This window comes from Euleptes europaea, chromosome 1 (assembly GCF_029931775.1).
Source record: "Euleptes europaea isolate rEulEur1 chromosome 1, rEulEur1.hap1, whole genome shotgun sequence".
Classification (NCBI taxonomy): Eukaryota; Metazoa; Chordata; class Lepidosauria; order Squamata; family Sphaerodactylidae; genus Euleptes; species Euleptes europaea.
This window is the reverse complement of record NC_079312.1, coordinates 154,470,594-154,758,951: the sequence shown is the minus strand read 5'-3', so window position 1 is coordinate 154,758,951 and position 288,358 is coordinate 154,470,594. Positions and strand designations below refer to the sequence as shown.

The 288,358-nt window shown below is 46.3% G+C and overlaps 2 protein-coding genes and 1 non-coding gene across 5 annotated transcripts; 2 read left to right on the top strand and 1 right to left on the bottom strand.

The window, feature by feature from the left end:
- Positions 1-69,314: 69,314 nt before the first annotated feature.
- Positions 69,315-119,233, top strand: MMD (monocyte to macrophage differentiation associated). 2 transcript variants are annotated; one of them, XM_056861240.1, is made up of 7 exons: positions 69,315-69,442; positions 91,634-91,715; positions 97,034-97,194; positions 104,045-104,119; positions 104,833-104,934; positions 112,425-112,494; positions 118,982-119,233. In XM_056861240.1, exons 1-7 carry the CDS (start codon positions 69,363-69,365, stop codon positions 119,180-119,182), a joined length of 771 nt encoding a protein of 256 aa, XP_056717218.1. In that variant the 5' UTR covers positions 69,315-69,362; the 3' UTR covers positions 119,183-119,233. The 2 variants fall into 2 exon arrangements, with proteins under 2 accessions (XP_056717218.1, XP_056717226.1); XM_056861248.1 differs by lacking the exon at positions 69,315-69,442 and adding an exon at positions 77,400-77,423.
- Positions 95,739-95,875, top strand: LOC130493645 (small nucleolar RNA SNORA42/SNORA80 family). The gene has a single exon (XR_008934008.1). It is a non-coding gene; the product is annotated as a small nucleolar RNA SNORA42/SNORA80 family (small nucleolar RNA).
- Positions 119,234-155,205: 35,972 nt separating the features above from the next.
- On the bottom strand, positions 155,206-271,588 carry HLF (HLF transcription factor, PAR bZIP family member). Of its 2 annotated transcripts, none has more exons than XM_056859988.1 (4): positions 271,478-271,588; positions 268,388-268,723; positions 160,023-160,243; positions 155,206-155,424 (listed from the first exon to the last, which is right to left on the bottom strand). In XM_056859988.1, exons 1-4 carry the CDS (start codon positions 271,581-271,583, stop codon positions 155,206-155,208), a joined length of 882 nt encoding a protein of 293 aa, XP_056715966.1. In that variant the 5' UTR covers positions 271,584-271,588. The 2 variants fall into 2 exon arrangements, with proteins under 2 accessions (XP_056715966.1, XP_056715974.1); XM_056859996.1 differs by having other exon boundaries at positions 155,206-155,421.
- Between the last annotated feature and the right edge of the window lie 16,770 nt (positions 271,589-288,358).

Sequence of the window (288,358 nt, the reverse complement as noted above, 5' to 3'; positions counted from 1 at the left end):
TTGGTCCCTGCAGCATTTTTAAAGCAATAGAAATCTTGAGGTAAAATGGCTGCAGGCCTAGGTCATCCCTGGGGGTGTCGTGTCATGTCATCTAGCTGCGTGCAAATGCAACTTGCTATCTGTAAAGAGCTGCAGCTGTTCTGTGATGTGCAGATATCACCTCAAGAAAGAGTCACTGCTGGGGACAGACACTCTCTCAAGCAAAGATGTCTTTAGCAAGTCGCAGAAGCAGGCCATGTCTGCTAATTGGTTTGTAGCGAAGAAGAAGGAGGAAGAGGAGAAGTTGGTTTTTTATGCCGACTTCCTCTACCACTTAAGGAAGAATCAAACCGGCTTACAACCACCTTCCCTTCCCCTCCCCACAACAGACATCCTGTGAGGTAGGTGAGGCTGAGAGAGTTTGGCCCTAAGACAATATGCAATAAATCCCAGAACAAATACACGTGTCTCACAAAGAACTGATATGGCTGGATTGCACATGGTTGGTGGATTGCTTATTTTTTAAATGATTTGGTCGATTTAGCCATGAAAATAGTACTCTATCTGAACTTCTGGAGTTAAAAAGCTCAAGGAACGGTTTTGCTCAGATAAGCAACCCAAATTGTTTTTTGTCTCAGAAATAATTTTTCATCCGTTGCCTGAGTTAAGAACAGTCTTTATATGGTTTATAGCAATGTGACCAACATCAAAACCCTTTCCTAATGGACAGTTCCAGTTGCTCTGACAAAACTGCAATTAACAAATCCATTGTTTTCATTTGATTGACGTGTGCTTTCAAATGAAGGTGGAAAACCCCCAGATACTGAGCACACAAGACTTCCTTATTTTGTATATAGCTTTCTTCAACACTAACCAAAATTAATGTGGCAAGGATAGGGCACACTTCAGGTACACATTTCAGGCCTGAGAAATGTATTGTGACAAGCCTACTTTAAATAGCCACTGCCTCTATAAAATTGCTTTTTTCCCCAAACTCTAATTACAGTATTGGGAGATGTAAACCAAAATATCCTTGGAAAAGAATTGTAGTCCAATGAGAATGAATCACATTGTAATAGGCATTCTTCAGACACAAGCCAATACCACTGATCTGAAAAAGAAGGAAGCTGTTTCTCACACATATCTACTGTTTAAATGCTCATGTGGAAGAGGCTAGAACTAAGCCTGACTAAGAAGTCATATCACCTGTCTTGGAAGCATTTCCCCTGTTCCCAAGTTTGTTAGGGCAAATTGTAGTGAATGGAGGGAAAGCATGCTTTGGGATACTTTTTTTTATTTATTTCACTCATTCCCATGTTCTCAACACATTACAGTAACATAGCCTGTGTAGTGATGTTCTGGATTACTCTGGCCAAGCCTGATTCAGATATAGGCATGCACTTCAGAAACTTCAGTCATCTAGTTAGCTTACCTATATCAGATCATTAATCTCCTGGCAAGACGCACACCTCAACAATGGTTTTGGTTTGCTTGAGGTATAGTATACAAGTAAAAATACTAGAGAATCCTTGTTTCCCCTGTACAGTTGTATTCAAAGTAACATTAACTAGCTGAAAAGAATTTGGTAATACTATCCTTTGGTTTTATATAGATAATTAAGGGAGAGGAATTAAGCCCATTAAAACATCTTATCAAATGTAAGCATGTCTAAAGCAAGGAGCCCCTTCTAAGAAGGAGATGATAATCAGTACAGACTCCCATATTTATAGGTTTTCTAAGCCATCTTCCTACAATAACTGGCTGCCCCACCACATAATTGGTGGGCTCAGATTCTTGGCTAATTAATTATGTTATAATGTCAATCATGATACAAAGTTATCTATTAGATATCTTATGCTGTCTGGTTGAATTGTTTTCTATGTTTTGTAAACCACATTGAGTTTCAGTAACAAAAAAAGGCGGGTTATATATGAAGTAAATAAATTAATAAATATTACGTAACTTTCAAAAAACATGATTTATTATTATGGAACTTCCAAAGAACATATAAGTGCTATGTTAACACATTCTTACTACTTTTAATTATAACCAAAAATCTCAAAAACAGTGATTACAATTTTTTTCATATAGATATGACTCTCTGCTAGACCCCAACCAATACAACTTATATTTGAACTATATTGTCACTATATTTAGTTTGAGGTTCTTGCCATTCTCAGATGCTTCTTGCATCTGGGCCCCAATATATATCTACTTATATTAATTGTACTATTTTTAATCTACTAGAGGCCACATTACTCTGCTACTCCTTTGTTCTTTACCCATCTCCAAGGCTGTTCTGTTCTGGGTCTCTGGACTCTCCATTTGGCATGTTGAGCTGCAAAACCCTTTTGCTATTATTAAGCATTCCAATTTTAATAATATACAGCTTTCATTCTTTGATATTAATTAGCTATGTACCTCTGCACTTCTTTACATTGTAAGCATTTAAATTTTAATTGTATTTTGTACTTGTTTTATTCTATATTATTCAGTAATATAATTTCAATTTGTTTGATGGTTTGTGACTGCAAATAAAATGATTGAGTGATTGAGCTGAAAGACCAGGCCAGTCTTGAATGTGGCCTGCAAAGTATCCTCCGTGATTTTTTTAGTCAAGACCAGCCACTGCTTTCTGGCTAGATCTGTGACAGTATATTGCTGGAGTATAGAGCTACACCTAGATCCAGGTTCAAATTCCCACTTATTATGGGAAAAAATACCTCAATGGGTAACCTTGGGCCCATCGTCTCTCAGCTTAGCCTACCTCACAGGACTGTTGTGTAGATAAAATGGAAGAGGGGAGAATGATGTCCACTAGAACTCCTTGGAAGAAGAGTGGGATAAAAATATGCTAAATAAATTTGCTTATCTTTACAATGTGTGGTGTGACAGTTATTAGATCTGCATCTGAAACAAAAGTTTACAGTTCTCTTTGTAGATGAAAACAGTAAATAACATTCCCTGCCACCATTGAATCTTGGCACCCAGGCTTATCATTTCATCCTGCAGCAACCCAAGACCTTGAGTGATCAGAGTGGGCTGAACTCCATTAATGAGGGAAGACCCAGTTCCACTCAAGTTGCGAGACATGTGCATAGGGTTGCCAACTTCCAGGCACTAGCTGGACATCTCCTGCTAATGCAACTGATCTCCAGCTGATAGAGATCAGTTCACCTGGAGAAAATGGCCGCTTTGGCGATTGGACTCTATGGCATTGAAGCCCCTCCCCTCACCAAACCCCGCCCTCCTCAGGCTCCACCCCAAAAACCTCCCGCCGGTGACGAAGAGGGACCCGACAACCCTACATGTGCATCTTCATTACCTCAGCTCTGATTGGATTGGTTGCTGAAGCTGGGGTTGTCTGTTTGTTTGCCATAGCTGCAGGTTTGACTCACTTGGTTGAGACATGTGGAGCAAGGGGGTCTGCTTTTTGTGTTCTTGAAAATATAAGTGGTTTTCAGATGATGGGGTGGGCCTCCTTGAGCTAAGGAACAGCTGAAAGGGAGTCCAAGGAAAGACAGAACCTTGAGGCTTGTGTTGCCAGCACTGCCTTGGCAAATGCTGAGAAATTTTGAGGGCAGTGCCCAAGAAGGGTGGAATTTGTGGAGGATGTGGTGTGACTCACTAAAAATTCCCTCTAATTTCTGTGGTAAAAGACCATAGAATCATGGGGAAATTCCTAGATCATGAATATGGAGATTCTTTCCTGGCCATTTTTCTCCCACTCTTTGATTTCTTAAGAGTAGAAATTTACCTGCTGTGGGCAAGCAAATATCAAGCCTCCCTGAGATAGATGGAGTTTTCCTGCCCTTCCCAGCCAAGATTTGGGTGGGATGAATGCTACTGGCAGAAGACTCTTACTGATTAACATAGGATTTGTAAGGACGACAACTGTTTTGGAAAGAAGGAACTCGAGAAAGAGTGGCTATTTTGTTCCAATTGTAGTTCCTTGTATGTGCTTTTAGAACTTGGTGTCATCTCAGATGTCCTGCTCTAATCTCCCTCCAATAGCAGTATGGGATTAGTGCCCCACCCCACAGATCTTTACATATAGTAACAGAATATATGCGTGACTGCGTGGAAGGATATCTGAGTGCTTGTTCTCTTCACATATGGTTAGTATTGATTTAGGAGGGATGCACGAGAAGAAGGAAATACCAGCCCGCACTCAACACATGGAAATACAGATATAGGACCTGCCTTTGAGAGTGACTGAAAAGGATGATCGGTTGGGCCCTTCCAATTCCACACATTTATTCTCTCCTCCTCCCACTCAGCTATGAGAGTGCCAGCAGAGCGACTCAAGGCAGAGCAAAATCACCTAACGTATAAGTGCTCAACACGCCTTGCATTGTGCGGCTCCAGGACAAACATCCTACCTGTCTAAGTAATGTGATGTACATGCATCGACATGAAAGATGTTTTGCAAGGGCAAAGGAAGCTATGCATGTCTGTATTTTGATTATCTTCTTGTTGACATGCAAGCTGCAGTGGGAGCTAATCGATTGCAACTCAGCTTCATGAGGCAGTTCACTGGACTTTGTCCTGACACATCACTGTGCAGGTAGCAAAAGGTCACTGAGATATGTTGCTTTATTGCTGGGCCCCTGAGAACCCTACTGACAATGAGCATGTACATATTTGCAAGCCGCAGACCTAAAAGTATTTTGCTGGTTGTTAAGATGATACAAAGTACAGGCATGCTGTGGCATTGCCACAGTTGCAAATCATCGTAATTTTGTGTGCTATTCCCCCTTGGGCATTAGCTCAGTCTCTTACTGTTGTTGAAGGAAAACGCTTTACCCATATATAGGGTTACCACTTACCACATACCTTCGCTCCGCCGGCGGGAGCTTTGCGGGGGCATGGCTGGGGCCCATGAGACACACATACATCCTGCACAACATGTGCATGCCCCCTGCACGATGCACCGACATCACTTCCAGGTTTACCCGGAAGCGATGTGGACGCTGTAGCAATCTCCACCAAAACTCTATGGTTTTCATAGAGTTTTACCAGAGATTGCTAGTGCAATCTCAAGTGATGTCAGTGCAGTGCGCGGGTTGCGTGTGTGCACATTGCACATCTCCCCCTCTTTTGCCCGCCAACCCTCAGCCGGTTGGTGAGCAGCCCAATGGATTGGCTGGCTTTTGCCTGCCCCCACCAGAAATTTGGTAAGCCTACCTATATAATAGGCTACCTGCCTTTTTAAAACATGGGTGGTGCAATCCTAAGGGCTGCCTGCTCTGCAGCAGCTGGGTGTGGCATACTCATGGAGCTGCTAGTCCCCTTCCTAAAGTCTTTTCCCCACCTCCTCGTCTGGCAGAGACGAGGAGGTGGGGAAAAGACTGAGAAACAGGGCCGCATTGGCTGCAACCATGCCAGGGACCCTAGCAACCACTCCGTTGCATCCCATACAGGTCATGAGGTTTGATGGCAAGGTTATGATGGACAGAGCAGACAGAACCAATCACAGAGTGGCAGGACTGCACGTGTCACAGCTGAAGGGTGGGAAAGAGTGGGGCCACGGACCGCAGTTCCTTGTCTGCAACACCCCCCCATCAAGGAACACAGCCCTGCCTAACTGTAACAGGGTAGCTGACAGAGTTGGCAAGGGCTGCAGCAATCTCTCACCGACGGCTACCCCAAACAGATCCACAGCCCACACAAACAAAGGCTGCAATCACCAAGAAAGGGACATGGGGAGATGACAAGGAGAGTGCACCCAGCCAGGGGTCTCCGCTGCTCACTGGCAGGGGTGCCTGCCTCCTGGTAGGCCAACCACACTGCCGAGGGCACACCTGGGCCACTCCCCTGGCCACCCTTGCCAGCAGTGGAGCAGAAGGAGGGGGCCACTAAAGTGGGATGTAGTGTGGGGGCATACAGCACAACCAACAGATAGCCCAATAGCCTCCTCAATGGAGCAGACTGGCATGACCATCCTTCCACTCTGGGCACTGTCATTCCAGTCCCAGAGCACTGATTCCAGTCTCAGGGTCCCCCATTCCCCTCTGGGGCTGTCACTGTTACTCTAAATCCATTCAGCATTCATAGTATCTTTTTTTCTGCAGTAGTGTATTTCAATTAAGGCCATGTAAGTCAATTGGCATTAGGCCAGTTATATTATCTCAGCCTAACCTACCTCCCCTGTGGCTCAGAGTGGAAAGCTGCAGTACTGCAGTCCAAGCTCTGCTCACGACCTGAGTTCGATCCCAACGGAAGTTGGTTTCAGCTGGCCAGCTCAAGGTTGACTCAGCCTTCCATCCGTCCGAGGTTGGTCAAATGAGTACCCAGCTTGCTGGGGGTAAAGTGTAGATGACTGGGGAAGGCACTGGCAAAACCACCCCATAAACAAAGTCTGCCTAGTAAACATCAGGATGTGACGTCCTCCCATGTGTCAGGAATGACCCAGTGCTTGCACAGGGGACCTTTACCTTTACCCTACCTCCCAAAGTTGTTGTGAGGATAAAATGGAGAGGAGAATGGTGTGAGCTACTTTGAGTCCCCATTGGGGAGAAAGGCAGAGTATAAATCAAATAAATAAATAAATAACATTCCTGGCTCCCATTATATCCAGAGGGCATTCCATCATATCCCATTGTTTCCAATTGCCATTCCTGCCATTCATTTTAGTCAGCCAGCAGCCAGCCCCTTCATTCACTGGTAACCCCTGGAGAAAGCATCCCTCCCCTCATGGCAGGTCTCCAGCTGCTCCTGCTCAGTCGGTGCCCACATGCAAGAGGGGGCAGGGGGGGATGGGTTTGCCAGTTGTCGCCCGGCAAGGGCTCTGAGTCCCCTGCGACAGCACCCAGGACCTAAGGCTTTATTGAACTGCAAATCACGGGAACTGTGAGCACTTGTCCCCGTAGTAGTCCCATAAACAACATCCACAGATGAGTAGTCCGAAAGAGAGTTGATTTATTAGGAAACCTACAAGTTTACAGAGCTAACAGGTAAATTGGCATGAATGGGAACTAAAGGCATGGCCTGCGGCCTATATGGAAAAGCATTGGTCATATCAAGATAGCGGTTGCAGTCATGGCAACCACCCTCCTTACGAGGGCCATTCCCACAGCTAGGAAAGGAATTCGACAGTTACCAGTTTTGGGCCTTGGACTGCACCTGTTGAAACCAAAACATGCACAGTCTGTTTCTCTCTGCTGAGAGTCGGCCTGACATCCTGCTCCCCCTAAGGCCCCCCTCCACCGCCCGGCGAGTGGGCACAGGCTTGTGCGAGTAAGCAGTGTGGAACTGACGAAGTAGGCGGGGTGCTGAAACATCACGTGCGCATACCCATTCATCTTGTGCAGCACTAAAGTGTTTCCAACGAACTAGATATTGGAGGGAGCCATGATGGATGCGTGAGTCCAAGATTTTTGCAATTTCAAAATGTTCTTCCCCCCCCCCTACCATCACCGGTGGTTCAGGAAGAGGTTCAGGATGCCATTCCGGGGAAGGCACATGCGGCGTCAACAAACTGACATGAAACCCGGGATGGATGCGTCTTAACGATTTTGGGAGCGAAAGTTCCACAGTTACTGGGTTGATGATTCGAGAAATGGGAAAGGGTCCCACGTATTTGGTATTGAGTTTGTTACACGGGCGGTTGGAACGCAGGTTCTTGGTGGACAAATAAACCATGTCTCCCTCTGTATAGTCCTTCCCAGGGGAGCGATGTTTGTCAGCCTGAGCCTTGTATTTACGTTTGGCTCGTTCCAAGTTTTTTTACAAGCCAAGGCCAGGTTGTTTGAATTGTCTGCACCCAGTCAGCAACTCCTTCACCTCCCTCCACCTTGGAGACATCAGCATGACTATGGGACCAAAGTCCTGACCATACACGGCCCGGAAGGGGCTATACCCTGTAGACTGATGTACAGCATTATTGTATGCATATTCAGCAAAGGGCAACAATTCAAACCCAATCATCCTGTTGATAGTTAACATAACAATGTAAGTAGCACACTAATACAGCATTTACCCGCTCAGTCTGGTCGTCAGTTTGGGGATGGAAAGCACTTGACAGACCTTGTTCCACCCCACCAATTTTAAGAAAGCTTTCCAGAATTTGGCTACATAGCTACTTCCGTGGTCGCTTATCACCTTGCACGGAAAGCTATGGAGTCGGAAGACATGTGACACAAAGAGGCGGGCCAGTTTTGGGGCGGACGGGATACCTGCGCAAGGGACAAGATGCACCTGTTTAGAGAACAGGTCAGTGATTACCCAAAGTACAGTTTTTCCCTCACTGAGGGGAAGATCAGTCATAAAGTCCATTGCAATTACTTCCCAAGGCCTAGTGGGGGTCTCTAATGGTTGCAATAATCCGGGAGGTTTCCCCTGGGACCTTTTGACGGTTGCGCATACTGGGCAACTGCAGATGAACACATCTACGTCAGTTCGCATGCCCGCCCACCAGAACTGTCTTCGTACTAAATGCAACATTTTTAGAAACCCAAAGTGCCCCGCGGTCTTGGCCCCATGGACTAGCTGCAGAACTTCCCTTCGCAGATCCTTAGGCACATACAGCTTTGAGTCTTTGTACCAAAACCCCCCAAGTTCAATCAAAGAAGTGGGGAGGGTTTGCGCAGAGTTCGGTTTGGCATCCGGAACAAAGAGAGTTCATAAAGGAGTTCATAAAGGAACCACCCCATCCGGCGTCGTGGGCATTGCGGTGGCGGATTGTACTGCGGGAGGGGTAGCTGGTGTCTCCGAGGGGGGTCGGATGGTTGGATCGCCCGGATGGTCAGGCGCAGGCAGAGTTGGCGAAAAAGGCGAAGGGGGTGTAGCAGTCGGGCCGACTGATGTGGTCTGGTTTGGAGTTCCCCCCATGCAAAGACTGTGGTGGGAGCCGGGCTTGTGATCGGGTCTGAACCGCCAGAGTGGGCAGCAAACTTCTCTGAGCAGGAGTGAACAGGGACTTGGTGGGGCGTTCAACCTTGGTTGGGTATTGGGGCAGTCTTGATAGAGCATCTGCCAGGACATTTTGCTTCCCTGGTACATGTTTTAAGACGAAGCAGAACTGAGCAAAGAAGTCTGCCCAGAGTACCTGTTTCGTGGACAGTTTACGGGCCCCTGTGAGCACCTCCAAATTTTTGTGATCGCTCCACACCTCAAAAGGGACTTTAGAACCTTCTAAAAATTGTCTCCACACTGTGAGGGCATGGTAGACGGCGGCCGCTTCTTTTTCCCAGATCGGCCAGTTGAGCTGAGACTGCGCAAACGTCTTAGAGAAGTAAGCACATGGATGCAGAAGACCGTCCCTCCCTCACTGTAGAAGTGCACCCCCCATTGCCACGTCCGAGGCGTCAACCTGGACTATAAACATTTGTTCAGGATCAGGGTGTTTTAACACTGGTTCGGAGGTAAACAGTCGCTTGAGAGTATCAAAAGCGGTTTGGCATTGGGGGGTCCAATTGATTTTAGCCGAAGGCAACGCGGCGGCACTTCCTTTTCCCTTAGTCTTAAGGAGGTCAGTGATGGGGAGAGCGACGAGCGAAGTTGGGAATGAACCCTCTGTAGAAGTTAGCAAACCCAAGAAATTGCTGAACCTGTTTGCAGGTTGAGGGTGGTTCCCAACTGGTTACAGACTGCACCTTGTCAGGGTCCACAGTGGGACCGTGGTGTGAAATTATATCGCCCAAGAAGGTCAATTGTTTTTGGTGAAATTCGCACTTGGACACCTTAGCATAGAGCTGATTGTCTCTGAGACGTTGCAACACTTCCCTGACCAGGACAACATGTTCGTCCATAGTCTTAGAGTAAATGAGAATATCATCCAAGTAAACCACCACTCCTCTATACAACAAGTCATGTAGGATCTCATTAATGAATTGCATGAAGACCCCCGGGGCCCCTTTTAATCCAAAAGGCATCACTAAGAATTTATACATGCCAAAGCAACTGGAAAAGGCTGTTAGCGGTACATCGCCTTCCCGAATCCTGATTCTGTAATAGGCTTCCACCAAGTCTAACTTAGTAAAGATACGCCCCTCCTTTAATTGTCCCAAGAGATCCGAGATCAGAGGGATGGGATAGGCATTGGACTAGGTGACTGCATTGAGTTTTTGAAAGTCGATGCATAACCGCAAGGCACCCGTTTTCTTGCGCACAAAGAAAGCAGGGGCCGAAGAAGGGGCGGTAGACGGTCAGATGAAACCCCGAGCAACTTCTGATAGTGCAGCTGGACTGAGCACACGTTTCCCGGGCTGCTCTCCCAGGGGAATCCAAGTAACGTTCAATTGGGGAGCTGAATAGCACCCCAACCTGGTTCTAATCAGTGGACCGGGAAGCAGGATATTCCCTGCTGCCAACAGAGCGGTTTGACCCCTAAACTATCTGAGGGAGCTTTGCAAATCCCCCGGAGGTTTAGATGCCGGTCCCGACAGGCAAGAAGGGATACACCATCGCCAAGAAAGCTGCTTTGGCAATTGCTAAGGCAATAAGGCTCAGTCCTCCTCTATCTTCACCATCTAAGCAACTATAAAGAAGCAAAGCACCTGCTCTCCTAAGATCTGAGTAAGTTAAAGGAACCCTTTTGTTTTACCTGGATTTGGAAGCTCCAAAAGATTGTTTAACTCATCTATCAAATCCGTATCTCCTTACCCCATTCATTATCAACTCTTTGAAAACAAGAAAGGATCAGATAAGCAGGCAGGAATCTTATCTCTCTAATCGGCGGCTAGACATAACAACCGGGACTTTTGAAAGACACGCCAGCCACCAATCAGATATCACGACGTGTAAAGGGGAGGGAGGTGTTGTCTTTCTAACAAAAACAAGTCTCCCTGCCACGTCCTTCCGGGAACCAACTTATCACCGCGAGAGTTTTGAAGAACTTGGAATCGGATGTGTGGCATTACTGAGTAACCGGCAAATTCTTCCCAAGTTCCTGAATAAAAGGAAGACGGAAGATTTACGACTCAGACTCCTGCAGTACCTCCGTGTTATTTACGACATAATTGTCTGGACTCTGTTATCTACTTCTTATAAGAACTCTCAGAAGCAGCAACCATGGAAAGCCTGACTAAACAACTGGAACAACTTCTTGTTTTGGTGAACACCCAGTATCAACTTATCAATCAAAAACTGGACATCGTTCTTGATTATCTTAAGGATATAAAAATCCAATCCATCACAAAGAGACCAGGGATGACACTAGAGGGATCTCTAGTTGAAATAAGAGATGAACAACAGAACAGCTCTGCAAAGGAAACAGGCAACTATAATAAATCACTTGCAGCATTCCAGCTGTTTACAATGGATTCGACTGAAAGTGACTTTGACTTTTGTCTTTATAATCTGCCTGATCAACTCTTTATTACTGGCTTGGAGAACATAAAGGGTAGAAAAACTGAAAATACAGCAACTTTCCTTTTGGATACTGGAATAGAAGAAATTGGGCAGCAGATTTATTATGGAGTCTATTCACCAGCAGAAGAAATTTCAGCAACAGTTTCCAAGGCTCCACTTCGATGCTTGATATCACTGCGAAGAAGAAGATTGTGTTGGAAATTCCGGACTAAGGAACTTGTTTAAAAGAGTATAGATTTTCTTCTGTGTTAAAAAAAAAAGGAATTGAATAACAGGCTTGGTTTTACTGGAAATGAAGTTAATTATGATATTAAAGAACTAGAATTACAATTACTATATTGAGGGCTGGGAGAAATGGAGGATTTATAAAATAATTAATGTTTAATGGAAGTAATTAATTATTCTCTATTGCCCTAATCCATTTATTAGTAGTTAGATTTATTAACTTTTTTCTTATTTTTTTTCTTATTAATTTCTCCTTTATTGAAGAATAATTATGTTAAAGAGATTAATTGGTATTGATAATAATATTAGGATTAGAATTTTATACACAAGAGGCTACTAATTCATTATGAGATGGAGGGAGGGTAGGGGAAGTCAATATATTCTTGATTTTATACTATTGTTGAATTTTTGTTTGATATTTTTGAAAAATAATAAAAAAATATTTTTAAAGAAAAAAAACGAGCCAAATTCTTATCTAAGAATTCACGTAGCATGGTACGTTCGGAAGCACTCATGGGATAAATCTTACTCTTAGGCAGTTTCTCATCCCCCACCACTTCAATAGCAGTCTGTTCAGCGGGGGGGGGGGTAGTACATCACATTCCTGCACATCAAAAACATCCGCAAAGTCCCGATGTTCAACTGGTAGTGGAGAGGACGAGGGGGTGTCTGAGACTAAAGACAAGGCTGATGGAGGTACAACAGCCACCTCGTGACTGTGTTGGTCGCAATTAGGATCAGAGAACTTTATAGTCCCAGCCCCCCCCCCCCCAGTCAATATACAGGCTGTGCCCCTTGAGCCAGTTAATTCCCAACACCACTTCGTATCTGATAGGGGCTATGGTGAAGTCTATTTGCTCCCAATGGTGGCCAATGCCCATCGCTACCCCGCGAGTGTGACGATCTACTGGCCCACCCTTGAAGTCACTGCCATCCATTTGGGCAAACTGGATGGGAGCTGACAGGGTCTCTGACTTGACTTTGAGCACTTTGAAAGTGGCTTCGTTGATCAGGGAGCAGGCACACCCGGAGTCTATGAGTGCTTTGACTTGTAATTGGGGGGCCCTTTTATGGTGTTGTAACACTACGTCCACATACACAGCATCTTCGATCTCACTCACCTTCACTGGAGCTTTGGGTTTTGCAGGAACAGCTGCGAGGGTCTGTGGTGTCGCTCCACTCACCGCAGACCCCGCCCATTTTTTGACAGATCCAAAAGAGATTCAAGATTTAAAGCAGGGGGGGGTTGTCCTCATACGAAGATGGTGAGCTGTCCCCTCTCAGGGCACTTGTAATCCGGGACCCCGATGGGTCCGTCAGTGCAGGCTCACTGGGCGCATCTCCGACGTGGAGTGCCAATGGCGCTGTCCAGCCTGGTGCAGCACTACAGTTTGCCACGGTGCCTCTTCGCTGAGCTCGCCCCCGAGTCCGGGGGGGTCCATCAGGTCGAGAGGGAAGTAAACGATCCGGACGAAGTGGGCAGGCGGCAGCAAAATGGCCCATGGCACCGCAAATGAGACAGGCTCCCCTTTGAAAACGAGATTCATGGTCTTGGGGGGGTTGAGCGGGTCTCCGCAGAGTAGGAGCTGCAGCCTTATATGGGGGTTTTTGGTGGCCCCCCTCCTTGGCTCGACGGCGGGCCAGCGAAATAAATTGGCGGCAGCTTTCCACTTCTTCAGCTAGTAAAATCCATTCCTCCAGAGTGTCTGGCTCGTTGCATATAAGCCCAGTTCAAAATGTCCGGGTGTAAGGCTTCCCGGAAATAATGTATTCGGGTAGCCTCAGTCCAATCTACTATTTTACTGGCAAGTCTCTGGAATTCGTCTGCAAATTCCCACACAGGTGTGGAGCCTTGTCGAAGCTGCAGGAGGGCTGCCTTGGCCTTCTCTCCCAGGAAGGGGTCCTCAAAACGGCGCCGTAACGCTCGCATAAAATCATTGAGTGAGCATATGGATCGGGCCCGAGTGTCAAACTGAAGTACCATCCAGTCAGCGGCTTTTCCAACCAAAAGTGAGGCAACGAAACGGACCCGGCTGTCTTCAGTGGGGAAGTGCTGTCCTTATTCCCTCATGTAACTATCCACTTGGTGGAGAAAACAGGGCAGAGCATCAACTGAGCCGTCGTAAGTCACCCGTAATCGTGGTTGTTTCCACTGCATAGGAGGGGGAGCTGGGGGGAGCGCTGGCGGTTGTCCTGGGAGTGGCACAACTGGTTGCCCTGGGAGTGGCAGAACCGGTGTTCCCACGACCGGCTGGGCCGGATGTCCCAGAGGCGGTTGGGCTGGTTGTCCCGGGGGGGGGGCAGAAGTGGCGGTCTCAGCGGCGGAATGTGTGGCCATGGGGCTGGTTGAGTTGGCTGTCCAGGCACCTGTGGAACTGGGGGAGTATGAGCTCATTGTAAACGTTCATTTTCTCACATCAGGAGCTCCATTTGGTCCTGCAGACGGGCCACCTGATCAGACAAGTCCCGGTTCTGGCCCCGTAAGAGACGCATTTCGTCTCCAGTACCCCCCGTGCGTCGGGACTGGCTGACCCGGAGGTCAGTGGCCCAGTGGGGCTCTTCACCGTACAAGTCCTCCTCATCCGAGTCATTGTCAGGCCTGTGTCTCAATTTCGCTTTTTCACCGACTTGCTCCCAAGGATTGTTTGCATTTTTGGACTCTTTGAAGTAGACAGTACTTCATGGGAACGGAGGCATCTCTAGACTGTTTTGAAATAGTAATCTCTTGAGCCTGTCCTGGGCTGCTGAATGCTGAATGCTTTTTTCTATGCTTTTATATAGTCAAGTGTATCCCAGTGCCCTCCATTGCTGTCTTAGTTCCTGTATGCTCTGTTTAGCTATGCTTCCAGTAAACCATCTTCCTTGGACCAGTGTGTCTCTTGCTGTGGTATTGGTTCGGGCTTGGGCAAGGACTGACATTAAGACAGCAATCAACACTTCATCTTTTACCTGTCAGGCTGGAGCCCTGGAGGGTTCGCCTGCCACTCGGATGGGAGCAGGAGCAGTGCTCTCTGAGTGATCTCTCTGTGGCTGGAGCCCCGTGTGGTTCGCCCCTGGCCCGGTGGACCTGATCCCCGGGTAGTGGGTTCCTGCTAGGAGCCCTGGAAGGCTTCCATCCATGGTCCCTTCTGTTGAGAACGCCGACTGCCGACCCTGACCTCGTAAGGGATGTTATAGCCAAACTATTTCGGAAGTTAGTTGCTTAATTGGGCTTGTTCAGACTCAATGGCATTCTCTAGTTGCAACAGTCCCCTGGATGTCTGACGCTGCCGACGCCTGCCAAGACTTCCAGACCCTCGACCGGTTGGTGGATGATGCTCGAGCGGCGGCTGAGGATTTACAACTACTGACTGGATTGTTGGACGGGCTTATTGCTCGTGAAACGCAATCAGCTCTGAACGCACTCCCAATCCGTTCTGCTGACATGGCGACCCCGGTCACACCACCCCTCGAGCTCTGCCAAGCTGAAGCTAAAGTGGTAGCCGAGCGAGTGACTGCCCTCTTCCATGGACACACTGCGGCTACTATTTCTGTGGCTGAACTTACAAAACATCTTGCCCCCGATTTCGGTGCGGATGCCGCGGCCTTAGCGGTACAGATCCAACCCATGCTGGACCTGCAGGATAAGCGCGCTGAACTCCTCTTCACGTTGGAACAGGAAGCTCTCCCACTTGTTACCGCGGCGTTGGCCGCCAGACTGGCCACCGACCTGAATTTGGCTGAGCGCAAGAAAGTGGAGGAGCAAGAGTGAGAGGCGGCTGAAGCCACAGCAAAGGCTCGGGCAGAGCAGGAGGAAAGGGAACGCTTGGCCCGTGAACGGGTGCAGAGTGGCGCGTGTCCCCGACAGCCCAAGGACTATGAGTTACCTTCGTTCTTCCCGTCTTTCGTTCTGTCTCATAGCTTTCAACGAACCCGCAGATTGGCGGGGACTTTGCCCGAGAGATCGGATATTTCCGACGAGGAGGACTTATATACAGGAGAATCCTCTTGGGCCACTGGTTTGCGGTCCAGCCAGTCCCGCCGAACTAGCGGTGCTGGCAACAAGATGTTTCTACTACATAACCAAAAAATGGATCTCATAGAGCAGGTCGCACACTTGCAAGACCAACTGGCCTTAGTACTCAGGGACAATGACCAATTGCAACGGGCTCAAACTGCGCCCGTTACCCCCACTCCCATGATACCGCAGCAGTCGCCGCAACAACCAGCTGCCCCAGTGGTTCCTCCTGGAGGAGAAGGTCCCGCCGGAGGGCCTGTCACGCCCGATGGAGGACCTGTAGCTCCAGGCGGAGGCCCTGCAGCCCCTGGTGGGGGACCCGTCGCACCGGGCGGAGGACCAGCAGCTCCTGGCCCCGCAGCACCCGGAGGAGTGCCTGTTGCACCTATTTTGCCGGGAATTCCACCCCCTGGATACCCGCCTATGCCCCCAATGCCATGGAGACCACCTAAACTGAGAGTTACTTACGACGGCTCTGTTGAGACCTTACCCCGTTTTTTGCATCATGTGGATAGTTATATGAGGGAGCAACGGCAATTCTTCCCAACCGAAGATAGCCGCGTCTGCTTCGTTGCCTCTCTATTAACGAAGAAAGCGGCTGACTGGATGATTCTACAGTTTGATACATGGTCCCGCTCCATTCGTTCCCTCGACAATTTTATGTTCGCCTTGCGACGGCGGTTTGAAGATCCCTTCATGGGAGAGAGAGCCAAAGCGGAACTTTTACAACTCAGGCAAGGCTCCTCTCCAGTTCGGGAATTTGCAGATGAATTCCAAAGACTTGCGAGTAAGGTAGTGGACTGGCCAGAAGCTACCCTTATCCACTACTTTCGCGAAGCATTGCACCCAGACATTTTAAACTGGTCTTATATGCGAGGCGACCCAGACACCCTTGAGGACTGGATTTTGCTGGCTGAGGAAGTTGAAAGCCGTCGGCGGTTTGTTTCACTAGTCCGAAATAGACCTAAGGAGAAAAGTGGACAAAAGCCGCCCACCAAACCTTCAACTCCCAACCCGCAGAGACCAACCCGGCTCCCTCTGGATCGCGAGTCCCGTTTCCAGAGAGGGGCTTGTCTCATTTGCGGGGGAATGGGTCACTTTGCAGCAACTTGCCCTCAACGCCCAGAGACCACTCGCCCAAGCATGCCGCCTCGAGCTCGAGGATGACCTCAACGCAGAGGCACCGCGGCCGCCCAGCGCGCCCGCCGGGACAACCCACACCCTCTGCACTTCACGTCAAGGAATCGTCTAACCTCCCTGCACCAATTGACCCCGTAGGGTCCCGGATTACAAGTGCCCCAGTGGGGGACAACTCTCCTTCTTCCGACGAGGATAATCAATGGAATTCCCCAGCCCTTAATCTGGAAACCCCTCTTGACCTGTCAAAAAACAGGCACGGTCTGTGGTGAGTGGAGTGTCCCCACAGACCCCTGCAGAATCTTCTGTGAAACCCAAGGCTCCTGTCAAGGTGAGTGAAGTGGAAAACACTGTTTATGTAGACGTAGTACTACAAAACTACAAGAAGGGCCCCCAAATACGTGTCAAAGAACTCATAGACTCTGGCTGCGGACGCACTCTAATCAATGAAGCCACGTTTGCAGCCCTGAACGTCAAATCCGAAGAACTACCGGCCCCCGTCCAATTCGCCCAAATGGACGGCAGCCAGTTTAGAGGGGGGCCAGTCGACCATCGCACACGGGGAGTAGCGATGGGTATCGGTTCCCATTGGGAGCAAATAGACTTTACCATACCTCCCATCCGATACGAAGTGGTTTTGGGGATTAATTGGCTCAAGGGTCATAGCCCTTACTGTCAGGCTGTTATCTCGGTTTAGATGTTTCCTTTCGTTTCTCTGCTGAACCGTCCAGACTTCAAGGACGGCTACACATACCAAAGCCTGGGAACGCCACTCCTGGGAAATAATGCTCTGTTTATGCTTTGTAATCTCCCACCGTTTCTCTGCCTTATATTTCCAAATAACGGGCAAGTCGAACCATAGTTGTCATCTTGCCTTCAATGCACTGTATTGCCTATTTGACCAGTAAAGCCATCTGCTTGGAATCTGATTGTCTCTGTGGTGATTTCTGGTTCGATGGGTCAAGAGCTTACACTTACATAGATTGGAACACTGACACAATCACGTTCGCCAGCCCAAAATGTGAGCAACACCGACGTGAACTCGCGGTTGTACCTCCACCCGCGCCTGCCTTAACCTCTGATGCTGTAGTGCCAACATCTTTACCCAAGGTATATCGAGACTTTGCAGATGTTTCTGACATGAAAGAATGCGATGCCTTACCCCCCCCCCCATTGTACCACGGACTGTGCAATTGAAGTTGTGAAAGACTGCACATTGTCCAAAAGCAAGATTTACCCTATGAGCGTCTCCGAACGCGCTGTGTTGTGAGACTTTTTGGATAAAAATCTTGCTCAGGGATTCATTCGACCGTCAACCGCCCTAATTCAGCCCCCGCTTTCTTTGTCCATAAAAAGGAAGGTGATTTGCGTTTGTGTATAGACTTTCGGAAACTCAGCGCAATTACCCAGACTAACGCCTATCCTATCCCATTGATTTCGGACATTTTAGGACAACTACAGGAGGGGCGTATATTCACCAAATTGGACTTGGTTGAGGCTTATTACCGGGTCCGGATTCGTGACGGGGATGAACCCCTTACCGCCTTTTCTAGCTGCTTCGGCATGTATGAATTTCTTGTGATGCCTTTCGGATTAAAAGGGGTCCCGGGGGTCTTCATGCAACTCATTAATGAGATCCTCCATGACTTATTATATCGCGGCGTGGTAGTTTATCTTGATGACATCCATATTTATTCTAAATCCATGGAAGAACATGTTGCAACACTTCTCTGACTAGAGCAACGTCTCCGTGATCATCAACTCTATGCTAAGTTGTCTAAATGCGAATTCCACCAAGAACAGCTAACGTTTTTGGGGTACATCATTTCACATCGGGGCCTCAGCATGGACCCTGCTAAAGTACAAGCGGTTCTTGACTGGACACCTCCCTCCACCCGTAAACAAGTGCAGCAGTTTCTGGGCTTTGCCAATTTCTACCGTGGTTTCATTCCCAACTTTGCTCAAGTGGCACTGCCAATCACCGACCTCCTTAAAACTAAAGGTAAAGGAACCTCAGCTACGTTACCCACCACCAAGATACTTTGGACTGATCAATGTCAAACCGCTTTTACAGCCCTCAAACGACTTTTCACTTCCGAACCGGTGCTGCAACACCCCAACCCGAATCAAATGTTTGTTGTGCAAGTAGATGCGTCCGATGTAGCCATTGGGGGGGGGCTCTTCTCCAGAAGGGGGCTGACGGTCTTCTCCACCCCTGTGCTTACTTTTCCAAGAAGTTTGCGCACGCTCAATTGAATTGGCCAATTTGGGAGAAGGAACCAGCGGCCGTCTATCATGCCCTCACCCTATGGTGGCAGTTTCTGGAGGGGTCTGGGGTTCCCTTTGAGGTCTGGACCGATCACAAAAAGCTAGAGGCCCTCACGGGAACCCACAAACTGTCCGCGAAACAATAGTGTTGGGCTGACTGCCCAATTCTGCTTTGTACTGAAACATGTTCCTGGGAAACAAAACGTGCTTGCTGACGCTCTTTCCAGGTTGCCTCAATATCCAATAAAGATTAACCGTCCCACGGACTCTTTATTCACTCCGGTGCACAAAGGGGCTCTCCCCATCCTGGCAGTAAAGACTCGGTCCCAAACTCTGCTCCAATCCCGGACCCAAGCATTGGACAGCAGAGCTGTCTCTCCAGATCAGCCTGCGCCGACCGTCACTGGCGCTCCGCAGCACCCACAAACCACCCCCCCATTGCCACCTTCAGCGGCTCCGGATTCCTCCTCTTCTGTGGGGGGAAAGTGAACCTGTCCAATTCCTTTCTGGACTCCCTTCGTATTCAATGCCTGGCTGAACGCTCCGCTCAAACTCTACCCCAAGGCTTGCTTGAACGGAGTGGCTGTTTGTACAAGGACTCGAAACTGTACATGCCTAAAGTGCTTAGAAGGGAAGTCTTGCAGTTAGCTCATGGAGCCAAAACGGCAGGACATTTTGGTTTCCTAAAGACCCTTCACCTGTTACGCAGGCAGTTTTGGTGGGTGGGCATGCGTATGGATGTGGACTCCTTTGTTCGCAGCTGTCCCATTTGTGCCACTGTCAAACGATCCCAGGGTAAGCCTCCGGGACTTCTACAACCACTGGAAATTCCCAGCAGACCCTGGGAAGTGATTGGCATGGATTTCATGACTGACCTCCCTCTGAGTGAGGGAAAAACTGTACTTTGGGTTATTACTGATTTATTTTCCAAACAGGTACATTTGATTCCATGTGCAGGTATTCTGTCTGCCCCCAGATTGGCCGGCCTTTTCCTGTCACATGTTGTCCGTCTGCATTCTTTTCCGCGTAAGATAATTTGCAACCACAGAAGTAGCTACGTGGCTAAATTTTGGAAGGCGTTTCTCAAGTTGGTGGGGGTGGAACAGGGTTTGTCTAGCGCTTATCACCCCCAAACGGATGGGCAAACTGAACGTGTTAATACTGTCCTGGAATGTTATTTACGCTGTTATGTCAATTACCATCAGGATGATTGGGTTGAATTGTTGCCTTTTGCAGAATATGCTAACAATAATGCTGTGCATCAGTCTACTGGGTTTAGTCCATTCTATGTAGTGTACGGTCAGGATTTCGGCCCCATTGCTCATGTGGATATGATGGGGGTGGAGGGAAGCGTCGAGGTGGATGCCTGGACTCAAGCCATCCACAACACCTGGCCCTGGCTAGTAAAGAATCTAGACAGGGCCAAGTGCAAATACAAGGCTCAAGCAGATAAGCATCGTTCTCCCAGTAAAGACTTTCAAGTGGGCGACTTAGTGTACCTTTCCACCAAGAATCTGCGGTCCACCCGACCTTGCCATAAACTCAGTGCCAAGTACGTGGGGCCATATCCCATTGCCCGGATAATTAACCCCGTCACTGTAGAACTGACTCTTCCGAAAACCCTGAGGCGTATCCACCCCGTTTTCCATGTTAGTCTCCTCAAAGCTCATGTCGCCTCCTCCGATTGGCACCCGGAACCGCCCCCTGAGCAGCCTGTGATGGTGGGGGGGGAGAACATTTCAAAGTGTCTAAGATCTCTACAGTATCTGGTTCGTTGGAAACACTTCCCCCCTGCCTATGATGAATGGGTGAAGGCACAAGATGTCTCCGCCCCGGACTTGGTGCACGCCTTCCACACCGCCTACCCCGATAAACCATCCCCTTTGCCGACTGGGAGGGGGCCCTAAGGGGAGCAGAATGTCAGGCCTGTGTCTCAGTTTCGCTTTTTCACCGACTTGCTCCCAAGGATTGTTTGCATTTTTGGACTCTTTGAAGTAGACAGTACTCCGTGGGAACGGAGGCATCTCTAGACTGTTTTGAAATAGTAATCTCTTGAGCCTGTCCTGGGCTGCTGAATGCTGAATGCTTTTTTCTATGCTTTTATATAGTCAAGTGTATCCCAATGCCCTCCATTGCTGTCTTAGTTCCTGTATGCTCTGTTTACCTATGCTTCCAGTAAACCATCTTCCTTGGACCAGTGTGTCTCTTGCTGTGGTTATTAGTTCAGGCTTGGGCAAGGGCTGACAGTCATCCAGTTCGATCAAGCGACCAGCGAGCCGATGTGCGCGGGCCATAGGTCGGGGAAAATGAGGGGAACAATCCAAACCCAGTGTTCTCTTTGGGAATCACATCGGTTGCCGTCGTCATGCTGGCCCGAGCGGCGGACAGATGTTGCCCCTCGGCCTTCTCGGCCAGCACCCGAGCGGCAGCCGCATCTGCTGCTCGCAACTGTTCTTCGGCTGGTTTCCGGTTAGCAAGTGTTTGGTTGGCCTCGAGCTTAGCGGCGATTGTCATGGTGACGATCAGGAGGGCCTCTTGCTCCAGAAGCAGAAGGAGTTCAGAAGAATCTTTGAGGTCCAACAACAGTTGAACCCAGGCTGCCAGAGCAGCTGCGTCCCGTCCAAACTCCGGGGTTAATCGTTTCGCGATCTCAGCCACTGTGGCTGAGGTCAGTCCCACAAACTGTAAAGCTGTCCGGGCTGCCATGTCCCGTGCCTCTTTTAGGCACACGGTGGGATCGGGAACGGTTGACATTGGAACCCCCTCCGCCCACGTTCCAGCCATGCAAGAGTCACACACAGGGCGGGGCGGGGCCGCTGGTGGCTCCTGTTGCGCCTCACGCACTGTCAATCCCGCTAGCAAGCGGGTCAACGTTGCTAAATCCTCCTGCGCCAGCCGAACGTCCTCCAACAACTTGTCCAGTGTCCGGAGGTCATGTTGGGCACGTTGATCGGCGTCGTGGGTCATCCAGGGGGTCGTTTCAGCAAGGCGATGCCACTGCACCTGAATAAGTCCAACTAGGCGGTTGATCTCCGCATCAGTCCGCAGTGCCTCAGCAAGAACGTCATGCAGCAGAGTAGGGTCGTTGGGGAACTCGTCCGACGTTCCCAACGGAAGGTACCAAAGTTCAGGACCCTCCAGGGCTCCAGCCAGGAACCCTCTGCCCGGGGAGCACTCTCCCTGCTCCCACCTGGGGCCCAGGCGAACCCTCCGGGGCTCCAACCACAGGCTACTCACTCGGAGAGCACATCCCCTGCTCCCATCTGAGATCCCGGCGATCCCTCCAGGGCTCCAGCCAGGCAGGTGATGGTGGAAAGGGATTCGTGCCAAAATGTGAGCACTTGTCCCCGTAGTAGTCCCATAAACCACATCCGCAGACAAGTAGTCCAAAAGAGAGTTGATTTATTAGGAAACCTACAAGTTTACAGAGCTAACAGGTAAATTGGCACGAATGGGAACTAAAGGCATGGCCTGCGGCCTATATGGAAAAGCATTGGTCATATCAAGATAGCGGTTGCAGTCATGGCAACCACCCTCCTTACGAGGGCCGTTCCCACAGCTAGAAAAGGAATTCGACAGTTACCAGATCTCGGCCTTGGACTGCACCTGTTGAAACCAAAACATGCACAGTCTGTTTCTCTCTGCTGAGAGTCGGCCTGACAGGAACATGTAATGACTCAAGTTCCACCTCGCTGGGGCCATAGGGAGGCAGACTGGCATGGCATGCGTCTAAGTGGGGTGGAGTCACCGGTGGAAGAACTGGCTGGGTGAGTGAAATGCTCCCCTCCAGGAGGCGTGCTGGGACTGCAGACTGAATGAGGGGTGTGAGGGGGAGAGGAATGGTCCTGGCCACATCTTGAGGTCTCCCTGTTGCATCGTCATCTGCAAGAAGGCAAAACAGAGGCACATGCAGCAATGGCAACTGGGCACAGGCACCATGCTGGGCTGCCTGGCAATGCCCACAGTCCCAGTCCCTTGGGGGGGACTTTCCCTTGAACCCTCCTTGGGGCAGATGATGGTGCCGACTAGGCTACACTCATCCATCCTGTGTTGAAGTGCTCAGTGATTGCTTATGATCCTTACAGCCCAACACCCACACAAGACTCTGATCCTGCAAGGGAATGAGTGAAATAGTTGCCCAGCAAGTTGCTCCACTGAGTAGAGTGAGGCAGCTGCCATTCCCCCCCCCCCAATCACCTATGAGCCCTGTGCCGGGTGGGGAGGGTACCAAGTGAAAGAATGAGCCAAGTGTGAGGCTGAAAATGTTCCCCCTCTGGCAGTTCCTGACATCATTTCCCATTACATGACAGGGGTCATAGTGCTGGGAGGCCATGGTTCATGCCACCCACACACAAACACAATGCTGGGCTTGAGTTAGCCTTGTGTTAGGGTTGCCAACCTCCAGGTAGTAGCTGCAGATCTCCTGCTATTACAACTGATCTCCAGCCAATACAGATCAGTTCACCTGGAGAAAATGGCCGTGTTGGCAATTGGACTCTATGGCATTGAAGTCCCTCCCCTCCTCAAACACCACCCTCCTCAGGCTCCTCCCCAAAAACCTCCCACTGGTGACAAAGAGGGACCTGGCAACCCTAGAATTAGTGTGGAGGCAACTGGCCTCGTGTGAGGGGAAAAGGGAAGCAGGTATGAGTTCCTGGCACTTGCTTACCTGTCACTGCACGGTTGCCCCTTTGGGTTGAGCGTCTGGAGATGGGGGGAGCTGTTAGCGTTCTGCAATGAGGCATGTTAGCAACACAGTGTGGACTGTCTTCTCCCCCGTGGGTGTTAGCGCTAAGTGTTCACCCAGTAGTGCTAAGTGCCCTCTCTATTCTTTTCCCACCACCAAAGTGCCATGACTCTCATGCTCAGTCTGCATGGCGTGGAGCTCTGAGACAGAGTCCCATGCCACATACCCTACCTGACGAGTTCTGGGGCATCCTGGCCAGGATTTTTGTAGGGCTGGGGGAGGGCAGCGATTGGGTGCTGGGGAGGGGCTTTGGCCACTGCAAGGGAGGGAGGTGCTTGGTTGTGCCCATAGTTGGCATTAGGTTTGCCAACCTCCAGGTACTAGCTGGAGATCTCCTGCTATTACAACTGATCTCCAGCCGATAGCAAATTTAAACGGAGCTGAAAAGTGGATTCCCAAATCATGCCGAAAACATTCAGCATGATTGGGGCTGCTTCAGTCCTCCTGCCATTTTTCAACAAAAAAGACTCCCCTATCCCTTACATACCTGCTAGCCTGCTGCCACCACCATGTCCCATTTGTAGGCTGAAGGTTACAGTGGTGGCAGCCAGTGTAGAGCTGTGAGCAGGCCTTGGCCAAGCCAAGGCCCTCTCACAGCTCTGCCCAGACACCCGCCACTGCTGTCACCACCGGGCTCCATGTGGGGCTCAGAGGCAGCTCTAAGCCTGCCGCCACTGCAGCTACACCTGTCCAGTAAAGGTAAGTGGGGGGGGGAGAAGGGTGGTAAATTCTGGATTTGGGTCTAATGGATCCAATTTTTTTCAGCAATCCGGATATCCCCAATATGGAGGTTCGGGAATATCCAGGTTACCGGGAGTCCTGGCAGGGCTGGGGGGAGGTCTGGAAACCCTCTGCGCTCTCTGCGCAGAGGCGCTTGACAGCCCCCCGCCTGCCTTCCTGGGAGTCCCGGGAGGGGGAGGGGGGTCTTTAAACCTCCCAGCTGGGAGGCGCAGATCTGTTTAAAGGGCCCCCGCGCACCTTCAGGGAATCCCCCTGAAGGCGCGTGGGGGGCCGAATTTTCCCCCAAATTCCGGATCCCCCCGAATTTCCGAGGATTCAAAGCGGGGGAGTTCGGACTTCGGCACGGCCCGAATAAAAATGGGCTGAATTTTGCCGAAGCCGAACTATACCGAATTTTTTTTTCAACAGCCCTAGTCCACTGACTGAAAAAGGGATCCTTAGCCCAGCAAAACCATTGAAAAGAGGCAATTAAATCTTAAGTATATAAAGGTTCTACATAACTTTAGACTAACCAGAGAATCCAAATAGGAAGGAAGATTATCCTTAGATAAAAGGCCCAGGGCAAGCGGAAAATATGTCCTCCGAGCATCCAAACAAGTGTAAGTCTTATCTCTAGCACAGATCAGTTTGGCCACATGTTTTTTACATTGATCTGCAGAAAAAGAGAAATGGTCCTCCACCTTCAGATTTACAAGTGACAACTTCTGTTCAAAAAGCTGGCGCCAGGGAGCCTTATAAGAATTCCTGAGGGTTAAGCTTACCAGGCTACCCTCAGGGGCCTCAAAAATAGATGAAACCAGAAATGAAAGGCATGTCCCCAGGCACAAGCTTTTATTGAGCTAAGACCAAACTCATAACGAAGGCTGATTATGAAATGCACCTGGGGAGCCCTCCAATTGCTCGAAGGAAGAAGGACTTCACTCTGTTTATAGAATTGTCTAACTGAACTGTATTTAATAGTAAACTGGTGGCTCATGCCAATCACAAGAGCAGCACAAGGAGGCCACCCACAACAAGGTAGGGGAGTTCTATCTACTCTGGGAACTCCCTGGGTATGTAAAACAAAATAAGATTTTGTAAATAAATCCTCCCTCACAATAACCCTTTAAAATGGCCTGATAAGGACTGAGTGTGTTTTAAGAATAATGCAATATTGAGAGTAACTAAGAGTCACTTGGGGGTGGGGGAATAGAGGACAGGATCAACATGTTCAAGGGGGATACTTTAAGGGGGATATTTGGAAGGTAAGGTTCAAATTATTCCCACCTTCCACAATTCTTTGCATGTTCCCAACTTGTAATTCTGCCTTCAACTAGTCAAGATTTCCTCCTTCTGACCTGTCCTTCCGATGCTTCTTCTGCCATCATCTCCCCTCCTCCCGTTTCATGTGCTTTGCCCTAAGCTTGAAATTGCATCCTAACATATCGATCTGAGCTGAAACACAAATGAGCTATGTAGCCATGCCCTTCAATGCTGTTGTCAAGGGGAATCCTTCTGGCCTACCTCCACTATCAGGCTTGGTCCTGCAGCCAGATGGGTTATGGTAATGGTTGAGGTTTGACAACAATATACAATTGTTTATTTTTAGAGTGTGTCTATCAATGATGACAAATCTAGAACTGGATACTCAATTGTAAAACCATTGTTTTTGGTGATTCCAAGAAAAGACTTATGTCACTTTTAAGTTTCCCCCAGAAATGTTAGCCCTTCCTAGGAGGCATTGAAAACTCTATGGCAGTTCCTAGAGAGCCTTAATGTCATTTCTGGGTTTTCCCCAGAAGTGATGTCAAGCTTTGGCCTGATAGCTATTTTTTTTTTAAAAAATGTCTTGTGCTGCCACTTGGAGTGGTAGTGGGAAAGGGGAACTGTGGATGGGGGATTCCCCACCCCCATTAGTGGGCTAGCAACCTTAGATGTCACCAATGCTCTAGGATTTTGCTGATCTCTGTTAAACTATGGTAAAAATCATAGACATTGGGAAAAAATTCTAGACTGCAGAAGACATCATTTCCAGGTTTGGTGCATCACAGAGTTCCTTTGCCTAACTGGTGCATCACCAACCTCCTTCCTTATGCCATTCAACTGAGCACCAGCAGGGATGGGAGAGTGTCAACAAGAGTTTGTCCGCCGATAGCGTGCAAATGCCTATTATCTTAGGTGCTGTGGAACACAGGCAGGATGGTGCTGCCACAGTAGTCTTGTTTGGGGGCTTCCTAGAGGTACCTGGTTGGCCACTGTGTGAACAGACTGCTGGACTTGATGGGCCTTGGTCTGATCCAGCAGGGCTTTTCTTTTGTTCTTATGTTCAAATGGCAGCCATATTCAGAGGTAACAGTGAGGTGTGGCCTAGTTCTGTCTACAGGAAGAGAGAATGCATAATGCTTGTATCAGAGGGTGAAAATGTTTTATAAAACAATGGAAGTTAATAGCTTGGGAGGAGCTACCATATTTGCTGTTGATTGGTGAAGTATCTGTAATTACTCATTCATTTTTAATCTGTGCACTTAATAACAAGATGGCATATAAACAGAGGGCATGCTTAGCTTATCCCCAACTGTTTTTTGTAGGCTATCTCCTGAGCATCAGATGGACTAATCCTAGTGAAATAATGCTTTATGGATTTATAGCTCTGTACAGATGGGGCAGATAAGAAGGCTACTTGTATTTTCGGTAACAAAAGGCATCTAGCAGGTTTCCCCACATGACTCAGTCTCTTTTAATTAGTAAAGGGACTGGACATTTTTTCTGTAGGCAGTTGCCACCCCTAATATCCATATGTGCTTGACTGTTACCACATATATAATGAAATGTTCAACTTGTCCAGCACACATATGTGTCTGTTCCTATAGTCCTTCTTGTATAAAAAAAGGAGTGGAAGAAATGTGGGGGAAGCAAGAATAGGAAGGTGCAGAATGAGGCAACGATGAAGGTGACGCTTACAGAACCATCACTTTAGTGAGGGTGTGGCACTGAGACCAAAGATCGTTCCACACATTTCTCTCTTGGTTTAAAAACCCCATGAGGTGGAACTTCATGGGGTCACCATGAGTCGGTGGTGACTTGACAGCACACTTTACCTTAGGAAAGCAAAACAGGAATCCAGAGGCATTTTAAAGACTGACAAAATTTATCCCAGCATAAGCTTTCATGAATCAAAGCTCATTTTATCAGATGCAAGGAGTCCATCAGAAATATTTATACCCAAAGCTTCAGACAGCAGAAGGGTTGTGAGGAAGCAGTCATAAGACAGACCAGTTGAAACAATACCCAATCAGAAAAACAATCTATTCACTTGGAGTGAATGAGGACAACTCCCAGATGCTGATAGACAGGTGGATGCACAATAATGCAGAGACAATTAGAAGAAGAGCTGGTTTTTATACCCCATTTTTCTCTACCAAAATTACAAAAGAATAGTGGTATAGAAGTAATTGCCCTGACCTGGATGGCCGAGGCTAGCCTGATCCTGTCAGATCTCAGAAGCTAAGCAGGGTTGCTCCTGGCTAGTCCTTGGATGGGAAACCACCAAGGAATACCAGGGTCACTATGCAGAGGAAGGCAATGGCAAATCAAAAGTTAGTCTCTTGCCTTGAAAACCCTACTGGGTTGCCATAAGTCAGCTGCGACTTGACAGAACTTTACACACACACACAATGGTAGAAATGACAATAAAGAAATAAGGAAGACTGAATTTTGAACAAGCATTTCCAAGAATTTCTCATGGACTTCCATTTGTGAATCTGGTCCTTGTTAGTCTTCCTTGTCAACAAAGAAGTGTCTGTTTTGTTTTTTAAAAATATATAGTCTTCCTGTAATTGCTATCAAAGGAGCTCCAGTCTTTAGCATTGAGACAGACCTGGCATTAATCCTAATAGCTGTAACTTTGCATACCTGTAGGAAGGCTGGTTGGGAAAAAAGGAATGAAAGAACTGTGCTCATGGCACAGTTTTCATCTTGCCAATGCAGTCTTTTCTAAAAGCTAAAGAAGGGATATTTTTGTAAATGAATAACAGGATGTCATCACCAGCACAGTAGAGTTATGAATTTAGGGATCCCCTGACAAGATGAGTGGGTTCTTGCAAATCACTCTGTATTTTGTCTTACTAGAGTACTTTTCTATGCCAAAGAACTGTCTTTCCCCCACTAGGGGGTAGGTCCGTCATGAAGTCCATTGCAATTACTTCCCATGGTTTTGAGGGAGTCTCTAACGGTTGTAAAAGTCCGGGCGGCTTGCCCTCAGATTGTTTGGCTGCTGCACATATGGGGCAGCTGTGGATGAAGGAGTCCACATCTGACCGCATGCCCGCCCACCAAAACTGTCTCCGTAGCAAATGCAATGTCTTGAGAAAACCGAAATGTCCGGCGGTCTTGGCGCCATGAACCAAACCCAAAACCTCCCCCCGCAACACTTCCGGAACATACAATTTAGAATCTTTGTACCAAAACTCCCCGTGTTTAATTAGAGTAGCTGGAAGGGACTGCGAGGAAAGTTCCACTGGATAACTGCGGGAAAGGGTCTCCTTAAAGGAATCAGTCAGTCCTTCCACCACCTCCGGAGTTATGCCGGCGAGCAGCTTGACCGGGGACGGAGCCAACACAGGTGCAGGGAGCGACTGAACGGGGCGCTCGGGTCCCCACACCTCGGGAACCGTGGCTGTCAGTCGCTCAGGGGGAGGAGGAAGCGAGGCGGGCGGCGCTACAGGCTCAGCCAGGTGTGGGGCTTCCCCTTCCACCGAAAGCGGCGGCGGTGAGGATTGGGTCTGAGAACGGGTTTGTATGGCCAAAGTGGGCAATAGACCTCGTTGGGCAGGGGTGAAGAGCGACTCTGTGGGCCGATCAACCTTGGTGGGTGTCGTGAGTCAGCCTGAGAATTACTCTTCAGAAGAAGAGGCGGCAGAACAAGCCCTCACTCCCTCTGAAGAGATAACACCAGAACAGCAAGATGGGGCTTCTGAGCCAGAAGACCGGCCGGCTGAAACAAGAGACCAGGGAAGAGAAAGCCTTTCACCTTCAGGGTCTCCTCCACCAGTGGAGAGAAGAAGAGTAAAAGGTAGAATGGCATTGCAGCAAAGGAGAAAGTCGGTCGGGCTTTTGGACAAAAGACGTAAGTTGGCGCAGGAGGAATCAGAGTCTGAAGCCGACAGTTGAGCTGAAACACCTGGAGAGTCACGAAGGCAATATAAGCAAGACTGACCGTTAAGTGCCTCGTGGGAGCAAATGTTATTGCATGCTGCCTGTCTCTTATCTTGAGCAGCTTCGTTTGGAGTCCGGTTTGCCGTGCTGTTGAACTTGGAAGAAAGCCGTGGCCTGCAGCCAAGACCTTCAAGGCGAGGAGCTTGTGTCTGTTTGTGACCCTGTTCCTGTATTGTGACTATACTGCTCCTGTCCTTATTAAGGAACTGCCGGGCCCTCCCGGCAAGAGTAAAATACGCGTCAGGGTCTGCTTCCTTCAGCACCGATACATTGCTGTGTGGAAAGCAGAGACTCAGACCTGCCTGTACGCAACAGTGGGATATTGGGGAAGTCTGGATAAAGCGTCAGCCAGAAGATTTTGCTTCCCTGGTACATATTTTAGAACGAATCGAAATTGGGCAAAGAAGTCCGCCCAGCGCACGTGCTTCGCGGACAGCTTGCGAGCCCCCGTTAGGGTCTCTAGGTTTTTGTGATCAGACCACACTTCAAAAGGCACCTTGGAACCTTCTAAAAACTGCCTCCACACTGTCAGGGCATGCTTTACCGCGGCTACTTCCTTTTCCCAAATGGCTCAATTGAGTTCAGATTGAGTGAACTTTTTAGAAAAATAAGTGCACGGATACAGGTGTCCATCCTCCCCCGCTGCAGGAGCGCACCCCCCCCATTGCTACATTGGAAGCGTCTACGTGTACTATGAATGGTTGATTGCAGTCTGGGTGCTGCAAAACAGGCTCGGATGTAAAAAGCGGCTTAAGACTATCGAAGGCGGTTTGACACTGGGGGGTCCACTCCACCCAGGCGTTGGGTAAGGTGGCGGTATTCCCTTTCCCCTTAGTCTTAAGGAGGTTCGTGATGGATAGCGCAATCTGAGCGAAATGTGGGAGGAACGCCCTGTAAAAATTTGCGAACCCGAGAAATCTTTGGACCTGTTTACGAGTAGAGGATGGTTCCCAACTGAGCACCGCTTGCACCTTTTCAGGATCCATAGTCAGTCCCTGATGTGAGATAATATATCCTAAAAAAGTCAATTGCTTCTTATGGAACTCGCATTTAGACACTTTAGCATACAGCTGATTGTCTCTGAGACGTTGCAACACCTCTCGAACCAAGGCAACATGCTCATCCATGGTTTTAAAGTAAATGAGAATGTCATCTAAATAAACCACCACTCCTTTGAACAGTAGAACATGGAGGATCTCATTAATGAGTTGCATGAAGACCCCCGGGGCCCTTTTTAATCCAAAAGGCATCACCATAAATTCGAACATCTCAGAGCAACTGGAAAAGGCTGTCAGAGATTCATCCCCCTCCCGGATTCTGACTCTGTAATAAGCCTCGACTAAGTCCAATTTGGTGAAAATGTGTCCCTCCTTCAATTGTCCCAAGCGATCAGAAATGAGGGGGATGGGATAAGCATTCATTTGAGTAACAGCATCGAGTTTTCGAAAGTCAATACACAAATGCAAATCTCCTGTTTTCTTACACAAGAAGAAAGCCGGTGCCGAATAGGGCGCGGTGGAGAATCGGATGAAACCGCGAGCCAAGTTCGTGTCTAAGAATTAGCGGAGTACCGTCCGTTCTGTAGGACTCATTGGGTAGATCTTACTCTTTGGCAGTTTTCCATCCCCCACCACCTCAATAGCACAGTCCATCCGGCGGTGGGGGGGGTAACACATCACACTCCTGCACATTAAATACGTCTGCAAAGTCCTGATAGTCAGGTGGCAATTGGTTCGGACTGGAGGTGTCCGAGGCCAGGGCAGGAGTTGGTTTGATTACGATTTTAACGGCCACTTCATATCGGTGTAACTCACAGAGAGGGCTATTGAACGTTAAAGTCTCAGCTTCCCAGTTTATGGTGGGGCTGTGTCCTTTGAGCTAATTTGCTCCTAATACCACAGCATATCAAACATGGGGTGCAATAGTGAAGTTGATTTGTTCCCAATGGTGGGCAATTCCCATTGCCATTCCATCAGTGTGACGGTCAACTGGGCCCCCCCTGAAATCACTGCCATCCATTTGAGCAAATTGAACAGGTGCCGGCAAAGGGACTGACTTCACTTGGAGCACCTTAAAGGTGGTTTCGTTAATTAACGAGTGGGCACATCCAGAGTCTAGTAAGGCTTTAACTTGTAATTGAGGACCTTTTCTTTAATGTCGTAATATCACATCTACATACACAGTCTCTTCTACTTCACTCACCATTACAGGAGCCTTGGGTTTCGCAGGAACACCTGCGGAGGTCTGCGGTATTGCTGCCTCTACCGCAGACCCAGTCCGTTTTTTGGCTGTCCAAGGGGAGACTCCAAGTTAAGGGCTGGGGAGTTCCAGTGGTCACCCTCCTCTGAAGACGCGGAGCTACTCTCCCCAGGAGTAGTAACTGTAATCCTGGACCCCGACGGGTCCGCTAGTGAAAAGTCCGTCATCACTTCTCCGGCGTGCAGAGCTGGGGGCGCTTTTCGTCTTGGAGCGATGCCCCGCTCGGCTGCGGTACCCCTCCCCTGAGCGCGTCCTCTCCCACAAGGAGTCCCCTCTGGCTGGGGAGTGGGACTCGGCAGTCCCGGACATGATGGACAAGTGGCAGCGAAGTGACCCACGGCACCGCAAACGAGGCAGGCTCCCCTTTGAAACCGCAATGCTCGGTCTTGCGGAGGTAGAGCCGGCCTCCGCGGGGCCTGAGGAGCGGCAGGCTTGGGAGGGTTTTTCTGGCTTCCCCACTCCCTGGCCTGCCGTCGGGCAAGGGAAATAAACTGGCGGCGGCTTTCCACTTCCTCCGCCAGTAAAATCCACTCTTCCAAGGTGGCTGGGTCTCATTGCATGTATGCCCAGTTTAGAATCTGAGGATGCAACGCTGCTCTGAAGTAATGCACCCGGGTAGCTTCAGTCCAATCTACTATTTTATTAGCGAGTCTTTGGAACTCATCCACAAACTCTCGGACTGAGAAGGATCCTTGACGGAGTTGTAGGAGGGCCGCTTTAGCCTTCTCCCCTTGAAACAGATCCTCAAAACGTCTCCTTAACGCTCGCATTAATTCATTAAGCGACCGTATGGAGCAAGCCCGGGTATCAAACTGGAGGACCATCCATTCTGCAGCCTTTCCAGCCAAGAGCGAGGAAATGAATCTCACTCGGCTGTCTTCTGTGGGAAAGGTATGTCCTTGTTCTCTCATGTAACTGTCCACTTGATGCAGAAAACAGGGCAACGTGTCCACGGAGCCATCAAAAGTCACTCGCAAATGGGGTTGCTTCCACTGCACGACCGGGACCACAGGCTGGACCAGTCCCACTGGCGGCCCCGCTGGCAGTTGTCCAGGGATGGGGTGTCCCGGGGCCAGCTGCACGGGAGCCAGTGGTATCTGGGCCGGCTGCCCCGGAGGCAGTTGCACCAGGGCAGGCTGTCCCAGAGGCAGTTGTACTGGAGGTTGCCCTGGGGCCGGCTGTAGTGGAGGCTGCTGGCCAGGGGGTTGTTGGCCAGGGACCGGTGCCGGCGCAGGCACAGCTTGAGCTCGCTGAAGGCGACCGTACTCATTCATCAACACATCCATTTGGTCCTGTATATGGGCCATACGATCCAACAGCTCTCGGTTTTGAAATCTCAAGGCATGGATCTCCTCCTCAGCCCCCCCCCAGTCCGTTGAGCTTGGCTGACTCGGTAGTTCGTATTCCAGTTGCCCTCCTCTGCATACAAGTCCACCTCCTCCAAATATGCTTGCACATCAGGAGCAAAGGTGAGCCGTTGCTGGCGCGCTACCTCCCGGGGCAGGCCAGGTTCCGGGGAGCCCAAAGAAAATGAGGGGAAAGACCAGTCCAGTCCCCCGCTAACTTTCGACCGTGCTCCAGTTCCTGCTGTCGCTCACGCCCGAGCGGCGGCCACATCCACCAACAGTTGCTCCTCCGTCCACCTCTGGTCAGCGAGTGCTCGGTCCGCCTCAAGTTTGCCGACCGTGGCGGCTGTCACAATTGGTTCGGCCACTTGTTCCAAGAGCATTTGGATCTCCTTGTGTTGGCCCAACAGCAGTTGGACCTGTTGAGCAAGATCCGCAGAGGAAGGACCGAACTCAGGTTTTAGTACCTTCTCAACATTGGCCGCCATTGCCGTGGTTGGTGGTAAGTCCATGAGGACCAGGACTGTACTGGCGGCAGCGCTCTGTGCTTCCCGGCAGCACAGGGTGGGATCCGGAACAGTTTGCGGAACGTCTCCCTCCCGAGCCCCCGCCATTGGGAAACACAACTCAAGCCCCTGGATCGGGCCTGCCGACTCCTGTTGCGTCCCGTGGAGCGTAAGCTCAGCCAATAACCGAGTTAGCAGAGCAAAGTCCTCCTGCGCTAACCGGGACTCCTCCAGTCCCAAAAGGTCATTGTGGGCACGCAGATCAGTGTCCTAAGTCCTCCAGGGGGTCGCTCCTGCCAGGCGACGCCACTGATCAATCACCAGCCCAACCAGCCAGGTGGACTCCGCATAAGTCCGCTGCGCCTCCTCCAAAACGGTGCTCAGAAAGTCAGGGTCCTCGGGGAGCTCGTCCTGGGCCCCAAGCCGAGATGAGTGTCCAGGCGAACCCTCCAGGGCTCCAGCCAAGGTCAGCAAGTAAGGATAAGACTAGTGTCCTAATGTAAGCTCTAGTCCTGCGGCCCCATTAAACAGACTTCAGCAGACAACCAATCCACAAAAGCAGTTTTATTGGGTAGAAGCGACAGGTTTCAGAAGCCATATTCAAAAGGACACTAGTAAGGGTCAAAGGCAAGGTACACAGCATATATGGAAGAGCAAAAGGAGATAACCGGTTACCCAGGCAAACCCCCCCCTCCAGGAGGCAGGAAGGAGTACTTGGAGATTCCCACAGTATGGGAATCTATGAAGACTAAACACGGGGCGCAGACTGGCCTCGGACAGAATAGCACAACAGCACCTGGAAGCAGCACAATCGCACTACCGCATACCATCCTCATGGCCTGCTCCTGACAATATCCCAGATGTGTGAACACCCAGTAACAGAAGAAACTGGTTCAGGGGGGTGTCCAGAGTCGGCCCACCCAGCCTCCCCGGACCTTCCCAGTACATTTCTGCACTTACCAGGCTGCTGGGTTGGGGAGCAGGGAGCTGGCCAGGATGTCTCCAGTGCAGGGGGCAGCCGCTGAGCCACCACAGCAAACACTGCCATCGCTGCACCCAAGAAGGTCTCAGCTGAGCAGGAGCCAGCTGGCCCACAGCACAATGATGACCCAGGGCCAGCCACCAGGGCCCAAAGCGTAGTAGCGGCAGCCCCAAAGGGACCTGCTGGAGGTGCAACTCGGGCTGCGGAGCAGGAGGGAGCAGCGGCACAGGCCTCCCTCCCGGAAGAAAAATGGCATGGGGAGGGATCACAGCCAAAGGGAAGGCAGGGAGAGCAAGAGAGAGGGAAAGAGTGCCGACAGGGGTAAGGCAGAGATTCCACCCAGCTGAGATGGATCAGGGGTGGGGAGGAGTTCAGTGTGGCAGAAGAGGGGGAAAAGGGAAGAGACAGCAGATGGTGGGGAGGAAAACGGCTAGCAGGTCAGAGCAGCTCAGCTGGACCGAGGGAAGTCAGGACCTCCAATTGAAGAGGCCCACTCTCATTCTGATGCCAGGCGATGCCTCCCGAGACCATGGCAGAGGGACAGGGGTTGGACCAGCCTCAGGGGCAGCACCACAATATATTCAACTATTATTACAGAATAATTTAATTTGTACCTTTTGCCTTTGCCTTTGGGGTCCGCTCTGGCATTTGTGGTTCTCCTCATCTTTCCTTTGGTTCTTGCTTGGGGGAAAGAATTTCAAGGTTCCTTCTCAGGCAAAACATCTGAGGAATTTCAAGGGAGCCTAAAAGAGTTCTGATAAGGCTAGTAACATTTCTCCAGAGGCTCTTGCATATCACGTGCTGCTGTTGGCAAACTGGAAGCATCCCCTTCATGCTCAAAGAAAGGAATTGAAACAGTTGTTTACACAGCATTTTTTTTTTTTTTGCCAAGGAAAATCTTGGATCAGCAAATAGAATTGATATTTCTTGCAATGCTCTAAACACGGTTGGGGGTATTGTCGAAGGCTTTCACGGTCAGAGTTCATTGGTTCTTGTAGGTTATCCGGGCTGTGTGACCGTGGTCTTGGTATTTTCTTTCCTGACGTTTCGCCAGCAGCTGTGGCAGGCATTTTCAGAGGAGTAACACTGAAGGACAGTGTCTCTCAGTGTCAAGTGTGTGGGAAGAGTAATATATAGTCAGAAAGGGGTTGGGTTTGAGCTGAATCATTGTCCTGCAAAAAGTATCAAAGGTAATGTGCTAATCATTGTCCTGTAAGTATCCAGATAATGTGCTAATGAGGGTGTGGTATGTTAATATGGAACCATTGTATCCTGAAGTGATCTGTTAATGTGTGAAATCCAAGGCTAATCTACATGGCTATTGTGGACTGTAATCTTTGTTAGTCTGGAGGTTTTCAGGACAGGAAGCCAAGCCTTATTCATTCTTAAACTCTCTTCTTTTCTGTTAAAGTTGTGCTGATGTTTATGAATTTCAATGGCTTCTCTGTGTAATCTGACAAAATAGTTGGTAGAATTGTCCAGTCTTTCAGTGTCTTGGAACGGTTGGGGGTGTTGGTGTTACAAAACATAGACTTCTAACTGAGAGTAACAGTTGTATATGGATATTTTAATGCAGTTTCCAAAGACATGCAAATCATTGTCATATGGAGTCAGTCTGGCTATCATGTTGCAAGTAGAGATGCTCAGACACCAGGTGGTTTGGCTCCCATTCTGCTTGCCCTTGGCAAACAGAGAACCAGTTGAGCTATAAGGTTGTTTGTGAGCAGCTTGAGCCAATTCAGCAAGCTACTCTTTGCATATTCAAACAGTGCAATCAGCAGTGTTTCATGCACATGCTGTCTTAGAAAGCCTGATGGGAGTTCTAGTTGCCCCTGCTCCACAGACCTATGATCATTGTGTGTCACTCAGCAGCCAATTTAAATAAATGAAGAGTGATCAAACCAGCAAGGAGAGCCAGCATGGGGTAGTGGTTAAGAGCTGTGGACTCTAATCTGGAGAACCGGGTTTGATTCCCCACTCCTGCTAATCTGGTGAACTGGGTTGGTTTCCCCATTCCTCCACATGAAGCCTTGGGCTAGTCACAGTTCCCTCTGAACTCTCTCATCTACCTCACAAGGTGTCTGTTGTGGGGAGGGGAAGGGAAGATGACTGTAAGCCGGTTTGATTCTTCCTTAAGTGGTAGAGAAAGTTGGCATTATAAAATCCAACTCTTCTTCTTCATCCTCCTCTTCTTCATCCAGTCATAATGAGTAAATATTGTTTTATTTTTAAAATTCTGCTTTTTGTGATCATCTAAGTCAGTGGTTTTTATTTGCTTCATTTATATCCCACTTTTCTCCCCAACGGGGACCAGAAGTAGCTTACATTTTCCCCTTCTCCATTTTATCCTAACAACAACCCTGTGAGCTAAGTTAGGCCAAGAGTGTGTGACTGGCTCATGGTTACCCAGCAAGCTTCCATGGCAGAGTTGGTATTTGTCCTCAGGTCTTCCAGATCCCAGTCCAAACATCCGCACTGTATCAGAGGCAAGTGGCCTGCTGAGTGGAGGGCCTGGCAGCCCAAGATGGGCTGAGTGGAGGGCCTGGCAGCCCTTCAGAGTTGGAGCCTGACATACATATGTTGTATTTATTTAGTTTCTACAAATATGATAGAGTCAATGAAAATAGCTCATTCATCTAATCATGTAGTTTATGATGGAATATGTCCTTATGTATAATATTTCCAAATTAAGACTTCGAAACATAGTTCCTATTTATTCCACATTATTAAGTTATTTTCAACTGTCACCATACCTAAGAGTAAAAGGGCTGGGCCCCCATTATGATAATAGAAGTAGCAAAAACAGGCCAGGCACAAAAAAAGTAGGGGTCTCTATCTACTCAAAGGTCTCCCCAGGTATGCAGAATTATATGACTTTGCAAAGTTAGCAAAACAACAACATAATAGTCCAGTGAGGACTGACTCTACTCCAGAAGGTGATGATAGACAGGCTGGGATGGTGACAGAGGGAACAGGGAGGGGATTTGTCTGCTCAATCTAGAGAATCCTGACAAGAATTTAGAGGTGAGGCAGATTTCCAGTTTGTTCCCCCCCTCCCTGCAACTCCCTGCAGGCTTCCGATAATAACAATAATAGAAAATCGATTAATTACATATGATGTGATTGATGTTCAAACTTCTCTTCATGTTTTGAATTTAATTGGGAACCTTTGATATGCTGTTAGCTTTAGCTCTGTGTTTGCCAACCTCCAGGTGGCACCTGGAGATCTCCCACTATTACAAGTGAGCTCCAGATGACCAAGATCAATTCCCCTGGAGAAAATGGAGGCTTTGAAGGGTGGCCCTGTTCTACTGCAGACCAAAACAGCTACCCTCTGAAACTGACTTTATTACTGTGGTTGATATTCCATTTGGACATCATTTCAAATCAGTTTTTTTTTCCAAAAGGAAAAAAAATTGCTGATTTTTTAAACCTCTGATTTAATACTTGATTTTTTAAAAATATTTCTATGTGGAGAGGTTTTTTCCAGATAATATGACAACAAAAATAAACACAAACACTGAATAATTAACACAGGTTATTTCACAAATAAAGTTATGCATAAAACTCATAAGAATATTCAAAGATTGCTGAGAAACTCATGCATGCTACGACACAAGGCCATCATCTTCATTTAAAGCAAGGGGGGGGAATCTTTAAAGCAGTTGACGTTTCCAATTAACTAGTGTCAGGAGCTTCCTCCAAAGAATTCTAACAACAGCAGAACTTTTGTTTGCATAGAACAAGCACATTGCCTGATTGTCAGTGACCATAGGTAACCTTTCATGCATTGTAAATAACAAGTTAACTTCTACATTAGTTGCTTCATCCCATTCTATCTTGTACCAGGATGTGGTTGTTTTCCATTCCCTGGTAAATTTCAAATCTTGTAGCAGAGATAAAGAAGTGTAGTCAAGTATTTTTTTAAGACAAAATATTTGATTTTTTTTTAAATCATAGTTTTTCACCTACTTTTCCCCTCCTCCACATTCCTGCCTTCCTTTCTACATTTTAAAATATTGCATGGGCAATCAATTGTTCAGCCTTCTAGAAAAGAGTGCCATAATGATAAAGAGCCTCTTCCTGCCTGCCTCTGAATGGTTTCAGAACAGTGAGGCCCCAGCCCCTTGTGTATTCATTTGCACAGTCTCTCTTGTTTTGTATACTGTAGCATAAATACTAATTTGTCCAAGCTAATTTACTTAATTGCATCTTGGGATGTGATTAGAAGTAGAGCTTAACTGCGGGGTGGAGATCACTTGCAATGTATAATAATGTATGTGTTTGGCAAAGTGGGTTCTAGTCCATGAAAACTTATCCTAGAGTAAAAACTTGTACATCTTTAACATGCCACAAGATTCCTTTTAATGTATGCATGTAGGAATCCCACATTGAATTGTTTTGACCCCCAAATGTCTCCCATGCTCTTGCTAGGGGATTAAGCTCAATTTAATTCAATATCACTTCCTTTTACATAAACATTCATAGGACCATTGTCAAGCTACATTCCCCCCACCCCTTTTAAAAATGTTAAACCTTACAACAGCAAAACTTATATCAGCACGAGAAAACAAAAAATGGGGGGGTGGAGCTATGTTTGTTTAATTCAGGATAATTGCAGCAGCTTGGATCCAGCAATCTGTTGGCACAAGGATTTCAACTCTTTGCCATTTTTCCTTCCCCTTAGTTTTTCCTTCCCTGGGTCATGGCACCTGTGAGGACCAGGCATACTGGTTAGGGGGGCGCACTGAAGAGGGGAAGGGTGTGAAATTGTCTCCTTAAGCCTTTTTCACAAGTGCAACAAGTTTAGCCAAGACAAGGAGCAGGAGACTGATGGAAGAAGAAGTTGATTTTTATACCCCGCTTTTCTCTACCAATAAGGAGTCTCAAAGAAGCTTACAATCACCTTCCCTTCATCTCCCCACAACAGACAACTTGTGAGGTAAGTGGGGGCTGAGAGAGTTCTGAGAGAACTGTGACTAGCCCAAGGTCACCCAGCAGGTTTCAGGTGGAGGAGTGGGGAATCAAACCTGGTTCTCCAGATTAGAGTCCACCGCTCATAACCACTACAACCACACTGGCTGGAGCACATCACCAAAAAAGATAGGGTAACCAAAACCGGTTGAGAGCAAAAAGAAAGCAATATATAAATGAACAAATTCAATTATATGTATAAAACATAACACCAGTAATTTAATATATAAACAAATCTAAAACAGGAAACAGTGGTGCACACACAATAAAATAACACACACTGCCAAACATAATGGAACAAAATGCCAAATGCATTTCAGCACAAAGCCTTCATCGGCGGCTTATAACCATAATTAGCACAATCATATCCCACCATAAAAGACATAAATCACAAGAATCAGCAAGATAACCAAATTAATTTCTTGGAGTGAATTAAATACTTCAGTCTTCAGATATTTCCACATCTGGTATCTCTGGTCCAAATAACAACACCAGTATACGTGTGTCTCATCGTGCTAATATCAAACAGCAACAAGCCAAGAGGAGGCAAGAGAGTGGTGGGAGGATCACATCCAGAGCAAGCTGTGTTCTGGCCCAGCTGGAGCTTATCAGTAGCTTGTTGTGGCCTCTGAACGCAGCCATTTTAAAAGGGCATGACCGTGGGCAGAGCAGCAGTCATGAGGAGGAGGGGAGGTAGCGTTCTGGGTCTAAGCGGGAAGGCAGCAGTTGTGGTAAGCCAGCTGGCATGGGTGCCCTATAGTGAGAAGGGTGGCACTGGATAGATACAGACACCTGGGGTAAGGGTTGGGCTGGCTTAAAAACCATTCCCCATCATATACCCTCTCCAGTTTCCACTATGCTGAGCCCCTGGGTGGCTGTGGAGAAAGTTTTGATTACCCGCAACCAGGTGTGGGCTCCTTCAGGAGTTCCCCGACTTGTCTTGGTATGTATGTGCTGTAAGCGTTTGAGCCACCCTGCCATTTCCTAGCTAAGGTTTTTCCCCATACCAGCTGGATCACAGAGGAGAGTTAATTTAGGCTCCATGCTTACATAATGCATGGGGGTAGGGGGAGGAGTTCGCATATAGACTGGCTCCTGTTTTAGGGTAAAGGGTTAAACTTAGAAGATCTTTAGTTATGAAAGGAACAAATAAATAACGTCTATACAAAACAGAGTCCTTCACTGACCTTTCTGCTTTGGCAGCTTTGCAGTGGGAACTGGAGTGTTGCCATCTGAACATCCGAGAGGAGGTTCAAGAGAGATAAATTTTCAATACCAAATTAGGTTTCGATTCTGTCTGCCTCCCCTCAGTTGATTCTGTTGGGACAGGTCTCAGCCTGCTTGCTTGAAGTGGCTTGCATGTTCTTACCATAGTAAAGTCCTTCATTCCCAGAGGCAACAAAAATCATATGGTCCAAAACCATGGTGCACAAAGCCCCTTTGAAATGTGGTGTTCGAGAAGAGTGTTACTGATTCTGTGCATTGCCAAAAAAACAAATCAGTGGGTTATAGATCAAATCAAGCCTGAACTGACCCTAGAAGCTAAAATTACTAAACTGAGGCTGTCGTATTTTGGCCACATTATGAGAAGACAAGAGTCACTGGAAAAGACAGTCATGCTAGGAAAAGTTGAAGGCAGCAGGAAAAGAGGAAGACCCAACAAGAGATGGACTGACTCAATAAAGGAAGCCACAGCCCTCAATTTGCAAGATCTGAGCAAGGCTGTCAAAGATAGGACATTTTGGAGGACTTTCATTCATAGGGTCGCCATGAGTCGGAAGCGACTTGACGGCACTTAACAGACACACACAAAGCCCCTTCTTCTCCACCAGTTGACTTCATTTGAGTCAAGGCTCATCAGAGCTTGGTGTCTTCCACTGAGGGACAAGCCTGGGTGTTTTCCCCATTGCTGCTACACTTGCTGATACAGCACACCACCAACAGAGATTCCACATGGTGTTACACCAGCTCCCCTAATAGCCACCAGGCCATCCCAGAATATAGAAAAAAAGACTGCTAAAGGCCCCCCCACCACACGCACACAACTAATTTTTAGACCTAGAAAATAGAAGCCAAAATGCCAAGGGGAGGAACATTCTGATCAGACTTAGGGGAAATAAATTGCCAACATACTTTTACTATAGTGTTCTTAGTGCGTTGCATGAAGTCACTTCTGGGTTTTCTCAGAAGTGAGGTCAGCACACTGGCCTGATGCCAGTGCACCAGTCCCCACCCCCAAAATGCTTCTGGGTGTTGCTGGCTTCAGCCAGGCAACCCTACACACACACACACACACACCATGCCACCCGGGCTTTTCCAGGCTTTTTAAATCAACAATTGGATATCATTATAACATTACAACATTGTTGCAGAGATATCCCTTGCCACCTTATCTCTCCTAAAATGAAAGGTGCAACAGACTTAGGGGGAAAACGCATAGTTGCTTTAGCCTCCTTTATTCCCTGTTTCAGCCTGGATTCAACCAGGATCGAACACATTGTCACGGTCTCTAACATAATTATGGTATTCTGTGAACATGTGCAGAATTCCCTATAGAGCTTGAATACATCATGCAAACTGAGCCACTGCAGAGGTTTGTGTAATGAAAAGCCTGTGTAATGCAAATGTCCTTCGAACAGGCTGACAGAATTCTCTCAAGGTCAGCTCTTTCAAGAGCTAACTAACTATGTCACGCTGATCTTGTCCTTGAAGGAGGAAGAGCAGAGCACCTTTCATTATCTGTCAGATGTAACTAAAATCACCCTTTCTGACTCAGCTGTCAGAATCTCAAAAACAGAACAGTTTTGCCCTTCAAGGTCTACTGAAGATATCTTAATGTACTGAGAGTGCATTAATAGCTTAAACTTTGCTTTTTACAACTTAAAGGCATTAAAGGTTCCTGCAGTCCTATCAAGTATATGCTTTCTTGCCTTCTGTAATCTTGCTCAAGGCTATGTGTTACTAACAGATGGTCACAAAGTGACAATGTAAGCAATAATTGTGTTTTATAGTTAAATATTGTGCTACAGATTTCTATGTAGTCTCATTTAATGCGTATTGTCCTAACAAAGAGGATGGCATAAAAATTAAGTATATAATGTGATCATGAAACTCAGAAATGAGTGTTTATACTTTAAGCAAAATAGACTGAAAGGAAAGGAAGCCCATATATGGTCATGGAGAGCTGAGCAGCTGTAACTAAGCCATTACTGCACTGCTCAGAATATCTGACAGAGGGAATAAAAGGTATTCCTCTTGATAGATAAAAATGTTGTCTGAAAGTGGGGATAAAAGATTTCTCTTCACTCTTAATGAGTTTGAAACAGTATAAATACAGCCACAGTACAGCTAGAGAATCAGAACCTTCCAAAAGGCTCTCAGAAAAGGCTGAATGGTATGTATGGCTTAAATACTTTACTCTAGACTTTGTGAATTAGATACTTTGAACTGAATCAGAATAATTTGACTGTTATATTTTAGAAGTTGGATTTTGAAACTGAATAGTATGTAAGACTTGCTTGCTTTTACTGCATACATTGTAATACATACATTGTATTTTGACAAGAGCTTTTATAGAAGTGTTAAAGACTTGATAATCTGCATTTACACATATTTTACTAGAAGTATATCAATAAAAAGACTTGCTTTTTAAAAGTAATTAAAGTTGTTGAGTCCTGCTTAATCAATGACTGGCTGAATAAGATACCTTCACTTCTCAGTAAGTGAAACATTCTAAGAGCCTGTCATCTGAACAGCACGACCCTCTTCAACATGTTCGGTGAAAACACATGCATTTGATCCTGGCTGAATCCTGGTTGAAACGGAATAATGGAGGCTAAAGCAACCGTGCGTTTTCACCCATAATCTTCTTTTTAAATGAAAGCTGGGAACTCAGACAATCTAATAGACACATTGTTATAAAATTATAACAATATTCAATTGGTGATTAAAAAACAGAAAAGTGCCCCCACTGGTGGGTGGAGGAAAGGAAGGCTGTGGGGACAGGGAAGGACAGAGGAAACCTACCCTTTCCCTCCCACATGGCAACCAGAACCTTTTTTAAAGCTACCAACAGCATTGAACCAAGAGCAAATATACATATGGAAAAGATCCTTGGCTCAAGTCCATGCTTTTGGCTTCGTGAATCAACAGAACAATAAGGAGTGTGAACAAATTCCTCTAGTCATGCATTTCCCCCTCATAGGGAAACCACCTGTAAAATATATAGGAGCAGAGAGGGAGCAGAAGTTACAGATTATGAAATAAGTTGCCTCTGCATTGATTTAACCATTGGCACCCTGGTAACACCATACATACATCTCAGGGTTGCAAACTCCAGATAGGGAAGCTCCTGGAAATTTGTGGGTGTATCCTGAGGTACAGAGTTCAGTGAGGGGAGAGGGGGCTAAGCAAGAATGGGATACCTTAGAGTCCACCTTCCAAAGCTCCCGCAGAATTGATCTCTGCAGTCTGAAGATCAGCTGTTATACTGGGAGACCAGCTGTTATACTGGGCAGCATACATACAATCATAGAATCAGAAGGGACCACCAGGATCATGTAGTCCAACCCCCCGCACAATGCAGGAAATTCCAAACTACCTCTCCCACACACACCCAGTGACACCTACTCCATGGCCAGAGGGCTTTCTTATGCCAAAATCCTTGTTAATTTAGCAGACTGCACAAGGCTATTGTGCTCAGAGAAGCCCATTCAATCCTCTGTGTGTGCAGGGAACAACATTGCTCGGAGCCTTTTGTCTACTCAACTAATATACTTCATTTATTATAGGAAATACATTTCTGGATAGGATAGAGTAAAGTATAGTTCCTTATCTATTCTAACTAACTAGGATGAAGGGAGACCCAGGACTTGCATCCTCCCCTCATGGGGGCAAGATGGAGAATAATGCCTTCATGCGTGGGGAGGTGAGGAAGAAGAAGGAAGGAAAGACGTTTCTCTAAAAGTAGCAATCTATACATCAGAAGGATAGTTCAGAGCAGTAGGGAATTGATGCCCCAGTGTCTCTTCCCCTCTGTCTCTCTGACTCACTAGTCTTGTCCCCCTCTGCAAACTGAGGTAAGAGACAGAGCAAAGTCCTTCACTTCCAAAAAAATGGTGATCGGCATTTCCCTGGGCATATAAGAAAGGGCCACGGGTACCGAATGCCAATGCCCTCCCTCTCATGCATGGCCTAAGTTCACAGAATCAGCATCGCTGACAGATGGCCATTTAGCCTCTGCTTAAAAACCTCCAAAGAAGGAGTGCCCACCACCTCCCAAGGAAGCCTGTTCCACTGAGGAGCCGCTCCAACTGTCTTCCTAACTATTGTCGAAGGCTTTCACGGTCAGAGTTTATTGGTTCTTGTAGGTTATCCGGGCTGTGTAACCGTGGTCTTGGAATTTTCTTTCCTGACGTTTCGCCAGCAACTGTGGCAGGCATCTTCAGAGTAGTAACACTGAAGGACAGTGTCTCAGAGACACTGTCCTTCAGTGTTACTACTCTGAAGATGTCTTCCTAACGTTTAGCCACAAACTCTTTTGTTTTAATTTCAACCCATTGGTTCTGGCCTTTTTTCTTTTGTCACCATCCTGGGCCTGCATAACAAAACAAAACAAAAATCCATGTTGTAGTCAAATATTGGGGAGAGAGTATAGTTTATTGCATCTGAGGTTAGGTGGCATATGCAAAGCAAGCTGGAGCTGTCGTCTTACTGCTGCATTTACTGTAAATGGGCAAGACAAGATAGGTAAAATATAACCCTGAAGCAGGATCCTATGCATTACCATATTTTCCGCCTAAAACTGACATATTTATTCAAGATACTTTGAGTACATATACTTTGCATAGAGATGTTCTCATATACATACCAAGTTTTTCTTAAGAACTCTTTCAGCTTCCCTTGAAATGTGTCAATTATTTCACCAGAAGAAAAAGCTGCAAATTCCTGTCAATAGGAAATAAGATTTGCAACACACTGAAGCTTCCAATTCACTGAGAGAACCCTCGGTGGTCTACAGAACATTTTTAGGTTGAAGAAGCCTTATGATGAAACGTAACCAAATACCTGTGATACGCGTTCCTTTGCCTTTATCATCTTGTGGCTATCATTTCATTACCCCAGCAAGATAAGTACAGACTGGACAGACAGCACGTCTATTTGGCAATTGGACTCTATGGCATTAAAGTCCCTCCCCTCCCCAAACCCCACTCTCCTCAGGCTCTGCCCCAAAAACCTCCCGCAGAAAGGCGAAGAGGGACCTGGCAACCTTACTAAGCCACCTGCCAGTTGCCAACACTTGGCTCGCAATCCTAGTTTTGTAAAACACAATATACCTCAGGTTAGGGTTGCCAGGTCCCCACTTACCTTGGGCGGGAGCTTCTTGTGGGTGGGGCTGGGTGGCGGGATTCCTGTGCGTTCCTCATTCCACTTGGGTATCCTGGCACCGCTGTGTGCATGCTCTGTTTAGTCAGAGTGCACACACAGCAGGGCTAGGAGGAGGGCTCTCGCCTCCTTCTCCAAGCTGCAAGCCAGATCAGGACCGATCTGGCCCCGATCAGGACCGATCTGGCATGCAGTTTGGAAAGGAAGTCTGGAGCATTCCCAGGAGCATGTGGGGGAGGGTGTCGCTCCCCCCTTTCTGCTTCCACCTGCTGACCATCAGCTGGTCAGCCGGCAGCCCAGTTGATTTCCCGCCGCAACCAGGCAGTTGGCAACCCTACCTCAGGTTAGAATAAAATCTTACGCCCCCTTAATTGGAAGCAAGTTACAAAAAATCTGGTGATATGATAAGTGGGCTTTTACCACTAAAGAATTAAAAAAGATATGAGAAGTAACTGTGTATAAAGGTGACTGATTGGCATAATATACTCTGGGGTTTCACAATTTTGAGCTTTCCAGGGAAGAAAAGCTAATGCTTAAATGTAAACCTCCCAGTCCAGTGGTTATCACATTAAACCAGGGGTGGGAAACCATTTTCCTGCCAAGGGCCATTTGCACATTTATGACATCATTCAGGGGCCATACCAGGTGTAGATCTCCTGGTGGGGGGCGAGAGGCTAGGGTTGCCAGGTCTCCAGCCACCACCTGGAGGTTGGCAACCCCAGGGGAGGCCACACAGAGAAGGCCTGCAGGGTGCCCTCGCTCCCCCCCTCCCAGGCGAGAGGGCAGCCACTGGAGGGCCCGAGCAAACAAGGCGCCACAGTTGATCGGCAAGGGAGGAAGGAAAACAGAGAAAGAGGAAGAGGGAGGGAGGGAGAAAGAGAGAAAGGGAGAAAGAAATGGAGAGAGGGGGAGAAAGAAATAAAATGACGGAGGGAAAGAAAGAAAAGGACGGAGGGAGACGAAGAAAGAGAAAAAGAGGGAGAGAAAGGAGAGTGACAGAAAAAGAGGAAGAAAAGAGAGAAAAGCCTTCCCCCACACACACACACCTGCACACGCCGGCCCCGTGCGACCAGGCCCCAGCCTCCCCGCCCCAACACTCACACAGCGGCGCACAGAGCCCCATGGCTGTAGGGGGCAGCCTTGGGGGAAGCATCCCTCCCCCTCCCCTCTCCTCTTGCCGACCCACAGCCGACAGTCGGCAAGAGGAGGTCCAAAGGGCGCCGCAGCACCCCTGTAAGCCGCAGCCCCAGGAACACCCTCGGGGAGGGCTGCCCTGCACCCGTCCTCCCCGGCAGGGCCCCGGAGCTCCCGATGGCCACAAAAAATGTCCTTGGGGGCCGCATGGTCTTGGTATTTTCTTTCCTGACGTTTTGCCAGCAGCTGTGGCAGGCATCTTCAGAGGAGTAACACTGAAGGACAGTGGCTGTTACCGCACTAGGTATTCCCAGCGACGAAACAAGAGTTTGGAAATGTTATAAAAAACATCGCTTTAAAAGGGATTTTGGATGCCACGGCTAAAAAATGTTGCAAGACGTCTTCACAGCTAAAGGGGCCAAACAACGTGTGAACAGTATTTTTTATAACAGTTTCAAACTCTTAATACATTGCTGGGAACACATAGAAAGTTTGAACAGTATTTTTTATAACATTTTCAAACTCTTAATACATCGCTGGGAATACCTAGTGTGGTAACAGCCAGTGTCTCTTCAGTGTTACTCCTCTGAAGATGCCTGCCACAGCTGCTGGCGAAACATCAGGAAAGAAAATACCAAGACCACAGTCACACAGCCCAGATAACCTACAAGAACCGATGAACTCTGACCGTGAAAGCCTTCGACAATATTTTGTTATTAATCACTTCAAAAGACATCCTTTTCCCTAGCAGCCGTACTTCTAACAGGTAAAATGGAAGATGGGAGAGAGTTGGGCTGCCTTAGGGAGAACTGGATAAGTACAGCTTGCTTTATAAATATTTGTTCTCCTTCGCTGCAAGGAGACAATATTCTCAAGCTACCCGTTGGAGGTTTTGTTCATAAGTTACAAAAAACTGAACAACTAAATATAATTTGGCTTTCTTTACAGGCTTTCTGTGCCTCTCTTTGTGCCAAAAAGAGGCTGGCACAACGCCTTTCTGACTGTAAGAACAGCGAGGTAGAAGTTCCATTGGTTTTCTGATTTATCTCACAGTGCGACACCAGCTTTTCTTTATCGTTGCACAAATGTGTGCTGTAATAACCAGGCCCTGTCCGGTGAAATACTATCCAATGTGATGTAAGCCCTTTGAGAAACAAACAAAAATGGTTGTATTCCACCAGCTCTTGTTGGCACGGGAGCATGCATTTTTTTAAAAAGCGTCAGAGTTGCAAAGAATTATCTACTACAGTGCGTTCAGTGGAACTTACTGTCTAGCAAGTATCCTTAGAGTTGCAGCGGTAGCACAACCAGATCTTATGCGTGTCCCTTGCGCAACAGAAATAATCTGTAATAAGTAGTCCAAGGAATGCCTGTATTAAAACAGTATAAGATGACTAACTCCCTGCTCACCTAGCCTGGAAAACTCTAGTACTATGTAGGATTACGAACTGCTTGGAGGGAAACCAAATGTCCTGTCCCTTTAATAGAGGCTTAATAGGATGTTATTTACCAGATTATGTTATTTACCTGCATGTCATTAAATGTTCCAGCTGCCCATTGCCACACATTTTCCTCCAGGCCTGTTGGCAATTCTAGCATGACATTGCAAGGGCACCATAACACTGTTTGCTGAACGGGCAGCTAGCCCCAAACCTGAACATTGTAGAAGGGGGTGTCAAGACAGTGTCCATCTTGTCTGTAATTTTCCACCAGAGCTAGGGTTGGCAGCTCTGGGTTGGGAAACACCTGGAGATTATGGAGGTGGAGCCTGAGGAGGGCGGCGTTTGGAGAGAGAAGGGACTTCAATGTTATAAAGTCCACTTGCCAAAGCAGCCATTTTCTGCAGGTGAACTGATCTCTATCGGCTGGAGATCAGTTGTAATAGCAGGAGATCTCCAGCTAGTACCTGGAGGTTGGCAACCCTAATCTAATGTAATTAAACTAGTATAGTCAAATATAGGGAAGTTTATAAGATGGGAAGAAAACTGGTTATGCCCATCCTGAGATAGTTTGTTATTAATTTGTTGTAGATTTTACATCTGTAATGCATTGCTCATGTATTGTTTATCTGTTGTTGTTTTGTATTGTACGTTTGATTATGAAATATGGAAATAAAAACATTAAAGAAAAGGCTCACCTATTCAAGACGAGCTCTGTTCTCTTGGGATTTGTCCTTCTAAATTGAAGGGCCCTATTTGTTGTGAAGGAGCTCGGTGTGTGTCACTGTATCTGCTAGCTTACTCAAGGCTGCATCAATATTTTATTTGACTTTGTTTCCTTTTTAGGAGCTGTTGCAAAGGAATGTTAGACAGAGCTCGTGGCTGCTGATCAACTTTCTCTGCCTGTTTGATCCTTTGTTTACCTAGATAATTTCTACCTTATGTGGTTAACTATAAGAAAGAATCAAGGCCAGATTCCATACTGGTTGGTTGTATTGGTTGTATGGGCTGCAGATCCGTTCTCCAGGAGAAATTTAATGAGTCATCTCCCCAGCAGTTAAGAACCTGGCTGAGGCTGAAACCACAGGCATGAAACCACCTGTATAATCTACAGCCACCTCCGAACATCTCTCACCTTGAAAATCCTAAGGGATCACCATAAGTCAGCTGTGACTTGACGGCTCTTTCCACCACCAAACTCTTTGATAAGAGTTGCACTCTTCAACCGTATGTATCAATACACGTGGTGCAACACCCAAAATACCTAGCTCCCATCCCATCTGTACTATCTCCCTGTGCAAAACAAAAAAGCAGTTGTGGTGAGTGAAAACAGCCCTCAGCTACTACAAGACTTACAAATATCCTCCTGTTGTTTGAACTATTGCTGCTGTGTTGTTGACCCCAGATACACATTTGCCCCCAAACTTTGCTCTTGGCATAATGATGATGATGATGATGATGATGATGTTCTCCTCATCCTGTTTGTTAGGTTTCCCCAGTTGCTTCAAATATGAAAGCACATCTACAGCTCTCCTCTTATGTGCTGCTTTCCCTAGTAGTCGTTAGACTCAAGCCACACCCCCCCCAATGAATCTGGAATTTCCATGTTGTGTGGCTGCTATGTAACCCTTGGTGTGTTGGAACAACTGGTACTGAAGGCCAAGAGGTGTGGGAGACAGAAATTATGGAGGGTGGAATACAGGTAAACATGGATGGAAGCACCTCGCAAGGCTTGAAGACAGGAGTAACTGTCTGATCATATTTATTTAGGATATTGTTAATTTATTATTAAAACATTTATACCCCACCTTTTTTGTGGTTCAAGGCAGCTATTTCTATTCTGCCTCTTCAGAGTACTGCTCAAGGCAGCCTACATTTAAAACAACATTGCATGGAGCCCAATAGGCAAAAAAGCTCGAAGCTGGGATGGTGGGAGGCAAGGAGACCAGATACCCAAAGTGAGTGTCAACTTTTCAAATGCTAATTTCAAAAAATGAGCCAAAACTAGGAAGTAAGTCTTTGATAGGGTTGCCAACCTCCAGGTGGTCTAGAAATGAATGAAAGGAAACACCAAGGCTGCAAAGTGTGTGTCACAACCCAAGGAGCAGCACGAGACTCCAATATTAACAAAATACAACCCAAAATAAATTACTTATACCAATTCAAGCTGTATTGTTAAATAACAATATAAGCATTAATACATACACTTCTACAATTTTCAATATGACAATAAATATTCCTATGTCTAATACAATAATGTTACTATACAAAGCCACTATATTGTAACAACTTGATATTGACAGCTGTGATGATGATGTCTACAACCCACACTTTGTCATATTGAAAATTGTAGAAGTGTATGTATTAATGCTTATATTGTTATTTAACAATACAGCTTGAATTGGTATAAGTAATTTATTTTGGGTTGTATTTTGTTAATATTGGAGTCTCGTGCTGCTCCTTGGGTTGTAACCTCCAGGTGGTGGCTGGAGATCTCCCACTATTACAACTGATCTCCAGGCGACAGTGATCAGTTCCCTTGGAGAAAATGGCCGCTTTGGCAATTGGACTCTATGGCATTGAAGTCCCTCCCCTCTCCAAACCCCGCCCTCCTCAGGCTCCGCCCCCAAAATCTCCAGGTATTTCCCAACCCAGAGCTGGCAACCCTAGTCTCTGACGATGTCTAGTGTCATCATTTATGTTTACTTCATAATTTAGTTCATGTGTTTTTATCCTGCCAGTCTTTCAAGAAGCTCAGGACAGCATACATTGTTCTCCCCCTCCTTCATTTTATCATCAAAACAACCCTCGGATGTAGGCTATGCTGCCAAAGAGCCACTGGGCCAAGCTAACTTCTATGGCAGAATGGGGATTTGAACTGGGGTCTCCCATTCAAACCTCTACACAACACTTGAGCTTACAATATTGTTTAGTGCTTATTTGCTTATTAAATATTTATACCCCTTCTGTCCTCTTGGCTCAAGGTGGCATGTACACACACAAGGTGGCTTTTCAACCATATTGGTTTTCATAGTCATGCTTTAGAGTGTTTGGATACACATGGGTCCTAACTATGTGTATTGTGGGAGATATGTGACTAGATCAGGCATCATGTAGTTTAAATGGAAGCTGTTGATGGGATATGAATTTGAACCATGGTGCTGGGGAAGGAATCTTCTTTTTTGCTTAAAAAATGTATCAGGGGAGGAAGTAAACAGGGCAGCTTCAATCAGGGACATCATAGAATCATAGAGTTGGAAGGGACCATCAGGGACATCTAGTCCAATGACAAAGGATGTAATGAGTGCAAAGGATGTAACCCCTTTCTGCGTGATCTGATCCTCTTCTATACCAGGTAGCCTTCCCCCCCGGAAGCTTCTAAGAGTACAATATAGGAATAGGAGATCTCCAGGCACCACCTGGAGGTTGGCAACCTAATTATAATATAATTGTGCAAGAATAAGTGATCACACCTCAATCTTTTCCCCATCTGACTTATGCTTTCTTGATGCTGTTAAAAAGAAAACCTATTAGAAAAACTGATGGAAGTACTAATGGTGTGACCACTGGAGGAAAAAACAAACGAACAATGAGTTTTAAAGTGCTTTTCTCACTCTAGAAGATGTTTGCATTCCCAGTCTGTGGCTTTTATAACTTCACCTTGTTTGCCCTCTCAATATTACTGCCAGCTCCAGAGGGTGATGATGTCTGGAACATTGCTGAGGCCTCAAGACTAGCAAAGTATCCAACAACCCAATAGTAGCTGCTATTCTCACTTTGCACAGAGCACTTAGTATGGTCAGAGGAAACATGAGGGAAGTCTTAGCTTGTACCTCTCACCTCTTTCAGGTGAAGGAAACTTGACTGTTTGGCTAGAAACCACCCTCCCCCCAATCCTAGAATTTCTGGTGCATGTATCTCTAATTATCCAAGGGATTGGGAGCCAGTGGGGCAGGGAGCTGCCATAGGGTGAAGTCTAACCTTAATACCATGACAGAGCTCATAACAAACTCTTCCCAAATTTTAGCAGTTCAGCTCTGGGTCTGAACTCTCAACTACACATATAAGCAAACCCTTTTCTCCTTGCTTCAGGTGGGATGCTCACCTTTGTATTTTTAAAAGCACGTCTATTTGTTGCCTTAATGTTAAAAAGCATCCTTTTTAACATAGCAGAACCACTCCAGGCCTCACTGAGAGGCTAGCTACGTGATACATTTTGTCCAGGTACGTCCTTGAGTTTGGTAGACAGGCATGATCTGAGAGTCCCACATGTCCTGGGCATGCACAGGCCTGATTTGGATTGGGAGCACAGCACATGAGGAGAAAGGGGAGCTTAAGGGGAGGACCTGTGGCTCAGAGGTAACCTGTATGGCATGCAGAAGGTCCCAGGTTCAATCCCCGACATCTCTAGGTAGAAGCATTCCCCTGCTGCTGGGAAGCACAGGACTCCCAGACTATATCTGTTGGCCTGACTATGGGAACATACCTTGGTTATTGTATTGTGTAGATAGGTCAGCATGAAGCTTGCTGAGTTACCTTGAGCCCCTCACAATTTGTGTTGGCATAACCTACCTCACAGGAGTTTGGGGAAGAAAAAAGAAGGGGAGATCCATGCATGCTACTCTGAGCTCCTTGGGGAAAACATGCATGCATTGACTGAGATAAGGTTCTCCTCCCCAAATACTCCATGATAACCTTTACCATCTTAGCCCTTTACAGAACAAGGGATATTACAGATAGTAATAGCAATTTTGGCAAGGACGGGCATTTGCTGGTCCTCTCTGAAACATAGAATTTATTTTGCCTGGTTAAGTTACCAAGGCAATCCTACACTTCTCGTGTCTTATCTGTATCTCCGAAATACTTCTTTATCTTCAATGAAACTGGAGAATGTTCCCAAGTCTTTCAAACGTAACTTGAAAAGTTTGTTCAAGAACAAAGGATAAAGCTGTGAGGTTCTCCAGCCAACCTCAGCAATCCCAAAAAGTCACTCGCTCAGACAGGCAGGTCTAAAGCAGGTAAACGTTTATTCAGGAGCCGCAGATACAGCATAAGCAATCCACAGGTTCAAAGCTGCTAATGACAAACCAAACTACAAAGCATAACTTTAAGCACAGAGTCATCCCAGGTGCAAAACCAAGTGGCCTGGGAATTAGGAGATAACGGTGCCTGGTAGGAAGTAGGGAGTGAGCAAGCCATAATTTTGAAGTTGCCTGCTAGAGACTCAAGGTCAGAGCAGGGGGGGAGGAAAGGAGCGGGGACAGCTTGAACAGTTCAGAGAAACAAAACCTAAGGATAACACTTGAACAGAAATGGGCCTAACTCATGTCAAGAGGACAGCATGACTCCTGACAGCTTGAACATCTCAGAGAAACAAAACCAATAGATACACTTGAACAGAAATAAGCATGACTCTTGGCATGACTCTTACATTCTGCCCGCTTAAGACCCCCCTCCCAGGTCCGAGACAGGTCGAGGCTTTTGGGGGTAGGCGTCATGAAAGTGTTGTACCAGATGGGGGGCTGTGCTACATGTGGGGCCACCACCCATTCATCATGTGTTGGTCCCAGATGTTTCCAACGTACAAAATAGAACAACGTCCCTTTTTTCAGTTTGGAATCAAGGATCTTAGAAACTTCCAGATGCACCTCCCCTCCCACCACAGTTGGTACCTCTGGATTAGGTTCCGGGTGGAATTGGGGAGCCGCTACATAGGGCTTGAGAAGACTGATATGAAACACCAGATGGATTCCCCTGAGGGCTTTGGGAAGCGCTAGCTCTACAGCCACTTCGTTGATCACCCTTGTGATGGGATAGGGACCCACATACTTGTCACTGAGCTTTTTATATGGTCGTAGGGTCCGAAGGTTTTTGGTGGACAAGTAGACTTGATCCCCCACCTTAAAGTCCCACCCCGGGGAACGATGTTTGTCTGCATGCTCTTTGTATTTGCGTTTAGCTCGCTCCAGATTTTTCTGGAGCCAAGGCCATGTGTTCTGAACCACCTGCACCCAATCTCCCACTTCACCTTTTATCCCCTCCTCCTGGAGTAGTGCAACATTCCCAAAGGGTACGAAATCCTTCCCGTACACCACCTGGAAGGGACTGTACCCCGTAGATGAATGAGCATTATTGTAAGCATATTCAGCAAAAGGCAGTAAATCCACCCAATCATCCTGGTGATAGTTCACGTAACAGCGCAAATAACATTCTAACACAGAATTAACTCGTTCCGTCTGTCCTTCCGTCTGAAGATGGTGTGCCGAAAACAAACCTTGTTCTACCCCCATTTGTTTTAAAAAAGCTTTCCAGAACTTAGCCATGAATTGGGGGGCCCTGTCGAAGATTATCTTGTGTGGGAACGAGTGATGTTTCATCACGTTTGTAACGAACATGAGTGCCAGCTTCTGGGCTGTCGGTAAGCCCGTACAAGGAACAAAATGCACTTGCTTAGAAAATAAGTCCGTCACCACCCACAACACCGTCTTCTCTCGGCTGGGGGGAAGATCTGTAATAAAGTCCATGGCAATGACCTCCCAGGGAACGGATGGGACTTCCAAGGGTTTGAGGAGTCCCGGGGGCTTCCCCATAAGTCTTTTAGAGGTTGCGCAGGTGGGGCAACTGAGCATGAAAAGGTCCACATCAGCTCTCATGCCCGGCCACCAAAATTGACGCCTCAACAAATGCAAAGATTTGACAAACCCAAAATGTCCTGCGGTTTTTGCCCCATGAGCCATCTCCAACACCTCCCTCCTAACAGTTTCCGGAACATAGTTTCACCCCATGAAACCACAACTCCCCCCGGCAAGTGAGAGCTTGAGGAAGCTTTTGGCCCTCTTCTTCCTGGCGCACGGCTTCGGCCACCCTCGCACGGAAAGCCTCCGGGAGTCCACTTGCCAGGTGACCACGGCCAATCCCGGCACCTCCCCCCGTTGTTCCAGGGTGAATAAAGAATCTACGGGGCAGTCGACTTGACTGTGGTATTGGGGGAGTCGGGACAATGCATCAGCCAGACAATTTTCTTTCCCTGGAACACGTTTCAGCACAAATCGAAACTTGGCAAAGAACTCTGCCCAATGAACCTGTTTGGCTGATAATTTTCAAGACCCTTTTAGCGCCTCCAAATTTTTGTGATCGGTCCAAACCTCAAAAGGAACATCAACCCCTTCCAAAAAATGTCTCCAGACCGTGAGGGCATGTTTTATGGCCGCTGCCTCCTTTTCCCAAATAGCCCAGTTTATTTCAGCTTGAGAGAATTTCTTAGAAAAATACGCACACGGTTGCAATTGGCCACCCTCACCCATTTGTAAGAGTGCCCCTCCCATGGCAACATCTGAAGCTTTCACCTGAACAATGAAAGGTTTTTCACAATCAGGGTGTTTCAACACTGGTTCAGATGTGATCAACCGTTTTAGCGTGTCAAACGCTTGTTGACATTCAGGAGTCCAAAGTAACCTGGCGGACAGCAGCGTGGCTGCAGACCCCTTTCCTTTCGTTCGCAGAAGAGAGGTGAGAGGCAAGGCTACTTGCGCAAAGTCATTAATAAAATTGCGGTAGAAATTAGCAAAACCGAGAAATAGCTGCAGTTGCTTGCAAGTAGTGGGGACTTCCCACTCCACCACAGCTCGAACCTTTTCTGGGTCCATAGCGAGTCCCTGCTGCAACACTATATATCCCAGAAATGTTATGGAAGACCGATGAAAGTCACATTTGGAAACCTTGGCGTACAACTTGTGGGCACGCAATCGACTTAACACTTCCTTCACTAGAGCCACATGCTCATCCATGGTTTTGGTGCATATTAATATGTCGTCCAAATAAACAATCACTCCTTTAAACAATAAATCATGCAACACCTCATTAATCATTTGCATGAAGACACTAGGAGCCCCCGTCAATCCAAACGGCATTACTAAATATTCAAACATTCCAAAGCAACTAGAGAAGGCAGTCTTATGTTCATCTCCTTCCCTGATCCTAATGCGATGGTACGCTTCCACTAAATCAAGCTTAGTAAAAATCCAACCTTCATTCAACTGAGCGAGCAGATCTGGAATGAGAGGAAGGGGGTAGGCATTAGTCTGCGTGACCGCATTGAGTCTGTGGAAATCTATAGTTTTTTTCTTCACAAAGGGGTGCCGAGTGAGGCTCTGAGGATGGACGTATGAACCCCCTTGCCAAATTAGTGTCCAAATAGTCTCTTAACATTGCCTTTTCCTTAGGGCTCATGGGATAGATTTTCTCTTTTGAGAGTTTGCCCTCCCCCACCACCTCAATTGCACAGTCAGTGGCTCGGTGGGGGGGGGGCAATTCATCACACTCGCGCACATCAAATACATCTGCAAACTGTGCATATTCCTTGGGGAGTTGAGGCGGCGGAGCCTCTGCTGGAGGATGCTCTTGCAACACGGCTGCTTGTTCTCTGAACACCACCTCCCTCCTGTGTCGGTCACACTGAGCTTGCGAAAACGTAATAGTCCATACTTTCCAGTCTATGGTAGGACTATGACCATGTAGCCAGTTCATTCCCAACACTATGGGGTACTTAATAGTGGGGGCTATGGTAAAATGGAGCTGTTCCCAATGCTCCCCAACTCCCAAGGCAACCTGGGCTGTTCTATGCGTGACTGCCCCCCCTCCCTAAAGTCACTACTGTCCATCTGGGCAAACTGAATGGGTTCGGGCAACTCAACCCTCTTCACCTGTAATTCATGTGCAGTCTCTTCATTTATTAAAGTCCAAGCACAGCCTGAATCAACCAGCAACCTTAATGAACACATTGTCCTCATGATCGCTTACCATCACCGGAGCTCCCTGCTCAAGGTCCAGGGCGGCCTGCTGTGGAGCTTCCTTTACAGCAGACCGATGGTGTTTTTTGCCGGCGGGCTCCACTCATCCCCCTCACTGGAGGAAGAGGAGTCTTGGTTTGTAATCCGCGGCTCCGATGAGCTTTAGGAGGTTCTTGGGTTTCTTGGGCTGGTTGAAGCTGAAGAGCCGTGGGTGTCCCCCGTCGTCCCGGCGGGGTGCTTCTGCAGCGGGCCTGTCCCTCAGTGCACGCCTTCTCCGACTCCACAGCTGCTGGCTGGACTAGGGCCGGTTTTTTGGACCGGGATGGGCAACGAGCAGCAAAATGCCCCAAGCCTCCGCAAACAAGACAGGCACCACTCTGGAAACGTTTACTCCGTTCCGCCGCTGACAGACCCCCTCCTTGCAAGAACCGAAAGTCTTTAGGGGCGCCTGGCCTGTCTCCACGGGGATTGGTCTCCCGCTCGGTACACTGCTTCGAGAGTTGCAACAGTTGCTTATGATTTTCAATGTCGGCTGCATGTTGCACCCATCCCTCCACATCCGGAGGATTCCCTTGAATGAAAGCCCAGTGCTGCAATTCGGGATTGAGCCCCTCCTAAAAATACTGTACACGGGTGGCCTCGATCCAGTCCAGAATTTTACTCGAGAGCAATTGAAACTCGCTAGCATACTGCCCCACCGACTTAGTCCCTTGGCGCAGCTGCAGAAGAGCCATCTTGGCCCGTTCCCCCCGGCGGGGTCTTCAAACCGGTTATGGAGGGCTATCATGAAGTCATCCAAACTTCTCAAAACTCGAGAGCACAGTTCGTACTGTTGCACCATCCATGCTGCCGCTTCCCCCTGAAGCAGCGATGCAACGTATTGAACCCGGCTTTCGTCTGAGGGGAAGGTTGCACCCTGTTCCCGCATGAACACATCCACTTGGATCAGGAAATAAGACAAAAGGTCACTCGACCCATCAAATGTCACCTTCAACTCACGTCGGGTTGGAGGCGCTGGACCCAGCTGCCCCGGAGGCGGAGGCGGTGGTGGCAGTGGTAGGACCGGTTGGTTACCATGAGCCACCGGTTGGTTGCCGGAAGGCTGCTGAGGCTGCTGTTGCCGCAAGTCATTCAACTCGTGCCACATTTCTTGCATCAAGGTTTGCATGGCATCCATCCTTTTTGTCATCTCCTGCTTCTCGAAGCGGAGTTGATGGCGTTCCTCCTCCCACTCGCGCTGCCAGACTGATTCCCTACAGACCGGGTCTTCTTCAAACCCCTCAAGCATCCCAGAAATCGCTGGCCTCCGGTGCCTACTGTCCACCCCCAATCCCATCCAAGGTCGGGGAGAATCCAAGAATCCATCCAGGATCGAAAATGAGAAACCTTGGGTACCGCACCCTTCCCGGTGCTGCTTGGTTTCTCGCCCACTGGCTTGTCCCCCTTCGAGCCAAGATCGGGCTCGGTCAGTGGCACCGTCTTGTCCTCCTCCTTCTTGTCGTCTCCATTCCCCGCCATAGCCACCCGCACGTTGGGTTGGGAGCGGAGAACGGAGCAAAAAATAAAAGGAAGATTAGCAGCTTAATGTGAGGTTCTCCAGCCAACCTCGGCAATCCCAAAAAGTCACTTGCTCAGACAGGCAGGTCTAAAGCAGGTAAACATTTATTCAGGAGCCGCAGATACAGCATAAGCAATCCACAGGTTCAAAGCTGCTAATGACAAACCAAACTACAAAGCATAACTTTAAGCACAGAGTCATCCCAGGTGCAAAACCAAGCGGCCTGGGAATTAGGAGATAACGGTGCCTGGTAGGAAGTAGGGAGTGAGCAAGCCATAATTTTGAAGTTGCCTGCTAGAGACTCAAGGTCAGAGCAGGGGGGGAGGAAAGGAGCGGGGACAGCTTGAACAGTTCAGAGAAACAAAACCTAAGGATAACACTTGAACAGAAATGGGCCTAACTCATGTCAAGAGGACAGCATGACTCCTGACAGCTTGAACATCTCAGAGAAACAAAACCAATAGATACACTTGAACAGCAAAACCAATAGATACACTTGAAAAGAAATAAGCATGACTCTTGGCATGATTCTTACAAAAGCATGGGAAGCAGAAACAAAGGTGCAGGTCAGGGACTGACTCAACTGAGTGTTCTGCTTTGTCTTTAAAAATGTCTTGAATGTTGATGCATTATTCAATAGACTAGAGAAATGCTGTCAAAGATAGGACATTTTGGAGGACTTTCATTCGTAGGGTCGCCATGAATTGTAAGCGACTTGACTGCACTTAACACAGAGAGAGAAATGCCCAGCAAATGCTGGTGATGTGTATGGAAATTTGGTCATCAAGCTCCAGCTACACATTGCAAAGTCCTTATGCTTGTTAAGAAAAAACACAAGGACTTTGCATCACACATGTGATGAGAGTTTTGTGCCTCCCAGACACACCCTGGCTCTTCTCTGTTGGTGTCCAGAGCACTCAGGGATAGCAGCTTTGGCTTCTTTCCTCTGCTGTTTTTGCTCCTGCAAACCACCCCTATGGAGCTGCTATTTAGGTGGCCACACCTAAATTTGCTCCAAAGGGTTGTCTGAAGATATGAAAACAACGGGGGGGCTGCTTCTCCCCAAGTGCTGTGGTCACAAACAGAAAAGAACTGGTGTGCATCTTGGAAGCACAAAAGTCCCATTGTCCTTACGTTGGTCCCCGACAAACTCAAGGACTTCATAATGTAATGGAGCCTCATGAGGAGGTGGTGGAGGAGGCTGCCAGCCTGAACTAACTGTCCTAGCTGACCCCAACTTTCTTTTCTTTGCCTTCTATTTTTTTGGGATCCTCACCTCTGTCCCCTTCCTCATCTGTTCTCTTAGCTCAGCTGCTTCTTTCCTCTCCTCTCTTTGGGCTTATTGAGCTGCGGTGTATCTGTGTAGCAAACCACACTCACCTCATCCTCCAAATTTAATAGGTCCCTGCTTCCCCAAGTCTTGCAGTGGTGTGGTGGTGGAAAGTGCCATCAAGTCACAACTGATTTATGGCGACTCTGTACGGTTTCAAGGCAAGAGAGGTTAGGAGGTGGTTTGCCCATTGTCTGCCTTCACATGGGCTGAGACAATTCTGAGAGAACTGTGACTGGCTTAAGGTCACCCAGCAGGCTTCATGTGGAGGAGTGGGGAATTGAACCCAGTTCTCCAGATTAGAGTCCGCTGCTCTTAACCACTACACCCCAATACTCAAATTTCCAGACTGGAGCTGTTCTGGTGATACTTTATATTTGTCTGCCTAAATCACTTATTGGTCTTTGCTTCTAGGCTTAACAAGTATGGCTACCTTTGCAGTATGTTGGTTGCTAAGCATGCAAATAGGTTTGCACTGATGTCACAAAGCCACTAGCATACCGGGGATAAGTGCCAGAAAACAGGGAATTATGCCTGTTTTGCCTTTGGACACATTTTGGGTTTTCCCTTGAAAAAATGGTTTGTATGACTACATATGCGCTAGAGTTGCAATACTTTATGTTTTATCCTCCTCCTCGCTAAAGGTTAAATCTCTGAATGGGGGATAGATTACTATCCAGTGAGTAAACACTGCTGAATGCATTTAAGTTGCAGCTATTCTAGAAGTACAACCAGTTCCTTTGTGAAATTAAACAAGCAATTTACAAAGACAGCACATACCAGCAGAGAAGAGTCTAGTATGATGTGATAGTTGCAGGGGTGGGGGTGGGACAGTGATCTTTAGTGTGAGAATAGTGTCCCTGTTTTAAACTGTTATGTACTAAAGGGTGTACGTTGATTAGGGCTGTCAATTCGGTTCGGCCCAAACTGAAAAGCAGCCGAATTTCCCCTGATTCGGTGGTTTTTAGTTCGGGAGGAACCAAACTCAAAACTGGTGGGCAACCGGGGGGTCCGAATTCAGCGAGTTCGGGAGTTCGCGAATAAATTCGGCAAATTCGGCCGTCAGTAAGCAGCATAACCATCAGTAAGCAGCATTCTCCTCCCCCGGCCAATCGGTGGCCAAGCTGGGTCTTCTTCTGGCCAGTCAGTCAGGATTGAGTACTGGAGGAATCAGCTGATGTGCGGCCCAGCCAGGGAGAGAGAGAGAGAGAGCGAAATCCTCGTGTGTGTGTGTGGGGGTGCTTGTGCACATTCGCTCCTTTCTGTGGCTGCAGGGGGCGTATTTTTTGGAGTACAGACACAAAACTTTCACTGGAGCTTCAGATGAAGCTTCTTAAGATACCCCCCAAGTTTTGTAAACATTGGGTCAGGGGGTCCCGAGATATGGGCTCCCCCCCTTTTTTCTTTCCATGGCTGCAGGGGGCGCATTTTTGGGGGTACAGATCCCAAACTTTGAGAGGAGTTTCAGACCAGTGTTCTTAAGATACCCCCCAAGTTTTGTAAACATTGGGTCAGGGGGTCTCGAGATATGGGCTCTCCCCCTTTTCCCTCCCCCTTTTTCCATTTATGTGGCTGCAGGGGGCGCTTTTTTGGGGATATAGCCCCCAAACTTTTAGCATAGCTTCAGTCAATTATTCTTAAGATACTACCCAAGTTTTGTAAAGATGGGTTCAGTGGGGGCAGAAATATCGCCTCCCCCCCTTTTCTCTTTCCATGGCTGCAGGGGGCGCATTTTTGGGGATGCAGATCCCAAACTTTGAGCAGAGTTTCAGACCAGTGTTGTTAAGATACCCCCCAAGTTTTGTGAACATTGGGTCAGGGGGTCCCGAGATATGGGCTTTCCCCTTTCCCCTTTCCCCTTTTGGGATGAATGGATCAGCCGATCCTGTGCATCTTCTCCAGAGAAAACCTCCCATGCCTAATTGGAATCATCTTGGATTACAAGTCCTCTTCAGCCTCTCTTGATGGAACAGAAGACAGCCACAGTAAGACCCCTTTGGGGGCTTTAATCTATAATTTTTCTCCTGTGTATGTGTGTGTGTGTGGGGGGGAAAGCAGAGTCTGTGTGTGTGTGGGGAGGGAGCAGTTTCTGTGGGTGGGGGGGAAGCCAAAGGGGGCTTTCGTCGGTTCTGCCTGGGGTGTGTGTTCCCCCTCGAGTCTCTCGCTCCCTGGTTTGAGTGGGGAGGTTTCAGTTGTGTGTCTTCTGGTTTTTCCCTGTTGCAAAGGTGTTGTTTTACAAGTTGAGTTGCTTTGCAAACTGTTGTCGGGGCTGGGAGCTTTGTGCGTGGGCGGCAAGCTCTGCTGAGAGATGCACATTAAGGGTGGGGGGGACCCCTTTCAGGGCCCATATCTCAGCCCCCCCTGACCCAATCTTTACAAAACTTGGGGAGTCTTTCAATATACGTCCTTTGAAGCTCTGCTGAAAGTTTCGGACCTCTAAGCCCAAAAATGCCCCCCCAGAGCCGCGGAAAGGCGCGACTGTGTTTTTAATGGCTTTATTCGGCCGAATTTTTTTCCGAATTTTGAATTCCCGCCGAATTGAATGGATCCGAAGTGGGGGAGTTCGGACTTCGGCACGTACCGAACCCACAAGGGCCAAATTCGGCCGAATCCGAATTGTACTGAATTTTTTTTTTTGACAGCCCTAACGTTGATACCAGATTAGAAGAGAAAACAATGCTGTCCCCCTGTGGAGGGTAAATGTGGGGACACTTAAATTAAGGGATCTGGGGATTAAGGGCACAATCCAAAGTATTTCTACTTGGAAGTTAGATTTGACTCCAGTAGCACCTTAGAGGCCAACAAGAGTTTCAGAGTAAAAACTTTCAAGAGTCAAATCTCCCTTTGTCAGACACAGGTAGGAGAAGGTGGGAGGGGTGAAGTGAATGAACCTGAGACGGTATGGACCTAACCTCAGGTTCATTCACTTGTTCATCTTCCAACGTTATATCTGCCATCAAATGTCAGCAGTGCTATTCCACTATCTACACTGGATAAGCAGGTCCAGTCTCTATGCAAAATAATAAATGGACATACATCTGACACTAAAAACCAAAACATGCAAAAACCAGTAGGAGAACATTTTAATCTTCCAGGTCATTCCACTGCTGACTTAAGAGTGGTAATCCTCAAAGAAATTTCATGGGGAAATTATTGAGTTCATTCACAAGTTCAGAACAATGGACACCCCCCACCCTGGGCTGAATAGAGCCTTAGGATTTTTATCTCACTACAGATGATAATTTTCTGCCCTCAAGCATTTTCCCTCTGCTCTAATCAAACTGATTACAATATGCATTGTCCCTTTGCATCCTTCATAGCATCTTTATAAGCATTCTTTACAACCCCCCTCCCACCTTCTGACTGAGATAAAAGACTTAGTGAATTCCATTCCTACATGTGTCTGATAAGGGAACTTTGACTCTCAGAAAGCTTATACTCTGAAACTCTTATTGGTCTCTAAGGTGCTACTGGAGTCAAATCTAACTTTTCTATTGCAGAACAACATCGCTCCTTCACTCTCAGACGTCAGGTGGTGTCTCTCCCATCTAAGTGGCCAAAGCTGTTCAAGAGAAGTCTAGAAGATTGGAAAGACAAGTTAGCGGAATATGTGTTCATGGCTAAACTGACAAACTCAATAAATCAAAGACCTGCAGAAGAATTTCAAGAGAGATGGAGTTATTATTATGCTTATGTTAACTGATAGGAATCCAAATAATTACATAGACTTAGAATAATGTGCTTAGTGATCTATTAGATCAGGAGATCAGAGTGAGGAGTTCTGTTACCCTATACTTATAGTTGAATGACTGAATAGACTGATAATTTGCTTAAGATAACTAATATGAGAACACTAATATTAAGAATTATGATATTAGTAATATATAGAGGTGAAACAAGGTAATATAATACTATAGTATGAATATCATATTATGAAAATGAGAATTTATCAGATGGTAAAGAGGATACATGAAGTAAGCAAAGATATGTAATTGAACTGGAATAACGAATTAGATATATGCAACAGTAGCTTCTTGTTATAGTTAGGTATAAATATAGATGCAAGAACTTTAAAAAAAATAACAACAACAGGATATTGTATCTAAAGTACAAACTAATACAGTAACTGGTATACCATGGTGGAATTTATATTTTTGTTTAGCAATAATTTTTTAACATTGATAGAAAATATCTTAGTAGCAAAAAAAGCAGGGATTCTAATAATAATGCTTCAGGTGGTTGTTTTACCTTGCTTATGTTTATGAATTTTTTTCACTTCCCCCCGCTGAAAAAAATCCCTTTTTTAATTTTTGTATCCCATGTTTCAAAAATCGATTAAAATTTTATTTTAAAAAAGAGAAGTCTAGGGCCTTGTAGGGCATTATGACGAAGGATTCTGCCATGTGTTGGATTATTGTGACTTTATGGTTGAGCAGCAATTTGAATTAGATCTGCAGGTCCAAATCCTTTAATGATATTCCTGGCCATTGTGTGGTGTAATGGTTAGAGTGTCAGACTAGGATATAGGGGACACAGGTTGGAATCTCTACTCTGCCATGGAAGCTAGCTGGGTGACAGTGGGCCAATCACACATTCTCAGCCTAACATACTTCATAGGGTTGTTATGAAATGGAGAAAAGGAGAACTAGGCAAGTTGCTGGGGGTCCCCCCTGGGGGAAAGTTGCAAATAAATCAATTTTCAAAAGCCCTGTATGCCCAGCTGTCTTTGAACATTTGCACTAAGGTGGGTTTGGAAAAAGTAAATTCCTTCTACTGTGGTAAAAGGAATAAAGTTAAAGCAAAGAAGAGTTGTGCAGCATCTTAAAGGGTAAAAATGAACATGCCACTGGGAGATCCATTAATGCAGTGATCCATCCCATGCATTTGAACCCTCAGGTGGGTCATGCGTCCTTATTGAGATGTCAATTTTATTTTTGGTGCTTTTTGGGCAAATCTTCCACCAGTCCACATATGTGAAGAGCAAGGGCTTCATTTAGCATCTGAAGAAGCAAGCTCTGACTCACAAAAGCTCATACTGAAATAAATGTGAGTCTTTAAGGTGCTGCTGGACATTTTTTTTTATTTTGTTCCGTACATAATCCAGCTAGGATAGAGATTCTGACAACATTTGAATTCCTTGGCTCTGTGCCTCCAATACTGCAGAACAAGCACTTGCCCCTGGAAGAAGTCAACTGTGTTAGCCAGAGCGAGAAGCCCTCAAGAGCAGCTAGAACTGCAGACTGCCAAGAATTCTGTCAAACCATCAGCTTGTTTCCCTCTGAGTCCAGGGATAGTTCTGCCACCATGAACGACACACATCCTACAGTCCTGGAAGAATCCTGTCTTCCTCTTCTCCCACTCTTTCCCTCAATCCAAGAAGCTGCTAGTAGATCACCGTCTCAGTACATCTCCCTCAGTGTGCGTATTCTCTCAATACATCAAGCCCTGTTGAAAAATGAGGTAAAGCAAATAACTCAGTGGCACCCAAAGCTCTGGCATGCCCATATAATCTCTTTCTACGTGAATGAGAAATGACACACACATCCAGCGAAGCAAGCACCGAAGGGACTGATTTCAGTAAAGTCAGCTGTTGATCTAGCAACAGCTGTTGATCTAGCTCTGTAGAACAGAGGTTGCGTTGAAATTTTTATTTATTTATGTTATTTACAATCCAGCTTTCTCACTGTGACTCAAGGCAGATGACAGAGTGTAGGCCAATACAGAGAGCTAGCATGGCACAGTGGTTAAGGGTAGTGGACCCTTATCTGGAGAAGCAGGTTTGATTCCCCACTTCTCCACATGAAGCCTACTGAGTGACCTTGGGCCAGTCACAGTTCTCTTAGAACTCTCTCAGACCACGCAGAGGCAGGCAATGGCAAGCCACCTCCGAATGTGACTTGCCTTGAAAACCCTATGGCAGGGGTGTCAAACATATGGCACGTAGGCTGAATCCGGCCCTTTGTGAGCTCTTATCTGGCCCGCAAGCCATGCAAGGCGGCCACGCCCCCCAGTCCTAAACTGGGCTGGTCAGCCTACTGCTGGCTCACCAGCTGAGGCAGCCACACTCCCCCCCCCCCCAGTCCTGATCTGGACTGGCAAGCCTGTTACGCATTCGCCAGCTGAGGCAGCCACCTCCCCAGTCCTGATCTGAACTGGAGAGCCCACTACAGGCTCACCAGCCAAGGTAGCCACCCCCCTGCTCCCAATGTGTGCCAGTGAGGCATGGCTTGGCCGACCAAGTGACATTTACGTTACATCTGGCCCTCATAACAAATTTCAACACCCCCGCGCTATGGGGTCGCCATACATCAGCTGTGACTTGATGGCACTTTACACACACACACACACACACACTGGTTAATACAATGGGACACCCAATAAGTAATTTAATAGGATGAGAAACCAATCTGAAGCCAAACAAAATCTGAAACAAAGCCCAAGTATTAACATGACATGTTAAACAATGCATACTATACACAGTAGTATAGTACACAGTCTCCCTTCATTAAAGCATCTTTCTGAACCTTTCTCTTATAGTATAGCCCTATTATCTGTGTACAAATGCCTTCCTGAATAATTCAGTTTTGCATAGTTTGAGGAATGCCAGAAGAGTGGGAGACGTCCTGACCTCATCAGGCAGGCCATTCCATAAGGTGGGGGCCACAACAGGGAATGCATGTGTATGAGTAGTTTGCCCATTTGCAGGGTGGCACAGCAGAAAGGCTGTTCAGATGAGCAAAACTGCATGGAGGAGCAAAGGGGAAAGGTGGTCCTGCAGGTATCTAGATCCAAGGTTATGCATGGCTTTGTATGTGATAGCTAGGGTTGCCAACCTCCAGGTACTAGCTGGAGATCTCCTGCTATTATAACTGATCTCCAGCCGATAGAGATCAGTTCACCTGGAGATAATGGCCACTTTGACAATTGGGCTCTATGGCATTAAAGTCCTTCCCCTCCCCAAACCCTTCCCCTCCTCAGGCTCTGCCACAAAAACCTCCCGCTAGTGGCGAAGGGGAACCTGGCAACCCTAGTGATAGCCTGTACCTTGAATTGAACCCACTAACTGATGCGAAGCCAATGGATTGGCTACAAAATGGGAATGACATACATGCTCTGCCTAGCTCCTGATATTAACCCACCTGCAGCATTCTGCACCACTGAAGTCTCCAAATTGACTTTGAGGGGAGACCTACTGTAGAATGTATTACAGTAGTCTAGTCTCAATGTTCCCATGGTGTAGATCCAGGTGACCAGATTGGCCAAGTCAAGATAGAGGGCTGTCTTCCAGGCTAATTTTTTTTTTTTAATGAAATTTTTATTTTATTTTTCCAAATAATCATTATACATTCCATTGCGCATTTTAAAAAGTATAGTTCTTTGACTTCCCCTCCCCCCTCCTCTGATCTTTTAGTTAACATTTTTTTCCTCTTTGTATTGTTTTTCTAATTCAATTATAACAAAGCCATCCATGCCCAATACATCCTTTCTGAATTAGATCAAAATACATTTGTTAATATCACATTTAAGTTCATCTCTACAATAATTAATCCATGCCTCCCAATCTTTTGCAAATTCATTATCATCCTTTTGATTTACCGACGCCGTAAGTTTTGCCATTTCTACTAATTCCATCATTTTTTCAATCCACTCCGATTTGTTTGGTATATCTGTCATTTTCCATCTCCTAGCATATACCATTCTGGCGGCAATAGTAGCATACATCAAAAAAGGTCTCTGGTTCACTATAGTATCAGGTATTATACTCAATAGCATCATTTCTGTTGTTTTAGGGATATTTTGTTGTAATATCAACCTTAATTCATTATAAATCATGTCCCAGTAATTCTTAGCCTTCTCACATAGCCACCAAACATGATGAAAAGAACCCACTTCTTTTTGACATTTCCAACAGTTCGGTGACATATTACCATACATTTTGGCTAATTTCTTTGGTGTTAAATACCACCTATACATCATTTTATAAATGTTCTCTCTCATAGATTGTGAATATATATATTTCATATCCTTTAACCAAAGTCTTTCCCACTTATGCATATGTATATCATGACCCAAAGTTTGTGCCCACGTTATCATTGTTGGTTTAACCAAGTCTTGTTCAGTATATAGAGTCAATAACATCTTGTATATCTTGGATATTAAATGTTCATTGTTATCTAACAACATTCGTTGAAAAAGTGATTTATCTTTTGTAAAACCCAACCTCATATCTTGAATAAACACAGATTGTAATTGATGGTATTGGAGCCAGGTAATCTGTTCATTGATTTCACTATATTCCATTAAGGCACATTTATTATCCTTCCATACCAATAAGTCTTGATAAGTAAGAAATTGTGCTGGTCTCAGTGGTTTCAATGTCAGCATCTCTTGTGTAGAGATCCATAGTGGTGTTGTAGGTTCCAAAAGATGTTTATATTTTAGCCAAGTTTTTATTAATGAAGATTTAATAACATGATGCTGAAAGATTTTGTGTATTTTTAATTTGTCATACCATAGATAACCATGCCATCCATATCTATTGTTAAATCCTTCTAGGTCCAACAATCTATTATTTTTCAATTGTATCCAATCTTTTAGCCAAACTAATACTGTTGCTTCAGCGTATAATTTGAAATTTGGTTCTTCCAGGCTAAATTGAGTTGGAAGAAAGATTTTTTTTCAGCTGCATTCAAAACTGATAACAATTTGCATACAGCTGAACTTGAGAAAGGAAAAGTAAGCCATCAGAGATCACCCTTGCTCACTGTTATTATCCAGCCTACTTATATTGCAAAAGATCTATTCTTTAGACCTTTTCCCCAGACTGCTTGTTGCCTGAGCAGTCACATGAGCAAAGCTTCATCATTTCTTACTCCATACAGTTCTGGTGGGCGGACCAGTTCTTGTGCAAGCCTAAACCCATTTGTTTTCATTCTCACTTCTGAAGAAGACTGAACAAGCTCAATCAACATACACCAGGAGAAGGAAAGGATTCTACCCATCCGACTGCTCTTCCATCGCTTGAGAGAGTCCAGCCCTATCGTCTTGCTCTGCTGTTAAAATGGCCAACAGCTTATGTAGTAGAAAAAGGAAGTGTTTGGCTAATAAGGAGCCCCTTGAGACCATGGAAGATCCTGAAATGTGAGTATTCAAGGAGAAAAATTAGTACTTGCAGGTAGCATAGCACACTAAAGAGTATATCTTGGCAAGTTTAAACAGCAGCAATGTTCTGTTCTGTGATCATTAAAATCCTTAAATGAGTACATCTGGTTATCTAAATCAGTTTATCATCTTCTTGCTTCCCTCCCCCCCATGTTGAAGATATTCTTTCTGATCAAAGGGTTGTTTTTGAGGAAGGGGGTTGTCTGATTGCTATCAGTGAATTCATTACTATGTATGTGTAGAGAGTTATGGCTTTAAGAACATGCATGATCAGGATCATTGTATGGTTTGTATGAAATGTATAAGCATGTATTGCTGTCAGAAGCTTGGGTTTTTTTTCCTTTTTTTGGTAGGGTCTTTGTTACTGCCAGCATCCTGTAGTGTTACCATGCATTTCTATTTCTTCTTGTTTGAACTTCCAGTTATTTGGCCTGAGCAATCTATGATGTGAAGGCAGCTATTAGAACTGCACCCCCCCATTTCATATAAACTGGTCATTCTGCCGGATTTGCATCTATCCAAAGAATAAGTACATAATTCAAAGTGATTGAGATACTTGTACAAAAAAAAAAAAAGACACAATAGAAACCTTTGATGCATAACACGATGAATAATAGCAAAGCTGATTAACTTCCCCCACCCCTTTCTGAGGTACAATTCACTGTGTGTCCCATTCACCCTTATGTGTATCCGTTGAAAAGAGATATCAACACTGGGCATACTGTAAAACACTTCTCTGTTGGACACAGGACTTTGTAAGGGCAGTTCACAAGAATTCACTGAATAGCCTCTAGAATAGTCTGCAGGGTTTTTGGGGGGCGGGGGCACAAAGCATGATGCTCTCAGTATGTCCTGCTCAGGACTCAGTTTATGCTAATCTCTGAAGCCAGCTTGCTTCAGAATGTGCCAAAGGTTGTTTACGCATGGGTACTTCCACTGACGTTCACCTCCCCATCTGTCTCGGTTGTTCCTTGGAATTATGCATGAGTTTTCTGTCCGGGATGACCTCGCTGCCAGCCCTCACAAATCCCAGGACTTCCCATCCCTCTATTAACCCGATTCTTCCATCTCCCCTGAGCTCAGGCCGGGTGAAATCCCCGTGTATAAGGCAAAGCACAGGACACGGAAGCTTAGTTTCTCTTACAGCAATCAGACAACCAATTACAAAGCAGCATGTCAAGGGACAGGGATTCAAACTCTTCATGCTTCCTCAGAGTTCTTTCTGAGCAGAAGGCTTTTAAAAATGAGGTTTGGGTTTCTCCCCCCTCCCCAATTCCCTTCAAACAGCTCCTTTTTTTGTTTTTGTTCTTAAAATGCTCTTAAAATGCTTTTTTAAGCGGCAATTGGATTTCGGGGGGACTTTTCTCTCACTACAGCCAATTACAAAGCAACATCTCTCACTACAGCCAATTACAAAGCAACAAGGGGCGGGGATTCAAATACTTCCTGATTTGAGCTTGGAGACTGCTGGTGCATAGACTCCCAACAGGAAAGTGTGTCTCCAGCAAGCAACGAACCTCAGGTAAAACTCCCATGCAAAAATGACCAAAGACACTTTTGTGTTTCAAGAAAATTGATGAGAGAGATCTGAGATCAAATTCACACTCAGCCATAGATCTCAGAGGAATGGCTGTGTGTAAGTTGGTATCTCCTGCCTTGGCCTACCTCATGGGGTTATTGTTAAGACAAAATGGAATGCTGGTTTGTGTCCTACCATTCCACTAAGCAAAGTTTGAAGCCTTTTTCCAGCTTTAGGAGTTTACTCCAATTTAAGTGGTTCCTCCAACAGAAGAGCTGCTTATTTATTTATTTAATTAGATTTATACCCCACTCTCTTTCCCGGCCAAGACTATGCTAAATTGGAGGAAGGCTCCTTAGGCTGGAGGAACTTTTTCCAGCCCCAGGCTGAATATATGCCAATCTCTTGACCCAGTTTCCTCAGAGAAGATGGAAGGAATACATGTGTTAAATAAAACATATACTACAGGAGGCTTATATTTTCAGTCATGGTGTTTTTTGGCTCCCCCTCCCGTTTTCTTTTGTTTGAATGTTGGCAACTATGCTATGTCCTATATGTAAAGTCCTATAATTAAAGGTCATTGCAACCTGGGTTGCTAGTTTAAAGAGATAACCTTTTAAACTGTGTCTGGTCATAGTTCTGAGTACGCTCATATGGAAGTGAATTCAGCTGAGATCAGAGGGACTTGATTCCTTGTAATGTGTATAGAATTAGAATGCTGGAGTTTTATTTTTTGCAGTCAAGTCACAGCTGCCTTATGGCAACCCCTGGTAGGGTTTTCAAGGCAAGAGACATTTTGAGGTGGTTTCCCACTGCCCGCCTTCACATCACGACCCTGGTATTCCTTGTAGGCCTCCCATCCAAATACTAGCCAGGATTGAGACTGAAAGTGTGTGACTGGCCCAAGGTCACCCAGAAAGCTTCCATGGCATGAGTGAGGATTTGAACCTGGGTTGTCCAGCTGTGACACCTTAACCACTACACCATGATAGTCAGGATCAAACTAGGTATGACATCCATGACTGAGGTCTCTCTATTTGAAGCGGAGGTGTTGTTACTTCAGAACAGCCGCATGGGACTGCTAATTTGATTGTCAAGTCTAGTCAAGTTTATTAATATGGTCGACTGACCAATCACGTGCCAACCCATCAAAATTTCCAGACACAATGGTTTTGCACCGAAGAATTACAGACTGCCCGTACATATAAACGTGTAAGGTCAATAAAAGCAACCCCTAGTTAAAATTATCACATTAAAATCGATACAATTGTAAAATATTGCTAATTTGATTGGGGAAATGGCGCTGGGGGAGGTGACCTTTAACCCTTGCCTCCCACATTCTATTCCTCATCTAAATCACATTCACGAAGGTACTATAACCGGAGGGGAAAAGCAGCAAGTACAGCAGCCATCTTTTCCCCTCTGTGGGTCTAATATCAGCTTCAGAGAGACTGGCAGATAAGGAAATCTGTGTAGGAGGAAAATTGTCCTTTCTTTCATTGTGTGTGCAAATTGCTGTCAAGTCGCAGTCGACCTATGGCGACCCTGTAGGGTTTTCAAGGCAAGAGACTAACGGAGGTGGTTTGCCACTGCCTTCCTCTGCATAGTGACCCCGGAATTCCTTGGTGGTCTCCCATCCAAATATTAACCAGGGCCAACCCTGCTTAGCATCTGAGATCAGGCTAGCCTGGGCCATTACCTCCATTCAAATAAGCAGCCTCACATTGTATCTTTGAAATAAAAATAAGCACATAACCTTCCATAGGAGATCCTGATTGTGCATCTTCCATACCAAATGCATTTTGGTCCCGTTGCCCATCATAACAGAGCAAGTGGTGGGTACAGGCAAAAATTAAACTGGTGAATCCTTTCTCCACATGGAGTTACAGTACGGAGAACCTACATATATTGAATACTTGCCTGTTTTCATCTGGTCAAGGCACAGAGACTCCTTCAGAGAAAAAGCAACAACTTCATGTGTATATGCATTGTTTTATGTTTAAATTGAGCTTTGGGTTTTGGTATCGTCTAAACATCAACTGATTTTGAATGGAATATCACGGTAACTGAACAAGTATATACCAAATGTATTTGCCTAGTTTTGGCTACAGTCAACTAACTATTACATCACTGTTCTCACACTTAATTGGTTTGCTGTGAGATACTGTATCAGTAAAGAAGTAGCCAGGCTGAAGGGCAGATGCCACTAGAAATCACAGTCAATCTCTGATGTCACTGTGGCCAGTGGAATTCCATACCTACATGACCACAAACCCAGCCTTGCACCCAAGCGTAACTGTAATGAAATCCTCCTCTTCCTTGATCTCATGAAAGGAGGCAATCCTTTCCTCCAGGCTCCAAACCTTTTCTTCTAAGAGCCCTATCAGCTTACATTTTTGACAAGCAAAATCCATCTTATCTTCAGGGAGGAGAACAAACATGGGACAATCCCTCCAGGTGACTGGAAACAGGCCTTGAGCATTCATCGTCACCTTCCAAATGGATTCCTTCACCCTAGAATTTCCTTCTTGTGTTGATATAACGTGGAATTTACAGGCCTGATCTAATGTCTACCAAAGCCAAAAGTGTAACACAGATAGGATGTATAGATGTCTTAGCTTCTTACACGGCCCCTGGGCTAAGAGATACAGGCCAAGAGCCCTTCAGCTCTTGCCAAAATTTCATGCCTCTGACAAGAAGCCTTAGAGTTCAAAGGCTCAACATCAACAGCAGAGGGTGGGGCCAGCAATCAACACCAGGCGAACTGACCCTCCTCAATCAGCATATAGATCTGTTCTTGTATGGGTAATTCCTTTAGTACTTTTTGATATTCCTGAATGCAGTCTGAAGATTGACATTTGCAGAAAGTGGTATTAGAGTTGTCTTTCAGCTTCCTGAATATAGTTGTTTCATCCATGATGACAACTGCTTCTTCTTTGTCAACTGCTTTAACAATGCTGTCTGGATTGTTTCTGAGGCTTATTGCATTTCTTTCAGCGTGGGTGAGGTTGTGTTATGAGACATGTTTAAACCAGTGGTCCCCAACATGGTGCCCGTGAGCGCCATGGCACCTGCTGATATATTTCCTTGTGTCTAGCTGCTTCTTCCCCAAACCATCTCTTCTCTAAAGCTGAGAATCAATTTTGACTTTCCTCCAATTCAGCTGAGTAGGAGAGGTCCTGAGGCATTTCCTCTGCATCTGCAGGAAGTACCAATTTGGAAATAGCTGACTCCACTGTGGAACCTCCCAAGATTTTGTGACTGGACTCTTCAAGCAGTCATTTTGTTGTGACACCCAATCTCTGTTCTCAGAATTCAAAAAATTCCCCATGGTTCAACAAAGTTGGGACACCCCTGATTTAAACATTCTTCCATGGGAGTGGTTTATGGCTAGAAGAATATCTAAAGGCCAGGCATTATAGATTCTCTAGGTTCTAAGGAACTAGTAACAGGTTCAGATTTCATATCAAATTTCCCACTAACATATTTAGAGCAATATTCTTCCCTTTTTCTGCCTTACTTTCTTAATATTTTATGTATGGATAAACCTTGAAAGGCTTTCAAAAGTAGGATATAGCCAGCCATGGGCAACTTTCTTACTCAGCGTGTCCACAAACATACATTAATATATGCATTGTTTCTCATATAATGTATTCCTGCATTTTCTAATTCTGCCAGGCCTGCTCTCTGACTAAGGAAGCCCACCTGTATATGCAGTTGGTGCATACGTTGCCCTGCAGTAGCAGGAGATAGCATTTTCTATTTTTTTCTGACTCTCACCACAGAGGCCCTCACATATGTTTCTAAGCAGGTAGCACAATGGTAATGCATCTTATCAGATCTATCCAAGACCATGTAAAACGGAATATTAATGCACTTACATGGCTGACTCGGATCAGAAACACTGGTCTCCAAACTCATACACCTTTTCTAGAGCCTGCTGTTCCCAAGATACACAGTCCAGAATTGATCCTATAGATCAATTCACACGGAATTGACTTCAGAAGTCTTCCAGTTAAGGTCATATGGCAGGATCACACACAGCTAGAACCAGTTTCCATGCTTAATTTGATGTGGGACTTGAAACTGTGTGGCCATTGAATGGATTCTGGAAGCAGCCGCTGACACACACACACAAAACCAACCGAAGCCAAAATAATAAAATCCTTAAATTTCCACAGCCTTCCAAGCCCAGAGCTGCTAGCCGAACCTGGCTATGTCCATCCGTGTTGCTATGGAAGGAGTCAGTCACATTCAAGCTGATGGACCACCACTTTGCTAAACACAACCTCAAGCTGATGACTAAAAGCTTATGATACCCAAGAAGTATGGTGTGATTTCAACTGCCATGAAGCTCATGCCAGTCACTCCCTCTCAGCCTATCCCACCTCAAAGGGTTATTGTGTGGGAAAATGAAGGGAGACAGATGTATGTTGCCCCAAGAGGGCAGGATGAAAGTATATTTAATAAATAAGGGCAACAGGACTCTCTCATTATTTTCCTTTCTGTGCTTAAGTATTGATTTTAAGAGATTTCTCTCCTGCCTTTTTTTCTATCCGTGAACATAAGGTAGCTTAACACAGGATCCTCCCCTCCAGCCTCTGGACCAGAACTCTCAGTGCACCCCTATGCTGTTACTCCACTCTAAGACCAATCACTTCAATGGGTTTAGACAGCAATAAGTCCTCATGGGATGGCACTGCTAGTCTTGCCTAGTAGTAGAAAAAAGCAAGAGCCCAGTAGTACCTTAAAGACTAACAAATTTCTGGCAGGGTATCTGCTTTTGTGAGCCACAGCTCACTTCTTCAGTCTTGCCTAGTGTTCGCCAACCTTATGTTGGGACTAATGTGAGAAAGGAGGGTTGCGCAAACATGTGACTCTAGCTGTGAAGAAGAAGGGGAGGGAGAAGCTTTTCTCCCTCTCTCATAATAAAGAACACGGGATCATCTGCTGAAGCTGGAGAGTGAAAGATTCAAAAGAGATAAAAGGAAGCATTTCTTCACACAACGCATAGTTAAATTGTGGAATTCCCTGCCCCAGGATGTGGTGATGGCTGCCAACTTGGAAGGCTTTAAGAGGGGAGTGGACATGTTCCTGGAGGAGAGGGCTATCCATGGCTACTAGTAAAAAATGGCTACTAGTAATGATGCACACCTATTCTCTCCAGGATCAGAGGAGCAGGCCTATCATATTAGGTGCTGTGGAACACAGGCAGGACAATACGGCTGTGCGCTTGTCTTGTTTGTGGGCTTCGTGGAGGCACCCGGTTGGTAGGGTTGCCAACCTCCAGGTACTAGCTGGAGATCTCCTGCTATTACAACTGATCTGCAGCCCCTAGAGACCAGTTCACCTGGAGAAAATGGCCGCTTTGCCAACTGGACTCTAAAGTCCCTGCCCTCCCCAGGCTCCGCCCTCCCCAGGCTCCGCCCCTCAAAACCCCCACTAGTGGCGAAGAGGGACCTGGCAACCCTACCGGTTGGCCACGGTGTGAACAGACTGCAGGAACTTGGATGGACCTCGGTCCAGCACGGCCTTTCTCATGCGAATTGTTAAAAGCGTCTGGATGAATCTTTGACACATGGCACACGAAGCTGCCTTATTCTGAATCAGACCCTCGGTCCATCCAAGTCGGCACTGTCTACTCAGACCAGCAGAGGTCTGTTCACATCATCTACTTGCCCGGTCCCTTTCACTGGAGGCGCCGAGGATTGAACCCGGGACCTTCGGCACGCCAAGCAGATGCTCTACAAACTGAGCCACAGCCCTTCCCTAGCCGGGGGAAGCGCCTCGGAGTCAGGCGGCGGCACCCCCACCCCCACCCCCCAGCCAAGTATGGCCGCCTGAGGCAAACTGAGGAAGAGCGGGAGTGGGCCCCTGTCACCGTGACTCATCCCCTACCCTACTGACGCTACCGGAGAGCTGGGTCACCCACGGCTCCTCTCTCCGTCACCGCCCTGCTCTGCCCCTCCCCCTCCCCCGGCTGACAGGCAGCCCTTTCCCCTCTTCCTCTCCTCCCCCCCCCCTCCATTTCCCGCCCACCCCCCAGCCCGATTGTTGGCCCTTCTTCCCGCCCAACTGGTGGCTCTCGCAGGGAGGCGGAGCTCCTCCTCGGCTGACACTGGTGGGACGGAGCCGCCGCCGCCGCCTGCCCCCCCACCCCACCCCACCCCCCAGCGGCAGGCGGAGGAGCCGGCGGCCAGGTGGGTGGCAGCGGCAGGCGTCTCTCGTCCGCGCCGCGGCGGAGGGCAGCCCGGGGCCCGCTCTCGCCTCCCCCCCTCCTCCTCCTCCTACCTCCGCTCGGGGCTGGGAAGCCAATGAGGGCCCGGACTCCGGCCCTCGCTGCCTCAGGAGCCGCCCGGAGCCCCCCGTGTCGACCCCCGGCTGGAGCGGAGGCGGGCGGACTAGGCCCCTCATGCGGCGGCTCCAGGAGAGATTCAGGAGGTGAACATGGCGGTGACCGACTCCCCTGCTTGCTGGGGCGGCGGGGTGTGTGTGTGTGTGTGTGTGTGCACGTTGCCGGGGAAATCAGCAGAGTTACACGTCTGCCCCTGGGAGAACGTAGATTCTCCTCCTCCTGTCCCCTAGTGGGTTTCTCCAAACCCCGGGCGATGCCTTCTAAAGTTCCTTTATGGTATGCTCAGGATCACTTAATGCCGATTATGTGCTCCCCACCCCCAAAATTCGCCTCCTATTTTGCATTCAGTGCAGCTAATGCATGGTGGTGTTGCTTTTTTTTTTTTTTTTTTTAAATTGGTTTCCTTCCTTATTCTTTTGAAAGCCTGCTTCTGGGGATTCTCATTAGAGTAGTGATTGACATTTCCATATCTAGGAGCTACACGATTTTTTAAAGAAGATTATTTAACATGAATTAGTTTACCCTTAGCCGCCTCTCGTATCTGTGATCCTCAGCAGTGAAAAGTACTAATAGGGTGTTGTTTTGTTGAAAGCTGAAGTGTGTGTGTATCTAGGTGAGTTTTAGGGTTATGATTATGACAGTAGTATTCTAAACAGCATCCTTACATTGGCTTTTACTTCAAATCAACCCTCCTGTGTATGTGACTTCTTGTCTTCTGCTCTTCTCAGTCACATTTTGTCACATTTTGTAGCCTTTGCCTACTCTCAGAGAATTATTCCAAAACTCTTTACCATGGGGGTTGCCTGTTTTAATAGTGGGATGGCTTCCATCTATGGAAAGAAGGTTTCTCCTTGTAACAGTGTTAGTCTAAAGATGCGGTTGAATATGCAGAAGTTTGGAGATGTTGTATGAAAACTGGTGGAGAGATTGTAAAACGTGTAATTTGAACATGTCTTGTCCAGACTGGTGTAAAAAAGCACACTCTTTCCAAGCACCATTCAGCCATGCTTGTGAATAGGAGCCTCTCTTCCATTAATTTCCCCTTGATCAAGAGCTTATTTTATTTCTGAATGCATTGGGTATTGTCATTAAGCTTCAACTTGCACCTAACACTTACTCCTGTTGCATAGCCATTGATTGAATAGTGTTCTCTCTGTGTTTCCTGTTGGAGTACACAAGCAGAGCTGCTTATCTTGCAGAAGTGCATGATGATATTCTCTGTGCTTTTGCAGGTTAATTTGTAATGGGCTTGCCACCCCTCCCTTAAGAAAAATAAATATGTGGGAATATTCCCACATTGACCTAGATGTGTGATTGCAGGTACACAGTTCACAAAATTGCAGCATGGGTGCCCAGAAAGCGTATTTTTGTGCCAAAGGATCTGTTTTCACGGGTCTTGCTAAAAACCGTTGCACGAGTGTGGGACTGTGTTCCGAAGTGGAATATCTCTTATCACTGAGATCATTTCTCTGCCCCACAGTGTGGTTTCTGTCTACACTTTTCTCTGTTGCTCTACAGCCTTGGGACATCCATACCACCTTCAGCTGCCATTTTTTGTTGAGGTGTTGTTGAATTGAGGGCCATATATGCTCCTAGCTTAGATGTGGAATTGTTTGCCTATGGAAACCTTTGATCATTAAAATCTTGAACTTTGTGCTAATTTAACTGTCCCGATTTATTCCACTTGGTGGTGGTCTGTTTTGTGCATTTCCTTGCCCCACTTTCAAGAACTGAAGTGGGCTTTCCATGGTCAGATACTCAAAAATCCAACATCTCAACAACTGTATCTGACATTGCACACAGTTGCTCTTTTGAGAGCCTCTTAAAAATTCACAGCATTCAGAAGTATCGGCTATTTTCTTTCTCAGTTTCTGAGGAAAGAGGGTGGACCTCTGCTGAGTGGTAAGAGAAGAGACAATTGTACTTGTTTTGCTTTAAGAAAGGAAATAAATCACAGTGAAAGATGAAGTTTTTCTTTTGAACTGGGTGAAAGTTAATATATCTGGTGTTTCATCCATTTTGATGGAACTAAGTTTCCTTTTTATATACAGCTGTAAGAGGATTTTCATCATTTTTTTCTCCTGATCAACTGACTGTTCCATAGGTCAGGGTTCATCTGTTTTTGTTAGTTGTTTCCAGTGTAAAACATGGAAAAGAGGGTCAAGAGAGGAAAGTAAATTCATAAATAGTTGAAAAATTGTATAGAACTAGAATCCCACTGAAGATGGATCTGCTCAGATCAGAAATGAAGTACCGTATATACCCGTGTATAAACCGATCCGCGTATAAGCCGAGGTGCCTAATTTCTCCCCCAAAATGGGGAAAAATTAGGCACCCGCGTATAAGCTGAGGGTCGGCTTATAACCCCTCCCCCCCCAAGACTTACCTTCTGGGCTCCTGGCGGCGGGAAGCGGCGGATCCGGCGGGGGCGGCGGAGCGCCCTCCCCACGGCCGCAGCAGGCCTCTGGAGGCCGCTCCCGGCCGGGAGAAGGCGGCGGGGGCGGCGGAGCGCCCTCCCTGCGGCCGCAGGGGGGCTCTGGAGGCCGCTCCCGGCCTGGAAAAGATGGCGGTGGTAAGTTCCCCCCTCCCTCCTCCTTCCTCCTTCCCCCCTCTACCGTATTGACCCGCGTATAAGCTGAGGCCGGCTTTTTCAGCCCTTTTTTTGGCCTGAAAAACTCGGCTTATACACGAGTATATACGGTAGTTTAGAAACAACATAACTGAACCTTTGGGATAAATGTTTGCATTTGGTGCTGATTATGTTATAAAAGAAGCCTGCATGTTGTATTTATTATAATTTATTTCTTCTCTGCACCTGTTACAGTATTACAATGTTGAGAAATGTATGTTCTTGACAATTAAAGGAGGAATAGGAACATGGAATGGATAGCAATGTTTAATTAGAAGCACTATAGGACCTGCTTAGTGCATGACTTGCTCTTACATTTATATGCGCATGAGACAGTATTGGCTGTCTGTCTTCCTCTTGTTCTCCCAGTTTTGTTCTTCCTTTGAACAACCTGTTAGGAACACATCTATCTTCCCCACACAAATGAATGCTGAACTGTTGGTTGTCAGCAAGGAAGTATAATGTGAAATGTGAGGTCCAGTCATGAAGCAGATGATGGATGTATTGCATTGCTGTTCTTGTGACCTATGCCAATTCATAGAAGATAAGAAAAGCCATACTGGATCAGACCAAGGCTTATCAAGTCCAGTTCACAGCCAGGAAGCCCACAAACACAAATTCACCTTTTGAAATGTCCTTTGCTTCTGGTGAGACTACTTAAGAACGCTTTGGCGAGGGCTAGAAAATATTCAAGTACATAGTCTTTAGTACCCAACTCCTCAGAGCCAATATAATATTTTTATGCCCCAGCCTTACAGAAAGTTAAGTATTTAAAATACTATCAGCTGGGATCCATGCCAGGAGTTTTTACTAATTCCTCTATGGGAATTTTCATCAACATCCATCTGGTACACTCCAGCCATTCCAGAGTAAATTATACTCCAATCCTTGGTCTGTGAAAATAGAACAACCATTGGTAATTGCTACTATTTGTAATTTACAAAGTAAATTCTGTTGTTAACAAAAAGTAGTTAGATCTCTAAAGTAATTTGCATGCCTAGTTAAACCTCTACCAGCCATCTAGTTTTCTCTCTTATCCATACAAAAACTATAAAGTATGTCACATTTGATCAGGATTACATTTGACCTTATGGTCTAACAAGGTATGAGTAGAGCAGTTTTGTATTTAGAACTGTAGTTGGAGCAGATGTCAGAGAGTTACTTAGAAATATATCTCATTTACAATACATAAGAGACCCTGGATGCTAATCTAATAACATAGCAAAATGTTAATCTTTAGTTGGTAATATTTGACCTGACTACACAAAGACCAGGCACTGATCCTTTTTATGTGTTTATTGACAAAATATTCTTTAGACTCCAAAAGCAGAACAATTCAGTTGTGCTTTTTGGAAAGATGATAAATTTAGCTGCTTAATGAGCATACCCAAGAGATTCCTTTGGTCCATTTAAGGTGCGCCTTTGTGGAAAACCTTATCAGGCAGCTTCCATGGAGAACTGAAATCAAAATGTCAAAATAGAAGGAAACAGAAGAAATCTTAATATGTGGACCATTAGAGTATACCTACAGCAGATAGTTGCAAGCAAAATATTTTATTGTAGCATAATTCAATTTGATGTTTGTGCTTCTGTGAGTAAGAATGGCCATTTATGGGGTGAGGCATACAGTAATCTTAAATTGGTCGGGGAAAAGGGTAAGCAGCGAAATAATGTTTTGTCATCAGGTCATGGAAACTGGGTACAAAACAGTAATTTGGCTGAGGCAGGCTGTATTTAATGGTAATATTCTGCACAGTCCAGATTGTTTACTGCTAGTAACACCAGACTCTAGTATTTGGGCATCAAGATAGCCAGGCTTTTAAAGGAGGCATTCAGGCTCTATTTGTAGCCATAGATAATGGAAAGGATACCTTCCCCCCACCCCCCATTGATAAAATGTAAAAGATTTTAAATTCTCACATTCTTTGTCCAACATGAATAACATACCTAGAGACTGTATTATATGTTCAGACCAGTGGTGACCTGGATGGGTTTTCTTCTCTCAGGGTAGAGGAAGTGAAAATAGACCAGCTATGTTCTGCTGGAGAAAAGAGAGAGAGAGAGCTCACATTTCTCAAGCATTGAGACATAGTAGCAAATTTCACTCAGGTATACAGCAAATGGGGAAAAAAACTTCAGAGAACAAGGAATTTCTCTTTGTATCTCAGAATTCTTGGAGGACAGCAGCAAATAAAGGCAAAGTTTTAAAAGTGACTTATGGGGGAGTGCTTGAAAAAGCTTGAAAAATAACTTTCTGTACAATATTTTTCTTAAGCCTTTAACCTAGGCATTTTTATTTTCCAGCCTTAATTTAAAGCCAGCACATATTATGAAATTAGCAGGTATGCTCTATAAATTGTTCTACATGTGAGCATAAACAGACTGCTGCTGGGTTAGATTAAAGTTCCATTTTATCCAGCATCCTCATTCCACAGTGGCCCAATAGTTGCTCCCAAGCCCACAAGCAGGCATAAAGGCAATAGGACAACTGGTATTCAGTGGCAACATCGTATTGGCCTTTTTATTCTCAGTCCCTTATCTGTACCATAGGATTTTCCTCTTTCATAGCTGCTACACATTGAATTGATATCTTCATTGAGCCATCTATCATAATCTCAAGGAAATATGTTAACTGTATACTCACATTGAAGAAGTATATCCACGTTGAAGTGGGAACCACCAGTGTATGGTTAATGCTATATTCCTTCCTCACATATGACATGGTACACCAAGTGTAAGCCATACTGTACCTACTAATTCTGTAACATAGGAATCATCCCTTGGTGGTCAGGGAGTTTTGAGCTGAGTGTTTTTGGTTTGAATGTTGTGTTTCCAGTACACTGGAATGTTCTTATGAATGGGACATCAAATATTTTGCTTATCATTGTGTGTGAAATCTCTAATCCCTACCTGCATACAACAAATATGTATTGCTTTAGAGCCAAACTACATGCAACTTAGGTAGACTCCTTTCTTCACATGTAATTCTGCCCAGTCACATATAAAACATAATCTAGAGGGGTGATACTAAGTGCCAGTGGTACATCGATTAGTGGTATTAGCCCACTTCTGCAAACCATGGCTTGCTTCCTTGCAGTCTGTCTTTCATGTGACTTCTCTTTCAGCTGGCTTCCAATTCGGAAACAGACTGTTTTAGAGAGATACTGCTTTTGCTTGGGTGGGGGTACACTGTGAATAGCAAAAGACACTGGTGGATTCAGAGCCCATCTTCCATGTGCTTTGTTTTGTTCTAAAAATCACATCCCTACACTTCTGCTCTATTTATGACAAGGAGGGGGACTTTCTAGGACTTGTGGAGCGAATCTCAGTCCCTCCATTCTGCTCCCTCACCATGCCCCATTCCTTTGTTTTCTCTGGCTCCCTCTTCAATGGTGGCCTTTATTTCCCCTCCCTCTATTTCCTTCCCTCCCACCTTTCAACTTCTGGGCTGGCTGGGTTGTTTGTTGGTGCCTCTGCAATTTTTGGATAGACTGAAACAAATGATCCTGGTGTAGCACAAACATTAACTTATCTAATCTGTGTTAATGTAATTTTTGTGAGTTTTTTTACTGCTGAATACTACAAAGCTCATGAAGTAATTTTTTTGGTTATTCAGTAAAGTAGGAGAGCCATGTTATTTCAGTTGTACAGATAATCCAAGGATAACCATAAAAAATGTATTAAAACGTTCTCTTTTGATGTGAATTAATTGCTGCTCCATTTGGTGCCTTTGTAGGTACAGTGTGTCATGCAATAAGACTAAAGTTTTTTCTTGGAAATATTTATGCTGTCAAAGGCTATGATCTTCATAGGCCAGAATAAAAATATTTACTTTTAAGTTAGCTCCATAGCTCAGGATTCAACAAATTTTCTTCGGCTTTATGAGCCACCCCCATAATTTAGGAGCCAGACTTATTTTTCAGGATTTATATTTTAATTACTGTACTTCCTAATTATTGCTGCTACAAAACCTAACCATAAAATCTTCACAGTTTATTGTTATTTTTTAAAAAGCTGTTACAAGTGTTGTGGAGATAGTGGAAAATGCTATAAAGACACATAGGGTTTTCAAGGCAAGACACATTCGGAGGTGGTTTGCTATTGCCTGCGTCTGTGTTATGACCCTGGTATTCCTTGGAAATCTCCCATCCAAATATTTGCCGGGGTCAACCCTGCTTAGCTTCCAAGATCTGATGAGATTGGGCTAGCCTGAGCTATCCAGGTCAGGGCACAAGTGTTGTAGTGTGTAAATAAATATGGGGTAACCCTAGTTGTCATGACAATAAAACACACACACACGGATATATATCCCTCACCGAAATAAGCTTTGTACTTCTACTTAGAATCACCAAGAGGCACTTACAATAAATGACTACTGAAAATACTAGGCACCACAAAGAAATTTATAGGGTGCCTTGGCACCTGGAATTTGTCAGGCCCTGCTTTAGTTGACATGAGGCCTTGGATTTAACTAGTCTGCACTCTCTTTTTTAATGTACTAACTCTGTTGAGCAGTGAGATACTGGAACGAAATGTACAGATGTTCAGAATGCAGCTCTACATTTCAAGGTCAAGCTTCTGCACACTTTTTCAAGGAGTCAAAGAAACACGTCAAACCACTTCCATATGACACCTCCCTTGAAAAGTGAGGCAGCATAGTAAAAGTTAGTTAATAGTACACATATTTTGTGTTTCAAGTTAAAACTCCAGTTTCAGGGTTATGCCCATTTTCAAAGAGAATGCAGGAAAATGCAAATTGTAATGTAATGTGATGTCTAGTTGAGAGTGTATGTACATTCAGGAACCCATTAATAGTGTCATGTTCACACCCAAGCTTGACCCCCATTTTTGTTTTCAGAAGGACAAGGAAAGAGTGAGTTCCCTCAAATGCACTTTCCCTGTTATTACTATGGAGAATTCTTTCTGAACTTTTCTAGGATTAACAGCTTGCATGCTGCAACATAATTAATTTGAAAGCTTATCTTGTAACACAGCATTCTGTTAACTGGGTATATTTTGTGGAAGAATAGTGCCCTTTCTTTGGCAAGAAGTTACTGATTCGAGAGTTTAAATGTAGTCCAGCGTCTATTATGTTGTGGCCAGTATACATAATTTCTCAGTCATGTAGTTTGGGCTGTGGCTTTTTATTGTCCCTGGTAGATAAATGAAAATTAAACATTCTGAGTAGTATTTTAAAAACTGTTGGTAGCAGTATTTTAGTAGTACAAGTAATCACTGATCTGTAGGAAAGTGTGCTCTGTCTGACTTACTCTGTTGATAGTGGGTGATTTTCCCCCCAAACGAATTATTGTTGAGTGTGGCATTTTGTTAACTGATGTGATACAAAAGCAACTGGTTTCTTGTATATGATGATGTATCTGCTCATGAGGAAAATCCTCTGTATGTGTCCTTTTTCTTTTGTAGAAGATTATCAGCACAAGTCTAAGCAGGTCTACTCAGAAGTAACTCTTGTGTTCTCGCTCTGGAAGAGGAGGTCATCTGTAAAGTGGGTGTTTCCGTTCCTCTTGCTTCTGGGAGGCAGGACTAAAACTTTGACTTCCTGTCTCTGAGGAAACGCCCCCTCATTTCCAGTTCTTTCCTGCCTCGCATCGGGAGAGCAGGCTCTATCAGCAGCTCTCTACTAATTCTTCTTAGAAGTCTACTTTTCTTAAATTTTCTTTCTTCCTCCTCTTAGAGGTCTATTTTCTAATCTGTACTGTTTCTTTTTCTGTCTTCCTGCTGCACAGTATAGGCCTTTTTAGTCAGGTTTTTGGCTTTCCCGCCAAATCAAAATGGCGGACGCTCCTCCTGACGCCTTTATCGCACAGGAAGATTTGGACCCCGGCTTGCTTGTCCCAGCCCAGCAAGTCCAACAAAAACCCCCTGGCAGCCACTCCGGTGGTTCTAAGGGGAAGAGCAAGAAGAAGCGGGGAGACGGTTCCATTAAAAGGAAAGGAACCGATGCGGCTCATGTTAAAAGTAACAAAAGAGCTCGGTCAACTACTGTCCCCCGCTCTCTTGCTGCGGCCGCGCCGCGCAGGCTCTCCTCCGTGGTGATGAGGCCAGAGAACCCGACAGCCCCAGCTGTGCCACACGCCGCAATCTCGGAGAACGCTCCAGCCGGTAAGGCGCCGACTCCCTCCTCGGAGGGTAACGCGCTCCCTCTCCTAGCCGCCATAGAGGCGACGGGACTGCTGTCCCTTAAGGCGGAACTCTCGGCCCTAATTAAGGAGGCCTTTGCAGAAAGCATCAGAGCGGTGCAGCTCGCTTCCCCTACCTCCTCCGTCCGTGACTCCTCCGAACTCTCTGTTAGTGACCCGGGGGAGGGCCCCAGTTCCCAACCACCTCAAAGGGAGGGAGGGAGCCAGTGGCTTACCAAAGCAGCCCTTAAGGCTCCTCCGACCAAATCAGCCACCACCACAGTCACTTTTTCCCCTGCCTCTTCTGACGATGAGAGGGAAGAAGGCGAGTTCTCCTCCGAAGGAGAGGACCTCGCTACCGAGGAAAAGCAACTCAGATTATTTAGCCCCGATGACTATCAATCCCTACTTTCCAAGACCCTAGCAGCCCTTGACTTAAATGCAGCTTCTGACTCCCAGCCTCAAGAGAAGCAGTTAGGGGCCAAAGAGTTCTTCCATATGCACCATGCTACTCCACATGTAGCCCCTGTCCCTGATTATTTCTTAACCCTTATCAATGCAGAGTGGGATAAACCCCTGGCTTCTCGCCAACCTCCAGCAGTGGTTAAGAAGCTTTATAACATAGCCAGTAACTCTGCTGATTTATTCAAGGTCCCCCTAGTGGAACCCGCAGTCAGTGCTCTCCATACCTCTGACCTAGTCACAGAGGAGGGCCAGGGCCTTATTAGGGACCCTGTCGACCGAAAAGCCGACTTGGCTTGCAAAAAGTCCCACGATGCAGCAGCCTGGGCCATCCAAGCTTCCATCATTTCAGCCCTTGTCTCTCGTGCGGCAATAATCTGGGCCAGAAAACTGAGTCAACTTATCCCAGAGGACGACAGGAATGCCTTGGAGGGGGCCTCTAGGATTCTAAAAGCCGTGTCCTTTTCTAGCAGACTCCTCCTTAGACATGATGGCCTTCGCGGCTAGAGTCATGGCAACCACGGCGGCAGCTAGAAGGGCATTATGGATACGCCCTTGGCAAGTACAACACAGATCCAAAACAGTTTTAATGGGGTTCCCCTTTCAGGGAAAGAAGCTTTTCGGGGAAAAGCATCCCTCTCGGGTTGGGGAGCCTCCCTTCTCAACCAACCGGCGCAGGGCCTCTGGAACTTGAAGGAACGACTTATGAACATCAACGCCCTGGAAATCAGAGCCATCCGGATGGCCCTACAACACTTTCATGCTCAGGTCAAAAACCAACACGTTCTCATCAGGACCGACAATGTGGCAGCGAAAGCGCACATAAACAAACAGGGGGGCTCTCGGTCCTTGAACCTGCACAGAGAGGCCAAGCTCATCCTATCCTGGGCAGAGATCCATCTCACCTCCATTTCAGCGGAACATATCCAGGGGACAGTCAACACACAAGCGGACTGGCTGAGCAGACGGAATCTGGACGAGTCAGAGTGGTCTTTACATCCGGAAACCTTCCTTCTCCTCTCCCAGCACCTGGGCTTCCCGCAGGTAGACCTTTTCGCGTCAGCTACAAACCACCTGCTCCCAAGATTCTTTACCTGCTACTATCATCCTCAGGCGGAAATGATGCCTTGCTGTCTCCGTGGCCGAAAGTTCTTCTCTACGCCTTCCCTCCTCTTCCACTTATCCCCAGACTCCTGCGATGGGTAAGGATTCTGAAAGCGTCAATCATTCTAATCGCACCATTTTGGCCGTGACGTCCCTGGTTTCCAACCCTCGTGGAGATGTCAATCTGCAATCCCTGGAGACTCCCAGTGCGACACGATCTACTCAAACAGGGTCCCATATGCCACCCGGACCCGGGGTGGTACCGCTTGACCGCATGGCTGTTGAAAGGGACCGGCTCTTAGCCTTAGGCTACAATCCAGAAATTGCGGACACCATCGTTGCGTCCCGGCGTCCATCCACGTGTCGCATCTATGGCACGACCTGGAAGATCTTCGTTAGGTGGTGCACCCGCAAGCACGTGAACCCCTTAAAACCCCAAGTTTCTCACCTGCTGTCCTTTCTCCAAGATGGACGAATCAAGGGTCTCAAGCCAGCCACCCTTCGCCGACAACTTGCCGCAGTAGCCACCTTAGTTCCCAAGATCTCAGGCATCCAGATAACTAAACATCCTCATGTAAGGGCCTTCCTTAGAGGGGTCAGTCTCTCCTCCCCAGCAGTGGCCATAGATTTCCCACATGGAGTCTCCATACGGTTTTATCCGCCCTCTCCAAGGCACCTTTCGAACCTTTACGTTCTACCGACCTAAGACACCTGAGAATGAAGGTTTTGTTCCTAACGGCCGTTACCTCGGCTCGAACGGTCTCAGAGTTGGGGGCTCTTTCGGTTAGACCAGAGTTATGTACCTTTCACTGGGATAAGGTGGTCCTTCGCCCAGACCCGTCTTTCCTCCCTAAGGTTAACACCAAATTCCATAGGGACCAGGAATTAGTGCTGCCCTCCTTCTGCCCCAACCCCCAACATCCCAAAGAGAGAGAATGGCACACTTTAGACCTCAGGAGGGCACTCAAGATCTACATCTCACGCACTGAGGGCATCAGGACCTCTGAATCCTTGTTTATCAATTTGTCAGCCCCAAATAAAGGCAAACCCATGTCTCACACGGCAATAAGCCGCACCATCAGATCTTGCATTTCCCAGGCCTATAGCTCCAACTAGTTGGCCGTGCCACAAGGCATCACAGCCCATTCTGTCAGGAGTGCCGCTACCACAGCTGCCCTCCATCGACAGGCTTCCCTAGAGGAAATCTGCAAGGCGGCGACCTGGTCGTCCGTCTCCACTTTTGTCCGTCATTATAAATTGAATCTGTTCGCTTCTGCGGATGCGGCCTTTGGCCGCAGAGTCCTTCAGAGCTTTTTGCAAAATTCTTAACCCACCCGGGCCAGGGACAGCTCTTGTAAGTCCCACTTTACAGATGACCTCCTCTTCCAGAGCGAGAACGAGCCTTGGATACTCACTGTGAAGGCTCCTTCTGCTCTGGAATACGGAGGTCATCTGGCCCACCTCTCAGGAATTTAGCATTTTGTTCAGGATTAGCTAGTTCGTTTGGGGATCTAGCAACTTCCTGCCTTTTCCACAATGGAGCCACGGCTCTTAGTTGAGTTGCTGTTACTAACACTTATTGTTTTCTTCTCACAGTTACTGTTGTTCCTTCTATTTAAACCTTCCTGTCCTTAAAAAAAAAAAAAAAAAAAAGGAATTTAGCCGTTCTTGTGCCCTATCGCTCGTAAAGTTTCAAACTGGAAATGAGGGGGCGTTTCCTCAGAGACAGGAAGTCAAAGTTTTAGTCCTGCCTCCCAGAAGCAAGAGGAACGGAAACACCCACTTTACAGATGACCTCCGTATTCCAGAGCAGAAGGAGCCTTCACAGTGAGTATCCAAGGCTCGATCTCCACTAGGGCTTATTCCAAGGATTTCTTAGTCCCACACTAAAAATAGAATGTATTCATTTATTAAAATATGTATACTCCACCTTTCCTGTTGGCTCAAGGTGGCTTACAGTAATAATTAAAACATTACAAGTTAAACCCAAAATAAACAAACCACAGATTACTCTCCCCCAAAAAGCCTGCTGTTCATATCCTATTAAAAGCTCTAGCAAAGAAGACTTGCAGCACTTCCCAAAGCTCTCCAGCATAATCTCCCCCTTGAATGAATATACTGAAAATTTCACTTTAGATTTTTAACTCTTGAAGAACATCCTATTAACTGTCTTAAATGTAAGGTTTGTAATATTTCTGATATTCTAAGATAACTCAAATTCCAAATGATTTTCAAGTTGAAAAACAATTAGTGTTTTCAGTGAATTCAAATTTAATTTTATGGCTCTCATCCCATATGATGATTGATTGTCAAAATGAAAATAATTATGTTCTGACTGTACAGACTCAAAAATTTACATTGATGAATAATGTATTGACTTGGTAAGCCTTCCTGATAATTATACCTAGCTGGAAGAGTTTCATTTATTTAATTAATTGAGGATTTAGCACCCTCTCTGATTTGTTGACCACTGACTTGCCTGAGGTTTCCTGTTTAGAATTTTCATTTGGTGGGGTATGAGGTTCTTGTTGAGGTTTAGTTTGTCAGGTATCACAGAAATTCAAAAATATCAAAATTTACATTTCAAGTAAGTGGCTATGATTGGGTAGCAGGAGTGGTTCACTGCCCAAGCATTCCAGGCAGCAACTTGGGCTGCTAAGTGAGGCAGAGGGTACCAATGTGGGGGGAGGCAATAGGCATGACCTGTGGCACAGTTTTTAAAGGTTTTTTTAAAAGCCTGCCAAACAGTTAATTAGATGGCAGTATCAACAAACAGCGCTATTCGATGTAACTGTCTTTTAACTATTCTGTAAAGGGCACTTTTTAATATCTCCATTCCTTTTGTAGAAGAAGAGTTGGTTTTTATATGCTGACTTTCTCTACCACTTAAGGCAGAATCAAACTGGCTTACAATCGCCTTCCCTTTCCCTCCCCACAACAGACACCCTGTGAGGTGGGTGAGGCTGATAGAGCATGACTTGCCCAAGGTTACCCAGCTGGCTTCGTGTGTAGGAGTGGGGAAACAAATCTAGTTCACCAGATTAACCTCCGCAGCTCATGTGGAGGAGTAGAGATTCAAACCCAGTTCTCCAGATCAAACGCCACCACTCCAAACCACCGCTCTTAACCACTACACCACGCTGGCTCTCAGAGCCATAATACCCTTCTGTATTATGTTTTTATGCCAATAAAGGAATGATGACGATGATATGCCGACTTTCTCATAAGCTTTTGTGGCGTAGCACCACTTAATCAAATGTAAGACCTAAATTGCAGATGATGCTCTATTGAGGTATTCTGATATTTATTCTTCAGTTCTGAGGAAGTTAGGTGTGTGCTTAGCCCTATTGACTTTAACAGGATTTAAGTGTGGATAACTTTACTATGCATAGTCCCTGGACTTATAATGTCGGATTCTTCAGGCTGACCTTGTTGCCCCGACCTAGAGAACGACTGTGCTTTAACTAACTGGGGTTCCTTTCTATTTTAATGCATGTCTGTATATTTTAACCTATCTCTGCTTGACTCACTTCTCCTCTTGTCTGGAAAGGCTGACTTGCTTTACTTGTTATAAGTAAATGAACATAGCCTTTTACACAATGGAAATGAAAGCACGTGGAATAAGCAGATTATACAAATTATCCTTAGTATTGCTGACCATTCCCCCCCGCCCCATAATTGTGTCTAAATGTTAAAGAAATATGGCTGCATACTGGTACTAAAGAGATCTGCTAAAATTGATGGAATTCTTTGTATCTTTAAGTACTGAGCTCTTTTTCATCTTAAACTAATTTGATGGGGACTCTTTGTCCAAATTCTTATTCAGGAGTAGTTCAGTGTAATTATGTAGCCCCTTTAATGATCAAAAATAAGAATATTAAATACTAACCCACTGAATAAATGTATTCTTTACGTCCTTTTAAGTATCCATTTTTGGAAACTGTCTCAATTGTTTCAACAGATTCATGAACCATCCAGCTCCAGCAAACAGCCGTTATAAACCCACTTGCTATGAGCATGCTGCTAACTGTTATACTCATGCGGTAAGTAAATTGACTTACTGGTAGAACAATCTATGTGGCATTCAAATTGCTCTAATTCTCATCTGTGTTAGATTTTATTGTGTTAAAACCATGATTGAATACAAGCTAGTACTGGGAAGTACCATTAGTGTAGGCATGACATTGCTGACCTAAGTGCATGTTCTGGGAGCACAGAGTCCAAAAACTCAATTGATTTTATTTACCTCTTCAGTCTTTCATCAATCTGGTCTGTATTTAGGAACTGAAGATTCCCTAAAGCTTTCTGAAATCTGATCCTCACTGGATTAATGATTGCTAGAAGGTTATTTTACCACTTTGAAAAAAATTATTTTTAGAATGTGTTGACAGCTTTTTTTGAACAAAACAGCAGCCATGTTTGTATATTGCTTATATATACTCCATACTGAAGCAATCTCATAAATAACTTTCTAAAAGTTTTCAACCCAGAAAACTATTTATTAGTTTGCATGCCTAAAAGTGGAAAAGAACATGTCACTAATTCTTATAAAACTTAAGGAGCTTATTTCTGCCTCAGGTGAGCAACTGTTTTACAAGGCTGGGTTGTTAAATTTATTTTTGAATATCATAGAAACAGTGACTTGATAAGGACACTTCTTTACTACACAAATTTTTGTTTAAATTTCAGAATTAGGATGCTGAACTATTACATGTAATTGATTACAGAAGGAATCTTTGCTTATGTTTACATCTCAATGTTAAGAATCCCAGTTCATTGTTAATTCAGGTTCTTTTATCTCTGGTGATAACTGCATGATTATCTCTGCTATAACGTCTGAGGTTTTTTCTTTACTCTATTGACTGATTTTTGTTTTAGGTAGGTACGTACAGATTTATTGCATATAGCCAAAGGTCGTTACAATCAAGTAGACACACTGATTTTTGTTGTTATTGTTGCATTCCTTGCAGTAGTTTGTGGCTTAACTACACACAATCTTCATGTTTTTCTAGTGAGCCTCAAGCATGTGTAAAGTGTAAAATGTTACATACTTAAATGTCAGTGGTGTTTTTCTCTCAAACATACTACCATGTAGAATGAGCTTAAACACTATACCTTGGTGGAAGCCTTGATTAGGAATTAGAAAAGGAATAATTCCTTTTCTCCCCTCCAGCAAAGTGTTTCATGGTTTTTTTAAGTACTGATAGGAACTCTGACTGAATAAGGACTAGAGTACCTCAGCTGAAGAATCCTTCTGCTTTTCTGTATACCTTCGTTTTGTTTCAAGTTTGCCTTGTTCTTGAACAAGAATTCATCTTTGTAGTTGCCAATCATGATGAATGGTTTGGTTGACAATTTTGTCTAGCATTTTATCTTGTTTATGTCTGCAACTCTGCAGCAGATTGCATATATACAGTAAATCAAAAGGATTTGCACAGGAAGGGCTGCAGCCTGCCTGTTTTGTTTTTAATATCTAGTTTAGCAGATACATGTTGAAATTGTCAAGATTAAGTTAAGGGTTGTGGTCTGATTTTCATGATCCTCTTACATTTATGGGAATTGTTTCCCCCCTAACTGATTAAAACCAGATAGAACAAATGCTAACTATTTTACCAGTTCAGTCACACCTCACAAAGGTTAGACCAAAGGTAAAGGCATTGCAAGATCCTTTGAAGAGAGATTCAGAGGAGGGAGTTCTGTAGTTGGCTGGACAGTTACCAAGAGTGGAAGAAGGATCAAGTGGAAGGAGGAACAAATGAGGGAGGTTAGGGAGGGAGAAGCTGAAATAACATAGGGGCAGCAGGCAGAAATGGGATTTATCCTTTCCTCTGAGTTACCGTGGGTATCCCACTTGTATGCTTCTAATGTTCATTCTTGCTGCAAAATAGGCTGCAGTGTAGCAGCTGAGGATTTTAGATGAGTATCAGCACAAGTTCTCAAACTGTATAGAATAATACATAGCATCTCTTTAAAAATCAAAATCCCAGGATATTAAGCTGTTAGTAACTCTTGCTCAAGCCTGTCTAATGGACCAGTTTTTCTACTGTAAGCTGGTTTACAACAGTGTTCCTCAAACGGGTCCATGAGGGTACCCTAGATGGTCTGCAAGTCATGTTCAACCATCTCCCAGAAAGGGAGTTGTCTGTCAGAATAGACAGTGACAGTGCTTGGAAAAATACTCAGGGGAGCAGCCAAGGTGTCTGTTATAACCTCTCAACTCTTGAGAGATCTGAGTCTTGGAAGAGGATTCCATGGGGAATATGTGGCTTATTATACACAGCTTTAAAAGGGGTGGAAGGAGGCTGAGATGACAGGCTCTGTCTTCCATCAGGACAAGTGGTAAATGGGGACAGAGGAGGAAGGAATGTATAGTATAGTAGCTAACCCACTTTGGGATACATGCCACAGACCACACAGTACCTCAGCTCTTCATCAGCTGTAGAGTATTTAATATAATCTATATAATGTTTTATTAACTTGCCAAGGTAGGGTTTGGGCTGGAGAACTGTGAACCAGTGAATTTTAAGTGGCACAGATGCCGAAGTACTTCAAAAGCTTTGCTAAGGAAGTAGTTAACAGTTAAGCATGGAAGCAGTCACAGCAAATGGCCAACAAGTTATTTATCTCAGTCCTTCCAAAGGCCAAGAATTTGGGGCAGGTGTGACAGTTATACAAGATCACTAACCCGCCTTGATTCCTGGTTGTCCGGAGAAAGGCAGGGCATACAAGTGCCCTAAGTAAATAAATCATTTAAGAAGCAGCACAGGTAGGTAGTTCTTTTTTCCCATGCTTTTAATGTCATGTGTATATGAAGATCTGACCTGAGCCACTATATTGACTCCCAGGTAAACTACTAAGCTGTAGTGTAACTACACAGAATGTGTCGCACAACTTGAATAGTGTGACAAATGAGCAAAGAATGGTTTCCTTACTGATTCCCTTGAGTGTAGGAAAACATGTTCCTTGTGATTGGCTCCCTGAAATCAAGTTTACAGTAAATTATCAACAGAACGTATTTGCAACCCTCTGTACCAGAAAATATGGGAGACGGCAAATATTGTTGGGAAAAATACACATATTGGAATTGTGGTTGTATATAAAAGCATTTAGTGCCGCTGTGACTTGCAGTTAGTGTTTTTTATTTTGTTTTTAAATCTAAGAAACTTTCTATAGGACATAGTAGGTAAGTGAATTTTCAGTTTCCTACCATGACCTACTAACCATATATAATGCTGTTTAGACCTTTACACTGCATCACCTGCCCTGTTGCTGTTAGCAGGTGCAATTTGGGATTCAGACAAGGACCACTCATAAAATTCTCAGCTGCTGAATTTCTCTGCTAGATTCAGTCAGTGCACTCACTAGTGCAGCACATGGCAGTGTTTTGTTTTTGGCTCCCTTGGACAAGAAAGAAAAATACATATTGAAAAATATACTCAGTTTCAGGAACAGTCTGTGACTAGAGTTAATTCAGCCAAGCACATAAGAAATGTAATATCAAGTAGTAAAGTAAAGTAGTATTCAGATACATATTCTAGAGGTTAAACATGCACACACATCTGAAGAAAAACTAGGGAGAGAAGTAGAATGCCATAGGAATGAAATATCTATGCATAGATTATCAAAGAAATGATGACGAAATGAAGCAGGAAGTACTTTTTCCTGGTATGGACATGACTTGCTTATGCTGTTTATGCCTTACATTTGTCTGAAAGCAGTAAGATAGCAGAGAATAAACGTACATGTCCTGATACCAGGAACTCTATCCTATGTTTAGCTTGGAGTGGAGACGACTGACAGGTGATATTACAACCATCTTCAAGTACTTGAAAGGCTGTTATGTAGAGGATGGTGTGGAATTATTTTCTGTTGCCCCAGGAAGTTGGACCAGAACCAGCGGGTTGAACTTAAACCAAAAGAGTTATTGGCTAAACATTAGGAAGAACTTCCTGACGGTTGGAGAGGTTCCTCAGTGGAACAGTCTTCCTCGGGAGGTGGTGGGCTCTCCTTTGGACGTTTTTAAGCAGAGGCTAGATGGCCATCTGACAGCAATGCTGGTTTTGTGGGCATGGCTTTGGATTTATGGCAGGTCCCGTTCCATGGACTTCTCATAGTGTACCCCATGCCATAGCATCTGACCTCCCCGAACCATTGGCTGGCCTTGCTTTCTGTAGCTCCAGCCACTGAAGTGGGTGGCACATGTGTGTGGGGGAGAAAAAAGCAATAATGATTTTGTGATCTTGAGCATATCAGGAGAGGGAGGGCAGGAAGGTTGTGTCAGTGCTTGGCTCTCATGGCCCTTTCTTACATGCCCAGGGAAATGCCAATCACCACTTTGGGGTCAGGATGCAATTTTCCTCCAGGCCAGATTGGCCAGAGTTCCTGAAGGGTTGTTTTTGGGGTTTTTTGCCATCTTCTGGGCCTGGAGTAGGGGTCACTGGGGGTGTGGGGGGGAATGGTTGTGAATTTCCTGCGTTGGGCAGGGGGTTGGACTAGATAACCCTGGTGGTCCCTTACAACCACTCAGATTTCAGTGATACTGGTAGTTTGCAATTGTTTCCTAAATGAAAATCATACCTTTAGTTATCACTTCATTTATTTTTTTAAAAAGTAGGACAGAATTATCTAATTAGCTCATCTTTCTCTGGTGAATTTATGAATATTCTTATCTTCGAAGTTACATTTTCATTCTAAAACTCTCCTCTGTAAAATGTCACCTTTCGTTTCTGTTTCTGAAAGGCACCAGTCTTACATTTACCTCAGTTACAAAGTTTGCCCGCTGAAATGTCCTGTTCCTAGGTGTTTTTAACTAATTTTAAGATTGCTTTGCCATTTTTAATTGTCAAATTAGATACCAGGATAATTTATGTATATTCTTAAATACAAGTGTGTGTTTTTTTAAAAGGAAAGTATTATATATACATTAGTATGCCTGAAGTATTTGAATTAGTCTCTCTGTCAGCAGTTCCTACAGTTTTTGCTTACTCAATGAACTTAACAAAGTGTTACTTTCAGCGTATTTTAATCCCAAACACAATATACTGTCTGACAGTCTGGCACTGCTTTTTTTTTGGGGGGGGGGGGGATACAGCAGTTCTGTAACCTTCAGTCAAAGCAAATTCTTAGAAGGTTAACAGATCAAGGTAAAGGGGATGTGGGTCTCATTTCTATGAAGAAGATTGAGATAACGGTGTCAGATATTTGAACCTAAATAGATAATTATCTGCAGTTTTTTTAAAAAAACATTTTCAAGTTGGTCAGAGAGGAGAAGATTGTTTTAGGCACAGGAAGTGGAACGATAGAAGGCATGAAATGTGGAAAGGGAGGATAGCAAATAACCTGTTCTTTTTGTGTTCCCTAGTTCCTCATTGTTCCAGCAATTGTGGGTAGCACACTGCTCCATCGTCTCTCTGATGACGGATGGGAAAAGATAACTGCATGGATGTATGGAGTTGGCCTTTGTGCGCTCTTCATTGTGTCCACAGTGTTTCATATAATTTCCTGGAAAAAGAGTCATCTGAGGTATAAATCAAGCTTTCATTTGGATTGTAGCTGTGCCCTGCATTGTATTTCTAATGGGGTTTTGGAGCAGGAGGCTAAACTGTGGGACTGATGACTGAAAGTGGAGTTTGCACCCTTCTAAGCCACTTGACTTTTGTGGGATGTATTTCTGCTTAGGATTGCACTAACAAGTAGCATGCCAGGCCATCATCAGGAGGACACATAGGTCTGTGTTTCCCACATCTTGCAGCTGCCTCTAGCTTGCTACCAATCAAGTGGTGATATATACTATAGTATTCACTAGAGTGACACCATCTCAAACTTTGGTGCACTTGTCCAAAAAGTTGCCCCTTGTCAGCTTTAAAGCCTTCCTCTGAGCCTTGGTAATTGTATACTCGCTCTAAGTCAAATCCAAATATGGCTCAATGTACAGTGCAAAATTGGTCTAACATAGCCTTTAGATTTTAAAGTGGAACCTAAAGAAGACATGAAGTGGGAACTGAATGTGCTGCAGAACAGTCTTTAAACTGAGACATGTTATAAATGTTTTGAATGCATTCTAAGCTGCCAATGTTAACAAAAATAAAAGTGACTTAGGCTTCAGTTCCAGATAAGATACTGCGAATGTTGTTTTGAAGGTTTGGAATATTTCAGTTTTTAATATCCAGTGACTATGATAAGCCATATGAGTTATATAAACCAGTATAAAGTGTAGTCAGTGCTAGTGGCGTTAAATAAAACAGTGAGATGCAGTTTTTGTTTCACAATATCTGAATTCATGTGTGTGCACACATGGCTTCTTTATCGGGTTTGTGGCCTGTATGAGTAAAAGGAGAAGATCCCCCAACTCTATTTTCCTGATGGCACGCTGTAAGCACTTGTTCCATAGGGTTCCCAGTAGCCACACCAGGAGACTAGTAGTCCCAAAAGAGTTGGTTTATTGGTAACATAGATCAGCAGAGCTTAGGAATCGAAAGACAGCAATGAGGGGGAAATGGTATGCACTTGATTATATGAGAACACTACATAAACAGGAGCACTACAGTTACATGAGATAAAATCAAACAGCTTGGACACACCAAGGCTCCCACGGGCACCCGCTTAGCTTCAAAGGGAACAGGAATGCAATTGTTAGAGAAACAGTCCTTGAACGGGAGTCTGTGAGAAAACGACACAGAGAGCAGGCAGGCCTGACATTCTGCCCCTTAGGGCCCCCTCCCGTCCCGCGAGGGGGACGGCTTGTGGGGGTAGGCGACGTGGAAGGCGCACACCAGGTGCGGGGCGGAAACATCTCGAGAATGAACCCATTCGTCATAGGCAGGGGGAAGTGTTTCCAACGAACCAGGTACTGGAGAGAGCCGTGACGAAAACGAGAGTCCAGGATCTTAGCAACCTCGAAATGCTCCTCCCCCCCCCCCACCATCACTGGCTGTTCCGGAAGTGGGTCGGGATGCCACTGCGAGGATACAACATGAGGTTTTAAGAGGCTTACATGGAAAACTGGATGGATGCGCCTCAGTCTTTGGAAGGGAGAGTTCCACGGTTACTGGGTTAATGATCCGAGAAATGGGATAGGGACCCACGTATTTGGCACAGAGTTTGTTACACGGGCGGGTGGACTGGAGGTTTTTGGTTGACAGGTAGACCAACTCTCCTACTTTAAAGTCCTGGCTTGGAGACCGGTGCTTGTCGGCTTGAGCCTTGTATTTACGTTTAGCCCGCTCCAGATTTTTCACTAGCCAGGGCCAGGTGGTATGAATCGCGTCCACCCAAGCTGCCACATCTTTACCACCCTCCTCCCCCGAAACATCGATATGGCCAATAGGACTGAAGTCCTGGCCATATACAGCTTGAAATGGGCTGAAACCTGTGGATTGGTGGACAGCATTGTTATACACATACTCAGCAAAAGGCAACAACCCAACCCAATCATCCTGGTGGTCGTTTACATAGCAACGGAGATAACATTCCAAAACCGCATTAACACATTCAGTTTGTCCATCTGTTTGGGGGTGGAAAGCACTAGAGAGACCTTGTGCGACCCCGACCAGTTTGAGGAAAGCCTTCCAAAATTTGGCAACATAACTACTTCCGCGGTCGCTCACAATCTTGCGCGGAAACGAATGTAGTCGGAAGACATGTGACACAAAGAGGCGGGCCAACTTTGGGGCGGAGGGAATACCAGCACACGGGACGAGATGCACCTGTTTAGAAAACAAGTCGGTAATAACCCACAAAACCGTTTTTCCCTCACTGAGGGGGAGATCAGTCATAAAATCCATAGCAATTACTTCCCAGGGTCTAGAAGGGACTTCCAACGGTTGCAATAGTCCAGGAGGTTTCCCTTGGGATCGTTTGACAGTGGTGCAGATTGGACAACTGCGGATGAAGGAGTCCACGTCGGTACGCATGCCCTCCCACCAGAACTGCCTGCGCAATAAATGGAGAGTTTTCAAAAAGCCAAAGTGCCCCGCAGTTTTGGCTCCGTGGGCTAATTGCAGGACTTCCTTTCGAAGCACTTTGGGCACATATATTTTTGAGTCTTTGTACCAACAACCACCCCGTTCCAGCAGGGACGGGGGCAGTGCCTGAGCAGTGCGTTCAGCCAGGCATTGGGTACGAAGGGAGTCCAGGAAGGAGTCGGGCAGGGTCACCCCCAATGCTGAGGGGGGTGAAGCAGGGCTCGCTGGTAGTGGTAGTGGGGCGGAGGGAAAGACTGGTTGATCTGGGGCACTAGGCGCAGGAGGCGCAGGTGGGACTGGTGAGGGAGTTGATTCCCCCCTTTCAGAGGCTCTGTTGTCCGCTGCTTGGGACTGGGACTGGAGCAGAGTTTGGGACCAGGTTTGTACAGCCAAAACTGGTAGAGTATCCCTTTGCTCCGGGGTGAATAAGGAGACCGTTGGACGGTCGAGTTTCACCGGATACTGGGGAAGCCTGGAAAGAGCATCTGCCAGCACATTCTGTTTTCCAGGCACGTGCTTGAGCACAAAACGGAATTGAGCAAAGAAGTCAGCCCAACGCTGCTGTTTTGCGGACAGTTTGTGGGCCCCCGTAAGGGAGGAGCCCAATCAAGCACAGATTGTATCTTAGCAGGGTCCATGGTGAGGCCCTGGTGTGAAACTATATATCCCAAGAAAGTTAATTGTTTTTGGTGGACTTCACATTTAGACACCTTAGCATAGAGTTGATTGTCTCTTAGACGCTGTAACACTTCCCTGACCAGAGCAACATGCTCATCCATGGAATTAGAGTAAATAAGGATATCATCGAGATAAACCACCACGCCCCGATATAATAAATCATGGAGGACCTCGTTAATGAGCTGCATGAAGACCCCCGGGGCCCCTTTTAATCCGAAAGGCATCACTAGAAATTCATACATTCCGAATCAGCTAGAGAAGGCTGTGAGGGGTTCGTCTCTGTCACGAATCCGGACCCGGTAATATGCTTCAACCAAGTCCAATTTGGTGACAATGCGCCCCTCCTTCAGTTGTCCCAAGATGTCAGAGATCAGCGGGATGGGGTAGGCGCTAGTTTGGGTGACAGCGTTGAGTTTTCGAAAGTCAATGCACAAGCGCAAGTCACCTGTTTTCTTACGGACAAAGAAAGCGGGGGCTGAGTTGGGAGCGGTTGATGGCCGAATGAACCCTCGAGCAAGATTTTTATCCAGAAAGTCTCGCAGTACTGCGTGCTCGGAAACTCTCATAGGGTAAATTTTACTTTTAGACAGTTTGCAGTCTCCCACCACTTCAATCACACAGTCCGTTTTGCGGTGGGGGGGCAATGCATCGCATTCTTTTACATCAAAAACATCCTCAAAGTCTCGGTATACATCGGGTAAATGGGTTGATGGTAGGGCATCAAAGACTAAGGCCGAGGCGGGTGGAAGGACGATTGCGACCTCCCGTCGATGCTGGTCACAAACAGGGTCAGTAAACGTAATTGTATCAGCCTTCCAGTCTATGGAGGGACTGTGCCCTTTGAGCCAGTTGATTCCCAAAATGACCTCGTATCGGACAGGAGCTGGTAGACTCTCGGATTTGACTTGAAGAGCTGCAAAGGTGGCCTCATTGATTAAAGAGCGCCCGCAGCCGGAATCTATGAGTGCTTTGACACGTAACTGGGGACCCCGTTTATCGTGTTGTAACACTACATCCACATACACAGTATTTTCGACTTCATTCACCATGACAGGAGCCTTGGGTCTTGCAGGAGATTCTGCAGGGGTCTGTGGGGACGCTCCACTCACCACAGACCGTGTCCGTTTTTTGACAGGTCAAGAGGAGGTTCCAGATTAAGAGCTGGGGAATTCCACTGACGGTCTTCTTCTGAAGAAGGAGAGCTGTCCCCCAATGGGGCACTTTTAATCCGGGACCCTACTGGGTCGATAGGTGCAGGGAGATTAGACGGTTCTCTGGCATGAAGTGCAGAGGGTGTGGGTCGTCCCGGCGCTGCACTGCGGGTGGCCACGGTGCCTTTGCGTTGAGGTCGTCCCCGAGCTCGGGGTGGTGCGTCCGGTTGAGCAAGTTCTGGACGTTGAGGACAAGCCGCTGCAAAGTGGCCCATAACTCTGCAACAAAAACACATTGTCGCCGGTACCGCCAGTGCGGCGGGATTGGCTGACCCGTAGGTTAGAAGCCCAGAGGGACTCCCCACGGTATAGGTCCTCCTCGTCAGATTCATCCGGTACAGTGGGCAAAGGTTTCCCGAACCTACGGGCACGTTGGACACTGCGAGACAGAATGAAAGTCGGGGAGAACGAGGGAATTTCATAGCCCCCGGGGTGTCCGGGGCGTGTGCCGGATCATGCCCGTTCGGCAGCCAAGCGTTCCCTCTCCTCCTGTTCCGCCCGAGCCTTGGCCGCGGCATCCGCCGCTGCCCACGCCTGATTTTCAGCCCTCTTGCGTTCCGCCAAGGCCTGGTCGGCCGCAAACTTAGCGGCGAGGGCTGTAGTAACCAGTGGGAGAGCCTCCAGTTCCAAAGTGAAGAGGAGTTCAGAGAGGTCGGTAAGATCCAACATCGGTTGAATCTGTACCGCCAAGGCTGCCGCCCCAGCATCGAAGTCAGGGGTTAGAAGCTTCGTGATTTCAGCCACAGAAATCGTCGCCGAGGTCTTGCCCTGCAAAAGCGCAGCCACCTGTGTTGCCACCGCTTTTGCCTCCGCTTGGCAAAGCTGGGGGTCCGGCGTGGCTGGAGTCGCCATCCCTGGTGATGCAGCAGGACGGATTGGGACCCCTGACTGAACCAACTGCGTGTCACTGGAGTTTAGTCCCGCCAACAGGCTAGTTAACAACTGTAAATCCTCTGCCGCCAATCGAGCGTCCTCCACCAACCAGTCCAGGGTGTGGAGGTCTTGGCGAGCACTGGCATCCGCGACCTCGGACATCCAGGGAACCGTCGCGGCCAGAGAACGCCACTGAGCTCGAGCAAGTCCAGTCAGGCAGTTGACTTCCGCGTCAGTATGATGTAGCTCAGCTAAAACGTCCCGTGGTAAGTCGGGGTTGTCGTCCACTGTCCCCAAGGGAAGGAACCAAGGTTGGGAGCCTTCCAGGGCTCCGGGCAGGTACCCACCACCCGGGGAGCGAATCTGCTCCCACCCGGGTCCCGGGCGAACCGCACAGGGCTCCAGCCACGGGTAGGTAACTCGGAGAACACCGTCCTAGCTCCAATCCGAGTGCCAGGCGAACCCTCTGGGCTCTAGCCTGACAGGTGAAAGAGAGGTGATTGCTGTCTTAATGTAAGCACTTGTTCCATAGGGTTCCCAATAGCCACACCAGGAGACTAGTAGTCCCAAAAGCGTTGGTTTATTGGTAACATAGATCAGCAGAGCTTAGGAATCGAAAGACAGCAATGAGAGGGAAATGGTATGTACTTGATTATATGAGAACACTACATAAACAGGAGCACTACAGTTACATGAGATAAAATCAAACAGCTTGGACACACCAAGGCTCCCACGGGCACCCGCTAGCTTCAAAGGGAACAGGAATACAATTGTTAGAGAAACAGTCCTTGAACGGGAGTCTGTGAAAAAACGAAACTATCTCTAGACACAGCAGGCAGGCCTGACACACGCCTCTTATGTTTACACTGTCTGCCATTTGCATGCTTATTCTCACTTTGAGCCCATTCCTGAAGTGGGGGGTGGTTAGAAAAACCATGGAACTCCCCATAGAGTTTCACGGGGCTGTGCCACGATTTTGCAGGTATATCCTGCAAAATGGCCCATATTGGGACTGAAAGGGGTTAGGAAGGTGCTTAAAGGCAGCTCTTCCCCCGGGAATGCCTCCCAGGATGCCAGCGCAAACACTTGTACTGGATATATGCTGCCAGGAGGCAACGCGGTCGCAGGAGGCTCACACTGCTGCGTGGCGCCCTGGGGCCAGTGTTAGTCACCCTGCGCTGGTGTCCGTGCCAGATTGCACAGTGCAAATGGCACTGACACCCATGTAGGGGTCACACTGGGTCCTATGCGGCTCTGCCCCCCCTTTAGGAATGGGCTGTTTGACTCCATTTGCATCTGTGAATATGCATAGGATTTCTCTTTCAAAGAAAGGGAGCACATTATCTCATGGCCTTGCTGAATGCAAAATGTGTATTGAGGATCCCTGCCTTTCCAATTTATAGCTTTGTAATTCTGTATTGCAGAGCACATTGAATTTTTTTGTAACTTAGCTGAATACTAAAAAGTTAAGATTTAGGACTTCTTTCCAAACTTAATAGTGCCATAGATAAGAGACTTTGTAGTGGCTCTAGGCAAGGTGTGGCCTATTAATTTTGTAAGAGTAGTCTTATTTTGAGGGCAGCTTAGCTTTCTAATAGCCTGTTATTTTTCAAAATGATTTGTTCCCTTGTTTGCCTTTCCATTTAGGACCATGGAGCACTGCTTTCATATGTGTGATAGAATGATGATCTATATCTTTATCGCAGCATCCTATGCACCATGGTGAGGATTACAGTGCATACTTTTTCATAGATAAAATTACATTGGCATATTATCAGGTCAGCGTCCACTATGTTGATTGGTGACTAATTGTGTATGGCCTAATCTGCCAGGGTTAGAAGTAAGGAAGTTAAATCCTTTTTCCATTTAACAAATTAAGTCTGATGTTAACACAATTGCCCTGATCCAGCAAAGGCCATATATATCGACCCCTGAATAGAGGCCAGTTTTTTTCTATGTGACCATAACTATGGAACTCTATCTATAATTTATGGTATTTCAAACAACAGTGATTTTTAAAAGGATTTACCAACTCCTTAATTTTTGTGGTTTTCTAGTTTTATTGCTATGTTCTTAAGATGTTGTAAATCATCTTTGGCACTTGGTGAGGCATGCTTAAAATGAATATAATGAAACAAAAATATTGTTTGCACTTAATAGCATTGACAAAATTATATTGTAAATATTAGAAAACTGATTCTAAAGAAACATGTCTGTACTTTTTAATTTTACTGAATTGCTTTCTTGTTCTTTTATAATTTTTAGTTTTGTAAGAAATACAGAGTTTTGTAAGAACTCTAACTTTTGTAAGAGTTTTTAGTTTGTAAGAAATATAAATATTACATTTTATATCAGCAAATGCAGAATTTAAAATGTCTTTAATATGCCATCTGCTCATCATTTTTATTGTTTGTTATCACCTTAATGTTTTTTAGGTTAAATCTTCGTGAGCTTGGACCTCTGGCATCCCATATGCGTTGGTTTATCTGGCTTATGGCTGCTGGAGGAACCATTTATGTATTTCTTTACCATGAAAGGTAAGAAACGCAATGATTTGTACTTGATGCTTTCTGCCTGTTAACATTACCAGTATCCATCTCTATGCTGCAGTACAGTTTGAGGCTTAGGAATTAAAACTGGGCCATGAAATCAGAGTACAAACTAAAGTTTTGAATTGAAATTCAGGAGTATCCTTCACTAGGGTCAGAATAACCTCACTAGACTATGATAGTCAACCTGAAGGAAGGTACAGGAAGGCAAGGAGCAGAGCATAACTTCCTGAAAATGGGAACAGTCTCACTTTTTTCTAGTAAGAAAAACTGAAACATCCTCTTATTTGATATTGAGAAAAGCACAATATCTGCTTGGCTATTCATGATGTGTGTTGCCGTGCTAGTTCTGGGAACTTCACTAGAATGTTGGAAATAAAAATATCATTTCACTTGTGATATTTCTCTTGATGAATACTTCAAGCAGCACTTAATAATATTACTGGGTAAGAAGAACTTGAATTACTCTCACCTTTCCCAAGAAATAAGTTGTGCCTTGTAGTTCCTGTTTTCCATTCCACTGAGTGGAGCTGGATGACACCCCTTTTAGTATTCTGTCCTATTATTGCAGTATGGTTAAGGACGGTAAAAGATATAGCATGCAATTGGGGAAGAAACAAGATTTTTGGTGAAAAAGTCCTTTGCCCGTCATCCTTATAGAATCTGCTCTCTTTGAATTTTTATCAGTTTTGTTGTTTTTTGACCAGGGGGGCTGGCAGTGATGGAGTGCCGAAAAGACCTTTGCTGACTGTTCTGAACTTCCATTGAAGGATAAGCCTCCTGTGCTTTAAGTAGGGACATACTGGGCCATTCAAGGGGAAAGTTCTCCTTTGAATATCTGCAGGATAGGTAGGATGTTTGGAGGGTCATTAATTTGTAGGGTTGGTATAAGTCAGAAGCAACTTGACAGCACTTAACACACACAATTTCATCTGCGTGGCTTCTATGCAGTCCCACATTGGGACTGTGCAGGCGCAGGCCAGCCACGGATAAGATTTGTCAGCTTCTAGCAAAATCTAAAAGAGAGTGCTCCCCCTCCCCTTGGGGCATGCAATCTCCCCGCCCACGGTCACATGACCCAAGGAGGCGGGAGCACTCTTCCCTCCAGTTCTCTTTCTGCCGCCACGGAGAGAGAACGTGTCAGCACCTCTCTCTAGTTATGGAGCCCCAAAAAGCTCCACTTTTCAAGAAATGCACTGTGTGTGGTACTAAAATGGCGAAGAATGATACCCACACTGAATGCCTCCTTTGTCTGGGGGAAGGCCCCATTCCGGCAGCTTGTAAAAGTTGTTCCAAACTCACCAGCAAGGCCTTGAGGGTTCAGTCAACTCGGTTACTTTCTCATCTTTACAAAGAGTTGCTTCGCCCACGAGGTTGTTCTGCTGAACCGGGTACTTCGACCGGTAAGTCCCAACTCGATGTGGGACCCACTACAAAAAAGTCCAAAAAAGTTGGCCCTTCTAAGAAGCCTTCCTCCGTCGTTATTCGGCTAGCAAAGTTTATTGCTCCGGTTTCGCAAGATGGTCGCGGCCGCGGCTCATCGCACCATGCTTCCCGTTCCAAATCGCCTTGGCGTCGATCACCTTCGAGGTCTTCGAAGTTCCTTTGACGCCGATCGCCTTCGGCATCCCCTCGATGCCGATCCCAAGACAAGTCGCCTCGCTCACCTCGTCCGTCTGAGTCGTGAGTTCCCGACGAAGCTGCACAGCAGCCCATTACCATCGCGGATTTGCCTCCTCATTCCCTGGCTACCCCCTCAGTTCCGTGTCTGAGCAGGGCCCAGGAAGACTCGGCTGAGTTCAAACAGCACCTCCTTCACCTCTATAAAGATGTGCCTCCGGTGCTTAACAAGTCCCCACGGCCTGATGATAAAGGGCCTCGGGCTGAACCTACAGAGCTCCAGGTCGGTGCCGATCAACCACCCCCTCCTGTGAGTGCTCATCAAGACTCCCAACGTTCGGTTGAAAGGAACCAAGCGGAGTCTCCGAAGGGTTCGTCCAATCTCGAGCCCGGCCAATGGCCTCAGCGTCGATCGACTTCTTGGCTTCAGTCTCAATCCCCGGCTTCGTCCGGATCCACTCTGTGTCGGTCGAACTCGCGCCGTCGCCGATCTACCCATCGGAGTCGACCTTCTTCTCGACGTCGACCTTCTTCTCGAAGTCGAGCTGATTGTCGGAGTCGATCCGCTTCCTGCAGATGCAGGTCATCTTCTCGTCGTAGTCGATCCCGTTGTCGTAGTCGATCCCGTCGTCGGAGCCGTTCGTCCCGTCGGAGCCATTCGTCCCGTCGGAGCCGTCAGGGCCGATCCAGTCATCGGCGCCGATCCATTTCTTGCCGCTCCCACTCTCATCAGTCTTCCTCTAGACAGTCTTCTTCCGGTCACAGCCATTCATCCCGCTCACGTACCCCAGCCGTTCAACCACACCAGTCATCATCTAAACAGTCAGTTACCAGACATTGCCATTCACTTCATCCACTTGGTACAGATATTCAACCTCGCCATTCTTCATTCAAACAGCCAAACACCGAACATAGCCGTTCACTTCGTTCACGCAGTCCGATCAGTCAGAGCCACCGCTACTCCTCTAGGAGCCGGTCTTCCTCTCATCGGCATCGAGAGGTTTCTCGACGCCGATATTCTACTCCTTCCGTCTACTCGGGCTCTTTGGTCGACCGTCGTCGTCGTCACCGACGCTCCCGGTCACGCTCGCCTTCTGGAGGCTCTCGTCGGCGTCGACACACGCCGTCTCGTCATCCTGATGATCTTCCCAAGGATTCCGTTCGTCCAAGGCAAGAGTCGCTTCGCAAGCCTCCCCTCTCCAAGTCTCCTTCTATGTTAAGGGACACTGATCCATCCAAGTATGATGCCTCCTACTCCCCTGATGAGGATGAGGAATCCCGCACTTCAGCTCCCTCACCCGAGGACACTGTTGGGGACTCTAAGCCGTTCTCTCCTACGGGAGATGTCCGTTTATATGCGGAGCAGCTCATTCGCATGGCGAAAGCTCTCAAAATTGAGTTTAAGCCAGAAGACTCTGGCCCTATAGATGATATTGTAGATATCCTCCATAACCCTGACGTAGGCCCCGTGGCCCTACCTATGATAAAGAGCATTCTGGAGGTGATCCGTAACAACTGGGCTAAGCCTGCTTCGGTCCCCTCTTCCACCAAACGAGTAGAGAATCTTTACAAGATTCCCAGGGAAGGTGGAGAATTTCTTTACCAGCATCCCCCTCCTAATTCCGTAATAGTGGAAGCTTTACCTGGTAAATATAGATCTGGAGCACACTCCTCCCCACACGATAAGGAAGGCTGTAAACTAGATACCCTTGCCAAAAGAATTTATACTTCCTCTGTGGTGGGCCTCCGCATTTCCAGTTTCCTTGCCATCATGGCCAGGTACCAATACTCCCTCTGGGATCATATATCCCCTCAAATCTCCATTCTGCCCGACTATCAACGTCCCTGGCAGTAGCCATTCAGTCCGAAGGCATGTCCCTCGCAAGGCAACAGCTTACAGCTGCACGCCACGTGGCGGACTCCTCTAGTAAAGCCATTGCTTCTACCATTGTCATTCATAGGCATGCCTGGCTGCGCCAATCTGCTCTCCCCTATGACACTTGAGCCTGTATTGAGGACCTTCCTTTTGAAGGGACGACCTTGTTCAGCGACCAAACTGATACTTTCCTGGATCACTTGAAAAAGAAGAAAACGAATGCCAAATCCCTAGGGATTGCTTCCCAAGCTCCCGACTTTAAGCGGCGTTATTTTGGCCATCAAGCCAACCAATCTTCCCACCGATATCGTTTTCAGGGTTCCTTCCAACAGTCCTCCTTCCGTCCATCCTTTCCCCGCCTGCAGCAGGACAGGAAGTTCCCACCCAAACCAAGGGTCCATAAAGGCCCCAGAGGGTCTCCCGGTCATTTCAACAAACCGAAGCAGGCATGACTAGACGTGTCTGCTTTTTTTTTTAATCACCTGTTGGCTTTCTACCATTCATGGTCTGCTATTACCACTGATGTTTGGGTTCTCAAAATAATAAATGTTGGTTACTTCATAGAATTTGATATGTTACCTCCATACAGGCCCACGGGCCGCTCCTTTTTGCTGGCCCCAGACCTACTCGTACAGGAGGTCGCCACTCTTCTGTCTAAGGGAGCCATTTCAGAGGTTGCACCTGCGGACCAAAATCACGGGTTTTACTCCCGCTTTTTTCTTGTGGATAAAAAAGGGGAAGCGCCCTATCCTGGATCTCCAGGACCTTAACGCCTTTATTAGGACCAGGAAGTTACTTATGCTCATGCTCCCAGAAGTGCTTCCCCTCCTGGATAAACATATGTGGTTTGTGGTGTTAGATCTCCACGACTCTTATTTCCACATCGCAATTCATACTGAGTGTCGCCAATACCTAAGGTTTGAATACAATGGAAAATGTTACCAGTACAATGTGTTGCCCTTCGGGTTGTCCACAGCCCCCAGGACATTTACGAAGTGCCTTGCAGTGGTGGTAGCCCACCTTGGGTTGCACAATATTTCCCTACCTTGATGATTGGTTGGTAGTGGGTCCTTCACAATCGGAATTGGCCACACAGGTGGACTTAATCCTCTCAGTCCTTAACAATCTGGGTCTTTTGGTTAATTTTTCCAAGTCTAAGCTTGTACCTGCACAAATACAAACCTTCATTGGGTCACAGTTGGATGCTGTCCAAGCCAGAGCCTTCCTTCCTGTACAGAGGGCTTGCGCCATCCAAAAGATGGTGGCTAAATTCACAAAAAACCCGGTTTCAAACGGCCCATCATATACAGAAATTGTTAGGCCTCATGGCCTCTACTACGGCCGTGGTGGAGTTTGCGAGGCTCCGTATGCGCCCGTTCCAAAACTGGTTCCTCCGGGTGTTCAGGCTCAATGTTGATCCCCAATACAAATGCCTTTCCATCCCTAGATATGTTATTTCTTCCTTGCAATGGTGGGCACACGATGCCAACATCCTCTCAGGTGTCCCCTTTCATCACCCTTCTCCTCAGAGGTACCTGTTCACAGATGCTTCCCTGTCAGGCTGCAGAGCTCATTGGTGGTGACCTTACAGCCCGGGGTACTTGATCTTCCCTAGAATCCCGGTTACACATCAATTTGTTGGAGCTGCGTGCTATCCGTCTTGCTTTGTCTTCATTCACAGGGCACCTGGACGGACAGCACATTCAGATCGCCACAGACAGCTCCACCGCCCAGTTCTATATAAACAAGCAGGGCTGCACAAGGTCCATTTCACTCTCCAAGGAAGCCAGCGACATCTGGGAATGGGCCATAGCTCACTGTGCTACTCTCGTAGCGATTCACATTGCGGGCAAGAGCAATACACTGGCAGACGCTCTAAGTCATCTTCCCAATCAAGTGTACAAGCTCACCCTGAGCAGCGATTGTCTCCACTAAATATTCCGCCATTGGGGTTATCCGCAAATAGACCTTTTTGCCACACACCTCAACACAGTGTGTCCCAGGTTCTATTCGAGGGCGGGAGCCAGCCCGGGCTCAATGGGAGATGCCTTTCAGGCAGTTTGGAACGGGGCTCTGTTTTATTTCTTTCCCCCATTCCCTCTACTTCACAGGGCCCTAGCCAAGGTGAACCACGACAAGACGGATGCCATCATTGTCACTCCGTTTTGGCCCAGGAGGTCGTGGTTCGCAGTGCTCATGTCACTTGCACAAGGGAGTTACATTCTTCTTCCGAGGAATCCTTCCCACTCCCCCCCCCCAGACCTGCAGCTTGCGGCCTGGAGGGTGCTACCCCGGGGCAGTGGTCCGACAGGGTAGCTAAGGTTCTGCTGCATTCGTTAAAGTCTTCCACACGGTGGTCCTGCGACGCTAAATGGAGACATTTTTCTGATTGGGCTAAGGTTATAAATGTTTCACCAATCAATTGCCCACTGTCTGTTGTGTTTGATTACCTTCTATCTCTCAAAGGTGATGGTTTATCTAATTCTTCAATTAAAGTTTATTTAGCCGCAATATCGGCTTTTCACCCAGATATTGACTCCTTCTCAGATTTTTCTCACCTCCTTTCCAAAAAGTTTTTGAAGGGTCTCAATAACTTGTACCCTCCTGTCGCTCCACCAGTTCCCCAGTGGAGTCTCTCCTTAGTCCTTTCACAGCTCATGAGACCTCCGTTTGAGCCATTAGCCACTTGTGAGTTGGCCCTATTATCCTTCAAGGCGACCTTTTTAGTCGCCATTACCTCAGCAAGGAGGGTGAGCGACATCTCAGCACTGTCAATTCCCCTCCTTATACTAAGTTCCACTCGAATAGAGTAGTATTGAAGCCTAAGATTTCCTTTTTACCTAAGGTCGTTTCAGCCTTCCACCTTACACAGGACATTTTCCTTCCCGTTTTTTCCCCTCACCCATCCTCCAATGCTGATAGGGCGTTACATTCCCTAGATGTCCACAGAGCCCTTCTTTTTTACATTAAAAGGTCTCAAAACTTCCGTAAAGATGACAACCTTTTTGTTTGCTTCGGCGGGCATTGCAAAGGTCGCCGTTCTTCTCCTCAGACCATCTCGAGGTGGATCACGTCAACCATCAAGATGGCATATGAGTTTGCTCACCAGGAGTGCCCTCCTATGATCAAAGCGCATTCTACCAGAGCGTATGCGGCTTCCATCGCCTTCTCTAAGATAGATCTCCGGGACATCTGTAAGGCTGCTACCTGGTCCACGCCCTCTATGTTTATGGAACACTACGCTATGGATGTGGACTTGGCAAGAGATGCAGCCGTGGGGCGTGCCATATTGCAGTCTTTATTTCGGTGACTGTCCCACACCCACCGTCCTGGTAAGCGAGCTCGCTACTCTTCCAATGTGGGACTGCATAGAAGCCACGCAGATGAAAAACAGAGTTTCACTTACCTGTAACTGTTGTTCATCTGGTGGATTTTCTATGCAGGCACACATCCCTCCCTCCTTCCCCACTGTGGGACCTCTCCGCTAGACCAGTGGTTGATTCCATGGCGGCAGGCTGGAGAACTGGAGGGAAGAGTGCTCCCTCCTCCTTGGGTCATGTGACCATGGGCGGGGAGATTGCATGCCCCAAGGGGAGGGGGAGCACTCTCTTTTAGATTTTGCTAAAAGCTGACAAATCTTATCTGTGGCTGGCCTGCGCAGTCCCAATGTGTGCCTGCATAGAAGATCCACCAGATGAACAACGGTTACAGGTAAATGAAACTCTGTTTTTATCATCTCTCCATCTACTAGTGGTAAGGAACCAACAAAATAGCTTTCTTATTTATGGAGGCCTGGTGCAGTAATAAGATGGGGGGTTAAAGAATAAAAATATTTTTTTCTAGCCACAAGAAGCTGGAAATCACATAAAAGATGAATTTTTGTTATAAAATATGCAATTTGGTGGGGAGGCATTTTTTGTTTTTTTGCTTCCCCCCCCCCCCCCCATAGTAGTAGGTTTACTATGTGTCTTTATTATTGTAGGTATAAAATTGTGGAGCTCTTCTTCTACTTAGCAATGGGCTTTTCCCCTGCTCTAGTAGTAACGTCTATGGTAAGTAATGAACACTTGGTAGAGAAGTTGAAATCTAAATATCAGATTTATGAACATTCAGTGTGTGTGTGTGTGTGTTTGTATTTAAACAACTCTTGTATTGATTTACACATATTTTAAAGTGCATTAGAACATCACTACATTTCTGTTGCCTGACTACGTTGAATATTGTGGTCCATAAATGTTCAGTTTATAAAGAAGAAAGCATGATTTTAAAGCATCCTGCTTAACATAGTCAAGGTGGTTGTTTGTTTGGCTTGTTAATCCTACATGACTGGTTTGCATGACATGATTTTAACAGCTATTGTGCGGAACTGTTGTCTTTGTTCTACATGGGAAAGAGGAACTTGCATTGTTTCATAAAATCCTGCTAGATCAAACTGAAGGGCCATCTAATCTATATCCTCTTCCCAGCCAGTGCTTCCAGGAAGCTCACAAGGAGAACATGCAGAAAACAAACCTTCCCTCTTTTTTGCCCCCTTCCCCAGCAACTGGTGCTCAAGGGAACATGGAATATGTCTTTGACATGGAGATTCCATTTAGGTATATTTTCTAATGGAAATCTATGAACATAGTAATGGGAAATTGGATTTATAAGAAAATAGGGTTTCTAAAAGTAGTCCTCTTTTGTTTATTATTTATTAATTTATACCACAGCTTTCTCCCTCGATGGAGACCCAAAGCTGCTTAAATTGTTCTTCTCTCTTCCATTTTATCCTCACAACAACCCTGTGAGGTAGATTAGGCTGAGAGTGTGTGACTGGCCCAAGGTCACCCAGCAAGCTTCCATAACGGAGTGGGGACTTGAACCAGCTCCTAGTCTGACACAATAACCACTATACCACACTGGTTCTTTTTCTCAGATGCATGGGCTTGATTGTTGGCTATGAGATACTGTCCTGTTTTCTCATGGAGTTCCATTAGTCAAAGCATGCAGTGGGGGTCTCTCATATGTGTACAGATCTCAGTTGCGCCCTCCTTATGTAAAGATTCTGTTACATGGCAGTTCTTCTAAATCTTCTAAGGATCAAGCCAGATGTTGTCAGTAGATGTAGAACATCACCCAGACAATATATTTAAAGCCAAAATTGCATCTAGATGTGCAACAGGAATCTGATCGGGATGCTTAATCCTTTCACTGCATCTCATGTATCTTCTCCAAAGTGCCCCTTAAAGGTTTTTCTCTCATGGAATTCCAAATGCAGGCGAACATGTGTTTGAAATTCTGCAGAGTATGGAAACCACCTGCCACTTCTAAATTGATTGCCCTTCTGCAAGAGGGTTTTCTGATTTCAAAAGAGAGGTTTGGCTGAAGTACCTAATAAATACCTTGTTTGGCTGTCACAGTGATTCACAAAATAATTCAAGATATTCTGAGGGATCTTTGAAATGATCCACTGGACGGTTGTATCAGCAGACATAGGAAATAATGTAATTGTGAACAAAATTTGAACTGTATCAGTGTTCCTGTTTAAATATAAATGTATTTTGAAGTAATTATAAGGTATTGAGTATGAACTAAATATATATATACATACCACATCACTAGTATTTCACTCAGTTACTTTTAATTATGTATCTCAGGAAGTTGCTTGGGGACAAACAGCCCATTCCTGAAGGGGGAGGGAACTCCTTTGGCGCCAGCATGACTGTGTGCTGGCGTAGGTGCCACCTTATCACGGAACAAGGTGACACCTATGCTGGTGCAGGAGCAAATACAGTGGTGTCCAAGCGCAGCCGGCCTCTGCCGCCGGCAGCACAGCCATTCCAGCCAAAGGAAAGCCTGTGCCATCATGGGGGTACGGCATTCCTGGGGGTGGAGATGCCTTTAGGCAGCTTTCGCCCATGCATGCCCCCTGGAGCAGCAGCGGGGCTACACCACCTTTTTTGGTGTCACAACCTCACTTTTTTCAATGGGGCCTTTCTCCCCTTGTTCTTCATTTTTATTTTTAAAAGAGGGGGTTTGGTGTCCAATGGCAGCCGGGAAGCCTCTGAGGAGGAGGCGTGCCTCCGCCGCTCCCGGCCACTGCAGATCTATTTATACCAACTTGCTCTTGGCAAGAGAATCTGTAATCTGCAAAAGTGTGACAATTTACAGAAGGATGTGACACAATGTTTGCTTTTTGCTTCTCCATCGAGTAGAGGTGTGTGTTTGTCTGTTGCACAACAACACAATGGGCTTTTTTTTCTGGCTTTTAAGCATTTCGTGTTTATATAATGTTTATAAAGCACTCTTAGTTTATCAGATACCCAAAGTAGATAGAATTAATTGCTGGGGATCCCACATATTTCTCAGTTAATATGTTCAGCAGTAAAACTTACTGTGTTCAGTTCTCTCAATCATTCTGTGAGCTGATCAGTGTTATGTTCAGAAAAAGTTTGCAGCTGCATGTTGGTCAGAAGCCAACTCACAGTTGGTTGGGGGATCAGCTGGGAGTGTGATTCTGATCTACTACCATTCTAGATAGCAACAGTGATGCTGGAAAAAGGAGAGGATGAGCAGGGGATCCTCCCCTTAAGGATGAGCAGAAAAAGAAACAATGCTTTTAATGTCTGTATTGTGAAAGAAGAAAAGAAAGAGCTCGTTTTTCCCCTTTTCTCTGCCGCCCATGCCAACAACTTGGGGTGGGCAGAAGGGAAATTAGCTGGGCTTCTGATCCCCATCCCCCCAGGTGCACACTAAATTTGCTGCATCTCAGCAAGTCTGGGAGGCAACAGAGTTTCCAGGATGGGTGATCAGAAGAACTTGATTTACAGCTGATCAGCTGGGAATTGGCAGCTGACCCCCACCCCCCAAAGAAAAAACAACTTTCCTGGGTACAGAGCAAAATTTTCTGAGCAGTAAATAAAAAGCTGAGTCCCAGCTGGCCCCTCATCAGCTGTGAGTTGGCTTCTGAGGCCTGAAAGTAGTCTGTTGCTACAAATACAGAGAAACATGTTGGGAACAGCCAAATAGCCCATCAATTAATTAGCCGACTGATCACCATGGGTGAATTGGAAGTGAGCCAAACTGGCAGGTGTTTGAGCAGCCTTATAAATTTCTCATTTTTGTATTCATTTGATTAAGCATCCATTAGGCTAGAGTAAGGATTTTCTCTGGAATTTGGCTAACCTTGCTAGAGCACCCTCTATCTAATGCATGCCCTGAATTAAACTGTCATCTGCCTTGGGGACGGAGCCAAAAAGAAATGACAAATCACTTTTTGCAAAATTTATAACCCTTATGGACATTGTGTCTTTTCTCTCCTCCTCTTCCCTGTATTTCTGCAATTTTTCATTGGAGGGAATGTGGCAAACCAGAGTGAAAATTTACAATTATACCGAACAAGGGTAGGAGGAAACATTTCCTCTTAGTTGGTTTTGTGAGTTCACATATCTAGATATGACTGCCATTATAAAGTTATGGCATCTTGTATAAGACATTATCTCCAACAGGATGGTTATAGTCCCAGGAGCAAGAAAAATGCATGGGGATATGGGGATATGGTGCAGTAAGGGGATTATGAATAGACTCAAAAAAAAAAAAAAAGATTAACATTGGGGGATATTTCCTGCAGACATTTGGCACAGCTGTAGCTATCCTGAAATGCTGGTGAAATCTAACAAGTATTCATTTTCATACTTTTCAGCATCATGCAAGTATGACTGTAAATAAGAAATTTCCTACACCCCACCACAAATGCTAGCAATCCTTTCAAGAAGCAGTGTAAACCTGTGAAATACCTCTATGTAAACCCAGTATTCCCCTCCATGTTCGAAACTCACCTGTGTAAACAGTCAACAGCCGCCAGTAGTATTTATGATACATTCTGTAGGTACAGATTTAGAGGAATGTATACTAGTAAACTTTACCATCACCAGTGCGTGTATTTATTAGATTTTTGCCATCAAATCACAGCTGACTTATGGCAACCTTGGTGTGGTTTTCAAGGCAAGAAACGTTAGGAGTTGGTTTGCCATTGCCTGCCTCCACATCATGACCCTGGTATTCCTTGGAGTACCATTAGGTGGGAGCCACAACAGAGAAAGCATGTGTACAGGCAATTGTTTATTTTGCCCATATGCAGGTTGGCACCTGCAGAAAGCCCTGCTGACATGACCGAAGTTATTGTGGTAGAGCATAGGGGGAGAGGTGGTCCCACAGATAAGAGGGACCAAGTCCATGAAAGGTTTTGTATGTGATCGCCAATAACTTAAATTGAGCCTGGTAGCAGATGGGCAGCCAATGGAGTGCCTTCAGAATGTGAGTAATATGCATGCTCTGTTTAGTTCCCGATAATATCCAAGATGCGGCATTTTCTACTAGTTGGAGTTTCAAAATTGATTTTCAGGGGAGAGCAGTGTATGCTGCATTACAGTTGTCTAGTCTCGATATTAATGTGGTGTGGATCCAGGTGGCCAGATTAGACATATTAAGGTAAGGGGCCATCTTACGAGCTACACTGAGTTGGTAGACAGCATTTTTTGCAGCTGCATTAACTTGCTTCTCCAGTAATAAAGTTGGATCCAGTAAAATTCCAAGGCTTTTAACTGAGTTTTAGCAAGGGTCAACTGAACTCCATCAAAAGGGGAAGAACAATGTCCTTTGAGACTGCCTCCTTCCCAGCCAGCATTGCATCTGACTTTTGGGGGTTTACTTTCAATTTGTTCACTTTTAGCCAATTAACAAAGCAGGCAAGCTATTGAGGACCTCTATCGCATCACCCGGAGATTTGGATAAGGATATATAGAGCTATGTATCATCAGCATACTGATGCTGAATTAGACAAATTCCTGGGAACTTTATTTGTGTTTGTTACTGTTTAGTCGTGATGATTAAATAGAATCTCCATATTCAGAAGAAATATGCCTCTGAATACCAGTTGATGAGGGCCAACCAAGGTGGCATTTGTCTTCATGCCCTGCCGATGGACTTCCTAGAATTTTTGCCACGGTTGGAAACACCATGATGTAGGGGTGTGCCAAAACAATTTGGTAAAATTCAGATTCTGGTCTAATGGACCTGAATTTTTAAAGTAAACTCAGATATTCCCGAACCTCCATATCAGGAATATCCACATTCCTGAAAAAAATCGGGTCTGTTAGACCCAAGTCTGAATTTTACTGCCCCCTCATTTCCCCCTCACCCCCACTTACCTTCACTCCAGCACTGCAGTTGTCTGCCTCAGAGCCCCCCGTGGAGCCCAGGAGCTGTGGCAATGTTGGGCGCAAAGTGGCATTCAAGCCTTGTGTGGAATCCAGAGGTGCCGGCTTGTGCAGAGCTGCATGCTAGCCTTGGCTGGGCTGAGCCCAGCTCACAGCTCTGTGCCACCCAACGCCTCCAAGTCCCACATGGAGCCTGGAGGTAGCGGCAGGGGAGATGTGTGCCATCCTGGATGGTAAGTGCTGGGGCGGGGGGAGAGGCGATTTCTCCCCAGTCTTTTTTTTTTTTTTTTTAAATATCGGTGGGGGTGAAGTAGCTGTAATCATGCTGAAAAAATTTGGCATGATTTGGGGATCCGCTTTTCAGCTCCCTTTAAATTGCCGCCATTTTGGGGGGGGAGGGAAAAAACCCTCAAATTACCAATAAGGTGATTTTCGGGATTTTCTGGTTCAGTTTTGCCAAATACGCACCCCTACCATGATGGACTAGAAGGTGTAACTCTCATTCAGCAGTATTATTTAGGTAAATTCAGTATACCAACTCAGTATTATTTCAGTAAAAGATTCTGGAGAAATGAAGAAATACATTGCACAGAGGGGGAAATGCACTGACTTTTATGAAGACATTTATTGTAAATTAAAACAAGTTCCTGCACCAAAATGGCCTGTATCCAACCCCATTATTAAGAAAAGTTATTCAGGATGATGAAAGACCAATTCCACCCTCCTTCTGCAACTCTCCCCATAAATTTTGTTCGTGGAGGTCGGAGGGTGCTCAGGAACAATACAGTGGGACTCAGCAGGAGAAGTGGATTAATAAAAATCATTGCCCCGTCTTAGAAAACTTTGGTGTCCTCAGTAGTACAATTAGCTTAGAAGGGTGTAAGTCTCATTAGGGTCATGAGGCAAGTTTTCTTAATGTAGATGGATTCTGGCTGATATTTATGACTGTAGCTATTATCTAGTGCTAAAATTACTAAATTGAGGCTATCGTATTTTGGTCACATTATGAGAAGACAAGAGTCGCTAGAAAAGACAGTCATGCTAGCAAAAGTTGAGGGCAGCAGGAAAAGAGGAAGACCCAACAGGAGATAGATTGACTCAATAAAGGAAGCCACAGCCTTCAATTTGCAAGACCTGAGCAAGGCTGTCAAAGGTAGGACGTTTTGGAAAACATTGATTCATAGGGACGCCATGAGTCGGATGGCACTTAACACACACACACACACACACAGTTGTGTATACAGTCATGACAGGATTGATGTATCTCCAAGGTTCTTACTGTCAAAATAGTTGCATGTGTGAGTGCACAGAGTAACTTTTGTTCTCTTTTATTAATCCACAGAACAATACTGATGGACTTCAAGAAGTTGCCTGGGGAGGCTTAATTTATTGCATGGGAGTGATCTTCTTCAAGAGTGATGGGATCATTCCATTTGCCCATGCCATCTGGCATCTGTTTGTTGCCACAGCTGCTGCAGTTCATTATTACGCTATCTGGAAGTATCTTTATCGTAGCCCTGCAGAGATCATCCGTCACTTATGATACACAATAGAGCTGCAACCTGCTCTATGCTTCTAACTCAGTATTATTTCGGTAAAAGATTCTGAAGAAATGAATAAATACATTGCACAGAGGGGGAAATGCACTGACTTTGATAGTTTTATGAACACATTTACTGTGAATTAAGACAAGTTCTGGAATTGCTATTCATAGATTAAGTGCTAGATGCACAACTTTCCAAGCATTTTTCCTGTGGAAGCCCCTCCTGAAATAAACGGGAGTTGCGCAATTGTGGTACGCAGCTTCTGCTCATTTCAGTGTGGCTTGCACACGAGCCTTTCCCTTATATATTGCACCTTCTGTCAGTGATCAACGGCTGCAATACAACACAAAGTATTGCACACTTAAGCCCATTAAAATCAATGGACTTTTGAGCATGCCTAACTTTGAATTTGTGGGTAAAGACCGCATACTGCATTACTAATAGTCCATTCCACATTAACAGGGAAAACAGTGTAAAAAATGGCTGGCTGCCTAATGTTTACAAAATTTTTAAAGATGTATTTAATGGGTTTAATTTTTTGCAACTTTAAACTAAATGACAGTTTTGAATTATGGAAGTTGATGCTGTAGCAGAGACTTAATTCCTTTTTTAAGTTGCTTTCTACCACTTTTTCATAAACTGTTTTATTACATTCAAATCATGGATATGTAGCATTCTCCCACCACTTGTACTAATGTGACTTATTAAAAAAACAATTTAACTGTTTTGTAAATGAATTTTGAAAGTACACACGTAAATGAAAATATAGCTGCTGTTGTTCAGTTGAACCAACAGTGAAACACTGAAAGAAATGGCAACATTCCACATAGTGTGCTGACAGATATACCTCTTGCAAAGGTTTTTATTGAAACTGTGAGATAAACAATTATGGATTTCAAAATGAGCTCTGCCAAGCTTTAACCTGAAGACCCGTTACCTTCCACAAGCAACTGAACAGGCTTGATTTGGGTTCACTTCAACAGTATGAGTAGTGCAGACTAACACATGAAATTGTTTTTAGAGTCAATTATAGATATGGTAAAAGTACTCTGGAAATGTGGCACTAGTACAACAAGTGGCTAGCAGTTAACATTCATAGCCTAAATCACTCTTGGAAAGCATCGCTGATTTTATAAACACATCAGACACTTTGGTGCTCAAATGACAAGGCTTAGGTTTTTCAAGATGCTTGCCATAGCTCAGGCAGACCGCTCTCATTGGATGTTGGTAGGAAGTGGGCCTCTTGCTCCTTCTGTCCTTTCCCAATATAGCCAGTAAAGCTTTGAGTATTAAATAGTTAATGGATCTTTGTACACCCAAATGGCCTTTTCAGGGAGGGAAGCTTGAAGAACTAAGATAGGTCTCATCAGTTCTGGGACAAAGTAGCAAAACTGAGCTTTAAGTGTGCTGCTTTTTAGCATTCGAGACAATGAAATGTGGTAGCAATTTGATTGTAGAACATGTACATTAAATAACAAGATTTTAGAATCTCACTGTAATGACTTGTGTCCAGTCACTGTAGTGTGTCCCACTGTATTATCAATGTCTTATATTAAGATTGAATTTATTATTTTTCTAACTTGTTCTTTTTCATGTCAGTATTTTTTAAAAAATGAAAACAACATGTTGCCTTTTTCAGAGTTTACTCTGGATATTTTGCCTGTCAAAACAGTAGACTGTAGAACAGTAGAACTATAGCGATGGGGGGGGGGGGTTTCTCCCCAAGATAATGCATAATTTCTTCTAGTCTTGCCAGTGGGTTGTTTCATATTTTAGAATGAGGTGAACATGTAAAACATTTTGCAGGAAGGGACCACCGTTAAGTAGGGCATTGGAACTCTGCTTCCACACAGTATTAGCTAATGTCTACCAAACTGTCCCAACACCAGAGTCACTTCCAAAGCACAGCAGGGCTCCAGGTCGCACATAGGGCACCGGAGAAGTAGGATTGCACTGCTCTTGTCAATATTGTGAAATGTTCCGCACGTGCAGTTGAAAAAACTCCCACGTTATTGGAACCTCTGGATGGGGCAGCGCTGGTTAAACTTTCTCAGTAGCATGAAAATGAAACAGTAGAACAGACTGTCAAAGTCCTGGAACATCCTGAATGCCTCAGCTTTTTTTAAAAAAATAATGTGTCTGACTTTAATATATTCACTGTTTGTGCGTTCATGTACACTGTTCAAGTGCAGTACTGGTAAGACCACTAAGGTATATGTAAAGTTCTCAGCTCTTGTAAAAACTATGAAACTCGCTCCAATTAGTTCTGCTGCCTTTATGGTCACTTCTCATGGTCTTTTTAACGTGTGTGTTTTTAAGAGTGAAAAAGTGTTTGCTTTTTTGAAAAAATCAAGTATCAAACTTACCAAAAACACTTTGAATTCTATTTAGTCCCTGAAGTTTTAAATGTACTAGATTAATGCAAATAAACTTTTTGTGCAATTTGGAATCATGTTTGAATTCTGTACTCATTAAATTGGTAGGGGCTCGAGGGGCCACTGCTGCTCTCTGCTCATGGCTACTAGAAGTGGGATTATAGTAGTGATAACTCATATGAACAGTTTTGTGCCGTGACGTAGAGAACAGCTATTTAAAAAGCCTTTGTCGGGTGTGTACTAGCTGGTGAGCTTTTCTTTAAGAAAATTTAGTTCTATTTGTATTGTTATGATAATATGGAAAGCTGTATGGTAGTTTCTGACTACTTGTTCAGCTTCGTTCCATTTTCATATTCACAATCTTAGGTCTCTGGTGACCTTCAAATTTTTATAGTATAGGAACTGTTTCAGCTGAAGCTGGAGGGTGAGAGATTCAAAACAGATAAAAGGAAGTATTTCTTCACACAACACGTAGTTAAATTGTGGAACTCCCTGCCCCAGGCTGTGGTGATGGCTACCAACTTGGAATGCTTTAAGAGGTGAGTGGACATGTTTATAGAGGAGAGGGCTATTCATGGCTACTAGTAAAAATGGATACTAGTCATGATGCATACCTATTCTCTCCAGGATCAGAGGAGCATGCCTATTAGGTGCTTTGGAACACAGGCAGGATGGTGCTGCTGCAGTCGTCTTGTTTATGGGCTTCCTAGAGATACCTGGTTGGCCACTGTGAACAGACTGCTGGATTTGATGGACCTTGGTCTGATCCAGCATAGCCTTCCTTATGTTCTTATGATTGTGGTTGCAAGGTTTTGGGTTGGATTTCTGATACTTAGGAAACCACCTTGGTTGATTCCTTTCCTTGATCCCTTAGAAGCTCCTTGATCCATTGATCTTGAGCAGCGTAAATCTATTGTTTGAGGGATATAAGGACTGAATAAATCTTGCCACTGACAATGTAGCCTTGGGATCCCTGCCACTGAATAAAAAAGGATTATGTCAGAGACAGAGGCATTAGATTTATATGTTAAAAGGGGAGAGATAGAATGTGATCGAAGTTCCTTATAAAAGTGGCATTCCAAGAGGGCATGAGCTCATGAATCAATAGAGCCAGAAGAGCAAGGACAGGTCCTGTCTGGGTATGGTATATTCAAAATCCTGCCCTGCATAACCATAGACGGGTTAGCATTCAGTCTAGCTAAACAGAAGGATCTAGAAAGACGAGGAGTTGTCAAATAATAAGTATAAGCGGGCAACCTCCTTGGTTGGGAGCATGATGGTTCAATCAGTATTCCTTTTGTAGCTGCTACTTGACAAGAAGTGTAGAATTTGGTTACAGTGTTGAAACTGGATTTGAGGAAACCCATTCAAATCTCTGTATATCTATAATACCTCCATTAGCTACATGACTTAATGGGCTGGGCTGGGAGATCCTGATGCTCCTCTGCGCTTGAAAGAAAGATAAAAAACAAATTTAGTAAATACCTACATTTATTTTGGTGATGGTGTGCATAAATGCTAAATAAAATAATTTCCCTATTTTTATGAAAGCCTATTTTCAAACCCTAAGTATTGATTACAATGTATGTCTTCATATATCTTTCAATTTTAAGAAATTCCATTGTTTCCCCATACAGCCAGACTTCGGACTAATGGCTAAGACAGTACAACAGATCGGGGGGGGGGGGGTCTGCTTGCTTATGTATCCTGTATGAGTAAGTGTGACACACAGGTTTGGGTGGGAGTGTATAAAGCCCTTGACCTCCTGTGACATTCTAAGCAATAATTATCTCTTTGCCATTTCCTTGACGTTAGCTGTGTTACCTGGATGTCAATGGCCATTCAGCAGGAAGTTTGTATCAAATTGCCGGAAACTGCCTGCTTGTATATAAAATAATCATCTGCAGCATGAAGATTTTCACTATAAAGCTTTCTATGTTCAGGGGAAAATGCTTTTGAACTTTAATACTGCACTATTAGTACATGGCCTGTACAAGGTGTGCATGTATGTATACCTTTTTCCCCCAGCGGGGACCCAAGTTGGCTAACAACATCATTCCAATATAGTTAATTTGCTGTTAAATTGTTTTAGATCGGCTGTTATATTGTTTTAGATTGTAATGGCCTATGGCCTTATACAATAACTTTGAAACATCATGAGTTCAGTTTAACAGCTAACATAAAGGTGGTGCAGATACTGGCTTGGATCCAAACAGGGAGGTATTCTGGGCTGCAGCCGGGCCGGGGGTGGGGATTAGATCCGTGCTGCCTGCTGGCTCCCGACTCTTCAAGGAGGTGGGGGGCTGGCCAGCAGCGCCTATCTCGGCAGCAGCAGGGATGCGGGTCTAAGCGCTGGGCTGGAGCCTAGCACTTAGATCGGTGTCCCCTGCTGTCCCTGATCTGGGAGAGGGCAGGGGACCTTGCATCCTTTTCAGGATTGCGTTTATTAAACTACAAAGTGTTCAATTATTCAGAAAAGCCAAATCATTTATATTCGGCTTTTCCAAATTTTTGAAAATTTTCAGGTTTAATTAACCCGAACTCGAAAAATACCGGGGGGGGGGGGTGCACATCCCTAAAGGTTAGGGATTGTCTGAAGAAGCACAGCCAAAAAGGGGAAGAGGATATAGCAGAGGTTAAGTATTTTGCTTACTGGAAAAGAGGGCAGTAACTTTAGGGGTCCTTTCTCTCCTTTCCCTCTTGTCTGTTCTGTACTTCCTTGTCATTCATCCTTCTCCATCTTTTCCCCTGTTCCTTCTTTTTTATCTCCTACTTAGCTGTGAGAGAGCATTGCATGCAGGTCACAAATTCACAAGGGAAGAATCTTGCATAGCAGCAGGACTGAAAGACCCTTGCCTGACATCTGGCAAACCATTGCCAATCAGGATAGCCACTGCTGAGCTTAGTGAATCAAGAGCCTGACTCTCTGAGAGGCAGTTCCTTGTTACGCTTCAATCCTTCCCTCCTTTTCCTCATTCCACACCAATTTGGGCCTCACTGTGGTGGAGAGGTGACTGCTTGAAATCTGGAAACATGCAGTGTATTGTTCCACTTCAAAGAGAAATTATCAGAGGCAACTTTGGCACAGAAATGTGGTTTGACCATGACATATGTCCCATTGTGTACCTGCTGTTTTTTAGAATCCTGGCTCTCCCAGGTCATTTATGCATGGGAGTTTTACCTGAGATTAGTTGCTGGCTGGACCCACACTTTCCTGCTGGGAATCTCTGTGCCAGCAGCCTCTAAGCTCAAATCAAGTCCTGTCCCTTTAAATGCTGCTTTGTAATTGGCTTACTTATAGTGCTTACTGTGAGAGAAAATTCCCCCCAAAAAACCCAACTGCTGCATAAAAAAGCATTTTAAGAAAGAAAAAAAAAACGGAACAATCTGAAGGAAAGGGAAATCAAGCCTCTGTTTTAAAAAGCCTTTCTTTTGCTCAGAAATAGATCCCAGGAAGCAGGAAGTATTTGAATCCCTGCCTGTTTACACACTGCTTTGTGAGAAAGCAAGCTTCCTGTGGCCCATGTTTTGCCTTCTGCGTGGAGATTTCAGCCAGGCTGAGCTCAGGGTAGAGGAAAGAGTCAGGTTAACAGAGGAATGGGAAGACCCAGACACTGCGAGGGCTGGTCATTTCTAATGGACAGAAAACTTGTGCAGAACTCCAAGGAGCAACCGATTCAGACCAGAGGCGAATGTGAATCCAAGTACCCATGCATAAATGACCCCATTTTGCAACCAAGGTGTTCAGAAGCTGCTGTTACTAGAAATCACTGTTGGTATTTTGTTCTGCTTTGATGATGGCTTCAGATGTTTGGTTGTCATACAGTAGCCACTTAAAAGTTTAAGCCTGTATCATCACGAAAGGCCATATTCTGAAGCTTTTGACTACAGTTAATTCTTGTATTTCTACCCCTGATATTTGAGTTGTGGATAATGAGTAATGCCGAGTTTAATTGAATGATCAGATGCTACTGATACATACTTCCGTAGGCCAAGCAAAGAACTGTGTGTGTGTTATATTCTATCAAGTCACTTCCAACTTATGGCGACCCTATAAATTAATAACCTCCATTATTAATTTTATTAACAGCCTTGCTTGGTTCTTGTAAACTGAAAAGAACAATGCAGAATGCTTTGAAGCATCTAAAAAGCCAAGGAGGAGCCCCTGACTCCCAGTCTTGTGAACCCTCAGTTTCTTGTGAATGGATAACTGATTAATAGTGTTATCCTAAAAAAGACTTACACCCTTCTAAGTAAATCTCAACAGACATGAAAGGGTGTAGCTCGGTTTGAGAGCGCACTGTAGATGACCTTTTTCTAGGTTGCTTTTTGAAAACTGTTGGTGCATTTTTTTTGGGGGGGTGCTTAATAGGTAGCTAATTAGTTGGAAGATTTAATGACAGCTGAATCTCAGGCTGTAAACTAGAAATATTAAACATTGGTTTACTTATGCTACTTTGAAGGGTGAGGAAGATCCTTGTTCTTGTGAGTCTGCCTTTTTTACATCAGGATGGTTGCAACTTAATTTCCCTTCTGAAGATGAAAAGGTTCAGGTTATGAATGCATTTACCAAAGGGACAGTGAAGATGTTTGTAAATGTGGCTCTTGGATGACCCCTTGTGTAAGACAAAAGCTCATTGATAACAGCTACAATTATCATAGACACAAAGGGGTCCCGGAAATGTTGAGGCAACTGCGCGTCAGCTTCGAATTGACTGCTGAAGTGAGCAATAATCATACAGAACTCAAAAAAAATATGCGGGCCACTTCAGCCTGGAATGCGCGGCTAATACCCAAGCATAAATGGCCACAGTGTGCACAAATACATGTCTCTTCTCTCTCAATATGAAGCAAGTATGCAAAGACAGAACCTCTGCAGCCCAACGTTCTGTCTTGCTTGAGACTGCTCTGGTCACCATGCTATTAGAAGGTAATCATGTGAGAAGCCGCAAACATTCACAGGGAAGAGTTGAGGGCTGCTTGCTGATGGTAGATGAATTGGAGTTTTTCTATATAACAAGTCCAATCAGACTTATTGGGATTTTTAAAAAAAGACTGTTTAATATATCAGCTCTTAATTTGAATTCCCACTCCGGCACTGAAGATTTCTGGGTGCCCTTGGGCCAGTATTAAGTACCCAAATATCAGGAAAAAGTAAATAAACATCCAAGGCCAAAGGTTATACAATCTAAAGATTATGTCAATACAAAATATTTATATATTTATTTCAAGATAAAATCTAATACCACATATAAGGCTCTGCAAAAGCCTACCAAATTGACATACTCAGATAACACAATAAGACGTAAAACCAAACAATTAGACTCTGACCATACGTGTTTCGGCCATACAGCTTTCTTCAGTGGTCTAAGCAATCAACATTCCAGACTCAAAAATGTACATAAATATATTAAAAATATCTTTATGACTATATGTGCATTGTTTTTGCAAGATAACAACTAACATATATAACTGCAAAACTTCTTCCTCTGTTTTAGGCTTCCATCCACAAGGTACACTAATCCTCATGTGTGTTTCCCTCTTAAATGAGGGATGTCCTATTGCAACCGTAAATGCAATTATCAACATCACATAGTCATGAAAGACCTTATTTCTTGATTACTATTCCAGACTGTATGACTTTTTGGGGGGAGGAGCCTGAGGAGGGCGGGGTTTGGGGAGGGGAGAGACTTTAATGCCATAGAGTGTAAGCACTTGTCCCGTGGTAATCCCACAAACAGCATCCAGAGACAAAGAGTCCAAAAATGAGCTGATTTAATGCAAAACATGCAGGTATGCAGAGCTTACAGGTACATTGGCACGAATGGCAATTGGGAGTACAGGGTAGGCATATAAGGGAAAGTATCAGTTACAACAGGTCAAGGCGCCCGCCCCTCTACTGAGGAGCTGTTCCCATGGGAGATAACACTGGAATAGGAATTCAGCGGTTAGCCAGTTCGACCTTGAGAGGCACCTGGTGTAATCGAAACTAAAACAGTCAGAGTCTGACAGGCTGCTTAGAGCTGTGGAAAGCAGGCCTGACATCCTGCCCTCCTTTAGGCCCCCTCCCCACCGTCCTCCACCGGTCCATATGGAGGCGCAGGCTTGTCAGGGTAGGCAGTATGGAATTGACGGACCAAACGGGGTGCAGACACGTCACGTGCACGTACCCATTCATCGTGGGCGGGACCAAAATGTTTCCAACGGACCAGGTAGTGGAGAGACCCATGACGGACGCGAGAGTCCAAGATTTTAGCAACCTCAAAATGTTCCTCCCCCCCCCCATCACTGGTACATCAGGAAGAGGTTCAGGATGCCACTCGGGGGAAGGCACATGTGGCTTTAGCAAACTGACATAAAAGACAGGATGGATTCTCCTGAGTGATTTTGGGAGTGAAAGTTCCACAGTGACTGGGTTGATGATACGAGCAATGGGGAAGGGACCCACGTACTTGGCACTGAGTTTGTTACACGGGCGGTTGGACCGTAGATTTTTGGTGGATAGATAAACCATGTCTCCCACTGAGTAGTCCTTGCCTGGTGAGCGATGCTTATCAGCTTGACCCTTGTACTTACGTTTAGCTCGCTCAAGGTTACGTACCAGCCAAGGCCAAGTTGTCTGAATTGTGTGCACCCAGTCAGCAACACTTTCTCCCCCCCTCCACCCTGGAGACATCGTTATGGCTTATGGGACCGAAGTCTTGCCCATAAACGGCCCGAAAGGGGCTAAACCCAGTTGACTGATGCACAGCATTATTGTACGCATATTCAGCAAAGGGTAACAATTCAACCCAATCATCTTGATGATAGTTAACATAACAGCGCAAGTAGCATTCCAACACAGCATTCACTCGTTTGGTTTGGCCATCGGTTTGGGGGTGGAAAGCACTTGAGAGACCTTGTTCCACCCCCACTAATTTTAAGAAAGCTTTCCAGAATTTAGCTACATAGTTACTTCCACGGTCGATGATCACCTTGCGCGGAAAGGAATGTAGACAGAAGACATGTGACACAAAGAGGCGGGCCAGTTTTGGGGCGGATGGGATACCTGCGCAAGGGACGAGATGCACCTGTTTAGAGAACAGGTCTGTGATTACCCAAAGTACAGTTTTTCCCTCGCTGAGGGGGAGGTCAGTCATAAAATCCATAGCAATAACTTCCCAAGGTCGAGTAGGGGTCTCTAATGGCTGCAACAATCCGGGAGGCTTCCCTTGGGCCCTTTTTACTGTAGCGCAGACCGTGCAACTGCGAATGAAGGAATCTATGTCAGTCCGCATGCCCGCCCACCAAAACTGCCTCCGTAACAAGTGCAATGTTTTTAGAAATCCAAAGTGTCCTGCAGTCTTGGCTCCATGGAACAGCTGTAGGATTTCTTTTTGGAGCTCTTTAGGCACATAAAGCTTAGAATCTTTGTACCATAAGCCTCTACGTTCAGTTAGAGTGGAGGGGAGGGTCTGCTTAGAGAGTTCAGCTTGGCATGCGGAACGAAGTGAGGCTAAAAAAGTCTGGGAGAGCCAACCCATCTGGCGGTGTGGGCTCTGTGGTGGAGGGAGGGAATGTCCCTGAGGGGGGTTGGATGGCTGGGTTGTCCGAGTGTCTGGGTGCCGATGGAACTGGCGAAGGAGGCGAGGGAGGTGGAGCGGTCGGGCTGACCGGTGTGGTTGGGCTTGAAGTGCCCCCCCTTGTGGGGGTTGCGGTGGGAGCCAGGTTTGCGCTCGGGTTTGGACTGCTAGAGTGGGTAGCAAACCCCTTTGAGCAGGAGTGAACAGGGACTCCGTGGGGCGTTCAACCTTGGTTGGATATTGGAGAAGTCTGGATAAAGCATCAGCCAGGACATTTTGTTTCCCCGGTACATGTTTCAGTACAAAACGGAACTGAGCAAAGAAGTCCGCCCAGCGAACTTGTTTCGCGGACAGTTTCCGGGCCCCTGTGAGCGCCTCCAGGTTCTTGTGATCGCTCCACACCTCAAAAGGGACTTTAGACCCCTCTAAAAATTGTCTCCACACCGTAAGGGCATGGTGGACGGCAGCCGCTTCCTTTTCCCAGATTGGCCAGTTGAGCTGAGATTGCTCGAACTTCTTAGAGAAGTAAGCACATGGATGCAGAAGACCATCCCTTCCCCTCTGTAAAAGGGCCCCCCCATAGCTATGTCTGAGGCATCAACTTGCACTATAAACATTTGGTCAGGATCGGGATGCTTTAACACTGGTTCAGAGGTAAACAGTCGTTTGAGAGTAGCAAAGGCGGTTTGGCATGGGGGGGTCCAGTTGATTTTGGCTGAGGGCAACATGGCAGCGGTGCCCTTCCCCTTAGTCTTAAGGAGATCCGTGATGGGGAGTGCGATTTGAGCGAAGTTGGGGATGAACCCTCTGTAGAAGTTAGCGAACCCAAGAAACTGCTGAACCTGCTAACGGGTGGAGGGTGGTTCCCAATCGGTTACCGATTGCACCTTGTCAGGATCCATGGTAAGTCCGTGGTGCGAAATTATATAGCCTAGGAAGGTCAACTGTTTTTGGTGAAATTCACATTTAGACACCTTAGCATAGAGCTGATTGTCTCTGAGGCGTTGCAATACTTCTCTCACCAAGGCAACGTGTTCGTCCATAGTTTTAGAGTAAATAAGGATATAATCCAAATAAACCACCACGCCTCTATACAACAAGTCATGTAGGATCTCATTAATGAATTGCATGAAGACCCCCAGGGCCCCTTTGTGAGGGTTCCCAACCTCCCTGTGCAAACTCCATAAAATCACTTGCTCAGACGGTCATGCAGAACCAAGGAACTTTATTGGAAGCTTCAGGTTAGTATAGGCCTTACAATGGTAAAGTTGCAAGTGTTAGCAATTTCACAAAGACAGAATTATAACCCCTACAGGGAAGCAGATGTCAAATGTATGTTATGGGAATCTACGAGATAATTGTGCATGGTACAGGAACATCAAAGACCTCAGGAAGCTCGTTATTGCTATCTGCACACCAAGGCCATAGCTGGTGGGAGGGAGTCGGAGAGAGCAAGGGAGGTGGACGGTGGGAAGAGACATTCCAACCTGGGGCCTGCTAGACGCAGCGCCTGAACCAAGGAAAGGCAAAAGGCCTGGACTGCTTTTACGAGCCCAGGGGGGGAAACACACAAAGCAAAAGCTTACAGACCCTTACACCCTTTTAATCCAAAAGGCATCACTAAGAATTCATACATGCCAAAGCAACTGGAAAAGGCAGTGAGAGGCACGTCGCTCTCTCGAATCCTGATCCTGTAGTAGGCTTCTACCAAGTCAAGTTTTGTAAAAATGCGCCCTTCCTTTAATTGTCCCAAGAGATCCGAGATCAGAGGGATGGGATAGGCATTGGATTGGGTGACTGCATTGAGTTTTCGAAAGTCGATGCATAAGTGCAAGTCACCCGTCTTTTTGCGTACAAAGAAGGCAGGGGCCGAAGAAGGGGCGGTAGACAGCTGAATGAAACCCCTCGCTAAATTCTTGTCCAAGAATTCACATAACACAGTACGTTCGGTAGTGCTCATGGGGTAAATCTTACTTTTGGGCAGTTTTTCATCTCCCACCACTTCGATAGCACAGTCTGTCTGGCTGTGGGGGGGGCAGTACATCACATTCCTGTACATCAAAAATGTCTGAAAAGTCTCGATATTCAACAGGTAGAGGAAAGGATGGGGGGGGGTCTGAGACTAAAGCCAAGGCCGAAGGAGGTGCAACAGCTACCTCGAGATGGTGTTGATCGCAATTAGGATCGGATAATTTTATAGTTCCAATCCCCCAGTCAATACAAGGGCTGTGCCCTTTGAGCCAGTTAATTCCCAATACCACGTCATATCTGATAGGGGCTATGGTAAAGTCAACTTGTTCCCAGTGGTGGCCGACGCCCATTGCCAACCCGTGAGTGCGACGATCCACTGGACCCCCTTGAAAGTCACTGCCATCCATCTGGGTGAACTGGATGGGAGCAGGCAGGGGCACTGACTTGGCTTTGAGTGCCTTGAAAGTGGTTTCGTTGATCAGGGAGCGGGCACACCCAGAGTCTATGAGCTTGTTAACTTGTAACTGGGGGCCCCCTTTATGGCGCTGTAACACTATACGTCCACATATACAGTCCCTTCGACCTCACTCACCTTCACCGGAGCATTGGGTTTTGCAGGAATAGCTGCGAGGGTCCGCGGTGTCGCTCCACTCACCGCAGACCCTGCCCGTTTTTTGACAGATCCAGAGGAGATTCAAAATTCAAAGCAGGGGAGTCCCAGTCCCTGTCTTCATCCGAAGACAGCGAGTTGTCCCCAAGTGGGGCACTTGTAATCCGGAACCCCGATGGGTTCGCTGGTGCAGGTTCGTGGGGCGCATCTCCGTCCAGGAGCAGCGCTACGGTTGGCCTATGGTTCCGCAAATGAGACAAGCTCCCTTCTGAAACCGAGATGTGCGGTCTTGTGAGGGTAGAGCAGGTCTCCACGGTGTAGGAGCTGCGGCTTTGGTCGGGGGCTTTTGGTTGCCTCCCTCCCTGGCTCGACGATGGGCTAGCGAAATGAATTGATGATGACTCTCCACTTCCTCGGCTAATAAGATCCATTCTTCAAGAGTGTCTGGGTCTCGTTGCGTATAAGCTCAGTTCAATATCTCAGGATGTAAGGCTTCCCGGAAATAATGTATTCGGTAGCCTCGGTCCAGTCCACTATCTTACTGGCGAGTCTTTGGAATTCGTCTGCGAATTCCCGCACTGGCGTAGAGCCTTGTCGAAGTTGCAGGAGGGCTGCCTTGGCCTTTTCTCCCAGGAAAGGGTCCTCAAAGCGGCGCCGTAATGCTCTCATGAACTCGTTGAGTGAGCGTATGGATCTGGCTCGAGTGTCAAACTGGAGGACCATCCAGTCAGCGGCTTTTCCAGTCAAGAGGGAGGCAGCAAAGCGCACCCGGCTTTCTTCGGTAGGCTGTTCCCGCATATAACTGTCCACTTGGTGTAGGAAGCATGGTAGGGCTTCAACCGAGCCGTCGTAGGTCACTCTCAACCGAGGTTGTTTCCACTGTATGGGTAGGGGTGCAGGCGGTTGCCCTGGAGGTGGAGCACCGGTAAAACCGGTGCTCCGGGGGCCGGCAAAACCGGTGCTCCGGGGGTTGGCAAAACCAGTGCTCCGGGGGCCAGCAGAACCGGTGCTCCGGGGGCCGACACAACCAGCTGAGCTGGGACCGGTTGGGCTGGGGTGGTTAGAGCTTGTTGCAAACATTCATTTTCTCGACACAATTGTTCCATTTGGTACTGCAGACGGGCCACACGATCATTCAAATCCCGGTTTTGGTCCCGCAAGAGACGCATTTCATCCCCAGCTCCCCCCGTGCATTGGGACTTGCTGACTCGAAGACCAGTAGCCCAGTGGGGTTCCTCACCATACAGGTCTTCCTCATCCGAGAAGTCCGGCTCAGTGAAGCGACCTGCACACTGACGTGCGCGCTGCGTGTCGCGAGATGGACCAAAACTCGGAGAAAATGAGGGGATAAATCCAAAATCGGTGCTGTCTTTGGGACGCACGTCAGTGAGCGTGTGGGCTCAAACGGCTGCCAAACATTGCTCCTCTTCTTGCGCAGCCCGCGCCTGAGCTGCCACCGCATCCGCAGCCCGTAACTGTTCCTCGGCCTGCTGTCAGTCTGCGAGCACCTGGTCGGCCTCGAGCTTGGTGGCAATTGCCATAGTGACGATCGGGAGGGCTTCGTTCTCCAAAAGCAGAAGGAGTTCAGAGGAATCTGTTAGGTCCAATAACGGCTAAACCCAAACTGCCAGAGCAGCAGCGTCTGCTCCGAACTCAGGGGTTAAAAGTTTCGTGAGGTCAGCCACCGTGGCTGTAGTCGAGGTCAGTCCTGTAAACAGTAAGGCCATTCGGGCCGCTACATCCCGTGCTTCCTTTAAGCACAAGTTGGGATCAGGAGCGGTTGGAGCCGGAGTCTGCTCCGCCCGTGATCCCGCCATGGATTGGAGTGGAACGGGGCGGATTGGGGCCTCTCCCGGTTCTTGTTGTTCTTAACTATAGTTAACCCCACTAGCAAATGGGTCAAAGTTACTAAATCCTCTTGCGCCAGTTGAACTTCCTCAACCAAGCCGTCCAGTATGTGGAGTTCATGCTGGGCACTTTGATCTGCGTCGGGGTCCGTCCAGGGGGTCGTGTCAGGTAGGCGACCCCACTGAGCTCGAAGGAGTACAATCAGGCGATTGATCTCCGCATCCATCCACAGCGCCTCAGCAAGAGTGTCCTCTAGCAAAGAAGGGTCATTGGGGTACTCATCCGACGGTTCCAACGGAGGGTACAAAGGTTCAGGACCCTCCAGGGTTTCGGCCAGAAACCCTCTACCCGGGGTGCGTCACCACAGCTCCCACCCGGGGCCTAGGCGAACCCTGTGGCTCCAGCCACAGGCAATTCACTCGGAGAGCACGTCCCCTGCTCCAATCCGAGGCCCCGGCGAACCCTCCAGGGCTCCAGCCAGGCAGGGAAAAATAGAGAAGGGATTAGTGCCAAAATGTAAGCACTTGTCCCGTGGTAATCCCACAAACAGCATCCAGAGACATAGAGTCCAAAAATGAGCTGATTTAATGCAAAACATGCAGGTATGCAGAGCTTACAGGTACATTGGCACGAATGGCAATTGGGAGTACAGGGTAGGCATATAAGGGAAAGTATCAGTTACAACAGGTCAAGGCGCCCCCCACTCTACTGAGGAGCTGTTCCCACGGGAGATAACACTGGAATAGGAATTCAGCGGTTAGCCAGTTCGGCCTTGAGAGGCACCTGGTGGAATCGAAACTAAAACAGTCAGAGTCTGACAGGCTGCTTAGAGCTGTGGAAAGCAGGCCTGACATCGACTCCAATTGCCAAAGCAGCCATTTTTTCCAGGTGGACTGATCTCTATCAGCTGGAGACCGGTTGTAATAGCAGGAGATTTCCAGCTAGTACCTGGAGGTTGGCAACCCTAGTTGATCCTGATAAAAAGTATTACGTAGATTGTGATTTGGTTTTGGATTTTGGATCAGCGTGGCTGCAAACAACGTTCGTCAGCTTCAGATCTTTGTGAACTGGCTGTTCGCAAAGTACTGCTAACATACTGACATAGAGCAGACATCATTTTCTTATGTTCTCACGACGTCTTCCTTACTTTGGAGGACTGAAAATGGCAAATCTTGGTTTAAGTCATGGAGCTGCCCCTTTCTGAAGGTACTGAGCTTGGGTCCTCCTCAGACGATTGGCTAAGCCACTTTGCAGCCCTAGAATGTTACGCTAATGATTGCTAATAGTAACAATGGTGGTCTAGCCTATAATTAGACTCAAGCAGCTCTTGGCCACAAGGGGGCCCCAACCACCGAAGAATGCGAAAATTGTAGAATTCATTCAGGCTTCTAAGATTTGCTTCCCAAATTATGTGAAGTAGAACTTCAAAACATCCAGATGTTTCACATCTCTAATTGAGGGCTTACAAGGAATTCTCGGGGTAAGAAGTGATGGCAGAGTGCGAGTCACACGGCAAAGTTCCACACTCTGATTACGAATAAAAGTAAATGTTTATTAAAGGAACTACATAATAGATAGTAGCGCATAGAGACAGAGACAGCCTTGAGCTACTAAGCTGGCTGGGAGCAGAGAGAGAAGTGTTTCTGAGAACTAGGAGGAAATTGTCCTAAAAGAATCAGTCTGAGGACAGAGAAGAGGGAACACAAAAAAGGATGCAAAGTTCCCTAACTTTATTGTCCTATCTAGCTGACTACTTGCCTGCCTCCTGCAGGGTCTTCTCATTCCTCTGCATGCTATACATTGTCAGTTCCAACTAGAAGAAAAATTGATTTGGAAGTCCTCCCTGCCCGGTGTAAGGCTGTTGATCTTCAAGGCTACATGATTAGCTTTTGTTTATCTAACCTTGGACCTCTGGTGACTAGTACTGTAAGACAGCCATTTCACCCCCCCTATCTCCATGCAGAATGGGAGAGTTGTCATTGTAACTCATAGGATGTGTCCCTTAAACATATGCTTTGGGCATGTCCACTCATTCAGTTTTTCTGGGAAGAAGTTTTTATTCATATCAATTTTGAATCAATTTTGTATTATATGTATTATGTACTTTAAAACTATCTGACTATCTCTTGGAGGGTGTGTGTGTGTGTGTGTGTGTGTGTGTGTGTGTAAAGTGCCGTCAAGTCGCAGCCGACTTATGGCGACCCCTTTTGGGGGTTTTCATGGCAAGAGACTAACAGAGGTGGTTTGCCAGTGCCTTCCTCTGCACAGCAACCCTGTGTTAGCCGAATTGCTCCTTTATATGGGGAAATTAGCTGAGCAATCGGTAACTATGTATTTTTATAGCAGTATCGCACTCAACTATACCAGAATCCGTTTACTGAGACGTTTGAATAAAGACAGAGACTAGGAGTTCCAAATTATACTATTTTTCTGGGGGCGGGTAGAGGGATTTCACCCCTCCTAGGTTCCCAGGTGACAAAAGGTGACAAAAGGATTAAGCTGTGGCTGCCGGGGCGGGGTGGTGAGTCCAATGGCTTTCGCAACCCGTGATGAGCTGGAATCTCTCTGATGTGATTTACATTCAGGAACAATGGGAGCGATCTATGCAAACGTCCAGGGATCGCTGCAGCTGGACTGGGGGGATGACTCATCTTGATATCAGGATCGCTGCTAATGACCCATTGAGCAACGGAGGAAGTTGGGAGGGGGAGCAGTTTGCATTGAGTACATGGCTGTCAGCTCTCCACGGAATGGCTGCTGCTGGAACAGAGGTTTGCGGGAACATGGCTCCTCTCAGGTTCACTGGAGACTGCCCTTTGCATCTGGTTCCTAGCGGCTGGTTGCCCGGGCTGGCGAGAGCGGCTGTGTCAGCTTTCAAATGAACCGCGCCGTGGCCGCCCAGTAGCGTTTGAGGCAGGCGCGCGGCTGGAAAGTAGTAGTGCACTTGCATAGCGGGTTGCCAGGTCCAGTCCTGGAGTTTTAGGCAGGCCCGTATGCTATCACCTGGTATTTCTTGGTGGTCTCCTATCCGAATACTAACCAGGGCTGACCCTGCTTAGCTTCTGAGATCTGACGAGATCAGGCTAGCCTGGGCCATCCAGGTCAGGGAGGCTAACTAATGGTAACTGAAAATGGACCCTCAATGCCCTTACTACAGCTAAAAGACTCATATTACAACACCGGAGAGATAAATGCCCACCTCTGGTAAATCAGTGGATTGAGGATCTTAGAACTCTATCAATATTTGAATGTATTTGGGGACTGGCCTAGCGCCACAGCAACTCCCTTTTCATTGCTCCTGCCTCCAAGGCAGCCATTTTTTGGTGACACCCATGGCTTTTATCAAAATTACATAAATCCCCACAGGAGGTAATCTAGCTGAGAATCAGTTGCCTCCTGGGACAATTAGGTTTGCTGGCTATGTGTCATTTCTTTGCTCTTGATTGGGGCCTGGAGGCAGGAAACGAACACTCCCTGTGGTGTGTAAGGTAGCCACGAGCAACATAGGTCAAGCAAGAATGAGACTTCTTTTAAGATTACATCATCTTGCTCTTCTTCCCTGCAATGATGCACAGTTCTTTCCACACCCCTCACTAATCATCACTTTAATTTCCCATCTCCAGTCCATCAACATTCCAGGATAAAAACAAAGACCATCTATATCAGTGGTTCTCAACCTGGGGGTCGGGACCCCCAAGGGGGTCGCGAAGTGTTTTCTGGGGGATCGCCACCACTGTCCTGGGACAGCCCCCATCCCAGGCTGTCCAGGACTAACCCAGACGCCCTGTAACCCTGATCTGTCCGCGAGGGCAGGGAAGACCCCAAGCAGAGAGGTGAGGAACTGGCCGAACTGACAGCCAGAAGGAGCTGGGCTGCAGAGATGCGGCGGCATGCCGCTGCATACCAGCTGTAGCCCTGCTGCCCAGCTGAGAGGCGGGCGGGCCAGCCCTGGGCGTGGTCGCACCTGCGCCGGGCAGATGATGCAGCAGAATGTGTGGGAGGCCGAGGAAGCTCCCCTGGCTCGGCCAGTTCAGGTCTCGGAGGAGAAAAGGGCGGTTCCCCTTGAAATGGAATGGCTGCTGCTGGAACAGAGGTTTGCGGGAACATGGCTCCTCTCAGGTTCACTGGAGACTGCCCTTTGCATCTGGTTCCTAGCGGCTGGTTGCCCGGGCTGGCGAGAGCGGCTGTGTCAGCTTTCAAATGAACCGCGCCGCGGCCACCCAGTAGCGTTTGAGGCAGGCGCGCGGCTGGAAAGTAGTAGTGCACTTGCATAGCGGGTTGCCAGGTCCAGTCCTGGAGTTTTAGGCAGGCCCGTATGCTATCACCTGGTATTTCTTGGTGGTCTCCTATCCGAATACTAACCAGGGCTGACCCTGCTTAGCTTCTGAGATCTGACGAGATCAGGCTAGCCTGGGCCATCCAGGTCAGGGAGGCTAACTAATGGTAACTGAAAATGGACCCTCAATGCCCTTACTACAGCTAAAAGACTCATATTACAACACCGGAGAGATAAATGCCCACCTCTGGTAAATCAGTGGATTGAGGATCTTAGAACTCTATCAATATTTGAATGTATTTGGGGACTGGCCTAGCGCCACAGCAACTCCCTTTTCATTGCTCCTGCCTCCAAGGCAGCCATTTTTTGGTGACACCCATGGCTTTTATCAAAATTACATAAATCCCCACAGGAGGTAATCTAGCTGAGAATCAGTTGCCTCCTGGGACAATTAGGTTTGCTGGCTATGTGTCATTTCTTTGCTCTTGATTGGGGCCTGGAGGCAGGAAACGAACACTCCCTGTGGTGTGTAAGGTAGCCACGAGCAACATAGGTCAAGCAAGAATGAGACTTCTTTTAAGATTACATCATCTTGCTCTTCTTCCCTGCAATGATGCACAGTTCTTTCCACACCCCTCACTAATCATCACTTTAATTTCCCATCTCCAGTCCATCAACATTCCAGGATAAAAACAAAGACCATCTATATCAGTGGTTCTCAACCTGGGGGTCGGGACCCCCAAGGGGGTCGCAAAGTGTTTTCTGGGGGATTGCCGCCACTGTCCTGGGACAGCCCCCATCCCAGGCTGTCCAGGACTAACCCAGACGCCCTGTAACCCTGATCTGTCCGCGAGGGCAGGGAAGACCCCAAGCAGAGAGGTGAGGAACTGGCCGAACTGACAGCCAGAAGGAGCCGGGCTGCAGAGATGCGGCGGCGCGCCGCTGCACACTAGCTGTAGCCCCGCTGCCCAGCTGAGAGGCGGGAGGGCCAGCCCTGGGCGTGGTCGCACCTGCGCCGGGCAGATGATGTAGCAGAATGTGTGGGAGGCCGAGGAAGCTCCCCTGGCTCGGCCAGTTCAGGTCTCGGAGGAGAAAAGGGCGGTCCCCCTTGAAACCGCTACAGCCACGTTGTTTTTACTTTTAGCCGTGCTCGGGTGGGGCGGGAGCTTCAGCCTGGAATCCAAGTGCGCATGTATGTAGTGTGGCTTCGCTTTTCTGCCCTGAGTCATCAGTTCCGCTCTGGCAAGGCCAAGGGGGAGAGATTCGAGGTGCATGCACAGTTCGGGATTTCCCCCTCAAGCGCGCAGGTTCAGTGAGGCGCAGAAGGAGCGGTGACTGGCGGAGGGGAGAAAAAGGCACGAAAAGTCCGAGCGGGATAAGTGGCCCTTTGGCTCTTTTCTGGCCCTTCTCTCTCATGAGGTGATTAAACGGAGCTCCGCTTTGAGGGATAACTGCAGTTCTGTGCACAAGCAGTGTCCCAGTCACAAGAGAGGGGGTTTCCTTGCAAGAGCCCCGGCCTGCTTGGAAGAGTTTTTGGGGAGAGAGGGGAGGACGAGGAACGTAGTGCATGCTCAGAGGCACTCTTTCCTCCTTGCCAGGAAAGGTTGCCATGCCACACAGTCACAGCTGCTGCTCAACAGGTGGTAGTACCGTTTGCTTGCTTGTTTTAAACTTTAAAATTTAAAGTAATTATATATATGGATACCCTGGACTGCCAAAAAAAACATATGCGTTTTCTTTATCCTATTGAAAATGTCATTTATGCCAATTTATGCCAATTTATGCAAATGTGACGAGGGTCGCAGGTTACTTGGCAATTGTAAAAGGGGGTCACGATTCGAAAAAGGTTGAGAACCACTGATCTATATCAGGGCAAAGTGAGGAAGAAACATCTGATCAGGATACTGAGACACCTGGTTTCCAGGAATGTTCTGAGAAATTGCGCTCATTTTATTACTTTCCTCTAATATCTTACATCTTTTGCCCAAGGAGGGACCTTAAATTTCCCATTTGAAAATTTTCTCTCTAAAGCAGCATTAATTTCCCCAAATTACAAACAAATTTCCCCAAAACAAAACAAAACAAACCCTTACATTTTGCCTACATTCTCCCTCCTCCATTTTAGCCTCACAATGATCTTGCGAAGTATGTTAGGCTGGCAGAGAGTGATTGGCCCATCCATAACCATGTACAATTCATGGCAGAGTGGGCATTTAAGCTAGGGTTCCCAACTGCCCGTTAGTGGGCAATTGTCTGCCAATTCACGCTGTTGCCCATCAATGCTCAGCTGGTCAGTGGGTAGAAGCAGGCTGGCAGAAGGGGGAAGCGATCTGCATCCCCTGTGTGATGATGCCACTTCTGGTTTGATGAGGAGGGGCCAGTATCCATAGAGTTTTGGGCAAGTGCTAGAGTGTCCACCTGGTGCAATGCTGGCACTTCTGCATCAAACCGGAAGTGATGTCATCATGCAGGGGACACAGATCACCGCCCTGTACATGCCTCTCTAAAGCTCTCGTTAGTTGCTAGAAAGGACCTGGAAACCCTAATTTAAGACCAGTCTCCTACATTCTAACTACTACACTTCACTTACTATCTCCTGGAGCCCCTTTCCACTTGCTTTTACCTAGCTGAAAACCTCAGATTTATTGGTTATGCTGCAAGACCCAAGCTATTTCTCTGCGACCCCAGCCAAAGGGCCTACCTATATTATTGTTGTTGTTGTTCAAATCATCTTTATTTCAATAAAAGATCAGCTCTGAATAAAAATTAAAAGTTAGGTTGAAATAATTAAAAGAAAAAAAGGTGTTAATGGTTCTGGGAGAGATGATTTGAACAGGAGGAAAGATCAGCTATGGGGGAAGATTTTCAGTCAGCTGTTTTCAAATCCCACAAGACCGTGTTAAAACCTCAGATTTATTGATTATGCTGCAAGACCCAACCAGTTTCTTTGCAACCCTAGCTGAAGGGCCAGCCTATATTGTTGTTGTTGTCGTCGTTATACATTCTGGTTTGTTATGAGTTGGGTCTGGGAAACCTGGACCCAACTCGGGTTCCTCGCAGCCACGCAACAGCTGTGGGGAATAGCTTCCCAGCCTGCTTGGGCTCTTCTTTATTTTTTAGAAGCCATTCCCCCAGCCATTGTATGGCTGAGTGGAAGCTGAAGTGGGTCTAGGGAACCCAGACCCAACTCTTTAAAACTCCGAACACGTAGTTTGGCCCTAAGCCTATACGATGCATTCTTTCTATATAGCCTCAGCCTATGCCTATAGGATTCATCCTGTCTACTAGCTCATTAACCATATAAACCTGTCAAAGAAATATTTCTTAGGTAACAAAAGAGCATCAAGGAAGCATCTGCAGCTAGTTCAAGAAATATCAGCTGTCACTGACTATTAGCAAGCCACCTAGTGATACAAAAGGTTATCTGTTCACTTAGTAGCACATAATAGGATTTCCATTCTGTGTATCAGACATCATTGCTTTTCTCTTACTGGGATAACCATATTAGAAATAGCCACAATGGATCAAATCAATGCCCCCCCTTTTAGTATTCTGTGTTGGACAAAAGTGATGACATCCAAATGTTACAAAAAATTAACATGCAACCTATCGATAAAATATCTCGTGCTCCGTTCCTTCCTGTTAATTCTCATGTATATTATGGTATCAGAGACATCTTCAAGCGAGATTCCCTTATTATCCTCTATAACAGCTGTTCTGAATGAACCAAGGGCGCATTTTGTTTTTAGTCCCATAACAACAGAATGATTGGGATCACTTGTGTAGAGTTTCAAGCAGCTTAGTGAAAACGCAAGTTAAGAGTATCAGATCGTATCTTCTACTCCAAACTCAGACAAAAGAGTGCCCCTAAATTACCAACCTTTCATTTACAACCAACAACATAGATTAGAATTCCTACTTTGCTCATGCTTATGAATGTAAAGAGTGAACAAATCAGCCCTTGAACCAACTATTTGTACATCCCAGGAAAAATACACCTTGTTAGTAGCATAGTGTCAATACTATGGAATACCTTTAAAGTAATGTTGTTGTTGTTTTTTTAAAAAAACCTAAGCTTGTGTGGAGGACCCAGCAAACCACAAAGATTTAAAGGGCCAAATTTGCAGGAAACACCTAGTGTGGAAGCAGTCCCAGATGTGGGTAGCAGATCATGTGGTAAAACAGGCACTTCAGACAGCTGCTAGATGAGTATTGTATAAATGAGTGCTCCCCTGTGGGGAAAAAATGGCCAAACTCATGGGAAAACTAGCATGCCAAGGACCAGCTTGCAGATTTCCCCCCACCCCTGGATCTGCTTGTTTTTAATGTGCAAGGACTGTGCTTTTCCTATGAGGAAATATTGGAGATTGTGACACCTGCCCACATATAAATAGTAGGCCTTAGGAGTTTTTACAGATTGGCTCACACTTGGGGTGATAAAAAGAATTCTAAAGATGACTGAGGAATAGACCCATTCTCACACAATTACATTTGACAGTGGGTTTAAGTAGTCATTCATTGGGAATGTCAATTGGACTGTGCCATATTAATCAGTTAACATCAGCCAGCGCATACCAGCTGCCTAATTCCTTTTAAATGGTGATGCTCAAACAAATGAATAAGAGGCATGTGGACTGGAAGTAAAATATGTTCTCTGGCCTGAAGATACTGTAGGCAGCCAGTCCAGTTCCACACTGTGGTGTTTTGTAAAGTGTGAGTGTATCTTATCAAGATGATTGGATGAATAAGAGTATCAACTGATTATTGAGGGCTGAGTTGCCATAGGCACATGCTCATAATTTACCAGATTGCTGGACATCCGTAGTTCTAGATTTCCAATTCAACTCAGGAAACCCAGACTACTGCTAGGGAATAGTAGTTTAGAGAAAGATAAGTCCCCGTCAGAGCATATCCTTTATTTAAAAAAACACCCATTCCTTGCAGAATCAGACAAATAGCCTCCTCTATCTTTCTTTTCGCAAAGGTCCCTGGATGCTAAGAAATTTTTGGGGGGGATGAACTGCAGAGTGCTGGAGAAGGGGAAGGCAGAGAAAGATCTGTCCTGTGACATCTTCTTCTGCAAGCTTTTCTGCAGGATTCAACCTGTGTTGTTTAAATTAGCTCCATTCCACCCCAGCATTATTACAGAGCCTAAAAGCTCTCTCTGGGAGTGTGAGTAGGCTAATTATGTTATAGGGGAATGGGGGGGGGGGGATGAAAAAAATGTGAAAAACTAGTAGGCACAAAAATAGTTGACCAAGGAGTTACCTTGTGTGAATCAGTCTGACATGATCCTATATGAGGCAAAATGAGATGAAGGTGGCCTAGAATTTGGGATTACTACTGTGTTACGCCTTTCTTCTTAGTCATCATAACATATGTCCCATCTCTACCCTAAATTACTCACTTTGATTTTCTCTTATGTTCTTCCTTGCTTCCTGATCCTGGATTAAAAAAAAACAACTTCTCAGGATAGCAGGCACTTCATTTCTAGATTCACCTGCTATGTTATCCTTGCAGAATCAGAAACGGGTCAGAACCCTGCGTCACTCCTTGGCTGATGAGCAAACATATATTTTTTAAATCCAGTCAGCTCCACCTTTCGAAATGTCAACTTGATAAAAATCATCTTGAAAGATTAATTTCTCTGCAAGGCATATCCTCCAGCCCAGTCAGTCATCTTCTATAAACCCATCCCATTCTTTAAAAAAGAAAGAGTAGCACTTAAAAAGAGAACATTCATAAGAACATAACAACATAAGAACATAAGGAAGGCCCTGCTGGATCAGACCAAAGCCCATCAAGTCCAGCAGTCTGTTCACACAGCGGCCAACCACGTGCCTCTAGGAAGCCACTAACAAGACGAGTGCAGCAGCACCATCCTGCCTGTGTTCTACCTCACCCAAAATAATAGGCATGCTCCTCTGATACTAGAGAGAATAGGTATGCAGCATGACTAGTATCCATTCTAACTAGCAGCCATGAATACCCCTCTCCTCCATGAATATGTCCACTCCCCTCTTAAAGCCCTCCAAGCTGGCAGCCATCACCATATCCTGGGGCAGGGAGTTCCACAATTTAACTATGCGTTGTGTGAAAAAATCCTTCCTTTTATCTATTTTGAATCTCTCACCCTCCAGCTTTAGCAGATGACCCCGTGTTCTAGTATTATGGGAAAGGGAGAAAAACTTCTCCCTGTCCACTCTCTCCAAACCATGCATAATTTTATAAACCTCTATCATGTCTCCCCTCAGCCACCTTCTTTCCAAGCTAAACAGCCCTAAGCATCTTAACTGCTCCCCATAGGACAGTTGCTCTAGTCCCCTAATCATTTTGGTTGCTCTTTTCTGCACCTTCTCAAGCTCTGTAATATCCTTTTTTAGGTGTGGTGACTGGAACTGTACACAGTATTCCAAGTGTGGTCTCACCATAGATTTGTACAAGGGCAGTATGATATAGCAGTTTTATTCTCTGTTCCTCGTCTAATTATAGCCAGCATGGAATTTGCCTTTTTTACAGCAGCCGCACACTGGGTTGACATCTTCATTGAGCTATCCACTACCACCCCAAGATCCCTTTCATGGTCTGTCGCTGCCAGCACAGATCCCATCAGTGTATAAGTGAAGTTGGATTTTTTGTCCCAATATGCATCACTTTACACGTACTCACATTGAATCCCATTTGCCATTTTAATGCCCATTTTTCCAGTATGCAGAGATCCCTCTGGAGCTCTTCACAGTCCGATTTTATTTTAACCACCCTAAATAATTTGGTGTCATCATGCTTTTTAATATATATTGTCCTTTCCCCTGTCGATTTTACTATTTGCATAGCAACAATATACACATAGACATGTTTGATAGCCAAACTGAAGGAATTGTAGATTGGGGTAGGGAACAAGATCCTCTGCCAGAGAATCTCAAGCAGTAGTGTGAAACTGGCTTGATTTTTTTAGTCTAAACATGGCCCATTTCCCCCCCCCCATATTGATAATTTGTGTTCTCATTGTTATGATTTTACAGACTTGCTTTAATTGTGAGCCACCTCAAGGACGTCTCAGGAGAGACGGCACATACATTTTCTAAATATGTAAATAAAATTTCAGAACTCATTTGTTATAGGATCTAGGGGCGGTAGCTTATTAAGGTTCTGCTCTAGATCCTCAGACTTTTTTTACAGCTCAAACTTCCTTGGGTTGCCATATTGCCAGAAAAAGAGGGAATCTGTGCCTTTAACAGACACACAGTTGAGAAAGAGGATGCAGCCATGGCGTCTTTTACCCTGGTCCCACTGGGTCCTGTTGCCCACCCTCTTCTTTTACCTTCTGCAACAGCGAAGTCAACAGGAGACTGGGCAAAAGAGGGGCAGGCTTCCAGGGGGCATCATCCTTATTCTTAACTGTAGACCTGATAGATGCTGCTGAGAAGAGATTTGTATTGATATTGTTTCATGGGTCATTTGTGGGACCCAGTTGTCCCATTCTCTACCAGAACAACCAAGGGGAAAGGCATTGGGGTATCCAGTGGACAACCGAGATCAGGCAGGGCTGGAGCGGAGTCTCAGTGTAGAGGCTAGATGGCAGGAATGGAGCTTCGGGGTGCTCTCCAGGACTAGCATGCTCTCAGTTTTTGAACTGTTGAACCAGCAAAGGCTGGTGTGTAATTGAAAGCTTATATAAGAAGCTGATCACCCCTCTACTGTTGCCTGAGTTGAGTCCTAGAACCTGTAAAGGTCTAGAGAGTGGTAATTTCCTCCTGCATTTGACTATGTAGCCTGGAACTATCAGATATGCAGTCCTTTGCCCTGTCCAGGCTTCAGCTCTGGCTCACCAGCTTCTGTGTTCCTGATCTCCTGTGGGAGGCTCTGGGGTTGCTGGAGGTGGATGGATCCATTCAGGCATTCCTGATCTGCTTGTTCCACTGGTTGCTGAATAGGATCCTGATGTGTTAGAGAAGGCAAAGGGGGCCCTCCCTGGAGGCTCTGGGAAGTCTTTGGTATAGTGGGAACCATGGGGGGTTCCTCAGTCCTTGAGGAGTTTTCCTTTTCCTCCAAGTAGGGTTGTGCAAAAAATAAATTCAGTAAATTTCAGGTTTGGGTTTATTGGGCCCAATTTTTTTCAGTAAAGCTGGAATAAGCCGAATACCCATACTGGTAAATTTCAGTATTCAGCTTATTTCTGGGTTTTTACTGAAAAATTCAGGCCCATTATAGACTATGGGTATTTTTTGAAGCTCCTGTGGGGGCATTTTTGGAGGCAGAGTCCCCAAATTTGCAGTGTGGCTGCAAGGGACTCTCCTTGGACAGTCACTAAAGTTTGGTGACCTTTAGGACAGGGGGTCCAATTTTATGGGCCCACAAAGGGGTCACCCCCATCCTCCAGATATTTGTGAGCCAAGCTGTCCATTGGTTTTCAGGTTCAGAAGTTCAGCATTGCCGAGGACTGGTGGAAAAAGCCTATTGACAGGCTGACACCTCAAAGTCTGGGGGCTCCATTCATATCTGGGGCGCATAGCATGATGTCCCTGCAAATTAGCTTCCAAACTGAGGAAAACAGCTTAAATGCAAGACAAATAAGGTACAGAAAACATTTATTTTGGTGGCAAATAACATCCTGTGAATAGGCCTTTGTTATGGTCATCAAAAATCTGATTTCAAGATATGGTCACGGTGTGGGGAAACGAAGCCTCTACTCGGGGTGACCTTCAGTTTCAGAGCAGGTTTTTGGGTGTGTGTGTGTGATATCAGAGCCAGCCAAAGTCTCGACCATGGGGGCTGTCTGAAGGAGAGTGCTCATCCTTGTGGCTGAGAAGTCTCCTTCGGAAGCCTGGCAGTAGCAGCAGTCGAAGCTGGCACTTTTTAGTTGGATGGTATATCCCTCCGGATGGGACTAGGTGAACCCCGTCTTTTAAACGACTCTTCTGCTATGCAGATGAGTCTTCTGTTGAGTGATATACCAGGAAAGTTGGTCAGGCCAAGTTGGTTCCAATTACATGTCCCCTACTTCAAAAGGGTCCCAACTTTGGGGCCCTAACAAAACCAGTCAAAAAAAAAAAAAAAAGCAAAAGTGGAGAAAGCACAGAGCCGTGCCTCTGAGCAAAGGTGAATAGCCAAACTGGAAAAAGCCGAATAATTATTTGGCTTTTTTGGGGAATCACCTATTCGGCTTTGGGTAGACCGCCAGGTTTTGGTGTTTGTTAAACCCAAAGCCCGACAATCACTGAAACAGCTAATTCCGGGTTTATTTTCAGTTCAGGTTTATCGATATGCACAACCCTACCAGGAATTCTTCCTTTGAAGTGGAGACTGGCCCGACAGATCTTGAAACCAACAGCTCCTTCGTTTATGTTGCCTGCCTAGAATGATGGCTGAAAAGCTGTGCTCAGCAATGGCAAGTCACCATTTGTAGTTTTGCAGTCCGATCAGCTTAGATTGACTATTGTGCCTATTGTAGGGTGTTGCACAGAGGGGTTTCTTCTGGAGACCCCTAGGCCCACATTGGGCAGCTTTCCTGGGTGAAGCATATAGCATCGGTGACCAGCTGTTGGATCATATTGCATATTCACTTGGAAACAGCTCTAACTTCCTTGAAGCCCTGAACCATCCCCTGGAGAAAGGTGGAATGAAGCAGGAAAGTAGAGACAGCAGTAACAGGTGAGTGTGATGCTTGGTTCTTTTATTTCCCCTCTCTTTGAAGCAGTCCCAGAACGTCTAATGCCCTCCTGGGCCAGGGAAAGGAAAAAATGTGCAAATGTAGTGTTCCAAGGATTTCTTAGCAGGGCTTTAGTTCCTTTGCTTTGCAGCTTGATCCTTAAATGGGCAGCAACACCAGTAAGACTAGAACTGTCCACTGAGAAGAAAGGCTAACACTCATGCTAGCATACTTGTAACATCCATTCAGATAACCTCTATTGCATGCTAGAAGAGTAGATAATGAATAAATCTTGTGCTTCTGGGAAATCAGTAACCTGGTATTTTAGACAGCTCTGTGGTCACAGACAGCTCTGCAGTACAGTGAACCTTTATTGAGGAGACTTTGCAGAAATAATGCAAGAAACTGTTAGGGCCTGGACTGCTTTTCCTGAGTAGATCACTCTACTTCACACAGAATCTTTTCCCCCTCCTATGCATCTATGGGGAAGGCACTGGCAAACCACCCCGTAAACAAAGTCTGCCTAGAAAATGTCTGGATGTGACATCACCCCATGGGTCAAGAATGACCAGGTGCTTGCACAGGGGACCTTTACCTTTATGCATCTATGGAGGGAAAAGTTGCGCACCAAAATGGTAGAGTATCTGCTTTGAATGCAGAAGGTTCTGGGTTTAAGCCCTGCCATCTTCAATTAAAAGAATCAGGTAGTAGGTGGCGTGAGACACCTCTGCCTGAGGCATTGGAGAGCTGCTGCCAATCAGAGTAGACAGTGCTGATTTGGTAGACTAGATGAACCATTGGTCTAATCCAGCAGGGGGGCTTTGCAAAAAAATACATCAACACCCAAGAGAACAAAAAATTTAAACTTCTTTATTAAACATTAAAGAATAACAGACAGAAAGATCTGGGCCGAAAAGTATACAGAATGCAATCCATTTCATGACATACATTGAATTGATCTTATTTGTTAAGCTCCTATTAACAGAGGTTGCTGGGTGGTGTTGCCAGAAATACAATGGTTGATCACTTTAGGTTTTTTTTTAAAAAAAAACCATTTATGTAATTTTTTAAATGAAATGAGAAAACATTCACGCCTCGTTCATTCTTTTCTCAAATGACAGACAAGCACTCATGCACAGCCATACATGCTTGTACACACACACATAATTTCCCAAGCAAGAACAAAAACACTGAGAAACCCACAGAGGGAAGGTTAATTCAAAGATAAGGCTAACATTTCATTCATTAACTGACACCTTACTCATGGGGGCACAATGTTAACCAATACAGCAGCGGCAGAAGGTTGGTGGTAATGAACTTCAGTTTGGACCACTGATAGTCACCAGACAGAAGCAGCTTGATAGCCCTTGTCAAGCATCCAATAGCTGGTTTCAGAAAAGCGGGGAAACTATCAGGGCTGAGTCGCTTGCCATCTCCCTCTCAGCAAGTTTAGCTGCCTGTGTCTTTCTCTTTCAGGGAGATGCAAGACTGGGAGATTCAGAAAGGCATTTGTTTCCCCTCCCCCACCAACATGGGCCTCAGATTGGGCCTCTGGTCAATCTAACAGACAACCACAATTTGCGCACACTGTGATGTGCCTTTCATCCATCAGAAGGAGTGTCATGGCTTCAAGTCAGAACTTTTGTAATTGAGGACTCCTGCCCATCTGTAACATACCCAACAGCAGCTGGCCTTCAGTTGTGATCATATCCGTGTTTAACTCCATTTGCCCTTGGAAGGACCAAGGTGGAATCAGATTAAGCAGGCAGGCCAAACTGAAGATCAAAGCCATGAAAGCAGGCTGAAATGTGGTCTGAGGATTTGTGGGATAAGTGTGTATAAGACCAGTTTTTTCCTAGCCTGATCTCATCAGATCTTGAAAGCTAAGCAGGGTCAGCCCTGGTTAGTGCTTAGATGGGAAACCACCAAGGAAGTCCAGGATTGCTTCGCAGAAGCAGGCAATGGCAAACCACCTCTGTTCACCCCTTGCCTTGAAAACTCTCTGGGGGTCAGCTGCAATCTGACAGCACTTTCCACCATCACTGCTGCACCAACCAGGTCTCAGAAGCATCCCTGATACTGATCAGATGGGATCCACCGAAATGTCAGTGTACCATTGACTCAGCAGCTGATTTTATAGCAGGTTTAAGCCTGCTAAAAAAACAATGGGCTTAATCTTCCTTAACTTTGTGCTAATTTATAGCCACTGACCAGGTTCATGAGATAACCCAGGCTTCTTGCAGATGCCACTACTTGCCTGCCATCACCAATGCAACTGTGGCATCATGCAACCACCACTGGCCAGGGATGTTTTGTGTGATAAAACTTATCGATGCATTCATTGCAACATGAAATAGTTGTGTGAATTTAGTCATATAAAAGCAGCAATTCTAAATGTCAAGCATACCACTTTTGAAGCCAACTTGCCACAGCCTGCCCCCCCTCCCGCCAGCATTTCTGAAAACACTGGGCTTGATCCAGCCAAAGTTAAGCATTTCTAAGCAATATGGACTGCATGAATCAATTGAACATAAATGGACTCGCCTTTGGCTGGATTGGTCCATTAGTTTTATTTTGTAGTCTGTGGAGATCTTTATGTCAACCGTCTGAAGTCCAAATATATAATTACTTTTAAAAATAATTAACATATACTGCCAAGCTTATTTTTACTGGCCAGAAAATAGTAGACACTTTCTAAATAGCTGCAACATATTCAGTGCACCAAAATAACGGCCCACAGAGATCTAGGCCTAGACTAAAGATGCCAACTTCCAGATGGCATCTGGAGATCTCCCACTATTACAGTTGATCTCCAGACAACCAAGATCAGTTCCCTGGAGAAAATGGCTGCTTTGGAGGGTGGACTAGGGTTGCCAGATCTCCCCTACCCATCAGCAGGGGAGGTTTTTCTTTTGCCAGATCCAGGCTGGGAAACTCCTGAAAATTAGTGGGTGAAGCCTGGGGAGGACAGGGACCTCAGTGGGGTACAATACCATAGTGATCACCCTCCAAAACATCAATTTTCTCCAAGGGAACTGAAATGTAGTCTTGAGGTGTGTTGTAATTTCGGGAGATCTACAGGTCTCACCAGGAGGCTGGCATCCCTAGGGTGGACTCTATGGCATTATACTGCTGAGGTCCCTCCCAACCTCAAACCCTGTCCTCCCCAGGATCCACCCCCAAAACTCTCCAGGTATTTCCCAACCCAGAGCTGGCAACTCTAGCCTAGACAAAGGCTAATAGCATTGGAAAACATTTCTGGTGGCGGAGGGAATCTCTCAGGAAAATCCTCATAATAACAAACTTAAAATGCCTTCAAAGAAATTCAGATTTGTGGAATGGAAAAGATTCTGCTTTGAGGATTTTTTTTCTCCTTAAAAAAAAAAAACCCCACCTAGAAAGCTGTGGGAGATTGATGTGTAGCACCATAATTTCCTGTTGTGCAAACACTTTGTGCCTGAGGTTTTCAAACTTTGTCAAGAGTTAGTCTCCCCAGGACTTGAAAGCAATTGTTCAAGCCTGCTCAAGTGTACCTAAGGCAAAATTTAGCACAAATAATCCACCTGGGCTGTGCCTGACCATGTTCTCAACCTGGGGAAATGTGGGGTAGGCAAGGAAAATGGAGGGACTGGAGCTGTAAGAAACTGAAATAGGAAGGGGAACAAAGCACAAGGGACTGAAATAGGGGGGGCAGGGGAGTACATAACGTACTTCTGGAGAATTCTAAAATCAAGTCCAGTCACACCCAAGAGACCAACAAGGGTTTCGGGGTATAAGCTTTCAAGACTCAAAGCTCCATTTGTCAGATGCAAGACAAGAAGGGAGCGTTGGCTCTTGAAAGCTCATACCCTGAAACTCCTGTTGGTCTTTAAGGTGCTGCTAGACTTAAATGTAGCTCTTCTACTGCAGACCATCATGGCTACCCTCCATTTCTCCCTCTCCCATAATACTAGAACGCGGGGTCATCTGCTGAAGCTGGAGGGTGAGAGATTCAAAACAGATAAAAGTTTTTTTTTTTCACACAACGCATAGTTAAATTGTGGAACTCCCTGCCCCAAAATGTGGTGATGGTTGCCAACTTGGAAGGCTTTAAGAGGGGACTGGACATGTTCATGTAGGAGAGGGGTATTCATGGATACTGACGCATATCTATTCTCTCCAGGATCAGAGGAGCATGCCTATTATCTTAGGTGCTGTGGAACACAGGCAGGATGGTGCTGCTGAGGTCGTCTTGTTTGTGGCTTCCTAGAGGCACCTGGCTGGCCACTGTGTGAACAGACTGCTGGACTTCATGGGCCTTGGTCTGATCCAGCAGGGCTTTTCTTATGTTTCTTATGAAACTATCTTCTGGAGAATCCTGACCATAATATACAACAGCACTAAAGTTCAGAAAGGGGTGCCTTAGGTTCTGTGGTTTGCAATGGGAATTAAAGGCCTCTAAAGGCCACTTCCCTCATTAGATTCTGTAGGTATACACCTAAGAAGTTCAACTGAGACACAAATCCCCCACCTTTGGTAAGGGCCAGGGAGCCTCTTGGGTTTCCCCTGCCTTGGAGATTCCCACCACGCTTGGCAATAACGTTACGAAATATATACACAAGCTAAGGGTACTTGTGGTAGAGACCAAATCTCCCCACAGCAGTAAATTTGAAATGTGACAGAATATTGATAGTGTACACCAAGCTACTGCTTTTACAAAAACACTACGCCATCCTAAGCATGCTTGTGTGATTTAAGCCATGTGACAAATGGCATTGCATACGTTGAACATCGTCCGTGGCAAAATGCATCCACTGCATTTAATTTTCAATTACAGAAAAATAACAATGCTTTTTAGTGTATTAGAAATATGAAGGACCTTGATGAACCACTTCGTAAAATATTGAGGACACAATCCATTCCCACATGGGCACAGCAACCTACACATGTTATGTCCTTTGATGGAGTTGGCCCCCATGGGGGGGGGGCGAGGGAGGATGGCTGCTAGCTTTCATGGCTTTAAACGGGGCGTAGGCAAATCCGTGGAGGATGCTAGGTCCATCAATGGCTATTAGCCAGTGTTCTACATTTCAGAGTAGTGGGACCTTATAGGCACATCTGATTGGCGATTGAGGGAAATAGGATGATAAACTACAGAGACCCTCAGACTGATCTGGCAGCTCTTCTTACACATGAAGGAACTGTGTTGCGCTAAACATAGCCTCAGTTCTTTTCTTGTCAGCTCAGGGCCCATTGGAAACAGGAGGTATTTGCAAACCTCCTTTTCCCCACTCATCCTTTCTCTTACACAGCTACAAGTCATGCTATGGTGAGATGGGGGCAGGGAAACGGGGTTCTGTTGAGCCCATTCGGATCCCTTTGGGGTATAGGTAGATGTGTCTGTGCAGAGATGGAATGTGTCCCTAAGTTAAAGCACAAACATGCTAACATGTCAATGGTAAACATAAAAAGAGAAAGGTTTCAAGGGGGGAGGGGAAATAACCAAAAAGCACATTTCCTTTTTGTACAATAATAAGGAATATATAAAGAGATATATCTTTTCTCTATCTTTAAATGTGAAACAGCTTTATTTTTCCTTTTTACTAAATATATATCGTTCTCTCTCTTTCTCCCAAAATACACAGTCAACATTTGTCCTTGAAAAATACTGTACAAAAAAAAGCACACTCTAATGATTCTGTATAAACTTTATACATTTATAATAATCTTTCTTTTGGTCTGCAGAAAACATTTAAACAGGTTGGATTAACCACAGTATGACGACACCATCACCTTTCAATATATACCTGCATCTTTTACATTCATTATTTTCTTTTTTCTGAACATCCACTTTCGAGTAGAACAGAAGTTTATAAAACAAACCAGAGCTTAAAAATGACAGGAGAACATTTGAGAAATGTCAACTCATGACACACTTAAAACAACATCTTGAGGAAAAAGTGGGATTTGCAAAAAGGTAACTTCTAAATCAGTCAGAACATTCTTGAAAAAAGACCCCATCAGGGATAAATCCACAAAAAATAGATTACAGAAGAGTTAAATTAAAAAGCTGCATTAAATGCTTTTAATCTAAAAGGGGAAAAACAGGACTCTGAGAAATGCAAACATCAAAGGAAAGAAATCAATGCCCCCTCCCCCCTCTCAAAATTCAATGACTAGTTTTGGTTTTTTAATTTTGGTTTCTTGTCAATTAATTTTTTCTAATATTCTTGGCCTATCCAGTAAGGGCAGAGAGTCCATGACTGCACCCCATGAGTGTCACAGGACACATTACTGACTGAGCTAATACTCTGTTTGACAGTAAGTGTGTGGAGAGGAATTTCCTGGTTCCTATTAACAGGTGATCAAGTGTTTGCACCAATCATACAGTCTGGTAGAGGGAATGAGACAGAGAGGGCAGAAATCAATGTACACAGGGCCAGTTCAACCACAGAAGCACAATGAGGCAACTTCCTAGAGTACCCAAATTCAAGGGTCCCTGCCTCCGCTTTCTCAATCTGGGACAGTACACAGCTGCCTGCACTTTTGGAGGAACGCTACAGCGATGCCATTGCAGCTCATTGGCTTAGTTAATATCCCTCAAATCCAGGGAGATATAATTGAGAGCCTTCGGAGCTTCATTGGCTGCCTGGAGCGTAGATGCAGTTTTGAAGTTGTATAAAGAGGAAGGAATGACGTGAGAGACGTTGCAAATGAAAATCATGTCAGGGTCAGCTCTGGAACCTTTAATGTGGTATATCCTTGTGCAATTTAGCATATACTAAACACACAGGGCAGAGAGGAGCAAGAGGACAGAGGAAGGTGTTGAGCTGGACTTGTGCATTCAGACAGTCACGTGTGGATCTCTGGAATAGGCTATTACCCCACTGTTTTTCACAGCAGGCTACCAATGAGTGTCACTTCTGTTAAAAACTCTGTAAAACATTATTAGGGAAAGAAGTCATCCTGTGTCCACTGGGAACATTGTAAGTAACATGCACCAGTGTACAGTAGGATTATTGCTTAAGTTCAGGCCACGCAAAATACTGCACTCTGTTATCTATCTATCTGGGTCTTATGGTGATGAAAAGAAACATCACAGTTCCTTCTGAGATCTATCGGGAAGGGGACTATTGATAGCCATGTGAATTGTGACTCCGAAGCCATGTGGATTTGTGACCCTTAAAAACACAAACAAACAAGTGTTCTATAAATTAATATTTCTGCAGTACAGCACTAGAATATTACCTGTGCATATTTGTTAGCAAGTTATTTGTTTTTTCTGATTAGGCCTATCTTAAACATCAGTTGGAAAAAAAAATCTACCTTTTATCCCTCCCTTGTTTGTCTTCTATTTCTGCCAGCATTCCTTCTTTGTTTGTTTGTTTTCCAAGTTAAATCAAGAGGGCAGTAAAGGAAAAGAAGAGAAAAAATACCTATTTGAAGCAGCGCTGAGGAAAAATGGTTTTCTATATAATAAAAAGCTTACCATGGCAGGTCTCAGCAGTCCAAGTAAAAACATCACCCTGCATAGAGGGTTGTCTTTTTAAAAAAAATATGGGGACACGCTGAGGAGATGTGCACACACAGACACACACACACAAAGATGTACAATGGTTTTGTTTCTGATTTTCCGGTAAAGTGCTGACAAATGAAAGGCTGATATTGGGTGAGGTGCTATCAAACAGGAAATGCACTGTCCATATATTCAACTGCCAACCCACAAAAACGGGAGAGGGGAGGGAACGCCATTTACAGAGGACCGTGCCGGGCTTCGTACTTGGCCAGCACGTTCTTGCACTTGCCCAGCTCTTTCCGTAAATCTGCCACCTCCTGGCGCAGCGCTGAGTTCTCCTTCTCCAGGAATGAGGCACGGATGGCAATCTGGTTCTCCTTCAGCCTCCGGGCATCTCTTGAACGCTTGGCAGCCATGTTGTTCTTTCGACGCCTTGCCCAGTATTTGTCATCCTGCTCATTAATCACAGGAAGAAAGGAGACAATTAGATTTCAGCAAAGAGAAGGCAGGCAGTTCCGCGTGGCTTTCTGGACAGGTTGCAGGAATGTGATGCCAAGAGGGAAGGCTTTCAGAATGTGCTAAACAAAAGTAGTTACGTTTACATATGAACATATGAAGCTACCTTATACTGAATCAGACCCTTGGTCCATCAGTCAGTATTGTCTACTCGACCGGCAGCGGCTCTCCAGGGTCTCAGGCAGGGGTCTTTCCCATCACCTACTTGCCTAGTCCCTTTAACTGGAGATGCCAAGGATTGAACTCGGGACCTTCTGCATGCTAAGCAGATGCTCTACCACTGAGCCATGGTTTGTTTGCCCAGTGCTCTTTGTGAACTACATCCTCCCTCAAGAAAAAGGAACTGTTCATCAAAGTGACGAAAACTGATGCGCAATTTGCCCCTGCGGGTATATAGCACTTCAAATACATTACGCAAGATTATGAGAAGTGCTCCAGAAAATACAGAACCTTACTTTTGTTTAGCACCTTGACTTGGCCTTAAAGTCTGGTGCTGCCCTTCTCTTTTTTCCTCCAGGACACCAGGATACACTTTATCAGGCACAATTTTTGTGTTCTTTGTGTTCTTTGTATCCCAATCAGGTGCCTTACATACAATGAATTTTCACTTTGAAGGTTTCTCAACCTCATCTTTAGTTTTGGCAAAGAGTCAAAAGGAGTCTCTGATAATTCTTCAGAAAATCCTCAAAATGTTATCACTGACCTCAATACCCTGTTTTGGGGACTGCGGCCTAAATCTTCTGTTGCTGTTTTTTTTTTCCTTTGTAAGAGTTGGAGGAGGGAGGGAAGGTGGCCTGGTATAGCCCAATCCCGTCAGATCTCAGAAGCTAAGCAGGGTCAGCACTAGGCAGGGAGACCACCAAGGAAGACTCTGCAGAGGAAGGCAATGGCAAACCATCTCTGCTTCTCACTTGCCTTGAAAGCCCCTTGTTGATTTTACAGCATAACATCCCTAAAACACCGGAAATGATGTTGCTAAGTATTGTACCAGATACTATAATAACTCAGAGATCTTTTTTAGTATATGCCACCACAGCAGCAAGATTGGTGTTTGCACCAAAATGGAAAATGTCCGAAGTACCAGAGAAGATGGACTGGATAAATAAAATGATTGAACTAGCAGAAATGGCTAAATTGACAGCATTAATAAATCAAAAGGACAACGGGGGATTTGTGGGGGAATGGGAGGCATGGAGAATGTACTGTGGAAATGAACTTAACTTAGCAAATATCCAAGGATTTGAATTAATTTGAATGTACAGCTTTATATAAGTGTTTATTATTAGTTTTTAAACGTTGAAGTATATGATATAATCCTAGGATAAAGAATGATTTAAATTAGAAAATATATGCAAAGGGAAGTACTAAGAGTATAAACGGATAGAGGAGGATGGTGGGGAAGTAATTTTTTTTCTCTTTTGTTTTTGGTATTGATTAAATTAGTAATGTTTATATCTTTTAAAATCAATATAATACATATTGTTTTGATATTATTAAAAATAATAATAAATCTTTAAAAAAACAAAAAAAAGAAAGCCCCTTGTTGGGGTCGCCATAAGACAGTTGCAACTTGACAGCATTTACATATGTAAGAGGTGGAGGAGAAGAGGGGAAAAAACCCTGCCTCATAACCTACATCTTGGTTTAAAATTTCCCATTTCATTCCTCTGTAAAAAAAAAAAACCCAACTTTTTTCAATTCATTCCTGTGCCACCCGGGCCATCTCCATCTTCATTTTAACAAATTACAAAGGCAAATCCCTCAATCCAGGCCTGGAAAGGAGTTAGGCTGGCACCTGAGAATCACATGCAGCCCAGAGATGTTTGATTCGCCTAATCTGCTTAGCCTCTTCCCAAACTCAGCACCCAATGCTCAGTCACAGCAGGAACAGGAGAGTGTTTTGGCCAAGAAATCTGAAGAAAGCCAAGGCAATGTTTACTGCTGTTTCAAAGAAGTAAAAACTGGACGTCTCCTTGCAGTCAGGGGATTTGAACACAGAGCCTCACTGCAAGTTTCCAGCTCTTCATCAGGAAGCTTTTCTGTGCTTTTGCTTCTACACCACAGTTCCAAGTCGTGGAAATTAATACCCCAAAAAGCATATATCCAGGCCAGCTATTAACCCTGCCCTCTTGGAGCCTTCTAAAACAGTAGCTGAAGGAGCTGGTTTCAAGAAGGATAGAGCCTCCCTGCCACCTGCCTGTAATCTGAGCACTAAAGGAGACTCAGATTTGCTTAGCTTCAGCACATTTGCACAATCATGTGCCTTCAGGAATGGGCTGCAGTATGAAGCTCCATCCTGCTCTTTAAGCAGTTCATGATAGCCCTCACTCTAAAGGCTTTGTCACACATGAATTTTAAAAGCATTAAGGTTGAATTTGGTGTCAGCGTCATTCCTGAATGATTAAACAGCAGCCCAAATTCAGTGCACAAATGAAGTGTCGTCATTCAAAAGTAACACAGTGCTGAGGGTGCCAACTAGGGCTGTTGATTCGGTTCGGCCCGAACTGAAAATCAGCTGAATTTCCCGATTCGGTGGTTTTTAGTTCGGGAGGAACCGAACTCAAAACTGGCGGGCAACCGGGGGGGGCCGAATTCAGCGAGTTCGGGAGTTCGCGAATAAATCCGGCAAATTCGGGGCCGTCAGTAAGCAGCATAACCGTCAGTAAGCAGCATTCTCCTCCCCCGGCCAATCGGTGGCCAAGCTGGGTCTTCTTCTGGCCAATCAGTCAGGATTGAGTACTGGAGGAATCAGCTGATGTGCGGCCCGGCCAGGGAGAGAGAGAGAGAGAGCGAAATCCTCGTATGTGTGTGGGGGGGTGCTTGTGCACATTTGCTCCTTTCTGTGGCTGCAGGGGGCGTATTTTTTGGGGTACAGACACCAAACCTTCAGTGGAGCTTCAGATGAAGCTTCTTAAGATACCCCCCAAGTTTTGTAAACATTGGGTCAGGGGGTCCCGAGATATGGGCTCCCCCCTTTTTCTTTCCATGGCTGGAGGGGGTGCATTTTTGGGGGTACAGACCCCAAACTTTCAGTGGAGCTTCAGATGAAGCTTCTTAAGATACCCCCCAAGTTTCGTAAACATTGGGTCAGGGGGTCTCGAGATATGGGCTCTCCCCCTTTTCCCTCCCCCCTTTTTCCATTTATGTGGCTGCAGGGGGCGCTTTTTTGGGGATATAGCCCCCAAACTTTTAGCATAGCTTCAGACAATTATTCTTAAGATACCACCCAAGTTTTGTAAAGATGGGTTCAGTGGGGGCAGAAGTATCACCTCCCCCCCTTTTCTCTTTCCTTGGCTGCAGGAGGCGCATTTTTGGGGGTGCAGATCCCAAACTTTGAGCGGAGTTTCAGACCAGTGTTCTTAAGAGACCACCCAAGTTTTGTGAACATTGGGTCAGGGGGTCCCGAGATATGGGCTTTCCCCTTTCCCCTATTGGGATGAATGGATCAGCCGATCCTGTGTGCATCTTCTCCAGAGCAAAACGTCCCGTGCCTAATTGGAATCATCTTGCATTACAAGTCCTCCCCAGCCCCTCGTGATGGAACAGAAGACAGCCACAGTAAGACCCCTTTGGGGGCTTTAATCTATAATTTTTCTCCTGTGTATGTGAGTGTGTGTGGGGAAAAGCAGAGTCTGTGTGTGTGTGGGGAGGGAGCAGTTTCTGTGGGTGGGGGGGAAGCCAAAGGGGGCTTTCGTCAGTTCTGCCTGGGGTGTGTGTTCCCCCTCGAGTCTCTCGCTCCCTGGTTTGAGGGGGGGGAGGTTTCAGTTGTGTGTCTTCTGGTTTTCCCTGTTGCAAAGGTGTTGTTTTACAAGGTTGTGTTGCTTTGCAAACTGTTGTCGGGGCTGGGAGCTTTGTGCGTGGGCGGCAAGCTCTGCTGAGAGATGCACATTAAGGGTGGGGGGGACCCCTTTCAGGGCCCATATCTCAGCCCCCCCTGACCCAATCTTTACAAAACTTGGGGAGTCTTTCAATAAACGTCCTTTGAAGCTCTGTTGAAAGTTTGGGACCTCTAACCCCAAAAATGCCCCCCCAGAGCCGCGGAAAGGCGCGATTGTGTTTTTAATGGCTTTATTCGGCCAAATTTTTTTTCCGAACTTTGAATTCCCGCCGAATTGAACGGATCCGAAGTGGGGGAGTTCGGACTTCGGCATATCCCGAATCTAAACAGGCCGAATTCGGCCGAATCCGAACTATACCGAATTTTTTTAAATTCAACAGCCCTAGTGCCAACCTCCAGGTGGCATCTGTAGATCTCCCACTATTACAATTGATCTCCAGGCAACCAAGATCAGTTCCCCTGGATAAAATGGCCACTTTGGAAGGTGGACTCTACGGCCTTCCTCATTCTCCACCCCCAAAATCTCTAGGTATTCCCCAATCCAGAGCTGGCAATCCCACACAGTATAGATCCTTGTAAAACAAAAAGATTTCAAGCAGGTCTAATTGCATCCTTACACCCAAAATGGCTTAGTCACAAGACTGTACCAACCTAATCTTTAGAATGGTTTCCACAGCCTGGTCACCAGTCCCAATTTACCTTCAGATCCTCTGGAATGAAGACCTTGCGGGCTTTCTTAATCATTGGCTGCGGCTTGAGTTCTTCCTCAGAGAACTTGCGTTTGCGAGGATCAAATATCTCCTGGCCAGGAATGCTTGAAAGGGCAAGATCAGCAGGGTCTGGTTCGTACCCCACGGGAACCTGAATAGACTCGGGATCGATGGGACTTGGTGTGTTACGATTTGTGGGCAAGATTGCACCTGCAGTGAGAGAGAGAAAATTGTGTTATGAATCAGAAAATAAATAATGCTAACTGGATTTGGTAGTCAATGCAATAACATATACCAGCCTTGAATATTACTACTGTTATTATTTAAGTATCTACTAGGCTGGAGAACCAGTTTGGTGGGCAGCTACTGTGGTGTAGCAGTTCATGTTGCACTAGGACTTGAGTGAGGTATGAATCATTGCTCAACGGGTGATTGTGAGCTGGTCACTCCCACTTACCTCACAGAGTTATTGTAGGGCTGCCAACTCTGGCTTGGGAAATGCCTGGAGTTTTGGGGGTGGAACCGGTTGAAGGGGAAGTTTAGGGAGGGGAGCTCAACAGGCACGTCATTCTATACAATCTGGCTTCTGAAGTTGCCATTTCCTCCAGGGGAAGTGATCTCTGTAGTATGGAGATCAGCTGTAATTCCAGGAGAACTCCAGGTCCCACCTGGAGGGTTGGCAACCCTACATTATTGTGAGGGGGGAAACCGAGAAAAGGAGAACCACGTAACACCATCTTGAAGCTCCTTGAAGGAAATGTGGGATTAAAATGTAATAAATATTTTTGTGTATATGGAAACAGAACTTTTTGTATGTTGTTTGGTGCTCACAACACCATTCTTCCCAGTTTGAAGTAAGGAAACTGAGGTTAAGATATAATGATTTGCCAGGACCATAAACATTTGTATGTATGTGCCATCAAATCGCAACCAACTTATGGTAACCTCTGCAAGGGACTTTGAAGAGGTGGTTTGCCATTGCCTTCCTCTGCAGTTTTCCTTGGTGCCCATCCAAGGTATGGCCATCCCATTTACATACTGACCATGCCTAACTTCTGAGATCTCATGAGCCTAGGTTATAACATACCATTCCACATCCCAGGACCATAAATACATAGTCATATTGTTTTGAATTGTTGCAAGTAGTCTGTAAAGCAATTTAATTATTACAGAAGAGGGGCTGAGAGGTCATCGTTTGTCAGCTACAGCCAGTGTGGTGTCATGGTTAGAGTGCCCAATCCACGTTCAAATCCCCACTTTCCCGTGAAGCTCACCAGGTGATCTTGTTCCAGTCACACTCTCTCTCTCTCTCTCTTTAACAAAACCCACAGGATTGTTATGAGGATAAAATGGAGGAGCAAACAATGTATGATACCCTAAATTTCTTGGAGGAAAGACGATATATACTAAATAAATAAGGCTGTCCAGAGAATTCATAGGTGAGGCCTCATATTGGATTTCTAATCCTGCTTCTTAGCCACTACCATGTCTAATGTGTGAACAAGAGCTAGTTTATTATTAAATATGCCCTTTTGATTCTTGTCACTGCATAGAATATCTTGTTAATGAAATAATGTTTTCAAAACACAACAGGATATGCCCAGTTTTCAACACTTGAGATTCTGGCATCAAGTAAAATGGCCCCAGTTTGAGGAGGAAGCTTTCTGTTGATGGTAGAATGGCTAACAATTGAATTCCTTTTGTGCCCTTTTTTATTCTGGGGAGAAACATGCCTTTGATCCACCTCCCAAGAGCTTCCTAGCCCTTCCTGGAGGCCTCTGTTGTTGGGGCAGTTTCACAGACCATGTTATGAAAGGCAGGGCCTTAGGTAGGGTCAACATGGCCTGTGTCCTTCACAGCAGCTCCCTCTGCTCTTGACTTCACCGCATGCCCACTTGAACCTCCTGTTGTTCTGCAAGTCAGGACACAGAGTGCTGGGGACTGATTTCAGATAAGGTAACAACTCTTAGAACTTCCAGTACAAGCCTCTGCTGGTGAAATGGCACAATAGAAGATGCACAGAGTGCCCCCAACTAAGCCAGGACTGCTTTTCAGAAACTTCTGTTTTGTGGGGTTTATTTCCATATTGTAATAATATGGGGTACAAGCTGTGGGTGCAGCAGGAATTCTGTGTGTTCAGGGGACAATTTGGAAATCTCAGCCTACCCCCCAAAATCTCCCCTTCCAGGCTTTTTTTTAACCTTTCAGGGGGCTTGATTTCTCTCCTCCTCTCCTTTTGCACTGCCTTTTAACATTCCAGCCTTTCTGAAGCATATCCAGTCTTTCTCAGGCCAGTTCTGAAGGGTTTTTTTCCTTCCTTTTTCTTTGGGTTAATTCACAAAGTCATATTTTCTGCACACCTGGGTAGACCCCTCAGTAGGTAGATAGCCCAACATTCTTTCCCAACGTCACCATTATGCAGCTTTCATTATCTACACAGAGGTCAGGCAGTTTATTATTAAACAGTGACAAGTGAGGGATCTGTGAGAACTCGTTGAGAAGAGGAATTTTCTTCCTCTTCTCTCTGGTTCCCATTTCTTGATCTTGCTCGGTCTCCACCTTCTCTCCAGTCCAGCTCCACTTCACCTCCCCTTCTTACTCTTTGTCCCCTCAGTCTTCCTGCTGGTCCTGCCTGCTGTCTTCCCTATCTGTGGTTCATCATACCTGCTGCCTCCTCACTTTTCAGTTCCCAATTAGCTACACCCTAACTCTTACTGGCCCCTGTTCTACTTCTCCCCCATCCTAGCAGTCTCTCCTTTTAACACCTCTCCTTTCCGCACTTCGCCCTGCCCGTCAATTCACCTTTCCCAGTTGGAAAATGGGCTAACTGATTACCAAAGTCTTGCAAGCTAGTAGTGCAAAATCTTGGCAGGCAATCTTGTCTGTGGTTGTCTAAGCAATCCAAAATGGCAGCCAAGGTCTCATAAAGTAATCTCACAATATCTTGGCACTTTGACATTATTTTATAGTTTATTTAATCATCCCCTTTTTAAAGTTCAAGATTTTTCTAGATCCCCTGTGTTTGCAGAAACATTTACCCTAGCCCTGGGTAGCCCCATTGTGTGGAATTTTTTATATGCACAGTGGAACCATCCATGGTATTAGATAATATATGATGTTCCCAATGATGAATGAGTGAGATCTATTTCTTCCCCTCCTTTTCTCATGTTCAATATCATTCTGGATCTTTGTGTTTATTTACTCAGACATTATCACAGATACCAAGTTCATAATCTTTACCTAAAAGAGGCCCATCTACATGGTGCTAGAACCCAGAACTCTTAACACAATTGCTGTAAGTACAGCGATCCTCCTGTCTATGGGTATACAGATGATAACTGGTTGAGAATCCTGTCCTGAAGTGGTACAGACTATGTGATGCCTAGAGAATGACTAGAATTTTGGACTTTCACTCAGGGGAGATCTGGCTTCAAAGATGAATTGAAGAGCAGGAACCCTACACATCCAACCCTGAACTCCTTGTTGGTATAGGAATGTAACAGATATTTCTAATTAATCTTCTGCCAGCTCTACACAGGGTCTCAAGTTGCTTTAATGATGCTTAAATCCATGCCTTTCTAAGGTGGGTCAAGGCAGGACATTGTACAAAAGGTCACGACTAGTAGCAACGGCAGCACTCTAATCCTGCTTCAGCACACTCCACAGCTGTGACAACATCCAATCCAAGACAAAATAGTTGGTAGAATTGTCCAGTCTTTCAGTGTCTTGGAATAAGACCCTGTGTCCTGTTTGTGTCAGTCCATGTTCAGCCACTGCTGATTTCTCAGGTTGGCCAAGTCTGCAGTATCTTTCATGTTCTTTTATCCTTGTTTGTATGCTGCGTTTTGTGGTCCCGATGTAAACCTGTCCACAACTGCAAGGTATACGATATACTCCTGCAGAGGTGAGGGGGTCTCTTTTGTCTTTTGCTGATCGTAGCATCAGCAAAGACTGGACAATTCTACCAACTATTTTGTCAGATTGCACAGAGAAGCCATTGAAATTCATAAACATCAGCACAACTTTAACAGAAAAGAAGAGAGTTTAAGAATGAATAAGGCTTGGCTTCCTGTACTGAAAACCTCCAGACTAACAAAGACTACAGCCCACAATAGCCATGCAGATTAGCTTTGGATTTCACACATTAACAGATCACTTCAGGATACAATGGTTCCATATTAACATACCACACCCTCATTAGCACATTATCTTGATACTTACAGGACAATGATTAGCACATTACCTTTGATACTTTTTGCAGGACAATGACTCAGCTCAAACCCATCCCCTTTCTGACTATATGTTACTCTTCCTACACACTTGACACTGAGAGACACTGTCCTTCAGTGTTACTCCTCTGAAGATGCCTGCCACAGCTGCTGGCGAAACGTCAGGAAACAAAATACCAAGACCACGGTCACACAGCCCGGATAACCTACAAGAAACAATTACCCTGAAATGCGCATGTGATTCGAAGAACCGCTGGAGAGGAAGGTCAATCCACATGACTTAAAATCAGTGTTGGCAGCATGATAAATCTGATACTTGGCTAAGGCCAGTAGCACCATCACCACCTCATTACACTAAATGATTGCTGGGCACAGGGATCCACTCTTGCCCCCGAAATAAATGCCTTTATGGTTGCCAGCAAAGTGGTTTCTTGCTTCATCATCAAAGCAGGTGGGTAATTTGAAAAATAACGTTTAAAAAAAAAAACTAACTGTGGTGGGAGCAGATAACTGAACAGTTCCTAAGGTGGCATATTTCACACATTATATTTTAAGTACATGCTTACAGTTTTTTAAAGTGCCTCACTAAACACATCAAGTGAGACTGCCCCAAAGCTATATCAGCATTTTAAAGGAGAATAAAAACCTCCTTTAAAAACACATATTTCTTCTTCAATGCTGAGCAGGGATACCAGTTTTGAACAGCTTGAAGTGTTAAATCCCCGATCTCTTCGCTGCACAGCCCCAGGGGAAACTGAGGTTGCACATGGCCACAGTAAGCATTTTATGAATAGAAATGTGGGCTTAACTACATGTTACATTTTCCCACGGGCATCCTTAAGTCTGTTCAAGAGACATGTTCTGAAGTTCCAGATGGATATTGGAGCCTTGGACACTTACCGTAGAGGCTCATTCTCTTCTGAGGCAAAGGGCATCCTGATATGTGGGTTGTTTTCCTCTCCATCCAGGTAGGCAGGACCAAAAACTTTGACTTCCTGTCTCCCTTGGCGGGAAAACAGCCTGCAGGAAGCCAGTTTTTGTCCTGCCTCCACAGGTAGAGCAGCAGCATTTGCACAGTTCTGTGCCTTTTGAATCGTTTAGGACTAGTTAGAGTTCTGAGTTCGTCTTCCTTACCCCATTTCGTAGTAAGTCGCCTTAATTGTATCCTCACTGTTGTTCCTCTTTGTTCCCTTCCCTGCAGGAAGCCAGTTATCATCTAGGCTAGCTAAATTAACAGTACTAGAGACAGACTCACAAGAAAAAAAGTGTTAACTCCAAGCAACTGATGAAACACGACAGAAGACTCCCTTAAGACATCTAACTTGGAGACTTCTAACTAACGTGAACTAACTAAACTTGAAATTAGAATGAAACGTCGCAGATCCCAATCCGAGGTGGGCAGGATGACCTTCGCCTCAGAAGAGAATGAGCCTCTACGGTAAGTGTCCAAGGCTCCATTCTCCCCTGAGGCAAGGGCATCCTTATATGTGGGACTTTATAGAGCTCCCTTGTGGTTGGGTAATGAATTATTCTATGACGTTTTGGAGCACCCTGCAGCCGAAGGCTGCCTGTGCTGAGGACCAAACATTAATTTTATAGCGCTTTACAAAGGTTGACACCGAGGACCACGTAGCAGCCCGACATATCTCTTCTACAGGGGCCTGCTTATCGAAGGCTGCTGTCGTAGCCATGCTACGGAGGGAATGAGCTGTAATTCCCCTTGGCGATGGGGAACCTGTCGACTTATATGCCTCCGAAATGCATTGTCTGAGGGTGTAACTAATGGACGCTGCTGACATTCTTTTACCTCTGGAAGGGTTTGATATTCCTATAAACATAAAGTCAGTTTGCCTAAAATCTTTTGTACGGTCTATGAATATACGGATAGCTCTCCGTAGGTCCAGCGAATGCCACAAATTTTCTTTAGCTCCTGACGGTCTGGGACAGAATGAGGGAAGATTAATTTCTTGGGCCATATGGAAACGGGAATTTACCTTAGGCTGGAAAGTTGGGTCTGGCGTCAGCACCACTTTGTCTTTATGAAAAACGCAGAGGCCCTTCCTGATTGAGAGGGCTCTGAGTTCCGAAACCCTTCTTGCCGACGTGATGGCGGTTAGGAACAGTACCTTCATGCGAAGGTATTTCAGTGGAATGGTCCTAAGTGGCTCGAAGGGAGAACCCGTGAGGGCTTTCAAGACAAGATTGAGATTCCAGGACGGGAACCTGTGAATGACTGGTGGATGAGTTTGAGATACTCCCTTTAAAAATGCAGTGATGTGCCTGTGCTTTGTTATAGGGAGCCCGTCTAAGAAAGGTAATACCGTAGATAATGCAGTTACCCGTCGCCTCAGGGTCGAAGCTGAAAGCTTAAGGTGAACTCCCTCTTGTAAGAAATCTAGAATTGGGGATATGGACGGTGAAAGTGGGTTAACCTTCTTTTGCCTGGCCCATCTAACGAAGGCCTTCCAGAACGAACTATACATGCGTCGAGTGGAAGGTCTGGGGGCTTCTAAAATAGTATTGACCACATTGATGGAATACCCTTGATTTAGAAGGGACCGCCTTTCAAGTGCCAGGCGGTCAAACAGAACCATTGAGGGTCTGAGTGATTCAGAGGACCCTGGCGTAATATGGCCCACTTCGGTGGTATCTGCCATGGTTCCTGACAAGACATCCTCTTGAGGTTCATGAACCATGGTCTGCAGGGCCAATATGGAGCTATGAGAATGACGTTGGCGCGTTGCTGTTGAATTTTGCGCAGAACCTTGGGGAGAATGGGAATGGGGGGGAAGGCGTAAAGGAGACCCTTTGGCCATGAGCTCAGGAGAGCGTCTGTGCCTTCCGCCTTTGGATGGAAGAACCTCGAGTAATACCTTGGTAGTTTGTGATTTTGCTCTGAAGTGAATAAATCGACAGAAGGGGTGTCAAATTTTTCTGTGACTAGATGAAATGTGTCCTGGTCTAATTCCCATTCTCGTTCGTCGACCATTTGGCGGCTTAGCCAATCGGCCTGTACATTGAGGGTCCCCTTGATGTGTTCTGCACGAATCAAAGGAATGTTTACCTGGGCCCATGAGAAAATCTTCGCTGCCTCCTTGTGAAGGGAGGAGGTCCTGGAGCCGCCCTGCTTGTTGACGTATGCTTTTGTGGATATGTTGTCCGTCCTTATGAGGATGTGATGATTTCTGATTTTTGGAGCAAATTCCAACAGGGCGAGCTTTACTGCTCTGAGCTCCAGTAAATTGATGTGAAGTGTCGATTCCAGGTGTGACCACCGCCCCTGGGCTAGATGCTCTCTGAGGGTGGCTCCCCAGCCCGTTAGACTGGCATCTGTAAATATCTGAAGGGGCTCCTCGTGTATGTATTGTATTGGCCTGTATAGGTTCAGTGGAGTGGACCACCAACGCAGGCTCTGTCTGACCTGTGGAGGAATGAGAATTGTTTTTATCCTCTTTCTGGTAATATCTAACTGATGGGGACTCAGCAGCCATTGTAATGGCCGTGAGTGGAATCTGGCCCATGGAACTACTGCAATGCATGATACCATCAGTCCCATGGGTTTTGCTAGAGACATAAGTCTGGCAGTCTTTTGTCTGTCTGTGGTTAATGAGAGTGCGATTATCTTGTCCACCCTTTCCTTGGTTAAGGAAATTGAGTTGTTTTCTGAGTTGATCCACACTCCCAAGTAGATCGTGGATTGAGATGGTATGAGGGAGCTTTTGCGGAAATTTAGCAAATAGCCATGCTCTTGGAGAATCTCAATAACTCTGGCTGTGTGAGTCCTGGATAGGTCCAGGGTTGGGGCACAGATCAGGATATCGTCCAGGTACGGATGTACCTGGACTCCTTCCTGTCTGAGGACAGCTATGACGGTTACCAGGGTCTTGGTAAAGACCCTGGGAGCTGAAGTAAGACCAAAGGGTAGGGCCCTGAATTGATAGTGATTGTGTCCGTACGCAAAACGGAGAAAATGTCTGTGGGAAGGGTGGATAGGGATATGGAGGTAAGCCTCCGTGAGGTCCACGGCCGTCATGAAGGTGCCAGGGAGAAGGGACTCCACGGTAGATTTGACCGTTTCCATGCAGAAATGTTTGTAAGTCATCCTCTTGTTGATGTATTTTAAATTGAGGATGGCCCTCCAGTCCCCGTTTTTCTTGGGGACTGTGAAGAAAATTGAGTATACTCCCTGGCCCCTCTGGAGGACTGGGACCGGTTCTATGGCCCTGATTTGGTGTAGATGCTGTATCGCTTTGAGGGTAATGCTGTGTTTCCCTTTCCTGGTTGGAACTGGAGATCGAAGGAATCAATCTGTGGGCTGGGATGAAAATTCTAGGAAGTAGCCCTGAGTTATGATTTTGGAGACCCACTTGTCCGGATTGGACAGAGTCCACCTTGTGGTGAACTGTTGGAGTCTCCCCCCAACCTGGAGATGATTGGCGTCACTGTTGATTGGCCTTGGTAAACCTATCCCCCCTGTCAGGTCTGGACTGTGATCCCTGTGATCTCTGGAATCTTCCTCCCCTTCTAAATGGTCGAGTGCCCCAGGAACCTCTAGATGGTCCCCAGGAGCCTCTCCGAAATTCAGATCTAAACCTGGCCGATGGTCTAGAGGGACGAAAGGACTGGTATGGGGATCTATGATCCTTTTTAAGCTGCATGGGCAGAACCTGTTTTTTATCTTTAGATTCTACGAGAATGCTATCCAGTCTCTCACCAAATAGGCGACCTTCTTTCACTGGGTACGACATCAAAGTGGTCTTGGCCTTGAAGTCTGCCGGCCAAACCCTTAGCCATAAGGCCCGACTAAGGGAAGTGACTGAAGACATCCATCTAGCCACGAAGGACATAGTGTCAAGCGAAGCGTTGGCCATGAGAGTGGTAGCATTTAGTACCCTCTCCAGTCCTCCAATTGCCCTGAGGTTGTCCTCGGGAACCAGCTGTATAATCTTTTTAATCCACAAATATGATGCCCTGGCAAAAATTGAAGTGGTGGCACTAGCTTGTATAGCTAAGGCCGAGGCCTCATGTGCCTTTCTGGCTAAAAAATCTGACTTTCTATCCAGTTGATCCCTTAGGGATCCCACACCATCCTCCAGGACCAATCCTGGTGATTGAAGGTCCAGTACCGGTGCGTCCACCAGAGGCACTTTTAGCATATCCATGGCGTGAGGTGCCAGTGTGTATAGTTTCTTGATGTTAGGTGGAACCTGTCTGTTAGATGAAGGTTTTTCCCATTCTTCCCTGACTGCCCTTACAAAAAATTCAGGGAAAGTGACAGAATTAGTGAGCGGTTGTTGTCTGGGAAAACATTCCTTGACCCCCTGCTTCCTTTTTGATTTGGGTTCCTCTGAGGAATCCACATCCTCATTCAGATCCAGTGCCAGGATGGCTTTAGCCAATAATCCCTGGTAGTCTTCTCCTGAGAACAGCCTATTATGTTGATCTATAGGTTGGAGGGGTTCTTTGTCCGAGTCAAACTTGCACTCCTCTTTGTCCTCCCCCTCCCTTTTCTCTTCCTCTTCATCCTCGATGGATGAAGAAGTAGACTTAGAAGTATTTGCGAGTCCTTCCCTAGTGTTGACTACAGAAGCCTTCATGGCTGCTTTGGTGGGCCAAGTGGATGTTCTGGGGTTGGCTGAAGCACCGGGATCATAATTTTCCTCCACATTAGACCTAACTAATGGAGAGGGGGGGGAGTGCCTGAACCCATCCAGGGGTTGGGGGGTAAACGGGCTTGGTAAGCTTGGAAGGCTAACCATTGACGCTGAAGGGCACAGTTAATGAGATCGTCAGCGTTCTCCCATGACAAAAAATGGCCGCCCGCTGCCGATTGAGGGGTGGTGGTGGATGCCAACACCCGGTGGGAATAATCCCGCTGCTGCTGCGTTACCAGTTATTAGATGGGGAGAAGTCACTGCCGCCGTCTCCGAGGTCGCCTGAAAAACGGAGACCGGATTTGGTATCTTGTGAGAAGAGGCGGGCGTGCTCCGCCCAGCTTTCTGGCCGGTGTTCGATTTAGCGCCGTGCTTTTTTCTCTTGCCGCCCTGATGCAGCGGCGCGCCTTTTTCGGCTTCGGCTGCACCAGGGTCGGCTCCTCAAGCAGCGGGTCCTCAGGCTGCGGCAAGGTCCCTAATGGTCCGCAATCACGGCCGTTGGGAGAACTGGCAGATTTGTGGGAGCTTTGCACCAGCCCGCTGTGGTAATCCTTTTCGGAAAGGAGGTCGTCCTCCCTGATAGTAATGGCGTCGGCCATTTTGAATTCTGTTCGGCTCTAAGCCGAAGGGAAGAAATTCACACACAGGGAAGGTAGGGAAGGGAACAAAGAGGAACAACAGTGAGGGTACAATTAAGGCGACTTACTACGAAATGGGGTAAGGAAGACGAACTCAGAACTCTAACTAGTCCTAAACGATTCAAAAGGCACAGAACTGTGTGAATGCTGCTGCTCTACCCGTGGAGGCAGGACAAAAACTGGCTTCCTGAAGGCTGTTTTCCCGCCAAGGGAGACAGGAAGTCAAAGTTTTTGGTCCTGCCTACCCGGATGGAGAGGAAAACAACCCACATATCAGGATGCCCTTGCCTCAGGGGAGAAGGTCTGATTCAGATCAGGACTACAGTATGTGCGGAGCGGAAACTTAGACCAACCCCATTCTCCTGACCTGAAGTAGCCTCCTGGGCCTGCTATTTACCCTGTTGCGAAAATGTAGCATGTAGCCCATAAGTACACGTGGAACCTCCAATGGGACAAATAGTAAGTCCCTGGGCCATTTCAAGTCAGGAAAGCAGCATGTGGAGGGACTAAGCTTCACGGTCCCAATCCGATTCTGGCCCACATGCTCCTGGGAAGTGTGAAAATCCAGATCCCATCTCTCAAGCCAATCCAGGGGCATTCCCAGAGAAAATTTAAAATGTAGTTAGGTCCACTGAGCTCCAAAACACATGCGTCACACAGGTACATTTTATTGGGTGTCTGTGATTGGCTGAAGCTCCCAGCGTTGTGTCTTTGTAACGTGTGAAACGCATTGGATTACTATGGGATTTGGACTGGCTGCTAGTGCCAACATTGAAGTTAAACCTTCTTCTCAAAAGACATTGTTCCCCTTCCCCTGAGTACATGACTTAAGAGGGCGGAAGCATCCATTCTCTACATTATTTGAGTATCCTTTGTTTTTCCCCACATCTAAAACTGCAATTAACCAGTACAGAATGCTTGAGAGATTGGTTCACAGACCTCCCACAGTCTTGTCTCATTTGAATACTGTTAGGCTGCTGAGATGATTTCAGGATATATGTCACATATTTCTGGAATCACCTGTGTTAACATATCCCTATTTGCCCCAAGTCAATCCAGAACCGTTTAATTTATAGCCACTGCATGATCACACGTCCAAAGAAGGTGGGAGTTCCCAGTTGTGCCAAGGCACACCCAGTTATGTCCATGTTTTGAGATTCATACCTAATAGACATGTGGATATACAAATACATAAAGTTTTAAATCCAACCTGTCCAAATGAAAAACCTGACTTGTGAATGCTACTGTGGATCAATTTTGATGTAGGCTGCAGGGCAATCCTTGTGAAAGCCTCTGTGCAATCAAGAGGTCACCTTCAGCTGACTGTAGCAATCCTGACAGACAGTGTGGTGTAGTGGTTATAGCACCAGAGTAAGCTTGGATCTGGGGTACCTGGGTTCCCCACTCTTCCATGAAGCTTGTTGGGTGGCCTTGGGCCAATTACACTCTCTCAGCCTCATCAGAGAGTTCTTGAAGGATAAAATGAGAACTATGTATGGCACCCCGAGCTCCTTGGAGAAAGGGCAGGATAAAAAGGCATTAGATAGAGAGACCACAAATGACTTTTAAAATACGTACAGTTCAAGCTTTAGGAAGAACCAATCACAAATGTCTATCTACTCCTTCCACCTTTTCTGAAATTTCGTTTGAACACAAATGGTACCAAAAGATGTTTTCCTTAACACAAAATTCTATGTCTAGTTCTTTTTCATCCAGCTACTGGAAGGAAAAAGAACCACTTTGATCTGGGTCTTTATTTCATTGGACTACCAAGGCATGTTCATCCACTAAAGTTGAGTGACCTTTAAAAACAAAGAGCAAGGAAGGTTTTAGAGAATGTTCAGTTTGATCGGGTTAGCATCAGCCTAGGCATGTGACATTTTCTAAAAATATGATTTCTTTGCTTTAGTGGAGAAAACAAAATAGGCAAACACATTGAAGGAAACATCCGTTAAGCCCAAAGCATAAATGGACCTTTTAATCAAGTTATTTTTAGTATCAGAAGGTCATATCATATTGGGCAGTATCATATTGGGCACAAATCAGACAAGTTTGAATATTTCCAAGACTGTAATCTTACTGCCAACTAAACTAATAAATTGCCCACTGTTTTCAAGAACAGCAAAATGAATATTTCATTCTCCCATTGAATTCAGTGAGAATTAAGATGTAAATGTGGTTCGATCCTGCCTATTCAATGGATTTCTTTTAGAGGGAAAATTAAACATGATAGGGTGGTACTTAGCTTCAAACTAGTTTTTCTGATGTTCAAAGAATCACCTCTTCCACTCGCAAAACACTTTTTAATACATTTAAATTTTTGGTTGGATTACCAACATCTGAAGCAGAGTTTTGCATCACCTGCAAGCTTCCTTCCAGAATTTTGAACATTCGTTAGATCAGCCAAAGGGGAATGGCTCACTCGCTCTGCGGCACCAGCCAAGCTGCATGCAGTTCAAGCGTAAACATGATTACTCCGAAAGAGGTCCTGCTGAGCTCAGTGGGGTTTGTTCCTTAGTAAGCGTACTCAGGAGTACAGCCTTGGAAACTGATCCAGGCAGAAATGTTTAGAACTGTGGGACATGAGTCAGTTGCCGAGTGCCTTTTCTTTTCCATGTTGCCATGCCCCTGTAGTGTTGTGACCACTTTCTAACTTCCTCCTTGCCTGATGATGCAAGAGAGGATAGTTGCAAAGTCTCCCTCCTCCACATAACCAAAAGGTCAGGGCTGTGCCTTAGCATGCTCATTATAAGAGATGACTATCCCAAATGAAACCAAACAGATGTGATTATATAATCTGTGCCCAAGCACAGTTACCCCTTTCTAGGTCCCCTAAAGTAAACAGGCTTAGAAGGGTGTTACTCTGCTTAGGATAGCACAGTTTATCTCTTGGTCTGTCCTACCTCACAAGATTGATGGGAGAATAAATTGGGATCCTGTCCCGATCTCTTTAGAGGGGCAGCTGGATCAAAATTTGAAGAACAAATAAAAGCGAATGCTGTATGTTTCCTCCAGTCTTGTAATTGCAGGTGTGTAATGAATTTGTTAACAGCAAATGCTGCCTTAGTAAGTAGAAATTTGGTAAATTCCTAGCGGAAAATATATATCAACACGCAGCCACTATCACCAATAACGTCTTTATATTACAATTCAACCAATCTTATGAAGTTACAAATTGTACCACTGGTTAAATAGAGTCTACAATAATATTTCTACAACATAAACAAGAATTATAGACAGAAATGTTTCAACTGTACTTTTCCGAAGCACTGTTCACTGTTAAGCTTTCGAAACACCAAGGAATTGGAACACAATATTTCTCTAGCCGGCTGCTGCAGTCCGCCGCGCCGCTTAGAGGAAGCACTCACTGCTCCGATCAGCTGACCACTGCTGACCAATCATACAACCTCCTCCGGAGCTTAGGCGATGCTGTTAACTCTTGCTTGTACAGCAACTGCTGTTGAGGATGTATTTTGCTCACAAAAGATTTGTTCCATCAAATACAATTCACAAGGCACGTTTGCGCCATAATGTGACAAGATCCCGGGTTTTAAAATCTTGTTTCGCGGGTATAATATTCTGCTTCTTCAGACCTATTTAGCTTGCATCTACAATAACAATAATAAATTTACCATTCGTAAAAGTTTACATAATTTTTCAAATTAAATCGTTACTCCCAAGGAGATTACTTTAAGCATCGTCTTACCTGACCGCAATTTCGCAGTTTCTAGCAAAAGACTCATAGTTATTTTGAATTACAACACCTCTATTTATACATCAAGGATCACCTGTTGTTGATCCTTGATGTATAAATATGGCAATAGAGGTGTCTATAATTCTTGTTTATGTTGTAGAAATATTATTGTAGACTCTATTTAACCAGTGGTATAATTTGTAACGTCATAAGATTGGTTGAATTGTAATATAAAGACATTATTGGTGATAGTGGCTGCGTGTTGATATATATTTTCCACTAGGAATTTACCAAATTTGTTGTTCAACATGCCCTTACCTGTTGGTAAGTAGAAAGGCAGGATATAAATTTTGTAAATAAATAATAATAAATAAATGTAAATTGCAAATGCAGTAATCCATTCCTTAGTCCCAACGTATTTGCTTATTTCCCCTCAGTACACAAACCAACAACATCCAGAAGAAACATACAGCTGAACTTCTGTCTGGGAATTACCACGAAAGTAGAGCGAAAGTCATGGATCCTCCAGCAGGGGGAGCATTTTCCATGCCATACTTTCTCCACACACAACGGAGAACGTCACAATGATTTCCAACCCAGGTAAACTCAAGCAGCTTTCAAAATTTACTATTTGAAAACACATGGTCAATGAACAGGTGTCCCAAAGGAGCATTCAACCTGAATGTGGGAAATCAGAAATGACCTGCAGAAGGGGGCCTCAGAATTGCCTCATTCACCTAATTAAACCAGCACTGCCCTGAATATATGAATAAGAGAGAACAACTTATTTTCTCAGCTTGGATTGTCTTGTAGACATTGCAGAAGAGTGATCTGAATAAGCCATGACATGCACTAACAATATTTTGCCATGCTGCATCCAGGAAAGTTTGTGGTGGTGCTTGCAGAGGGGGGAGTCTGTACACAGTGGTTGTAGTTGTATGAGTCAGGTGTTAATGTGGATGGATGCTTTGCTGATCCTCCGAGGATAACGGAATACATACATTTATTTATTTATACTTTGCTTTTCTCCCCTATGGGGACCCAAAGCAGTTTACCACATCGTTTTTCCCTCTTCTACATTATCCTTGCAACAGCCCTGTGAGAAAGATTAGGCTGAGAGAAAGTGATTGGGTCCAAGGCCACCCAGCAAGCTTCCATGGTAGAGTCAGGATTCCAGGTGATCACTACACCTGGCTTTGTGACCAGACAGGATACAATCCATCAAGACCAACTTATCCCTCCTGCCAACTACAAAGTCTAGTAGAGTCACTATATTGTACACTGGATTGTGTTAACTGGAAACATTCAGGACAGAACTAGATGTTGGAGATATGGGGCAGGAGTCTAAAGCAGCAGGTCAGAGGACATGGTGTTTATTATGCACTGAACAACCCTGCCCTGCCACCCATTTTTTTTAAGGGTTACCACTTTCAGGGAAATGTCAATCTGAATCGTGGCAATGTCACATCATGCATTTTTATTTTACCGGGGGAGAGGAGGAGATCTGAAGCTGCAGCTTTTGGTAGCAGCCATACAATTCCTGTAACATCTAACTATACCTTCCAATACTGCATAACCAGACTCTTCCATATGTCTGGCTACAAAGAAGATCTACATGAACCTTACTGTAAATTTACACCAACGCATAAGGGAGGTGTTGAGTTAATGCACCTGATGCCTCTCCATGCAAGACTCCATTCATTTCCCAATAGGATCCAATCTGGATACAGCCCTGTGCAAAATGCAGTTTGCTTTAGGAATTCTGACTGTGTGTCCAGAATTCTTTAAGGTCACGAACCCTCAGGGTCTTCAGGACATTCAAACATCCTACTGGGAATGTCCTAGAAACAAGGACTTTAGTCTTGTACAGCCTGAGCCTGTGTCTGTTTACTTGGAAGGAAATCACTTTCTCCTTGATCAGGCTTCCTCCCAAATAAGCATGCACAGGACTGTAGCCTTAGGGGGCCAGTGCAGTGAAGAGAAGAGCATTTTGTGGGAAGACTCAGGAGTCCCTGTCTTTTAGCCTAATCACTCTCCTGAGCTGGAACACTGATAAATATTAATGATCTCCTCAGAAGAACTAATTTCTCAAAGCTGAGTGTTGAAGACCTTTAACAGTTGCAGTGTCTGGACCTGTCAAAACAGACGGAAAATCTATTGTCCAAAGAAGGGCATGGAGGGGGGAGGCTGACATTCCTTTGTCAGTGAGGCTGTGCCTAATTCATTAGTCTGCAACACTGTGAGATCTACTGTTTCAAAGTCCCATCTACATCCCTATTTCATGAAGTAGGTGGGTTGCCACAGCAACTGTCAAATCATATCACTCCTGCTGTCTTCGATATGTGAGATCACACCTTCCCCAAAAAAGAGGGCAGGTGTTTTATATTTTAAGTAGTCTTCTGTAAAAAAAATTATAATAATACTTTTATACATAAAAATATCAGTTTAAGAACCACCTAATGTAAATGGGCATATTTAACAGTCCTGGCTATATGTCACATTTCTCTTCATGTGTACTTTTCCCCACCCCTCTGTTGCTGAGGGAACAATGAAGTCAGAATGCATACGCAGATGCTCCATGGCTGGATTTATATGTTCCTCTAAAAGAATCAACTCACAATGTGGTCCTAAGCAGAGTTACACTCTTCTAAGTCAACTGAAATTGATGGGATTAGAAGAATATGACTCTTCTTAGGACTGCGCTCACAGTGTGCTGGTAACCTTAAAAGAAATAATTGAATCGGTTCATGAGTACAAAATAAAATCAGTACACTTCCTCATGCTTGATCTATTCATATGCATCCAATCTATAAATCCAACCAGGCAACGTTACACACCCACAAAACACAGGATGCTTTGTTCATTTCACATGCCATTAAAAAATGAAAAAGAAAAACCCAGAGATCTACCAGAATGTGTCATAGGCGTGCTCTGTACATGTGAAGGAATGAGGCAGTAGAATCCTGAGGTCACAGTAGGGCTGTACCATTACAACGTAAGGCTCAGGAACGCTTTAAGAACCACCCTGCATGTAAAAAATGAGCACATCAGGGAAAAAAAGTTCTAGCCCTGTCTACTTCCTGATGTAATAATGTTCTCAGGAGGGTTAAAAAAAAGAAAAGAACAAAGAACCACTCAAAGAGTGATTACCCCATCTGCAGTCTGACGTGCAACTGTCCATTCTACCATCTCCAAACTCTTCCACATCATTCCACCTCATGTACAGACCAGACCTCTAAGTCCTCTTTTGAAGAATGAAGGCAATTGATCAAAACATTGTAGATAAGGGCCTAGTGTAATCACTGAAAGCCTTCATTTCCCCTTCCTGTGCCCACAATCTGAACACCAGAGAATGGCCAGTCACGCGCCCAATTCACTCTATGAATCCTGCTTAGAGTTTTCTAGCCTGACTACAGCCTGACAAAATCTTGACTGGAAGTGAAAATGTAAAAAAACAAAGAAGATATTTGAATGTTCTCTGCAACAAAGAGGGCTTTGAAGTTGAACATGCTCACCCCATGCCCTCTCTAAATGGTGCCCCCAGTTAAATCGCACACACATTCAGCTGATCAAGAGCATGCCTGAAGAGATACCACATTAAAATACATTATGTCACTGAAACACAAATGAGAGTTATGCTCTACTCAGACCATGCAAACTGCTTTGATTAAACTCCAGTTTAATAATCTGATGTCTGGCCAGCCCACTAACTCTGGTTAATAGGAAGGCCACAAACAGTGATTCTTAACTAAAGTTACATCCCAGCTGGTCAGTCTTGGTTTGTACTAATTCTGGTTAGTCATTTCATGCAGACACAGGAATTCTGGCTGAATCTCAGCCTTTTTGGTAGAACTGCTCCTGGGACACAGAAACATACCTGCTAACTAGCACAAAACCCTTCCTGTCCTACAGTTGCATCCTGCTGGCAGCAGACAATCCAGGATTTTTGAGCAGACTCTAATTAGCTTGGATCATCTGCTATGCTAACAACTGTAAGTTGAACAAACTATGGTTTAAAACTAACTGCGGTTAATCATAATGTCTGACGGCAGCCTCAGCTGATTAGTGAGCTTGCTCTATAGCTGCTTTGCTCACAGCAGTAAACCTGAAGTCTGGAACACTCATGACTTTACATGTGCTATTTGGTTTGTTGTTCAACCACAAGAAGATAAGACTGGTTCACGCAAACATTGCTTGATAGGTCAGCAGTTGCGGACATCACTTCCAGCTAGGGTTACCAGTCTCAAGATGGGGCCTGGAGTTCTGGAATTACAATGAAGCTCCACACTAGAGAGATCAGTTCCCCTGGAGGAAAAGGCAACTTTGGAGCTCAGGCTTTATAGCATACCACAGAGTATATGAGAAACAGAAGTCTTAGAGAGACATCACATCCCCACTGAGATCCTGTCCCAAACTCTGCCCTCCCCTTCCTCATCTCCAGAAATTTCCCAAGCCGTAGTTGACAATCTTGTGCCCAGCTCGACCTGTAAATTGCCTTTCCCAAGATGCATAATACATGAAGTGACGAAAGGTGGTGTGAAACCTCTGCCTGTGGTATCAGATCAGTGATGGCTGCTCCTTGCACATTAAATCATCCCTCAGTGTGTCTGTTGTTGAGTATCAAGAACACACATGTGTGAACTTGCTCTTGGCTTAGCTTTGAACAAACATAACAATGCCATCTTTTAGTTCCGATAATCACACAAAGCAAAGGAAAAAAGAGCAATGATGGTTATCAGATTTCCAGCCTTGACACCTATGGAGATTTCTCGTGGATGTATGATTAATACCCAGAAACCTCAGACTACCTCAGGGATCTGGGAAGAGATGCAGCTTTGGCCAAGGGTGATCTCACAGCCAAGCTATCACCAGACAGAGCTCATGTTTACAATGAGTTTGAAGTTTGGCATGTCCGCAGCTTGTACCAAATATATTTATATCTCTTTCCTCTGAACTGCTTCCAGTCCCAATCCGAAGAAGGGAACCCTGACATCAGACACCCCATTTTTAAGTGAATGGGCCGCTGGTGGAGGCTGGATATAGAAGCTCTAAATCTAAAACAGGCACCGTATTTCACATACACGCAAAAGGAATTTGTTCCCTTCCCATTTATTTGAGGGTAACTGGACTAAACACTACAGATTTGACTGGAGAAGAGCAAAACATGGGTCTGATTCTTTTTGTATTGATTTTTCTATTCTCTAATGGCCTGTGCATGCCAATGAACAAAAAATGGGATTCATCTCCATTTGCATCCAAGGTCAAGCAGGAAAAAAACTGTCCTCTGCATGCTGATTCCAAGAACCATGAAACAATCATTCAAATGCACATGCAAATCTTGCGTGAACTTCACTGAACTCGGCACACACTCGATCTGCCAGTTAGCCTTAAATGAAACAATACAGACCACGTGATTTGCTCTGAAAAACAGGGAGACTGAGGGGACAGATGTGAGCTTGCAAGGAACCTGATATAATCCAGCTGCGTTCTGGCTAAAAGAATTAGAAGATTCCAAGCACACACCTGGCATGCTTCACATAGGCACATGTGACTGAGCCTTATTCTGTTCCTGGGAGACAATGCAAAAGAGCAGTGTTGTGATGGCAATCTATTTTTGCTCCACTTTATCCCTGCCCTCGCAATTTCTGAGAAACAGAGTCAGAGATGAAGTGCAAAACCAATCGCCCCAAGGGTGGGCCTCATGGAACGGCAGTATGTCCAAAACACTCCCGGCCAACTTTTAAGTGCCAACCTGCTCTTAAAGTGAGGCAGATCCTCACAACTGACATCAGCTTCCTTGTCCTTTTAACCCTCTGATTTTCACATTTTCCTGTGGTAATCACAGGAATCATCCCCATCATTGTCTTTCTGAAGGCTTTTTACTATAATTTAAAATTAACATTAAATTAAAATTGTCTTCAGTCCTCTAAGCAAACTATAACCAGGATCCACCAGAGAATTTGCCTCTTTGTAACTCTTTCTCTCTCATTGTCTTTCTGAAAAAAAATATTACAGGAAGGAATTAGTTTTTTGTGGGTAGAGAGAATTTTTTAGAGAAATAGGCACAGGGGTGCAAACAGCCGTCCGTTCCCTCTTGCAAGAGGGCCCCTCCCATGGCCACATCTGAAGCGTCAACTTGAACTATGAACGGTTGGTCGCAGTCCGGATGCTTCAGCACCGGCTTGGTTGTGAACAAACATTTTAAAGTCTCAAATGCTCGTTGACATTCCGGGGTCCACTCCACCCGAGTGGAGGGGTGAGTCGCAGCAACTTCCTTCCCTTTGGTTTTTAAGAGGTTAGTAATAGGTAGCACCACGTGCACAAAGTTGCTGAGGAACCCCCTATAAAAATTAGCGAACCCGAGGAATTTCTGCACCTGTTTGCGAGTGGTGGGTGGTTCCCAGTCTATCACCACTCGCACTTTGTCGGGATCCATGGCTAATCCACGGTGCGAAATTTTATAACCCAGGAAGGTCAGTTGTTTCCGATGAAACTCACATTTGGAAACTTTAGCATAGAGATGGTTATCTCTGAGGCGTTGCAAAACCTCTTTGACCAAGGCAACGTGCTCATCCATAGTTTTCGAATAAATAAGAATGACATCCAGATAAACGACTACTCCCTTAAACAACAAATCATGGGGAACCTCATTGATTAGTTGCATGAACACCCCCGGAGCCCCTTTCAAGCCGAAGGGCATTACTAGGTATTCAAACATTCCAAAACAGTTGGAAAAGGCAATTAATGGCTCATCTCCCTCCCGGATCCTAACACGGTAGTATGCTTCAACTAAGTCCAGTTTAGTGAAAATGTGCCCCTCTTTCAATTGGCTTAGTAGATCTGAGATTAAGGGGATGGGGTAGGCGTTGGTTTGGGTAACTGCACTGAGTTTGCGAAAGTCTATGCAGAGTCGTAGGTCGCCCATCTTTTTTTGCACAAAAAAGGTGGGGGTGCAATGTGGTGCAGTAGAGGGTCGGATAAAACCTTGAGCCAAATTCTTGTCAATAAAGTCTTTGAGCACTGATTTCTCTTTGTGGCTCATTGGGTAAATCTTGCTTTTGGTTAACTCAGGGATGGGGAACATCAGGCCCGGGGGCCGTATAAGACCCGTGGAATCATTTGGTCTGGCCCTTTGTGGGTCCTGGCAGATCTCTAGCTCAGAAGGATCTAAGACTGGTGATCCGCCTCCTCCTGTGGACAGGAATACCCTCTATTCAAGGTGGATGTGAGTTTGTTTCGCTGAGAAAAGGAACCTTTTTCCCCCCTTGAAGAAGAGTCATTAGCTATGGAGCTGCTAGGACTGCCCAACAAACTGTGTCTTGTGTTTGCTGCCCTGCCTGAATCTCTGGGGCCCAGCTGGGAATGGCAGAGCTCAAAAGTGAGTCGCTCTACGTGGCAGACACTCGGAGCTGTCTCCGGTCATGCCTCTTGGCTAAATGTTTGTCCAAATATAGCAGGCTAATTTTTAAGCTGATAATTTTGTATGGCCCACGAATGATGTTATAAATATCTAAATGGCCCTTGGCAGAAAAAAGGTTCCCCACCCCTGGGTTAACTGTTCCCCCACCACCACCTCAATAGCACAGTCCGTCCTGCGATGAGGGGGTAAAATGTCACATTCTTTGACATCAAAAACATCTGCAAAATCCTGATACTCGGGGGGTAATTGAGAAACGTTGGACGCACCCCCGTCTTCTGCCACCAAGGCAGGGACCTTAACCACCACCTCCCTTCAGTGACGTTCGCACTGCGGCTAAGCAAATTCAATAGTTTTGGCTGCCCAGTCTATAGTGGGACTATGACCATGAAGCCAGTTCACTCCCAAAACCACAGCATAGCAAATACCCAGCACTATAGTGAAGTGGATCTGCTCCCAGTGATGCTCCACTCCCATGGCTACCCCATCAGTTCGTTGGTCTACCGGCCCTCCCCGAATGTCACTTCCATCCATCTGGGCAAACTTGATGGGCTGTGGGAGAGGCACTGCTTTCACCTTTAAGGCCTTGAAGGTCTCTTCACTAATTAAAGTGCGAGCACACCCAAAGTCTACTAGGGCTTTAACAGCTATTTTTTGGGGGGTGGCTTGCGACATTGCAAAACAACGTCAAGATACATAGTGTCCTCCACATCTCTTACCATTAGTGGAGGTTTCGTTTGCACAGGCACCAGGGACTGTGGTGCTCTTTCAGTCTGTTCCATTAATTGGTCGCCCGTTGGGACCAAGTTCAGGGCCGAAACCCTCGGGTTTCCTCCTCGTCCAGGGAATCCACTTAGTCCTTGCCTGGGGTGGCAGCGTTTGTAATCCGAGACCCGGAGGGGTCTGCGTAGTCCTCGCCTGGGATGGCAGTGTTTGTAATCCGAGACCCGGAGCGATCGAGTGATGAGGTGGCAAGATCCACTGCAGGAGACCTCGCAGGAAGGATCTCACGTCCGCCGACAGTTGTCTGACAGTTGCTTCCTCCCTCCCGAGCTGAGCTTTCCTGACTCAAGTTTGGCCGTTCGGGCCGCCATGGGCAGGCTGCAGCGAAATGGCCTATAGCTCCGCAGACTAGACAGGCTCCCACCTGGAACCGTTGGGCTTGCTCTGTACCGAGAGCAGCTGACATCCTTTGTACGGTGTCAGGCCTGTGTCTCAGTTAGTTTCATTTTCTCACCGACTCTCCTTCAAGGACTGTTTTGCATTCCTGTTCCCTTTGAAGCTTGCAGATGTCCATGGGAGCAGCGGCACCTCTGTACTGTTTGTAATGTGTTCGAAATAATCTCATGAGACTGTACTGCTGAATGCTTTTTTCAATGCTTATATATTATCAAGTGCATGCCAGTTTCCTCCATTGCTGTCTTGGGTTCTCTATGCTCTGTTTACCTATGCTACCATTAAACCAACTTCTTTGGACGACTTCGTCTCCTGCTGTGGTTAGTGGTTCTCGATAGGGCAAGTGCTTACATTAAGATAGCAATCCCTTTTTCTCACCTGTCAGGTTGGAGCCCCGGAGGGTTCGCCTGCCACTCGGATGGGAGCAAGGACGGTGCTCTCCGAGAGATCTACCCGTGGCTGGAGCCCCGTGTGGTTCGCCCCAGTCCCGGCGGATCTGATCCCCGGGTAGCGGGTTCCTGCTAGGAGCCCTGGAAGGCTTTCATCCATGGTCCCTTCCGTTGGGAACACCGACTGACGACCCTGAACTCATACGGGACGTTATAACTGAGCTACATCAAACTGATGCAGAAGTCAATCGCTTGACTGGACTTGTTCGGGCTCAGTGGCATTCTCTAGCTGCAACGGTCGCCTGGACGTCTGACATTGCGGATACCAGCGCCTGCCAAGACCTCCAGACCCTTGACCGGTTGGTGGAAGATGCTCGGTTGGCAGCTGAGGATTTACAACTGTTGACTAGCCTGTTGGCCGGACTTACTGCTTGTGAAACACAACCAACTCTGACCGCGGTCCCAATCCGTTCTGCCGACATGGCGACCCCGATCACACCACCCCCCGAGCTCTGCCAAGCGGAAGCGAGAGCGGTGGCCACACGGGTGATTGCCCTTTTCCAAGGCCACACTGCGGCCACTATTTCAGTGGCTGAACTTACGAAACATCTCACCCCTGACTTTGGTGCAGATGCGGCGGCCTTGGCGGTACAGATCCAACCGATGTTGGACCTGCCAGATCGTGCTGAGTTCCTCTACACTTTGGAACAGGAGGCCCTTCCACTCGTTACCACAGCACTGACCGCCAAATTGGAAGTCGACCAGGTCCTGACTGAGCGCAAGAAAGCGGAGGAGCAAGCACGGACAGCGGCTGAAGCCGCGGCAAAAGCTCGGGCAGAGCAGGAGGAGAGGGAACGCTTAGCCGCGGAGCGGCGCGCACCCCCGACAACCCGGGGGCTATGAATTACTCCCGTTCTCCCCGTCTTTCATCCCGTCTCGTAGTGTTCAACGCTCCCGCAGGTTGGCAGGGACTTTGCCCGAGAGGCCAGACAATTCCGATGAGGACGACTTATATGGAGGGGAGTCTCTCTGGGCTGCTAATTTACGGGTCAGCCAGTCCCGCCAAACTGGCGGCACTGGCGACGAGGTATTTTTACTGCATAACCAAAACCTGGACCTTATGGAGCAGGTGGCACGCTTACAGGATCAACTGGCCTTACTGCTTAGGGACAACGACCAGTTACAACGGGCTCAAACTGCACCCGTTGCCCCAGCTCCCATCACCCCGCAACAACAACCGCAACAACCACCACAACAACCGCCGCAGCAACCAGCTGCGACAGTGGTTCCTCTGGATGGAGGCCCCGCAGCTCCTGGTGGCGGTCCCGTCGCTCCGGGTGGACGGCCGATAGTTCCGGGCGGAGGCCCCTCGGCGCCCGGCAGGGTGCCTGTTGCACCTGCTTTGCCGATGCCATCGGGGGCACCGGGAGCCCCACTTCCTGGGTATCCGCCTGTACCCCCAGTACCATGGAGGCCACCGAAGCTGAAGATTACTTATGATGGCTCTGTGGAAACCCCCAATGCCATGGAGGCATCCCAAATTGAAGATTACGTATGACGGTTCGGTTGAGACGCTGCCCCGATTCTTGCACCATGTGGATAGTTACATGAGGGAGCAAAGACAATTCTTCCCTACCTAAGATAGCCGCGTCCGTTTCGTTGCCTCTCTATTAATGGAAAAAGCGGCCAACTGGATGATTCTCCAGTCTGATACGCGATCCCGCTCCATTCGCTCCCTCGACAATTTTATGTTCGCCTTGTGTCGACGCTTTGAAGATCCTTTCATGGGAGAGAGAGCCAAAGCGGAACTTTTGCAACTCAGGCAAGTCTCCTCTCCAGTTCGGGAATTTACAGATGAATTCCAACGACTCGCGAGTAAGGTAGTGGACTGGCCTAAAGCTACCTTTATCCACTACTTTCGTGAAGCTTTGCACCCAGACATTTTGAACTGGTCTTATATGCGAGGCGACCCAGATACCCTTGAAGATTGGATTTTACTGGCCGAGGAAGTTGAAAGCCGCCGGCGATTCGTTTCGCTAGTCCGAAATAGAACCAAGGAGAAGGGCGGACAAAAGCCGCCCACCAAACCTTCGACTCCCAACCCGTGGAGACCAAGCCGTCTCCCTCTGGACCGCGAGTCTCGATTCCAGAGAGGGGCCTGTCTCGTTTGCGGTGGAATGGGTCACTTTGCAGCGGCTTGCCCTCAACGTCCAGAATCTACTCGACCAAGCGTACCGCCTCGGGCTCGGGGACGACCTCAACGCAGAGGCACCGCGGTCACCCGCAGCGCAGCGCCGGGACGACCCACACCCTCTGCACTTCACGTCGGAGAATCGTCTAACCTTCCTGCACCAATCGACCCCATAGGGTCCCGGATTACAAGTGCCCCAGTGGGGGACAGCTCTCCTTCTTCTGACGAGGATAATCAATGGAATTCCCCAGCCCTAAATCTGGAATCTCCTCTTGACCTGTCAAAAAATGAGTACGGTCTGTGGTGAGTGGAGTGTCCCCACAGACCCCTACGGAATCTCCTGCAAAACCCAAGGCTCCTGTCATGGTGAGTGAAGTTGAAAACACTGTTTATGTGGGCGTAGTGTTACAACACTCTAAAAAGGGCCCCCAATTACGTGTCAAGGCCTCATAGACTCCAGCTGAGGACGCACTTTAATCAATGAGGCCACGTTTGCAGCCCTACAAGTCAAGTCCGAAGATCTACCGGCTCCCGTCCAATTCACTCAAATGGACGGTAGCCATTTTAGAGGGGGGCCAGTCGACCGTCGCACACGGGGGGTGGCGATGGGTATCGGTTCCCATTGGGAGCAAATAGACTTTACCATAGCTCCTATCCGATATGAAGTCGTTTTGGGGATTAATTGGCTCAAAGGACACAGTCCCTCCATAGACTGGGAAGCTGACACAATTATGTTTACCAGCCCTAAATGTGAACAGCACCGGCGTGAAGTCGCAGTTGTACTTCCACCCGCCCCAGCCTTAACCTCCGATGCTTTATTGCCGACCCCATTACCCGAGGTATACCGAGACTTTGAAGACGTTTTTGATGTAAAAGAATGCGATGCCTTGCCCCCCCACCGTACCACGGACTGTGCAATTGAAGTAGTGAAAGACTGCACATTGGCTAAAAGCAAGATTTACCCTATGAGCATTTCCGAACGTGCTGTGTTGCGAGACTTTTTGGATAAAAATCTTGCTCAAGGGTTCATTCGACCGTCAACCACCCCCAACTCAGCCCCTGCTTTCTTTGTCCGTAAGAAGGAGGGTGACTTGCGTTTGTGTATTGACTTCCAAAAACTCAACGCAGTTACCCAAACCAACGCCTACCCCATACCTTTGATCTCAGACATCTTGGGACAATTACGACAGGGGCGCATTTTCACCAAATTGGACTTGGTTGAGGCTTATTACAGGGTCCGGATTCGTGACGGAGACGAACCCCTCACAGCCTTCTCTAGCTGCTTCGGAATGTATGAATTTCTAGTGATGCCTTTTGGGTTAAAAGGGGCCCCGGGGGTCTTCATGCAACTCATTAATGAGATCCTCCATGATTTATTATATCGGGGCATGGTGGTTTATCTTGATGATATCCTTATTTACTCTGAATCCATGGATGAACATATTACTCTGGTCAGAGAAGTGTTGCAACGTCTACGTAATAATCAACTCTATGCAAAGTTATCTAAGTGCGAGTTCTACCAAGAACAATTAACTTTTTTGGGATACATCATTTCCCATCAGGGAATCAGCATGGACCCTGCTAAAGTACAATCGGTACTTGATTGGGCTCCTCCCTCCACCCGCAAACAAGTGCAACAGTTCCTAGGCTTTGCCAATTTCTACCGCGGTTTAATTCCCAACTTTGCTCAAGTGGCACTGCCCATCACTGACCTTCTTAAAACTAAGGGTAAAGGGGTCTCTGCTATGTTGCCTATCACCAAGGTGCATTGGACTGATCAATGTCAAACTGCTTTTGCAACCCTCAAGCAGCTTTTCACTTCTGAACCTGTACTGCAGCATCCCGACCCAAACCAAATGTTTGTTGTGCAAGTAGATGCGTCTGATGTGGCCATGGGGGGGCTCTTCTGCAGAGGGGGTCTGACTGTCTTCTTCACACCTGTGCTAATTTTTCTAAGAAATTTGCGCACGCTCAACTGAACTGGCCAATTTGGGAAAAGGAGGCGGCAGCCGTCCATCATGCCCTCGCAACATGGAGGCAATTTCTGGAGGGTTCCAGGGTCCCCTTTGAAGTCTGGACCGATTACAAAAATCTAGAAACCCTCACGGGGACCCACAAACTGTCCGCAAAACAACGTTGGGGTTACTTTTTCGCTCAGTTCCTTTTTGTACTTAAACATGTGCCTGGAAAGCAAAACGTGCTAGCTGATGCTCTTTCCAGGTTTCCCCAATATCCAGTAAAGATTGACTGTCCTACGGACTCCTTATTCACCCCAGTGCACAGAGGAGCTCTACCCGTTCTAGCTGTAAAGACTCGGTCCCAAACTCTGCTCCAGTCCCAGACCCAAGCAGTGGACAGCAGAGCGTCGGACAAAAAAGAACCGACACCTCACCAGACCCACCCACGCAGCCTATCACAAGCGCCCCGCATCAACCGGTTCCCCCCCCACTCCGTCGCCACCACTGATGGCTCCTGATTCATCCTCCTCTGCAGGGGGGGTGATCCTATCCTACTCCTTCCTGGACTCCCTTCGTACTCAAGGCCTAGCCGAGCACACTGCTCAGACACCACCCCCAGGCCTGCTTGAACGAGGTGGTTGTTGGTACAAAGACTTGAAATTGTACGTGCCTAAAATACTTCGGAGAGAGATCCTGCAATTAGCCCATGGGGCTAAAACGGCAGGGCATTTTGGTTTCCTAAAAACCCTTCACTTGTTGCGCAGGCAATTTTGGTGGGTGGGCATGCGTACTGATGTGGATTCCTTTGTCCGCAATTGTCCCATTTGTGCCACTGTCAAACGGTCCCAAAGCAAGCCCCCGGGACTGTTACAACCACTGGAAGTTCCCACCAGACCCTGAGAAGTGATTGCCATGGATTTCATGACCGACCTCCCACTCAGTGAAGGGAAAACTGTACTATGGGTTGTTACTGACTTGTTTTCCAAACAGGTACATTTGGTTCCGTGTGCGGGTATACCCTCCGCCCCCAAGTTGGCCCGCCTTTTTGTGTCACATGTTTTCCATCTACATTCCTTTCGCGTAAGATAATTTGAGACCGCGGAAGTACCTACGTGGCTAAATTTTGGAAAACCTTTCTCAAGTTGGTGGGGGTGGAACAGGGTTTGTCTAGTGCTTATCACCCCCAAACAGATGGGCAAACTGAGCATGTCAATGCTGTATTGGAGTGTTATTTACATTGTTATGTCAATTATCACCAAGATGATTGGGTTGAACTATTACCTCTTGCTAAATATGCTTACAATAATGCTGTGCATTAATCTACAGGCTTTAGTCCTTTCTACGCTGTGTATGGTCAAGATTTCGGTCCTATTGGTCGTGTAGATATGACGGGGGAGGAGGGAAATGTTGATGTGGCCTCTTGGACTCGAGCTATCCACACCACCTGGCCCTGGCTAGTAAAGAACTTGGACAGCGCCAAACGCAAATATAAAGCTCAAGCAGATAAGCATCGCTCTCCCAGCAAAGACTTTCAGATTGGTGACTTAGTGTACCTTTCCACCAGGAATCTGCGGTCCACCCGGCCATGTAATAAGCTCAGTGCCAAGTACGTGGGGCCATATCCCATTGCCCGAATAATTAACCCCGTCACTGTGGAACTGACTCTCCCTAAAACCTTGAGGCGTACATGCTTACATGCAGGCACCATTGGGGCTGCCTGATCCTGCCGCGGCTTCACTTCCCTAGCCCTCTGTTTGGTTGCAGAGAGGTTTGGCTGGCAGATGTCCACTTCGTCTGGCGCTATGGGAAACGGTTCCATACCCCCGGGCTGCTGATTGCCCCGGCGCTCCGGGATGCGGCCCCCCTGGTTGCCGTTGCCATGCCGTTGCCATGGCGCTGCACCTCCAAGCGGTGACACCCCCAGTTGTCCTGGCGTCCCAGGTGACCCTGACGCCGGCCGGGGTGCTCCCAGTAGTCCTGTTTGGGCGGGTGCTGGCGCTGGCTGGGCTGGCATGAGCATCAATACTCCTGACACTCCCGTTGGCCTGAGTTGTCCCGGTTGTGGAGTTGAGGGGAGCGGAGCAGAGGTCCACTGCAACCCACCTGATGATGGTTGGAACAGCACTCCCGGCTGACCTGGTAGTCCAGGCGGCAGCGGGGTCGGCACAAGTGTTTGCACTCGCTGCCTCTCGCCTAAGTCCTGCCACATTAAATCCATTTGATCCTGCATAAGAGCTAGGTGCTCCTCCAACGCCTGGTTTTGAGCCCGCAGACGTCGACCTGCCCTGACGACCCTACTCTACCGTGTGATGCGCTCATCGAAGCACTGCGGACTGATGCAGAAATCAACCGCCTAGTGGAACTTGTTCGGATGCAATGGCGCCGTCTTGCTGAGGTGAAGCCCTGGACGTCTGAGGACACAGATCAAAGTGCCCATCACAAACTCCTGGCCCTGGACGGGCTATTGGAAGAAGTGCGTGTAGCACAAGAGGACTTGGTAACCTTGACTCGCTTGCTAGCAAGATTGTCATTGCAAGAGACACAACCAGACCCAGAAGCGGTCTCTATCCGGCCCGACTCGCCCCGATCCATGGCGGGGGCACAGGCGGGGGGAACCCTGCTGTCATTCGTTCCGGATCCTAACGAGTGCCTAGCGGAGGCACAAAAGGTCGCTGTCCAGACAGCATTGCTATTCGTGGGACTGCCCCCGACCACAACCACGGTGGCCGATTTAACGCAACTGTTAACCCCAACATTCGGGGATGGTGCAGCTGCTCTAGCTGTCCAGGTTCAACCTCTTGGTGGGGACTCTACCCCACTCCTCGCTCTTCTGGAGCAAGAAGCCCCTCCGATCGTCACCACGACCGCCGCCTTGAAGCTCGAAGCCAACCAAGCACTCGCAGACCAAAAGAAGGCCGAGGAACAGTTACGAGCGGCGGATGTGGTGGCGGCCAAGGCTCAGGCCGACAAAGAGCAGCAATTGGCCGCTGACCGAGCGCGAGTGGCCACGGATGTACGTCCTAAAGACACTGTAGGATTTGAGTTCTCATTCGGATCCACATTTTCCCCAGCCTTTGCTCCGTCTCGCACCACACAACGCGCACAGCGCCTTGCGGAACGTCTGCTAGAATCGGACTACTCTGACGAGGAAGACCTGTACAGTGACAGATCTCACTGGGCTTCTGATCTTCAGGTCAGTCAGTCCCGACGCACGGGGGGAGCTGGGGATGAAATGCGCCTCTTGAGGGACCAAAATCGGGACTTGAATGATCATGTGGCCCATCTGCAGGATCAAATGGAACAATTGCTTCGTGAAAACGACTGTTTGCAACAAGCTCTAACTACCCCGGCCCAACCCACGCCAGCCCAGCCAGGCCAACCAGCACCAGCCCAGCCGGGCCAACCAGCACCAGCGCAGCCGGTGGTGCCGGCCCCTGGCGCTCCCGGTTTATCGGCTCCCGGGGCACCTGCGTTGCCGGCCCCTGGGGAACCGTTTCCGCCTCCTCCAGGGCAGCCGCCTGCCCTCCCGCCTATACAATGGAAGCAGCCTCGGTTGAGGGTGACCTACGATGGCTCGGTCGAAACCCTACCATTTCCTGCACCATTTGGACAGTTACATGAGGGAACAAGGACAGTACTTCCCCACTGAAGACAGCCGGGTTCGATTCGTTGCCTCTCTGCTGACAGGGAAAGCGGCCAATTGGATAGTCGTCCAGTTTGACATCCGGGCCCGATCCATTCGCTCTCTCAACAATTTCATGTTTGCTCTGCGGAGGCGATTCGAGGATCCCTTCTTGGGAGAAAGGGCCAAAGCCGAACTCCTGCAACTCTGGCAAGGCTCTACTCCCGTTCGAGAATTCGCAGATGAGTTCCAACGACTTGCCAGTAAAATTGTGGATTGGCCTGAAGCCACCCGAATACACTACTTCCAGGAAGCCCTACACCCTGACATTTTGAACTGGGCGTACATGCAACGGGACCCCGACACCCTGGAGGATTGGATTTTACTGGCAGAGGAAGTGGAAAGCAGCCATCAGTTTATATCTGTGGTCCGACGCCGGACCAGAGAGGGGAGCAGTCATCAGAAATCTCCTCTTAAAGATGCAGCCCCCACCCCGCGGAGACCAACGCGGCCCGCGCAGGATCGTGAATCCCAGTTCCAGAGAGGAGCCTGTCTCGTTTGTGGCAATATGGGCCACTTTGCGGCTGCCTTTCCACGCCGTCCGGACCTCGCACTTCCTCCTCGACCAGATGGACCGCCCCGGACCGGGGGCCACCGCAACGCAGAGGCACCGCGGCCACCCGGACCGCTGCTCCGGGACGACACGCACCCTCTGCGCTTCACGTCGGAGAAACTCCCAGTAACCCTACGTCTACCCACCCATCTGGGTCTCGGATTACAAGTGCCCCATTGGGGGACAGTTCTCCTTCTTCGGATGAGGATCACACCTGGAATCCCCCGGCGCTCAATTTGGAATCTCCTCTCGATCTGTCAAAAAACGAGCAGGGTCTGCGCTGAGCGGAGCGACACAGCAGACCTCTGCAGCTTCTCCTGCGAAACCCAAGGCTCCTGTTATGGTGAGTGAAGTTGAAAATACTGTATATGTGGACGTGGTGTTACAACATTACAAAACAGGCCCCCAAATACATGTCAAAGCACTCATAGACTCTGGCTGTGGGCGCTCCCTTATCAATGAGGCCACTTTCAATGCGCTCAGAGTCAAATCCGAGACACTGCCCGATCTCATCCAATTTGCTCAAATGGATGGCAGTAGCTTTCGGGGGGAGCGTTGACCGTCGCACCCGTGGGGTGGCGAGGGGTATTGGCATTCATTGGGAACAAATCGACTTTACCATAGCCCCTATCAGGTATGAAGTCATTTTGGGAATAAACTGGCTCAAGGGGCACAGCCCTTCTATAGACTGGAAGGCTGATACTATTACATTTTCTGATCCTGACTGTGCCCAACACTGCCACGAAGTCGCTGTTGTCCTTCCGACAGCCTCAGCGTTGGTCTCAGACACCCCCCCTTCTTCTTTACCACCCGTTGACTATCGGGACTTTGCAGATGTTTTTGATGCTAAAGAATGCGATGCACTACCCCCCCCACCACAGAACGGACTGTGCCAGCGAAGTGGTGGGGGATGGTAAACTTCCAAAGAGTAAAATGTACCCCATGAGTGCTGCTGAACGTACTGTATTGCGGGACTTTTTAGACAAAAATGTCGCTCATGGGTTCATACGGCCATCCTCCGCCCCTAACTCAGCCCCCGCTTTCTTTGTCTGCAAAAAAATGGGTGATTTGCGCTTATGCATAGATTTTCGGAAACTCAACGCAGTTACTCAAAACAACGCCTACCCCATTCCTTTGATTTTGGACATCTTAGGGCAACTAAAGGAGGGGCGCATTTTCACTAAACTGGACTTAGTCGAGGATTATTATCGAGTCAGAATTCGTGATGGAGATGAACCCCTCACTGCCTTTTCCAGCTGTTTTGGTATGTTTGAGTTTCTTGTGATGCCGTTCGGATTACAGGGGGCTCCGGGGGTCTTCATGCAATTTATTAACGAAATCCTACATGACTTGTTATACCGAGGCGTGGTGGTTTATCTGGACGATATCCTTATCTATTCCAAATCAATGGACGAGCATGTTGCTCTAGTGAGGGAGGTGTTACAACGCCTCAGAGACAACCACCTCTATGCTAAAGCATCCAAATGCGAATTCCACCGAGAACAATTGACATTCTTGGGTTACATTATATCGCACCAAGGTCTCACCATGGACCCTGCAAAGGTAGTCTGTAATCGATTGGGATCCACCCTCTACCCGCAAACAAGTGCAGCAATTTCTAGGCTTTGCCAACTTTTATCGAGGGTTCATTCCCAATTTCGCTCAAGTAGCACTCCCAATCACTGATCTACTTAAGACTAAGGGAAAGGGGACTTCGGCCACGTTACCCACAGCAAAAATCCAATGGACTCCCCAGTGCCAGACCGCTTTCCAAACCCTTAAGCAACTGTTCACCTCCGAACCTGTGCTAAAGCATCCTGATCCTGAACACATGTTTATAGTGCAAGTAGACGCTTCGAGCACTCACAACTAAACTGGCCCATTTGGGAAAAGGAGGCAGCTGCTGTCTACCATGCCCTCATTATTTGGAGGCAGTTCCTGGAAGGTTCCAAGGTCCCCTTTGAGGTCTGGACCGATCACAAAAACCTGGAGGCACTAACTGGGACCCGTAAACTGTCCGCGAAACAACTACGCTGGGCTGACTTCTTCGCTCAATTCCATTTCGTGCTCAAGCATGTCCCTGGAAAACAAAATGTACTGGCGGATGCCCTATCTCGCCTTCCCCAGTGTCCCGCGCCCGGGCCAGCCCCAGACACGGGACTGCCCGGCGGTGTCCTTACCGGGCGGGAAGACCGGGCTGAAGGGGCAGGGCCGACTGCTCCGCAGCACCATCCTGGCCGGGGGGGCCAGGGCTGAGCCGCGCGGCGACGTTGCCCAGAGGCGGCAGGGACCGCGAGGGGGCGGGGCCAGCTGGGCCGCAGCCCGCGAAAGCCCCGGAGAAATCACCGTCTGGGCAGGGAGGGCTGAGGCGTGTGGCGACACGGCCCGGTGGCATCGGGCTCCGCACGGCGCCGCCTCCGGGGCCCGCGCTGGGGGTCCCGACTCTGCCGCGGTCTCACCCGACTCGGAAAGGGCCGAGCGGGGAGGAGGCAGAGGGCCAGGCAGACGCGGGCGGGGGAAGCAGAGCGAGGGCCGCCAATCAGCTGAGTTGGGGCCCTGGCCCACCTGAGAGGGAGGGCGGGCTAACGGTGCCGGCAGGGGGCAATTGGTGGAGCCCCTGCTCGGCCGGAAGGGAGGAGGGGGAAGGGGTGGATCTGCAGGGGGCCTGGCCTATATGACAAGGAGGGAGGTGGAGGCCGAGGAGGAAAAACGGCGACGGTCTACTGTGGAGCAGGTGGCTCGGTGGAGCAGAGACCGACCGAAGGGCTGAAGAGGAGTGAGGATTGCTCTCAGGAAGCCTATTCGGAGGCCAAGGAAGCCCCCTCCGGGTCGAGGTGGCCAGGCCATGGGACAAGTAGGCGGGGGTCTAAGGGACGAATCCTCACACCCAGTATCCTACCAAAGTAGACCGCCCCACCGAGTCGCTCTTCTCCCCTGCTCACAGGGGGGTACTCCCTACACTGGCGGTCCAAACCAGGTCCCAGACCCGACTCCACTCTCGTTCTGAACCAGTCAACATGGACGAGGGGGGGAAATGCCACCCGGAACTCAAATCTGACTCCCTCGCCTGCTCCATCCACTCCTCCGGCACCCAGACGCCAGGACGAGCTAGTTGTGCGACCCCCCTCCTCGCCTCCGGTCTCCTCTCCAACTCAGCCTAGCCATGTCCCGCCCACCTCTCAGGGTAAGATGGACCTGCCTGTCTCTTTCCTGGACTCTCTTCGTTCCCACTGACAAGCAGAACATTCTGCTCAAACACTTCCCACTTCTCTGCTGCAACGGGGTGATTATTGGTACAGAGATTCCAAACTGTATGTACCTAAGGGGTTGCGAAGGGAGGTCCTGCAACTCGCTCATGGGGCCAAAACTGCGGGGCACTTTGGATTTTTGAAAACGCTTCACTTATTACACAGGCAGTTTTGGTGGGCGGGCATGCGTGCCGACGTGGACTCGTTCATCTGCGGTTGCCCGATATGTGCCACTGTTAAACGGTCCCAAGGGAAACCCTCTGGTCTATTGCAGCTGTTAGAAACCCCCTCCAGACCTTGGGAGGTAATCGCTATGGATTTTATGACTGATCTCCCTCTCAGCGAAGGGAAAACTGTGTTATGGGTTATTATCGACCTGTTTTCAAAACAGGTGCATCTCGTCCCGTGCGCAGGTATCCCATCCATCCCAAAACTGTCCCGCCTCTTCGTGTCACATGTCTTCTGACTACATTCCTTTCCACGCAAGATTGTGAGCAACTGCGGAAGTAGCTACATGGCAAAGTTTTGGAAAGCTTTCCTTAAACTGGTGGGGGTGGAACAGGGTCTGTCTAGTGCTTTCCATCCTCAAACGGATGGGCAAACTGAACGTGTTAATGCTGTACTAGAATGTTATCTTCGTTGCTATGTCAATTACCACCAAGATGATTGGGTTGAATTGCTACCTTTTGCTGAGTATGCTTATAACAATGCTGTACACCAATCCACAGGTTTTAGCCCGTTTCAAGCTGAGTATGGCCAGGACTTCAGTCCCATTGGCCATGTTGATATGTCGGGGGAGGGGGGCGGCGAAGACGTAACAACCTGGGTGCATGCAATTCAAACCACCTGGCCCTGGCTGGTAAAAAACCTTGAGGGGGCTAAACATAAATACAAAGCTCAAGCTGACAAACACCGCTCTCCCAGCCAGGACTTTAACGTGGGTGATTTAGTCTACCTGTCCACCAGGAATCTCCGGTCCACCCGTCCGTGTGGGAAACTCAGTGCCAAATACGTGGGCCCCTACCCTATTTCTCGGATCATTAACCCTGTAACTGTGGAACTCTCCCTGCCAAAGACGCTTAGACGCATACACCCTGTTTTCCATGTAAGCCTCCTAAAACCACGTTTCCTCCCCTGAATGGCATCCCATCCTCTTCCTGACCAACCGGTGATGGTGGGGGGGGGGAGCATTTCGAAGTTGCTAAAATCCTGGACTCCCGTATTCGTCATGGCTCCCTCCAATATCTTGTTCACTGGAAACACTTCCCCCCTGCCTATGATGAACGGGTTCGCTCATGCAACGTCTCCGCCCCTCGCCTGGTGGGCGCCTTCCATACCGCCTACCCCCACAAGCCAACCTCCTGACAAGGCGGGAGGGGCCCCTGAGGGGAGCAGAATGTCAGGCCTGCTCTCCTCTCTCAGTGTTTTGTCTTCTTGCAGATGTTTTGCTCAAGGTTGTTTATCTAACCATTGCATTCCACTCCAGCCTTTGATGCCCGTGGGAGCCTGGCACCGTTAGCCTGGGGGTTGCCATGTCAACCTGTACTATCTGATATGACCTGTATGACCACTATTCCTCCATATATTCTGCTGTATATCCCTGCCCCCCCCCCCAATTCCTGCCTTTTTACTTCTACAAGCTCGGAATACCTGTATGTTTTCTAATAAAGTCAACTCTTTCTGGACTACCTGTCTGGACTACCTGTTGCTTTAAGGAGTACTACGGGGACAAGTGCTTACAGAACAGGGCAAAACGTAATAAAGGCAATCTACAAATATGACGGTTGACAGGGCGATCCCTGGTTCCCAGGAAGGTCTATCGTTATCACACTCTCCGAGGCCTCCGCAGACAAAACATAAACAAAGCTGTACGACTCAAAGACCTTGAAGAGCCATTTGGTCTCGGGGTATGATTCTCAGGCCAGTGCCTGACATTGTAACACCACCACACATGGGCACTGAGCTAGTTCACCCCCTTTTCTTTGGAGCTGTTTCCCTTAGAGAAGGACACTAAATTCACTTCCATCTCACAGGATTCTTCTTGATCCTACACAACTGTGTTCCTCTCACTCTGGCTGCCAGCCTCCAACTGTCAGGCTCTAACTGTAGAATCCTCTGTTGTTGTTGTTGTCTTTTTGAACCTCCTGTCACACAAGGTTCCATGATCGAAAGGATTCGTCAGTATTCAGCTGTCCATCACAACTTCATATTCCCTACACAGAGACAACCTACAGGTTGTCCTTCTGGAAGTATCACACAAGCATTTGCTTTATTGCCGTTGGCTTCCCATGGGTAAAAAAAAAAGCAATAGCACTAAATTCTTGAACTGTTATTCCGCCGTAGAGATTGCCTACATAAGGAATAGCCAACTTTTGGCCGACAGGTTGAATCTGAAGCCACACATCATGTTCTTGTAGCCCTACCAAACCTTTTAATGAAGATGGCCACAAACATCTGCCCACAATCTCCCTTGTAAGGAAAAGAACAAAACACTATGCTAAAGGTTGTGTGATAAAGTAGACAATCCTTTGTCTTGACTGATGGGGAAAAAACGCAACAGTCTCCTGTGAAGATGTTGTTGTGGTGATAAGTAAAATGGACGAGAGGGATGAAGGCTGTGCTTGGCCAGACACACTGGCAGCGAGCCACAACTATTAGCTTTGTGGGTCCAGGAGGTGATAATGGGCATAAGCCATGACTGTTGCTTCATCCCACACCGCCATCCAAAACGGTGCTGCTGGTGCCTTATAGTCACCTTGGTTACTTGCAGAGCTGGCCCAAAGGTTTTTGGTACCTAGGCCAGTGTTTCCAGACCTTTTGGTCCCGACTTAAAAGTGGGTCACAGTTCCTGCACAAGTGGATTCTAGGCATTTGAAGTTTCATTGATTTGTGAAAGCTCTGTTATTTAAAGTGGACTTGTGGCTCACCATACCAAAAAATGTTGAGATGTTAGGTGAAGTATGACTTTTGTGGCCTCCCCACAATTCAACAGAGCAAAAAGTGAGAGGTCATCTCATTGAATCTCTACTTAAGGGACTGGAGATTGTTTTTTCCCCCTCCAGATTGTTGTCCGTCCACCCAGTACCTGCTTTTTGGCACCACTCTAACTCTGGTGCCCTAAGCAACTGCCTAGGTTTGCCTAGTGTCTGTACCTTGTACCAGCCTTGCACGGTGGTATGAGGTGATGCCTACCACAGGTCTATTGTTTACATGTTGCTCTGAATTTGGAAATTTCATGCTCATGGCTTACAACTCTCTTACTACTGATGCTCTTACCAGGAGGTGGCACCAATTTTATCACCGAGCCACACCACTCCCGAGCAGGTTGTAGAAAGGTAAAATATATTTCAGTTCCCAGAGGATTATTTGGAGGATTAAAGCAGCCTCCGAGAATGCAGACATTGTCTGGCTGAGGAAGCAAGCCTAAGTAGGTCTACTCAAAACTAAGTCCCTATTTATTCAGTGGGGCTTACTCCCAGAAAAGTGTTTTTAGGATTGCAGCCTAAAAATGTCAGGTATGAAAAAAGCCTCAAGAAAACAAGATTTTGTCAAAGACATCAGCCCAAAGCAAGCAGAGCTATTTGATTCCAATCCTCCATGTACCCATCCTGTCTCCTCTGTCATTCTCCTACAAGTGAGAGTAGGGTAGCATAAACTTGTTCCATTTTATCCACACAACAGCCTGATAGTTGGGCTGGAAGAGAATGGCTGGCCCAAGGCACCCACAACTGAAGCTGCTGGCTCCCATGTGTACATTATTGTTATCCTCCACGCATGCTTTTAAAAGAAGGCAAGAAAAAGGGGGAGAGAAAAAAGGAGGGAACCCACAACTATACTAGATTACTATCCAAACAAGCCCTGGCTCGGATGTCCTGCCAAATAGCCAATGTGTGACTGTGGGCTCCAGGCTGGAATCAAAGCTTGGCCAACAGCCCAGCTCTTCACTGTATTTTCCTCAGCCAGCCACGGTCTGGCAGGACACAGTGAACACACTCTCGTCCACGTGACACAGTCAAGCCAAGCTGATTTCCTTGCCTGGGTAAAAATGTAATCTTCACATGGTATATATACGGCAGCTCCAGGGAAACGTGAGAAGAGAAAGAACAGGACAGCGACAATTGCTTTCAAGAACTCAGCATTTCATAGATAAACAACTTTCATATCCTTGGGTGCTAATTCTAGTCTACCGACATTAATTCTGGAGCCAGCAAATATCCTAGTCCTCGGGGTCTCTCATAAGGTCGCACATATGAAACTGCCTTATAAGGAGTCAGACCACCAGTCTATCTAGACCAGCAGTACGCATGTCAGGTTTGCAGACAGACAAAACATCTTTCCCAACACCTGCCTTCTGAGATACTTTAGCTGGAGATGCCAAAGATTGAACCTAGTACCTTCTGTATGCAAAGCATGAGTTCTCACACTGAGCCATGGCTCTTCCTCATAAATATGGGGAACATGTTCTCGGATTGACTGGGCAGGGAGAGTGGGCATGATGAATAATCTCCTCCTTTCCAGAATACACACAAGAGAGCAATAAAGAAAAATGCAACATTTTTATTGGTTAAAACGCTGTAGGGAAACAGGGACCCCAATCAATTTCTTTCAAAAGGAGAGAGGTCCCCCAAGCCAGCAGCTGACTATCCCTATTGCTCGCAAAGAAATATAGGAATTAGATATATGACCAACATTTCGTTCAGATTTATAAACAACCACTCACTTATGAATAAAGAGGTCATGAGGTAGGGAATTGTTACAAAACTTGAGTTTTGTTTTCTTTTAGGCCACCAACCACTAACATAGGTATGTGTGAGCTGGCAGGCTAGTAAAAATCTTGGCGGACTAGTAACCCCGTCCGTTTTCAAGGTTGCCTCTCTGCCCTTATTCAGGTGCTAAGCAAGTTCTTGGCACCTCTCACTGTCTGATTGTTAATGCTACTGAGCAAACACCACTCATGGTGGCCAATGACCACCCTCAACATGGCCAGACTGGTCCCGTACTCTCACCTAGTGAGAACCTCTGAATGACAAATGCCAAAGGCCATACACACATACATACACAAGGGAAGATTCTCCCTTATACTAGAATGTTTTGAAAAAAGAGGGCATTTGTGGGTCGTCCACTGTGCACTGCTATCAGTCATACATAAGGGCCATAGCATTGGTGCTGATTCACAAAGTATGGCCTACTGAGTATAAGAGGGAGCAGAATCTTACCCCGGAGAAGCCTCCAGCCCTGAGCGACCAGTCTACCTTACAAACTGCATTTCCTAATCTCACGCATCCATATTCTGGCAGCCCACTGATAAAGGTGGAAGCAGGAGTGGTGCATGGGAAACAACTAAAAGAGGGCAAGAGGTGGGATTATGTGGACAAACCCTCTGATTTTAGGATTTTGATTTAGCGCAGGTGAGGTGGCCTTGGGAGAAAAAAAGGCTGATGGAGGCAAAATTGACAGCAATGAGCTACTGACCTGAAGCAACCATTACACTGCCTTAACAGGCAGGGGACTGGCTCTCTGCAGGTCAGGTATAAAGGCAAGGCACCATTGGATTTTGCTGCAGCATATAAGGCCATTCTTTTAAATGCACAGATAGGGCTAGGTTGCTCCAGCCTGTATCAGAATAATCCCTGCACTATGTGCTCCGTTTTTCTACCAGGAGAACATATTGCAGAATCACATCCAAACCAAGCAAATCAAGGACCCTTTCCCCACAGGGGACTTTCCAGAATATTGATCTATCAAGGTCTGTACTGTCTACTGTGCCTGACAGCAGCTCTCCAGTGTCTCAGGTGGAGGTCTTTCACATCACCTACTACTCAAGAGCCTTTAACTGGAGATGCTGGGGATTGAACCTGGAACCTTCTGCATGCAAAGCAGATGTTTTACCATGCAGCCACAGCCCCTATGTTTCTTATTGTTTGTATCTGAAGCAAAGAATCCTGATTATTCCTAGCATGACAAACAAATCTTTATTCTCATAGACTCAGTTACAAAATACTGTGTTGTCCATGTACCCATTACCAACCATCCTTGGGTGCCCGCTCATGTGGACAAACACAATGTGTGAACTGGATGATCACTGAATTGCTCTTGATTATGGCTGAAACTCTGCATACTGTTAGCCAGCTTGAATGTGATCTAAGCAGCTTGTGTGCAGAATTATATCCAAGATCAGATTCCATGGCTGTTTTTTGCATCTTTACCCAGGAGTGCTTGTATGTACTGTGTGAATGAGCCCTAGGAGTGAGAGATCCTGCCAGCACCAATGTTTTTTTATATTACCATCATTTTGTATCTATAATTTGGATTATGCAAAATCAGATGCATTTGGATAAGCTGGCATGTAACTATACATTATGAAGGAGAAAGAAAGAAGCATCGGTCAAAGGCACTGGCCTTTCTAAACTCAGGACCCAGTAACCTGTAAGCATATAACACCAGAGTCATGTGACATTACAGTCATGTGACTGGGAAGGCAGAATTATGCCTTTACAGTTTAATGCAGGGGTCCTCAAAACTACGGCCCGCGGGCCGGATCCGGCCCGTCAGGGTCCTGAACCCGGCCCCTTTAAAAGAGTGCAGCCGCAAGGTAATGCTGGGAGGAAGTGACCACCGGTCACTTCCTCCCAGCTCCCTACACACGGGAGGGAAGAGGGAAGAGAGACAAGCCGCGAGGATGCAGGTCCAGCCGCCCCCCTGCTCTGTGCCGCCCCGGGGCTGCTGGGCCGCCACTCCCGGTGGGCGGGATGCAGGCGGGCGCTTGCCAGGTGCTGCGGCACCAGGTTAGGGCATGCCAGCAGCGGCGGCTGCTGATGGGCGTGGGCGAGCACGGCGGCAGAGGGCCGGGCGGGCTGGGGTGCGCTGCACAAGAGCTTCAGCTTCCGCCTGCGGCAGGGCCAGGAGCTGCCACGCTTGGGCTCGGGGCTCCTGCGCATTGCCGCACCTGCAGTGAGGGAGCCGCTGCTGCCACCGCCTGCCTGCACGCCTTCCCCAGCAAGCGCGACCTGCTCTGCCCGATGGCCCGGACGCCGGGCCCCAGCGGCAGGGTGGCCTCTAGTGACTGCTGGCCGGCCGGCTCCGGCGCCAGGAGCGCACCTCGCCCAAGGCCTTCGTCCTTGCCGAGCCCCGCGAAGCCCGCCGAGCGCTCCCCCCCAGGGGGGAAAACACTTTTCAGGTCAGGAAAGGCCTCGCCCTGCGGAGCTTTCCCCCTCTCGGCCTGTTGGGGGGGGGAAACACTTTTCAGACTCCCGTTTCCAGCCCTCAACGTGCCTGGGGAGCGGTTTTGCGAGGGGGTGGGGTGGGCTGGAGCATTCGGATCTTTGAGGAGAGGGAGGGAGAGTTGTGTTCGTGCGCATGCATGCGGACTGTGTTTTGACGATGCTTCCTGGCGTGCCTTCACAACTGCCTTGCAGGGTTGGTTATATGGTTTCTGAAAAGGGAGCTGAAGTTGCAGGGGAAGACCGACTTGCCCAGAATCCTGAGGTGGAATTCACCCCCTCCCCTTGGTCTGAGTTCACACCCATCTTCAGATGCGAACCTCAGAGGGCAGCCTGTGTGCCCGCTTCCTGCTTGTCCCATGCCATGCCATGGGAGGCATCTGAAGGAACTCCTTTCTGTGCCAGTCCTGCCCCAGGCCCCTTGTGCCAGAAAGAGCGACCTCGCCCCCTCCTCCTACTCCAGGATAGGTGCCAGGGCAAAGGGGCCGCCATGAGCAGCTTGTTGTTAACTGACTTCTCGCGGTCCTCAGGAACTCCCTGCCTTCTTTCTGGGAAAGCAGGATGGGGGGGGGCAGCTGGTGTCTTGGACTGACCCCTTGGATAACCGCTCTGACCGCCATGCTGGGCCTGGGGGTTGCCCTCCTGGAGCAGGGGTAGAGCAAGCCGGAGGGTGGCGTTACGCCGCCTTCTCTGGGATGGTCCGTCAGAGTCAGCCTCGTCACTCAGACTGGCAGCTGCTCTCTGGGGTCTCAGGCCTCAGAGGTCTTTCTTGTCACCTCCTCCCTGTCCTTTTAGCCAAAGATGCTGCCAGGGGTTAGCCCTGGGACCCTCAGCACGCCCAGCCGAAACTCCTCCGCTAAGCCTCTGCGGAGATTTCAGAGATTGGTATCTGAAGAAGGGAGCTGTGACTCACGAAAGCTCATTCCCTGCCAGAAATTCTGTTGGTCTCTCAGGTACTGCTGGATTTTTGCTCTTTTATAGGGCTACAGAGATTTCAGGGTGGCGCCCCTGGTCCCCCTCAGTACTGCCTACTCAGGCTGGCGGTGGCTCTCCAGGGTCTTGGGCAGAGGTCTTCCACATCAAAGATTCAAAACACATTCAAAGATTCCACATTCAAAGATTCAAAACACATAAAAGGAAGTATTTTTTCGCACAACGCATAGTTAAATGGTGGAACTCCCTGCCCCAGGATGTGATGATGGCTGCCAGCTTGGAGGGCTTTAAGAGGGGAGTGGACATATTCATGGAGGAGAGGGGTATTCATGGCTATTAGTTAGAATGGACTTGTATCACTTGCTATGACTAGCAGTGACAAATATGGAACCGGATATTGACCATCTCATTATCCAAAAGCAGGCCCATACTTCCCATTGAAATATTATAAGTTTATGTTGATTAAAATGGTTCTTCATTTTAAATATTACATTGTTTCTCTTATTTTTTGTGCACTACAAATAAAATATGTGCAGTGTGAATAGGAATTTGTTCATATTTTTTTCAAACTATAGTCCGGCCCCCAACAGTGTTTGAGGGACAGTGAACTGGCCCCCTGCTTAAAAAGTTTGAGGACCCCTGGTTTAATGGCTAGGACCATGGGCCACAGCCTAAGAAAGCTGGGGGAGGCAGGTTAAACAAGTCACGCAGCAGAAGGTGTACCACAGTGAGGAATGAGCCAAGGACCAGAACTATGAGAGCTCTCTCTACCATTCAGTGGCCTCACTCCACTGCCCTGTCGCTCCTTTCAATGTACATGCAAAGAGAGGCAAGAAATGTGGCCCCCTTGCTCTCTGTGCATAAGCAGAAACAGCAGGTCCTTCTAAAAGGTAGTAAAAAATGGTGGCTAGATAGGGGCTTGCAATTCTACTGGTGGGGCTCTGGAAACCACTGAAGGGCTCCAACCCATGGGTTGAAGACCCCCGGGTCTCAGATGCTAATATTGTTAAATATTGATTTATGCTGCAAATAGCATTTTCTTGGACTGAGGAAACTCAATTTCAAGCTCAGTTTTTTCTGGTAAAATACCCAAGAAAATACTATTTGCCTTGCTGAAAAGCTTCAGGCCATTCACTGTTTTTCAGCCTTCCTTGCTAGGTTTTTGTTAGCATTCATGCAATAATACTTGCTATAGATATGCAATATGATTCACTGAAGATTGATTGAACTTGGGCACATCATAAGGGCAAATCAGATAAAACATACAAGCATCAATCTTTTACACTGGGGACATTGACACAACTGGTTTCTTGGCTTACAGGTTTGGTATGATAACAGAGCTCCACCCCACATGGGTGGAATTTTCCTGTGCTGAGAGGGAATCTAGGAAGGCTTGGAGGAAGTGAGTTGTGGCTCACTGCCCTTTACCTGGAACTAGGGCAAGTTCCCAGAGCTACCAAGACAACTATCCTGCCAATAAGCATAAGGCTTCTTCTTGAACTTCAACACAGGCCTGCCAACATCATGTGATGGCATCGCAGATGGCTGGTCTGAGAAACAGGAGAGAAATCTCCTGCATAATTAAGCCCTACTGTGCACACATAACTAGGATCTTTAAAAGCCGCAGCTCACCTTTGAGATCATATATGCATGAAAGTCCCAATAAAATGAGAGCAGGGACCACAGCCGAGAGACAGAGCATATGTTTTGCATGCAGAGGGTTCCAGGTTCAACCCCTGGCATCTCCAGTGAAAAGGATCAGGTAGTAGGTGATGGGAAACATCTCAGCGGGAGGCAACGGACAGTTGTTATCAGTCAGAGTTGACAGTACTGGCCTTGACAGACTAATGACCTGACATAATATAAGACAGCTTCACAAGTTCCAAAGGTTACATTATAAAAAGGCATTTAACAGTTCTGTATTAAAATTGGAGAGCCACTGTGGTATAGTGGTTAAGGTGTCAGACTGGGATCTGGGAAACCCAGGTTTGAATCCCCACTCTGCCATGGTGTCAGGCTGTTATCTCGGTTTAGATGTTTCCTTTCATTTCTTTGCTGAACCGTCCAGACTTCAAGGACGGCTTCACATACCAAAGCCTGGGAACGCCACTCCTGGGAAATAATGCTCTGTTTATGCTTTGTAATCTCCCGTCGTTTCTCTGCCTTATATTTCCAACTAACGGGCAAGACAACTCATAGCTGTCATCTTGCCTTCAAAGCACTGTATTGCCGATTTGACCAGTAAAGCCATCTGCTTGGAATCTGATTGTCTCTGTGGTGATTTCTGGTTCGATGGGTCAGGAGCTCACATTATGACAGCTATCACTCCTCACCCTTTTCATCAGTCAGGCTGGAGCCCAGGAGGGTTCGCCTGCCACTCGGATGGGAGCTAAGACAAAGCACTCCGAGTGAGTTTACCGTGGCTGGAGCCCCGTGTGGCTCGCCTGCCACTCGGATGGGAGCTACGACAGAGCTCTCAGAGTGAGCCCGGTGTGGTTCACCCCGGTCCCAGTGGATCTGTTCCCCGGAGCCAGAGCCCTGGAAGGGTCTCCTCCTTGATACCTTCCTTTGAGGATGCCCTAGACAACGTTCATTGGGCAGAAGTGGAACGTAGCCGCCTGACTGGACTTGTACGGGCGCACATGGAGGCCAGCACCCACCACGACCTCCTAGTGTCAGATTGTCTAGTGGAGGATGCTCAACTGGCCCGGTTGTGCGGAGCCGGGTTAAAAGCACTGGCAAAACGGATGGTTGCGCTCTTCCACGGAATGACCTCGACCACTGCTTCAATGGCCGGGATTGCTAAGCTGTAAACCCCCGTCTTTGGTGTCAGCGCAGCGACCTTAGCGGTTCAGGTCCAGCCGCAACTGGATCTTCCAGATCAAGCCGGACCTATTTCGGCATGGGAGCAGGAAGCTCTGCCACTAGTGACCACGACCCTGACCACCAAACTTGAAGCGGATCAAGTTTTAGCGGATTGTAAGGGGACCAAAGAGGACTTGCACTATGAGGAAACTCTCTGGATTGCAAACCTCCAAATCAGCTAGCCCCGTCGCTTAGGTGATGCGGGCAAGGATATGTTTTTGCTCCGACAGCACAATCGGGAACACATAGACCGGGTGGCCCACTTGCAGGGTCAAATGCACGTTTTGCTTCACGACAACGACTGCTTGCAGCAGATACAAGCCAACCCGGATGGCTTGACCCCAGCTCCACAACCAGGGTCTCCTGATCAGGCTCAACCGCAGCAACCTGCGGCACCTCTGGGCGGAGCGCCCATGTTGCCAGTAACTCTAGCAGTGCCTGTGGCGCCAGGAGACCCCAGAGCTCCCGTCCTGCCACTGCCAGGAAGTCCAGGGGCCCCGTTGCTTGGATCTACACCAGCACCCGTACTACCTCCAGTTCCATGGAGACCACCCAAACTGAAGATCTCTTTTGCCGGCTCGGCAGAGATACTACCTTGTCAGCGACCCAAGGTGAGGGGAGGCCAAAAGCCTCCCCCCGAAGCCTCCATTCCCTGCCCGCAGAGATCAGCACGGCCCCCTCAAGATCGCGAATCCCGATTCCAAAGGGGAGCTTGCCTCGTTTGCGGTGCGATGAACCACTTTGTTTCAGCATGTCCTCAACGCCTGGAACTCCCTCGACCGAATGCATTGCCCCGAGCTCGGGGACGACCTCAACGCAGAGGCACCGCGGCCACCCGCAGTACAGCACCGGGACGGCCCACACCCTCTGCACTTCCTACTTCTGCAGACCCCTCCGGGTCCTGGATTACAAGTGCCCCAGTGGGGGACAATTCTTCGTCTTCGGACAGGGATCTTCCCTGGGATACCCCAGCGTTAACCCTGGACTCGCTTCCTGACCTCTCACAAAACCGGGGAAGGTCTCAACGCGGAGGCGCCGCGGCTGCCCACAGTACAACGCCAGGTCGGTTCACACCCTCTGCACTTCAGTTCAGAGACTCTCCCGATCTTCCTGTTTCTACAGACCCCTCCGGGTCGCCCCAGTGGGGGACAATTCTCCATCTTCGGACAGGGATCATCTCCAGGATACCCCAGCGCTAAACCTGGACTCACCTCTTGACCTGTCTAATAACCGGTCACAGTCTGCGGTGAATGGAACGTCCCCGCAGACCCCCGCAATTTCTCCTGCAAAACCTACGAAACCGACGAAGGTGAAAGAAGTAGAAAATACGGTGTATGTGGACGCAGTGTTGCAACACTATAAAGGGGGTCCCCAACTGCCTGTCAAGGCACTTATTGACTCCGGTTGCGGTCGCACTCTCATCAATGAGGCCACATTTGCAGCACTCAAAGTCAAGTCCGAGGCTTTACCAGCCCCCGTCCAATTTGCCCAAATGGATGGGAGCCATTTCAAGTGGGGCCCAGTTGATCATCACACTATAGGGGTGGCGATGGGAATTGGCTCCCACTGGGAGCAAATAGACTTTACCATAGCCCCTATCCGATATGAAGTGGTCCTGGGAATTAACTGGATTAAAGGTCATAGTCCCAGTATAGACTGGGAGACGAACACGATCTCCTTTGCCAACCCCAAATGCGACCAGCACCGGCAGCAAGTTGCGGTGCTGTCTCCACCCGCTCCGGCATTAATGTCCGCTGTCCCATCACCGCCGTCCCTACCTGATGTATACCAGGACTTTGTGGATGTTTTTAACATTAAAGAATGTGATGCCTTACCCCCCCACCGGGCCACTGACTGTGCAATTGAGGTGGTGAAGGACTGCACATTAACCAAGAGTAAGATTTACCCTATGAGCACTTCCGAGCGCACTGTACTACGGGACTTTTTGGGCAAAAACCTTGCCAGAGGGTTCATTCGCCCATCGAATGCTCCCAACTCAGCCTCCGCGTTTTTCGTCCGAAAAAAGGAGGGCGACCTACGCCTCTGCATTGACTTCCGAAAACTCAATGCAGTTACTCAAGCCAACGCCTATCCTATACCGCTAATTTCAGATATTTTGGGACAACTACAAGAAGGACGTATATTCTCCAAATTGGACCTGGTAGAAGCCTACTACCGCGTCCGTATCCGCAAGGGGGACGAACCCCTCACTGCCTTCTCTAGCTGTTTTGGAATGTTTGAATTCCTTGTGATGCCCTTCGGGTTAAAAGGTGCCCCGGGGGTCTTCATGCAACTCATCAACGAAATCCTCCATGATTTACTGTACCGCGGGGTGGTAGTTTATTTGGATGACATTCTTATTTATTCGAAAACCAATGACGAGCACGTCACTTTGGTCCGAGAAGTTCTGCACCGCCTGCGCAATCACCAACTCTTTGCAAAGTTGGCTAAATGCGAATTTCACCAGAGCAAAATAACTTTCTTGGGATATATAATCTCCCACCATGGCCTTAGCATGGACCCAGCCAAGGTCCAATCTGTCCTCGATTTGACACCTCCCTCCAACCGCAAGCAAGTACAACAGTTTCTGGGCTTTGCTAATTTCTACCGCGGATTTATCCCTAACTTCACCCAAATAGTGCTGCCCATAACCGACCTTCTGAAAACCAAGGGTAAAGAAAGCTCTGCTACATTACCCTCCGCCCTACCGGCCGCCCAGCTGCCCCCACCACGGAAGCTCACGATGACCGGCGCTCCAGCTCCTCCAACCCAATCGGCCGCCCAGCTGCCTGCAATCTGCACACCGCCGCACGTAAGCGCTTCCCCCTCGTCATCCCCCATAACTACTGCCACCGTAAACAAGGGGGGGGGTTCCCGTCTCCGAATCCTTCTTAAATTCCCTTTGGGAACAATGCCTTATGGAACGCTCTGAACAAACCCTGCCTCCTGGTGTAATCGAACAAGGAGGCTCTTGGTACAAAGACTCGAAATTATATGTGCCCAAAGCGCTCCGAAAAAACGTCTTACACTTAGCTCATGGAGTAAAAACAGCTGGACACTTTGGGTTCCTAAAGACCCTTCACCTGTTGCGCAGACAATATTGGTGGGGGGGAATGCGTTCTGATATTGACTCTGTTATTCGCAGCTGTCCTGTGTGCGCCACAGTCAAACGATCTCAAGGCAAGCCCCCAGGACTACTGCAACCACTTGAAATACCCAGCAAACCCTGGGAAGTGAATGCTATGGATTTTATGACGGATCTCCCTCTCAGCGGGGGAAAAACCGTGTTATGGGTTATCACTGACTTATTTTCTAAGCAAATAATCTCCCGCTGTTTCTCTGCCTTATATTTCCAACTAACGGGCAAGACAACTCATAGCTGTCATCTTGCCTTCAAAGCACTGTATTGCCTATTTGACCAGTAAAGCCATCTGCTTGGAATCTGATTGTCTCTGTGGTGATTTCTGGTTCGATGGGTCAGGAGCTCACACATGGAAACTTGCTGGGTTACCTTGGGCCAGTCACACACTCTCAGTCTCAACCCTGGCAAGTATTTGGATAGGAGACCTCCAAGGAATACCAGGGGCATGATGCGGAGGCAGGCAATGGCAAACCAGCTCTGAATGTCTCTTGCCCTGAAAATCCTATGGGGTCACCACAAGTCAGCTGTGACTTGACGGCAAAAAAATAAAAATAAATTAAGTCACCTGCACAGTGCAATGCTTGAATTTCACAAAATGCTTCTGAAACTCAGTTGTGTCTTAAAAGCCAACAAAATGGTAGCTCTATTGGTTAAACACATACTAGAAAAAGTATGATTATCCTGTAACTTGCAAACAATTCAAAATGTATCTTGCTAGCTAAAGAGTTTGAAATAGTAGGCAATGCACTTAGTGTTCATATGCATTTACATGCATGGGCACTATTAACAAGGTTCCTGTTAGAATTCTGGAACTGACTTATTCATCTGCTACCATTCAGAGGGATAGGATCGTTGGTTATGGCTTATTGAAAGTAAGGATAAGTCATGCACACACACAAAAGCAGACAAAGTCATTTGTCTTAGCAAAAACAATCTTTACTTACTATAATCAAGGGATGGGTTCACTGGGAGGTAAAACAAATAATCCTTTCTACATGGCTAAGTTTCCTAACCTTGCCAGAAGCTGGCAGGTACTAAACGTACACACGAGTAGGCATTTTTGGAAGACAAGATTGCCTCTCCATCCTTTCAGGTTGGTATCAAAACTCAGACTCATACTGCTTTCTCTTTCAAACAAAGGATGCGAAAGCAGTAAACATGCAGATTGCTTGTGTACGTGACTAACAAACACATTTGCAATGGATACTCTCTGACCACTTGGCTAATTAACACATTACATCATTTCCTTGAACTGGTCAGCCTCTATACATTTAATATTAACCCGTGACTGTCTGACATGTAACAAATCTCGCTACTTAATGCCCAACAATCCCCTTTTCGAGGTTCTGTTACATTCAGACATGCAAACACAATGCATCACGTAAATATTCAAACTGTTGCTTAGACAGTGGCTTCGTCAGAATGTCAACCACCATCTCTGTACTTTCACAGTACTTCACTTTTACAAGTCCTTTTTCTTGTCTGTCCTTCACTGAGTCCATCTTGAGTCGAAGAAGTCTTCTTCCTTTCTTAGAGTTCTCGCCTCTCAGTAGCGCTATGCATGCTTGATTGTCCTCAAACATTGTAGCAGGTGTCAGTCCATCTATTCCAAAGTCGCGTAGCAGTTCAATTATCTCTTCTAGTTCTACACATGCGCTGCTGGCTGCTATGCATTCTGCTTCCGTTGAAGATGTTGCGACAGTTTGCTGTTTCTGGCTGGTCCAGGAGATCAGGTTTTCTCCAAAGTAGAACTAATATCCACTTGTAGACTTGCTGTCTGTTCTGTCGCCACCTAAATTAGCATCCATGTATCCTGCCAGTCTTGGTTCAGCACTTGGAGTTATCTTCAACTTCAAATCGATAGTTTTCTTTAAGTATTGTGTGAAGTGCTTTGTAGCGTTCCAATCATGCTCTGCAGGTGCGCTGGTCCTTCTACTCAGGATTCCAACTGCTGCACTTATGTCTGGTCTACTGACATTGCTCAAGTATAGAAGTTTTCCAATAGCTTCTCTGTATTTGTGATTGTTAGGCAATAGTTCACCTTCTTCTAGATCTATATATGATGGGTCAAGTGGAGTGTTCTTGGTTTTGACTCCTTCGTGTTCATGAATTGTAGAAATTCCAGTACTTTATTCCTTTGACTGATTGAGAATCCATTGTCTTGGTTTCTTTCAATCTCCATTCCAAGATAATTCTTTACTTGTCCAAGTAGTTTCACTTCTACTGATTCATTTAGTTTGTTTGCAATTTGCTTTGAAGCTGTTTCAGTGTCACAACAAATGAGTATGTCATCCACCAAGGTCAAAATGTATTCCCGTCGATCATCCACTTTCCTTCTGAATAAACATTTTTTTATGTTTCCTTGTTTGAAGCCTTGAGCTTCCAATAATGAGGTAAGTTTGTGGTTCCATGCTATCGCAGATTGTTTAAGTCCATACAAACTCTTTTCAAGTTTGCAAACTTGATTCTTAGTATCACAGTCCTTTAATCCTGGTGGAAGTTCCATGTATATTTCCTCTGATAAGTCACCATTTAGGAAAGCTGTTTTGACATCCAGTTGCAGTACCGCTTTATTCCTAGAGGCAGCTATACTCAGCAAAGTCCTTATAGCCGTGTGTCCAATCACAGGTGCATAAGTTTCTGTGTAGTCAGTTCCATACTTCTGGGTAAATCCTTTTGCAACCAGTCTTGCCTTGTATTTGTCAACAGTTCCATCAGCGTTTTTCTTTATCTTGAATCATCTGCATCCCACTGCTCTCGTTTGGTGGGAGTTCGGTTAGTTTCCAAGTATTATTTTTCTGCAGTGAGTCTAATTCTTCTTGGATTGCGTTCATCCATCTAGACTGCTCCCCATTGGGCAACTTTTGCAGTTTGTCCCAACTTGAGGGTTCCACGTGGCTGTCCATTCCAGTGAAGAGACTCAGTTTCTCTGCTGGTATTCCTTTTGTAGTCCCTTGTAGATCGCCTTAAGGTTTGAGAGGGTTGGACTGTTCCATCAGCACCGGGATCAACCCCTTTTGTCTCTGCAGTCTCTTGACATTCTGCAGGAACAGGTAGATTGAATTCCCATGCTGTAAATGGAATCTCTCTGGTTTCTTCTTCACAAACCTCTGGATCATCAAAGTTATTAATTTGGTTGTTATTAATAACATCTCTCTCATCTATGTACACTGCATTCAAAGCTTGTACTTTATAAGTCTTTAGGTCCATAATTCTGTATCCTTTTGAATAGGGATGGTACCCTACAAGAATTCCAAATTCTGTGGCAGGATCCATTTTTCCCCTTTTCTCTCTTGGGATGTATGCAAATACACAAGATCCAAATGCTTTCAAATGTTTCAGACTAGGCTTCCTGCCATTCCATTTCTCATATGGAGTCATGTTAATAGCACTTGAAATTGTCCTGTTGTAAAGGTAGGCTGCTGTATTTACACATTCTCCCCAGCAGGGGTAAGGTAAGCCTGCCTGTAGCAAAAGACATCTTGCACTTTGCATCAGAGTTCTGTTGAATCTCTCTGATAATCCACTGTGCTTGGGGGTGTATGCAACTGATGTTGCATGCTCTATTCCCTCAGATTCAAGAATCTCTTTCATTTCACCATTAAGGTACTCAGTTCCATTATCAGTGTACAGCAATTGTATTCCTCTATTGTGCTTATTCCTCATCAGAGCGACATAAGCTTTAAATCTTTCAGCTACTTCAGTCTTTGATCTCAACATATACACGTATGCAAATTTTGAGGCGCTATCTATGAAGTGCAGAACATATTTTGCCCCTCCTGCTGTTGGCTTGAGTGGGCCAATCAAATCAGAATGTATTTCTTCTAAAATCTCTGCTTTAACATTGCTTGGTCTCTACACAAAATCCCTTTTGCCCTGAGACAAGTATCACAACGTTCTTTGTCCTTAAAGCATTCTTTTACGGGCACTTCACAATCAATCAGCAATTGTTTCACAGACTTAAAGTTTTTGTGGGCAAACTTTACATGCCAATAGAACAAGCAGTCTGTATGATCACAATCCGTAGCCTTCTGCTCTGTCAATCCTTCATTAAAAGCAGCTAAGTATCCTGTTTCCTCATCATCAACACCATCATCTTCTTGATACTCACAAAAATCATTTTCATCACTATCACAGTTCTCAGAATCACTAGAGTCCACTATCTGATCTGCAACAGTTTACAAGCAAAAATGAGAACCATCTGAGAGAATTTTGTATTCTCTGCCTTGTGAGTCAAATAAACAGCATCCGTCCTTGCTTATTGTCACTTGGAAATTAGCATTCACTAGCCTTTTCACAGATAGTAAACATTCCTTAGAGTTTGGCAAATAAAACACATTTTTCAGTTTAAGATCCATAACAGTTCCACAAAGGCTTTGGATGGAAACTGCAACTGCTCCCTTCTGAGTGCACATATATCTTTCACCATTTGCCATAATGAGGGTTTCATTGCAAGCCTCCATATAATCATATGCCTCCTCTATTCCACATGTGTGACACTCCGCTCCAGAGTCAAGCAATAACCTTTGCACACGCTTTGAATCATTTGTAGCTGCGAAAACATTCTTAGATTCATTTGTTACCATCAAAGCTGTAAGCTCATGCGGCCTTTTAGTTTTGCTTTGGCTGTGGCTCCCTCTTGTGGCTGACTGGCACTGTTGCCTGTCCTGCCTTTGTCTAGAATTGGCGGGCTTTTCCGCTTGGCTGAGGGGGGGGGGAATTTCTCCTCTTGAATCCCTCTGTCTGCATTCAAAAGACTTGTGGCCAGGTTTGCCACAGTTAAAACATTTAATTCCTCTTTTCTCATTTACATGTAATACAGACATTCCATGAGATAGTTCATCTTCTCGGCTCCGGTCTGTTTCAAATTGCTTAAGAGCACTAATCAGCTTAGTAAGAGTTAAATTCTTTCTGCCCAAGAGATTGCGCTTCTCCGCGTTAAACTTTGGAAGCAAGCTCCCAATAAAGATTGTAAGAAAGTCTGTTTCACTCACTTCCCCTCCTACAAATTTTACCTGTGATTCCAAATCCTGCATGTTTTTAAGGTGTTGCATGAGAGTAATATTTCCAGGCATTCTACTTGAAAATAGGTTTGCCTTGAGGGTCATTTTTTGATTATCTGACAAAATTCTATACTTTTCATTCAGCGCAGCCATCATTTCTTTTGCTGTATTACTATTCAAAATGATCCTGGATTCTGTTGGGGTGATTGCATTAATAAGCAGGCAAATAGCTTGCGCATCAGCTTTCTCAAAGGTTTTAAACTGTTCACTCCCAGTATCTTCTGGGGCATCTTCATTTATTATGTGCTGAATCCCCAGAGCTTTAAATGCAAATTCAACAGTCCTTTTCCATATGGGAAAAGATGTTTGACTGATGTGTGGAATGGCCACGGATTGGGCCCCCTTAACTTTTGAACTCACGGTTCCCGGGTTTGTGCTCGCTGTGGCTCGCTCTCCGTTCTCTTCGATTCCTGCAGTGCGCGGGGTTGAGCTTTCCTCAGGTTACAAGCGCGGGGTTGAGCTTTCCTGTCGTCTGTTGCAGACCAGGCTGGCGGCTCCGAAACAGGAAAAGTTCCCTTAGGCGTTTGTAAAAATCCTTTCGTCTCCAGTGAAAAATCCCAACTCAAAAAGTGTGTGGTGTGACTTTTACTTCAATAGCCAATAACCCAAACCGCCCGATGCTACCAATTTGTTAAATTCTGGAACTGACTTATTCACCTGCTACCATTCAGAGGGATAGGATCATTGGTTATGGCTTATTGAAAGTAAGGATGAGTCATGCACACACACAAAAGCAGACAAAGTCGTTTGTCTTAGCAAAAACAATCTTTACTTACTATAATCAAGGGATGGGTTCACTGGGAGGTGAACTTTCTATTCAGAGATTTAACTTCAAGGCACCCTGGAGAAAATACTAATCCCTGAAGAAGAACAACTCTAGAATCATGTACTAAAATTTTTAACAAGCAGACTCCTTCAAGGTAAAAACAAGGACAGTTGGCACGTATGCAATTATAAACCATGTTTCTGAGTAGTTTGCCCTATGGCTATAAGTGTGCAGGAAATCTGAGCCACAGTGCAATCTTGTGCATGCTTATTCAGGAGAAAGTCCCACTTTATTCACCACGGCTTACTCCCAGGTAACCATGGATAGGATTTCAGTCTTTTCTTGCTAGGAAAACTTTTCCCCCAGCAGATCAGGAATGAGAAAAGTTCCCATGCCGATGCTTCCTTCGCTTGTATGTCAGATTGCTCAGTTTAAGGGAGCCTTGGGTGGATTCAATCACAGCTGAAAACTTAAAACAGCACACCCAGACAATGCATTTAACTATCCTGGCAACAGCTAAGGGAAGTCTGCCCCACACCACACAGATGCACAATATTATTCTGTAAGACTTTTGTGGCATTAAAGCTTTAGGCCGACACACCCATATTTACAGCACACTGTGTACTGTACAACACACGACGCCAAGAAATTCAACCTATCTACTCCAGCAAGAAAAAAACACAAAGTCATTCCAGGTTAATCCAATGCTTAAATTGCACAACTTCTATGAAACTGGAGGGGAAACAAAACTCCTCCCCTCCCTGCAGCTTTTTGCTTTCTTCCTTCTCTCTTTCCCCCAACAGTGGCCTCATTTTTTAAAAAAAAAATAGTATCCTATGCTCTCTGATCTCATGCAATTTTTTAAAAAAAACTCTTTATATTCCTCTACATTCCCAGAATGGATTATTAAAGAAAAGAATGTAGCTCTGGGGAGCATGAAGAGTAAGAAAGATGCCCCAAAGTCATTTGGACACATTTCTCCACTTGCAATATAGGAACAGCTTTGATAAGATGAAAGGCTGAAGATAATAAAGCCCCAAATTTAAATTCTGCAGAGCTGATTGCATAATTGTTTCCAGCAGGTACCTACAGCAGGAGCTCCCAAACCATTTCCCCCCTTTTTTGGGCCAAGCTCTTTCTAATTTAAAAATCAGTGAGAGCACACACCATTCAAGCTTCTCTGACTGCAAGAAACATTCCCAATCAGGCGCTTTTAGAGCTCTTCCTTTTGTTCTTCATTGCACTGTTCAACGCTCCCCAGTTTTAGCCCCGAACTCATGTTCTGGGCCTGCAATGGTTCTTTATTTATTCAACCTGCCCTGCTCCTTGTCAAAGTTGAATACAAGCCCTCCACTGAGGATGAATGAGCCAGGAAGGGCTTTGTAGAAGCAGCTTGCCTCAAACAGGACACAAATGCTCGCTTGGCAGGAACAGCTGCATGGCTGCACGCCGTGGCCTTGTAGTGAATAAGATGCTTTCTTCTGTAATTATGCAACAGGGTGCATTATGGATGGCTTGCGTGGACTCAGTCCAGATAATGGTTTGGAGGACCATAAACCAAGCTGGATCACATATTGCTTCCTTCCCTGTTTTAAGATGCTCTTCTCTTTTTAATTTCCTTTTCCCCCTGTGTGCTTGTTTGCTGTAACATCTGAATCACCAAACTATGTGTAACACTTTGCCTCTAAACCAAAACAAAAAACCCCACTTCAAAGTACAGTTTCTGATGCTTGTTTGGCAAACAATAGCTTGCCAATTTGGATGTTGCATTGTATATGATGAAGAGCTCTGGTTCATGACAGCTTAGGCTGAAATAAATGTTGTTTAGCCTTGAAGGACTAAAACTGGACTCTTGAAAAATATGGTTTGCCTTAAAAAGGAAACTCATGCTGTTGTGAGTGAAGGGGAAGGGGAGTGAAGCTGAACCCACAAAAACTCACAGCTCATTTCTAACGTTTCAGATGATCCTCTGATGATCCTCTGATCCACAGCTCAAAGGGCCATCTAAAGAGAGAAATTATCTACTACCACCAGCACTAAAACATCCCTGGATAAGAATAAAAAACCCGTGAAATACTTCCAGAAAATAGTGGCCTGAATCTAACAATTCTTTGCTCAGATTCTTCTCTGTTCCTACGGCTCCTTCTGACCCACAGAAACATCATTCCTATGGTCGTCGGACCTTCATGGAGGTACAACCAAGTGGGTTGGTAGGGCTGCCAGCTCTGAGTTGGGAAATACCTGGAGATTTGGGGGGAGGGGTGTACCGGGGGAGGGCGGGGTTTGTGGAGGGGAGGGAACTTAGAGGATAAAATGCCAAAGAGCCCACCATCCAAAGCAGCCATTTTTTTCCAGGGGAACTGATCTTGGTCGTCTGGAGATCAATGGTAATATCGGGAGAATAGTGGGTGATAGCACAAGATCTCCAGATGCTACCTGGAGGTTGGCAACCCTATGGGTTGGGACACTGCAGGGAGAAAAGGGGAAAGGATAAAAGCACCTTTTGCAGCTGCAACTCTGCTGACATGAGAGAGAAGAGGGGCCAATATTATCCCCCTCCTCACTGCTGCGACCTGACCTATGTGCTTATTCCTTTGTGCCCATCGCCCCAAGAATTATCTTTTGGCAGTCAGAAGGAGTCCCTGGAATGGAGAAAATTGCAGACTGTAACTTCCATGCACACATGGTCAAATACCAAGCAAAGTATTCTGAGGCTAAATTCTTCAGTCCAGTCCAGTAAACGAAATAGCCTGGTTGTCTGCCCTCGCTGAACAAGAGGCCACCTTTGGCTGACAGTGAAGCAGGACAGCGGAGACCACCATGATGGTCTAAAAGACCAATGTGATACCCAACAAACAGCAAAACATATTTCAACTCCCCTATTCATTTTAGGCCATCCAATTTTTAAAAAATAAATTATTATTTGTGCCTATAATATTCTATGTCTTCCATCATAGTGATACGCATATGATTCCCAGGAGATCCTCTTCCCAGGGCATGACCCCAGTCTTAGCTACACCCTCGCAACTATGCTCTGTTTCTTAGGCATTGTTTCTTTAACCTAAAGCTCCAAAAAGCCCCAGGTTCCTGCTTTGGAGAACCAGCTCTCACCCCAAGCTAGACCGCTTCCAAAAACAGCTCCCGTGTATTCTGCACACAGGTTGGGTGTGGCTTTGCCCTCAGCATGTCTGGGAGGTATCCCTGTTTAATACAGCGCAAGTAGAGACTGCTGCCAAATGTGGTTAGGGCCATGAGTCGAACCCAGCCCATGTTCACATGCGTGCGTAATTCATAATTCACTGCAGCTGCTGGTCCCTTGTAAATGGCATATGCCTTCTGAAAATATGCAGAAGGACATAAGCAAGGATGTATACGCCAGTTCCTCAGGTGTAGTAGGTGCAGCCTGCATTTATGGTTGACAGTGCAAGCTTTCATTTCCAAGTAGGGCTCCTACACATGAACAAAAAAACCCAAATCAACTAGTTGCACCCAGTGCAAAGCAAGCAAGCATCTGCTCTGCACAAATCACAGGATTCCCATCGCATACGCTCAATGGGATAAAAGCAGGCATAAAGCAAGGTAGTCATTTCTCCAGTTGAAATGGTGGTGCAGCCACCTGCAGGGCTCCACAGGACTAGGCTGGCAGATGTGGATCAAAGATCCAGTTGAATCCACAAGTCACCCTCTTATGCAGAAAGACTAAGGTCCTTCATGTATGGCTGTTTCACTCGCCGTCACCCCCTGATGACTTCGGGTCTTTGTGTTGATCATGCATGCCGTTTCCGACCGTCAGAGGTCACCTTGCTCTTCCCCTGTGTTTCCCCGCGTTTTGCTCATGTTTTAAGAGACCTGTTTTATCTTGAATTTCAAAATGCAGAGAAACACAGGAGGAGAGCAAGGCGGCCTCTGATGGTTGGAAATGGCATGCATAATCAACCTAAAGACCTGAAGTCGTCGGAGCGGTGACAGCGAGTGAAACAGCCATGCATAAAAGACCAAAAAGACTGTCCCCACATGGGTTATTTGCTCTGCGTTCAACACTGTTGGGAAGTGGGCTTTTTCCTGCTTCCCCACAGCCTTGTGGTGCATTAGTGCCTCTCCCAGGGTTTTCCCAGCTTTCATCTGATCTTTTCCAAACGTGCTTTGCTGTCAAGTTTATGGGGAAACTGCAGCAAATTCTAGATGGCTGCCACATGGGTGGGAAAGTTCAGATTTTTCCAGTTCTGCCCACACAGCAGCTATTTTCCCTGCCCCTATCTCCATAGAGGCTATTCCTCCCCAACCACAGGGCAACTTTTGAGGGTTTTTTAATCAGCAAAATAATATTGTTATATTGCTATAACATTATAACAATCCCTACATCATTTTCTGTGACTTCCCAGTTTTCATGTGGGGAGGGGGGAGACTCTAGCCCTTCTAATTGCAGAGATATGCCTTTCCTCTTATAGCTCTGCTTTAAAAAAAAAAAACGAGACTGGGAATTCACGGAAAACAATACACAGATTATTATAATGCTATATTGATTTAATGATAATGAAACAGGGATTTTTTAAAAAAACAGAAACGCCCTGGTTGGGGGGGGGGGATTGGATGCTGAAGGGAATGGGGCAAGGAAACCATGTGGAAAGCAACCATGTGGAAGCCCTGTTGCGGTTCCGCTGTATCAGCAGCCACAGCAGCAATGAGGAAGTGGCATATGTCCCCGTGTGGAAAGCACCAGAAAGCAAGCTAGGACTTTCCTCCCAAAGCTGAGAAACACCTCCCACATGCAAAAGGGTAACTGCCAATACACCTTTATCACACATCCAGGTAATTTCCTCTCTCCCAAAAAAGGCTCCATTTCACCTCCAATCCCTTACAAAGTTGCAGGATACAGCAGTCTTGGATCTCTAGCATACAAGAATACAACGCAAATTCTGTCTTCAACAGCCCGCAAGTCATTTCATTCAGTATGGGTGACCGCTAGAAACACTATCTCAAGGGATCTGATTCTGGAAAGGAAGTTTCATGTCATTTTTAACTTAGACCCTGCAAAAAAACAGGATGATCCAGTTTATTCCCCTCCCCTCCCCAATAAAAACTGGTAGAAGTAATCACTGGTGGTGCCCTGTTGCCTGGGCTCGTTCTCTCGGATTCTCAGCCTTTTCTTCGCTGCTTGCTGAGTTACCAGGCTACCTGAAAGAAGAGCCATTGTTATTTGCAGTGACTGAAGGCCACTGGAAGTCTCTAAGTGGATATAGCATGAAGTCCAAACCCTGCAATGCAAAGGAACGGGCTTTCTTTTGTTCTTTCTTTCTTTTTTTGCTGTTGACTGAAAACCACAATCAGTGGTTTGTTTATTAAATTAAGCAGCACTGAGCAGTTTTTGTTGTATTTTTTTTTCCACCATGAAGTACTTAATCTCTGACCTATTGTCCATAGTCATGTTCCAAAGAGAAGAACACATCACAGGCCGAGCTCCCAAAGGATAATTGGGAAAGAGATTTGTTACAGTCATTCAGAATCCTCACGGAGAGACTCCCCACTGCCAAAACATTGTATGGTGCCTCCCTATCCAATCTATTTATGGGGTTGCACATTTGAAGAGAACATTTTTGTCACAACTGATTTATCGCTGTCACTTGATTTTGAGATCTTCATGAACTAATCAAAGGAACACATTGATGTGAAGGCACCTGGCAAGCTTTACTTCTCCAATTATCGGCCTGTTCTCACCAGCGACTAAGCCCTGCAAACCTTAGAAGGCAGACTGGAGGCCCCATCAAATCTGTGTAGATTTCTTTCTTTTCCTGAGCCAACAGGAACATGCTCAAGACCTTCAGTATGCTTCCGAACAGCAACTTGAATTTCAAAAAGCAACTGAAGCCTACAGCAAGGAGCACACATGTGGGTAGGGTTGCCAACCTCCAGGTGGTAGCTGGAGATCTCCTGCTATTACAACTGATCTCCAGCTGATAGATACCAGTTCACCTGGAGAAAATGGCCACTTTGGCAACTGGACTCTATGGCATTGAAGTCCCTCCCCTCTGCAAACCCCACCCTCCTCAGGCGCTGCCCCCAAAATCTCCAGGTATTTCCCAACCCAGAGCTGGCAACCCTACACGTGGGTATGCATCAGCTTTCTTCCCATGCCCTTTCTTGGGGTCTAGGGCCAAAGGCAGAAAAGGAGGAAGAGATACTTTTTGTGTGTGTGTGTGTGATGTTTGTATTATGTGTTGGGATGCCAAATGCCACTTCTAATGGGCAATCTTCTGCCAAAGAGCCCTGCCATACACCTTCACTTCTTGGGCCAGTAGGAGAAACAAGCAGGGGCCGAAAATGATGTTGGACTACGTGTGATATCACATCCAGGCAAAAACCCAGATGTCACGTCATTTGATGCTTTAGAAACTAGGGACTTCCATGAATTTATATGTTGAGGCAACAGAGCTGTTTTCTTTGTAGAGAGGGAAGGAGGGGAACTCTTGCACATCTGGCTGCCTGACATCTGCACAGGCTGGAAGGAAATCAGCAATTCTGAGGGCCAACCTACCCCCTCTGGCTTCAGAAGTGAACAAGTGGATTCCTCACCATGACTCATCTCACTCTCAGTGAAGGAGGTCTGTGTAATGATCCCTCACCAGTTCCCACCCCAGTCTGCACTGTAGTCATGGAGGGAAGGGAGAGAGAGCACCATGTTCCAGTTTCTTGCTGCATACAATGCGCTGCAAGGTAAAAGAGCCGGCTGTTCCCCACTGTCTTCATTACGCTCGTACGAAACAATGCGCTACCAATCTTCAAGGCTTCACATGGCCTGAATGCTTTGGATGGCTCGAAGCACTTGAATTGGGCTTCTTAATTTTCTAGCCTGCTCTGTTCCAAAAGTTACCAACAAAAGTTAGAACCACAAAGCAGACAAAACCCAAATATACTTATTAAATTGTTACAATAGTATAATCAAAATTATAAAATGAGCAGTTCGTAGCAGTAGAGCTGCAGTTGGGGAGAGTTGAGCCCCTTCTCTATCAGTTATGTTATCCCCACAACTTGCCCCCAACACCTGCTCCTCTTCCTATAGGATTTTCAGACCCATTTTACCTCACAAACACAGGTCTAGAAACCCACCAGATACCAGCTTGGGTGGGTGGGGGATTGCAGGGGAAAATTAGCTGGCACAGAGGGAGTAAAAGATACCCTCCCATGCCTTCTCCGTTGCAAACCACCCGTCCAAGGAAGCACTGCCAGGGAGAAGTAGCCATTGTATGCAGCTGTGGTGGATAAGGTTTTCCATCCACTTCCCAAAGAGGCAGGATTACAGACATCAAAGACACACCCAGCTTGGAAATGCAACCATATTTTTAACACAAGAGTAAAAACTAATGGCCGATTGCAACCACACTGTTTACCAACAGTTCTTCCTCTATGTGCAAACACTGTGTGAATTGTTAATGTGCAAATTTCAGTGAACAAGCAGAAACAGTGAAAGCAAAACCTACCCTCATCAATCGTACAAAATCCAACTACAGCTCCTTCTGTATAATAGTCTGAAGCACAAAAAAGTGTGACTCAAGAACATCTCTCCACCCAGAGAACATCGAGAACCTAAGAACTCAAGTATTCTTTTTCACAGAGAAGTCCTGCAGGGAAATAAGAAGGAACACAGAAAACCCTGCAAATGACAATACGGAATAAGAACAAACAGTCTGACTGGTTGAGAAACAGGGCAGCAGGTGGGACTAGAGTCTGTGGGATCTTTCAGATGTAGGGCCAAACCAGACAGAATGTTCAGAGTTCCTTGACTAAAAATACTAGTTTCTTCTTTTTTTAAAAAAAAAAACGCAGTTGCCAGGCACACAGTACCCTGATTCTGATCAGAATCACATCATGTCAGCATGTGTGTGGAAGGGAGAGGGGTCCAGCCTTATCTGCCATGTAATTTTCCTAACCTAAAATGCCTGCAGGGGACAATTTCCCCCATCATGGAAACCAGTATGTCAACTCCATGGGGCTTTTTCAGATCCAGAAAATGGTGCAGGATAAAAGACTTTTAATCCCCCCCCCCGCCCCGAGAATCGGGCCATCAGACACAGGAACACTGCAGTTTTTTAAAAGCCTGTGAAGTCCAATCACAGAACTCTCAATGCCACAGAACTCTCAATGCCTCATCTAGTTTGACCTCTGGTTTTTATGTATCGTCAAGCGGTTTCTAGAAGCAACACATAAACAGTGAACGATTCGAATAGCTTTTCCTTCTCTTCTTCCCTGAAGGCTTCATTGACCTGGGCTGCCGAGCTAATTAGACAGCACAGCAATATCACACTGACCTACATTTTATGTCTGTTCAGATGTTTCATTTTTCACATTCTTAGAGATACCGGGCAATAGCCCACCATCAATGTGTGGAAGGCCTACAGAATTTTCCCAAATTCCTCTCCTCTCCTGCAGCTCTTTTGACCTCTGCGAGGCAGCTCCTGAATCTGCAACTCAGAGAGACACTGGAGAAGGAGTGTGGTCTGCTACAGCAGTGGAATTATGAGCCAAATAGCAAGATGCTGCTTTTTTTGTGATGGATTATGGGGAGGGGTGGAATGAAGCTAATATAGGAGTAGGCATCAGCTCCATCCCCTTCTCTTTTTGACCATCAGCAAGAGAGAAAAATGGAGGATGGCAAGAAGGGGCAGACAAAGGAGCCACGTGGAGGGATAACTGGCGGGTACCCATAGTTCAAGCACAGCCCTCCTCTCTTTTACTGTGCCCCCAGCTTGGGTGGGGCAGGGGTTGACCAAGCAGTGAGCTAGTACAACTCCTTGTGGCGGTAGCAGTGCAGGTCAGGTTGCTTGAAGGGCACGCAGTGCAGCTTAGGTGAGCACCCTGGGGCATTTGGCTGGCGAAGGGGTAACCCTCAGACCAAGCCTGAGTACCGCAGTGCCTTCAAGGGCCTGGGACAGGAAGCCCTTCAGTAGTGTCATTATCCTCGGCCCATGGACCCTGTGGCTAGGAGGACAGGAAGCAGCACACCTCTCTCAAGCATCATGAAGGCTTGGCAAGGACGAGTCCGAGCTATATGCATATGACAGCTCAAGGCTTGGAGCCAGGGTGGCCTTGCCCATGACTTCAGGGATATGCAAACAAGAGGAAGCCTAACTCTTCTGCATCTCACCAATCACCCACACTACGAATGGGGTTTGGCTTGCCAGCACCTCAGATTCCCTTTGATCAATGCAAATAAATAATAAACTTGCCCCTCTTTATTACCCAACTGAAGGTGTGAGCTCTCCTTATTCCGCATCTCCAGGCAATGATCACTCAGGCGGCTGCAGGATCCATGCAGAGAAACAACTGTGAGGAGCAGTGGGTTGGAGTGAGGAGAGACAAGGGGAGGAAATCGACCCCTTTCTTCAGTAGAGCTGTGCTTGCAGGAAAGGAAGGATGAGTTATTTTCTCTTTGTCCTCCTCACTCAGCACCCCCTCAGCTCACCTGTTCTTCTCTCAAGTGGTCTCCTGATGCTGAGGAATGATTTTCCCAGGAGCTATAAGAGACTGCAAATACAGAGAGGAATGTGGGGGGAAGAAAGGCATTCTGTGCACACAGTTGTAGGTCCTACCATTTTCTTTCAAGATAGAGGTCTTGTTTTCAAGCCAAAGACCTGGGTGCCAAATTTATTTGTTTTTATGGTAAAATCTGCCTCTGGGAATTGTTAATGCAGGTCTTCAGTATCTTGTTGTTAGGATCAAGAAAACATGTATCCATGAGCTCGTTCAAATGGTAAATAGCTCCATTTAAGGATATATCCACACTATCATTTAACTGTCACTGCTTCTCTAAAAGAATTCTGGGAATTGTATTTTGCTGAGGGTGTGGAATTCTCTGTTAGAGCTCCCTTGCCTTCCCCTCACACAAGCACACACACCAGAGTTTCCTGGAGACATGGGAATGACTGTGGTATAATATCCCACCCCCTCCCAATTTCTAAGCACCAGAATTAAGCAAATGTGAATACCTCACTTTCCCCCTTAACATTTTACTTATCAGCAATGTGATGAAGTCTCATGATAGGGTTTTGGGGATTTTATTTTGCAAATTGCTAATACCTTGTAATCACCTAAACAGTTAAACAGCAAGTCTTTGACTGATTATTGGCCTCACTTATATAGATTAGTCTACCCCCTTCCTGCCATTCATCCATAGCTAGCTCTGTTCACAATTTACAGTGAATGCATATATAATCCATGTGCAGTGTACACTTGTTCTTTATATATACATTGAGTAATTCTCATGTTACAGTCAATGAATGTACAGCTGAACGTCTGATTGAAGCCCCACAACAATTCAGGTATGGGTCCCCAGTTTCATTTGTCGTGAATGCGTGCTGGGTCATTCTTACGAACAGGTGGACACATGTACATGCAGGCTGTATGTGCGTTCACTGTAAACTCCGAGTTGCTTGGAAGAAAGGCAGGATCAAAATGTAGTGGGGGGGGGGGGAGGAGATGAAGAGCCTGTCTGAATGTTGAGAAGGAAGCGACCAGATTTAAAGCTTCAGGTAAATTTTACAAAGATGGATGACAGGAGGTGATCATCTCTGTGAATGTTCAGTCAGGTTTTGCTGTGGCTGTTAACCCTTTGCGTCTTATCTCTATAAACAGATCACTGGGTAGTTTTCTTAGTGGCACATAGATGTGCTACCATTCATTCTGCTATTTAGTGTGGTAGCATCAGGTTCTGTTTCACAACATCACCAGGATCTAACTCATGAGTCTTTGGGTTTGGGTTGCTGTGGACATGTATAGAAGTGTTCAAAGTGAGGAGGGGGGGAGAATTAAGTTATACAGAGTATACATCTTGTGATCCCTAACCAGAATTAATCTTTAAATTGTTCAAAACTGTTTGGAACATATAATCTGTATGAAGAGTGGTAAAAGGATGGATCTACAGCTTTATTTTATTTTATTTTAGCTGCCTCAAATAATTCCTTATACTTTGGACCTGTATGTGAAGTGTTTTGTCGGTTCTCGTAGATCCACCCTATCTGGATACTATAGGCATGAAATCTCTCCAATGTTTTCTAAACAGATACTGCAAAAAACTTTCTGTACTGTAAAATCAATCATGTTATAGTGGCCAGTATAATCAAATGTTTGTGTTTACGAGACTTCATAATGTGTGTGTAAAGTGCCATCAAGTCACAACCGACTTACGGCAACCCAGCAGGGTTTTCAAGGCAAGAGACTAACAGAGGTGGCTTGCCACTGCCTTCCTCTGCACAGCAACTCTGGCATTCCTTGGGGGTCTCCCATCCAAGTACTAGCCAGGCTGACCCTGCTTATCTTCTGAGACCTGAGGAGATCAGGCTAACCTGGGCCATCCAGGTCAGAGCAAGACTTCATAATATAGCTAAGATATATTTCTCTTGTTCCATTTTATTATTTACTTATGGAAGCATCATTAAGACTGATAAGGTCTTGAACTGGATCTAATTTATTAGATGCCACGATTCCCAATGCCTATTTTCAGTTATACATTATGGCTCATCGGAATTAAAGAATCCAGAGCTGCTCAAAAGGATGCATTAAAGCTGCACCTAACAAAGGTGATCTATGGACATAAAAAGTATTTTGCGATCTTTCCAGACCTTTTCTTCTCATTGGCAGCAAACCAGCAGAATAATGGATGAAGTGGGATGTGAGGTATAGTTTTGAACAGGCCACCTGATCATGTTAATGTGGAATAGTTATCCTATAACACTCCTTATGTATCATGTCAAAGTGGCCAATGAGTAATTTCCCCCTCTCTCCATTATTTATCAATTAGGCATTTGACATATTTATACCTCATATTTTCAGCCAGAGTGGTCCCTGAAGTAGCTTACAATCCAAAATATATCACATTTGTCTTTATTTAATGACAGCTGCAGAAATGCAGTTCCACTATTTTCCTGTACATTATGGAAGATGCTTCAGCACATACCACAGCCTCTGTCATTGTAAGCTCCTGACCCTTCGAACCAGAAATCACCACAGAGTCATATAGAATCCAAGCAGATGGCTTTTACTGGTCAAAAAGGCAATACAGTGCATACAGGGAACTATGGCAGCTATGAGAGTCTCACTAGCCGAACGATAATATAAGGCAGTAAATGGCGGGAGATTATACAACATCAGCATACACAGACAGAGTCAACTTTCCCAGGAGCAGTATTCCCAGGCCTTGGTATGTGTGGTCGGCCTTGAGGCTAGACAGTACAGTACCGACACAGAAACAATACTGAAACCGAGATAGCAGCCTGACATCCTGCTCCCCTTAAGGCCCCCTCCCAGTCTGTAAGGGGGATGGTCTGTCCGGGTAGGCAGTGTGAAAGGCATCGATTAGTTTGGGGGCGGAGACATCTCGTGCGCGAACCCATTCGTCGTAGGCTGGGGGGAAGTGTTTCCAACGGACCAAATACTGTAGGTTTCCATGGTGGACACGAGAGTCAAGGATTTTGGAGACTTCGAAGTGCTCTTCCCCCCCCACCATAATGGGCTGTTCGGGGGGCGGATCGGGATGCCATTGTGGAGAGGCCGTATGGGGCTTCAGGAGGCTAATGTGGAAAACGGGATGCACACGCCTCAGGGTTTTCGGGAGAGCTAATTCCACCGTGACAGGATTTATGACCCGTGTGATCGGGAATGGGCCAATGAATTTAGCATTGAGTTTAAGGCACGGACGGGTGGAACGTAGGTTTTTGGTGGAAAGATAGACCAATTTACCCACTCGCAGTTCGCCCCCGGGGGAACGATGTTTATCAGCTTGTGCTTTGTATTTGCGCTTGGCTCGGTCGAGATTGCTAACAAGCCAAGGCCAAGTGGTACGGAGGGTGTGTGCCCAGGAAGCAACATCAGGATCTCCCTCCCCCTCCACATTATTTCTGGGAGTAACAGGACCAAAATCCTGACCATACACTGCATAGAATGGGCTAAAACCTGTAGATTGATGTACAGCATTATTGTAGGCATATTCTGCAAAAGGTAACAGTTCTACCCAGTTATCTTGGTGGTAGTTTACATAACAGCGTAAATAACATTCAAGGACAGCATTTACACGTTCAGTTTGACCATCGGTTTGAGGATGGTATGCAGTAGACAATCCTTGTTCAACCCCTACCAACTTGAGGAATGCTTTCCAAAATTTGGAAACAAAGCCACTGCCGCGGTCACAGATTATTTTGCGCGGAAACGAATGTAATTTGAAGATATGTGTCACGAAGAGGTGGGCCATTTTTTGAGCAGAGGGGATCCCTGCGCATGGAACCAAATGGATTTGCTTGGAAAACAAATCAGTCACAACCCATAATACAGTCTTTCCCCCGCTGAGAGGGAGATCAGTCATAAAGTCCATAGCAATTACTTCCCATGGTCTGTTGGGTGTTTCTAGAGGTTGCAGTAGCCCCGGGGGTTTGCCTTGTGATCGTTTCACTGTGGCGCAAACAGGGCAGCTGCGAATAAAAGAGTCAACGTCGGAACGCATTCCCCCCCACCAAAATTGTCTGCGCAATAAATGGAGAGTTTTTAGGAATCCAAAGTGTCCAGCCGTTTTTACTCCATGAGCTAAGTGTAAAACGTCCTTTCGAAGTGCCTTGGGCACATACAATTTAGAGTCTTTGTACCATGAGCCTCCCTGTTCTATTACCCCAGGGGGTAGGGTGTGAGTGGAGCGTTCAGAAAGGCAGTGGTCCCGAAGGGTATTTAAAAAGGATTCGGAGATGGGAACCTTGGCGGGAACCCCCCCCCCGGTTATAGTAGTCTTAGGACCAGCTATGGGGGTAGTGCTTACGTGCGGTGGTGCGCAGATTGTAGGCGGTAGGGTAGCCGGTGGGGTTGGAGGAGTGGAATCGTCGGTTCGTTGTTGTTGTGAGGGCGGTTGGGTAGCCGCTCGGGTTGGAGGTGCTGGAGAACTGGATCTGGGATGCTGTTGCTGAGATCGAGTTTGCACGGCCAGTACAGGAAGGGCTCCCCTTTGCGTAGGGGTGAACAGAGAGTCAGTTGGTCTCTCGAGTTTTACCGGGTATTGTGGCAACCGGGAGAGGGCATCTGCGAGAACGTTTTGCTTCCCAGGAACATGCTTTAGGACGAAACGAAACTGAGCGAAGAATTCAGCCCAACGTTGTTGTTTTGCTGATAGTTTATGGGACCCCGTGAGGGCAGCTAGATTCTTGTGATCGGTCCAAACCTCGAAGGGGATATTGGACCCCTCTAAGAATTGTCTCCATAGAGTCAGAGCATGGTGAACGGCCGCTGCCTCTTTTCCCCAAATGGGCCAGTTCAATTGTGCGTGCGCAAATTTTCTCGAAAAGTAAGCGCACGGGTGAAGGAGGCCATCCGGACCTTTCTGGAGGAGGGCCCCTCCCATAGCTACATCGGAGGCATCGACTTGCACAATAAACATTTGGTTTGGGTCTGGGTGCTGTAGTACGGGTTCGGATGTGAAGAGGCGTTTGAGAGCCACAAACGCGGCTTGGCATTGATCAGTCCACAGGATTTTTGCGGAGGGTAAGGTAGCTGTGTTTGCTTTCCCTTTGGTTTTTAGTATATCAGTAATGGGTAGGGCCACTTGGGCGAAGTTAGGAATGAATCCTCGATAAAAGTTCGCAAATCCCAAAAACTGTTGCACTTGCTTGCGGTTGGTGGGAGGAGTCCAATCGAGAACGGCTTGGACTTTGACAGGGTCCATGCGAAGACCTTGGTGGGAGATTATGTATCCTAAAAATGTGAGCTGGCTTCGATGAAACTCGCATTTAGCCAGTTTTGCAAAGAGTTGGTGGTCGCGCAGGCGCTGCAGAACTTCTCGGACTAGAGTTACATGCTCTTCCATGGTTTTTGAATAAATAAGAATGTCGTCTAAATAAACCACCACTCCGCGATACAGCAAGTCATGAAGGATTTTCTTGATGAGTTGCATAAAGACCCCCGGGGCCCCTTTTAATCCGAACGGCATCACGAGGAATTCATACATACCGAAACAGCTAGAGAAGGCAGTGAGGTGCTCATCCCCTTCGCGGATGCGGACTCGGTAGTAGGCTTCCACCAAGTCTAACTTGGAGAATACCCGGCCCTCCTGTAACTGTCCCAAAATATCAGATATTAATGGGATAGGATAGGCGTTGGTTTGGGTAACCGCATTGAGTTTCCTGAAGTCAATGCATAAACGAAGGTCGCCCTCTTTTTTTCGGACAAAAAACGCGGGGGCCGAGTTCGGGGCATTCGATGGGCGAATGAACCCTCTGGCGAGGTTTTTGTCAAGGAAGTCCCGGAGAACAGTGCGCTCGGAAGCGCTCATAGGGTAAATTTTACTTTTGGTTAATGTGCAGTCCTTGACCACCTCAATTGTACAGTCCGAGGCCCGGTGGGGGGGTAAGGTATCACATTCTTTAAGGTCGAAGACATCCGCAAAGTCTCGGTATACATTAGGTAGGACTGGAAGTGCTGGGACATCGGAGGCCAATGCTGGGACGGGCGGATATAACAGTGCAAAGTTCTGCCGGTGCTGATCGCACATGGGGCTGGCGAAGGAGATAGTGTTTGTTTCCCAGTTAATACTGGGACTATGTCCTTTAATCCAGTTAATACCCAAGACCACTTCAAAACGGATAGGGGCTATTGTGAAGTCTATTTGCTCCCAGTGGGAGCCAATTCCCATTGCCACCCCTATGGTGCGGTGATCAACTGGACCCCCCTGGAAATGACTCCCGTCCATTTGGGCAAATTGGACAGGGGCGGGTAAAGCCTCAGATTCGGCTCTGAGTGCAGCAAAAGTGGCTTCGCTTATGAGAGTGCGACAGCAACCGGAGTCGATTAGTGCTTTGACGGGTAGTTGTGGGCCACCGTTAATGTGTTGTAAAACTGCATCCACGTAGACGGTGGAGTCCACTTCTTTGATTTTGGTAGGAGCATTCGGTTTAACAGGAGGATCCTGAGAGGTCTGTGGAGACGCTCCATTCACCACAGACCGGAGCCGTTTTTTGACAAGTCGAGGGGAGATTCCAGGTTTAAGGCTAGAGAATTCCAAGGATTTTCCTCATCCGAAGAGGGAAAGCTGTCCCCCAATGGGGCACTTGTAATCCGAGACCCGGCGGGGTCGTTGGTAGTAGGCAGGGAGGCTGGGTCTCCGGCATGGAGTGCAGAGGGTGTGGGTCTTCCCGGAGCTGCGCTGCGGGTGGCCGCGGTGCCTCTGCGTGGTGGACGACCTCTGGCGCGGGTTGTCGTGCTGGGACGAAATAATTCATGGCGGTGCGGGCAAACAGCTGCAAAGTGGCCCATTTCTCCGCAAGTAAGACAGGCACCTCTCTGAAATCGGGCTTCACGTTCCTGGGGCGGACGTGGAGGATTTCGTGGGACGGGCGGTGGTGCCTTGGATTGAGGCTTTTGGGTGCCTTTTTCCTTGTGCTTTTGACGGACTAGGGAAATAAAGCGTCGGCGGCTTTCCACTTCCTCGGCCAATAGAATCCAGTCTTCAAGGGTATCGGGATCGCCCCGCATGTATGACCAGTTCAGGACGTCAGGGTGCAAGGCTTCCCTGAAATGATGAATTAGGGTGGTCTCGGGCCAGCCTACAATTTTACTTGCCAGTCGTTGAAATTCATCGGCAAATTCTCGAACTGTAGCAGAGCCTTGTTTTAGTTGTAAGAGTTCCGTTTTGGCTCTTTCCCCCAGGAAGGGGTCTTCAAACCTCCTTCTCAGAGCAGTCATGAAGTTGTTGAGGGAACGAATAGCCCGAGAGCGGGTGTCAAACTGGAGGACCATCCAGTCAGCTGCTTTACCTGTCAGAAGGGAAGCTACATAACGCACCCGGCTATCTTCCGTGGGGAAAAGTTGTCCTTGTTCTCGCATATAACTGTCCACTTGATGCAAGAAACAAGGCAAAGTCTCGAGAGATCCGTCGTACGTAGTCCTCAATTTAAGTTGCTTCCAAGGGCCGGGCGCAGGTTGGCCCGGTTGCACGGGTGGTCCGGGCGGAGGAACAACGGGAGCTCCGGGAGGCAAGGGTGGAGCAGGCACATTAGCGGGTGGTTGGGGTGGCTGGATGGGCACCCCCTGACCCGGTATCGGAACGGGCTGTGCTTGGGCTATCAGGGTTTGTTGTAATTGCCTGTTATCCTGAAGCATACGTTCCATTAGTTCTTGGAGTTGATCAACACGGTCGGAGAGCTCCCGATTCTGGGCTCGTAAGAGGTGAACCTCCTCACTTGGGCCACCAGTGAGATGAGGTTTACTGGTCCGGAAGCTCGTGGCCCATTGAGAGCTATCTCCATAAAGATCCTCGTCTTCAGACTCTCCTGAGTCTCGACGTCGGTCAGCCAAACGGCGTGCGCGTTGGGTCGCGCGCGACGGGACGAACGCCGGGGAAAAAGACAGACCTGATAGCCCTTGTACAGTGTCCTTGGGGCGCGTATCCATTCTCGCCCGATCCCTAACCCTTGCTGCTGCCGCCTTGGCTGCTTCAGCAGCCTCTCTCTCTCTTGCGACCTTAGCCGCTTCGGCGGCATCCTTATCCGCAAGAACTTTGGCGTTCTCAAGTCTTAGGGCAGCCTCCGCCGTAATGCGCGGTAAAAGTTCTGTTTCCAGGAGTGAGAGTATGGGGTCGGATTCCCCGCCCAGCAAGGGTTGTATTCGAACCGCCAGTGCAGGTGCATCGGCTCCAAAAGTCGAGGTCAAAGCTTGAGCCAAGGTGGCGACCGGGGTGTCCTTTGTACATTCCACAAGGAGAAGAGCGGTGCGAATAGCGACTCGCTTGGCTTCAGCCTGACAGCTGGCCGCATCCGGGATCAGGGAAAAACCCTCTGGCGGGGCTCCTGCCATGGTAGAACTAGAGGAAAGAGCCTCTCGAGAAATAAGATTATCCAAAAGTCCAGTTAGTACTTGTAAATCCTCAGTTGCCAACCGGGCATCGTCCAGTAATTGATCCAAGTCTTGAAGATCTAAACGAGTATCAGTATCCTCCGACGTCAACATCCAGAGAGTCCCTTTAAGAGATTGCCACTGGTCCTGTACCAGTCCTCTCAAGCGGCAAACCTCTAGGGTAGTTCTGAAAAGTTCAGCGACTATGTCCTGTAACAGGGTGGGATCTTTCCGAGAGGAATCCAGGATAGTAGGTCACTCGGAGAGCTTCTCAGCTCCCATCCAAGCGGCAGGCAAACCCCCCTGGGCTCCAGCCTGACTAGTAGTACAATAAAGAAGGTGAGGGATAGCTGCCATAATGTAAGCTCCTGACCCTTCGAACCAGAAATCACCACAGAGTCATATAGAATCCAAGCAGATGGCTTTTACTGGTCAAAAAGGCAATACTGTCAGGCTGCTATCTCGGTTTCGTTATTGCCTCTGTCTCTGTGCTGTGTTGTCTGCTCCCCAAGGTCGCATGCCTAGGCCTGGGAACTCAGCTCCTGGGAAACTGTATTCATGCGTGTATTCTCCCGCCTTGCCTGCCTTATAATATCTCCCAGCTAGTGAGCCTCTCAGAGCTGTCATTTTATCCGTTTGCACTGTATGCCTATTTGATCAGTAAAAACCATCTGTTTGGACTCTACATGACTTTGTGGTGATTTCTGGTTCTGTGGGCCAAGGGCTGACATTATGACAGCTCCCTTTCATCTTCACCGTTCTCCTAGCCAGGCTGGAGCCCAGGGGGGTTCGCCTGCCACTTGGATGGGAGCTGTGCAGCTCTCCAGGTGATTTACTACCCTGGAGCCCTTCTCAGAGGATCCTACTCTGTTACAAGACTTAATAGCTGAACTTTTCCGGACGACCCGAGAGGTTTGCCGCTTGCGGGGACTGGTACAGGCGCAGTGGCAATCTCTTACAGGACGTCTCTGGATGTTAACATCGGAGGATACTGATGCCCGTTTAGATCTTCAGGACTTGGATCAATTACTGGACGATGCCCGATTGGCGACTGAGGATTTACAAATATTAACTGGACTTTTGGACAATCTTATTTCTCGACAAACTCTTTCTACCATGGCGGGGGCCCCACCGGAGGGTTTTTCCCTGATCCCGGATGCGGCCAGCTGCCAGGCTGAGGCCAAGCGAGTCGCTATTAGCACCGCTCTTCTCCTTGTGGAATGTACAAAGGACACCCCGGTAGCCACCTTGGCTCAAGTTTTGACCCCGATGTTTGGAGCCGAGGCATCCGCACTGGCGGTTCGAGTACAACCTCTGCTAGGCGGGGAACCTGACCCCATACTCTTGCTCCTCGAGACAGAACTTTTGCCGCGCATTACGGCAGAGGCTGCCCTAAGACTTGAAAACGCCAAAGTTCTTGCGGATCAGCAAGCCGCCGAAGCGGCTAGGGTCGCAAGAGAGAGAGAGGCGGCGGAAGCAGCCAGGGCGGCTGCAGCAAGGATTAGGAATCAGGCGAACGTGGACACGCGCCCCAAGGACTATGTACTGGGACTATCAGGTCTAACTTTTTCCCCGGCGTTTGTCCCGTCGCGTGCGACTCAACGCGCACGCCGTTTGGCTGACCGACGTCGAGACTCAGATGAGTCTGAAGACGAGGATTTATATGGGGATAGCTCTCAATGGGCCACGAGCTTCCGAACCAGTAAGCCTCATCTTACTGGTGGCCCAAGTGAGGAGGTTCATCTTTTACGAGCCCAGAATCGGGAGCTCTCCGACCGTGTTGATCAACTCCAGGAAGTAATGGAACTTATGCTTCAAGAGAACAGGCAATTACAACACACCCTGATAGCTCAGAGACAGCCCGTTCCGATACCGGGTCAGGGGGTACCCGTACAACCACCCGCTAACGTGCCTGCTCCACCCTTACCTCCTGGAGCTCCTGTTGCTCCTCCGCCCGGACCACCCGTGCAACCGGGTCAACCCGCGCCCGGCCCTTGGAAGCAACTCAAATTGAGGACTACGTATGACGGATCTCTTGAGACTTTGCCTTGTTTCTTGCATCAAGTGGACAGTTATATGCGAGAACAAGGTCAATTTTTCCCCACGGAAGATAGCCGGGTGCGGTACGTAGCTTCCCTCCTGACAGGCAAAGCGGCTGACTGGATGGTTCTCCAGTTTGACACCCGCTCTCGTGCGATTCGTTCCCTCAACAACTTCATGACTGCCCTGAGAAGGAGGTTTGAGGATCCCTTCCTGGGGGAAAGAGCCAAAACGGAACTCTTACAATTAAAACAAGGCTCTGCTACAGTTCGGGAGTTTGCCGATGAATTTCAGCGACTGGCAAGTAAAATTGTAGGTTGGCCCGAGACCACCCTAATCCATCATTTCAGGGAAGCCTTGCATCCTGACATTCTGAACTGGTCTTACATGCGGGGCGATCCCGATACCCTCGAAGGCTGGATCCTATTAGCCGAGGAAGTGGAAAGCCGCCGCCGCTTTATTTCTCTCGTCCGTCAAAAACACAAGGAGAAGGGCACCCAAAAGCCTCAACCCAAAGCACCACTGCTCGTCCCACGAAATCCCCCACGTCCGTTCCAGGAACGTGAAGCCCGATTTCAGAGGGGTGCCTGTCTTACATGCGGAGAAATGGGCCACTTTGCAGCCGTTTGCCCACGCCGCCAGGAATTATTTCGTCCCAGCACGACAACCCGCGCCCGAGGTCGTCCACCACGCAGAGGCACCGCGGCCACCCGCAGCGCAGCTCCGGGAAGGTCCACACCCTCTGCACTCCATGCCGGGGACCCGGCCTCCCTGCCTGCTTCCAACGACCCCGCCGGGTCTCGGATTACAAGTGCCCCATTGGGGGACATCTTTCCCTCTTCGGATGAGGAAAACCCTTGGATTTCTCCAGCCTTAAACCTGGAATCTCCCCTCGACTTGTCAAAAAACGGCTCCGGTCTGTGGTGAATGGAGCATCTCCACAGACCTCTCAGGATCTTCCTATCAAACCGAATGCTCCTACCAAAATCAAAGAAGTGGACTCCACCGTCTACGTGGATGCAGTTTTACAACTTAACGGAGGTCCACAAATCCCCGTCAAAGCACTAATTGACTCCGGTTGCTGTCGCACTCTCATAAGTGAAGCCACGTTTGCTGCACTCAGAGCCGACTCAGAAGCTTTACCCGCCCCCGTCCAATTTGCTCAAATGGACGGGAGCCAATTCCAGGGGGGTCCAGTTGATCACCGCACCATAGGGGTGGCAATGGGAATTGGTTCCCACTGGGAACAAATAGACTTCACTATAGCCCCTATCCGATTTGAAGTGGTCTTGGGAATTAACTGGATTAAAGGACATAGTCCCAGTATTGATTGGGAAACAAACACCATCTCTTTCGCTAGTCCCACCTGCGACCAGCATCGGCAAAACTTTGCTCTGCCATTTCCGCCCGTTCCAGCATTAACCTCTACTGCCCCAGTACCACCAGCTCTACCCGCTGTATACCGGGACTTTGAAGATGTCTTCGACCTTAGGGAATGTGATGCCTTACCCCCCCACCGGGCCTCAGACTGTGCGATTGAAGTAGTAAAGGACTGCACATTAACCAAAAGTAAGATTTACCCTATGAGCGCTTCCGAGCGCACTGTCCTCCGGGACTTTTTGGACAAAAACCTCGCCAGAGGGTTCATTCGCCCTTCGAATGCCCCAAACTCGGCCCCCGCGTTTTTCGTCCGGAAAAAAGAGGGCGACCTTCGCCTATGCATTGACTTCAGAAAGCTCAATGCGGTTACCCAGACCAACGCCTATCCTATCCCATTGATATCGGATATTTTGGGACAATTACAGGAAGGCCGGGTGTTCTCTAAATTAGACTTGGTGGAAGCCTACTACCGAGTCCGTATCCGCGAAGGAGATGAACACCTCACTGCCTTCTCTAGCTGTTTCGGAATGTATGAATTCCTTGTAATGCCATTCGGATTAAAAGGGGCCCCGGGGGTCTTCATGCAACTCATCAATGAAATTCTACATGACCTTCTATATCGTGGGGTGGTGGTCTACTTAGATGACATTCTCATTTATTCGAAAACTATGGACGAGCATGTGACTCTGGTCAGAGAAGTTCTACAACGCCTGCGTAACCATCAACTGTTCGCTAAATTAGCTAAGTGTGAATTTCACCAAAGTAAACTCACGTTTTTGGGATACATCATCTCCCACCAAGGTCTTCGCATGGACCCCGCTAAAGTCCAAGCCGTTCTCGATTGGACTCCCCCCACCAACCGTAAGCAAGTACAGCAATTTCTGGGATTTGCAAACTTCTATCGGGGATTCATCCCTAACTTCGCCCAAGTGGCTCTACCCATTACGGACTTGCTAAAAACCAAGGGAAAAGTAAGCTCGGCTGCCTTACCCTCCGCAAAAATCCTATGGACTGAGCAATGCCAAGCCGCCTTTCTGGCCCTCAAACGCCTCTTCACGTCGGAGCCGGTGCTACGGCACCCAGACCCAAATCGAATGTTCATTGTGCAAGTCGATGCTTCCGATGTAGCCATGGGAGGGGCTCTCCTCCAGCAAGGACCGGACGGTCTTCTTCACCCTTGCGCTTACTTTTCAAAAAAATTTGCGCACGCTCAATTAAACTGGCCCATCTGGGAGAAAGAGGCCTCTGCAGTTCATCATGCACTGACTTTATGGCGGCAATTCTTAGAAGGGTCTACAGTACCCTTTGAAGTTTGGACCGATCACAAAAATCTAGCTGCCCTCACGGGGTCCCATAAGCTATCGGCGAAACAACAACGGTGGGCGGAGTTCTTTGCTCAGTTCCGTTTCACCCTGAAGCACGTCCCTGGGAAGCAGAACGTTCTCGCGGATGCCCTCTCCCGTTTACCACAATATCCGGTAAAACTCGAGAGACCCACCAACTCTCTGTTCACCCCTATGCAACGTGGGGCCCTACCTATGCTGGCTGTGCAAACCCGATCCCAGCATCAGCACACCTTCCCTAACTCGCAAGCTCCGCCAGCCCAACCGGCTGCCCAGCCACCACCGCAACAGACCGGAGTTCCCGCCCCTCCTACCCCTCCGACCGCTCAGCCGCCTGCAGTCTGCGCGCCGCCGCACGTAAGCACTAGCCCTATAACTATTTCTCAGATCTCCATGACCGACGGGGGGGCTCCCTCCAAAATCCCCATCTCCGAATCCTTTTTAACTGTCCTTCGGGACCAGTGCCTTTTAGAACGTTCCGCTCATACCCTACCTCCTGGTGTTTTGGAACAAGGGGGGTCCTGGTACAAAGACTCAAAATTGTATGTACCCAAAACTCTCCGAAAAGACGTTTTACATTTAGCTCATGGAGCCAAAACAGCTGGGCACTTTGGGTTCCTGAAGACCCTTCACTTATTGCGCAGACAGTTCTGGTGGGGGGGCATGCGTTCCGACATTGACTCCTTCATCCGCAGCTGTCCCATTTGTGCCGCTGCGAAACGATCGCAGGGCAAACCCCCGGGACTGCTACAACCTCTTGAAACGCCCAGCAGACCTTGGGAAGTGATTGCTATGGACTTCATGACTGATCTCCCTCTCAGTGGGGGTAAAACTGTGTTGTGGGTTGTTACTGATTTGTTTTCTAAGCAAATACATTTGATTCCATGCGCAGGGATCCCCTCTGCTCAGAAACTAGCCCGCCTCTTCGTGACGCATATCTTTCGTTTACATTCGTTTCCACGTAAAATAATTTGTGACCGCGGAAGTGGTTTCGTTTCTAAGTTTTGGAAAGCTTTCCTCAAGTTGGTGGGGGTGGAACAGGGATTGTCTAGTGCATACCATCCTCAAACCGATGGTCAAACTGAACGTGTCAATGCTGTACTTGAATGTTATTTGCGTTGTTATGTTAACTACCACCAGGATAACTGGGTGGAACTGTTACCTTTAGCAGAATATGCCTACAATAATGCCATGCATCAATCCACAGGTTTTAGCCCGTTTTTTGCTGTGTATGGACAAGATTTCAATCCCATCGCTCCTACAGATGATGTAGAGGGGGAGGGGAACCCCGACATTGCCTCCTGGGCACACGCCCTCCGTACCACTTGGCCCTGGCTCGTTAGCAACCTCGACCGGGCCAAACGTAAATACAAAGCGCAAGCTGACAAACATCGCTCCCCCGGGGGTGATCTACAAGTGGGTGCTTTGGTTTACCTTTCCACCAAAAATCTCCGTTCCACCCAACCGTGCCATAAGCTCAGCGCCAAATTCATTGGCCCTTTCCCCATTACTCGGGTCATAAACCCTGTCACAGTGGAACTGGCTCTCCCCAAATCCTTGAGGCGTGTGCATCCTGTTTTCCACATAAGCCTCCTCAAACCCCATGTTGCTTCTCCACGGTGGCATCCGGACCCACCGCCTGCGCAACCCATCATGGTGGGGGGGGAAGAACACTTCGAAGTCTCCAAGATCCTTGACTCCCGCATTCACCATGGCAGTCTGCAATATCTCGTTCGTTGGAAACATTTCCCCCCTGCCTATGACGAATGGGTGCGCGCACGGGACGTATCCGCCCCCGACCTCGTCGACGCCTTTCACATTGCTTACCCGAACAGGCCAGCCCCCTTGCGAGCTGGGAGGGGGCCTTGAGGGGAGCAGAATGTCAGGCTGCTATCTCGGTTTCGTTATTGCCTCTGTCTCTGTGCTGTGTTGTCTGCTCCCCAAGGTCGCATGCCTAGGCCTGGGAACTCAGCTCCTGGGAAACTGTATTCATGCGTGTATTCTCCCGCCTTGCCTGCCTTATAATATCTCCCAGCTAGTGAGCCTCTCAGAGCTGTCATTTTATCCGTTTGCACTGTATGCCTATTTGATCAGTAAAAACCATCTGTTTGGACTCTACATGACTTTGTGGTGATTTCTGGTTCTGTGGGCCAAGGGCTGACAAATACAGTGCATACAGGGAACTATGGCAGCTATGAGAGTCTCACTAGCCGAACGATAATATAAGGCAGTAAATGGCGGGAGATTATACAACATCAGCATACACAGACAGAGTCAACTTTCCCAGGAGCAGTATTCCCAGGCCTTGGTATGTGTGGTCGGCCTTGAGGCTAGACAGTACAGTACCGACACAGAAACAATACTGAAACCGAGATAGCAGCCTGACAGTCATGCTCTCTGCTGGTGCGTAGATCCTGACCCACCACTGTGCGTGAAGCCATGCTCCTGCGACCACTCAGGCTCTGATACACAGTCCCCTTCTATGAAAGTTATGCTGTAGCAGTACATTTAATAGCAGCCCATTCTGTAGCCATTATTAGGCAATCTTGTCCATTGCCTTGCTGCAAAAGGTTTCAAGCTATTGTGAGAAGTATAAGAGCAGGCCAAACTGGGTCTTTCCCCCTCTGGACAGTTGATAATTCCACTTACAAAGACAATCATAGACTGCTCATCCCTCTAGCAGAAAGTGACTAGAATCTGTCTTGGAGGATAAAAAAAAATCTGCCTGGATCAGAAAATAAGTGGCCAGCATTCACCCGAGTCACACAATTTGGTTGAGTTAAGCTCATTTGCTGATGTTTGCCTGTGCAAGACTCTCTGAAATGTATGGGAGCTGCATATGAATGTGCTCTTGCAAATTCCCTATTCATTTCAAAGGGATAATGCAGCAGAAATTCCCAGTGGATTGTGTCAGGTGTGGGGTGAAGTGGATCCTCCACATTTTTTTCATCCAACTTTACTAGGTGAAATAATTTACAAATTTTATAGGGAATATTCAAACTCAGCCTTCTCAGTTGGAAAAGGGCACGGTACTCTCTCACCTCCAGCTTATCAGAGCTTGCACAATCAGATCCAGCAATTCTTTTCCCTTGCATAGTGAGTCTCTATTTTTAAAATCTGCTCAAATATATTCCACATTTTTGGAAGAGCTAAACTACAGCCTTGCAAATCAGCAAAAAAAGGGAGAAATGGAAGGAAAGTCTTCTGAACAAATTGTATCTCCAATGCAACATCGCTGACACCTAAGCTTTTCTGTTTTGCTGGGATTTCACTATAAGGCTGGTCACGGCAGGGATACAAATTGCTTTGCAATTGGGGCAAAAGCCGTGCTCTGCACAAGGCTCTGCCATGTGCCTGAAGCAAATGGTCACTCAGGCTACACACCACTCAAGACTTTTTTTTAAAAAAAACAAAATATTAGAGCCAATGCAAAAAGACAAGGCTCAGGGAAAGACCTGCTGGATAAATTAGCTGCCTCCTTCACTGAAACCCACGATGGGAGGCTGAGGATCAAAGATCTTGCAGTTGCTTGAAGCTATCCAATCTGTATGCAAGAGGGCTCATGACAGAACCGAAGGGTTGTTTACAGCGAGGCGTTGCTAGAACTTTGGGGAAAGGTGGTGCCATGATGGGGGAGCATGCATTGAAATGACTATTCTGGAACAAGATGTACCATAGAGACAGACAGAAAAGATAAAACGAGCCAGGATTAAGGGATTGGCTAACCACACTGTATTGGGACTGGATCATTTAGGGTACAGAAAAATGCAAGATTTTCCAGCTGCATAATCCAGCACAAACACTCAATATACACTGTCTAGCACAGTGGTTCCCAACCTTTTTTTGACCAGGGACCACTAGGACTTTTTTGATCGGTGCAGGGACCCCAAGGTTCAAAATAAAAATTCTGAGAATTTGAAAATAAACTTTAATCATAACTGTTAGTTAAACATTAAACTTAGAATAACATTTGAATATATTTTTTTATTATAAAGAACTTTTAATTGAAAATATTAATTTATTATGGGTTTATAACTTTGTTTCGCGGACCTTAATTTAGTTCTCACGGACCCCTGGTTGGGAACCAATGGTCTAGCAGCTCAATACAGCAAAATTTGCACCTACTGCCATGAAACGGTGACTGGAAAAGGTTGAAAAGGCCCTTGTACTCAGGGTTGCCAGGTCCCACTTCGCAACCGGAGGGAGGTTTTTGGGGCGGAACCTAAGGAGGGCAGGGTTTAGGGAGGGGAGGGACTTCAATTCCATAGAATCCAATTGTAAAAGCGGCCATTTCCTCCAGGTGAGCTGATCTCTATCGGCTGGAGATCATTTGTAATAGCAGAAGATCTCCAGCTAGTACCTGGTGGTTGGCAACCCTACTTGTACTTATAGGAGGCTGGCACCAGAAGGCATGAGTGGTACTGACAGGCCTCATTCACCCAGCAGTGGTGAGACCACGTTGTGGCTTCAGATGGGCCTTAAAGCAGTCACCCAGCACCAACACGGGTTTCTAGATGATTCTGAACAGGCACAGTATGGCCATGCCTGAACAGGTGAATCAGGCCTAACACCGGCTCCCACTCCCATACCTTCTGGTGATGGCCATCAACACGTGCAGGATCCCTCCTCCCTCCATGCTGCCATTTCACAGCGACAGCCCCCCAAAAGCCTGTGTACCCCTGTACAGGTTGCTGCTGATATCTGAAGAGACAGTGGGCGAAAACACATGGTCCCTTTTTCCTCCTTTAATCCCTGCTTTAGCCAGGATCGAACGCACATTAGGCGAAACGCATGCGTTCGCTCCTGGCTGAATCCTGGCTGAAACAGGGATTAAAGGAGGATAAAGTGACCATGCGTTTTCGCCCAGTGTGAAAAGAAGTAAAAAGTATGGCAAACACATTACCAGCACCTTACCGCCCCAGAAAGAAAGTCAAAGAATTATATCCACACAGTTACTTCCATTAACCAACCTCCCACCCCACATGGTTATTATTGCTCTGGTCTTTGTGAGGGCTGCTGTAAACGTGCTGTGTGATACTTTAAAGCTGCTTACATACAGTGGCTCTTATGTGACAAATTATTTGTGTCACATGTTAGACTTTTCCATGATTTACGGAGGCTTATGAAATAGTCCTGTTCTCTAGGTGGCAGCCATTTAGCCCCAAATGTTTGCTACTGGAAACCATAATGCTAACAATTTTAAAGCAGTCACTGCAGGTCCTATGTTCAGTAACATCACGTAGGATATCTCAGAATTCTTCCCTTTACAGAAAATACAGTAATTCCATAGTGCAACATTTTTCAAATGTTCTTTTTCAGGGAAAAATTTATCTACTAAGGAACCTCACAGACCGAGCATCAAGTTTCTTGAAGCAAAGGGTGGAAGACATTGAACGCCAGACAGACCTTGGAAAATCACCATTTTTCCTGATAAATCTAGATCAGTGGTTCCCAGCCTTTTTTTGACCAGGGACCACGAGGACTTTTTTGTTCGGTGCAGGGACCCCATGGTTCAAAATAGAAATTCAGAGAATTTGAAAATAAACTTTAATCATAACTGTTAAACATTAAACTTAGAATAATATTTGAATATATTTTTTATAACAGAGAACTTTTAATTGAAAATCAATGTGATTTTTGAGCTTGCATCCTTTTTACAAGCTGGGCAATTCTGGGGCTAATACTGTTGCTCAGAGCTACACGAATATCATCACTTGCTTCCAATCCATCTCTGGTCTTGTTCTTAATTATAAGCAAAGCAGGAAACCCTTGTTTGAATAAATAAAGTTGTGGAGAAGAGCATAAGATATCGCAAGGCGAATCCCCGAACTGTAGGATATGAACTTGCTTTTTTACACCAGAACTCTTCTTTGAGCTTCTTTGCCAAATCTCAACTGACTCTTCAGGGAATTTACCAAGCCGGGGGAATTTCAATGGCTTCTCTGTGCAATCTGACAAAATAGTTGGTAGAATTGTCCAGTCTTTCAGTGTCTTGGAATAAGACCTTGTGTCCTGTTTGGATCAGTCCATGTTCAGCCACTGCTGATTTCTCAGGTTGGCCAAGTCTGCAGTATCTTTCATGTTCTTTTATCCTTGTTTGTATGCTGCGTTGTGTGGTCCCGATGTAAACTTGTCCACAACTGCAAGGTATACGATATACTCCTGCAGAGGAGAGGGTGTCTCTTTTGTCTTTTGCTGATCGTAGCATCTGTTGTATTTTCTTGGTGGGTTTAAGCACTGTTTGTAGGTTATGTTTTTTCAAAAGTTTCTCCATCCTATCAGTGACTCCTTTAATAAATGGCAAGAATACCTATGGGAGACTGTTTTTCCTGAGTTTTCTGATTTTTGTTTGGTTTAATGGCCCTTCTGATTTCATTTCTGGAATAGCCGTTTGCTAGCAGTGCGTAATTTAGATGATCAATTTCTTCCTTGAGAAACTGTGGTTCACAGATCCGTCTTGCACGGTCCATTAATGTTTTGATTATTCCTCTTTTCTGTCGGGGGTTGTGGTTTACACAAAAACTCCAACCACCACCCCCGACAGAAAAGAGGAATAATCTTGTTGTGGACAAGTTTACATCGGGACCACACAACGCAGCATACAAACAAGGATAAAAGAACATGAAAGATACTGCAGACTTGGCCAACCTGAGAAATCAGCAGGCTGAAAAGGACTGACCTAAACAGGACACAAGGTCTTATTCCAAGACACTGAAATACTGGACAATTCTACCAACTATTTTGTCAGATTGCACAGAGAAGCCATTGAAATTCCCCCGGCTTGGTAAATTCCCTGAAGAGTCAGTTGAGATTTGGCAAAGAAGCTCCTCTTAGGAGAATATCCTCAGCTTAACCTCCAAACTGCCAAGTTCTGCGCTGTTGGTATTAAAATACGCAGAACTTTATTAGAGAATGATCATTAAAATATTTTACAATTTTATCAATTTTAAGGAGATAATTTTAAACAGGGGTTATTTTTGTTGATCTTACACCTTTATTTGTACGGGCAGTCTGTGATTCTGCAGTGTAAAACTATTGGGACTGGAAATTTTTATGTGTTGGAATGTGATTGGTCAGTTGACCGTATTAGTACATTTGATTTGCTATCTACTAAGGAACTTCTAATGGAACCTGGTCTATTGCAGAGGATTCTGGACTATGTTTTAGGGCACACATTCATTTTGAGCAGGGCATGTCAGGCTATAATGTAAAGAAGGAAATAGAAAATGGAGGGGAGAACCAGGCCCACTGTCCACAGCTCCCTAAAGGAAGGGAAGTAGAAAAATGAGACAGGCAGGTGAACTCAACTCTGGTGTAAGTATAATCTTACAAAAGCACAGTTCAGAAGCAGGGGTTTACATTCCTCTGTTAAGCAGGCTCAGGTCCAAGATATTTAAAGGATCATCTCCCCCAATATATTCCTGCCTATGCATTGAAATCATAATCTGACACCCTGCTCTGTCGCCCTCCTTTCTCAGTGATAAGCAGCTAGGAGCAGGGCCTTTTAAACTGTGGTATCCAGACTCTGGAATGCCCTCAGAGCCTCACCTAGCGCTACATTTTCTATTTGCTTGGTGTCAGGTGAAGTATTCTCTCAAGCTTTCAGGAGAGACCTCTTGTGAGGGTCTCTGTCTATGTGTCTCTGCTTCCCATCACCTGCTTTGTTATCAGTGAACTCGTAAAAGCAGTTCACACCTTCTGGTCTCAGGCGCCAGGCCTGATTGCCCCTAGTATCTTCCCCCCCGCTGTTCTTCCTGTCAGTACTCCCTCAGGCCGATGCGGCCTTGGAAGTGTGATAGCTTCACCAGACTTCCTGGGACTCGTCTGATGTTTTGTATTATGCCAAGCTTGTAACTTCCCATAACAATAAGTGTGAACCCCAGTGCCCCAGTGCCCTGGAGTCAATATATTCTGTAAACCCGAATAGCCCCTCACTTGCAACTTTCTACCTGTGCCTGTCTCATCTCCTGATGTCTTCAATAAATCCTTTGTTTCTTTACCACCGTCTGAACATTTGATTTGGAGAAGCAAACTCAGAGAGAGGGGATCTCTCACATTAAGTTGCAAGTCTCTGCCTCTCGGACTGCTGCTGTACCTTTTGGGACAGAATGCAAGGCGACGAGGAAAACACCCCTACTACCCCTGTGGCACCGAAGGAACCGGTGGTGCCGGAGAAACCGGACCCCAAGGAGGAGGGTGCCAAGCCAAAGAAACCTAGGGATCCATTCCCCGACCAAGGCCGGGACGGACGTCCCCGAGGACTTTTCAACAATTGGCTGGACTCCCCCAAGGGTTGGTCTCTCTCCCGAACCGCGGCGAAGGATCGCCGATTAGCCTTCCCCAGCACGGGACTCGAAGGGGACCCGGCACGCAAGGAGGCCCTGATGGAGGAAGAACGCAAGCAGTGGCAGGAGGATCGCCAAGCTATGCAGGAGCAGATGGAGACCATGCAGCGTGTGATGGGTGAGATGGCAGCGGCCCTTGACGCACTGAAAGTGCAACCGCCCGCCGGCAATCTCCCGGACGGGGCACCGGCAGCCCCTCCCGCGCCTCCTAGCCTCCCGTCCCGTCGGGACCTGAAAGTCACGTATGACGGTTCAGGGGACCAGTTGACCTTTTTCATGGTCCAAGTGGACATTTTTATGCGAGAACAAGGCCGAACCTTCACTTCCGAGGAGTCCCGGGTGCAGTACGTGGCTTCCTTACTGCAAGGGGAGGCGGCCGCCTGGATGGTGTTGCAGTATGAACTCCGCTCGCCGGTGCTGCGAACCCTGGACGAGTTTATGGTAGCACTCCGAAACCGCTTTGAGGACCCGACCCTGGGTGAGCGGGCTAAAGCCTCCCTGATGCAACTGCGCCAAGGGACCAAGTCGGTGGCGCAGTATGCAAGTGAGTTCCAGTCACTGGCCAGCCGAATCCTGGACTGGAGTGAGGCCACTTTGGTACAGTGTTTCAGGGAGGGCCTCAACCCGGACCTCCAACATTGGGCCTTTATGCAAGGGAACCCCCCGGATGTGGAAGGTTGGGTTCGCCACGCTGCCGACATCGAGAATCGCAAACAACTTCTGACCTTGTCCAAACAACGCATTGGACGAGACCCGAGACCCCGGAGCGACCGGGGCCGAGACTTCCGACTGGGGGGCAGCGGGGGTCCCTCGGCCGCTGAACGCCGCAAGCGTTTTGAGACCGGTGTCTGCCTGACCTGCGGAGGTAAGGGACACTTTGCGTCGCAATGCCCCTCTCGTTCAGGCCGTCCCAACCCCCCACCCCAAGCCCCGACCGAACCACAGAAGGCGGCTGCCGAGGACCAGCCCCGCCGCAGGAGCGGACCACCGGGCCGACGTTTCGGCGCACCCTCCGCTCTCCATGCGCGCCCCCAGGACGGGGTCTCCACTTCTACTGGCCCAACGGGGTCCCGGATTACAAGTACTACTTTTGATTCGGACGGGTCCCCGACCGCCACCACTCCTTCCCCCTCTTCCAGCGAGGAGGAGGAGTGGGAAAAGCCGGCAAAAAACGCCGTCGGTCTGCTGTAGAGGGGGCTCCGCAGCAGACCGCCCCCGTTGTTGTGCAAGGAGCTCCACCGATGGTAAGCGCCCAAGAGGACAATGTATATGTGCGTGTTCACCTTTCCCTACCAAAAGGGGGTCCCAGTTTAGAATTCCCCGCTTTGGTTGACTCGGGGTGTGCCCGCACCATGATTAGTGAGGACACTGCCAAGAAACTGGGAGTCCGGCGCAAGCGGCTTCCGGGACCCCTCCGCTTTTCCCAAATGGACGGGAGTGATTTTAAACGGGGCCCGGTGACCCACAGAACTGCAGCCGTGATTATGTCCGTGGGGGAACATTGGGAACGCTTGTATTTTACCATCGCCCCTATAGTAACCCCTGTGGTGTTAGGGATGAACTGGCTACGGGGACACAACCCATCCATCGACTGGGTTGAACGGGTGCTCTCGTTTCCCGAAAACCCCTGTAGGTTACATGACAAGGAACGGGTTGTCCGGTCTCCAGCCGCCGCTGTGGTAGGGTTCCCCCCCCCAGCCACCGTTCCTCCTCAACTGCCCACTGAATACTCGCAGTTTGCGGACGTCTTTGATGTTAGGGAATGTGACGAACTACCCCCCCACAGAGAGACGGACTGCGCCATCGAAATTGTGGGGGAAGGCAAACTGTCTAAAGGGAAGGTCTACCCCATGAGCCCTAGTGAAAAGGCGGTGTTACGGGACTATCTGGATGCCAACTTGGCGAGGGGTTTCATACGCCCTTCCAAGGCTCCTTATTCGGCCCCAGCCTTCTTTGTGAAGAAAAAGACGGGAGATTTAAGACTGTGCATTGACTTTCGTAGGCTAAACGCCGTCACCCAGTCTAACGCTTACCCTCTCCCTCTTATTCCCGACCTTCTAGCACAATTAAAGGAGGGCCGAATCTTCACCAAACTGGACTTAGTGGAAGCATACCACCGCATTCGCATTAAAGAAGGAGACGAACCCAAAACAGCCTTTTCCAGCTGTTTTGGAATGTTTGAGTACCTAGTCATGCCTTTCGGACTTTCGGGGGCTCCCAGTGTGTTTATGCAATTAATTAATGAGGTTTTACATGATTTGCTGTTTCGGGGGGTGGTGGTATTTCTCGATGACATCCTTATTTACTCTGAAACCATGGAAGAACATGTGCGCCTAGTGCGAGAAGTGCTCCAGCGGCTGAGGGAGCACAAACTGTATGCTAAGGTGTCCAAATGTGAGTTCCACCAACCTTCCATTACATTTCTTGGGTACGTGATTTCCCACCAAGGGTTAGAAATGGACCCCGCAAAGGTCCAGGCGGTGCGGGATTGGGAACCCCCCACTACCCGCCGCCAGCTTCAGCAGTTTTTGGGATTCGCTAACTTTTACCGCAACTTCATTCCCAACTTTGCCCAAGTTGCGCTTCCCCTCACTGCCCTGTTGCGTACCAAGGACAAGGGGGCTAGCGCCGCGCTTCCCTCAGCCCGTTTGCAATGGTCCCCCCAGTGCCAGCAAGCTTTTGAACGTTTAAAGCTGCTTTTTTCATCCGAACCCGTTTTGGCTCACCCGGATTGCACCAAGCCTTTTGTGGTGCAAGTGGATGCCTCGGATGTGGCCATGGGCGGGGCCCTATTGCAGAGGGATGAAGGGGGGCGGTTGAGACCATGCGCCTACTTCTCCAAGAAGTTTTCCCAGTCCGAAATCAACTGGGCTATTTGGGAGAAGGAGGCGGCGGCGGTCAAACATGCCCTCACCATATGGAGGCACTTTTTAGAAGGTGCCGAGCTGCCGTTTGAAGTGTGTACCGATCACAAGAATCTCGAGGCTCTCAAGGGAGCTAGAAAGCTCAACGCCAAACAAATTCGGTGGGCCCAATTCTTCGCAAAATTCCGGTTCACCCTCAAGCATGTCCCTGGCAAAGAGAATGCCCTAGCCGACGCTTTGTCACGACTTCCCCAGTATCGCAACGATTTCGATCGCCCAGTCGACTCCCTGTTCACTCCCGAGCAGCGAGGGGAGGTTCCTAGCTTAGCCGTCACTACCCGGTCCCAAGCCCAACAACCAGAGACCCCCCCTACGCTCAAAGGTATCCCGGAAGCCTTCCAACAGCGGCTCCGGGACGCCTCCTTACAGGAGGAGGAGCACCATCTCCTCCCCACTGGCTTGGAACGATCCAACACCTGGTGGGTGCAAGGGGGAAAACTATATGTCCCATCCTCCCTTCGTAAAGAGGTATTGGGACTTGTACATGGTGCCAGGTTGGCGGGTCATTTTGGTTTCATAAAAACTCTTCACCTGGTACGGAGGCAGTTTTGGTGGCCCGGTATGAGATCCGATGTAGAGCTGTATGTGCGCAGCTGCCCCACTTGCGCCACAGCTAAAAGACGGATGGGAAAACCCCCAGGGCTTCTCAAACCGCTTGAGAACCCCTCCCGTCCCTGGGAAGTCATCGCCATGGATTTTATCACCGACCTACCTCCAAGTCGGGGAAAGACGGTTCTCTGGGTAATCACGGACCTCTTTTCCAAACAGGTCCATTTCGTTCCATGTGCAGGTCTTCCTTCAGCCCAGGGCTTGGCTAAACTGTTCGTCACACACGTCCTCAGGCTACACTCGATCCCGAGGAAGGTCCTCTCCGACCGGGGGGTCCAGTTTGTTGCCAAATTTTGGCGAGCCTTCCTAAAGCTAATGGGGGTGGAGGAACAGGGCCTTTCTTCCGCCTATCACCCCCAGACGGATGGTCAAACTGAACGAGTAAACGCGGTGGTAGAATGTTATTTGCGTTGCTATGTAAATTTCCACCAGGACGACTGGGTCGACCTGCTGCCATTTGCCGAATATGCGTACAACAATGCGCCTCATTCCTCTACCGGCTTTAGTCCCTTCCAAGTAATATACGGGACGGAATTCGGTCCTTTCGGTTCCGCTCCCGTCACGCCAGATCTCCAGTCCACCCCTGATCTTCAGGAGTGGATTCAGGTAGTCAAATCTACCTGGCCATGGCTGCTCAAGAATCTTGAGAGGGCAAAAAGCAAGTACAAGGAACAGGCAGACAAACACCGGTCTCCGGGAAGGGAACTTAAGGTGGGAGAGCAAGTCTATCTGTCCACTAAAAACCTCCGCTCTCTGCGTCCCTGCAAAAAATTGAGCGACCGTTATGTGGGACCTTTCCCCATTACCAGAGTAATCAACGAGGTTACCGTGGAACTGGAACTCCCAAAGACCCTCAAGGGGGTCCATCCAGTCTTTCATATAAGCCTCCTCAAACCTTATGTGCCAGCTCCCCAGTTCCACCCCCCTCCCGCACACGAGATTCCTACCGTGGTAGGGGGGGATACCCATTTGGAAATCTCCAAGGTTTTAGATTCCAAATGGAAGAAAGGGAAACTGTTTTACTTTGTTCGTTGGAAAAACCTTGGGTCCGCTCACGACGAGTGGGTGGCCGCACCCCACATGGCGGCCCCTCGCTTGATCCGAGAATTCCACCTCGCTTATCCCGATAAGCCTCGCCCTCTCGAGGACCCTGGAGGGGGGCCTTAAGGGGGGCAGAATGTGAGGGTCTCTGTCTATGTGTCTCTGCTTCCCATCACCTGCTTTGTTATCAGTGAACTCGTAAAAGCAGTTCACACCTTCTGGTCTCAGGCGCCAGGCCTGATTGCCCCTAGTATCTTCCCCCCCGCTGTTCTTCCTGTCAGTACTCCCTCAGGCCGATGCGGCCTTGGAAGTGTGATAGCTTCACCAGACTTCCTGGGACTCGTCTGATGTTTTGTATTATGCCAAGCTTGTAACTTCCCATAACAATAAGTGTGAACCCCAGTGCCCCAGTGCCCTGGAGTCAATATATTCTGTAAACCCGAATAGCCCCTCACTTGCAACTTTCTACCTGTGCCTGTCTCATCTCCTGATGTCTTCAATAAATCCTTTGTTTCTTTACCACCGTCTGAACATTTGATTTGGAGAAGCAAACTCAGAGAGAGGGGATCTCTCACACCTCTCTTTTTATCCTCCCCCTCCCTGGCACCTGGCTTTATCTGCTACTTCTAATCTGGATTTTCCCAATGTAAATCTGGATTTTAATTCTGCTGACTGCTGCTGGTTTTCATTGCTTGGCTTGCTGATTTTCCTCTTGTGGCTATTAATCTCTCCCTCCACCACCATCTGCTGTTTTTACTTTTTGTAAATGATTTTAATTGTGTTGATATTTGTTAGCTGCCCCAGGAACCAATTTTCTAGTTAAAGGGTGAGATATACATATTTAAAATAAATGACAATACAATTAACCCCTTCGTCTGCTCACCCAAAACAAGGAGAAACTGCACTAGGATTTAGTAAAAAGAATTAATGTTACCCTGGTCATATCATCACCAACTAGGGTTGCCAGGTCCCTCTTCATAACCAGCAGGAGGTTTTGGGGGAGGAGCCTGAGGAGGGTGGGGTTTGGGGAAGGGAGGGACTTCAATGCCATAGAGTCCAATTGCCAAAGCGGCCATTTTCTCCAGGTGAACTGATCTTTATCAGCTGGAGATCAGTTGTAATAGCAGGAGATCTCCAGCTAGTACCTGGTGGTTGGCAACCCTATCACAACTGAACACTAACGAGCCCCATACTTTCAGTTTTGTTTTTCATAAAGTCTTCTCCGCTACTGTGAGAATAGCTGGTAAACAGTGGAAAGGCTCTGTGTACTTATTCCCATCCACCATGCCATGCCCTTCTACAGTTCAAATAATACCAAGATGGTGTATGCACTTCCACAAGGATAATAAAAAGGGTAGCATTGTGAGATGCAATATTTACAGTTAAGGTGTGCTGAGTTAGCAAAAGAACAACACAAAACCTATACATTTGTTTGACACATTTCTTGGCTTTCCAACAACCACTTCAGTGGGGAGCTCCCAAGTAAGCCCTCATGCCAGCAGTGAACCAAATCTGCTTAATACATGTACACAACATACAACGCTGTCTATTACTGAGTCAGACCACTAGTCTGTCATGGAAAATATTGCCTACGCTGACTGGCAGTAGCTTTCCAGGGTCTCAAGCAGAGGTCTTCCACATCACCCCCTAACCTGATTTTTTTAACTGGAGATGCTGGGAATCAAACCTCAGACCTTCTGCATGCAAAGCAGATGCTCTACAACTGAGCCATGGCTCTTCCCTTACTTCAAAGGCAAAACTTCCCTGACTTCAAAGGTATAACTCTGTCAGGAGCCTTACATTTCATTTACAGTGATCCAAACAACAAAAACTGAGTTCTGTCCTTCTTTTTGCACGTAATTTCCACAGAACTTTACTTAAAGTTAGCACAATGCTCAAAAACTCATGAAACCAGTTCCAAAAAGAACACAAGTAACTCTGTAACAGACTGACAGTAGCCCATTTGGGATTTAAAAAACCCCCAAAACATCACTTTGTCCAGTGGGGCACCAATGCAGTTAATAGAAGTGAGTGTAGAAGTAATCTACAGAGGACACTATGCTCTATAATACTGTCTCAAGAAATGTCCTCTTGACAGATGATGGACAGGGCTTTTTCTCCCTTCCTCCAAAACTCCCTCTTCAAGCAAGCCTGTCAAGCACAAGTTCACAACATCTTTTCTTTTCAGAAAAGCCTTTCATACATTACAATTACGCTTGTTGCATTTTAGGCTTTGCCTTTGAGTATACTTTATAACTTTATTATTTAAGATTTTTCTTGTATTTTCATTGTGGTTGATGACAATTTTGAACTTCTGTTCCAAGCCACTTTGAGCTTACAGAGTGGTTTTCAAACTGTTTTTCAAATGTTGAAGTTTCTTGGAGGATCATAAGAGGCTCCTTGGCCCACAAGACAGCCGGCCAGTTGGACTTCCGGTAGGCTGGTTTGACCGAAACGCAGCTTCTCCTCGGTACTCCCGACGGAGAACCAAGAAACGTCTTGAAAAGGGCCCCCCCGGGGGGGGCCCCCGCTCCCTAAAAAGTGGGATGGGACAACAGGAACTCTCCTACTGCCGATCAAGAGCGGTTTGACTCCTGAACTCTCAGAGAGTGCTTTTTTAAGACTCCCGGAGGTCCAGATGCTGTCGCTGCCGGCTAAGGGGATATCATCGCCGCAGACGTCTCTTTGGCATAGCTTTCGCTCTCCCCTACCCATTACCATCATATAAACAGATCAAAGCAACAAAAGCCTCGACCTTCGAAATCCTAGTGAGTACAAAGAACCTCTTCGCTGAACTATCTACCTTTAATGAACTTAACATTCACTTGAGAACTTGACCTCCCACCTTAATACTTGATTAATGGACTTTGGATTTGAAAAAATCCTTTTTTTTTCTCTATAAAAATGGGGCAAGAAAGTCTTAATAAACACTACTTGGAGTTAGACTAAACAAAAGTACTGGAACTGATGTACTAACCTCCAATGAAATGGTTGCAAAATCGGGAGAGAAGGAGGAAATCCCACCTCTTTGAAATGGCGATTAAGAGGAAAAGAAACTAACTGCGACATCATAGAGAGTTAACTGCTCCTGGCTGTGGACAAGGAACTCTGGCTGCAAAGCGAAGCCAACGGACCGGAAATGCTCCTCCTGGTGTAGCAGGTAATAACATCCGAGCCCTGTGGGCACAGAGAGGAGGAGATAGAAAGTCCGAGGCACTTCTTACTTCCTACTTCCTGTCCTAGAAGCTGACCTAGAGCGTCCTGATACTCTATGGTACATGGATTTTTAAAATTACGTTTTCTACTGCAATTTGAAAGCTAATTTCAAAATAAACTGAGCGAAATAGGTGGGAGAACTTGGGACATTTGGACTACTGAATTTAAATGAGACTGGAGCCGCATTTGTATTTAACTTAAGCCCTGCTAGTTTGCATGTCTGCACCAAGGCAACGTTCCGGCTCTTTACATAGTCCTGCAACTGCTAAGCCGACCACAGACATGGCATCAGACAAACTGGATAAAAAAATCCAAGACCTTTTGACCAAACAGACTGAGACCTTTACCAAACTTATGGAAAAGCAGATGACACAACAGACTGAGCTGCTGGCTGGAAAAATGGACAATGTTACAAAAGAAGTTCAAGAGATGAAGACCCAGATGACAACACTTCAAACAGATATGAAGGCAATGGATACTTCCTTCAAGAAAATGACTGAAGAGCATAAAAAGTTAAGAAAAAAATTGAAATGCATGATAAGCAACTGGATAAAATGTTGTTACAAGAGGAATCCACGAAAGACCAATTAGCAATGATGGACATGAAAGTCAGAGAACCTAACCTACGCATACGAAATTTACCTGAAGACTGTGGTGCCACCAGAGAATCACTTATAAAAGAATTAGAAGGGATATTCCACCTAAATGACCAAGAGTTGGACAATGCTGTGAATAGAATTTACAGGATGCCCTTGCCTCCAAACTTAAAAAGAGCCAAAGCAAGAGATGTGATGATATCTTTTTATGATGTCAGGATGAAGGATATGATGATGCAACAACACTATAAAGATCCAATAATTTTGGAAGGCAATCCACTGATTTTATTAAAAGACATCCCAAGACACCTAATGACAAAACGGGCAATGTTCAAGGATTTTACATCAACTTTGAGAAAGAGTGGAATTAAATATAGGTGGTTGTTACCACAAGGCCTAGTTTTTACCTTTAAGGAGGTGAAATTCACCATAACAACTAAAGAAGATGTTGGGAAGTTCATGAGGAAATATAAAAAAGAGTTGTTAGGATCTACATTGGAACACCACCAAGACTCTAGCCAAGATGATGAGGAGGAATCTTCAAAAAGTGCAGTAGGCGGACTTTAAAATTTTAATTCTGACACCATAGCTAAAGTTGTCTCGTGGAATGTGAATGGACTTAATGAAAAAGTGAAAAGAGGACGGATTTTTAAATTTTTACAACAACAAAGATTTTCCCTGATATGCTTGCAAGAAACACATATTGCAAGGGAAGATAAGAAATATCTTCAAAGGAATTCTTTGGGGCAAGCTTTCATTGCCTCTGCAAACACAAAGACTAAAGGATTAGTCATCTATGCACATCCCTCTTTAGCTCCTGAATTTGTATATAAAGATGAGGAGGGTAGAATTTTGATGATCAGACAAAGTGTTGGGCCAAAAAACATTGGTGGTAGGGGTCTACGCACCAAATGAAGGCAAAGCACAAGTTTACCAACAATTACATGAGACTACAACAATATGCACAAGAACAAATACTGCTCATGGGTGACTTTAATGGAGTTGTAGACTGTACTATCGATAAAAAATCTAAGGCCAAAGATGATAAAGAGGGTTCTTTACCTAAAACTTTTTTCCAACTGGCAGAGGATCTTAAAATACAAGACATCTGGAGAACAATTAATACAACAGCAAAGGACTATACGTTTTATTCCGCAAGACACAACTCACACTCGCGGATTTACATGATTTGGGCAAATAAATCAATATTTACTCAACTTCGTAAGGTACATATTTTACCTAAGACATTTTCTGACCATAACCCGGTCTCTTTTGAGTGGAATAATAGACAAGCATTTCGATGGAGATTAAATGATAGATTACTACGTGATGATAATATGCAAAAAGAACTGAACAAATTACTTAAGGACTACTTTGAAATTAATATGGATGGAGAAACTAATTTGAATATAGTTTGGGATGCCTTCAAAGCTGTTTTAAGGGGATTTATGATTCAAAAAAATACTGCCTGGAAGAAAAAACAGCTGCAACAAACCAATGAAATACTATGGGACCTACAAAAACTAGAACAATTAATTCAAGAATTAAATGATGTCAAAAGACTTGAAATAATCCAGAAGTTAAAGGTAGTGAAACCCAATTAAATTTAGTAGTTATGGAAGAAATGAATAAAAATCTGAAGCACGTGAAGCAGAGATATTTTGAACAAGCAAATCGACGAGGAAAATTTCTTGCCAGTCAATTGAGGGACTCTAGACAAAAACAAATAATAAATAAACTACAGACGGTGAAAGGACCGGTTTTTACAACTACTGCTATACAGAAAGCATTTGAATCATTTTATACAAAATTGTACCAAAAGGATTTGATTCCGGAGAAGAAGATGGAAACCTTTTTGAGTACAGTAAATATTAACAGGTTAACCTCAGAGCAGCGAGACATGATTGATGCTTCAATTACAACTACGGAATTAGAAGAAGCTATATCTAGGCAAAAGATTGATAAAACACCGGGCCCGGATGGTATTACAGCTATGTTTTTTAAATTGTTTAAAGAAGACTTAAAGACTCCCTTTTTGAGGGTATGTAATTCTATATTGCAAACAGGTCAAGCCCCAGAGACATGGTCACATGTGTTTATATCACTCATTCCTAAGGCTGGAAAGGACACAGAGAGAGTTACAAATTATAGGCCTATATCACTATTGAATGTGGATTATAAAATATATGCCTCAATATTGTCAAACCGGTTAAAGCAGATCATAACAACCTTGATATATGAAGATCAAGCGGGTTTTGTACCTGGAAGGCAGATAAAAGTCAACTTGAGAATACTATTTGATGCAATAGAATATTACGAACAAAATATACAACGTAAAGTGGCTTTCATTTTTTTGGATGCAGAGAAAGCTTTTGATATGGTTTCCTAGGAGTTTATGAAAAAGGTTTTGGAAAAGATGAACTTTGGAAATAAATTCCGAACAGGGATTGATGCTATCTACAAGGTGCAAAAAGCTAAAATACTAGTAAATGAATCGATGTCAGCTAACCGTGAGATACAAAAAGAACAAGACAAGGTTGTCCTTTGTCGCCTTTATTGTTTATTTTGACTTTGGAAACTCTCTGCAGTAAAATACGTGAAATGGAGGCTATTCGTGATTTGAAAGTAAACAAACATGAGTATAAACTAAGAGCCTTTGCGGATGACCTGTTATTTATTTTGGATGACCCAAATCGTTCCATAAAAGATTTGTTGCTTTTGTTGAAACAATATGGTGAAGTTTCAGGATTCAAGATAAACCAAGATAAGTCTCAGATACTATTTAAGAACCTTTCTAAGGAACAACAGAAGGATTTTTTGGAGATCTCTAATTGGACGAAAATGAGTAAGGTACTATACTTGGGAGTTTGGATTACAAACAAAAAAGATTTATTGGTAAATAACTATTCTAAACTTTGGGAAGTAGTTAAAAAAGATATGATATTGTGGTCAAATAAAAATATTTCTTTATTGGGTCGTAAAATGTACATTTTGCCAAGAATGTTTTTTTTTTCCAGAATTTACCAATACTCACGCAAACAAAATATTTTGATGTATGGAGGAAAGACATGTTGAACTTTATTTGGCAAGGGAAAAAAACAATAATTGCATATAAATATTTGGTAGATGCAAAAGAGAGAGGTGGCTTTTCTCTTCCTAATTTTAAACTTTATGCGGAAGCTTCAGCTATGGTATGGTTAAAAGATTGGATAATGTTGAAAAATGCACGTTTACTGGATTTGGAAGGCTTTGACGATAGATTTGGGTGGCATGGGTATTTGTGGTATGACAAAACTAAAATACATGTGGCTTTTCAACACCATATCAACCATATCAACACCATCATCATTGATAAAAACCTGGTTGAGATATAAACATCTGTTGGAGACAAAGACACCACTATGGATATCTTCTCAAGAAATGTTAACTTTGCGACCGTTAAGACCATCACAATTTATAATATACCAAGATCTTTTAAAATGGGAAGGGAATAAATGTGCCCTGAAGGATTTTGATGAGGTTAAAGACCATCTAACATGGCTTCAATATTATCAAGTACAATTTGTATACATCCAAGATATGAAAAAGGGATTTCTTAAAGAAAAATCAATTCTACAACAGACACTTTTGGATAATACTGATCATCTAATTTCTAGGATGTACAAGCTTTTATTGTTGCTATATACAGAACAAGAAAGAATCAAGCCAACAATGATTACCTGGGCACAAACAATTGGTCATTCTATTTCCTTGAAAAGTTGGGAAAGACTTTGGTCAAGAGACATGAAAAAGATTCTTTCCCAATCGATAAGGGAAAATATCTACAAAATGATTTACAGATGGTACCTGACACCGAAAAAATTGTCTACAATATACAGTACAATGTCACCAAACTGCTGGAAATGTCAGGATAAAGTTGGTTCTTTTCATCATGTTTGGTGGCTTTGTGATAAAGCTAAAAACTTTTGGGATATGATATACAATGAGATTCTACAACAAAATATCCCTAAAACTTCAGAGATGATGTTGTTAAGCATTATACCGGACTATGTTATAGCACAACGGACCTTTTTACTCTATGCCACCACAGCTGCGAGAATGGTCTATGCAGCTAAATGGAAAATGACTGAACTAGCAGAAATGGCAAAATTGACTGAGTTAGTAAATCAAAAAGATAATGATGAATTTGTTAAGGAGTGGGAGGCGTGGATTGTTTATTACAAAAATGAACTTAATGTGCAAAATGTTAAAGGTTATAAGGTTAGACTAAGTTAATTTTCTTGTTTCTACTTTTTTTCTTTTAATAACTGTAGAAGGTATTATAAAAAAAATTATAAAGAATTAGGGAATAATTGCTAAGAGGATTACGAAGATAAGTCAGAGATAGAAGAAGGAAGGGGGGAAGTTAAAGCAGGGGAAGATAATTGTTATATATATGTTAGTTTTAATTGAGAATTAGAAAAGACTGAAAGGCAATGTTAATTGATTGTATCAAATATATGAAAAAACAATTAAAAAAATTTTTTTTAAAAAAAAGACAGCCGGCCAGTTATGTGTAATTTTCTCCTGTAACAGTCAGTCACGGGGGAGCTTGGGAGACCTCTGAAGAGCTGGGTTTCCTTATAACAAATAAATAAATTTTAACTCTGACTCCTAAAAAAAAAAAATCACTGATTTTTCAACTGTTTAGAGGACAACAGTTTCACATAGGGTGGTGTGAAAAAAATGAGCAACCTGTTGCTAATGGGTGTAGCCCCAGCAGCCATCTAGGAAATCAAATAGGGTTGCCAGGTCCCACTTCACAACTGGCAGGAGGTTTATGGGGCGGAGCTTGAGGATAGCGGGGTTTGGGGAGGAGAGGGACTTCAATGCCATAGAGTTCAATTGCCAAAGTTGCCATTTTCTCCAGGTGAGCTGATCTCTATTGGCTGGAGATCAATTGTAATAGCAGGAGATCTCCTGCCACCACGTGGAGGTTGGCAATCATATAAGCAAAAGGCCTCTACTTAATCTGCATCATTCATCACATGCCATTAATATAATTTGTATGTCGTTTTCAAGGACAGTAATGGCTGTTAAGGTGCAGCTGAGGGTTGAGTAGAAATTGTAATGCTGTTCCTCCAAAAAGAAAAAGAAAAAAGAACTCCCTATTTGTAGTAAACTGGTATATCAAGGAGTAAGATCTAAACATATCCCTCTCTCTTCCAGGTTTTGAATACAGGGACTTCAGGTTTTTACATGCAACAAGATTTTTATATGGGGAACTTTGATATCTCACTGGAAGTATGAAGTGGTACAGTCCAGAATTTAGACCAATTCACATGCTGAATGAAGGTAGGACAGATCAGAGTATTTTGACATTTGGGCTGCAAACTGATCCTAATGTTTAGCCACTGTCCAAGTTCTGAATAGTTAGAATAAAATTGGACATGCCACCTGCAAACCTTGCAAAAACAGAGAATCCCCTGTGTCTTTGGTGGTTACATAAATTATGGCTCGCAGTGACAAGATTTGAAGAAGCAAACATGAAATTGAACTTCTTTTTGTCCAATTTTTAGATATGTTGCTTGCATCCATGAGGGCCTGAGATCAATTCAATGGAAGCAAAGATTCTCTGAATTCTAAAAAAGAACTATAATACAAGTGCTCCAATGAGTGTATAAAGTTCCACTGAGTCGCACCTATTTCCAAACTGTGTTTCTTATTATGCATTGTGTTCTGAATTAGGATTAAATTTAATTGAAACTAAGGCATGGATGTTAATGATTCGTTATTGGCTTAAACTGTATTTTAATACTGATGATGGTTCGCTTCTGCTTTTTTTATTAAAGGAAATTTATAATACCTCTTGGGATCATAAAATTCGATCTAAAATAAGATCCATTGGCATTTCCCTGGAGGAGCTAACTTTCTCCTCGGAAGTTTATATTTTTAAGACCATTAAATAGAGGCTTTTAGATATTGAACTTCAAAAAATACAGCCGTCTCAACCCCCTGTCTGTTCATCAGCTATATTAAAACTTAAGAATGTTGCAGGATGTATCCCCTATTATCTACACAATCTTGATGGTCCTAGCCATCGCAGTTTTTTCTCTTGTGCGAGTAAATGCCTTCCCATCGAAGTTGTTATATGGAAGGTTTCAAAATATTCCTAAACATGAACGGAAATGTGAATGTGGCTCCAACTCTTTGGACTCAATCGAGCATATATTGCTAGATTGTTCATTATACGCATCCGCTAGGAAGAAATGGATAAATACTTGGATACATTCTAAATATTTTCCTAATAAAATAAAATGTCAAATTTTATTGAACGATACAACAGTAGAGATCACTGTGGCGGTGGCCAATTTCTTAGTCGATGTGTTAACAATGAAAAAATTGGGAAACTCTGTGTTATGATTTTATGTTTGTTTTAGCTTTTTTAGCGGATAGTTGTATTTATACTGTTTTTTCCTCTTTGTAATATTGGATATGCCATTAAAGGTTTATTGAGTCGCACCTGACTTATAGTGGCCCCAGCAAGTTCAAGGCAAATGAGAGGCATAGGTGGTTTGCCATTGCCTTCCTCTGCAGAGTCATCCTTGGTGGTCTCCTTTCCGAATACTGACCCTGCTTAGCTTCCCAGATCTGATGAGACTTGGCTACACCATACTGTGTTCCCTTCTAAGTGATCCAGTAGACCCATGATTTCCAATTCTGGCATGTAGGCATCCAAAAATCTTTAAAAATACACTTTTTGCCTAAGATGTGATTCTGGCAGTTTCCTCTAAGATCCATGATACTCGCACTACAAAATATTCTATAACTTTTCCAGGAAGCTTAAAAAAACAACCTTTAGTAGTCCCAGTGTGGCATAGCAGTTAGAGTCTTGGACTAAAATCAGGGAGACCTGGGTTCAAATTTCATGCCTTCTAGTGCCGACCTATTAGTAAAAGGGCCCTCTCTCAAATTCACCAGGTAGCCTTAGACCAGTCACTCTCTTGTGGTTTAGCCGACCTTACAGGACTGTTGTACGGAGGGGGGGAAATCCATATATATTGCCCCAAGTTCCAAGGAGGAAGGATGGGATTCAAGACAGATACAGCTGTGTTTGGTTTCGTTAAGAAGACGCTATCAAGTTTAGTTCTGCCAGAAACAAAAGCCTTCTCAACTGCAAGCCTTTATCCTAATCCCCAATGTGTGCACTCTCTGCAGTTACGCAGGATGAGAGAAATACACTCTGCACCTGATCTGAGGTACTTCTGTCTATTTTTGCTTCACATGTTCCAGGATTGAGCCCTGGAATTAAGCACCTGCCAAGGCTGGATGGCACCTCCTGACCTGGATGGCCCAGGCTAGCCTGATCTCATCAGATCTCAGAAGCTAAGCATGGTCAGCCCTGGTTAGTATTTGGATGGGAGACCACCAAGGAAGACCAGGGTTGCTGTGCAGAGGAAGGCGCTGGCAAACCACCTCTGTTCGTCTCTTGCCATGAAAACCCCAAAAGGGGTCACCATAAGTCGGCTGCAACTTGAAGGCACTTTACATACACACACACAAGGCTGGTACAATAACTCTTGGCTTTGAATCAACAATATCCATGCTACTTCAAAAACCGAGGGACCCAAGACATCCAACGCCATTGTGAGTTTGAGTTAGAGACAGCAAGTATACATGCATATTCATGGAGGAGAGGGGTATTCATGGCTATTAGTTAGAATGGATACTAGTCATGCTGCATACCTATTCTCTCTAGTATCAGAGGAGCATGCCTATTATTTTGGGTGAGGTGGAACACAGGCAGGATGGTGCTGCTGCACTCATCTTGTTAGTGGCTTCCTAGAGGCACCTGGTTGGCCACTGTGTGAACAGACTGCTGGACTTGATGGGCCTTGGTCTGATCGAGCAGGGCCTTTCTTATGTTCTTATGCAAAAAAAAAAAAAAAAAAATTCATAGCAACTGCTTGTACATGGCTGGCTGTATTCTCCCAAGAAACTCCCCCACGGCCCACTGAGGCCGGCAGAAGCCCTTTTGGTTCTGTTTTGACAGGCTTTGATCCACAGGCATTACATTGTTTTTAAAGACGGAATAGGATTTCATTTTCTACATATTCACCTCCAAGAGAAGTAGCGATAACAGCACCACACAAGGTAAGTCTCCAAGGACAGCAAACAACCTGCAGAATACATGTGTTTCTGTAAACAGGGGAATAATTATTCCCGTGACGTCATAACCTTGCTAGCAACACAGTGAAGGGAACCCACCAAACTTTGTTGTGACTCAAGCCACCTGCACGTCAGAACACCCATTTTGCTTTCAGTTGCCCCTTGAAACAACCTGCTGTTTCTGCAAACCTTAAAACAATTTTTATAATGCACATTATCACAGTTTTTGGCCATAGATGACCCACCAATGACTTCCTAATTTGGATTTCTGACCTTCCCTTCAAAACAGAATTTTTTGTGAAAACCCAGTTGTTGTTTTAATTAAGGCGATCTATTTACTTAGTCAGATCGCTGAGCTTTGGAAAGGGGGATTTACGCACCATATTCTCTGTGCTGATCAAGCACAGCTCTGAATTCAAAATTTCAACAGGACTTTTTATATGCATATAAATTCCCTAAATACATAAATACAGAAGCTAAACAACAGGTACTGGGACTGATGCCTTCCTGTAAATTTCTTCCACTAAGGCCAACGGGTTATTTGGCCTTAAATATCTGCTGCCAGTATTAGAGAGTACAGACAGAAGCCCCAGATGAAGGAGGGAAGAACCCAGTGTCCTCGGCCTGATTCATATCAAGCCCTGCTCAGGAACCAATAATGGTTCCTAAAAGGTCCTAACCCTATAGGGTGGAGGTCACTCAGCACATGCTCAGAAGTACCTTTTCTTATTATTATTCCCATGTTTTGCAGACCTAAACGGAAAGCAATCTCTTGGATTAAGGAATTATTATTAAGCATGAGAGAAATCCATCAAACTCTGCAATCTAGACACTTTCGGTGATGGAAAAGCTTATAAAAAACACTTGAAAATCCCCCCAGTGCTATAAACAGTTTGGGGAGGAGTTTGGGGAGGAGAAAGACCTCACCACAACAAATCGAGTGTGTAAATAGCGCAGGCAGCTAACTTGCAACAGAGGGTGCAAATTAATTCTATCAGGTGATCATTAAAAGTTGGCTGCCTTCCACCGCCTCCGAAAAGGGAACAGGGAAGGATTACCACCTCCTAATCGCTTTCTCTCCGTCACATGTCTGTGCATGTGGTATATTTTCTAGCCAATCCAAACAAACAGAAGGCACGTGGTACAGTCCTCCAAGAAACTGTACCACCTCAAGACGCACAAGGAGGATTTGCTTGTTTGAAAGAATCCCCTGCGTCAAAGCATCTCTGTGCGTCAAATGCTTACGTATCAGACAAGCCTTGCCCTTCTCTCTAACATGCTAGCTTTACATACAAAAGGAATGTATGTAAACATGCTTGAAAGACTACAGAGACTGTCTATAAGGGGCTGCATGAAGGACTATGCCACATGCTCTTCTGAGTATTTGAATTTGCCCTCAAACAATGGGGACAAGTTACTTATCCATATGTGTACAAAAACAGCTTCAAATGTTGTTTTAAGAAAGACTTTTATTCTCCTCCCAGTTGAGGTTCCCAACCTTGTGTTTGTCTTACAAAATGAGCAGGGCATTTGCAGGGGAGAGTCAGCTAGAAAGAGGAGAGCACTGAACCATGTCTATGACCATGGATTCTCCCCTGCAAAAGGCATTTGTTCCCAGCTAGACTCCAAGACCAGGAATGTTCCCAGCTTGGGTGCAGCGGAGTTAGAGTGAAATGGTGCTGGAAAGACATATACAGACAAGACTCAGTGGATTCAACAGGGTTAAGTGCCCCTAACCCATTCACCGATTCTACACTCCAGATGCCCCACTGTCAGGCATATCAGTGTTGTTCACCCTTTTCACATCCTGCCATCCTGACTCAAGGAATGTTGTCCTTACTGAACCGCAGCCAAGGTTGCAAGGACTGTTATGCCTACCACTCTCTGTTTGAAGTTCTGGGAACCTACTCTCTGTATGAAGTCCGGGGAACCTACTTTGTTTTCAATATGTAATCTCTTACCCTTCCTGTGCATTTAAATTACCGAGTTTCAGCAAGACAGCCCCATAGCTGTCACCTTTTCCTTTATGCTCTGTTATTCTATTTAACCAGTAAAGACCAGCTTCTTTGGACCTGATTGTCTATGTCGTGGTTTCTGGTTCATTTGGACCAAGGGCTTACATTGTGACAGCTATCCCTATCCCACCTATCTACTTTCCTCCGTCAGGCTGGAGCCCAGGAGGATTCACCTGCCACTCAGATGGGAGTGAGGAGAACGCTCTCCGAGTGATCCCACAGGGGCTGGTGCCCCGTGCGATTCGTCTCAAACCAGCTGGTTGTGATCCCCGGACTACGGGTGTCTGGACCAACTCTGGAAGGTGACGACCCCTATCTCTTTCGGGACGTTGTAGCTGAGCTGAGCAGGACTAGCATGGAAGTTAGTCGCCTGAATGGATTACTACAGTCCCAATGGCGTTCTCTAGTGACTTTTCCTTGGATGTCTGACGTTGAGGATACCAACACCTGTTTAGACCTCCAAGTCCTTGATCGGTTGGTAGATGATGCCCAACTATCAGCGGAGGATTTACAAATACTAACCGGTTTGTTGGATAAACTTATTACTCGTGAAACTCACTCAACAGGAGCCATGGCGGGAGCCACACCAGCAGGTTTTTCTTTGGTGCCGAATGCAGCCGACTGTCAGGCAGAGGCAAAACGGATCGCTATCCAAACAGCGCTTCTATTTGCGGATCTCACCAAAGATACTACGGTAGCCACTCTATCACAATTGTTGTCCCCAACTTTCAGGACTAATGCACCTGCGCTCGCGGTCCAGATTCAACCGCTGTTGGGTGGGGAGTCCGAACCGCTCCTCGCCCTCTTAGAGAAGGAACCAAGGGCTTACACCCACCCACATTCACATTGTCTCAACAAACTTAGGTTGGGGACAGGCATTTTTTTCCAAATAATGCGTAGTTCTGTCAACACAAGCTCTTAATATTGTGGTTGTGGAAAACGCTGTCAAGTCACAGCTGGCTTATGGTGACCCCATAGAGTTTTCAAGGCAAGAGACCTTCAGAGGTGGTTTGCCATCACCTGCCTCCACGTGGGCTGAGAGCGTTCTTAGAGAACTGTGACTGGCCCAAGGTCACCCAGCAGGCTTCATGTGGAGGAGTGGAGAATCAAACCCGGTTCTCCAGATTAGACTCCACCGCTCCTAACCACTACACCACGCTGGCTCCCTTCTTAATATTGTACTTAAAACATTACAATTGTAAAGCGAACTCCTAAAACTTTTCACTAATACCTCTGAAAAATCAACTTGTGCATGCCATGGCTTGTTGTTATGATGTACATTCAGTGAACCATATGCACATCAGCCACTGTGTAATATGTCAGACCACCCTTTTTAGACAAATGGATTTAAACTGCAAAGAGCAGCCCTCAAAACAATGGTAAGAAGTGACTTAGCACTAATTCACATGCTCACATTCATGTTTCTTGAGTGAACAGCACCTGGTGACTCCTAGCTGAAAGTGTGAACTGTCAGCCCTGAAAGTTACTGCATCTGAATGGACTTCGGCAGATATAAAAATTCAGTCTGCGATGGTCCATTTACATAAGCAAGTAATCGAGTGCAGATTTTACATGTGTGAAACAAACATGCACGCCACTCAGTTTGTGACAAAAAAGCCAGTTCACAGCTTTTGTTTCTGAACTGGGAAGAAACTCATTTTTACAGAATAGGGTGGAAGGATTTCACACCATTCTTCTCTTCTGTCCCCACATTGGCCACTCTGTTTATTTATTTTGTCTTCTTATCTGATGGATCTAACAATAGTCTTTCATTTTCCCAGCATGACTGGCCATCCCAAGACAGGAGAGAGGAGTGGTTTCCTGCTCTTCAGAGCCACTTCTGTTTTTCACATATGCACAAAGAGCAAAAATAAACCCCAGCAAGAATATTTTCTCTGTTTTGTAGTACAATCCTAAATAATTGTCCCATTGTAAGTACAATGAAGTCAATAGATTTTAAAAAGTGTAACTCTGCTTAGGACTGTATGGTTAGGACTAGGGGTGTGCATTTGGATATGCCAAACTGGAAAAAGTGGCTTTTTTATTTTAATTTGGTTTTTTTATCTGAAAAAAGAGGCACTTTTTTAATGGAGCCAAAAATGCAAAGCCAAAAAAAGCCATTTTTTCCCGGAATTTCTTTGGGCTTTTTCAGGTCCATTATCTTTGCAGGGCTATAGGTGTGTGTGGTTTTTTGAGGTAGAGCCACCAAATTTTCAGCGTAGCAGCAGATGGCTCTCCTTACCAGAAATCCCATGTTTGGTAAATATTGGGTCAGGGGGTCCAATTTTATGGTCCCCCAAAGAGGGTGACCCCATCCGTCCTCCATTGCAAACAATGGAGGAAAATTTGGGGGGCCATAAAATTGGGGGTTCTTGTAAGGAGAGTCATTTGCAGCTATGCTGCAAATTTGGTGGCTCTACCTTAAAAAACCACACACCCCAGAGCCCCACAAAGATTTCCCATAGGGAATAATGGACCCCAAAAATTCAGATATTCAAAAAACCCCGGGAAAAAACCCATATCAGTATGGGAATTTGGCTTTTTTGGCTTTTCCAAAAAATTTCAGGTCCATTAAACCCTAATCTAAAAAATACAGGAAAAAATTGCTGCACACCCCTAGTTAGGACTGCCAGATGCCCTAGAGTTACATGAACTCCTGAATTCCAAAGGGACATGCTTTAAGACATCATAACTGCAGTGATTTTTTGGAGTGTGTAGGGTGTTTTGAGTTAACTTAAAAAAATTCTCTGTTATATTTGGTTTAGCAATTTCAGGGTAGGACATTATCTCTCATTTTCAACTGAGAGCTTTTAAAAGTCTGGCTGAAACTAGTTTCCTCTGCCAAAGGCACATTTGCTGGACAACACAAATGTTGGGTTATAAGGAGTGTTACTTAACCCGTTCCACATCTGTCAGTTCTCCCCCCACCCCCCGGTTGGCCTCAGTTCTAGTTACAAAGGCCGGATGCAAAAAATAAAAAATGCTTGAGAGGGAAACATTTACAAGGGGAACTCTACAGATTGGGGGGGGGGGTGCTTTGCCCTTAGCCTGCCTGCTGATGTTTCCCTGCAAATGCCTACTTCCCCCACAGTACATTACTGTACAAGTAGAACACATTTGGATTACCAAGTTTCCATTGCAAACATGTAGGAAATCACCCTTAAATCCATGAGCCAAGAAGATCCCATCCGAAATGCTGTTGCGTTTTGGTGACCTTCTCGCCAATCAACCGCAGTGACAATATAGGCCTGATCCTTGTTGTAACCTCTAAAATGAACTCTTGCTGATGCGTGCAAAATAAGTACTGCTTTACATTGCAAAATCCTTACATGGAAGGTACAGAGTTATCTTTTCAGTTTGTTTTTAACTATGTTCATGAACTCTTTCTCCTGATGAAGAACTCTTTCTCCTGATCATTCAAAACAAGCAGGTCATTCTAGAATTTCATCTATTAGTCTTGAATCACCTGTGTTTGTTACTAGCACTAGGGTACTGACTTCCTCTGTCTGGAATAAAATCTTGAAACAGAAAATAATCACGGGGATTTGCCAAATTCTAGAAAAGTCCAAGGGGGGGAAAAAGATGAAGCCTGTGTGCTCTTAATCACAACTCAGGTCCAAATCATACATTACTAATAGTGATGTGGGAGTCACTTTTCATACCACTGTAGCAATATTTACATCCAAGGACACCCTGAGGGTGGAGCCATTGACGCAACTCCTTACCACAGAAACACTGCTTGGCCTCTTGATTCTGGATGGTGACGTTTTGACAGGTAATTGCTCACACAATCCCTGGACCATAGGTTACAAGAACAGCAGGAAAGAAGTCACTTGCAAATACGTTCCCTCATACCTGCTAATAACATCTGAAAGAAGTTCCAGCTTAATCAACTGAACTTCCTTCAAAGTGCTCGACTACCACACGTGCGTAACTCACTCCTACTGGGTGCCCAAGCTAAGGATACTTCCTGTTTGCTTGATTATACCTCAGATGTCCCTAATGATACCAGTATGACAGAATTACCTGGCCTGACTGGAGTCTGCATGCAGTTTTGAGAGACCATGGTCGAGTGAACCAACGTGGATGCTCTGCTGCTGAGGTCCATGACAGAAGGTGCTGTTGAGGTAGCTTGCTGGAGAGCTGGTTGGTGTGGGCTGTGGTCATGATGAGCAGGGCTGGGTGGAATGCCATTTTCCGAGAGAAATTCTTCCAGGTCCATGTATTCCAACTGGAAAGTGTCACCATCGTAGGGAAGTGTTTTGTCCCATAATGTAGGACCCAAGAAAGCCGACTGTGGCACAGTGGCACTGCCGTTGTCATCATCCAGCTTTTTTTCTTTGTCTTTTTCTTTACAAAATGCTAAAAAAAACAGACACACACAAAAGGAAGAGAGGGTCAATATGTTCCGAAACGATTTGCCGATTCTTTTCTGCTATGAAAAACTGAGAACGAATCCTTTGACAATAACTGACTATTTCTCTGCACCTGTCTCTCCTGTTGCTATATAACAACAGAAAAAAGGTCTGGCTAAATCTTTAACTCACAGAATCTATTCATGGTTTTCACCTCTGTTTTTGATTAGGCACCCCCACCAGCATTCTTAGCTTCAAGCGCTCTAAGAGTTCTTCGTACCAGAAGGAAGGACAGGGCAGGCGTTTCCTATAGGAGCACAACCCACAGGGAAGGTGTCTTGCGCAATCTCATGGCAATGATTCAGACTGGTGCTAGAACACATTAACATTCTTGTGCTGTTCCCATTCATTACCACAGGGTTTGAACAGGAGAACTTTGGGTGGGCTATCCTCAAGACTTCACGGTGGAGCTTATAAAACTTGCATTCTGTCTTTAAAAAAAAAGTTGTCTGGAGTTTAAAAACTAGAATATAACCTGGAACATCTGCTATTTAAAAAGTCCAGGAACTGGCACACAGTGTGAAGAGTTACAGGTTCCATTGGTAGAAAAAGTAATATTCAAATTTCATAATTCCTGAGATTACGTTACAATCATGCTGATTAAGTGAATACACCCCAACAGACAAATGAGGAGGTATCTTCCAATCAAACTGTTACAAAATTAAAACAGGAAAAGAGGAAGACCCAACAGGAGATGGATTGACTCTAAAAGGAAGCCACGGTCCTCAGTCTGCAAGATCTGAGCAAGGCTGTTAACGATAGCACATTTTGGAGGACATTAATTCATAGAGTCACCGTAAGTCGGAAGCAACTTGATGACACTTAACACATACACAGGTCCCACAGATTTCAGTGGTACTTCTCACTGTGAAACTGCACTTAAGGTGTCTTGAACTTCATGGGGCTAAGAATGAAACTATACATTACATGGAAAATCCATGACTAGATTTTGTTTTTAAAAAAATATCGAAATATAGTTGGGAGAGCTGTATATTTACTTGAAGAAGTGGGGGCCAGGGGTATTTGATGGTTCTCACCCACCATATGTTTTTCAAGTAAAAAAAAATGCACCCTCTAGCTACTGTTTGTTCCCTGGTACCTTTATCTTTCCCCCACAGGGAAATTTTAGAATGGGAAAAACATATGGGGGGGGGGGAAGCCCCTTTGGTCTACTGCAGCAAGCAATCTCGTAGTGTTCCTATAGTGGTGGATCTTCCATCACCAAGTGCATGCAAATAGGGTTTAGGATTGAGATGAAGCCAGTCATTGTACTGCTATTGCTGTTTTGGCTAAAGAGACAGTTAACTTTTACTAGAGATATTTAACAAGTTGCTAGAAAGACGCAATGGTCAACATATGATGCTCACATGTTTTACTTGGATACAAACCCCCTAGGGTTGTTGTTTTTAAGACTGGAAAAAGATTTCAGCAATTGAACATTTATAATTTGCTATCCTCTATTTTTCTCCTAAACTTTTCCTCCAGGAAAATGAGCGATTTCAGTATCCCTTCTTATTTATGGATTTTGGCAAAAATTTCCCTTTATGAATCATTCACAAGACTAAGCAATCCTCTGTGGGACATTATTTGGTGCAAGCATGCATAAGAGCAGCCTGCATAGCAAGCATACAAACACCCAGAATTCAAATACACCCTAGGCAGTACACAAAATTGTCTACAAAACTTTAGAGAAACCTTGAGTGCCATACACTCCATAACCATTAATGGGTAACATGACTGGATTTTAACAGGATGTAAACTTTAATTTGCACATTAAACTTCATGAGGATTTTGTTCATATCACCTATATTTTGAAAACCTCCACAGATGTTTACTAAGACCTTAGTGGCATCCTAAAAAACATCTCTTTACAACTTTTCAGTTATACGATTCATTTGGCAATGACTGCTTTTTTATTTGGGTGCATATCTGGAAATACGTTTGTGCACCTTCAGTCCTTGTAATTTGCATTATTTCTAACAAATTCATGGCAGGCCAGGGGTGTATGTGTGCGTGTACGTATGCCAGAGTAAATTCATACTCCTGTGAGAAATTGCATATTATTTTGCTGCAACCCTAAGCACGCTTATGAGTCCCAGAGAAACCAATGGCTCAAGTAAAATGAGCAGATGACTTTTTCAGTGGTTTTAAATATTAATCACATCTTCATTCTCTATTTTAATAGCCTTTGGAAACAGCTGGGAGAGACCAAGTACACCTCTTGCCCCAGCAGAAATCTCAAGTATGATTTTTTAAAAAGAAGCTCATTTGGTTTTTCAGTTTAACAGTGTAACTACAGCAAACCAGTCAAAATCCAATCGTACGCATTTTCACTTGAAGTAAAATTCCATGGTGTTGAAATGGGGCTTGATCCCAACGGATGAAATGCGCTCTTATGCACGCATACTATGCAGGGGGCTGCGAACCTGCAATCCTAAATACCCTAATCAGACAGTAAACACCACTGAACTCACAGAGACTTTCTTCTGAGTAAACAAGCATAAGAACTGTTTCTTTCAATGCACACTTGCGCACTGATCTCACTTGTTTTAAGAAAATTGAGGGTGAGGAAAATGTACAGCAAAAGGCGTCCAGATCTGGGGGGGTGGGGAGCTACTTAGGGCAAAACCCTTGCTAAACTTTTTTTTTTTAACCCCTCTGGGTATATTATTTTTCGCTCCCCCCCACCGCTCCCTCTCACCGTCTTCATGATGCAGCGGTAGCTTGAGAGGGTTTTCCAGCAGAGACTTCAGCACGCCGTAGGTTGGAGGTAGGAAAGTTGGGTTCAGAGGAAGAGGTCGAGCCATATTCTCTCAGTTTGAAATATATATATATATATATTATTACTACAATGATTATGGGGCGGGGGGTTGGTTTCCAAAGCAGTCTTTCGGGATTGCAACAAATTAAAAAAACACAACGAAAAACAGGGGATCCTCGGGGAAGTTAGAGCAGCTTCAAGACGCTCCGAGGGAACCGGGACGCCCGCTGGCTTCCTTGGTGGCCTTCCCCCCCAGCCCCCAGCCCCCAGCCCCAGCAGCACGAGGAGCGGAAATGGCAAAATGAAAAGGGAGCCGGCCAAGCCAAAGGCCAAGGCAAGGCGCGCTTTCGAGCTCCCTCGCTCTCCCTCTCGCTCCGCCCAGAGCTGGGAGCTGGCTGGGGCTGCTGCGCGGCGCTCACAGCCTTCGCCCGGCCATGTGCCGACAAGCGACAAGGGCGGCGTCAGAGCCCCGCGCAAGCGCCTCGCTACTCGGCGAGGGGCGGAGCCCGCGGTCGGCGTGACCAGCCGCCTCAGGTTTCGGTCGCCGCCTCACTGCTTTTTCCTCTGCCTTTCCCGTTGGCGCCGGCCCGGGAGAGAAGCCCCGTGGCGCAGAGTGGTCAGCGGCGGTACTGCAGCCCAAAGCTCTGCTAACCTCGGAGTTCGATCCCGACGGAAGTCGGTTTCAGGTAGCTGGCTCAGGGTTACCGCAGTATGTATTCCCAGCGAGTTTGAAAATGTTATAAAAAACATCGCTTTGAAAGGGGTTTTGGATGCCACGGCTAAAAAGTGGTTGGAAGACGTCTTCACAGCTAAAGGGGACAAACAACGTGCGAACAGTATTTTTCATAACAGCTTCAAACTCTTAATACATCGGTGGGAATACATAATGCGGTAACCCCCTCAGCCTTCCATCCGTCCGAGGTCGGTCAAATGAGGACCCAGTTTGCTGGGGGTAAAGAGAAGGCACTGGCAAGCCACCCCGCAAACAAAGTTCTGTCACCCCATGGGTCAGGAATGACCCGGTGCTTGCACACGGGACCTTTACCTTTTCTTGTCTGGGAAAGAGCTCTGAGGGATCCGAACGTTTGCCCGCAGTTTTGTGGCATTTTGGTTGATCTTAATGAAGAAATATTGCGCGGCTGCTGGGGGAGTGGGCTGTTAATCCAGCCCCATGGACCAATAATCAGAATAGCACAAAGATAAAGCGCTGCCAGGGAGTAATTGCTGTAGAACCGTAACTAAAATGTGGCAACCCAAGCACATGCCAACGTGTGCTATTTTGTAAACTCAATTTCTTTTAACCATAGGTTCTCCCACTGAATCATATCTATATGTATTTTATCTCCCTTTAAATAAAAGTGGAGTGAAAACGGGTGGAAGGAATCTGAGATATGCAGAGGACACCACATTACCTGCTGAAAATAGTAATGACTTGAAACGACTCCTGATGAAGGTTAAAGGAGGAAGTGCCAAAGCAGGACAACAGCTGAACTTCAAGAAGATGAAAGTAATGACTACTGGGATGGTCCAGGCTAGCCTGATCTCGTCAGATCTCAGAAGCTAAGCAGGGTCAGCCCTGGTTAGTATTTGGATGGGAGACCACCAAGGAAGTCCAGGGTTGCTGTGCAGAGGAAGGCACTGGCAAACCACCTCTGTTGGTCTCTTGCCATGAAAACCCCCAAAGGTGGTCGCCATAAGTCAGCTGCAACTTGAAGGCACTTTACACACACACACTGGGAAAATACACAACTTTAAGGCTGACAATGAAGAAATTGACATTGGTATAGATTTTCTATTCCTTGGCTCCATCATCAACCAAAAGTGAGACTGCAACCAAGAAATCAGAAGGAGATTTGGACTGGGAAGGACAGCCATGAAGGAGCTAGAAAAGATTCTGAACATATGAATACATGAAGCTGCCTTATACTGAATGAGACCCTTGGTCCATCAAAGTCAGTATTGTCTACTCAGACCCGCAGCGGCTCTCCAGGGTCTCAGGCAGAGGTCTTTCACATCACCAACTTGCCTAGTCCCTTTAAGTGGAAATGACGAGGGTTGAACTTGGGAGTTTCTGCATGCCAAGCAGATGCTCTACCACTGAGCCACAGCCCCTCCCCTGAAGTATAAGGTTGTTGGCGGCAACCAAGATCAAATTAATTCATGCCATAGTATTCCCTATTACTATGTGTGGGTGTGAAAGCTGGACAATGAAGAAAGCTGACAGGAAGAAAATTGATTTGAAGTGTGTGTGGGAGGAGAGTTTTACGGATACCATGGACCATCACAAAGACAAATAAGTGGGTTTTAGATCAAATCAAATCAAGTGTGAACTCTCCATAGAAGCTAAAATGACTAAACTGAAGCCATTGTGCTTTGGTCACATTATGAGACGACACGAGAAAAGACAATCCATGCTAGGAAAAGTTGAAAGCAGCAGGAAAAGAGGAAGACCCAACATGACTTGGGTTGACTGTATAAAGGAAGCCATCACCCTCAGTTTGCAAGACCTGAACAAGACTGTTAACAATAGGATATTTTGGAGGACATTAATTCATAGGGTCACCATAAGATGGAAGTGACTTGACGGCACTCATACTTGTTTCAGTCACGTAGTTAGCACTTCCAATGTTAGGTACCTTTGGAATGAACTCAGCATGCAGATACTGGACGGCATCATGCATGAAGTCTTATCTTTAATACTGGCAGTGCAATGGTTCTATACGTAAGGAGTATGCATTGTATGGTGACTAGGTTATGGTGGCATTAACCTGGTGTACAATACAGCAGGAAAGCAAAACCATAGGTTTAGTCTGCCCCTTTCCACAACATTGTGTGTGAGAGAGTGTGCATGCAATAGACAAGCACAACTAACCTTCTGCATCATTATTTTCTTCTTTATCATATAAAATCCTTGAGAATCTTAATCTTAATCCTTGGTGACCAGGTAGTTTACTGAAAGTCAGAAATGCTCTTTAATGTACCTTCAGAAAAAACAATGACTGAAAGGATATTAAAGAGACTCAGTTTGGCATAGATCATCAAGGATTTATTTTGAGAGATTTCAGGGACTAAGATAATAACAGGGGCACAGTGAGTTACAAACCACCCACCCAGAAAGAACCACTAGATTAAATGGCTGTACAGATAACCTCAGTGTGGAAGAAAATGGCCAAATTACTAGTTATTGGAGAGTTTTAATTACATAAATATGGAGGGATTGACTCTGATGAGTGAAATAACTGGTGCTGTTGTATATAGAGATATGGTACAAAATGTATTTCTATTTGATATGCACACAAACAAATACAGATGGGAATCTTTGGGGTTTAGAATTAAGAGAGAGGAGGTAAACAAGAAATATAAGATGAAGGAGGAATGGAGAATCTGGGAAATACTGACAAACTATATTAATCTGGGATTAGGATTAGAAAAAGGAAACCTTGAGAAGGAAGGGCAGGACAATTGAACTTTCTTAAGGATATTTTCTTCCTAACACAAAACACGGTCAGCCATATTATTAGATGAAATGCAATCAGCTGCTGAGCAGGAAAGCCAAGCAGATCTGTCTCCTCACCTGTGAAGTGAACGATTGTGCCAGTGGACCAGCAGAGTCTAATCAATGGAGTTTCCGGCATGCCAAGGGCAGGTATCTATGAACAGTTAGTATACAGCAGGGGATGCTCACACTTCTATCCCACCAGATGATCATGTGATTCATACATTCCACCACAGCAAAGATGGCTGAATATTTGGACATCACAATGGAAATGCAAACTTTTTGGTGCGACCAGTGCACAGGGGGTCCAGAAATGATACTCGAGTGGTTTGTGCATCTGCTTTTCACAAACCACCCTCCGTTCTGACTCTTACACATAAGTGAATTTTTAATGTTAGGCAGTGTGTGTTGTGAAAGTTACATAACAGGTGCCAACGACAACAGTGCAAACTTCAGTGTCACACCCGTCTAAACCTATTGATTTTGATGGACCAAGCAGCATGGAATGTTGCTTAGGATCGCACTGTAAATCATACAGCATGTATGGATTAATAAAGGCTAAAACTGCGGGTTGTAGAGGAAATGGGGCAAAATCCACTTGGACATTTGTGCAACATGACATCTCCATGCAGCAGCCTTAGGATGTCAGTTCATTTGTTCCATGGTGAAGGCTATTCATGACACAGAAGGTCATGGCAAAGGAGTTTTTGAGCTTCCCCACTACATAGAAAATATATTATTGGCTTTCTGGGTAAAAAATTAACTCAGTAAATGTTTATGTTCCTTCCATTAGAGAAACTCAGCCCTTGCTCAAAGGTTGTAGTTGTGTTTTTTTTAATATAAATATTTTTATGCTCAAAGGTTGTAGTTTGAGCTTCCTGTCTACTGGTCCTGAATCTTAGCAATCTAGCATTGCAGCACAATTACCCTGTAAAGTCCTTTTACTTCGTAGGTGGCCTAGATCTGTGCTTACACAATAGGCGCAAGCCCCTCCCCCCTACTATTATTGTCATCATAACGAATTCTATAATGTTCTCTGTTATGCTGCTTCTTTATTGCAAGCTCAGATTCAGCCCTTTTGATGCCTGCACCAAAATGCCTGGATGTTACCTGCCATGTTTTCTCTTGGATGCCCTGCACTCCATTAGTCGGCTACATCCTCTTCTTTAGGCAACCATGCACATTACATATTGGCTTCCTACAATGGTTTCCTTTTGGAGTCTGTTCCTGCATCAGTGCTATAAGAGTCTGGAGCCGGTGCTGCACATTTTGCACTAAATGTGCCCAAGGTTTGCCATTCTGAAGGGTACCTGAAAGCCTTGACCACCACCAAAAAAAATTCAGAATAAGAGCCAGGTTCTCCATTAGAGGACAGAAATGTTGGTCCCAGGTAGGGATGCCAGCCTCCAGGTGGGACCTGGGGTCCCCCGGAATTACAGCTCATCTTCAGATGAGAAAGATCAGTTTCCCTGGAGAAAATGGCTGCTTTGGAGGGTGGACTCTATGGCATTGTACCCCACTGAGGTCCTTGACCTCCCCAAGCTCCACCCCCAAATCTCCAGGAGTTTCCCAACCTGGATCTGGCAACCCTACTTCCCATCCCCCACTGGTGGCCAGCAGGGGTTTGGCAGCACTAATCCCAGTCCTCCTGAAAATACTGAGCTGGCAGATGCCAGCCATCCTTGCTGCTGCTATACCTGTCTGTCCATTTTTGTGGGTCAGGCAAGCAAAGAAGCTGGGATGTGATTGCTAGATAACTCTAAGGCACACTTCCCAACTACTCTTTGCATTAAACTAGAGGAAAGGGAAATCCAGCTTGAACTGTGTAGCCCCTCCCAAACAAGAATGCCTGTGAATAATTTTAGGAAGGAAATCTCCGCCAGCCTTCTCATCACTCACACAAAGCTATATTTTCCAGGTCTCTTGGAACAGGATGGCACTTGTAGTGGAACAGGGCGGCGTACGGCAGGCTGGGAAGAGACCATGACAGTTTGACCACTTTCAAACGAGTTTACATTGATAGTGCCAGTTTGCCAGAGTCAGCTGTGCAGCTACAGCTGGTAGAGGAGTAGCGAACGGTCATCACCTAACACATCTGGACAGCAGGGACCACAACCGAGAAACAGCATACCCAATAGGGATGTTGAAAAAAAAAATTCGGTAAAATTCAGATTCGGCAAAATTCGGCCCATTTTTATTCAGGAAATGCTGAAGTCCGAACTCCCCCGCTTCAAGTCCGTGCAATTGGGCATGACATCCGGAGTTCGGGGAAAAATTCGGCGGAATAAAGCCATTAAAAACACAATTGCGCCTTTCCGCGGCTCGGGGGGGCATTTTTGGGGATAGAGGTCCCAAACTTTCAGCGTAGCTTGAGGGTACCCTTCTTGCAAGAACCCCATGTTTTGTGAAGATTGGGTCAGGGGGGGCTGAGATATGGGCCCCGAAAGGGGTCCCCCCTCCTTAATGTGCATCTCTGACAATGGGGGTTTGCAATTAGCAGAGTTTGCCACCCATTCCCAAAGCTCCCAGCGCCGACAAACAGCTGAGCTGGGGAAAGCAAGGGCGGGGCAGGTGAGAAGAAGTTTGCAAACCATGCAAAGCAACACGTTTGCAACCATGCAAAGCAACACGTGACGCCTGGGAGTTTGCAAACCATGGAAAGGGACAGAGGCACGCTAGCAATGCATAAGGAGCAGGAGGGGGTGGAATTTCCCCTTTTGCATCGGACTTGGGACCAGGCAAATGCATTCTTTAAGCCACAATTTGAAAACCAGTTTTGAGCAAGCATCAAAATAGACCTAACCGATCTTATGAATGAGGGAAAACCTGAGGACACACAACTGAAGCCCCCCCTCAAACAAGGGAGAGAGAGACTGGAGGGGGCACACACCCCCAGGCAGAACGGGAGAAAGCCCCCTTTGGCTTCCCCCACCCACCCACCCACAGAAACTGCTCCCTCCCCACACACACACAGATGCTGCTTTCCCCCCCCCACACACACACACACAGGAGAAAAATTATAGAGAAAAGCCCAAAATGGATCTTACTGTGGATGTCTTCTGTTCCATCTTCTTCGCACCTGCCCCGCCCTTGTCAGAGATGCACATTGTCAGAGATGCACATTAAGGGTAGGGGGGACCCCTTCCTGGCCCCATATTTCGACCCCCCGATCCAATCTTTACAAAACTTGGGGGTTCTTGCAAGAAGGGTCCTCTGAAGCTATGCTGAAAGTTTGGGGGCTCTACCCCAAAAAATGTGCCCCCTGCAGCCACGGAATGGCTCGAATGTGCACACGCACACACACACCGAGGGGGATCTCTCACACACACAAACAGATACTCTCTCTTTCTCTCCCCGGGCCGCGCAGCAGCTGGGCTCATGCACTCAATCGCGACTGATTGGCCAGAAGAAGACCCAGCTTGGCCACCGATTGGCCGCGGGAGAATGCTGCTTACTAACTGACAGTTATGCTGCTGCGCTGAACCCCAAATTTGCTGAATTTATTCGCCGAACACCCCAAACTAGCTGAATTCGGCTCCCCGTTTTCCCGCCTTTTTTGAGTTCGGCTCCATCCGAACTAAAAACTGCTGAATCAGGGGAAATTCGGCTGTTTTTTGGTTTGGGACGAACCGAATCAACAACTCTAATACCCAATACCCAAAATTAAAGCCACCTGGATATGCCTTGAGAGAGGAAAGAAGACCGAGGGAATGAGCACACCTGCCAAACTGGGGAATGCAAGACATGAACTGGGAATGGAGATGGATAAGGGGGTCACATTCTTAGAGGTGGTCCAGTCCTAATGCTCAAAGTTTCCTTTCCTATAGGACTTGTGCTGCTGATAGCCCAGTGCTGCAAGCAGGTCACAGGGTACGTATGTTAGACCAGATTCCTTCCACAATGTAGGGAATCCATTGCTTGCATTGGTGATGCAATTGCACAGAGAATGGCAGCAGTGCGTATCCACAGCTCCCAATGGTGTCACTTGTGATGATGGGGCAGCAGAGAATTGCAAGATGCATGTTTCCAAAAGGCCGGCTCCTCTGTGCAATTCACAGTTAAATCAAAAGACACCTGAACTGCTGCTCTTTTATTCCAAATCATGCCATTTTAAATGTGGCGTGAATAACAGGATGGATGCCAAGACTCTCTCTGCTTAGTTCCTCCCTTTACTCTCTATAATTATCCCTATAAGAACTCTCCAAAACAATTTCCTCATCATAGATCTGAAGAAGTGAGCTCTGTTTCGCAAAAACTCATGGTGAAATAAATGCTCATAGTCTTTAAGGTAACACTGGACTTCTGTTTTATTTTGAGCCACATGCGGCTCTTTGTCCCGTTGAGTGCGGCTCTCCGAACTTGGTTCGGAGCCCCTGCTCTTGCGCCCGCTTGCACCGGCAGCCGGGCTGTGGAGCCGGCGCGCCTGAGAGAGAGAGAGAGCGAGCGCGCTGTCTCTCCTCCCCCCCTGCCGTGGAGAATGGCCGGGTCCCCCTTTCCCTTGCCCTCAATGGTTGGGAGGCGAAAGCCTCCCCTCCCCTCTAGCCGCACGATTGCTGGGTGGGCGGCTCAGCGGTTCCTGGCCCGCCCTGCCCACCTATCAGCTGTTGGGCGGGTCGGGCTTCCTTTGGTAGACCTGGCCTCCGGCTGAGTCCCATTGGGAGGCCATGTCTACCCACTGGCTTTCTTGGCGGTAGACCTGGACTCCAAGGAGGGGAAAAAGTCCCCCTTCAGAGGCCAGGTCTACCAATTGGCTTCTATGGGCCTCCGGAGGCCAGGTCTACTGCCAAGAAAGCCAATGGGTAGACCCTGGCCTCCCAATGGGACTCAGCCGGAGGCCAGGTCCACCAATAGGCTTTTATGGCGGTAGACCAGGCCTCCAGACGAGGACTCCGGACGGAGAGGGGGAAATGGCAGGGACTTACAATTTAATTTTTATCAATAAATAAGATCACTATTAAGTATGATATCAAGTTTTATTCGGTGTACCTATAGTTTAATTAAGACTTAAAACTTTAGTTAAAGTTTATTCAGTTAATAAACAGTGTACCTACCTATATAGTTTAAGTTTAAGAAATTTGGCTCTCAAAAGAAATCTCAATCGTTGTACCGTTGATATTTGGCTCTTTTGACTAATGAGTTTGCCGACCCCTGGTCTAACACAATGTGGGGCTACTCTGTTAGACTATCCAGAAATTGCAATGGGTTAAAAAAAAAAAAAGGCTGCAAAATTGCTAACTAGGAAGGACTGCAGAACATGTATCTCACCAGTGCCAGAAGAATTCCTTTGACTAGCAACAGATTTCCAGGAAGAGTGTGAAGTGGTTCTTCTTCCCTTTAAAGATATAAGTGTTCTAGGACCACGTATGCCCCCTTGTGGTGGCACCTCAGCTTTGGAACACCCACTGTTTGATCCAAGTTTCAAATGCCAGCAGAAGACTGAATTTTCCAGACATTTTCTGATTGTCACTAATCTTTGTCCATCCAAGTCCAGCAGTCTGTTCACACAGTGGCCAACCAGATGCTTCTAGGAAGCCCACAAACAAGACAACTGGGGCAGCAGCATCGTGCCTGTGTTCCACAGCAACTAAGATAATAGGCATGCTCCTCTGATCCTGGAGAGAATAGGTATGCATCATGATTAGTATCCATTTTCACTAGTAGCCATGAATACCCCTCTCCTCCATGAACATGTCCACTCCCCTCTTACATCCTTCCAAGTTGGCAGCCATCCCCACATCCTGGGGCAGGGAGTTTCCACATTTTGCTTTTTGGTAGCCCCTTACTCTCTCAAGTTTCCCCATGTTGGGTTAATTGGAGGCTATTCTTTACAGGCTGCTGAACTCTGTAAGGCAGGTTAAACACATTAACTACTCCTTTCCCATTAATGAAACCAAAACACATTTATCTTGGCCTTGGTTATGCCCTACATTTTAAAAATGACAATTTAAAACTGTGAGAAATCTACAAAAGGCAATTTGGAGGAGAAAACATGAATATTTTTAACCTTTACAATGGAACTGTACGGAATAGGTTGTGCCATAGCAAAGGACAGCTGAGGAAAACAAATGGGAGGAAGTGTCTACGGAGCATGTCACAATTTCTCCAGGAACAGCAGTCGACACTTCTTCTGCGTGGTCATCTGAATCCGGTTGCTATGCAACAGGGATAACTTGCTCCACAGCAGACAGTTTCCCATAGATAAGCCCAGGATGCCGGTTCTGTTGCAATCACAACCCTCTTTTCCAAGGGAAGGTTTTGGGATGGGAAAATGAGGGAGAGGGAAATAAAGTCATAACGCAGACCCTTCAAAACTAAATGGACCTGTGTATATTGTTGATAACATCATAACTGAAAAGCGTTAGCAAGGGAAGAGTTCCTGTCCATGTTGGACTGGTTCATATGATTGTAAGCAATTTCTGTTTCAATTTATGCTGACCTTTCTGTATGCAGAAGTAGACGATCATCTGGCAAAGCGGTCACATGATGAGCACACATTGCCCATAAGCAAAGACGGTGGCTATCTCTGTATCCTCCCTCCTGAAAGGGCTACTTTAAAAACTACATAATGGCAGAAATAATCAGGTAAAACGTTTCCAGGCCTGGGTGTACAGTGACGGAGAGAGTCCATCAACTGCTTTTGAAAGTACAGGAACACTTTCAGGAAAAATGAAAGGATGAAACCAAGGAAAACGATATGGTTTTCTTTCACATCACTGACTGGTTGTTACAAGCACAAAGCACGTGACTGGTGCTGGCCACATTTTTCAGTATTTAGCCAAACAGCCCACAGCAGCATGAAGATGAGGCTTGCAAAATGATTGCTAACCTAGGCTCCTGCCTCACAGCTCAGATGCATCTCCCCAACCTAACTAAGGATCCCAAACCCAGACAACCTCATTAGAATTGTTGCAGGCCCTGTTAATCCCTTAGTGTTGGGAACATCCTCATTTTCCTATAGACATAAAGGAAGCTTAGCAATAATAAATGCAGAACAAACTCAGTATTGCACTTGCATGAAGCAACCTTGTCACGTGCGGGGTTTCATCACTGTATGCATTGTTTTAATGTATCGCTTATGTGACCCGTGCAAGAAAAAAGAGGGATGGGAAATGAGTTAACCATTGCCATAATGTGTGTGTGGGGGGGCTCTCTTTTGAAAGGAAGCATATTAGAGCCTCAGAGTACTACAGCACCTCAAAGAGTGCTGGCTATAATTTGCTTTCTGCACAGATTTTACAGGGTGGGGAGGGAAGTTAAAAAGCGCAGGGGCTGAAACTAAAAAGCACAGTGCTCTGTAGCAGTTTAGACCAGGGACTGAAAGCCCTGGCTTCAAATCCCCACTCTGGCACAAAACTCACTGGATGATGTAAGGCCAGTCACTCCTCACCACAGGACTGTTAGGAGGACAAGAAGAAGAAGAGATGGTTTTTCTATGCTGAATTTCTCTACCACTTAAGGAAGAATCAAAGCGGCTTACAATCACCTTCCCCTCCCCACAACAGACACCCTGTGAGGTAGGCGGGGCTGAGAGAGTGTGACTAGTCCAAGGTAACCCAGCTGCCTGCATGCCTAGGAGAGGGGAAACCAACTCGCTTCACCAGATTACTGTCCGCCGCTCATGTGGAGTGGGGAATCAAACCCGTTTCTCCAGATTAGAGACCACCGCTCTTAACCACTACACCACACTGGCTGGGAGAGACATGTATGCCAAAGTAGACAAACGCCCGGTCGCTTTAGCCTCCTTTATTCCCTGTTTCAGCCAGGATCGAACACACGGTCGGCGAAAGGCACGCGTTCGATCCTGGCTGAAACAGGGAATAAAGGAGGCTCAAGCGACCGGGCGTTTTCGCCCAAAGAGTGGGATATAAAAAAGAACGACGACCGATCTTCCAGAAGGAAGGAGCCTGCTTTAAGGTTCAGGGCGACCCGCCCGCCATCCATTTAGGTCGTTCAACGGAAGGCGAACCAAAGAATCGCTGTTTACCTTGACAAGCCCCGCCCACTCAGCTGTGTTTTCATGTTGAAGCGTCCCCCACCCATACTCAGACTAAGTGCTGACAGTCGGGGTCACGTGAGAGAGAAGGGGGGGGGAATTGACCTACTTTAAGCCAATGGCAAGCGATGCCACAGAGAGGACTACTAGCGCGAGCTGTTCTCCAAGCATCCGGGGCCCGCGGCAGGAGAGCGAGTTTGGAACGGTGGGCGGGGCCGAAAATGGGCGGAGTAGAAGCTTAGGGGAGGAGTTTTAACCCTGAGCGCGGGGAAGGGACTGGATGGAAGGAGACGGCGGGCGGGGCTAAGCTCTGAAACGGAGCCGGGTAACCCAGAAAGGCATCCGAGGATTGCCTGCAAAGGGGGAGGTGGGAGTTTCCTGGGGAGAGAGCGCTGGGGAAAGGCGGTGTTTTGATGAGTTTGGTTATTTTGGATCCCGCCAGGGAAGCATACCTTCCAGAAACTGTCATCTGAACTCCCTTGCTCCCAGCCACGATTACTGGAGAGCAAGTCCCGTTGATTTTTTTTTAAAATGCAATTTCATTCCAAGAAAACATTCATAGGAGTGCAGCCAAAGAGACCCACCTTAATTTTATGTTAAGTGAAAGAACAGGCACGATTTGGCGCTTGTTGTCAAGCGGTACCAAAAGTAGTATACAAATCGCTCCTGAACGGAATCTACTGACCATTCATCCTGACGCTCACAAAGCTTAACTTGATTCCCGTGCTGTTTCACATGCCCCCCCCCCGCCGCCCCACTGATTTGCCCTACTTAACTCACATGAGCTGTAATAGTTCAACACTGGATTGCCTAGTTGTGCTTTTATATCCCACACTAAAGGAAGATTCTGCCTTCTAAAGGGATATATTTGCAAAGTGTGTTCTTAATTTTTTTTTTTTTAATTCAGACCACCAACACGTACAGGAAACAGGTACTTTGGGAAAGGAATCCTGGAGCTTGGGAGAATAGGGTTCTCTGGGACAGTTACAATTATCAGGAAAAGAATGTGTGGGGTTTGAGTAATCTTGAATCATTGGCAGTGTGGGACAGTGTTTTGGACCCTCAATGCTTCTAGGTATTAGGTGGAAGCCTTTATTATTTGATTTTAAACATGTGGCAATAGGATCTGACATATGAACTTTAGCTCATGAAAGTGCACGCTACAATAAAACTGTTAGTCTTTTTGGTGTTGCTGGACTCTTGTTTTTTTTCTACAGCAGGCTAATGTAGCTGCCTCCCTAGAACAGTTATTCAAGGTAGCTTATTTTCACAGTGATAACATAGGAAAACCCACTCCTTAAGACTACTGCCATTTATGCATGGGAGCATTTTGCCTTGGATTTGCTGCTCTCTAGATGCGCATTTTTTCCCATACAAATTCTCAAAACACTGCATGGGGGCTTATTTTTGAGTTTTGAGAATTCGGATGGGGGAAAATGTGCATCTAGAGAGCGGCAAATCCAAGGCAAAATGCTCCCATGCAAAAATGGCCCACAAGTATTCGTTATGCTGCTTTTGAGTGTTATGTGGAAGTCAAATAAGGTCGTGTGCCAGGGCTCCTGATGATCCTGGCAATCCAAAAGGCAGTTCACAATATAGCAGGATCACTGCTCTGCCGTAGTCAAAACAGAACCCGCTGTGCAAAAATCTCTCTACTAACTTGTGCCCCTTTCCTTCTATTCTTCTTTCCCTATTGCCAAAGCATAATTACAAAACCATTATTTTATTTTATTATTTACTGACATTACTTATATTCCACCTTTCTCACCAAAAGTCAAGCCAGATGACACACTGCAAGTCAGTACAAATCAACAGGATGGGGGCATCCAACAAACAATCTAATAGGATTTGGACGGCTAAAAATTGAAACCAAGCAGAAATCTGAAAACAGAGCTGGAACAAGACATGAGCGTTAACTTGACATGGTAAATGATGCAGAAATTACCTAGTAAGTGCATACTTACAGCATCAAACAGCACAAAACAGTATAGACTACAGCCCCTATCTCTTTACCAAAGCATCTTTCTGAACCATTTCCTTACAGCACAGCCTTCTTATCTGTTTAAAAAAGCCTTCCTTCATAATGCAGTTTTACATAATTTGCAGAAAGCCGGGAAAGTGGGAGTCTTCCTAATCTCATCAGGCAGGTCATTCCATAATGTAGGGGCCACAACAGAGAATGCTTGCCTATGGGCGATTGCTGTTGATTTTACCCATTTGCAGGGTGGCACCTGCAGATGTCTCTGCTGCGATGAGTGAAATTGTCGTGGCAGAGCATGGGGTAGATGTGGTTCTGGAACTACAAGGGACCAAGGCGATGACGGACTTTGTATGTGATAGCCTGCCTATCTGAACTGAACCTAATAAAATAAACTCAGCTGTGTTGTTGCAAGTGTTCTCAATAACCCTCAAGAGCTGAACAGAGGCTTTTGGAGGAAAGATACTGTATTATGGCAAAAAGTTTGGTACATAGAGTTGTGGTAGAGAAGAGTTTGATGGTATCTGTATGACAAGCTGTTTGCAAGCATCAGAGAGACATTTGGGTTGAGGATTTGCTCCATCGCTCTGCAAACCACAAAGCATGTGGCTTTTCCCAAGTGCAGATGATACAAAGACCCTCCCCTCCAAACTATTCATATCCTTCGGCCACAAAAGAAGCAAAAAATTTCTGTGAACACATTTGCTTTTTTGGTAGCCCCTTACTCTCTCAAGTTACCCCGTGTTGGGTTAACAGGAGGCTATTCTTTACAGGCTGCTGAACTCTGTAGGGCAGGTTAAACACATTAACTACTCCTATCCCATTAATGAAACCAAAACACATTTATTGGCCTTGGTTATGCCCTACATTTTAAAAATGAGAATTTAAAACTGTGAGAAATTGAAGAGAAAAATCAGAAAAGCAAACAAAAAATAAAGGCTTTGAGATTTTTCTTAACAGGAAACAGAACGAAGGATACATTCAAAAAGGGCATTCCAAGTATGAAGGCTGAGGTTTCTTCAGAAGAAGGGTTCTTGGGTCAAACAAGGTGAAGGGAATCTGAAATTAGTTGAATGAATGAATGAAGATCTCAGACTTATTATTTCAGAATTATTATTTTTTACGGTTTGCACTGCTGTTTGGCAGTATGGAGCTAAAGAGGGGGATCCGATACAGGTCAGTGTAGATCTTGGAAGGATAAGGAGGGACCAAATTATTAAAATATTTGACACTGAAAAACAGCAGGGTCAAAGGGCTATGAAATATAGGAAGTACAGGGTAATGTTCAGTTTAGCTGATAAGAAGCCATCTAAGGGCCTTTTGAGGAGACCCGTGGCGCAGAGTGTTAAGCTGCAGTACTGCAGTCAAAAGCTCTGCTCATGACCTGGGTTCGATCCTGACGGAAGTCGGGTTCAGGTAGCCAGCTCAAGGTTGACTCAGCCTTCCATCCTTCCGAGGTCAGTAAAATGAGTACCCAGCTTGCTGGGGGTAAAGGGAAGATGACTGGGGAAGGCACTGGCAAACCACCCCGTAAAAACAAAGTCTGCCTAGTAAACGTTGGGATGTGACGTCACCCCATGGGTCAGGAATGACCTGGTGCTTGCACAGGGGACCTTTACCTTTAAGGGCCTTTTGACTTTGCCATTCATAACTTTCATAACTTCATATCAGCCTAGTGAGGATGTACATACTCCATGCATCTAATGAAGAGGTTGCTAGTCCATAAAAGCTTATGCTAGAATGAAAACTAGTTTACTCTTTGAGGCGCTATAAAACCTTTGGCTGCACCCATAAACTCAGATTGGCCATTTCCCTGTCTTTGCTACTGCAAAGCCAAAGATTTTGGGAATCTCTCCAAATTTTGGAATGTGCTGCCATCAAAACTTGAAAAAAGGAGCCCCTTCTAGGTGAGTGGAGGAGACAGTGAGTGAAACCATTCCAAAGGCAGGTTGAATTAAAAGAGAAGGAGAGTGAAGTTTACCTTTGGCTGTATCCATATGGCAAGGATTCTCCACTTACCTATTATCACTACTGCCCAAGCAAAGGCATCCACACTAGCCACAGAGCGTCCACATGGGAGTTTTGTGCACTTTCTTATGTTGGCTACTGTATTCTTTGCATCTTTCCCTACTGTACCACCAGAGGGCCTTTTTCTAGTTTCTTTTTTCTTTTTAATGAGTAATCGCCATTGAACAAAGTGCAATAACATTCTAACGATCTATTGCCACGATGCACTGGTACCTCTCATTTAAAAAAATCCTCTAGCCCCCTACTTTTGGAGATGGCACAAAAAAGGCTGGGCTTTTTTATAAGTGAAAACTGAATTCAGAGGCAAGAGTAAATTGTGGCAATAGCTATTACTGGCTTTGTTTTTTTTTAAAACCTGGTGTCATGGCAGGAAAAATGGCAGTCATGAGGGGGCTGAGGAGAGGAAATGGTGCCAATACGGACAGAAATGGCACACCTTCCCATCTACCCAGTGCGCAAGTGCACTTTGAGTGCTAACGGAGTAGAGCATGGGAAAACCCAGAAAGTGAACAATTCATTTAGGGGATACTGTCATGCAGATGCTCTCTAAAAAAAGAACAAAACCTGTGTGTGGAAGCAACCTTTGTTGCAACAGAGTCTGCAGCCAACTTACAGTCTCCAAAATTTCTCTCTTGTTCTCTTTCTCTCTTGTTCTCTTTGGGTGGTTTCACTCACTCTCTCCTCCAGTCGGCTAGAGGGCTCCCCTTCATCAAGTTCAAATGGCAGCACATTCCCCGTTCCAAAAGCTGAAGGAAGATGCATTAGCATCACCTGTCATTAGTGTCCATTGAAGAAATATCAGCTGATCATTCTGGGCTATTACAAGTAACAGGGTGGTTTGTTAACAGCCGTAACAATAGCATAGTGGTCCCCAACCTCTAGCATCGCATTCCAGGAAATGTGGTTTTTGCCCTCTCTCATACACAGCTAAGATACTTCTGAATACTCCCAGATTGCTGCTCAAGTGTTCTCACATACAGAACACCGGTAGGATATAGTTAACCTCTACTGTAGAAATATAGCTAAAAACTATATTTCTATTTTCTATATAAACTATTTTCTGTCTGCTCAACATTATCCTGGGCAGTTTGTCAGTGTAGGGACAAGCCAAATGTGCTCCCACAGACAGGGCCTTCTTCATCTTCCTTCCTATTTAACAACCTCTTTGGTTCCTTCTCATCCCTGCCCTTGCTGCTCACTATCAGGAACAGCTGTGATTGTCATAAGCAGAGGGTTTTAGCCATTCCTTGGAAAAAGCTCTGGTGCATTCCTCACTCCACTGTAGAGCTTATTTGCTCCCCCTCCCCGCTGGTGAAAATCAGCAGG

What these genes read in the sequence shown, in the direction of transcription:
- MMD (XM_056861240.1), top strand. Translation starts at nt 69,363, where the DNA reads ATGGCCAACAGCTTATGTAGTAGAAAAAGGAAGTGTTTGGCTAATAAG. An exon ending in CTAACTGTTATACTCATGCG is followed by an intron (nt 91,716 to 97,033) that starts GTAAGTAAATTG and finishes TGTGTTCCCTAG; the next exon opens with TTCCTCATTGTTCCAGCAAT. An exon ending in CTCTAGTAGTAACGTCTATG is followed by an intron (nt 112,495 to 118,981) that starts GTAAGTAATGAA and finishes ATTAATCCACAG; the next exon opens with AACAATACTGATGGACTTCA.
- HLF (XM_056859988.1), bottom strand. Translation starts at nt 271,583, where the DNA reads ATGGCTCGACCTCTTCCTCTGAACCCAACTTTCCTACCTCCAACCTAC. An exon ending in ACCGCTGCATCATGAAGACG is followed by an intron (nt 268,724 to 271,477) that starts GTGAGAGGGAGC and finishes TGTTTTTTTTAG; the next exon opens with CATTTTGTAAAGAAAAAGAC. An exon ending in TCATTCCAGAGGATCTGAAG is followed by an intron (nt 155,425 to 160,022) that starts GTAAATTGGGAC and finishes GTGATTAATGAG; the next exon opens with CAGGATGACAAATACTGGGC.